The 288,358-nt window shown below is 42.8% G+C and overlaps 2 protein-coding genes and 1 long non-coding RNA gene across 7 annotated transcripts in view; 2 read left to right on the top strand and 1 right to left on the bottom strand.

Moving 5' to 3' along the window:
* The window catches only part of MINDY4 (MINDY lysine 48 deubiquitinase 4), a 71,409-nt gene extending 64,745 nt beyond the window's left edge, over positions 1-6,664 (bottom strand). The window contains exons 1-5 of one of the 2 annotated variants that reach the window (XM_064639314.1): positions 6,437-6,664; positions 5,026-5,145; positions 4,224-4,432; positions 2,462-2,720; positions 1,025-1,443 (exon numbers count right to left, since the gene is read on the bottom strand). In XM_064639314.1, coding sequence (XP_064495384.1) covers positions 1,025-1,443; positions 2,462-2,720; positions 4,224-4,432; positions 5,026-5,145; positions 6,437-6,499 — 1,070 coding nt within the window. In that variant the 5' untranslated portion in view covers positions 6,500-6,664. The remainder of the gene's footprint in view (positions 1-1,024; positions 1,444-2,461; positions 2,721-4,223; positions 4,433-5,025; positions 5,146-6,436) is intronic. The other variant, XM_064639307.1, reaches the window with a different exon arrangement.
* A 17,497-nt stretch (positions 6,665-24,161) lies between these two features.
* LOC135421664 (uncharacterized) lies at positions 24,162-24,919 on the top strand. Its single transcript, XR_010434152.1, has 2 exons — positions 24,162-24,588; positions 24,710-24,919. It is a non-coding gene; the product is annotated as an uncharacterized LOC135421664 (long non-coding RNA).
* A 109,703-nt stretch (positions 24,920-134,622) lies between these two features.
* On the top strand, positions 134,623-277,466 carry CRHR2 (corticotropin releasing hormone receptor 2). Of its 4 annotated transcripts, none has more exons than XM_064639279.1 (13): positions 134,623-134,853; positions 147,779-147,872; positions 177,121-177,240; positions 213,010-213,095; positions 219,946-220,052; positions 234,000-234,117; positions 238,570-238,723; positions 242,004-242,064; positions 246,047-246,119; positions 257,984-258,069; positions 260,711-260,846; positions 262,342-262,383; positions 276,317-277,466. In XM_064639279.1, exons 1-13 carry the CDS (start codon positions 134,788-134,790, stop codon positions 276,455-276,457), a joined length of 1,284 nt encoding a protein of 427 aa, XP_064495349.1. In that variant the 5' UTR covers positions 134,623-134,787; the 3' UTR covers positions 276,458-277,466. The 4 variants fall into 4 exon arrangements, with proteins under 4 accessions (XP_064495349.1, XP_064495363.1, XP_064495357.1 ...); XM_064639293.1 differs by lacking the exon at positions 134,623-134,853 and adding an exon at positions 142,798-142,813; XM_064639287.1 differs by lacking the exons at positions 134,623-134,853; positions 147,779-147,872 and adding an exon at positions 176,481-176,978.
* The last annotated feature ends 10,892 nt before the right edge of the window (positions 277,467-288,358 follow it).

Genomic DNA, 288,358 nt, shown 5'->3' with positions numbered 1-288,358 from the left:
TCCAGACAGGAAGCAAATACCACTCCTGGCCCGTTTTTAGCTCCAGTAGATCCCCAGTTTGTTAAATCCCACAGCCCCTAACATAAAAGTGGAGAGACCTAATATATAATTGCTTCCTTCTCAACAGGGCCTCAACACACAGTATCTCAAGATTTATAAGAAATTAAATTAGGGAACAGAGTAGCAATAGTAATTTTTAAAAACCCGGCTGCAGTTTTAGAGTATCAACAAGTTTTTTCAGCACTTAAAAAAAAAGGCAACAAAACCTGGCTGCTGTTAAATTTAGTAAAACAGAAATACTACTTTATGGCCCATGGAAAGGGATGTGCCTTCAGTTTATGGAGCAGCAGGTGATGTAAACTGAAAGATATTTCTGCTAATTCTAAAACACACTCACCTCCAGCACGGGGAGAGAACAAGAGCAACTCTCAGGGTGCCTGAGCCTTGTGCATCACTTTACTACTGACATCTGTGTGCCCTGCAGGATGCAGGTTTCTCTCCACCTGCTCCCGCCTTCCCATCTGTAGCAGGGGCAGAGTGGCTGGTACTCACCCCATGCTCAAAGGTGTTTGAGGACTAGTGATGAGAAGTGCTGGATAATGAGGCAGCAGATTTTATCGTGCAGATTTTATACCCACATGGAAAGGGCACAGCTGCCCTGCACTGCTCAAATCCAGAGCACCTGCAGCGACTCAGAATTCCAGAGTCATTCAACTCTCATGGATGACTCCACCTGAAGCATTTCAAAACCCAACCCAAGTCACAGCCCCACTACAAAGCCAGCTTAGAGAGATCCCAGTCTGGGTCCTACTGCTTAGGAACCCCCAAATAAACAACATCCCATGCCTCCCACTCTTAAATTCTACACAGAAAGAAAAATATATTAAAAAAAGATCAATTTAAAGTATAAGATAAAGAAAAATACATATTTGGAGCTCACAGGAAATTCTCCTAAAATTTCTATATCTATGTGAGTTAATGCAGGAGAATAAATTTAACATAATATTCTTACAAATACTCTTACCTGTGGCCTGACAACCGACTCTCACTCTTCTTGAGGGATCTTTCCCTCTTCTCTCTCCCAGACCCTGAATGCCTGTGAGGGGCACTCACTTTAAGGCTTTTTTCACTGCTGTCTGTACCAAAGCTTGGAACTGATTTTCTTTCCTCTGTCTTGGTCCTCTCTCTCTCAGACAGCAGCCTGGCAATAAAGTCATCTGGATCTTTGGGGACATTCCTTAGTTTTTCAGAGGCTGAACTCGTGTGTGAGCCTGGCACAGTCTTTGATGCAAACTCCACGTTTACTTGTGTTGGAGATCCTTTGCTTTCCTGAAAATCAGTATTTGGGACTCTCAGGTCATGTTCTTCATGCTCTTCACCCTTGACCTGTGCTGTGCTGCTTATGCTGGTGGATCTTCTTGAAAGCCTCCTTTTTTGGAGATCCTGGAAATAAGAGCCAGACATTAAAATTTTACCATCTTTAAATAAACATGAAAAGCAAAGGAAAGCTCTAGCACTAACTTCTGGGCTAAGCAATTTGCTTACTAGTAGGAATCAGGTTATAGAGTAAATCAGATTTTTAAAAAATTGATAATAAATAAAGACACACTTAAAATTCACTTAAATTTTGAACAGTATTAAAGAGGACCTACACAATTAAAAACAGCTTTCTTTTACCCAATGGCATCAACTAAATACTTCCTAAAACCTTAACTTTGGGGTTATATCCAACTCAAGAAACCAAAACATATAAGATATTTTACTGGAAAGACTGCCCACCACAGGTATCTAGTCCTTATTTCCAAATCAAGACATATATAGAAAAATCCAACTAATTAATTTAACTTCCATATGCTCTTCAGTATTATCTAAATTATATACCTAGAATATTTAAATTTCTCACTATTGCAAGCTTAATTTTACACAGGGAAAGTCCCTGTCTATATAAAAGGAGCATGAAGGAAAAAAAAGTAGGCAAGTCTTTTAACTGTTTTGAAAACATTTATTGCTGGAATATGGTCTGATGATTTGATCAACTCAGAAACATATTTCTAACTGAAAGCAGTTTTCAGTTCCAAACTGCTACTGATTAAATGGGAAGTTTTGGAAAAACCTGAGTACAACAGATACTGTGAAGGTAAAAAAAGAAGCAATTTTCCCAGGAAAATGGAAAATCCAATCTATCAAGAATTATCAAGAATGGGAAAGATTTATAAAGGAATTGGTGACCAAAATCACAGGCATGCAGGGGGTAGTTGCCTGCAGTGGTTATACCTGAAACAGTTTGAATTTCTGAATTAACCAGAACAACCTCCCTAACCTACCACATCTTTTCAGCCTGCAGATTTCATGGATTAACATGCAGGAGTCATTTCAATATTATCTGCAAATGACTTCATTGCAGAAGGTTAGATAAAAAAATCCATGGCAAGCCAAATATTTTGTAAGTGCTGGGAATCACCTCTGGTGAACTTGCTACTGGTCCAGCCATCATTCCTCTGGCAATGAGACCAGACCTGAGCTTTGACTTCTCCTTCACTGTGGATTTCGTCTCCTCGGAAATCGTCGCTGCTTTTAAATCTTCTTGACTATCTTTTAACTTTTTGTCCCCATCAGAGGGTAAGTGGCTGTTGGGTGTTGTTCCTGTGTGGCACTTTTCACTTCTGTGCTGATGTCTTCTGGATGAAGGAATTTTATCCAGTGGATTCTCGACATCATATCTACAAGGAAGAAAAAGGAGGAGCTTGAGACAGCAAAATAATGCACCATTAAGTTAATGAAGACATCTACTTGGCAAAGTAAAGCACTGCTGTCAAATTAACTTATATTTTATCTAGAAATGGCACTCAAATACAGTCACCTTTCACTTAAACATCTGTATGTAGGTCTTCAGGACATTATTTCAGTGTCACTTTTATATGTCACAACTGGTTATAATATGTATAACACTTCACTCTTATGCTTACTGATTTTGATATGTAATGGGTTCAAACTGAAAGAGGGGAAATTTAGGTGAGATACACAAAAGAAATTCTTCCCTGTGAGGGTGGGGAGGCCCTGGCACAGGTTGCCCAGAGAAGCTGTGGCTGCCCCAGCCCTGGAGGTGTCCAAGGCCAGGTTGGACAGGGCTTGGAGCAACCTGGGCTAGTGGAAGGTGTCCCTGCCCATGGCAGGGGGTTGGAACTGGATGGTCTTTAAGGTCCCTTCGACCCAAACCATTCTGGGATTCCATGATTTCCTAGGAGGGGGCGTCAGTGCCACTTTGCTGTAGAGGGAGTGCAGGGGCCAGTTAATGGTGCTGGTCCTGCTGTGCCCTCAGAGAGCAGTGTCAGGGACTCCTCTGCAGGACAAATCCATAGAGAAAAGGGGGGGGAAAAAGAGGAAGAAAAAAAGAAAAGAGGAAAAAAAGTTGATTCCTTTGCCCTGCCTCCTTCTCAAATGTTGCTTCAAAGCCCAACTTAAAACATCTTGGCTTTCTTCCCCTACTAAAATGAGTTGGTGGGTTTTTTTCAAGCACTGACACTCAGATTTAGCTGCTTTGAACATGTGTTTAGGATGAGGAATAAAATCTGATTAATTCCCTAGGAGAGCAAGCTGGGAAGGTAAATTACACTTTTGTGCCAATTTTAAAAGCTCTCTGTGGAAGCACGGGGCTGTTAGTCCTCCCTGAGGCACTAATACATGAAAAACGTGGTTACATACTGTTTTCAGGTATTCTGCAAGATGAAAACAACCTACACTATCTGTAACAACGCTGAATTTAAAACATTAAGCCTTGCTTCTATGTAAGGCATGAATATACCTGCAGTTTGAGCGTAGGTGCTTTGTTTCACATCCAAACATGCTTCAATGTGAGTATTTCCAATTTATATGGCATGAAAGCTCACATTTCTATGTCTTTCAGTGACTAAAAGATGTAATTGAGATTATCAATCTTCATAATTGGTAGGGAACATAAAAGACCATTTTTGAAGGGTGGCTTGCACAGGAGATTTTAATAATCTGTATACGTAAGCTTTGTGCTACTAGGATAATTAATAAAAGGTAATGTAGGTGAAGGTATAAATGATAAAATTTTTAACACTATTTCCCTTAATTTAAAAATAAGGGAAATACTAAGGGAATAAATATTATTTTAAAATAATATTAGGAATAATAAGGGAATAAAAATTATTTAAAAATAAGGGAAGACACAGGACAAAGAGAAATAAAACAGACTGTACCTGGAAGCTTGAGTTTTGCTTTCATCAAGTGTAATGGCATTCCCATGCACATGATCCTCATCCAAGAGGTCGGGTGGATGGGATGTTGAGCTCTTACTCTGAGGAGCTGACAGAGTAGAACTGGAACCAGTGCTCCTGGAAGTCCCACGGTGTTCGAGGAAGTAATTAGTAATAATTTCAAGAAGTGTTTTCAGTGGGTTCTCCTTTGCCTTTCCCAAAAGAAAAACGGAGTTCTTGGTGACTATTGAAATGCTTTGTTAGTCTTACTGCAGCCTAAGACAGGATATCCTTTTTAACCTGTGCAGTAACTGAACATATTAACTATTTCCATGTGTGTACCCCAGATGTGACAGTACAAACAACCCAGGAAAATGGAAGATGTCAGCTAGAGAAGGTTAAGAGCTTGAAGGTCCTGCTGTGTTAAATGAATTAAGCATGATACAATAAAAACAATGTGTTACAGTCATTTTTTACCCTCACTTTAGCTAAACATTGCAAAGGGTGGTAACTGTGTCAGAACACTTCTTTTCTACACTGGGAGGATTTTTTGAGGTGACTTATAACAGGACTGCCTCATGCTGCTTATCAAAGGCATTGTGGTACCTTAAGTCATGAGTGAACTGGAGATGGATATCACCCACTGATGTCCCTGTCATCAGCTATTGCTGTCTACATTACATTTCAAAGGATAATAAATGCTAGAAGTTTAATTTTTATGTGCTGTGTTGTATATAAAGTTACTAATAGAAATGGGCATGTAAAGGTACTTCCACAATTTGGGAAGCACCATGTACTCCCTTACCTTGTTCTGCTTGTACAAGGAGTGCAGATGCAGGACATTCCGAAGCTCATTCCTGTTATTGATGCTGAGCTCAGAACGTGGAAGCTCCCGGTCCATGATGGCGATGGTTTTCTTCAAACCCTGAGAAGGAAAAGTGTCAGTTACCAAACCTTTTATTCTGGATTTTGTTGGATGTAACATGAAGCTTGTGCATGGCAGTAATCAATAACCAGGTGACCCTGAGAACCTGTGCCTTAACCCAACTAATGGTACAACACAAGACTACTGTTTTGAGAGAGAAAGCCCCAATTCCTTCCATGAAGGGTTATTGTTACAAGAAAAGGATTTGTTTTTCTGCAGATGGAGTGTCTGGCTCAGATTTAGGGAACTAAGGACAAGGTTGTGGTAAATAAAGGATCATTATCACAGCTGGCTCTGATGTGTAGGAGAGGTTTGGAGGGAAGCAGTGCCCCTTGTTTTGACCCCAGGGTTGAAAATACGAATTTGGAGACGGGATGCAAAACGTGAGATTGAGGTTTGTGTAGCACTTAATAAGACAGTGGCTGTTTTAATTTCTGATACAAGCTAACTCATTCCTGACACTGGGGGTGTCACAGTCCGAATGGGGGTGTGACATCAGTAGTATTTCCTTAGGACTGAACATAAATACAGTAGGTACTGTCACCTGGAAATGTGAAGGTGCCTTTTCATCTGCTCAGTCCCACACTCCCTACACTCACGTGTGGTCCAAAGTTTCCTTTACAGCATTAAGAAAAGTACAGTGGCCTCTTTCCTCCCCTTCTCCCTGTCTCCTTCCCCCCCAAGTAAATCTGCTTTCTGACGAGTTATTGCTGAAAACTGGGGGAAAGTCACAGGTAACCAGTTTCTCTAGAGCTGTTACCTTTTGCCTTTTTCCCACCACCACCACCTAAATATTTGTCCTGGGAGGCTCTGTATGCCTCTTGTAAACACAAGGATAACAACAAAATAGACAGTTAATAGGGGGGAAAAAAACCGAAACAAACAAACAAACAACACAAAAAACCCAAACAAACAAAACCCAAACAAAACAAAACCAAACAAACAAACAAAACAAAAACCAAACCAAACCAAAACACAAAAAAAAAAAAAAAAAAAAAAAAAACACTGAAACCGTGATTGTTAATTTAAGTTTCGCAGGCATGTGTGAGCAAGGATGGGGCTTTCTCAGACCGAGAGGAAGCTGCTTCCATCGTCAGGAATAACAAGGCACTCTGGGAAATGTAGTTCAGCAACTCACCCGAGAAGCTGTTACCCTTCAGCTCCAGCTGCTTTCACCCTGGAATATACTTCCTCCCTCCCAGCATCCCTCAATTTCTTTTTTTTAGCTCTTAACACTTCCCACGTGTCGTTCTCATTTGGGCTAAGCTGGAGAAGAATCAAGAGGAGTTACCTTTCTACTGAGAAATTCTCTCACCAGTGATGCGGCCACTTCTTCCACAAAGGAGTTGTCCATCTTTTAGCCCAAACCCTGCTCGTGGGGGGAGGATGTTTTTTACTTCTCCTCCCAACTCCCCGGAGCCCGGCGGCATCGCAGCTCCTCGGGGCGGCTGTGCCGGGCCGGCTCCCGCAGGGATGTTGCTGTGGAGACCATGTCATAGGAAGCTGGGAGAACTCCTCCCCCTGGGAAGGAAGGGAGGAAGGAAGGAAGCCGAGTAGACTTCGGATTCCGAGAGCTCGCGGTGTAGCAGCTGGGCGAGAGCCTCTGTGGTTGCTTTAAATTTACCCCCCCCAAAAAAAAAAAATTAGAAGGAGAGAGAAAGGATGTTCAAATCTCAGCGAGGGAACGGATTTAGGATTATTTCTGTCTTTAAGAAGCGTATGTAGTTATTTGCTGTCGAATACTCCTGTGCTAGAGCGACTTTTAACTATATGTGTTCCTTTTGTATAAAACAAACTAATTCATTAATTATCTTAGCAGCTTTTAAGTCAGAGAATCACAGAACTGTTTAGGTTTGTGATATATAAATAATCGTGATTCGTGAAACAAATGGGTGATTACATCAACATAAAACAAACTGATTGTAAAACTTAATTACACCCCCATAAAGAAATAAAACAGACCCTCACAAGATCAAGAGGCCTAAAACTTCCTTACTATCCTAAGAATAAAATATAGTAGAACTTTAAATCTTTAGGCGCCTGTTCATCCAAGAATGCATGAATTATGACTGGTTGTAGAGATAACCCTTTTAGCTTTAGCTGTAAGAAAACCCATATATTAAATACTTAGCAAAAACCTGTAGAATGTATATGTATATGATATAATTAATATGCACAAAGTAGCTAAGATAAATACTAAATGTACCCTGTAGTAGGGGTGTGCAGATTTGGGAAACTGGTCCCATTTCTGTCACCCAGCTGGCTGCTTGCTTTTACCATATAATAAACTATTATTAGAAACTTATAGAAACTCGAGACTTTGTTTATCACAGGTTGGAATAGACTACTGAGATCAAGTCCAACCTGTGACCCAACACCACCGTGTCAACTAGTGCCACATCCAGTCTTCCCTTAAACACCTCCGGAGACAGTGACTCCACCAGCTCCCTGGGCAGAGCATTCCTATGTCTAATCATGTTTTCTGTGCAGAAATTCTTCCTAATGTCCAACCTGAACCTCCTCTGGCGCAGCTGAAGTCTATATGTCCCCCTGTCCTGACACTTGCTACCTGGGAGAAAAGCCCGACCCCCACTTAGCTACACCCTCCTGTTGGGGGGTTGTAGAGTGACAAGGTCTCCCCCTGACCCTCCTTTTCTCCAGACTAAACACCCCCAGCTTCCTCAGCAGCTCCTCAAAGGACATGGGCTCCAGACCCCTCCCCAACTTTGTTGTCCTTCTCTGGACCCGCTCCAGCCCCTCCATGTCCTTCCTGAATTGAGGGACCCAGAACTGGACACAGCACTCGAGGCCTCCCCAGTGCCAAGTACCAGGGAAGAATCATCACTTCCCTGGTCCTGCTGGACACACTGTCACTGGTACAAACTAAGCTTAATCTCCCACGCTGGCTGTGTCTGGGGTGGGAGATTCATCAGCTGAATCTTTCAGGTTACACCTACTTGAGCCAATTATATGATCAAGGCAGGGATTGTGGTGAGTGACACTTTGGGCTTGGGGATCTGATGGGGGTACAGTCTGGCCCGGGGTATTGACCCAGAATGGAGATTCCACAGCCTGGCCAGCCTCTTCCAAAACTTGACCACTCTTGGGTGGGTAAACTGTTTTCCTTATTGCACGAAAATTTGCTATAGCTTCTGTCTGTTTTGTCTTACCCCTTTAACTGTGCCCTCTGAGGTGTCTGGCTTTGTCTTTGCTTTAACCCACATTTAATAGTCATTTACAGCATATAAAGACTTTCCAAGTCTTATATTCCCTTATTTTCACCACGTGATACATGGACTCCATCAAAATTTCTCTGAAGAATTCTTCCAGCATCATGTCAGGTACAGGCTGGAGCTCTCCCAGCAGCACACCTGACCCAGGGTTCTGTGTCCTTTCCCCTTCAGAGTTCCCTAAACAACTCCAGATGTTTTGTGTTTACCAACTGCACAGTTTGTTGGAGATGAGATTCCCATTCCTTGAGATTCCATTACCCCAAGGTCTTCAGAATGATTTTTGGTTGCATTGAGTGACAGTGTCTGCCGAGATGTCATGCTGTTGAGGTACAGGGGTGCCTACCCACCTGATCCATATATCCCATCAACTTGATTATCCTCATCAGCTGCCAGGTCAGTGGCAGCCCCTTCCCTTAGTGCAGCAAGTCCAGTGTGGCAGCACCCACCCTTGTGCACCTAATTACTTTTTACTTAACCCATCAGCTGCATCCCTCCCACTCCAGTTTCCCAGCATCTCCACAGCTGCTGCAGATGGATTCCTAAGGCTGTTAACTGCAAATTTCCCACATATCCTTAATCTCTGCCTGATCAAAGAGCTGCTGAATGGTCACACTCTGGGGATATGGCACTCCTGTCTGTGTGGGTCTGATAATCAACAGCAACTGGGGCTGCCTTCTGGTTTTAATTAGTCACAAATGTCACTGCCCCAGCTCCATGGTCCCTGTTGGTGACAGTCATTGCTCACCCACAGCTGGGGCAGCACGCTGTGCAGTGTAATTTGGATGGTTCAGCATCAATAGCTACTGATCATATGCAGTCTAGAAACATTCTTCTGGTTCAGGGCTAAGGGAGATGCTGCCAGTACCGTGGCACTTCCAGCCATCCAGCAAATGTGAGGTCTGGAAAGACTTCTTAAAGTTTTCTTTGAACATTGTGGTGTCTGTAAATACCATTATCTTCCAGAGGGGGTAACACTTAATGGAGTGGAATAGCTCTGGCTTTTAAAAGGCACCTGGAGTGGGCTGACAACTCTTTGATAGAGAATTTGGAATACAATAAAGTCTGGTATCAGTGCAAAGTAATTAGAACACGTTACGTATTGCTTGTATAATTGCACACAGTGATGTGTGTGCTGCAGTTTGTTGACTCCCCTTTTTCTCTGCTCTGTGCTCTGGAAAACATAATGGCACTTAAACCTGATGGTTTATATGCTGGTTAAGGTGACCTTTATTTCTCTACTTAATGCTCCGGCGTTTTTTGCAAAAATGCAGGACATTTCATTGTACAAAAAAGAAAGTGAAATGCATAAAAGTGCAGCAACTTTTTCTGATCATAAGGCATTTTTGTAAATAAGGGAATTGGTGAGTGACTGATTTGCACAGAAAGAACTTGACTGGTATTTGGGGTGCTGAGTAAAAAGCTGATTGAGCTCGTTGTTGCCAAAGCATTTTTTAGGTTCACCGTGTTTATTTTTCTGTTGCTTGTCTTTTTTTCAGCTCTTGGCTCAATCGGGGGGGGGGGGGGGGGGGAATGAGTGGAAAGCATGAGAAAGATACAGATGACTCAGAGCTCTGAACACACACAGAGCCACAAAATAGAGAGTAACTTCCCAGGACAGTAGTTGGAAATAAAGTTTAATGAGGAGACAGGACAGACTGCACTGACCATGTGCAGAAAGACAAATGTACTGACAAGCCCTGGCTGCACACATCAAGCCCCTTCTAACTCCTTACCTTTCTATTTATATATAGGTAATCTTTCCAAAAATACCTTGATCCTTACCTTCTCCTGTCTTTGGTTCCTTCCCTCAAGGGAAGGAACTTATTAGTAAGTTCTGAACTATCCTGTATCGTATAAACCTCCCCCTCAGTCCAGAGGGTGCTCAGGAGAGCCCTTATGTTGTATTGTTGTTTCTCCTGTGGCAACCCTGGAAGGAGATGCTGCTGGGGCTCTTTCTCTCCAGGTAAGTTATTGGGGTCCCCTTGCCTGTTCAGCTTTGCTCCTTCAAGCTGAAGACTCCTGTGATAACTCAGAGTAGCCAGGGGATGGTATTGCTCAGGTTTTCCCATTTGCCACTCTCTCTCTGGGCTTCTTTGTGAAGATGAACCTTTTCTCACACAACCTGACAGCTCTTCCTCCCTGCAGCTTTCTCTTCTCCAGGCTGAACAAGCCCTGTCCCCTCAGGAAACTCTAACAGGACACATGCTCCAGCCCCTGCCCATGTTGGTGACCCTCTACTGAACTCAACCCAGTTGGTCAGTGTGTTCCTTGTACCAGGAGTACCAAAAACATGTGTGACATTTCACATACGCAAACCAGGGGCGTGTGATCTAATGTGATCTAAACTCCCCAGAGCCAAGGGGGTTAATAATTCCCCTCAGGCATTTTTTCTTTGATTAATAGGCAATGCTGCATTTAATACAGCCCAGGATGCCGTGAGCAGCCTTTGCTGCCAGGGCACAGTGCTGACTGCTGTACAGGTTGCTGGCTACCAAGACCTCCACGTCGTTTTCCACAGACTATTCCAAATAATCACCATCTCCTTCATGCACTCAGAAGCATGTTCCAGTAGGACTCATCATTTCCCCATAAACTGTGGGAAAGCTGACCAGCTTGTTGAGCCCTGGGTAGAACTTTTGGCCTCTTTTTGCAGACAGGTGCAGCACTGGTCTTCCACCTCCCTGGAACTCCACAACTATTCAAAGATGACACAGCAGGGAAGTGGTGAATGCTGCCACACAGTTGCCACCCAGCAGCCTTGCTGTGATACCAGTCATGTATGTGAGAGAAGCAGCACTTCTTTTAGCCCTTAAAGTCTTCTACAAGCATGAACTCTGAGTGAGCTCTGGCTTTTCTGACACCGCCTCCACATGCCTTGGCAGTGTTTCTGTGCTCCTCCATCGTAACCCGTGTTCTCTCACAGAGCTCTAGTCATACAAGCCTCTTGTGTTGATGTGCTCATGGTTTCCCTTAACCCATGTGAATGAGCAGCAAGTGCCCAAGGACTGGATGAGCCTTGGCAGTCTCTCCTCACCATCCCTGATCCAAGCCCGGGGGAAGTAACAAATCTGCCTGGACAGAGGGTGGTTCTTTTCCTCGTCATCTGGCTCTGAGCTCTCCACATTAAGGTGCCAGAACCCAAGGGAGAGGCTCTAAAATTATTTGGAGCCCTGATCACAACTAATGTGGGCAGATATACCATCCTGCTCTAGAGGAGTGGTTTGATTTTTGGCCACTTACTGAAATGTCTTTGGAAACAGGATGAAACTGGCCTTTGAGACTTCATGAAGAGGCTGGAACAGGTTGCCCAGAGAGGTGGTGGATGCCCCATCCTTGTAAACATTCGAGGTCAGGTTGGATAGGGCTCTGAGCAACCTAGTCTGGTTGAAGATGTCCCTGCTCATTGCAGAGGGTTGGACTGGATGGCCTTTAAAAGTCCCTTCCAACTGAAACTGTTCTCTGACTCTATGACACTTGTCTTCCTTGGAATTGCCTCAGACTAAGCTTTGCCTTGCTGGTGCCTTCCAACTCAATTCTGTAAGTCTAAGAGTGTGTATTGACAGTACAGATGTACCTGCATTTAAAGAGGTTTTCTGAATGGTGTGGTAGCATCTTGATTGACTTGAATCTGTGCTGAACCAGATTCTTTTCTGCTTTAAAAAAAAAAAAAAAAGACAAGAAAAAAAAATTACTCTATGTGGCTATAATTTTACTCTACAATTTAAATCTCCTTTCTTTGTGTTGCCTCTTATAAAGGATTGATCTTTGCATGTCTGCATTATATAGATATAATTTTCTCTCCTTTGTGATTCATGTTCTGCTACTCACATGAGTAATTCCTTCCTTGTTCCCTACATTTTTTTCCAAGATAAATTATTTCATGCAACAGTACTTGAAGTGCTACATTTTAAACATTAAATTAACCTTGGATATGAAACATAGATCAGCAACACTCTACTAGGAGAGAATTTCTATTAAATAATTGACAGATTCTTTTAAAGCAGCGCTCAAGCTCTTGAAGGCTGTGACACCCACTTCAATTTACAGCATTTGGGATTGAGCAAAATGATGCATTTAGCTTGAACTTGGCTCATTAGTGCAGGCGTTCATTAGAAATAATTCCGTTTCAGTTCCGCGATTGTACATTTTATTTAAAAATGTAAACCAGTTTGTATTGACTGTGAACGGGAATATAGGAAATTACTACCGAGACACTGAAAAAAAAAAGTATGAAAATAGATAGTAGGAAAGAGTGTTGCTCAAGGCAACTTGAAAGGCTTTGGAAATGTCCCCAGGTGGTTGCTGTAGGAAGCTCAGTCCTGTGCTTTGATCATCACCTGGAGGTGGCATTGCTGTGTTTCTGAGCATGGATGCTCCCTGCTCACCTCCTGGATGTGATAGCTCCTTTCCAACCCTGTGGCTTATTAATGGGAGATTATTTCAAAATACAAATAAATCATGTCCATGGGATTCCCTTTCCCCAAACACTGACTGACGCCCTCACACAAATCCAGCAGCCTGGTGGGGCTGGATTTCCCCTTGAAATACGTACCAGTTCTTTCCAAATACAATGTATTTGTGTGTGTGCTTGAAATATCTTCTTATTCTTTACTGGAATTATGGACTCTGTCACTGCCAAGGAGGTCACTCACAAGCCTGTAATTCTAAAATACCTTCTGGAGCCCTTCTGGAGCTGGGAATTGTGTTGGCAGCACTGCAGGCCTCTGGGGGGGCAGCAGTTTGTAGGGTGGGTGACCTGCCTTTGCCAGCAGCTTTGCAGATTCAAATTTGAGAGAATGCAGCCCAGTTCTGATGCTTTCATTAGTGTTATCACTTGGGGCCAGTATTTCTTATGTACTGAAGTTGATTCACTATAAAGGATGTCAGAGATGTGGGAATCTTCCCAAGGTCTTTCATCAGAAGAGCCCAGGTCAAGAAATTCACTGAGTGTTTTCTGCCTGCTCCCAAGTGCTCCTGTTACAATTTCTCCATCAAGCAATCCTGTTGATTCCCTAGCTGGCCTCATGATTTTAATGTTTTTCAAGAACTTCTTACTATGAAGTTGAGTATCCATTGTAAGGTGCTGTTCAAGTTAATGTCCATCCTCTTAATTTCTTGTTTATATTTGACCTGCCATACTTGATGCTCTTCTGTTCTCTGCATGTGGGCAAGCTTTCCACTTTTTTAAATGCTGACCTTTTCCTTCTGACAGACTTCTTAACTCCCCATTGAGCCAAGCAAGAATTAATTGGGATTTTTTTCTTCTTTCTTTCCTCTTGGTCCATGTTTTATTTGACCTTCTAACCCAAAATTCTGTGTAGTCCTTCAGTTGTTTGTAGATGTGATTGTTCCTACCTTTGGGGCTGTTCTTTTCACCTTTTTTCTTGCCTAATAGCATTGTTTTTACATTGTTCCATTTCTTCACATTTTTTTTATCTACTGCTTTTTTCACTCACCCATTCTTTTCTATAAAAACCTAATTGTGTTGTGAACACCACTAAAGAGCAGCTCTTCCAGTGATTCCACTTGAACTGGTTTCAAGCACCACTTGAGTCTAAATCCAAGACAGCATCTTTCATGTGGATTCCTATATAGGTTCTTCTACAGGTTTTGGGTTTGCAGCTCTTGCTGATGAATCACCCACCCACTCTGTGTGTAGGTGATTTAACTCCTTATTGCCACCAGTTCAATATTCTAATATTTACACTTTCTATGCTTGGCATTTCATGATCACTGTCATTGCCCTGATGGGGATCAGCAGTGCTAAACTGGAATTGGACTATGAGATTCCTAACCCCAAGGATTCTTCCACGCTTCCCTTTTCCTGTAACATCTTCATGCTGTTACACTACAAATTCTCCAGATCCCGTTGTTTGACTGGAGCACAATTTGCCTGTTTGAGGCTGCTGCAGTCCCAGCCCTGGGTTCAGGAAGATGGACCCAGTGCTCCATGCAGCCACATCTTTCCTCATGTCTCCATTCTAGGTCAAAACCTCTTCAATTCATGTAGAACATCACCGTGGCACTGATTTACCTTCCTCTGGGCCACCTGCTGTGCCAGCCAGTTAGTCCCTGTTTGCACACCCTGGCGTTTAATGTTTGTGGGTGTAAAGTAGGTAACAGGTCTGATGGGAGCCTGCTGTGCCATCTCCCTCCAGGGAATCTGTCATTTAAAGAGGAGACTTGCAGGTATTGTCTTGTTGTCTGTGTTTGTCAGACCTATCTTCATTTAACTGTTGGAAATCAGAGGGAGAAATGACTGGAAGAGTAAAAACAATAACAGCAAGAAATTTCGTAAAGCTTTTCAAGGATGAGATGTTAAACTGATGCTTAAAAGCTATTACAGTGCTTTTCTGCTCAGGGCTGCTGCTGTAAATCACTGCTGCAAAAATTAGCCTCTCAAAATTATACATGAAGAATGCACTCTTAAGGAAAAATACACTAAAATACCACCCCCCCTCTGAATATTTCAATATCAAGGTAACTTTCTGCTGGTGTGTTGACTGAAACCAGCAGAATCCACAAGTGGATTCTGTTTATCTTGCTGTGTATTGGTCATTAAGTGATTAAATCAGAATCACAAAAACACAGAATGGTTTGGGTTGGAAGGGACCTTAAAGATCATCTAATTCTAACCCCCTGCCATGAGCAGGGACACCTTCCACTAAACCAGGTTGCTCCAAGCCCCATCCAACCTGGCCTTGAACACTTTCAGGGATGGGGCAGCCACTAAGTAGGACCTCTGATGAAACCAACTTACTGGCTGGAGTGGCTGGAATTCCTTTTTCCTGCTCTTCAGGTGCTCTCCTGCTGCCCTGTAATCCCTCTCCAGGTGCTGATATCTATTGTTGGCTCTGGCATCAAACTGGTAGGAATGGGATGGATTGAAGTTTCCCTCTCCCATCAACTTTAGTTCAAAGCCCTTATTATTATGGCCCCTGTTGTTACAGCCCCTGTTATTAGAACAAATCAAAAGACTTGTTTTAATAAGTGACATGTTGGAGATGGTTTGGATTCCTCCAGTGTGGTTTGGCTAATATTTTTTTAAGAACTGTTTTGATGTTGGATTAAAAAGCTGTTTCATTTTGTAAAAAGAAAAGGCATGGCACTGTACTTTTTTTTTCCTCCACATTCTTCGCTCTCAATCAACTGAAGGAGAATTGGGAACAAAGGACAGGGCTTCAAAAACCCTTCCCTCCTATACTGCCTGATAGCCTTGGCTATTTTTCTAAAGGTCTGCATAGTATTTCAGAGTTACAAACAACGAGCAAGTAATCACAGAGTTACCAGACCCAGTTTGAAATACAGTATCGCAATCCTTTGTATAAGTCATAAACTGTGAATTATGGCATTGTTTCAGTCTGGAACTTCATCCATCTTTTTGTCTCTCTCTCCTGGTAAAGCAGTCCTGGTTTAATGGGAACCTCAGCTTTTTGCTACAGAAAAGGTACGAAACACAGGTAGGAATTAAATTTCTTAGAAGCACACGAGTGAAAGCCAACAATATGTGCTTGTCTACCACTGAGTTTTATAATTGCATCTAAGGTCTTGAGAGGAAGGAGCTGTGTAATTTATAGTATTGCTGTAATATTTCACGTAGGAATATGATGGATGCCTTGTTCTTCCTGAGCCCTGTTGTTAAGGAACTGCTGGAATCCTGAAGCAGACCTCACTGTTAACTGCACTCCTGTGTGTAATTACATGTGTGTCTTTTTTGTACAGTGTTGTTATTATTTTCCTAATATCAGGTTATCGTATTCCGGTGAATATTGCACTTTAAACAGCTAAAAACTAATTTAATCAAAATCTCTGGGGCTGTTTGCTAATGCAAACGTTGAGAAGCAGGAGTCAGAGACCGTTGTCTCACCTTAATACTTGGAAAATAGTTATGGACAAATGTTTGTCATTATCCTGTTGGAAATATGGAATCAATACAGCTGAAGAGCAGGACTGTACTTGGGGCATTCACACAACACCTGATAACAGCAGGCTTTGTTGCTCACTGTTTGTGCAACCCTTACATGGCAGCTGATATCCTATTTTTCCTGTATTCTCCCCTTTTTTTTCAATCCTGTCCTACTGGATGAGTGTCCTGATGTCTCCTGAGATTCTTACAGAACTCTGTTGTCCTACTGTGTTTAGAGCAGAAAAGAACACAGGATATGGATGGATGCCTTTCTTATCAGCCAACCTCTCTTCCCTGCAGCCTATTTTAGATGACTATGCTAAAATCAAACTTTTTTTTTCCAGTCTGTGACCTGCATTTTTGGTTTTCTAGAGCAGTTGTGCTTCCTGAGACCATAATACCATGGAAACTAGCTTCATTGGCTTGAATCTGTGGTAACTTGGATGTCTTGCTTAGAATGCTGAAATTATGACACTCTTGATCTGAAGTTCTTTAGTGAAAAGACGTTTCCATGCCTTGAGTCTCTAGATTCACGAGCACACCACAGTGGCAGATCTTTCAAATATTCATCTAATATCATCATTCTTCTTCATCTAATAGGCTCTTTCATCTCATGTCCATGCCTGGTCTTTGTCCAGGGACTTTAAAAAGTTGTCAGCTGAGACCTTGGGCTTTACCAGATGTGGATGTTCTGCTCAGCAGCTGGTCCAGCTTAAAGTTTAGTAGCAAAACTCAAAGTTGACATTCCCTGGTGAAGAACCCACCGTCCTGATTCCTCCATTGCTTTCACCAGGACCTACAGATGTCTGTGGTTGGTGGTCTGCTCTTCAGCTGCCAACACTTAAGTGACCCTCAGACACATAGAACAGAGGAGATCTCACACAAAGTGTAAAAGATTAGGCTTTAACACAGGGCAGACTGTGGTGGTGAGACACAGGGTCAGTCAGACGAGGGTGATGACCTGTTCACAGGTGGCAAATCCTGTTTATTTCCCCCTTTCCCCAGACACTTTGATCTCTTCCTTTCTCCACTCCTGCATCCTCCTAAATGAACAACCCATCCCTAATTACCTTTTCCCCATGGGTTTAGTGTATCTGCATCCAAATTTAGTATTTCTGAAAGTTACCCAGGTCATTCAAGCCTTATGTGGATGGCATTACCTGGGTCTGGCATTACCTGGGTCTGGCATTACCTGGGTCTGGCATTACCTGAGTCTGGCATTACCTGGCTCCTGGTGGTCTTGAAAGATCCTGGTCCTTAAATGGTACCTCTGGAATTTGCCAATCCCTCACATAACTCCCCCTTCATCGTGTGTTAAATCCACCCATCCTTCACAGCATAATTTTCTTCACTTTTTCACTCTGTTATTTATGTTCAGCAGTTTCTTATGTTGCGTCCAGTAGTTTTTCGTGGTCTATTCAGTTAATAAACCTCAGCTCAGGGCCCAGACATCTTCTTACAGACCTTAACAAAAGCACTGTCCGTTTGGTGGTCACGTAACTGTTTTTTCCCCTCTCAGAGATCCAGAGAAACTGATAAAGTCCATGGGAAGATTTCACGGCTTCTGAATGGTCTCCAGTACCTGCAATATGGCTGTGTGGAAAATCAAGAGTGTATTTTGCTATTTAAATAGGAATTGGCACTGTTGCCAGGAAAATAATTAACTCCAAACCAGTAGTGAACAATAGCATTCTTTGGATCATAGACTGAGGAATAAACAAAATGCAGAATAAATTACGGGGACAAAACACGTGCTCTGACTGTCAAGTCAATTTTCAAACGTCCTTTTTATCTTTTAAGATATTTTTTCCCTTAGGATACAACATATGTTTAATACAAGAATATGAATCAGAAGAATGCAGGAGATGTTTTATTTTTCTGTGCATATCATTGCCAGTAAAGTAAATTGTTGCCTTGTCCCTATCACACTTTTGCTGGCTTTGATGGATTTTGTAGGGCTCATGTTCCAGACTAGCCTTGCTCTTATATCTCCTTTTAAAACCTTACCCTCAAACATCACTTCTTGCAGAATCCAGTTGTTCTGATTGAGATATAAATAAGAAATTTTGAATTGTGATTAAGATCCCCTTTCTTTTTTTTTCCTTTGGGAGAGGTTTTTAGGAAGGGCTTAAGAAGATGGAGCAACCACAAGACCCCATCTTAACATCCTTTCAGACACCTTTAAAGCTGTTAAGACTAAATCAGAGTGCTCTTCTTGCTCAACTTTTGCCCTCAAATTTCTCAGTCCATCTCAAGCTTTTCCTCCTCCTCTGGGTTTTGAATTCAGGTATGAATTGATCACTGTCATCTCAGGCCAAATTGTAGCTGATCTGTTTGTTTTACACCCAGTTACACTGCGTGATTGGCAGTTTCCTTGGTGCCATCCTATTGCCCCTTTTCTAAAGTATAAATACCTGCATGTCTTTGGAGCAGTTTTGTCTCAGGTAAATAACAATGTCCCCTCTCCTGTCTCTGCAGGGTGGCTGTTCAGTGCTCTGCAGGCTGCAAGACACTCTTTTCTTCCCTCAGAATGTGCAACCACCTTTTATCCATTAAGGAATTCACCTGCTGTGGACAACATGCCCAGTGGCTTTTTTTTGTTCTTTCCAGCAGTGAGCAAACTGCAGAAGGTTTTACATCTGTCCTTGAAAAGCTTTTCCTACTGTAGTTTTCAAAGGCTCTTTTTGTGGTTTTCAAAGGCCTGACATCTTCTTTTCCTTCTTTCCTTTTCTAGAGTGCATCATCATGGATTCAGAGAATCCCAGAATGGTTTAGGTTGGGACCTAAAAGGGACCTTAAAGACCATCCAGTTCCACCCCCCTGCCATGGGCAGGGACACCTTCCACCAGCCCAGGTTGCTCCAAGCCCCATCCAACCTGGCTTTGGACACTTCCAGGGGTGGGGCAGCCACAGCTTCTCTGGGCAACCTGTGTCAGGGCCTCCCCACCCTCACAGGAAAGAATTTCTTCCTAATATCCAATCCAGCCCTGCCCTCTGGAGTGACCTTGTCCTGTCACTCCATACCCTGGCATCAACTTGAATGCCTGAAATGTATTATTTTATCAGGAATGAAAGTTAATAAAGGCAGAAAGAGGAAGAAAAATTAGAAAGGCATCTTCATGCAGACTGTATTTATGTAAATGGATTTGTTTCTGAAAACCAGGTCATGAATGAATTGAGAATTTCTTATAAATCCCCCGTGAAATGCTTCAGATTTTTAGCTGTTGCTTTTTTTCCCCTCTCCTTTCCTCTGTCTTGTGTCTTAAGCTGAAGGTAACGAGTAAAATCCTCACTAACAATTTGCTGTGGATTTTCCATGATAAATGCTGCCATGCTTGGAGTCTGCAAAATAAACAGAAATTTTCTGTTCTGATATTAATTGACATCAGAATGCACATCAAAACATTGCAGTATGTCCAGTTTGTTGTAAAATGGGAGAGCCAGATGAGTAAGTATTTGTTAAATACTAACAAAATACTAACAAAAGTAATCAGAGTTTAAGCAAATGATTATTGGCTTCAATATAGAAAAGGTGGACAACGAAAATGGTTTATGAATATGCTAAGTAAAACATGAAGGGTTTTTTGGTTCCTCACTGCAGTGTGACATTAAAACACTAGAGAGAGCTCATGATTCATGGTTTCTTATTTCCAGAGGCTTATTTAGAGACCTGAGCCCTCTCATGTTCTCCTAACCATAAATAAAAGGGAAACTTTCAATTAAATATTGCCTTTTACTCCATATTATAGCAAATTCTTTGGCTAATAAAGTTGAAATGTAACTTAATGCAAGACTTCAATGCTCTTCTCAATAATGAATTAACAAAATGCTGGTTTTTCCAGATCTCATCTGCTGCTTATTCAAAATATTATTTTTTTTTTCTTCCCAGTAGCTGTTCCAGGTGTTGGGAACCCATTTAACACAGGGTTTTTTTCCCTTTTTCCCCTTCTGGGAGCAGCACAGGCTTCTGAGTGTAATGTTAGAATTTTTATCATGCATTTTTGGAATATCTTCCCTGTCATAGTGGTCCCAACTATTCTAAATTTCCGCTGTGGTTTTTGGGAGCATTTGGGTAAATGAACCACAAGCAGGAGCAGCATTTCCGTTCCTTGATTGGATGAGCAGCTCTGGCATGAACAACATACTTGTGTGTGTACAGAGAGCCTCTGGAGCCTCAAATATGCACCCCTGAGATCTCCAAACTCATTTCTTGTGAGTATTTCTGCTAAAAAAAGGAATGCTTGGATATTTGCAATCCAAAGGCTGTCTGTCCCAGGCTCCTGCAGGAATCTAAGCCCGGTTGCAATTGTTACACAGAAGTTGGAATCAGTTCTAGCCCACAATTCACAAACTTGTTTGGGTTTTGTGCCCAGGCTGTGTGACCAATTTAATTTTATTAAGGGCTGCAGAAGCTACACAACAATTAAAAATGGTTAATATTTGGATTGAGAAATAAGGCTGAAGTTGGTTTTCAGGCCTTGTGTATGTTAAGAACAACCATATGGTTTCCGTGGTTGCTTTCCTGGCCATTTTTTCAGTCCCCAGCATTGCTACCATCAAAAACAAGGCAACTGTGCTCTGTATTTGCACCCCAGCCCTGGATAATGGCAAGTTCCCACATGGTCTTTTAAAATACATGTGACTCAGAATTGGATTAACTGATCCAGACACTACTGCAGGATTTGGCATCCAACCTTTGCAGGTAATTCCATGATTTGGAGCACCAAGAGGATGAAATCCTGTTGTTTTGTAGACTAGATCTATCCAGGTTGGTCTAATGAAAGGCCTCCCTGCCCACAGCAGGGGAATTGGAACTAGATGATCTTTAAAGTCCCTTCCAACCCAAACCATTCTGCAGTTCTATATTTCTGTGATACTGGATATTTTACAAGAAGGTGAAGGACAAACTGCAGTGGACAAGTCTGACTAAAGTTTTCTTCTATTCTTAAATATACTTTTAATGCCACCCAGCAGACCTTGTTTTGATTGGATTCTGTCTTACATTAACAGCAGTTCCAATGGTGAGGGCATCCATCCATACCTAAGAGAGTTTAAAACCAAAGATTCACAGAAATTGAGTGAGTTCAGTGAGGTCCAGAAAGGGTTTGGGTTTGAGAAGAATGCACAGCTCGTCTCCATCTCTCGCACATCAGCCTGGGTCACGCAGGTTTTGATGCCCAGATGAGCCCCGAGAAGAGATGATTAGTTTGTATTCTACCATTTTACCAACAACTTTCCCTGTGTTTTGGATCAGGCTGAGGGAGAAAGGCTTCCCAGGAGTGGGCTGTAAGTGCAGGAGGTCGGAGCACAGCACTGTGCACCAAAGAGGTGTCTGTAGCCTCTTTATTTTCTTTCGTTGTTTGTGGATGTTCTCAAAGTTTAATCTTTTATTTTTTGAGACATGTTCTCCTTCTCGTGTTTATGCATGAGCAAATATCTATTTACTCCAGCGTGGATAAGAGGTTGTAAGGTCACAGTTGCTGCTGACGTGAATGTCATTTCTTTTGATTGCTCTGTTTTTCAGGGTGTTTATTCCCCTCTAACAATGCTGTTCCTTTTTTGAACAACTGTTCTCATTAGCGTTATGTTCTTTAATAATAATGTCTAATTGTTATAGCCTCTGCCTCCCCCAGTGTTCATCCAGATGCGTGGGGAGGTTTTGTTTGTGGTATGGGATTGTTCAGTGAAAACATTAATAGGAGTGGCATTGAATTGGGAAGTGAAGTGGGGATTAAATAATTGATTACAACAGGAACATTCAATTGAAATTAGGTACAGCTAAATTCAGGAGAATGTGAGGGAAGTAAAAATTATTTTTAATTGTGATTCTGGAGAAAAGGTAAGGCCAAGTCTTTCCACTTCAGACAGTCTGTGATTTACAGTTAACATACAATTAAAACATTCAGGTATTAAGACCATTCATCTTCTATGATATCAAACTTGTATTTCATCTCCAATGTCAGTTTTGTTCTTCCCTCCTGTAAGGGACAATCCTTGAACCTTCAACCCCTTTCAAAATTCAGAGGTATTTAAAATTTGGATTTTAAATGTTTTGTGCCTCAGGGGTTGTTCCTACTTCACATGTTCATCTAATCTGAAGGAAGACCTTGAGATCTGTCCAACCATCAAAGGTATTGGAATTTGCTCTTCTGAAGAAACACTGAAATTTTTCACTGGGGGGAAGGGCAAGGTAAAATTCCAATGGAAATTGTATCCTGCCTTTCTAGCTGCCCTAGCAAGCATTTCTTATCCTGTTTCCATTCTTACTAAAGTCATGCCTTCAATATTAAAAGCTTGTTATAAATTACAAATGTCCAGAAGGAAGCTTTGAAACATTTGTGTCTCTAAAATATTCCTGTGCTGTCTTTAGGATCATCACTCAAACTTTATCAAAAATATCTACGGTCTTATGTTCATGTTTTTTGAGAGAAGCTAATTATAGATTTTTTTTTGATTTTTTTCTTTTTGGTGGAGGCACAAAGCCAAGATCATCATTGCAAGGTTGCACAGTTTGTTGCCTGTGTAGGCCTGGGGAGCAGATGGAGGAAGATGTAGGGACTCTCTCAAGTAGAACTGGCTGGGAAACAGTACATCTGCTTTGTGAAAAATAGGGACGTCTTGGAATATGTGTGGATGCTTGTGTGGAGCTGGGCATGGTGCTTCCATGATGGACTGGGGGGGAGAAAGCAGCTTTCCCACAACAGCAGGTTTCACTGTCACAGATAAACTCTCAGTGATGTCAGATGCTGTGTTTGGAGCGAGATCTGAGCCCAGGAGTTGTTGTCTCAGAGTGACAGAACACTGGGAGGGGGGGAGATAAGGAAAAGTGTGCTTGCATGTGCAATTTGCTTTAAAGCTTTTTTAGTTAGTCCTCCTTATTTTTTAGCATTTCGAGGGAATAATACTTTTAGCCTAAAATTTCATAAGGGTGTGTACTGATAGGACAAGGGGACATGGCCTTAAGCTGAAGGAGTGCAGGTTTAGATGGGATATTAGGTAGAAATTCTTCCCTGTGAGGGTGGTGAGGCCCTGGCACAGGTTGCCCAGAGAAGCTGTGGCTGCCCCATCCCTGGAAGTGTTCAAGGCCAGGTTGGACGGGGCTTGGAATAGTGGAAGGTGTCCCTGCCCATGGCAGGAGGGGTGGAACTGGATGAGCCTTAAGGTCCCTTCAAACCCAAACCATTCTATGATTCTATGAAAATGTCCCTGAAGAACTCCTGTACTAGGTTTTTAATAAATTCTGATCCAACCTTAGCTTCATCTCAGTTACACACCTCGGTTACTTCACACTGAAGGGACTTCCATGGTTCTGGCACTGAAGACCCTCTTCACATGACTTCAGCTTGACAGGATGAAGGGTCTTGCTTGAGTCAACCTTGCCTCTACTTGACAAGGTTGTAGGAAATGCAGAATTATAGAATTGTGTCTCTGCTTGTTCGAATTATAGAGCCATTTAGGTTGGAAGCGATCTCTGGAGGTCTCTAGTCCAACCCTCGTTCCAAGCAGGATTCACTTCTGAGTCAGATCATGAGGCTTGAGGTTTTTATTAGCTGAGTGCTGAAATCCCCAAGGATAGAGATTCCACAGGCACCTGTCCCAGTGCTGCACCAGTCTCATGTTGAAAACAGCTGTTCCTTATATCCTCCCAAAATCCCCTTGGTGCAGTTTGTGTCCGTTGCCTCTTGTCCTTTTGGCGTTCACCTCTGAGGATGGTCTGGTTTTGTCTTCCCTATAACCTTCCACTGGATAGCTGAGGGCAGAAATTTGATTCCTTGCAATAATCTTTCTAATTTGGTGCCATTGGAACAGAAAAGGAGGATGAATGCAGCCAAAGGAACACTCGGGTTGCCCATATATTCATGGACATTTCTGGCTGCTGACCCAACAGAACAGATTTCATTAGCACACCCATATCCCCCAGGTTAATTCCTCTAAGCAATGCACACGAGAGATTGGAATTTTCCTGCCTTTTTTTTTTATTTTAACTGTTCTAAATTAGATAATTGCTTAGAGCCCTGACAGATTTACAAGAGTAATTGCCTAATTTTATGATGCAGCGCTATTGAAAACAAAGATTACTTGATCTAAATCACGTCTTGAAAAGGAAAGTCTTGCTGAAAGTGCTTGAATAACACCTGAGAAATACACTACCTAAAGTCCAGCAGGTCGCTGGGGAAGAACCAGTTTAGCAGCTGGCCAAGCCAGCTCCTGGGAGTAATCACAGAGAGCTGGAGATGCACGAAACATGAGACCCCTCGATACACAGAGAAGGAAAGGAAGTGGAGGGCAACCGAGAGGACACAAGTAAGGAGATCCAGAATAGTGTTTGATTTAAAGGCCTTGATGAACCCTTCATGCTAGTCAGCAAGCTGAGTTCAGTTTCCAACAGACTTCTTATTTTCTCTGTTTTTCTCTCCACTTCTAGTCATTCAAAACAACGGCTCGTTCCAGCACTATCGACCCCGAGATGAATTCGATCCACTGTAACTGGTGCAAGGCACTCCATCCTCTCTCTTTTTGACTGACAGCACTTTTGGATGATTAAAGCCCTTGGGTAGTCTAGAAGAAGTGCCTATACTTGAAAAAAAAATAGTAAAATACAAAATTAAAGGAAGTTTTCCTTTTGCCACTGTCACACTCTGCTCGAGCATTTTTCTGACTCTCCTCACAACTGTAAAATGTCATCATGGCTGTTGTAAATCAAACTGTAGGTTTTTGGCTTATCTGTCCCTTCTTGGGACACCTGATGTGCAAGTGAGAAGTCCCAGTTACTCTCTACATATGGCATTTTGTCCCCTTGTGAGGACACCAAGCCAAATTAGCCCCCAGTTAAATTTCTAACTGTCTTTATTACTGCTTCAGCACAACAAAGTGGATGCGAGGCAGGTGGTTTTACCTTTGAGTCAGAGTTATAATTTTATTGTGTTTAATCACTTCAGAGTCCCCTTTTCATGGAGGTGCTGGGAGAAGTAATAATAGGCTTTTCTGCATGTCCAATAAATCTGTACCAAAACCAACCTGCCTCCAAAATAAGAGATTTTTATACTGAGAACTTCTACCCTGAAGGCAAGATCATGTATTAACTGTGCAAATGCTGCATTTTCTCTGCAAAGGGAATCCAACTGGTTGAACACCACAATACATCAGGTAACTTAGGGAGCTGGATGGATTTCTCCCTGGAACAGGGGTCATCTGACTTTGAACAAGGTGCTGAACTTATGGGTGGCTGAGCTGGGTTGCCTTGCCAGTGCATGAGGAGAGCGGCATTTAGTGAGTGATTTGTGCCCTCTGTTTCAGAGTAGTATCTCAAATAGGTGGGATAAGACACCCCCTGGACGTGCCAGTCTCCCCATTTCCTGGTAATGGAATTCTACAAGAATAATTGGGACCTCATAGCCAGATACACTGAGCCAGCTGAGCAGCTGGAGTGTACTGTCCACCTTCAGAGGAATGAAAAATCATTAGAATCGTTCTTTAGTCATATTTTAGTTTATTTAGCAAACTTTGGTCAGACCAAACAATAAAACAACTAAACAAAGAGTATATTGCACTGAAAGTTAAAGGAATCATAGAATGGTTTGGGTTTGGGTTGGAAGGCATCTTAAAGATCATCTAGTTCCAACCCCCTGCCTGGGCACCTTCCACTAGCCCAGGTTGCTCCAAGCCTCATCTAACCTGGCCTTGGACACTTGCAGGGATGGGGCAGCCACAGCTTCTCTGGACAATGTAAAGGAAGAACCTAAGCATGTCACAGATGTAAGAATCACAGAATATGCTGAGCTGGAAGGGACCCATCAGGATCATCAAGTCCAACTCCTGGCCACACACAGAACAGCCCAAGAATCACAGCATGTGCCTGAGGACATTGTCCGAATGCTTCTTGAACTCAGATAGGTTTGGTGCTGTAACCACCTCCCTGGGGAGCCTGTTCCAGCGCCCAGCCACCCTCTGGTCAGTGACACCCTCTTTTCCTGATACCCAACCTAAACCTGCCCTGACTCAGCTTCATGCCATTTCCTTGAGTCCTGTCACTGGTCATGAGAGTGAAGAGCTCAGTGTCTGCCCCTTCTCTTCAGTTCATGAGGATGTTGAAGACCTCGATGAGGTCTCCCCTCAGTCTCCTCCAGCTGCACACACCAGGTGCCCTCAGTGTCCTCACACGGCTTCAAATCAAGGCCCTTCACCATCTTCGTTGCCTCCTTTGGATGCTCTGTAATGGCTTCATTATATCTTCCTTATATTGCAGTGCCCCAAACTGCCTCAATATTGCAGGTGAGGGCACCCCAGGTCAGAGCAGAGCGGGACAATCCCCTCCCTGACAGGGTTGGCCCTCCTGGCTGCCAGGCACTGCTGACTCATGGCCAACTGGCCACCAACCAGGACCCCCAGGGTCCTTTCTGCAGCTTCTCTCCAGCCTCTCATTCCTACACACAACCAGGGTTTTCCCATCCCAGGTGCAGGATCCGGCACTTCCCCTTGTCAAACTGGAGTAACAGCTGCTCTCCTGTCTTACTCAAGGAAGAGATTGTCTTTATGTTGAAGTGGTGATCAGTAGCACTTAGAGTGACAAAACTCTCAGAGATACAAAGGCCTGTAATATCTGTTTATAGCATATTTTTTACTATTTTCCAGTGAATTCAAAGCGTCAATCTCCTGTAAAAGAGGATCACTCTGATACAAGGTGCTGATACGTCCAGACTTCAAGATATTGACATTGCAGCTCTTTTATTACTATTTTCTGTTGTGGTTCCTCTACTCAACCAGTGTTTTTTCAGTACCAGCCCTCCCACTGCAAATTGCTATGGCAATAGAAATCCAGCACAGAAATAGTCCTTCCCAAGCATGTAAAGATTTATTTACCCACATTACTCGACTGCATACTTTCTCAGGAATATTTTTGGGGCGTCTGCCTCAGAACAGAACAAGCTGAAAAATTGTGTTCAGTATGAAATATAGGGATGACAAAATGACAGGTCCTAGATGCCCAGTCATCCCATGGGGGTTGACTTGCAGAAAGTAGGTATTCTACTTATTTCGGAAACTAAGGATCCTTCCAGTGACAACAGGCCACTCAGTCCCTGATGGACTCATTTACTTTTTTGGGAAACAGATCAGTCTGGAGCCCAACATACAAATGTAGGACAAGTCTACCCTCAATCAACTTGGCTCCCTGTTTTCTATGGTCTGTGATTGACTGTATTAGTTAATTCCCAAGACCTTTAGAGGAGGTAAAAATCAGCTCTTTTGTGATTGAAGCTTGGATTTGGTCCATTCCAGGATTTCTGCTGGTATAGCCTGGCTTCTGTACCATGTGTCCTCCAATTTACATCTTAAGAAGCTCTGCTCAGCTGCCCATTTTGCAGGAGCTTCTCAGAGCCTGGGGCTGCTCCCTGGTGCACCTACATTTAGCATAGAAGTAGCATTAAGAGTTAAAAAACCCAAAAACAATCAAAACCCACCCAAAACACCTTTTGGTGTGTTCAGATTTCTTAAAGTCCAAATGTTTAAACAGAAGAGTTGCCCTGTAGAAATTCTGTGCTGCTGCTGATATGAGGATCCTCCAAAATACACTGCTATATTTTAGATGTGCTTCCTCAACACTACTCTAAGTCCTGTAAATCACCCCATATTGCCTGGATGCCACTACTGAATCACAGGCTGAGGCTTCTTTTTGCTTAAAAAAATGTTACCAGAGTTATCTTTAAGATGCTTTCAGTGCATACATTTGGGTGAAAATAGATAGAGCTGAATTAAGCGCGGTAGAGCGCTTCCTTTCCAATTAAATCAGCCATGTAATTTATCACTCTTTTATTCACAAACTCATATTTCAACAAGTGATTTTTCGTATTATCTTTTAATTAAAGCTGATTTACATCCCCGTGGAAGCTCTTAAAATGAACTACCATTATCATAAGTCCATAATCAATCACTTCTGGTGTATGAACAGACCAGTAACTGCAGTTTTTTTCCCCCAACTATTTATTAAAGAACACTTGTTAAATTTCCCTGTTTACGAGCAACTCTCTGTTCTGACAATGAATCTCAGAAATTAATCTGAGTCTAAATATTTTTAATTTACAGGCCAGTCATAGAGCAGTGATGGTGGCCTCTGTATTTACTGGAAGGTGGATTTATACCATACTTAAACACACTTTGGAACAAAGAATGGAATAATTACGTGACTTGATTTTCTGCTGTGAAAATATCTTCTGGGAGGAACAGAGGAAGCTTTCCAAGAAGCTTTGAAAAGGTGTAGAGTGAAAGAAGCAACTGGTTTTGGGGTCCAATGTAAAATGACATGACCCCTCCATCCAAATTTGATATGCTCAGCAAGGAGTGTCATAATCTAAAGGGCAATATCAACTTCATTTCACTGTGCTTATGGTAAAGCTCCATCAAACAGAAAAGAACTACCTTTTAACAAGTTCATTAATACAAAAGGGCATTTATAGAAGCCCAAGTTCAGCAACTTCCTCAATAGAGTGTCCTGAGTGAGCGTTTCTTCATCGTCCTGTTGGGTTTCTGACAAGTCCACTGAAAGTACATTCCTGCATGGAGCAATGGAAATGAATAAAAAATAAATCACTGACATATTCATGGCAGCAAATATCCCACCTGTTCTGCCTGCAGCATTACTGCACCTGGCTGGGCTATTTGGAGATGCTGGTCTGTTCGTTGACCGTGGTTCTTGATTTCTCACCATCTTTGAAAGATGTCTATAGGTAGTAACTTCTAATGAATTATTCAATTGGCTTTCCGCCTTCTGCACAACCTCAGGTGGGTTAAGTGGGGTGCTTGTGGCCTGAAGGCAGTTGGATCATCCCTATATGTGATAACTATGTCACAGTCATGGGCCAGTGCAGGCTGGGGACTCCCCAGTCCCATCTATCCCTGACTGCATTGCCCTGGTGTAACTGAAAGGCTTTAACCTGCCCTTTCCTTCTTTTCCCTGGTTGAATGATCCAGAAAGAGGGAAAGGTGAAACTACTGAGTCACCAAGACAGTGGAGAGGTGTAAAAAACTGACAGAAAGCGCGGGCTCTTTTTTGATTTCCTTTTCCTGGGTTGTATATCAGGTGTCAGCTGAAGTTGTTCCCTAAAACACAAAAATATGTCATTTTGATATTCTTGATGTCGCTAACCTGGTGAAAGGTTTAGCCATAGAATCTTAATATGCTGCAAAATTCTGGTCCTATCTCCTCTAACTTCAGCATTGCTGGGACACTTGGTGAGATGATTATGTCTAGTTTGTAGGCCAGATGCAGCCAGGTACCATCTTGTGTTTTGTGGTGCTCCAGGCATAGGACATTTCTGGCTCAAGCTCATTTTTTGGATGCTTTTTGTATTGCACTGGCATTAACTGAATTTCTTTCCATTGCTTTTTTCATCACCACAATAAATTGACAGTAATCTGAAGATGGATGAATGAGTATGATTCCAAGAGAAAAGCTAATCTGGCCATATGTGCCAGAGACTGTCAAGTGTTTGAGAGAATTATGAATATTTTAGTGAAAAAGCAGCAATTTAAAAAGCAGTTCAAAGTTGTGCCAGGGGAGGCTTAGATGGGAGTCAAATACTGGAACAGTCTTCCTAGAGAGGTGGTTGATGCTCCAAGACTGTCAGTGTTTAAGAGGCATCTGGACAATGCCCTTACTGTGACTGTTGGTCGACCCTGAATTGGTCATGCAGTTGGGTTAGATGGTCATTGTGGGTCCCTTCCAACTGAATATTCCATTCTATTCTACGATTTATACAACAATATTTTTAATGTAATTTGGAAAAGGTAATGTTTTGTTAATCACAGAATGGTTTGTGTTGGATGGGACCTTAAAGACCATCCAGTTTCAACCCCCTGCCATGGGCAGGGACACCTTCCACTAGCCCAGGTTGCTCCAAGCCCTACCTAACCTGGCCTTGGACACTTCCAGGGATGGAGCAGCCACAGTTTCTCTGGGCAGCCTGTGCCAGGGCCTCCCCACCCTCACAGTGGAGAATTTCTTCCTGATATCCAATCTAAACCTGCCCTCTGCCAGTTTGACGCCATTCCCCTTTGTTCTATCACTAAATGTCCTTGTAAAGAGTCCCTCTTCATTTTCTTTCCTTTTCCAATCCATTTATCCTTAATAGGATTACATGATTTGGAACACAATGCAGGAAAGACATCTGAAACCTTTAACATTCCTGCAACTTCTTGGAAAGTCTGTGAAAATTGCTGTCCCCGGTGCTGGTGCAGACCAGCCCCATTTTCAGCTTCCAGAGGTCCTGCATGAGAGGGGAACACTACAGGTGCTCTGACAGCAGAAGAGCTTTTCTCAGAGTTGAGCCTTCCTTGGAGGAGGACAACATGAACAGAAGAAACAAAAATCATATTGAATATGATTTTTTTTCCTTATAACCTTCTACATGCAAACTAATTCTGGTTCTCCTTTGGGATGAAGTTGACACAGAACATTGAGAGTGTGCAGGAACTTGCTCTTCCCATCCTCACAACACAGAAAAAAAACCCCACCCCATAAAAATAGAGAGAGCAGCATCTACCCAGGGGCTGATACTTGCCATTTTCAGCTGTTGTAAAAATGTGCCAAAAAGATGCTGTGCAGCCTAATTGAGGGCAATTCATTTAAAATGAGTAAATAGTCCTGCCCATACAATCAGCTGGGGGACCTTGGAGGGCTGTGGCTGGACAGAAACCAAGGCCTGTGTTGCAGATTTTTTTTTTTTTTGGCTGCTTTTATAATGTAATGAATGAAATAATGTAGTCAAAGGCTGTGGTTGTAAGCTGTTGGCGATGGCTTGCCAAGCATACTGTAATAGTAATTAAGACACAAAAGGCAGTAAAAATGTAGATAATTACATCATGTGCAACATGACTTAATTGTCCTCTGCAAGAGCCAGAGGAAATTTGCCGAGTGAAGTGTTATTTCCTTGGACTGGAGATCCAGTCAGGTATTCTGTTTTCCTTCTAAGTCTCATGTTCTAATACCTTCAAGAGGTGATGGATCAGAGAGCATTGACTCCTCCTGGGAAAATCATGCTTTTGAGAAGCATTTCAGTGCCCTGATACACTCAGAAAATGATCACCAGCCTCTGTTGGAAACCAACATGATGAAAGATCCATTTTTCAATATTGTAATAGGATCAGTCATTGGTGAGTCTTGCTTTAGCTGAGGGTGAATTACCAGAACATTGTTTTCCCTCTAGAACTGTGTCCTTCCTGTGTGTGATATATTTCCTGTGACTGCTGCTCTGTTTTGTGTTGACCTTGGCAGCTTGAAAGCAAACAGCAACTTTGTTTTGCTGCTGCAAGTGCTGTAGTTGATCTTGTCAGTAAAAGCCATGTAAGTAGTTGGTTTATTATCCAGATAACACGATAAAAGAATTGCTAACAGAGAGTCCCAGGAGCTAAGCATCTATTGCCACAGGGCAGGAAGCAGAGGAAGGTGTTTTATGACTTGTATCTGCTTCCTGAGTCCATGTTTTTGCAGTGAGTGATAGAAGAATACAAGCATTTAACTCCTAAATTGGACGAGATCTAATCCTACTGTATGCAAGGAAGAGGGATGCTTGACTTTTAAACCCCTTTCCAGAATGAAGCCTATGGCTCCAAGTTGCTACCTCTCGTTTATTATTGTTTTTATTGTATTTGTAGTATATTTTTTATTATTATTATTATTATTATTATTATTATTATTATTATTATTATTATTATTATTATTATTATTATTATTATTATTATTATTATTATTATTATTATTATTATTATTATTATTATAAGCAGCTTTAACTGCATCCCAAGTGCCAGAGGAAAATCACTGACTGGACAGGGCATTTTTATCCCGACCAAATGCTGGAGCTGGTCACCAGAACTTGACTTCAGACTAAGTGTGTGCTAATAATAAAATATTAATGTCTGCTGGTGCTGGACAAAAAAAAAAAAAATTGTGGCCAGGAGCCAGAGCACCACTCCTTTACAAATGAGATAATGCAATTCCATGTGCACTTGTGTGTGAAGTGCAACAGCAGTTTCTCCAGTGCTGCTTCTCCCAGGAAATCTGACCTCAAGGAGGGGACAGGGAGAGCAAAAGGAGGGAGATTGGGATACTCAGGACTGTAATTCCATCTTGATTTACTCAAAAGCAAGCCGTGTGCCAGAAGGCCACCAGCTAAGTGTACTGTGGTGTAACCTTGGTTACATCAGTAGCAGACCTTGCAGCTTCCCTTAGTGTTCATTTTTATGGTTGTTGTCTCAGCAGGATTTAACAGTAACTTGGAACCTCAAGTGATCAACTCAGAGGAAAGAATTATTTTTAATTAGCTGTAATTGAATTTAGAAAGGATTACATCAGCGGTCTGAGATGATGAATCACTCAGAGCAGCTAATTTCTCTGCTCTCCTGACTCAGTTATCAGAAGTTGCCTTCCTCTCTCTGCTACTTTTTCGTAATAACTGAGACTGGGACAATGGAGAATTTCCAATCTCTGCCCTGGTGAGAAGCTCCAGGGGCACCTGACACAGAAAAGAGTCTCTGCCTCAGAAACTGTGCTCTCATTCTTGGTGTGTTTTTATTTGGTGTGAAAACTGCCCCAGACTGGGAGCTGCCTGCCCCGTGGAATTGCAGCTGAGCACGGAGATCACAAGGGGAGCTGGAGGAGGTGGAACTGAGTCAATTGACAAGAAAAAGTAAAAGCAAGAATGAACCAGCCTCAGATGCACTGACTTAAATACAAAGTGTCTCCCCTTGAGACCTTTCTTGATCACCCTCTCAAACTGTGACATGGCACAGTGGACTAGAAATTGTAAGGTTTGGTTTCCCTGGTGGAACAGTTCTCAGGGCTGCATGAGAACGTGGTACTGTGGATTACCCTCCCTTGACCTTCTGATGACTTTTCAGTGAGAACAAAGAGGAAAAGGCAGGTGCAGAAGGAAAAAGCTGTTAAATGAAGCTTCTGCTAACCTGCAGCTTGCTGGAGCAGAGCAGAATGGACACTGCACCACGTCATTCCCTGGAGCTTGGGCAGGAGACAGAAAGATTCTCCTCAGCCCTGTTGAGGACCTGCAAGGATCACAGGCAATCCAAGCACAGTCTGTTGGCCTCTTTCTCTCACCACTTGCCATTTCACCCTAGCACAGGGGTTGTTTGACCCCTTCCACTCTGCTCTGCTCTTGGTCAGGCATCACTTGGGTGACATGTGCCTCCATTTCCCAAAATCCAGCAGTTTTCTGCACTGTTCAGTCTCTGGGAAGCTGGAAAGGCCACAGGAGGCTTCAGAAAATAGCTTTTCACCCAAATGGCAGTATGACATTGTTTTTCACACTCACTGGAGTGTGAATGCATCCCTGTGCAGGGGCAGTGGGGGAGAAGAATTGGTCATCTCATCTGGCCTCCATGTGCCCTGTGCTCAAAATAAACAGTCACAGAATCACAGAATACACTGAACTGGATGGCACCCATCAGGATCAGTGAGTCCAACTCCTGGCCCGGCACAGGTCACCTCAGGAATCCCACCATGTGCTTGAGATCATTGTTCAAACCCTTCTTGAGCTCTGTCAGGCTTGGTGCTGTGACCACTTCTCTGGGGAACCTGTTTCAGGGCCTAACCACCCTCTGGGTGAAAAACTTTTTCCTAATATCCAGCCTAAACCTTCCTTGGCACAACTTCATGCTGTTTCCTTGAGTCTTGTCACTGGTCACAAGTCAAAAGATCAGTGCCTGCCCCTCCTCTTCCCCTCACAAGGATGTTGAAGACCCCTCAGTGTCCTCACACAGCTTCAAATCAAGGCCCTTCACCATCCTCGTTGCCTCCTTTGGATGCTCTGTAATGGCTTCATATCTTCCTTATATTGCAGTGCCCAAAACTGCCCCAATATTGCAGGTGAGGCCACCCCAGGGCAGAGCAGAGCAGGACAATCCCCTCCTTGATGCCCCCCAGGACAGGGTTGGCCCTCCTGGCTGCCAGGGCACTGCTGACTCATGGCCAACTGGCACCCACATGGACCCCCAGAGTCCTTTCCTGGCACTGTGTTCCAGCCTTTCATTCCCAATCTGTCCCTACATCCAGGGTTGCCCCATCCCAGGTACAGAATCCAGCACTTCCCCTTGTTGAACTTCCCACGGTTGGTGATTTCCCAGCCCTCTGGTTTGTTGAGAGCTCTCTGCCCTCGAGGGAGTCAACAACTCCTCCCAGTTTAGTGTTGTCCACAAACTCACTTAGTATTCCCTCAAGTCTTGCAACCAAGTCATTGATGAAGATGTTGAAGAGCACGGGGCCTAAGATGGGCCCTGTGGAACCCCACTGGTGGCAGGTGCCAGCCTGATGTCACCCCATTCACTGTGGCCCTTTGTGCCCAACCCCTGAGCCAGTTGCTCCCCCATCACATAACACAGTTTTCCAGCTGTGTGCCTGGAAGGATCCTGTGAGGGATGGTATCAAAAGCTTTGCTGAAGTCCAAAAAGATTCCATCTGCTGGCTCCCCTTTATCAACTAGGTGGGTTACCCTGTCGTGGTCCTCATATTCCACTTGTCACTCGTCGTGATGGGCCCTGGGTGTTTTGTGGCTGGAACAATTCTCTCCCTGGGTTATGCTCTTTGGGATGTTCCTACCACAAGGGAATGCTTGGGAGGGCTGTGAGACGAGAGCTGCGCCCTCGGAGGTGTCTCCAACAGTGTCCTGGCAGAGATCTGTGGGAGGCTGGAGCTCTCCTTTTGCTGTTCCACCTGGAGAAATCCCATCCTAGGAACATGAAAATAGCAAGGTGTTGACCCACCCCTCAGAGCGGGAATGCTCCTGTAGAGTGCAGAAAGCCTCTCACACAAAATTTAATTTTTGCCTTCTATTCTGTTATTAGTATTGAAGGTTTTGATAGTAAACAACTGCTTTCGTTGCCATTCTCATGGATCTCATCTCATTTTCAAGCACTCCACTGAAAGCAACCTCCTGGAGCACAACCATTTCATCATACCAATTATTTCTTTTGTGAGGCAAAACTACCGTCATTTTTGTTGTAAACACAAAAAATAATGCGTTCCTTGGTACTTAAAAATTATGGAAATCACATTTTTTAATGTTTTGAAACATCAGCTTCATCACAGTTGTAGCAATTTTCTGTGGCTGGGAAGTTTTTTCTGTCAATATCTCTTATGCACAACAATGCATGGCCTTTTTTAAGAGGGAAAAAAGCCTTTTTGAATAAGGGAGATGTTTTTTGTGTCAGGTTTCTTGATGTGTCTCATCAGCACAGCAGACAAAAGTGAAAATCTAATTGGGTGTTAGTATAAGTGACTGAAAACTATCCAGAGCAATGGCCAGTGGAGAGCTCTTGGAGCTGGGTAGTCACCTGGAGACACTGAGGTGAGCTGGACACAGCAATCCAGATGTGTCTCACCAATGGAATCATGAAATCCTTAAGGTTGGAAAAGACCTCTGAGATCACTGAGTCCAACCATTAACCCAGCACTGCCAGGTCCATCACTAAACCATGTCCCTCAGTGCCACATCTACACAGTTTTTTAGCACTTCCAGGGCTGGTGATTCCACCACTTCTCTGGGTAGCCTGTTCCAATGCTTGACGACCCTTTCAGTGGGGAAATTTTTCCTAACATCCAGTGTAAACCACCCACGACACTGAGCAGAGGAGAAGGGTCACCTCCTTTGACCTGCTGGTGATACTTCTAATGTAGCCCGTGATGCTGCAAGGGCACATTGCTGGAACCCCTTGAGTTTGGTGTCCTCCAGGACCTCCAGGACATTTCCTGCAAAGCTCCTTTCCGGCTGCTGAGTCCCCATCCCATCCCAGTACATGGAGCTGTTCCTGTCCAGCATTTGCCTTGGCTGAAGTTCATGAGATTCCTCTCTGCCTCTTTCTCCAGCCTGTGGAGGACCCTCTGAACAGCAGCACAACCATCACCTGGTGTATCAGTGGCTCCTCCCAGTTCTGTATTGTCTGTGAACCTGCTGAAGGTGCCCTCTGTCTCACCCCACAATCACTAATTAATAGATTAAACTGTATTGGCCCCAGGATCAACCCACTGGGATATAACACTAGTGTCTGGTCTCCAGGTGGACTCATGCCGTGGGTTAAAACCCTTGGAGTTTGGTAACTCAGGCAGTTTACACTCCACTGGATTGAGGGTCTTGTCAGGATGCCAAGACTTCTTTTTATGCACATGGGGAACTTATTTGGCCCTGTTTTCTGGTAGTTGGGAAAGACACCTAAGCTGGAAACGGAAATTGTGCCCGTGTGGTCAGCAGAAGGGTACCCAGGCCCTCAGGGGGAACCAGCATCTCTGCGTTGCTTAGAAGGAAAGATGATCCCAGTTAAGCATCTGATGTCACACTGGGACTGTCTGGCCTGTTCTCTCTCTGGGTTTCCATTTTCTCACTCACCCTTTTGTCGTTCCCCCCCCCGAAATGTAAGATTTTGGGGAAAGGCTCTCTGCCATGTCCTGGCAGAGACAAGCTCCTAACAGCTTTGCAGTATCAATAACTTAAAAAACATTCTTAAAAAAAAATTAAATTCGGATTTTTTTTTAAAGGCCAAAATCTGCCTGTATGTTTGCAAAGGCAAAAGACATCCTCAGGATTCAGCTATGGCAGCATCAGCAGCAACAACTTAATGACACTGAGGAGAGAAGTGACTCTCTTTAGCTGCCAGTGGTAAATTGCTTCATCCCCAAGAGTGATATTTCTGTTTGGGAAATGCTTTTTTTCCTGCATATCTTGATTTAATATGAGTGTTATCATGCTCACATTATCCATATGAACTACCTGTGGTATTAGTTTAAAACAGCAGGACACTTTAATTATGTTTATGGTGGGATGTGGTCAAGTGAGATGTTAATGTTTGGCCAAGCAGAGTTTTCTTGATGCCATGTGAACCTTCATTCTGCTGGTGAGTCACTTTTGAGTAGATACAGAAAATGCAGATGTAGTAAATGAATGGATTTGCATCAGGGGGCAGATTTAATATTTTCCTCTAGAGACCCTGAGTGTAGTTGCTTAAACCATTCTGATAAGGGAGATAACAATCAGATTTTCAGTATAGTTCTGAGGAAACAGGCTGCTATAACTCAAATCTCAGTAAAATTTTGCCACTGTGAGAGGAGATGGCTCTTAGGTTGTATTAAAAAAAAAAAGGCAGGAAAAAAATAAGCAGGAAAAAATATAATTCTTGCAAGGATGAATTTGTGGCCAATTTCTGATCAGATATGGAAGACCAAATTTCAGGCTGCTCTGAGAACAATGACTACAAAGAGGAGACAAAATTACCAGTACGAATGAGATTGCAGTTCACATTTACAGGCAGGATTAGCACTGAATCTGATATAAACCCTTCCTCTGCTATTCCAGGCCTCCTGAGAACTCAGAGGATCACTCAGTGGACGTGAAGCTGTTCCTTCCTGCAGAAGACTTTGAGATGGGGCTGTGGCCAGTGCGTGAGTAGCGCTGGTGTAACAACATCCTGGTGGGGAACAGTCTGTGTGTTGGGGCTGAGGTGCTGCTGTCAGACACTTTCATGTCTTACATGAAGCCTTCAGGCTGTAGGAGAGGGAATTTTCTGTCTGACTTGAGCAAAAATAGTCTAAAGAGCTTTCCCAGTTTGGTATGAAGGACGAACAGCCTTGAGCTCTGCTCCAAAGAGACCAGAGACGTCTGGGCTCTGTTCTCAGAGCTTGAAGATAGATTTTTTTGTGTGACCCTTTGCAGAAGCCTTTTAGTCATTTTGCCCCTCAAGTCTTCCAGCATAAACAAGAATAACTGCCCCTGTCTTGCTCTCCTTGACTCTTTTCCACTCAGTTTGCAAGCTTTTGGCACCAAGCTGTTCTCCAAAGGATGCTACAGCAGCTGGAGCAACAAAGCCCCATCTCATCAAGACCCCTGACACTGACATAATTAATAGAATTAATTGTTATTTCCATCCTTCCCTGGAAGTGTTTAATTTTGCAGAGCACTTTGGAGGGGACCTTCAGCCAGAGGCACTGGCAGCGGTGGTTCCTTTTTTTTTAATCTTTTGTTAATTGTGCCTGTTGTGACCAAATTTTTTTGCCTTAAAAGAGGTTTTATTGAACCATGTGACTTGGGGCACCAGTACTGGGTGTAAAACTGACCAGCAAGGGTGAAAACCCTTCAGGTTTTTGTTGAATGAGCATGGAAATGGGGAATCTTTTCCTTTCAGGGGAAATGTACTATTTATTGCATAGAAATTTCTAGCAGCAGTTGTTGAAGCACTTTTTGAAGGACCAGTGTTACCTCCGTGCTCTTGGTGCTGATAAATCAGCCCTTTTACCATGAACTGTGCTGGACAGACACAGAAGAAGTAATGCAAATTCCAGGTAACATCATCTCAGCAAGGAAGGTTAAATACCTGCTAAATACCTAGAAAATGGGATAAAAATCGCTGCAGTGACTTTGTCTTCCATAGATACATATAATTTTGCCTTAATAGTAAGAATACTTGTTGATACTGAGCTGCTCTGAATTTCATTTCTATGCTCTCCCAAGTAGGCACCCAAATACACATTTAAAAAATTGCTTATTCTCTGGGAATAAATGTATTCATGGCTCCAACAACATGCAGGGCCGGTATAATTTCTTGTCCTTACCTAAAAATTACTCAGAAAGAGGAAAATTAAATCCACCTCTTCTACAAGGACAGGCTGAGGGGGCTGGGGTTTTTCAGCCTGGAGAACAGACTGCTCCAAGGAGACCTTAGAGCCCTTTCCAGGGCCTAAAGGGGCTTCAACAGAGCTGGGAAAGGACTTTGGACAAGGGCCTGGCGTGATGGGACAAGGGGGAATGGCTTCAAACTAAAAAAAGGAGAGATTTAGCTGAGGTATTAGGAAGAAATTATTTCCTGTGAGGGTGGGGAGGCCCTGGCACAGGTTGCCCAGAGAAGCTGTGGCTGCCCCAGCCCTGAAAGTGTCCAAGGCCAGGTTGGATGGGGCTTGGAGCAACCTGGGCTAGTGGAAGGTGTCCCTGCCCATGGCAGGGGGTAAGAATGAGATAATGTTCAAAGTGCCCTTCAACCCAAGCCATCCTAGCAGGGAAACAGTTAAAAATTCAAAAGCCAAGCCAGACTGGTTTTATCAGTGTTGCCAGGAAAATGCACTGGTGCTGAAGCAAAGGACTGGACAGATGTGGGACACCTGGGCCCCTCTTCCAAGAGCAGCCAGCTGCAGTTACAAAATTAGGAGCTTTTGACTTGAAGTTAAGCTTCCTCATGGTTGAGACTTGCCACAGTCTTTCACAGCAGTCCCATTGTACAGTGCTTTTGGGTCGTGGTGAGTCCACACCCAGATGTTCATTCAACCTTACCCTAATTCTGTGCACAACTTTAAGGCCATGTAAACCTCCAGGTGGCTCCTCACAGTGTGACACTTATGTCAGATACAGGACCTCAGCTGTCTACTGTGCATTAGGCTTCTATTTTGCACATGTTTCTCATCCATTTCTGTTTTTAAAAAGTAATACTGTGCACTTACAGCTGAAGGCATATGTGAAGTTGGAGTTCATGAACTTAAACTGATACAAAAAGTAGGAGGGAAAGTTGAGAATCTGGAGGGTGACAGGGAAGTTGCTGGAGTGAAATTTGGGAAAGCAAGCTAATTCTTGATCTAATACATCCAGGAATGAGTGTAGAGGAATCCCCTAACTCTGTGTTTTGTGGTTTTCAGAGCAATAAAGATGGCTCATCTTTTAGCTGGAGTATGTCTTATTAATGTACTTTCCTGTTCATAAAGCTTAAGCTTCCCCAGAATGCTGCAGCCTTGGTATATCTGTGGTTATCATTGGCAAAATCATTAAACTATTTGGTTTGGAATTGACCTCTACAGCCTCTGTTCCCAAATCTTGCCCAGAGAAGTTCTGGTTTCTGTCCTAGACCAGGCTGCTCAAGGTTTTAGTGCAGTTCTGAAAATCTCCAACTGTGGATCTGTGGTTGAACATTGAAACAGGCTGCAACAAGAGGTTGTGGAGTCTTTATCCTTGGAATTATTAAAAACCTGTCTGGACATGGTCCTGTATAACCTGGTCTCACTGACCCTGCTTAAGCACAGGGGTTGGACTGGAAGATATGGAGAAGTCCCTGCCAATCCCAGTCAGTCTGTGATCCCATGAGCCTCTCAGAGCCCTGTTCCCACACTTCACTGCTGCCATGGTAAAATCAGTTTTCATTTTTCAGGTGGGAATTTCTCTTCCTTGTAGCTGCTGTTTCATGTCCTTCTCGCTCCTCATCTCTATTTTTCCATTCTTAATAGTTAAGAGAAGTCAGTCAGGTCCCCCTTGGCCTTCTCCAGGCTGAACAAGATCCTTCGGGCTCTCCTCATGCATCATGTTTCTTGATTTGGCAGACCCCAAAATCACCTTCTTGGCCCTCCACTGGCCTCACTCAAATTTGTCAACATCTTACTTGTGCAGGAAGACCCACACAACATCCCAGATGTGCCCTCACAAGTGCCACATGGAAAGAAAGAATAATTTTCCACAGCCTTCCCAAAACAGCCAATATTTTACCTGCTCATTTGCTGTCAGCACACCTGTCAAATCTTGCCAACAGTCTAAGATGCAAGATCAAAGGTGGTTGGAGTGAGGTGAAATTAATCTCCATCTACATCTTAAAAGGAATAATTGGTGCAGTACTGGGTCCAGTTTCTCCTTAATCACTTTGTCATCTTTCTGGGTGTGCAGCCCAAAGCAAAATCCTGCTGATGTCCTGTAAAAAATCTGATATATGCAGGAAACTGGGATATAATGTTCCCTCAGATAGAGGGAAATTGCTTCCAGTTACAGGCAAGGCCGTTTGTAAAACATCTGAGGGAGAAGAAGGAGCAATTTATTGAGTTATTTTATTGTTATTGTTATTTCTACTATTACTACCACTTATTTGGCTGTGTCACAGTGTTCATTTATACTCTGCACACCAGAACCACTCATTGTTTTTTAACTGCACCTCACAGTTGTTCCTACAGCCCATTTTGCCTGGGGTGCTTCTGATTTCTGGGTTAAGCTTCCTTGTCCTGCTCCAAAAGAGGGAGGTGTTTGTGAGAGAGAGGGAAGACCTGCAGAGAGGAAATAGCTCGATTTGAGAAAGCCAAACTTGCCAGGCAAAATAAGCTGTTCATATCAGTTCTGATATTTCAGGAGGGAAAACGTTTGGAAACAATTCAGATTTTTCCAGCTGGGAAGAATAGCTGCTGAGTTCCTGCAGGAATGAGCTCACCAGCACAGGCTTCCTCCGGTGACTTGACTGAACACGGGGCCTGTGGAGTGATCAAACCAACCTGAAGAGAAGTCAGAGATGCTAAAGGCCAGCAGGTCATGGTACATTTTTTTTTTTAGACAGGGTGGATTTTTGTGCATTCTCACTGCCTAGGAGGGTTGTTTTTTAACTCAGGGGCTTTATCTACAGGTGGCTGCAAACTCACTGCCTCCACTGCTCAGACAGAGAAGTTAGTTGTCCTCATCCAGAGCTGGAAAAGGAGAATGAAATTAGTTTTGTGGTTTTCTTCCTGAAATCACAGAATCCCAGAATGGTTTTGGTCAGAAGGGACCGTAAAGAGAATTTAGTTTCAACTCCCCTGCCGTGGGCAGGGACACCTTCCACTAGCCCAGGTTGCTTCAAGCTGCATCCAACGTGGCCTTGGACACTTCCAGGTATGGGGCAGCCACAGTTTCTCTGGGCAACCTGTGCCAGGGCCTCACCACCCTCAGAGGGAAGAATTTCTCACTAATATCCAATCTAAATCTACCTTTTTTCAGTTTAAAGCCATTAATAATAAATCAAAGTGATGAGAAGGTCAACTATTTTAAAATTCATTGAATTCATTGAATTTTGAAATGGAAGTAATGCATTCAATATTGCATTATTTACCACATGCAGTGGTTATGGGGGCCTTGCTGAGAAAAGCTGAACATTCTTCCCAACATAGAAAATAGTGTTTACAAGCTTTTTTTCTGTCTGTCCCTTCAGGAGGAGATGCTGGATCATCCCACTGGGCCAATATACTAGAGCAGCATTGCAGAAGATAACACAGAAAACAAAACCCCTGAGCTATTGACAGGCTGGACTTCTGGGGAAGCAGATTCCTCATAGGGCTGCCTGTATGCTCAGGCTTTTGGGGTCACACAAGGATTTTCTAACACCTGCTGGGGTCATTGGCCCATTTCCAACAAGGCCCATACCAACAAGGTATCTAGAGGACTAAAGATGTATTTATTTTCCCCCCCACACCTCCACAAGTTCCTAACACTCACTTCAGAGTCTGCCACCTCCATGCATCACTTTTAGACCTCAAACTTGTGAGAGAAAGATCATCAAAGATGCCTGCAAAGAAGGCAGACCTTGGCTTCCATGTCACTTCTTTGTTCTTCACGAGTGAAAAAATCCAGCCTCAAACACCCCCAGATTCCAATGGTATTTCATTCCTGCCAACTGCTAACAGGAGAACAGGCTCCTATGGATTTGGCTGGAGCTGGGTTTGTCTGTCATTAAGTCCAGATCTGCCCAGAGGCATCTATGGCACTTACATTGCAGAGCTCGTTTCTGTCACAGCTTATTTATTCAGAGATCGGCCCTGAAAGTAGGGCTAACTGATTAGGAATGGGTTTGAGCACTTATCCATTAGAGAGAGGAATTAAAATGGAATGGTATGGTGTTCTCGGATGTCTAAATTATATAAAGCTAGAAAATTCTGCAGTCCTTGATGTAGAAATAATGAAAGATTAAGAAATACTTAGAATAGACACTGCAGGGATACATTAACATGAAATATAGAGGACCTGATATTCAGCTGACAAACCTAGAGAGAGCTCCATTGGGTTTTGGGGAGATGCTTCCATCAGCTAAGAGCCAAATCAGGTTTGACAGAGCCTGGGATACAGGGGTTTGTAGCCAGTAGGTGTCTGAGAGGCCACAGTGCTTGATGGATAAAGAATAGACTCAACCCTACACTCATCCATTCCAATCTTGGCTCTTCCAAGAGCAAATTGGGAGATCCTGCACAAACCAATAGTGCTGCAGTTTCTTATCTGTGTAAATCAAAAGATGGTACTCTTTGCTTAAGACTTGTCTTTGAGTTCTCTTGATAAAAAGACAGAATACAAAAACTAAATGACATTTAATCCGTTTCCCATACCGTGTGGATTTCTACAAAGCTTCACTTTGCTCTTTATAAATATTATATGTGTACCTTAAACACTTGCTGTACTTCTAAAATTTATACTAAAGGTGAAAAAAGACTGGAAAATTTTAAGGACTAGAGCTCTTGTAATTAAAAAAACTCCAAAAGATGTAAGATCTCAGACTTCATCAGACTCTCTTCTCGCATCAGACTGTGTATTTTGTGCAGTTCTGGACTTACTGACAGTGCAAAATTGAGATGATATTGAAGAGATCAGATGAGGGTTTGTTTAATTGTTGTTTGGGTATTCTTATTTGTTTGTTTATGGAACCTGCAGTTGCTCAGACCATAACCTAAACCCACCATGACATTTCTAAATGCACTCCAGCAAAATAATCCTCGTGTTGACTTAAAGCCAAGCTCAGGTAATCCTAATTAACCCTAATTAGCCCTGTTATCAGAACCACAGAGCACGGCCCCGTGGTGACCCAAGCCCCAATTTTTTCTTTATAGCAGCTTCAACTCAGCTGCCAAGAGTAACTTTAGTTCCCATCTATCAGAGGTGAAATATCAGCCCTCTGCCCTTGGCTTTTTGGCTCCTCAGCTGTGCAGGGAATGGAGCCAAACGTAACAAATGGAAAGATTTGAGCCAGGAAATAAACACAAAACAGACCCTGCTGTTGCTACAGGGGGGAAGAGGAGCTCAGCCATCCCAGCTATGCGTGATGCAATGGCACTGTCAGGGACAGCATCCGACCTGCCTGGGCGGTGTTTTGGAACTGGGATGGCTGTCTGTCTGCAGGAGGAGGTTTGTGGGAGTGGACAGAGGCCATCAGCTTCAAAGGACAGCCACCAGTGCCCCCTGTGCCAGCCTTCTCACACCACCACCAAGGAGCTCTGTGCTGTTTAGGAGCTGACAGCTACTCTGATCCCACCATCTGTCCAGAGGGAGTGAGATGGGCCCTCAGCTGCTGGGAGGACTTTGCCCGTGGCTGGTGGTGATGGAACTGGGAATGGCCACTGGCAGGACTCGGGGTGGGGATGGAAATGGTGTTGGAGGAGGGTGTCATTGCTGGCATGGAAGTGTGCCCACAGGGAAATGAGCTCTGAACCAGCTGGGCCTTGCCAGGGGCAGGTGGCTCTGTCCGTGGTGGTGGCGGCATGTGGAGCTAATTAAGCAGGAGGGTTTTGCTATTATGGACAGAAACACTGACATGAAAAGTGCCCTTCTGGTGGGAATGAACAGGCCAAAACCCGAAAGATGCCCTATTTTTTTTTTGTTCTAGAAGATGGTTGTTAATGCTGACACATGCCAGCAGTCATTGTGGCATGGCTTCAGCTGGTCTCCTCTCCTAAGCCACTCTGACCTCCTGCCCTCATCTTATCCCTCTGTTTTCTGTGCATATTTCATCTGGAATCGTTCTTGCAGTATGCCTGCATCCTTTAACAACACTCTTTTTAATTTTTTATTCCCTATACTTCTCTTATTTCCCCATTGTTCCCCTTCATAATGCTATTTTTATTGTAGGACTATTGCAACAGCAAATAATTAGAGATGTTGTTGAGGAAAAACATGTACTGGAAGAAATGGGATCACAATAAAGGTATTGTGGAACTCTTCCCAAGCTCAGAAAGAAGGACCTGGAGTATCTATCCTGACCTAATGATGGCAGATGGTGCTGGATGTCTCATTTTGGCCATAGTTACAGTGCTCAGAGCTCTAGTTCTTGGTTGCAGTGGTTTAGAACATGCAAACCAATGTTGGATTCACATGTTCAGTTTGGGGGGGTTGGAACAAGATGATCTTTAAGGTCCCTTCCAACCCCAAACAGTCCTTGATTCTCTGAACCAAACCTTAAGCTTTAACCAAACCAAACCAAAGCTGTTAATCTGCATTTCTGAACTGCAGAAAGATCTGCTCTTTTCCAAGACTTGCGGTTTCCTGGACTTCCTGATTTTCCAAGATCACCTTTGACAAAAAGTCACTGGGTTGGAGAACCAGCAGTTTACCCAGAAGTCAAAATCCAGACCAAGGTACAGTGTGTCCATACCCACAGGGTCTGATAAAAAGGGCCAGTTTGCAGCTTTTGAAGGCCATTTCTTCCAGTTTAACATTTCACTGCAGTCAAGCTGATACAAATTATTTCAAGTGTCTGTTCCTTTTACTAAGGGCTTTTGTGTCTGCTCCCTCCTCTGTATAATTATACAGTCACATAAGCTGACATTTATTTATGTAACTTCTATCTCAAGTGGTACTAAAACCAGGATTAAAGGCTGTGCACAATGAGCTTTAGAGGAAGAGCATGGTGTGTGCAGGGCATGGCTCAGAGCTCGCCTAACCCTTGGAGGTTGTTTGTTTTCTTTATCCATATTTTACAGATATTCAGAATTTGAGTTCCAAATACTTCCTGCCACGACAACTCCGGGTACAGAATAGGCTTGGCTCAGCTGAGGATTTGTCTTCTCCTTGTGGTGGGTGTGGGTGGGCCAGCTGTGTCTAGATCGAAGGAGAGATGAGGGGAGGACTTTCAGGTTTGCCTGTTTATGTAGGAGCAAGGAAATTTTGTAATGTTCGATGGAGAGGAATGTAGAACACAAAAAGCATGGAATCTCTGAACCTTTCTTTGATTCTAATTCTTGCTGTGACTCCAGTGATGTGTCGGTTCTCAGAGTTACTGAGAAGTTTCAACTGATTGTTGGACTTTCCTTTTTAATTAGCCAGAGGCCACATTAAAAATGCCACTGGCTTCAACTTAAATCAGGGAGTTTAGAAACAATATGTTACACACATTTTTATTTTCTTTGCCTGCTTTTTCCTAAGCCTTGGGGTTGGGTTTGGCTGCTCTTCATTTTCATCTGAGTTTTGCAGGGAATGTCTTCTGAACATATGAAGTCCTTGGGTTTTGAGCCATGAATACTTGGGACTATGAAAATCTATGTAGAGCAGGTCCAGAGGAGGCCAAGATGATCCAAGGGCTGGAGCACCTCTGCTATGGAGACAGGCTGGGAGTGCTGGTGTTGTTCAGCCTGGAGAAGAGCAGGTTCCCAAGAGACCTTAGAGCCCCTTCCAGTGCCTAAAGGGGGCTTATTAAAAAGAAAGAGCCCGACTTTTTACACAAGTGGACAAAGGACAATGGTTATAAACTAAAAGATTTAGATTTAGATTAGAAATTAGAAATAAGTTCTTTACTGTGAGAGTAGTGAGGCCCTGGCATGGGTTAGAGAAGCTGTTAGAGGCTGCCCCATCCCTGGAAGTGCTCAAGGCCAGGTTGGACGAGGCTTGGAGCAACCTGGGCTAGTGGAAGGTGTCCCTGCCTGTGGCAGGGGGTCAGAACAGGATGCTCTTTGAGGTCCCTTCCAACCCAAACCCTGTATTTAAGGACAGCAGAATTCAGTTATCATGGTATAACTCTTTTTTTTACTGTCCCTAGATCTGGACTGTATCTACAGATCTGAAACTTTTTCTGTTAAAAAAAAAAAAAAAAAAAATTCAAAAAACAACTGAGAAAGGAGGTCACAAACACTTTTAATTTCCCAAGAAGTGTTTCTACTCTCATGAGAGGGAGTGTGTAAGCCCTGAGTTCCACAAAGCTGTGAGACAAAACTGTTCACAGTGAAAGGAGCGGAATAACTCATCCCTAAATTCAAGTGGTGAGCTTCAGATATTTCTTGAAATGTATTTCGTGACTATGAGTTCACACATTTGTGCTCACTTGAGCTTGCAACGTTGGTGTGAAGTGAGTAGCCTTGGGATTACTGCAGAGCTAAGCAGAGACATTTATAGATGAAAGGTTCCTTCCAAATGCAGTTACTTGCTGTATTCTGTATAGTATTCTGGTTACTGTGGTGATGAGCAGGCTATACAATTATATGGATAGATAAACAAAATTGGGTTTGTGTTGAGGTGCTTAAGTGGCTGAGCAGCTGAGAATGTTTTTTATTCAACCCCAGCAGCTCCACTGCAGCTCAATCTGCCACAGCCCCTGTGTCACATCTTTGAAAGTGGATTAAGCCCAAACAATTGGAAATGTTTGGGCATTTTGTCTTTTTTGGATTCAGTGGGCTGTGTCATAGCATTTTTGAGAACTCAGCAAGTAACTAATTTTAGATGTTTAAGTATCAAATAATCCAGTTAACTACATGCCAGCTTTATTGGATTTCCAGCCCGGGGCAGAATTATGGAAAAGCTGATATGGGATTTGATTAGTGAAGACACAATGCAATTATCCTGTGTGTCAGTGTGCCTTTAGTGAACACAGGTCTGTTGGATATTTGATCAAGGGAACTTGGAAAGCTTTGTGCATAAATACACTAAAGCATCTTTCAAATGCTTTTAATTAATATTGACAAACATTTTGGACAATAATGAGCAATAGATCATATGAATAGATATTCTTGTCTGTAGAAACAGTTTCAAATGATTAAGAACAAGGGTGACAGCATTCCTGTAGCTAATGAAATGACTTTTTGAGATGCTTTAGTGGCATTTTACAAGATTGGCACTGAGCCCAGCACTATCAACAGTGTCATTAATGATCCAAAAGTAAATATGCAATCACGGCCGATAAAATTTGTGGGTGTCAAAATGATGAAGCAGCTATAAATAATAATGAAGACAAGACATTTAGAGAGGGCAATTTTGACTGCTTGTCAGGGAGGCCTGTGCAAATGGTCTTTTTATTGCAGGCAAATGCAATCTGCTGCCTCTGAGAACGCAGGTAGTTCTCAGAGAATAGATGAGAGCGTTTGGAAAACACCGACTCTGAAGACGGTCCCGTGGGTGTAAATCTGAGCAATTCAGTCTGCCCTGGTAGCACAGACTGGGAATCATTTGTGTGGTTTGGAGGGGGGTGTCTGATAAACCTTTCAGGTGTTTTGGGAGAGGAGCAATTGAGTAAAAAAACACCTTAACTGAGAGCACTGGTCAGACCTACACTGGTATCTTTTGATGTCGGGATGTGGATAAACTAATTAAGGAGGAGAAGCAATACATAAAATCATTTGAGTGCTGGGGAAACCACTTTTGATAAGTGATTTAATGAGCTCAGACTCTTCAGCTTGTCAGAAAGATGATTGAGAGGTGACTTGATTGCACCCCAGAAGTACATGTTCCACAAGAAAGGGCAAAGTAGTTGAGAAGTTGTTTAAACTAACAGCGAAACAGCAAGAACCAATGCTGGATGGCAAAGGAAAACTCAGGCAGCAAGGCCCCTGTTTTTCACCCCAGAAGAAGTAGTCATTGCAGCCAAGGAGATGAGGGACTAAACTCTTGGTGTCTCAAAACAAACTCCAGATACTCCCTGTGAGAAATGCTGTTCCCAGGAGTTGCTGGGCTTTGACCCAGGGTAGCAGTGAAATGACAGATGCTCAGAAGTGATGGGTGACAAACCCTTCCTTCTGTTCACACTTACAGAGCCTTTGCACTTCAAGCCCTGCTCGAAGTCCTGGCCCAGGATCACAAAGCAACAGGAGTGTTTTGGGCAATGTCACCACTGCTGGAGCAGTAGCTTGTACAAAGAGTTTCCACAGTTCATTAAAATTGCTTAGAGGGGGGCAGCAACAGTTACATGATCACAATTCATCCTGTGACATCCTAAACCAGCTTCCAAACCTACAGAGGAGGAAAGCCATGTGTCAAGCACCTGCCCACATGGAGCAAGCCAGACCTGTAACCCCCCTTGGCTCCATCATGCCTGGATGCACCCTTTGAAAGGCTGCTTTTAGGAGGAACACCACAGCCCTGGCCTGTGGACACCTTTCTTCTGCACATGTCCAATCCAGGTGCTCTCTCATCAGTTTGGTGTTTATGTGCTGCTTAATGCTTCTCTCCAGGCAGAGAGGCTTTTAGACAGTATTTCATTTCATATATCTGTGTAAAAGGATTCTTTTTATAGCTAAAGCTGCTCAGCTTCACAGCAGTGCCAAGCTCCATCCTTCTATTTCATTACTCATTCCCCCGAGCTCGGATATAAAACCTGCCTGTTAGTTGCTCTTAATGCAGTCACAGTCTGTTGCACTGTGTTAACTTGTGAATGCATTGTCTGGCAGACCCATTTTTGTGCTGAAAGAAGAGAGGAAGGAGTGAGGAAAGGAAGGGAGAAAATAGTGTTAACAGCAGCAGTAGGACGGGAGTGTCAGAAATAAGCAGCACTCGGGCTTTTGGCAAACCTCCCCCAGCTGGGGTTCAGGTCAGAGACTTTTCAGCCACTCTGGTGGCCTTTGGATGAGACTTTTTGTACTGAGGTTGAGTCCTAAATTCTTGCAGGTAAATCATGTATTTGGAGACATCCACTCAAGGGCACATCTGCTCCCCTGGAAGACAACTGGGAATGACACCCTGTGTCAAGTGTAACCCGCTCCAGGTCATGGAATCTGATGGGACCGAAGTCGGAAGGGACCAACAAGGATCATTGAGTCCAACTCCTGGCCCTGCACAGGACAACCCCCAGAATCTCACCATGTACCTGAGAGTGTTGTCCAAACACTTCTTGAACTCTGGCAGGCTTGGTGCTGTGACCACTTCCCCTGCGACCTCTTCCCCTGTTCCAGTGCCCAACCACCAAAGGTGAGGAACCTTTTCCTAATATCCGACATAAACCTCCCACATGGCTTCATGCCATTTCCTCAGGTCCTATTACTGGTTAGGGAAAGAAGAGATCAGTGCTTTCCCCTCTGCTTCCCCTCATGAGGAAGTTGTAGACAGGGGTGAGGATCAAGGTCTTAAACATGAGTTTGGAGAGAACTGTAGGGGGACAGTAAGCAGGACATCCTTGATGATGCCTGTTTCCCCCCATCCAGGGAGTCAGTTGATGCCATTGTGTCATCACCTTCATCTTCTCCATCAGCTCTCCTCCTCTTGATGCTTAGAGGACAAGTTTTCCTTAGTTGGGAAGAAGCCAGTGAGGTGATACCACAGCCTTGGGTGAAGGGGAATGGGGAGGGTAGGAAAACAGCAGAGCCAGGAGGTTTGGGAGGAGCCAGAGAGAAGGACCACAGCTGGGAATGTTCAGGAGCCTCATAGTGTGTGAAGTGTCTGTCACAGGCACCTTCACGTGTGGAGGTAAGAGGAGAGTAAAAGTTCAGAAAAGGCCAATCATTCCCTCCATCCCCCAAGGAGACACTGGGGCATGTGTTTACAGCTTAAAAAGAGGATGGAGGAAATGGAAAAAGCTCTGAGTGGTTTCAGTGAATCTGGCCCAAAGGCAGTTTTAGAGAGGCATCAGATGCAAGGACTTCAAAAGGAGCATTTAGGAGGGGCACATTAGGCACAGCTTTGGCCCCAGGTGCTTTGCAGTGTGATCCAGCAGCTTTATTGCCTCTATAGGCTCACAGGCAAGGCTGGATATTGTTATAACCCAGCACAGGGTGGACTTTTATGGGCACCTTGTTGGGAAGGGGCCAGTTCTCCCAGAACGGATCCAAAACAACGAGTCCCTTCGGCAAAAACTTGGCTCTTACCACTCTGGTTTTTTTTATTGGTTTCCTAAAATACTGAGCACTTCAGAGCAGAAACAGATGGGCAAAGATGCCCATCACTACAAGCTCTCATTTTAATGTTAAATATAATGCACATTTTGGAGAATGAGTAGAATAGACAGGTTGGAAGTTGCAAAGGACATTCTTTGCAGGAACATAACAACATCTGTGTGCCTTTGCTGCTATATCATTTTATCCTTTTAACTACCTGGTTTGTCTTTTTTTAATTTACTTTAAGCCAGAAACTACAGGATTTTACATTGAAGGCTTAAAGGTCAGAGAACTACTAACAGACAAAGCTAATTTATACCCTATAAATATGACCTTAAAATGGGAGCTCTGAAACAGGATGCAGTTTAGCCTTTAGGTGCTTAATTTTCCCCAGAAATCTTTCTAAAGCTGGAATGGTTATAAGGTATTACGAAGGTTCATGACCTTTCCTGAGAAATCTGCATCCAATTTGAAGCAAACCTGCACTGTTCAACAGGTTTTCAAGAAACTGGAGCACAGCTCAACAGAAAGTTCATTGATTCTTACTAACAGTCCCCAAAAGGGAACCTATCTCTAAAGGAAATTCTAGTAAACTTTTTGTGCTAAAAATCAAAGAAAATGGCAACGTCGAAACCGGGTGAGTATAACTATAACTTACATGTTCCAGGCTTCCTGCTTTTAACTTTGGGATCCAAAGGTTTTTAGTGAAGTTTGAATATTTCATATTATTACTTATTAATCCACTGCAGTAACGTGCCTTTAAAAGTTCAAGCAAACTATATTCCTATTCTGGGCAATACAGAGAGTTGGCAACAATTTCCAGATGGTTCAAGGCAAAAGATCTGGCATTTCCTCTGTCGAGATAGAGGACACACCGAGATGAAGTGAAGTCTCACAGGATCTCACAGAAAAACCTGTGTTAGATTTGGGAATTATCTCCTGGTCTGGTGTGTTAAATCCACTGGGTTGTTGTCATCTTGAGTGTTTGCAGGATGGCCAACATGTAGGTTTGTTTTCACTGCCTACAATGTGGAAAGTCTGACATTTTCAGGAAGGATTGGGCTTAATTCTCACCTGGTGTAGGTAGATCAAACATTTCTGGTGGTACAGCAGCCACAGACTAAGCATCAGCAAACCCACAGGGGTAATAAGACCTCAAATTCCACTCAGTCAAAAAGCCCAAGAGAAACTCAGGGCATCTCCAATGAAACCTGGGCTGGATCGTGGCCCCATCACACCTTGAGTGTCTTTGTTTGCTAAAGCAAAGGCATCAAGATGTCACACAGGATCAGTGATGGGGCAGTATTAGCCACATTCAGGCATCTCATCCACGACTGCTCCTTGCTGAATCACCGGCTGGTGCCAGTGGATGCTGCAATTCCAAGTGCTTGAAGCTGTCAGAGCACTCAACAGTGCTGAGATACTTCAAGGACTGATCAGCTGGGACTCTTCTCGTTAATTGGTTTTGTGCTGTGTTTTTAAACAGCTCTTTGCCTGGTCCTGGCTCTTCTCCCTCTGAGGTGGAAGTTCAGCTCTCACAGACAAACACAGCAGCCTTGTCCTCTTACACAGTGCTCTTGTGTCTCTCAGCAATGTTAGAGATTGGCAGGCAGCTACAAAAACAGAGTTCTTGACTTCACACCAGCAAAGCAGGCAGCCTCTGATGGCTTTGTTCTGTTCCTGGCCCTTCCAGGAGTGCTGTGCCTGAAGGCTGCAGCAGAACCTTTCCCCGTTACAATATGACAGGCCAAGCTCCAGAATCCATAATAATGCTGCAAAGGATGTCAGAGAATCACAGAATCATAGAACGGGTTGGGTTGGAAGGGACCTTAAAGATCATCTAGTCCCAGCCCCCCTGCCATGGTTTGGCAGGTCAGCTGGTCAGATTTAAAGATCTAATTTAGGGTGAGCTGAGCAGGTCTGCAGGCTGCAGTGAGAGCAACTCCACTACAGTCAATACAACCAGAGCCTGGCTTTGAGTTGGTGCAACCTGACTGGCACCAAAAATCTTTAGGAGTGAAGTGGCAATAAACAGGAACTGGATCAAGCATCTGTCTCTAATCTACATGCCTAATATCCTTTCATCCTAAAGTAAATCTCCTTAAGGGATTTCAAGGGACTGAGTAAGGACCAATTGAGGATCAGGGCTGCCTTTTAGGAGTTGTACAATCAACACATGGGAAATTCAATCTGAACTCACTTGGTGCTTCTGGTCCAGCTCTCATACAAGTGGCCATTTGCAGAGCATCACCTTCCACTTAGAGGGGGAAAGTGAGATGTGAGTGAGGCAGTTCTGTGCTTATCCAAGTGAAAACTCGAGCATCTAAACAGTGACAGTGAGCTGAACTGCACTTGGTTCAGGGATTGATTTTTTCACATCTCAGCACTGCCACTCCTGACTTCCCTGCGCTCTCACTGCACACAAAAATTGATGCTCTGCTCTTTCTCACCCACTGTGTGCCAAAACTCTGTGAAAGCACTGGCAGTAGGAAGGAGCTAAGCAGTGCCCTATAACATCCCTTACAGTGCTCTCTGATGGTTACCTGGTACGATGCTGGCTTTGTCCCTGGACTGAAGGGGCTGTGCAGTGTTTTATTCATGATCTAAAAGCTGTTTCTCTCTCATATACTCTTCCATTTGTATTATTTAGTTGGTTTCTTACCATTTCAGCAGCAATAGTGGTGTTATTGGAATGTATAATGGAATCCTTGAAGCTTAGGCAAAACTGGGAGAGGTGAGGTCTTGGAAGTGAAGCCCTGAAATCTGTGGGTCTCTCCTTGATCAGCAGCTTCCCAAAAGATAGAGATGCATTTTGCCATCATAAATACATCCATTCCAAGAGCTTACCCTGTGACTTTTCCTCACTGTGTGTTTTCCTGTGACATTTAGTAGCTTATAGTGTCCTTGTATATGGTAATGGTGGCTTCAGTCTCTCATTGCAGCTGACAGTCCACCTTCCAAGGAGGATGAGGCAAAATGCAAGTCACCCTTACACCCAGAGCTTTGATAAAGTGAAACTCGTGTAATGTGTACAGGACATAGAAGAAATCAGCTTTGCTTGAAAGGAAAGAGAAAGACTGGAAGTTTTAACACCATGGATAAAGTGCTAATGGGGAGAGAGAGACTCATACACCATGAGCTGGTATTTCTATTAGTCCCAGGATTTTTAGGTCTGACAGATGTGGAGGTATCTCAGTGTAACAGACCTTTGGTACGGAGAATATTTCAGGAAGGAGTAAGAAAACACTACTTGAGCTGGAGCAATTGTGAATTCACACCCAACACCCCTTTTTGTAGCACTCTTCATTTTCACAAGATATATGTGATACTGAGGTGTCCTGCCAAACAAAGAACATTCCCAAAGAAATTCAGCCATTTACTCACTTTTGACCTGACAGGGACATTTTTTTGTGGTTCATGTAAGTACAAAATGCTGTTTTCCTGCAAGAGACATCTGGGAGGAAAAAGACAAGTTGTTTTCAAGGAGCTTATGACAAGTGGATTTCCCACCTGGGTAACTACAGTGTAATTGTGTGTTGGATGCCAGAGAAACAAAAGATTTGCACTTAAAGGCATTATCTTGAGGGATTAGTGCATCCAAACTGAGGCTGGAGGCACTGTGGCCTTCTGGAATTAACACACAAAGTGACAAATGGTGACCTGATCCCATTTGTTCTTTTTCCCTTTATTATTCCACCGACCTGACCAACAGATAAGCAAGTACTGATTTAATCCAGCACTCATTATGCCTGAAATCTGTGCATTATAGAGGCATGAAAAGATGCCATATGTGTCCTTCCTGACTTTGTGATCCCTCTGAAGCTCTATGCTTTGCACGTGCATCTTTCAGTCAATTTATTACAATCACATTTTATAGATGTGGAACCCAACGCGAGATCAAAGTGCTTGAACAAACTGTCTTGTGTTGATTCTGGTAACAGAGAAACTGCAAATGTATCACAAAAGGTGTGGGTCAGTACCACCTCGAAGTGCTTGCAATGAAGAATTCACTCAACAAACACATAATGATGGAGCTTGAATAGAACTGGAAATTAGAGGTCCATCAAAACTGAATTGCTGTTGTTAATATTAATTTTGGAATAGGCCAGGCTAGATGGGGCCCTGAGCAACCTGGTCTAGTGGAAGACCACACTGTGGCAGGGGGATTGGAACTAGATGATTTTTAAGGTCCCTTTCAACCATTCTATGATTCTGTAGAATCAAAAATCTGGTTTTGTTGGAATTATGAATTTACCATGGATACTGACACAAACTACTGAATTCTGAATTCTTTTGGGATCATGTTGTCTCTGTTACAGAGGCCTTGCTGTGGCCATCCCCATTCTGGCAATGGTCACAGGTGCTTCAGAGCTGTCTCAAACCCGTGTTCAAAACAGAAGAGGTCAAGGCAAGCTCCACACCTTGCTGTGTCCACTGATCCAAAAAGCTTCAGCCAGCTGGAAAAAAGGGAGGTAGTGATGGGCAGACAGCTCCTGAAATCCAGTTTTTGTCCTTTATAAGATGATGAAATTCACTCTCTTTAGAGCCATTTTGTGTATTTTGCATGGCACTGATTTTTTTTCCATGGAAACCTGGATTGTCCAGCTAACAAGTGATCCCTGCATCTTGTTATCTTGCTGCATGACCTTTCCAGAGATGTTCAACCCTCTCTCTAATAAGGTTTTTAAGAGCAAGACCTCATGTTTTCTCCTAAAGGAGGTACCATAAACCCACACTGCAGATGGGCTGCCCTACCCAGTGCCATGATTTGCAGCTTTGGCCTCGGGTCCGCTTAGAGAAAAGGACTGAATTTCACCTGAGTCAGGTGGAAATGAGCTGCCCAGCTCAAAATGTGGGTACAAGGCAAAGTGACACCAAAGTGAATTTCTGCTGCAGTTTAAATCCCCAATTTGGATGCACTCTGACTGTTTACAAGCACACAGTAAGTGGGCTGATGCCAAGAGGTGATAATGAGTGTGCCCACTCTGCTGAAGGTGGCTTGTTACCCATAATATGTGTGTTTTAAACCTGAGACAATATTAGTTAAGCTAAGTACGTTGATTCAGTGGAATTTGGTATCCAGCAGAAGTGTATATCTTCAATGAAGCCCTTCAAAAATAAATTAACAGCTTTTCTCTGACTCTCACACTGACATTTCCTGCTCAGCAACAGCAAACTCCAAACAATAACATTCTGTTTTGTCAGAGTGAAATACCTGGCACCAGTGCAGCCTGAAAAGACAATTTAAAATGTTTCCCTTAGGATGAAAATTCTAATTTTCAGCGATCTCATCCATAGTTTTTTTAATAATAACTTGCATGAATAAAATGAGAATGTTGCAACAAGCCCCACATACAAAATCTCGGTTTACCTGGTGACCATGAATTTATTTGAATGCCACGATGGAATCTGATTTTTATTAGTCACTCTGTGGAGAATATGATAAATGCTGAAGTCTGGCCAAGTTCTGTTAGAGCTGATGGGCTTATCTCTGCTTAGCCTGATCAGTGTCTTCAATGTGCTGCAGAGATGCACAGAATTAGAGGCTCTGACCTAATTTGGTCTATTCCAGCTGGGCTGCACTTAACATGCATTTGAGCTTAGGGAAAGATTTAACAAGTTATCAGAGTGTCAATTAGAGATAGTGTTGCAATACCTATTTCCATCGTTTTGGACTAAAATGTTGTGAGATTTGCACAACTCTCAACCTCAATTCAGCTCTGAGTGAAAACTCACAATCTGCTTCGGGGCCCAGATGCTTCCCCTGCCTTTGGCACCGTGAATTCCTTCTGCTGCCTAAAATACTTCCCATGTTCCCACAGACACTTGCAACTTGCTGAAAGTTTGTCAAAATCTGAGCATCCCAGAATGCTCAGATAGTCCTTAAATAATCCCTCTTTAACCCAAAGAGCAGATTTCCGTGAGCTCCAGAGGACTCCAGGGCACAATTCAATTGCCTGAACAGAGGCATCTGATGCCACAACCCTCCATGGGGATCTGTGGGTGGCTCCAGAGAGGAGACAGGATTTGGGAGCAGCAGCAGAGGCTCCAGAGGCTGGGCAGGATCCACCCACAGTGCCTGAGATTACAATGGGTGCTGAGAAGTCTAGGCGGCTGAACTGGGAGTTGAATAGGGCTGTGCAGTTCAGTTCTTGCCACATTTGCTTGTTAAAACATTTTTTAAAGGTCCTTTCCCTCCCATCTCATCTTTTCTCTTCATTTGTTCATGCAGAGCTTGTACAGCCAAAGTTTCTTTCATGCATCCTGTAAGGGTGAGATTTATTTTCAGAGCCTGTAACTAGATCTGGCTGGGAACAAAGATGCTTGGGAGCAGCTTTACACTGAAGGGTTTTTTCAGGTTTGTTTTTGGTTTTGTTTTCTTAAATTGTCAGTTGGATCAAACCAAACCCCAGAATGGGGATATATGATGGTTAAAAATTGACAAACATGGTTTTCACTCGTAATTGTGTGACTCGTGTAATTCTCTGGAAGTTCAGAACAAGTGAGGTGGCAGCTGTGCCACCTATTCTAGCTCACCCAGCTAGTTTGCCTGATTTCTTTTATATGTTGTGATAGTTAATTAGAGGCAGAGAGACTCTTCCAGAGGATGATTAATTTTTCCCCCTCTCGTTTTAGCATCAGCTGAACCATTCCTTGGTTTCCATTGCCTGGGAAGCTCATTTGAGCCAGAGTCTAAACTTAGGGTAAAGAAATGTCCTCTAGGTGACTTGATCAGGGTTTTCCAGGGGGTCAGTGGCAGAGGAAGGAGTGAAACTTGTGTCTCCTGCAACCCAACATACTTTATCATCCTTTTGGCTTGAAATCAGCCTAACTTGTACATACAGCATGATCAAGACTCTAAGAGATATCTCTAAGAGATATCTTTCCCATGGCAATTTTTGTCTGGGGAGTGAAAATCAGACAGGAGGTGTGTGGGGGGGTTAGTTAGTTAACTAATTAATTGATGTAAAATGCCAGGATCATGTAATGGAAACAAGTCAGTGGCAAAACAAAGAGGGGGATTCCATTCAGGAATGGAGTCTGATTCTAGGTGATATCAACATCTGGGTAAAAGATAACTAATCAAATACAAGGCAGTTTCAGTTCATTAATAATGGATGTGCACTCTCCAAAACACGCTGTCATGGGAAAATTAACAAATATGAAAACAAACTCATCAGGACTGTTGCTGTAATTGAGTAAAGGATCCTGTTGTTAATCTCAAACACATAACTAATTCAGAAAGCACGAGTCATAGTCAGGCACTGCAGAAGATGTGATTAGCACAGATATTTGTGCACTCAGACTCATTGCTGGGCTGAGTCTTTCCATTTAAACAGGCTGAGTTATCACCTCGTTCCTCAAAGGTAACATTCACACCCTCTAAACCACGGCTGCTTAAGCAAGAGTGATGTTAAGGTGATTCATGAATGTTCATCAAAGGAAAAGGGATTGTTTTATTACTTGCTGCCTTTTTCCCAGGCTGGCCCTACAGCCCAGCTCAACTTGTCAAGGGTTGGATATGGGATAACAGTGAATTCCCTTTTCACTCTTTTAACTCCAGGCTCGATTTCCAAAGTGATTTACATGGAATCATAGAATCACAGGATAGTTTGGGTTAGAAGGGACCTTAAAGAGCATCCACTTCCAGTCCCCTGCCATAGGCAGGGACATCTTCCACTAGACCAGGTTGCTCAGAACCCCATCCTTGGACACTTCCAAGGATGGAGCATCCACATCTTCTCTGGGCAACCTGTGTCAGTGGCTCACCACCCTAATTTCTTCCTAATATCTTATCTAAACCTGCCCTCTTTCAGTTTAAAGCTATTCCCTCTTGTCCTATCCCTGAGACTTACATTCCTTGGACCCGAGCAGTGTGAGGTGAGCAGGCAGGCTGGGTGACTCGCTCCCAGTGAAATCCATTGCAGTCCCATGAAGGGTTTGCAAACTCTGCCCTGCCACTGTCTGTGTCACCCGGCACTGCCACTGAGAGGGTCAGCCCCTGGTTTGCCTCCAGGCTCCCACACCTCTCCTTCTGACCATTCCCAGGGCCACCCTATGTTTTAAAAATGCAGGAACTGGGCCAAAATCCCTCCCAGGGGAGGAGTTTTTGGACCTGTATCCCATCACCTCTCACAGTAGGACAAGCTAGGTGGCATGGCCATGCCTGGTGCAGCACTTCTGTGCCTCTGGTTGCAGTTGTATTACTGTGCAGCCAAAACCCATCACTCCACAGGACTAAATTGTATTTCTCCAGCCATGGCACTGCCATGGGAAACAAGCCTCTAATACCTGGTGGATTTTAAAGTGATCAGCTCACTGCCCTATATCCCTCAGTGCCTAGGTTTGGGAGTGATACTGTGAGGTGAGCCAGTAAGAGCTACCCTGGAGGAAGAGTGGCTCTGTTTCATGCTTAAATTACTAATTAAATTACTGCTATTCCTTCAGGCTTAAATATCTAGAGTCATAGAATCATTAATGTTGGAAAAGACCTCCAAGATCATCAAGTCCTTCCTTTTGCAATCTCTCTCTTCCCAGTCCTATAGAGAGAGTTACAATGCTGTGGGTTCCACTGGAGAAAGTGAACTGTGAACTAGTCTGGAAGTTGCTTGGGAGGTGTTGCCCTGAACATTTGTAGGTTCCTGGAGGGATTTTTCCAAGTTGTCTTTCTCTGACTTGAAGTTCTACGGAGACTTTGCACAGTCAGTAACCAAGATTTAATCATGTCCAGTCCAAATTCCCACCACTTGTAACCAAGAATGACCTATGCAGTTCAAGACCATCAGGCAGAGTCCTGTCCAGATGAAAAAGAGCAAAAAGTCTTAAAAAATGCCTTGATAAGGTCAAATTTTTGGCTGCTGGAAATTAGCACAGCATGATTATTACTTACATGCTTTGAGTGTCAAATACCAACTGAGACCTGATCCTTTAGCTGGAGGCTCCCTGTTCTGGCTTTCTCTGGCTATTAGCAGTTTGAGTGTGAAGCTGAGCAAAGCCAGCTAATGAAGGCATCTCTCTCTAGAGGGGGCGATGCCTTTCTGCTGAAAGAAACGTGTTCCTGTGCACAGAGATACCCACCCTTATTGCTTCCTGATGTCTGGGTGAAATGGGTTCACCTGCCCCGGGGCAGGCAGTTTCCTGAGCCACTCATGCATTTGCAAATGCTTCAGGTGCAGGGACAGCAATAAAATGCAGCCAGGAGCATTCCCTGGGAAGGAAATGAGCTGCCACCACCCCTGCGTGCTCTGCATGAAGTGGGACACCTGGACAGATCCGTGTCCCCAGTGAGGGGACAGTGCTTCCCTAGGGAATTAATTTTTTTTTTTTTAATGTTGGAATATGTTGAATCAGAAACAGAAGACCTTTTTCTTCGCACAGCCCTTGACCTTGTGATATCTTCCCATTAACCTTATTTTTTCATGATCCTGAATCGACCTGTGGGGAAAGATCCAGAAATTGTCCACTGCTAGTGTCTGCAGCTCCAAACTGCCTCACCTCCTGCACAGGGCAAATCTGAGCCACACCATTGAATCTGAGATACAACATGGTCTTAATTTCCCAGTTCATCTTATTGATTTCAACTTAATTAAGGAGATCAGTAAATCATGCCATTGGATGCAAAAATGCTAATACATGTAATCTACTGATTTTCAAATATTAACCCATAGGGACAGCTAAAAATCCCAAATAACTGCTCTATTCACCTGAAATTGCTCCTTCATTCTTGCAATGACCTTACAGTGTGTTTTCTCCTCATCCCTGCTCTGGGCTGGTGTTGTGCATAGTTCCTCACCTGCTCTTACAGTGTATTTGGGAACAAATCAAACCTTTTATGGGCAAAGAACCAGGGATCCTGTAATCATATTTCCTGTTGAGTGGGAAAGGCTGCAGCAATATGCAATGGAAGGTGTCTGAAAGGAGGGAAATACCAGCTGGTTACCATCACAATTAATGTACCACTGGGACCACAATAATTAAGAAGTACCATACGACAACACAGCACTGTCATCAAATGGCTTCTGGTTTAATTTCATAAGTGGTTCCACTTTGTCCCTTTCGTGGAATGGCTCAGAAAATTTAGGAAGGGTTTACATAATCACTTCTTCTCTCTCACTCACACTCCCTCTGCTAGCAATGCAACTCTGAAGTGGGCCAGAAGAGAATGACTGGAGGTCTCATTTTTTATCGATTTATTTTATTTATTCCCACTGCTTAGCCTCCAAGGCTCCTACTGTATCATAGAAATATGGTCCAGATTGCTTTTTTGTTCAAGGGTTGATTATTTTTTGGTTGCATTGGACTGTTCTTGTGTGGGCCTTTGCAATCTTTGATTTGTGGTTCGATTTGTGATCCAATATTGCAGATAAAGAGTCCCGCTCACACCGTGACATGGCAATGGTTGTAATGTTGTTAAAACGTCTTCAGACCCCTCTCAGTTTTCCTGAGTTGACTCAGTCATTGAAATCACCTTTTGTTTACATGCTTCCCCTGTAACAAAGACCAGGGTGACCATAAAGCTGCCAGCTCCAGTTATTCAACCCTGTCCATCTTCCACAGAAGGGGTTAGTTCCTTTCTTACTTATATTTTTACTATGTTTTTTTTTTACATCCATGAAGCCTGGCTTGTACTGCCACACTGAAGAGAACAAAAGTTAAAGAAGTGACCTGTTATTTGTGGTTGTACAAACTTCTTCTGGCACCTGCACTTTGACCTTGGCTCTCTCCTGTAGCATTGCCTGATGATCAGCATCAATGTTCACCTCTCTGTAGGCTTTTGGGCCTGGAGAATTTTTGTTCAATGGCCTTAAAATAGTCGTGAAACGGATTTTTGGTCGTTACAGCCCCAAAGCACTCTTCGGTCACCAGATACAGCAGGTACATGAACAGCTTCTGTAGGGTTTTCCCACTGCAAGGGGTTCCACACGCCAGGCTCCTCTTCAGCCTCGAGCTGTTGGGCTGCACAGAGAAAAACTCGGGGAATTTGGCCTGTTAACGTTAAGGCGTCTTTAAAATGTATGACTGCTCAGTTATTTGATTTTCCATGATTTCTGCTGAGCTCACAGAGGCCACAGAGCAGCTTTGGTGGCCACGTCTTCTCATGGTCTTTGTGGTGCCTCAGAGGGAATAACAGCAGTAGGTCTATAAGGAAGCTGTGAAAACTTCCCTCAGCTCGGCGGCTTCCCTGAAATTCTGCTTTCTAGCAGTCATCTCAAGGGAAGGGAGATTACTTTTGGTGAGTCACTGAAAGGAGACTCTCAAGAAGTCCCATGAAATGGTCTTTGAAGAGCTGGGAGCATCCAACAGCTGCAATGGAAAACGAGCGCGTTTAGCTTTGATGTGTTTGATGCAGGACCAGTAATTTCATTTTTGGCATTATTGTGGCAGCAAAACACTTATTAACAGGCCATCATTTATTTTAAAAAGGAGAGCAAGAATGTTTACTGTCTTCCTGGTAATGCAATTGGCCTGTTCCATGATCATCTATCAGGCACGACAGCATCTCCTATTTCTGTGCAGATTTGTTATTTAAGAGAATTTTCTGTAGGTGCAGAAGGGGATGGAGTGTTCTTTCTTTTAGTGTACACCTATAATTTATTTAAATCAGAGCTTCCCTGCAGGGAAGTAAAAATAAAATCTTTGTTTCTCTTCTGTGACAAGAACAGAGTTTGCAAAGACAGTCTCGTTTCTTGTCTCCTTAGAGACAGAGTTGGCAGAGTGGGACCTTCTGTGCCCCTCTGAACATCATCGAAATTACCACATGGTAAGACTTTGATCAGTAGAGCCATGACCAGGATTTAGAAGCATTTTCTCTGGACCTAAATATTAACAAAGGCTATTCCAGTTTCTGACATTCCTCTCCCTTAGGAGGGATGGTGAGGAGCAGGCAGAAGGCTTAGGGACCATTTAGAATTGTAGAATCATTAGGGTTGGAAAAGACCTCCAAGATCATTGGGTCCAACCATTAACCCAGCACCACCATGTTCACCACTAAACCATGTCCACAGGTGCCACATCCACATGTTTTAAACACTTCCATGGGTGGTGACTCCACCACTGCTCTGGGCAGTCTGTTCCAACGCTTGACAACCCTTTCAGTAAGGAAATTTCTCCCTGCTTTAAGAACTGTCCCCAGATCCTACTCACTCAGGCTCAATTACCAAGCTAAATTCCCATAAAGCCTGACAAGACTTCACTAATTTTCTCTCCTGCTTTTCACTTTCCCGGTGTCCCTGCACAAAGACACGGAGCGAAATCTTTGTGCAATGAGTGGCAAAATTCCCACTGACTCCAGTGGGGCCGGGATTTCATGTTAGACCTAATATTGCCTCTAATTTCCCCTCTCATTAAACTAGTGGGCTGAACTGTTCTCAGTGGTGTATTGAGAAAGAATAGTTCTTTCCACTGCAGGAAATGGCAAGTTCAGTCCTACGTCCCGCACTATTTATAGGAGACCCACATCCTCTGTCCTGCCCGTGGAGCTCCTTTAATGCTGGTGAACTCCTGTGACTTCTTACCAATGGGAATCTCTTTCCACTTTGTCCTCAAGCTGCTGGAAAGGATTAGCCCATAACTAAATTTCTTCATTAAAAGGCTTTCTTTATTGTATAAAAGAAATCTACCTTTTTGAGAACGGATCACTTTGCTGCTCCTCTACCATGAACCTACAGATACTAAATCAGAATAATTATGCAGTGAGGTACACACTTATATTTTTTGCCAACACAAAGCGAATTAACAGGTTTAATTTTCTTTTGTGGCACCCAGTTGGGCTGGTTGATGTTATCTGGGAACCCTGCCCAGAGGTAGGGTGTAAGACATTTTGTGTCTGTCAAATAAAAAATACCTAAAAACAAACTCATCCCCTTCTGTTTTCTGTATCTGAGCTCCTGAAGAGAATGTGTTCAGAGTAAGCATCCAGAAATCTGACAAAGAACACAAGAAGCCTGAGCACTAACCTCTGAAAACAGGGGAATTCTGCAGGTTTCTTCCTACCTTTCTTTCCCCTCCAGCAGATAAAATATTTATTGCTCGGCAATTGCAGAGAGGGTAAGTGTTTTGCATCCCTAACTTCTCTTTCCCTTGGCATGGATTAAGAGGGCAGCAGAATTAAAGGCAATTTTAATGAGCCAGGAGGCCATAATTTATAGATCTGCCGTGAGAGATGCAGACCTGCCATCTGCACTGCGCTTTGCTGGGTGTGAAACTTAGCTCAGGAAACCTGATTTCACACTGCTTAAAGGCAAGCAACTTCCTTCTGCTGCCTCGTGGCACCAAGTCAGCCTGGTCCTTCATCTGCTGCTCTGAGAGCACACCTTGAGACTGCAGGTACAGCAACACCTCTGTCAGGGTCAGTCTATGGGACCGTGAATGAATTTTCCATGTGCATTTAACAGAATCCATGCTGTTTAACCTGCATGTGGTGAGAGAGGTAGAGAATCATAGAATATCCTGAACTGGAAGGGACCAACAAGGATCATTGAGTGCAACTCCTGGCCCTGCACAGGACAACCCCAGAATCACACTTTGTCCCAGCGCTTCTTGAACTCCAGAGACTGAGGGATGTTGCCCTGATCTCACTTGGGTGGCAAATGGCCATAAAAATGCAGCCAGCCTTGCTGGTTTCTCAGACAAAGAGGAGACAGCAAACAAATGTTGCATTTCAGTAGGTTTAATTCTATATTAGGTGTTGGTGGACGAAAGACGGGTCATGCTTGCAGGGTAAGGGAGCCCAGATCTGTCCATGTCATCAGTTTAAACTTCGCTCTCCTGAGATGTCATCCAAGTAGGCAACACCTCGGCAGAGAGGTCAGGAACCTCCCAGCAAATGTTCTGTAGACTGTGTTGGCCTCATTGCAATTTATTTGTGTGACGGTGTGTTTCTGAGGTCCCATATACCAGCACTCAGCTCTGCTGGATGCCCGCCCTCAAAATCTTAAAATAGTAGAATCACTAGGATTGGAAAAGACCTCTAAGACCATCAAGTCCAACCATTAACCCAGCACTGCCAAGTCCACTGCTAAACCATGTCCCCATGTGCCACATCTACACATTTTTTTAACACTTCCAGGGATGATAATTCCACCATTTCCCTGGCCAGCCTGTTCCAATGTCTGATCACCCTTTCAGTGAGGAAAATTTTCCAGTCATCCAATCTAAACCTCTCATGGCACAACTGGAGGCCATTTCCTCTCATCCTGCAACTTGTTACCTGGAAGAAGAGAATGACTTCCACCTGGCTGTGTTTGTAGACACATCTAATTTCCAAGGGTAAAAACTGTTCTGATTTCCTCCTAAAGGAGTATTAATATCTCATTCAGCTTTTTTAGTGCTGTGGCCTTTGCTTTTGTCTGATGTTTGAAGGGCCCTGGAAGCCAATTCACCCTGGAATGGAGCATGATCCCAAGGGAGCTGCCAGCAGAAACACAACTGTGCCAAGAAAGGAGCCTGTCAGGATTCTGCTCTGTGGGGTCTCTGGGGCATTTCTGTCCTGGGAGAGTTTTACTGTTTTCTGATACTGCTGGGAAAAAAAAAGTATGGAAAAACCAACAACCTCCATCCTAGGAGCTGTGTTGAGCTATACCATAACAAAAGTCCTTTCTCTTGGGTAAGGACTCATTTTCCAGCAGGTGAATTGGTAGCTCTGAAAAGCCCAGGTTGTTCCTGGCTCAGCCATTTCCCTGCTTGAGCAGGTTTCCATCCCACAGGAAGGCAGTGCATCTTTCCCATTCCTCCACATGGTCTGTGTGCAAGGAGAGGCTGTGCTGGGATCAGGCATGGGGGTGACTTCTTCACCATTTCTCTTACAGCACTCACAGAGCAAAAACCCATGGTGTGCCATGCTATATTATCCCAATTATCCCACGAGTTTTTCCCTCAAAGGAATTACAAACCTCACCCTACCCTCTCTCTTTCTCTTGACTGGAGGGAGATGACACTCCATAACCAATCTGCTCCTTTAAAAAGAAGTTTTCCATGAGCTCTGTGGGGTCTCTGGCATGTTTTCTGTAGTCTGTGTTTATTTTTCCTTTGTGCCTGCAGCTTCCATTGGAGATAATTGCTCTTTTTTGTCTCCGTGCAAGGTGAGCTGGCTCCCCAGCGTGCTTGAGGATCTTCAAAAATCTTCCCAGCTATTCCAGAAGCAAGACAGAATGCATTTTAAAATACTTGCCTGCCACCCCCAGCAAAATTTGAGCACAGAAAATATGAAATGGCAGATTATTCAATCCCTAGATAGGCCAGTTAAAGGGGAAAAACACAATTCAACAGCAAAGGCTGTGCTTATGTTATTATAGCTGGGGAAGGGTTGCTTAAAAAAGGACTTCAGCATCATCTAATATTTGGAAGTTGATGGTTGCACTGGGACTGGTTTAGAACAATGCCCTTTTGTTGAAAGGAAACTTTGGTCCCCCTGGAATTGCAGCAGGAGGGAGCGACAGGGGAATCATCCTGCCTTGCTCCCAGCCAAGTTTCATCCCTCAGCTGGAGATCCTGGTGCCAGTCAGTGACAGCTCTGGGAACAACTGGGGAAGAAAGATCCCTTGGCCATGTGGATAAATGTACCCCAGGACTTGGCTGAGTTAATTGGATTTTGAAATAATGCCAAAATGTTAGTCAGTTTGAAAAGGTTGTGACACAGATGATTGAAGAAGTGCATGGAAACAGGAGCTGAGTCTTCTGATTTGCCTTTAGAGGGCTTAATACTGTAGACTATCTTCACTGAAAGAGTGGTTAAGCATTGGAACAAGCTCCTCAGGGAAGTGGTGGAGTCACAATCCCTGGAAGTGTTGAATAAATGGGTGGATGTGGCACTTTGCGATCTGGTTTAATGGACACAGTGGTTTTGGTTCAAAGGTTGGACTTGATGGTCTTGGAGGTCTTTTCCAACCTTAATGTTTCTATGATTCTGTGAGTGTTCAGCCATTACCCTGTAAGCTGCCTTCCAAAATCTGAGCAATTGAAATGGGCAACTATTTCCTATCTGAGAAGTAAAAGCGCAAAGGTCAGCTCTGATAGAAATTCTGCATATCCCAGGAAAGAGAGCAACCACTCCAAGGGCTGGGGCTGCTTTGGATCCAGGGACACAGCTGGACCTCATTCACTCCCAGTCCTTCATCACTGGACAAACACCACATCAGCAGTTGCAGAGGGGGCTGTTGTTGTGCTCAATAAATAATCCATCACTGCATTCCAGGCAGAGCACCTAATAAATGGGAAAACATTCTGCAGTCATAAAACCCAGTGATATCTAAAACACGAAGCAACTGAAGCTGGAGCAGCTTTACTTCAGCTCTATAAAACGAGGAGTCACACAGAGATTTGGAAAAACCTTTTTTTCCCAATCTGGCAAGCGTTGTCTCGAGCAATAAATCCCAAAGCCAGGATGCCTGGGGGTACTGCCTTGGGAGCAGTCAGTTTAATTGTGATAACCCAGAAAAAAGCAAGTCTCTGAGTCTTCTAATTCAGAGAGGCTCCTGCTTTACACACTGCCTTGTCATGTCTCAGAAAGTCAGGGGTCAGGGCAATCAGATTTACATTTGCCTTGCCAGTCACCAGAGGTGTTGGTGCTACCAGCTGCTGATCCTTCCAGCTTCCATTGCATCACTCCTCTCTGGCTCTCATCTGCTCCATATAAAAGTCTTTACTGGACCTCAGAGACACTCTGGCTTTTCCTTTTTAGGCAAAAACAAACAAACAAACAAACAAAATTTTCAGCTTTGCCTGGGTGGTTTCTTTGTGGTTTTGAAGAGGAAGGAGAGTTATTGAGGTTTTTTTCCAGTCCCTGCCTTGAAAAGTGCTTCACTTGCTTTTCCCAAAGTGCCTGTGATTTGAGGCAAGACTAAAAACATGATTAAAAAAGTTCTAATCTCTCAGCCATTATATCTCATAGATATGTGAGAGAAGGTGTACAGAGGGACATGTCTTTGTTTGTCATCCAGTAGGGCCAAAATTGCAATTCCTGATGTAGAATTGGTCTCTGTTTTGCAAGTGCTGGCAGGACAAGAGAGAAACTTTTTAAAGGCCGTGGCTCAGTTTGTGAGAATAAATGTAAAACATACAAGAAAGATATAAAAAGGGATCTGGATTTTTCCTGCTGTTCTGCAGAGAAAGGCCACAAACAGCACTCATGGTCTGACTCTGCTACTGCCTCAAGCCTTACACCAGTACCACATCAGAAATCCCCACATTTTTAACTTTTATGTTAATTCTTCTCAGAAATAAAATGAAGAGCCCTCCACCATTTTTGTCAGTGGACCCTGAAAGGATACCTAATATCTGAGACCTCTGAAACACTGCATTGAGCTACCAGGCATTAAAGAGGACATGTAGGAGATTTGAACCCATCTCTAGCAACTGTTGGGGTAGCCCAGCTTATTTCTGATGACACTAAAGTGGCTGTGCAAGCAGCTGAATTGTGCTACTAGGTCAGATTCTGCAGATTAATGCCTAAAACAGCTCAGTGGTGCTGGGCCTTTGGGCTCAGTTCTGCAGGGGGCTTTGCCTCCTCAGCAGTAAGATGAAGGGCTGCTGCTGCTGAGCTTTCTGGTGCTGTTTCAAACAAGCTCATCCCTTCCTAAACAAGGGTTCCTTCCAGCATCCCCCTGGTTAATAAGTTGGAACTCATTCTACCCCATATTTCTGGAGTTAATTAGTGAGATATTGGCACAAGTCACGCAGAGATCCCATCCCTGGAAGTGTCCAAGGCCAGGTTGGACGGGGCTTGGAGCAACCTGGGCTAGTGGAAAGTGTCTCTGCCCATGGCAGGGGGGTTGGAACTGGGTGATCTTCAAGATCCCTTTCAACCCAAACCATTTAACAATTCTAAGATTAAAACAAGAATGTGAAGCACTAAAAAACACTACAGTTTTTCATATCTGGCCTAATTACATTCTCAATTAGCCCACTATCCCCACAGAGGAGTATGAAAAATTACTTTGGTATAAGTCACCTGATGTCAGTTCATCCTCCTGATAGTCAGGTGTTGCTGCATTGCTGATGCAGCATCTTTGTGTAATTGTCAATAACTTGTTGAGGATTTCCACCCACTGTCCTGATTGTTATGCATGATGGGACTTATTTATTCACGTCAGCAGGAACAACTTGAGACTTTATAATCAAAGTTTTGCCATGTAAACAAAGGAAAAGGGTGACTGAGACTGCACAGAGCAGCAATAATATTTAGATCAGTCCCATCATGGAAGACCTGGACCACAAAGATGAATTACCTAATCCTTCCTGACTCTGGACTCTCAAACTGACCAAAAATATTTGAATTAACTAATTTGTCTCCTCAAGTGAGTCATTTCTCACCTACAGTTTTTTAAAGATGTGATTTAATTTCCTCAAACAGGCCAAAGAGAAACAATATTGAAACAAAACACAGCAAAGTTTGCTGAGAAAGTTTTCCCAGAGTAAATTGCCATAACACAGAAATTAATCTGGCCCACAGTTAACATCTACTATTTGTTAAGCATTTTAAGACCATTTACATTAAATCAGTGTGATTTAGACCTTGGTTAAATAATTTTGAGGAAGAGCAAGCATCTTGTTTTTCATTATGACACTCTCACTTAGGAGCCTTCAGGCTCCTATGTAAATAAACTTCTTCATCAACTGCTCCAGACTGTCTGTGTTCTTGCCTTTACCTTTCAGAAGACACTGATGGTAAATAACAGATAATTTGAATTCCTCTTTTCCTAAGGGATAAACTGCCTTCTGTTTACATCCCAATCCTGTGCCCAAGAACATAAACAACTACCACAGACATTGTGCAGGATATTGCTGGTGGGTCAAACCCCTGGAATATCAATAAATACAGGACCCAGATCTTCAAAGGGACTTGACTCCTACTGACAGAATTTGATTCTGGGGACCTGGGACATTTTTGCAAATTGATGTTCCACACCCACGTTCATAAGTCACAAGTAAAAATTTGATTGAATTATGTCCTATAAGACATAACTCTGTTGAAAATGTTGCCACTCAGAAGCACAACTTATCTCAGCTAAACAGCCTTTAAAAATGATCACACTCTGGCTCCATGCCTGGAACCAAAATGAAAGGCAATCTCTTGGCCTGGGAAGAACCAGACAAGCCTCAGAAGGGTAATTTTCAGCCATTTTCATCCTCTGTGTAAAGAGAAGATAAGGGAAAGACAGGAATCAGGACTAATAACAGCCTGTTCTTTACTGAAGCTTCTAATCTTGCTGTTAAGTAAATTAATTTTTATATAGAGGGATATAGAAGAAAGGCATTAATGTTTAATTACACCTAATGCTTTGCTGCTCAGGGCAATACCAAAGCAGATGTTTGTGTTGATGACTGTGGTTTTAGTTGTACACATCTCAGACAGGAGTGTCTGTAATAAACATGTAAGGGAGATGTTTTCCTGTTAGAAGAAGAAGAACTGGGCTTATTGGGGTAGATTTGCAGTGCTTGAGATCACCTGAGTGTACATGATCTTCCCTAGCAAAAGCTGTGTAAGGCTTTGTCTACAAGGACAGGCTAAACCTGCCCTCAGAGATCCCCTCTATCCATCTCACAGCACTGCCCTTCCATTGCTCGACTGTTTTTCCTCTCTTGGATCTCAATTGCCAACATGCTGATTTGACCCAAAAGAAATTTCTCCAAGACCAGGAGCTAATTTGGTTGATCTGAGCTATAAAGCAATGTGAGGCAATTGTTAAAGTGAAGGGGGAGTAGGTGCACAAGGTTTTATTGCCTCCTCTCCTTAAATCCAGGCAAGCTATGGGAGGTTGCACTGGTGCTGTTGCTTCCCTCTCTCCAGAGTCTCTCTGTGACTCCTTGTGCCACAGACCCAGAGGCTCCTGTCAGTTCAATCTTCCTCTTCCCTCTTGGAGGAGCATTTCAGATGTCCTTGGCCTTCCTAAATTTTTGGGCTTCAACTTGTTAACTCAGTCTAATGGCAAAAACTTCCCCCCCTTCCCAGGCTGTGACCTCCATCAGTGTGCCATGGGGTGTCCATGACGGATCAGAGGGACCACAAAGCTGTCCTTTGCTTTTCCTGTCACCCTGGTGGAACAGCCACCAGATCTGTGGCACATAGAAGGCCTTCTGGTAAACAGTCCTTTAGGAGCACCTTGGGAAGTGATCTGCCCACGTGGTGGTAAATCCCGGTTAATTTTTCTATTCCTGATCTTCTTTGCCACTTTGTCCATCACCTTGCACTTGGCAGATACAGCCAGTTACCCTGCAGTACTCCACTACCAAAATGGGGGAGAAGGAGCAGTGGGCAATGCTTTTTCCCCATTGCTGGGACTGGAAATCGTGGGAAAATTGCTCCAGGGACATCATTTACCTGACATGAGGACTACGGTAAATAAAGAGTAATTCTGGCAGAGGAACTGGGATAAAATGGCATGGATGAATGAGTTAGTCTGGGAAGGAGCAGATTATCTGCAGTAAGGATGAGCAGGGCTTTGAGGTTACTCCTCTTACCTGTGATTTCCAGGTGTAGGCTGCCTGTTCTGGCTTTATCCCACCACAGCACAGGCTCTGGCATGGAGAAAGATTTGCCACAGGCATATGAGTGACACCAGAGAGCACAGTCCCATCACTGGGACATCTGGATTGGGATAGGAGTCCAGAGGAGTCCTTGCTTACCCTTCCTGGGGCCAGGCTAGGAGCTGCCTCACTGAGGGGGAATTCTAGGAGACCTGAGAATATGCCAAAAGACATGCAGCAAACGTCCCTGGACACACAGATCCATGACCAGCTCCTAGATTCTGCAGTTTGGGAAGCCCAGGAGAACAAATTCAGACGCCCTGCTTCCTCAGAGATGCCTATATTTAGTCAGATGAATTCCTGTTTAAGAGCAGAGAGTTTTCACTGGCTGAGCTGGAGGCAAAACAGATGCTCAGCCCAGCCAGGAGGCCATTACACTGTGATTATTATTACTCCATGCTTAATTTCCAGCTCTCTGGTGCTTGTCAGTGATGGATGCTGTGACAAAAAAAGCCCTCAATTCTGCAGATAACTGAAAACATACGGGGATGTAATTCTCTTCCTTTATTTTAGTAAATCTCCATTGTTCAGGTAAACCATCTGGTGATTATCACATATCCACACTTAGCCCCTGGAGGCCTCAGCCCAAGTTAGGATAATCCACTGCTGAGCTGATAATGAGGGGTGACGTGATAAAATTAATTTTATTTTTTTTTATAGTTAGAAGTATTAAAAAGCCATTCAGTGAAATGAAGTTGTTGTTATCACAAATAAATTACAGTTCAGCAGGAAAGAATTCCATTGAAAACTGATTGGCTGTAAAATTAATAATGTTTTGGGCAACGTGCCTGCTCTTGGCACTTGAGAGAAGTGTCAGCCTGTGGCAGGGATCACACCAGTCCCAGAGAGCTGTCCACATCCCACCTTCTAGGAATCATGTGTTAAATCTTGCTCCTGGGTGTCTGGCATGAATTCCCAAATATTGTGGAAGAAATGTGCTCTCTGGGCAGAGCTCCACAGGGGACATTTGCCTGTGTGAAAGGCTGGCAAAATGCCCATGTTCATCTTCCATTCTCCAAACAGGGAGAAGTAAACCCTACTAAAGGTATTTCCACTTCAACTCTTTCCATTTTGGTGTGTCATATAGGCAGGAGGAGAGGGGTATTTTGATTACCCAAAGGTGAATTTTAGCTCGAGAGTCTGGCGTGCTGTCTCTGAAACAGCTGCCAGTAATTTGAGCAGTAGTGGCCACAACTCCCTTGTGCCATGTGCCCTCATATAAAAAATTACAACAGCAAATAAGAGTCAGGACAATTTTTTTTCACATGGAGAACTGGGGGAAGCTATCCCAGATCCTGAATGTTAGTATAGGATGAGCCTTCATCCAAGGAATACCCAGTTTCCTTACACAGACCCCAGTCTCCTTGGACTCCAGTGAGGTGATAAAAGTGTGTTGTGTGTGCTCGGGGATTTTTCCCTCCTGTTCCATCAGCATGGGCACATTTACGACAACCCAAGCAGGATTTTTGCATGGAAACTTCTTTTCATGATGAATTCCCATTTCTCAGCACTGAGGATGGCTGTGGGCTCAGGAGGGGATGGACACAACCAATACCCTGTCCCAGCTTCAACATCAGTAACTTCTCTCCAAAGTTTGGTTGCTTCCAGTCTCTCTATCTGTCAGCTTTGTCTTCCTGCCCATCCCATTAAGCAGAACGGATTTCCACAAAAACTCCCCAATGGAATTCCAGAAAATGCTGTTCCTAATTCAGATTTCATGGTTACAACAGATAAATACCGTGGTTATACTACCATTAAAATTGTGTAGAGAAGGAATGTGTTCAAACAAGACCCTTTGTAACACATGTAACTGTGTCAGTTGATTCTCTTTCAGCAACTATGGAGTCATAAAAATGCCATTGAAGGTTGTATATATATATTCAAGGAAGAAACAGTAAGTACCCTCTGAGATCACAAATCATCTCCTCCACAATAAAACTCATATCCGTAGTTATCACTCATTTTTAAAGTTGTCCAAATCTAAAACTGACTTGAAGTTATTGCTTGTTTCTTCCAGTCTCAGAACCAACTGCAAGAGATTTATTCACTTTCGAAATATCTGTGCAAAGTGTCAGCACCAAAAAGCAATTAAACTGGAGCTTAGTGAAGGATGATGAAATAAAAATTAATTAGAAAACGCATGTTCCAAAAAAAAAATAGAGTTTTCTGGCAAAAATACATCTGTCTTTAAATTCAGATGTGACGCAGTGATAGAGATGAACTATTTGAATCCATTTGTGATACTCTGATGAGAATATCACAGTGGGAGACAGTAACGTGGTAGTTGATCATGAAGAGTGGAAAGTCCATCTCCTTAACCTGCCACTTCAGCTTCTGTGGGGTACCAACTCTGGCACATGAAGGAATTCTGGAGAGAGGAGTCTTGGGCCTTACCCATCAAATACCAAACACAGAGTGGAGCAGGGGTTTAGCCTGGTGAAAGTGGTGCAGCAATGTGCATTCCAAGGGCAGCTGTTGCAGTGGTGAGACACGTGTTTTTTGGAATCCCTGTTTCACTTTGGAGAAAAACTTACAATTTTACTCTTCAAATCTGAATGGAGATTAAAAAAAATGAATGATGGAGCAGGCATGATGGTTCCAAGAAAACCCTACTCATGGGACATTTCTCGTTCACAGGTTTCAAGTGTGGATCTGGGATTGTAGGGGGGCATCCAGGGCAGAGCACCCAGGAGAGGACTCTGAGCCTCTGAGTCCTTTCCTGGCCCTTTATCCACTGAGGTGGATCTACCTCATCAACACCATGACACCAAATGAGACAGGGTCAAGCTTCCAACTCTGTTCCCTACTACTTCTTTTAGTATTCCAGGTTATCCTGTAAATCCAGTTTATAGACAGGATTTGCAGCAAGATCTGGAGCTGATGTGCATCTTCTCAACTTTCAGAAGGTCACAGCCTCCTGTGGCTTCAGTTGTGTACAAGAAAACCAAAGATGACCAGGCTTTCTCAATACTTTATGAATATATCTCCTCAAGCTGCTGTGGTGTGTGGTGACTGTGCATATGCTGCACATTTTTAAGCTGTTGATGCCATTGCATAAAACCCAAACCAGAATATTTTAGGTTCTGACAGTGTGGGCAATGTGTTTTTTCTCAGCTTGCTGATTTTGGGTCCAGCCTCCTCAGCAGGCACCTCTTGTCTTGAAAAGGTAATCAGTGTGAAGTTATGAGAGCATGAGAGGGAAGACAGCATGTGGCATCACCTTGAAGGAGTTAGACTGGATTATATCCCTAAGGACACTGCTGTTTTCTCGGTGTCATTTCAGGCTCACCATAATTGCAGATTCAGGCAGCTCTGAAGGAGACTGGAGTGAGGATCTGCCTCTGGATGGGCATGCATCTGCATGGCAATGGAAAATTACCTCAGCAAAAGGTGTTGTCACAGAGCAGCAGGGTGTTGATGTCAAAACAGAGCTGATTGCTGTCCCAGCTCACTTAGATCAGCAGTGTGCTCGCCTCCCTCACGGCGTTTTCCTTCTCCTGTGCCACTGCCAAGGCAAGGGAATGAATGTTTCCAACATCTTTATGGCTGCAGTGGGACCTGGAGTGTCACACACCAGTGATGTAGGTGGAAAAGTGTCTGTCAAGGCTGACATCACACATTGTTCTTATATCGTTCCCAACAAACACAGCTTATTCCCTGCTCCGTGTGAGATCCCCAGCCCTGATCCTCCCAGGAGGCAGCTGTTCCAGCGGGACTGGAGGGATTCACGCAAGGAGAAATCCTTTGGGACCATTTAACACCCGAGTGGTGAAAATGGCTCTGCCTGCTCTCTCTGTTCCAGTGCTGTAACAGTTTATTTTCCATGTGTTACCTGGTCCCTGGAGTCTTACACATTTCTAGCCAGAGGCAAGACAGGCTGCTGGCAGAGCCAGGGAATGAAATTCCATAGGCTGCTGGGCTTTCAGCAGTGTGCTTGGATTGCTCATTTGTAAAGGCTGGTGCTAATGCCAGGCAGATCTGGATCTATTTGTGTGCTTCCCTGAAGTCAGCAGCTGGTGTATCATCCCTTGCTCAACCCCTCATTTTGCACAAACCACAGAGAGACCCCACGTCCCCCAAATCCTCTCTGTTCTGCTCACATCTTTTGGAGCTCTTTGCTCCTTTCCCTCTTGGATTTATTGGCTATGTGGTCTCTCAAATCTAAAATCCCAGAGTTTAGGGCTCTGGCCACTGCCTCATACCTCCATCCAGATACTCCTTGGCTCACCCTTCAGCTTATGGGCTTGTAGCATATGTGTTTTCTGCACGCTCCCATTCATATTTGGAGGTTTTCCCCCTACCTTATCCTTAATATAAAAGTCACTAGTGATTCCAGGGCCTCAACTCCAGCCCATAAAGTAATCTGGAGACTTCAGACTGCTGGCTCTGAAGTTGTGTTGGTTCAGTTCCCTTCCCATGAATATCTTGGCACATTTGTGAGAGAACTTTGGGACATGTATCTGCACACATATATATTGTACATAATGTGTATATTTTTCATCTCACGTGAGCTGGCATGGGGGGAGAATAGGGAGGCTCCAGAGTTGTTGGATTATCATGAAGCAGAGGCATAATGAGACAGGTGTTAGCACCCACATTCAAGTCCTCTAAAATCAGCAGAATTGCAAAAATTATATGAAATCACCCTGTTTATTTCCACATTCAGAACTATAGTTGTAGAGGAAAGGACCAAACTGTGACAGGAGCAGGGCTGTAGTCAGATGTGCTGTCCTGGTTTCCTGACCCATGCACAGCACATCTTGGGTTTGGCTATTCTTGGTTTGCTCTGTGTCTGCAGACTGGCTGGAAGTGGTAAAGTGGGCAAGGAGTGAGGAATATTTGTTGTGACCAGCTGCAAACCATGCAGAAGGAGGAAACACTGAAAGAAAAATATGCCTGGTGTTATGACCTGGATGGACACACCCCTGGGGTTCCTCTATGGAAACCCCAGCAAGCAGGTCAGTGTTGGGTCTACTGGAAATTTAGGTAAAATCTCTCAGTGTCTGGCTTAGACCTGTATATCCTGTTGCTGCTTGCACCTAAACTGCATCCACACGTGGTGGGAGGATCCAGGGTCATTGGTGGAGATGCTTTACATGAGCTTAGACATTCTTATTGACATGCCATTAATCACAGAATCATGGAATCGTTAAGGTTGGAAAAGATCTCTAAGATCATCGAGTCCAAATATTAACCCAGCACTTCCAATTCCACCACTAAACCATGTCCCCAAGTGTCACACACCTTTTTGAACACTTCCAAGCATGGCAATTCCACCAGTTTCCCAGACACTCTGTTCCAATGCCTGACCACCCTTTCAGTGAGGAAATTTTCCCAATCTAAACATCCCCTGGTGCAACCTGAGGCCGTTTCCTCTCGTCATGTCCTTATATTTCTTTGTTGACTCTCTAAAATCTGTTCCCTTCTCGCAGGCTTATTTGTGTTTAGGATGGTGTCCTTAGGCTGGAAACACCCTTTGGAGCAGGAATGCTTTTTCCATCTGTGCTGTGTTCAGTGAGGAGGCTGAGCTCACATGTTACACTGAATTAAAAGCAAGAGCCTCCCTGTAGCTGCACCATCACTGTCTCACTGCACATAGCAGGTGAGAGGGAAACGCACTGTGGGCAGTTTGTGGCCTGACAGAGACCATCTGTGTCACTGCTGACACATAATTTAAGCACTTTTTCACCATTCCCAAGTTATGTTGCAGGAAGAAACCTTCAGGAGATATTGAGGAACCTTAACACATCATGGTCACAGGGGCTCTGGACAAGACTTTTGCATCTTATTGTAAAAGTTACCTCCATGGCTTCTTGAAATGCCCACTCCTTTCCATGGACCAGTTATTTTTAATGAACTGTCAGTGTTTGTCACAGTAAGAAAATTGAGGATTAATAAAAACCTGGTGCACAGGGTGATTTGAAGAACTCTTCTAAACATCAAGCATCAGGAATGGGCAGTATGGAATAGAGTCACTCCAGGGTGGGCTGCTTTCAAGCACAAAGCCAAGCACGAAATACTAAGCTGTTTGCATGTTCTGTGTTTGTTTAAAATACAGCTTTTAAAACCTTTCTACCTCAGAAACCACTTCCCCTCTGATATCTTTCCTGGGATAAGGGATACAGTCACATTCTTAAAACGCTGTTAGTGGTAGGTGGAGCAGTGGAGGTGTTCTGACACCCTTACAACTGACAAATTCCTGGAGAATCTGTACAGCCACCTTGCTGCTGGCTCCTATGGTAGTTCTTCTTCCCTTTTCATGGGAGCAAGGGGTGGGCAGATGACAGTCTGTCCTATTGCACGAGCCCTGATCAGCAGAGCCTTTCTGTGGTGTTATGTGCAAGACCTCAAATTTAAGGTCTCCACCCTGCAAGCTCCTCAGAGCCCTGCCAGCATGAGGAGTGCAAGGAATTTGGCCTTTTTGTATGTCTGGGACAGGGAGCAGATTGGTGACATGTCTGGTGTCTGCAGAGATTTTTATTTGCGTTTCAGGCTCATGTCAAGGAAATTCTTGCAGCGCCCCTGGGGAGGAGGTGGCTGTGTCACTGACATTGTGTCACCCAGATAAATGCCAAACATTCACTTTCACCTTTTCAGAGCAATAACAGCCTTACCCCAGCACATCTCTAGGGATTAATAGCAGTCTAATTTGCAAGATTGCTGAAAAATCCATAAATTACTGATGGGACTCACACAAGGTTGCATAAAGAGACTTGGCCCTTCAGAGCAACGAGCTCTGTTCCCACTCTCTCCAAAGCCAATCCCTGCTGACATCATCAGCTGTGCAGCCAGATGTTGGGCAGGTGGAAGCACCTCTTCCAGGCTGAGCCTGCCACCTTGAGCAGAAGGAACTTCACTGGCTCAGGTCCCAGCTGTCTACCACCCAACAGAGCTCAGCACACCCACAGACTAGCCGAAAACCCACCTAATTTTACACACCTCAGGCTGTGGCAACATCTACATCCAACCACCAGCAGATGCCTAAGCAGGCTCTGTACCCACAGTAAAATTTTGGTGACATGAACAAATAAAAATCTTTTCGATTCTCATGTGCCATCATGGAACATCTAAGGCAGGAACTGATTCCAAAGTAAAGGTCATGCAGGCTGACAGCCAGCTTTGGAGGACTGGGATAAAATTCCTGTGTAAATTGCTGCTCAGGACACTTTTACATCAGTGTGTCTCCAAAGGGGAGAAGGTCCTAGGAAAAGAGAAAGAAGCAGCTTTCAGTTTGGGCAACATCTGGTACCAGTGAGATCTTATGGTCATAACAAGGCCAGGTTGGACGGGGCTTGGAGAAACCTGGTCTAGTGGAAGGTGTCCCAAACCATATGATGATTCTATGATAACACTTTATTAGTTGTGTTCAAATCAGGGCCAGCTGCCAGCAACTAACTCAAACCTGCCCTGAAGGGGAGTTTAGTGAGAGGAGTGACAAGGTGAGACCTCAGGTGCTGATGGTGTGTGTGAGTGCTGCATTTTCTGCCTGCACTGCCCTGTCTGATGAGCTGTGTGCATGTAAATGTGTGTACACAGGTGATATCCCTGTGTTGGTGTGTTCCTGTGGGAAATGCAGGCTCAGCCTCACTACTGGCTGGATCTGAGGATGTGAAGCTGCATCAGCCTCGCCTCTGCCACGTGTCTGGATGGGGCATTTCCCAGCAATCAGCCAGCAACTTGTGTCTTCTGAAACCCCACACGCAGTCTGGTCTCTGCAGAATGGCTTTGTCTTGGTTTATTATCTTTTCATTCATATCACTCTTCCCTTTCTTGCTTTCTTCCTGCAAACCCTGTGGTATTTGCCTTGCAGTGTCACTCTGTGCATAAGCAGTGGTCAGACCCAATTCCCTTCTCATTCTTCCAGAAAAGTCCCACTGGGCTGTTATGCAGGAAAACTCAATTCACAGGATTGTTTTCCATAGTACTGCCATAGTATTTTCAGCACACCCGAGTTAGAGGGATCTAAGTTCTCACTGACAGCTACTCCTTTTGATATAAAGGTGTGAGCCTGCCCTCACTTGCACATGCTACTTATACCAAATTTCATAAACTCAGGCCCAAAGTGACTTACAAATTATGATGACAGCTTAATCATGAGAACAAACTGCAGCTTTAAAACCCTGTGATTTAAATCATCTCTAAGTTGGATTTGAATCTAATAGTCTTCCATTCAAGGCTGAACAGCACAGTAATTGCAGCTGTACGTGGAATACAACAAAAGCACCAGGGTGAAAAAAAAAAAGAGAGAAAACCTTATTCAAGACAACAGTGACAGAAAAAGTAATTACCACAGCTCAGGCACTTCCAGGTATTGGGCACTTCTGCAGCAACAGGAGCTCTTCCCAGCTGGCTGTGCTTAGCAGAGCTAAAATGTGGAAGAACAAAAACCAAACCAAAATAGGAACAAGAAGAAGCACCAATCCTCTTGGTGCCCAGAGATGTTGTGGGCACCTCATCCCTGGAGTTGTTCAAGGACAAGCTGGATGGGGCTTGGAGCAATCTGGTCTGGTGGAAGGTGTCCCTGCCCATGGCAGGGGGTTGGAACTGGATGATCTTTAAGGTCACTTCCAACCCAAACCTTTCTAGGATTCTATGATACTTCATTTGATCCGAGCAGCAGAAGCCAGTGCTTCAGGCAGAATAGCACATGCTTTATGAATTTGACTGGCTTTGGGAAGGTGTTTTCTGGACTGTGTTTGAAGGTAAAGGTGGTCAGTGCAGATTTAACTTCTTCGGGGAGAGAAGGAAGTGACTGTTCTCGTAGTGGGATGACAATCTCTGCTTTGCCTTGCACTTCTGCACACACATTTCAGGGGCTTTGTTAGTGCAGAGATCGTTTTGCAGCATGTAATCACAGAACCATGGAATGCTTTGGGCTGGAATGGACCTTAAAGACCGCCTCATCCCAACCCTGGTGCCATGGGCAGGGACACCTTCCACTATCCCAGGTTGCTCTGAGCCCCATCCAATCTGGCCTTGGACATTTCCAGGGATGGGACAGCCACAGCTTCTCTGGGAAACCTGTTCCAGTGCCTCACCACCCTCACAGGGATTCATGTCTTCCTAATATCTAAACTAAACCTACCTTCTTTCAGTTTAAAGTCATTATCCTTGTCCTATCACTCCATGGCTTCTTTTCTCTTGGATTTGGTTCTGCTTCTAGTGAAGATGAAGATACTTTCCCAGTTTTCTTTCCATGAGATCAATCTTCCCATGGTTTTGTTCACACTACAGTCACTTTAATTAAACCAGACATGTTATATTTCCAGAAGCAACCTCTTGCTCAGGGCATAAGCTTAAAACTGGCTTTCCACAGTACTTAAGGCAAAAAGAAGTTTTAGATTTTGCTTGAAAACATTAAAGCTGCTGGTTTCCTTGATTGCTAAGAAAGGTTGCAATAGGTCATACAGACTGATCTGCTCTGTGTCATGTGTGTCCTTAAGCCAAGCACCAAGGGTAAGACTGAACCCTATCAGACCCCAGGAGGTGTTATTTGGGTAGAATGTGACAAGATAAAAGACTTTAGTACAGCCAGGTCTGGAGATGATGGTTTAAATGACAGGTTATCTCATCAGGTGAGTAATCTTTCGATCACAAGTGTGGAGCAAAACACAGGAAAAGAGAAGCTGTTCCTTATGGGGAAGAAGAGTGGATGTTTCCAGTATCAGGGCACAGCAGAAAAGAGTATTAACAGATTAAGGATATGCAGCAGAGAAGCATGAAAATGAGGACAGAGCATGTTTTTGATATCCAAGGCTGACATAGATACAGCAACAGAGAAGAGCTGATAGAAACACGGGACTGGGAAAGAGAAGCTGAGCAGCTGCATTTGAAACCTGGACTAGGTGAAATGTAAGGATGGCAGTGACCACCCTGTCCTGTCACCCCACCCCTGCACACAGAGGCAGGGCCAAATACATCAGGAGCATCCCTGATATGTTTTCCCAACTGTGAAAGAACTCCCGTTCTCCTCCCTGCCGTTTATCCCTTGAAAACTTTCCTCTGGGTCCAATCTAAATGCTCACATGGCATTTTCCTTCCATTTTTTTTTTTGGTTCAGTGAATTTATCTTCCCCCTCTCTACTGCAGCAAAGGGTTTCACACTGGCACACGGGTCAGAAAAAGGCCAAAATGGTTTTGAAATGGTTGGGTTCCAAGCAGACTTGTTGGAATATGCTGAAATTTCAGACTTTGTCATCATCTAAATTCAACAGATTCTGTCTGACCAGAGTGAAAGTGGTATTTCAGCTGAGTCCCTAAGCAAACTCAGCCTCCTAAGGCTCTGTGTCCGTCTGTCCACTTGTCTTCCAGTCTTCTTTCCAATAATTTTTGAACATAAGGGAATTTAACAGAGAATTTCTTTCAAGTATTGTGAAAATCAGCACATCACATGGTTGAGGGTCAGAAAGGAAGTTCTCAGCTTAACACTTTTTTCAGTGTCTGTGGCTTTCCAGTTGGCATTTGTGTCCCTGCAGAGTCCTTGCAGTGTTGGGGCTGGTGGGGAGGACGGGGACAGGTGGTGGGTTGTGGGGGGGCTGTGGTGGGATGGTCTAAGAGAAACAGGCTGGAAATCTGGAGGAACTTGGGCTTCACAGATACCACTTCTTGATTTTCTTTCTCAGGAAAATCCTTCTCCCATCGGAGAGGCAGGTGGCTGCCAGAGGAGCAGAGCTGCCTGGAGAAGCAGAAGAGCAGCGTGGCAACCCTTGGAAATAATTCTGCTGATTTCAGGAGCTGATTTCAGGAGGCAGAAGCGGCTCCTCCACACCGTGGGACTGCTCATGTCTCTGAGAAGGCAGTGGGCAGAGCTCTGGCAGTGATCTGAAGGTACTTTGAACACTGAAATGCACATCCTTTGATGCAGAGTGGAGGGAAAAGTGATGATAGAGGGGAAAAGTATACCCAATTTGCCAAGCTGAAGGTCAGACCTGATATTTGGTTGAAAATAATCCCTTTTCATGTAGTTTCTGGTGGAGGGTTTATCAGCAAGGGTTTATTCCAAATCCACTCTTTCAGCCTGTGGAAATAATGCTTCCAGCCTCCACTTACCACTTTTCAGCATGAATTAAAAATCTGACAGCTTGTCAGGCTCTCTTGTGTCTGCACTTCCCTCTGCACTGCCAGGGTGAGGTTAAAGAAGGCATAAAGGATAGTTTAGATGGCCAAGGACTGTTGTGCAGTGAGAGGAAATAATTTGCTGCTAATGCACTTGACAAACTAAAACATTAAATGTAAAGGTCATTTTGGGGGTTTTCTTGTAAAAGAATCAATGCATTTCTAACTCACTTCCTAGTGTGCCTTAAAATGACTGAATATCCCAGGAGACAAAAGGCATCAGGAATGTTTTTCTAAAGGTCTGCAGGAGAGCCTTGTGGGCTGAGCAGGATAATGAAGATGTTCTCCTCCAGCCATCCTGGCTTGTGCTGGAGACCAAAAAGGATGCCACAATATTAGGAAAATGTTCTTCCCCCAGAGGGTGGTTGGTCACTGAACAGGCTCCCCAGGGCAGTGGGCACAGCACCAAGGCTGCCAGAACTCCAGGGGTGTTTGGACAACGCTCTCAGGGACAGGGGAGGATCGTTGGAGTGTCCTGTGCAGGGCCAGGAGTTGGACTTGATGATCCTTGTGGGTCCCTTCCAACGCAGGATATTCTGTGATTCTTTGTTTCTCTGCCCAGTCAGTCACCTCTCCATCTGACCTGGGAGCCACAACACTGCCTGGATTATAGCTGTCACTGCCTGGCCAGAGTAGTCTGAGGTAAGGAAGGGAAAGAGGCGATCCTTTACTGGACTCTTTTGGGATAAGGTTTCAAATTTGAAGTGTCTTCACTGATTCTGATGAGATGCAAAGAGTCCACGTGGTCTGGCTGGTATTTGGTTTCATGTTAAGCTCTCAGGAATGGAAAGAACTGAAGATTTCAAGGAATTTAGTAAAGGGGGAGCTGGCAAATGTCATCAAATTATGAAGGACACTTAAATCAGTAATTAAAAGTCAGTTCTGCAATGCCAATAAACTACAGCTGGAAGGGAGGGGAAGGGGAGCTTTTAGAGCACAAGCTGTGCAGCATCTCTAAATTAGAGTCCTGAGTGATGAGACCAGACCTTAAAAGAGAGTTCCATCTGAGTGGAAATCCTGATTTTGACTTGTCAGAGAGAAGGACCCAAGAGGAAGACCTGAAGACATACTCAGTTTGTGGGTTGTCTTTTGTTACATTTGGGAAGCGTTCTTGATTAGGAAAAGGAGACAGACTGAATGTAGTAAAGCAAAATGCAAAAGTTTGGAGAACTGACTATGCAGAAGTGAGGCCAAGCTGTGGGCAGCCTACCTAGGGCTGTGGTTTGGTGCCTTGGGGTAAACAGGACTTCAAAACCTCAAATGGTCCTCACTGGGTATGATGGGCTGTGTCTTCTCTCTGTGGGGCCTTTTTAGCACAGAAGTCTGGAAACAGTGGAATGAGGTAGTGGAAGGTCTCGACCGTGGGCACGTCGTGCTGTTGTGTCAGCTGTGCCTTCTCTGAAGGTCTCCTGCCATCAAGGCTCGTGGTTTGATTCTCAGGGTAGTCCTGTGCAGGGCCAGGAGTTGGACTTGGTGGTCCTTGTGGGTCCCTTCCAGCTCGGGATATTCTGTGATTCTGTGCAGCAGGGTTCACTGGATCAGAGACAGGGCCTTGCCAACTGGGAATGCTGTGTTACTGCAGGAGGTGGGGAGTGGGCAGTGGGAGGGAAGTTGCCTCACCTAAAAGTGAGAGAAGGGCTTTAAGAAAGCACCAGTGTACTCCAGAAAGTGCTTGGTGGTTGTCACATTTGCCTGCTTGTCTTCCTCATTGCCCTTTTCTTCCCTCAACAAAACACTGTTTGGTTCAGTCCTTTGATTTTTTAATTTGCAAGTAGGAACTTCACCCCAACTAGCACCAGGATGGGTGTGGGTGGGACCCCAAGATGATATTTGTTAGTGACACCTGAGGGTTGAATCCAAGCCCTTTCCACCTACATCCCTCTGCATAATGTTTCTGCTAATTAAAGTCAAGCATAAAGGGGACTATTAAGAGTAAAAAATTGTCTATTATATTAGAAATACGTCAACCCTCACTTGGGTATTATTTTCTCTGGTTAACATCAACAGTTTCTTAGCATTTGTAGAGGTTAAAGTGGAATTTATCAGAATCTGCTCCTTCTATTTCAATCTCTTTTGCCAAGGCTTCTCATTTCCATGCTCTGGAGATTAGCTTGTAGGGAGCAATACACCCACACCTTTTGTTGGACCTCGTGTTCTTACAAACCTGGCAGCACAAGAGGTTGTTAGTATTAAATAGGGTGTGTGGAATCATTTATTTCCATCTCTGGTAAAAATTCTGAGCTGTGTAGGCAGGCAGGGCTGGTGCTAAATTAATTGGACATGTAGATTTATTCACACAGAACAGCCTGAAGCTGCTGCATTCCCAGCCCAACCACAGTGGTGCTCCATTCCTCACCACCCCCAGCACTCCTAGGGTTAAAGATCACCTCTCTTCTGAGTTTACAAGGCTCTGAATCATCCTCTATAACCTGCCTGTGGCTGTTTGGAAAGTTTGTTGGCAAAACAACATGATTTTTGACCAATAGTTATAAAAACTTGAGTTGTTTCATTCTTCTCCCCCTGATTTTGCTGGGGTAAAAGTCACAGTCAAGACCCCACACAGTCCCTGAGTGCTCTGTTATCTCAATTTCTAGTAAATTCTTCTTCTTCCAGTGCAAGCCCAATGCTTGTCCCTGGAGCTTGTGTTGGCTGCTCCTCTGGGGCTCTGCCCTGTTTGCTCAGGAGGTCTTGGTGCAGGACCAGAACTTCTGCCCACTATTTTTAAAAAATATTAAAAGAAGAAGGAAGAAGAAGGAAGAAGAAGGAAGAAGAAGGAAGAAGAAGGAAGAAGAAGGAAGAAGAAGGAAGGAGGAGGAAGGAGGAGGAAGGAGGAGGAAGGAGGAGGAAGGAGGAGGAAGGAGGAGGAAGGAGGAAGAAGAAGGAAGAAGGAAGAAGGAAGAAGGAAGAAAGAAGAAAGAAGAAAGAAGAAGGAAGAAGGAAGAAAGAAGAAGAAAGAAGAAGAAGAAAGAAGAAGAAGAAAGAAGAAGAAGAAAGAAGAAGAAGAAGAAGAAGAAGAAGAAGAAAGAAGAAGAAAGAAGAAGAAGAAAGAAGAAGAAGAAAGAAGAAGAAGAAAGAAGAAGAAAGAAGAAGAAGAAGAAGAAGAAGAAGAAGAAAGAAGAAGAAGAAGAAGAAGAAGAAGAAGAAGAAGAAGAAGAAGAAGAAGAAGAAGAAGAAGAAGAAGAAGAAGAAGAAGAAGAAGAAGAAGAAGAAGAAGAAGAAGAAGAAAGAAGAAGAACAAGAAGAACAAGAAGAACAAGAAGAACAAGAAGAACAAGAAGAACAAGAAGAACAAGAACAAGAACAAGAACAAGAACAAGAACAAGAACAAGAACAAGAAGAACTTAAATGCACATTAGCAGCCCACAAGGGAATCTGCATGGTAAGGCTTCCCTTAATACAGTTTTGAAATCACACAAAAGAAGTTACATTATTCTTAAAGGCTTTGATCAGCACAGTGGAAAGTATGTTCAGGAAAATACAAGACATTAATAGCTCCAAAGAGAGATCCTTTATTCACAAAAAACCCTAACATGGGAATCTACTTGCTAATAAACAAATGTTTTGCCTCTCATAAAATACTCAACCAGTTAAAGGAAAAAAAAAAAAAACAAAAAAAAAACAAAAAACAGAAAATTTAAAGAAACATTGAAATCCTCTTTAGAATTGTTCCACCAAACTGGGTCAAGCTATTTTGAGGTTGAAAGGGTGACAGGGTTTCACCTGGAATATGAAACACTGATATGGCCAGATTAGCAAACATTATTGATTCAAAGAGCTGGAGATGTGGGGTAAAATTCTGTTCATGGCTCTTTGCCCATTCTTGTGCTTCCCTTGGAGGAGGCAGCTATTTCAGGAATTCTTGACCTATTGGGAATAAGATAACTAGTATTAAATATTAGCATTTAACATCTTCCCATTTTTTGAAGTCTTTATGATGATTTCAGAGGGCTGATGAAGGTGCTGACTGGATGGAAAATCCATGATATTGTAGGGTTAAGGATTGGAGGAGGAGGTGAAGAGGATCTGAGATCGTACTCAGAATGGAGGGCTGGGGGGTAAGAAATGGGAGAAGGAGCATCACTTAAAGCATTTCTTCCCATTTTAATATTTAACTGCCCCCAACTTGTAAAAACTCCCATGCTCCACTTTCTGCTAAATCTGAAGGACTGGGTGCCTCAGCAACCATGAGCTTCAGTGGTGACTCAAATATTCAGTTTTTACTTCATCCATTTAACTTTAGGAACCCAAAGATTGAACATTTGGCCCCAAGTTCAGCCTAATACCTCGTACTATGCATGGGACAGATATGAGCTGGAACTGAAGAAAACAGATATCTATTTACTAGGAAGGATGTGTATTTGAAAGTAAATTGGGATTGACTGGAATTATGTTTGTGTCAGGCTTTGTAGTTAAATATTATAATAACACTGTCTTGCCTGAATTGATGTCCTCACCAAAAATTGCTGAAAATATATAGTGTTTACAACTCTTGGTTGTTTCTCCAGGGCAATTTGAAAGTTGTTGGTTTAAAGAATCAAAAATTGTTGTATTGCATCTCTCCTGCCAGGCACTGTAATTTCACCAGGAGTAGCTGAGATGTGTAACTTTGATTTAGCCCAGGATGCCTTCTCCTGGATACCATCCTTGGTGTTTCCCGTTTGATTTCCCCCCAGCATCCAGATTCTACAGGTTGAATGATGTTCTCTTTACACAATGATTTCACATACTAGTACAGATAGACAAAATCTAGAAAAGAAGCAAATCCCTTCCTTGTTGTGGTTTGCTCATATTCTGAGGGTGTCATGGAATCACAGAGTGGTTTGGGTTGGAAGGGACCTTAAAGGTCATCTAGTTCCAAGCCCCTTGTCCAAGAGCTGGATCCCAAGTGGAAGGAACAGCCACATGCCTGAAATGGCTGAAGCCTCAAACCTCAGCCTTGAAATACTGTGACAGAGGTCCTGGCTGGGAACTGAGACCCTGAATGCTTTTTTGGGGTGTTTTATGTGTGTCTGAGCCAGCTTGGGTGGAATACAGGAATGATCCCTACCTCTGTTTCACAGATTGATAACTACAGTTTTCATAAATGTCTATACAGAGAGCAGTTAGGTTAAAAATTTATCTAAATGTACCATACATAGAAATTAAATTATTAATCTGAGGTCACAGATTATGTCTCTGGAAGAGCCATACTTTGACCTGACTCTGATGCCAGCAGGTTAACTCAGTATCTCTACATGTTCTTTACCTCATTTTTCTGAGTAAGCTCTCTGAGTTCTGTTTTTTAACCAGCTTTCAGTGAAAAACACATATTTGCTCCCACTAAAAGTGACCTTTCATTCTCATACACCTGTTATTTGTAGTTATACAACATTTATATTGGGAACAAGAATTGTGGCAAACCAGCCCCTTGCAGTGTGCAGGATTAGGCATGTGGAATCATTTCTGCTCTGCAAAAGGATTGTGAACTGACTGGGTACCAAAGATGTTGGGAAAATCTTGCTTTATGCTGTCTTTTGGAAATTCTCCCTTAAAGAAGTTTTGTGATTGTTTGTGTTCTCCATTCTTACAAGGAAAAAAAAAAGAAGCAATTTATAAGGATGACAGATGAGTGAAGAAATGAAACCTCCTAAGAGGTGAATGACTTATAATTCCTGAACATGTTCCTTGGTAAAAATCTTTCTGTTCTTTGACATTCATATACATTTTTCACTCTTGAATTTTATTCTTAGCGAGAATTGCCAGCATTTGGGGATTGCATTTTACATTTCATAAATCTCAGAGTGTCCAAAAATGACAACAGCACACATGGGTATATGTGAGAGCACATGCACACATTATTCATGGCACTGGCTGGATGGAGAGCTTTGCTTTTCACTCCCAGCAATTCTTAGCTAAGGCAAATCACAGCCATAAATTCACAACAGAAATCATGTTAAAAGTTGGGCGAGAAATGAGAAGTGTTTCATTCTGAAAGTGCAAATGTATTCAAGCTGAGCTGTGTGAGCAAAATATGCCTTTGAAATTCCTTACCCTGACTTATCTTATTGCAGCCACAGTTAAAAGTGGGAGGTACTCCTGGATGCAGGGGTTTTAATTGCTGCAAGACAGCGAGGAGGGTTTCAGCTCTTACTACATCATTTTGTTTGAGGCTTGGCTGACCTATAGGACCTCATGTGCTGGTCAAATGTTCTGGGAACAGGTAATACAGGGAAGATATGGACTCGCCATCCCTGGAAGTCTTCAAGGACTGGTTGAATGGAGCTCTGAGTAACCTGATCTAGTGGAAGATGTCCCTGCCCGTGCCAGGGGGTTGGAACTGGATGGTCTTTAAAGACTCTTCCAACCCCAACCATCCCAGGATTCCATGATTCTGTCCCCACCACCTCAATTTCTATGCTGGTTTTACTTTACAGGCACTACCCTTGACTCCATGGCACTGGTACTGTTGGAAATTCCGGGTGACTCAGGTGGAGGACTCTTTGGAAGAGCTCTTATTTTGATCCTCATCCTGTTATTCATTGGCTTCATTTTATTATCCAGCTGTATTACCTTAATGGATCATAACAGGGCCCTTCCCTGCTGGGTCCCTCACTCTACACACCTGCATAAAATGTATAAGAAAGTCATTATCCTTATTTCCATAGAGAAATTGCACTGTTCAGAGAGAAAATGCCCATTTCCATCATTATGCCATTTGCTAGATTGTCTTAATGAGTTTTTCACTGCTTTACCTCGGGCTTGTCTGCAAAGCATGTTTCTCCTTTCATTGCCTCTCTCCCAGGATCGAGGTCTCATTGCAGGTAGGAATGGGTTCAACCTGGACAGCATTTATATTGGAGCAGGGAATTTCAGTACACCGTTTCTGAGGCCAAACCAGGCAGCTACACTTGTCTGTGCTGCTCTCTGATGACACAGACAAGCTTTATTCCTCCCCTTCCTCACAACAGAAATCTTCAGGAGTTTAATTTAGAATCAGCTCCATCTGACGTGAAAAATAGGGATGTGTGGTGCTTTTAAGGGACAGACCTTTCTTTCCCATGTGGTTTGAGGGAGCCCTGTCTGCTTTTGGCTGGTCAAACCCCACATGAGGCAGTGAGAGACAGGTGCCTCTGCCTTGGAGCAAAGTAGGAAACAAGTGGTATTGAGCAAAATAGAAAATAAAGTGAGATGCTCTTTTTCTCCTGCAAAATAATCAGAACAAATGTCACCGAGAAAAAAATGTAATTTTGCAAAACACTTTTCCCATTTAGGAAAAGCCATTACAGTGTGACTTCAGGCAGCACTATTAACTACCCTATAGTTGTGAGCTGATTTTGTATTTAATAGTTGAACTTGTCTGTTTTCACTTGCTAGCATCAGGAGACCTGTGATGGCATAAAATGTCACTCAGTGACAGATACTGTCTTCAGAGCAAGTCCATGCAGTCAGTCCTCTCTGATAAGCTGAATGGATGGATGGCATTAATCCAGGCACCCCGGTGTCTTCTCCAGCCCTTGAACTTCAAATGGGTGCTCCTCTATCTGTGAAAAGATTTGATTTCAGTTTGGGGAGGAATGATTCAAACCTCACAGAGGTTTGAAATCACCTGTGTATTGCTTATCCATCAGAAACCCCTTTGGCTTTACAGACTCAGCAGCAATTACTGCGTGAGCTGATTCGGAACAAATCACTGATATTAATTAGGAAAACCTCCATGGGCAATTGTCTAATTTAGGCACCACTTCTATTTCCTTTTGTGCCTTTATGAAAACACTTGGCAGTGTTCAGAGAAGATGGCACCTCCCTCCTTCTGCCTGCACTGATGTTCATTAAAATATTTCAGAAAGGAATTGAAATATATTTTCCCTCTCTGTGATTGCTCTCATCAGCAGCAGGAAAATCATTGCCTGGGTTTGAGTACATCACCCTGAGCCACAGAAATACATAAGGAGGAGAGGGAGCAGATGGAATTACGATATTTAAACCCAATTCTGTGGGGAGTTCTCAAGTGACAGCAACCTTTGCTACTGCCATTCATTATTGGGGCTTATAGTCAAACACGTAAAGAGAGCAGTAATTATTGATTGCTCAGCAGGCTGCAGGTGGCAGCTGTAAGAAGCACTAATACCTGGTATAAAGAAGTGACTAAGAAATAATTTTTTTTTTCAGAGATTAGGTTTATTCTGGAGATAAATTGCAATTTTATAACCCTCAAGAAAATGAGGTGTAGGAGCAGAAAGGTCTGCTCACACTTTCTGCCTGAAGAGACACGAGATAGAGCACGTTGCTTGTGACTTAACATTCATCAGGGAGTGCTGAGCATTAACACTGAGCTGCTTTGGTATTTTTCTTTCACTTACTCCAAGCCATTGCATTCACTGAATTTAAAACTCATTTACGTTTTCATAAACAAGTTCTTAGTGCTTTTGTAACACTCTGTACAAACTATAATTATTGCCAACATTAGGGAAGAGACAAGTGGCTTTATGTCCTGCAAATATTTCAGTAAACCAAGAAAATGAAAAAAAATTGGAAAATGAAGTTTAGAGATACTAAAGCTATGTCTGGCTCTTGGTCAAATTTTGCAAATAACTTTGGTCTGAAAAACCATGAAAATCATAAATAGCAAAGTGTTTCTCTCAGATTTGCTTAACAAAATGTTCATTTCAAAAGCAGTGCTTTCAATTGAAAAATTGCCCTAGAAATAATTGTTTTAATTCCCTTAAAGTCATGGAACATTTAATTTTAGGTCAAATGAAATGATTCAGAATGAGCTCAAATAATTTTTCGCTTTCTGTTCACTTCTTCATTTCAGCTGGTTGGAATTAATGAATAAATAAATAAGTAAATAATATGAAAATGAAAATCCTGCATCTCTGTGCTCATCCCCTGAGTTGAAACTTAGAAAATGTAGTTCTTTATAGAAGAGTTGTTGGAGCTGCTCAGGTCTCACCTGTCGTTTGTCCTTGCTGAATATCTGATTTATTTCTACTGAGCCAAATAAAGACTAAAATTCAGATCATTTAAGCCTCTACTTTGAAAAATTAATGATTTGTTCCATTCAAACTCCTCTCTGGAAGCACAGCTTACTGAGCTATTGGCTGGCATTTTTGTTTCCATCGCTGGGGAGAAGTGAAATTTAACTCATAAACACTTTGTGTAACGTTCCCTTTTGCGTTGCATGATGAAAGTCAAAATGCAGTTGCTGTAGTTTTTCACTCTGGTACTACATTGTTTAAATAATGTCATAATATTGCTTGTACGTAGTTTGCTGTTTATGGGTTCTTTTCACTCAGTCTATGATTTTTGTGTTTCCTGCTATGCTTGATCATTATTGTAACACTTTGATGTCAGTAATCAACTCCTGTTTTTTTTAAAAGCACATGAATCTGAGCACCTGGAGCCCAATTTTGTACCATTTACCCATGCAGAATAATTCCTCACTGCCTCTGTAACAACTGTGTCTTGCTGTGAATGCTCCCAGAGCAAGATATAACTCCAAGATTCTAAGTGTTAGAATTAATGCTATAAAGTATAGCTTTAAACTTAAACATTAAAGTGTGCTGAAGTGGTTTGGGAGTCTCGTGTCTTTTTGATATTCAGTGGAACTGAGATTCGTAAATGCCTGTCTGACTTTTAAAAGATAAGACTTACTCACAAGATTTCTGGAAAATCAGTATTCTCAAGCAATTTGCTGCACAAAATAGACCATTCCAGAGGGGAAAAAAATAAAGTAATGGTTGCTATCAAATGAGTTTGAAGGTCATGAGTTGTTCTCCTGCCACATTAGCAATCTCCATTCCCCTTCCATCTCCCAACCCTGATGTAGAAAAAATGTTGGAAAGTTCAAAAATTTCTGCTTTAGGGGCCTGAAACTTGTCACAAGGCTTGAAAACTGATGGTCAGAATGAGAAGTGTGGGTTCTTTTGCAGTGATTAGAGAAGAAACAACCTCAGAGGCTGCTGTGAGCTTGGCCATGGGAAGGACCAAGGACCAATTCCCACCTGACTGGAACTGGGGGATCCGAGTTAAGCAGAGCCAAGGACTGTTCTTTCTCCTTGAAGACAAATGTTGTGGCTTTTGTCTTTAAAACGAACTCTGCCCTGCTCCTCCTCTCCAGCATCCAGTGGCCTCATCCATACTGATTCTTAAGATGTTCTCTCTGAAAGCTGGGAAAAGGCAGAGCCACTTGTGCCTGTATTTGAAAAAAAAACATCAGCTACAAAGAGAAAGGAAACAACAAAAGATTCATTTGACATTGCTGACGTTTGTGAGACATTTGTCTATTCTATGGAGAAAAAATGAAATGCTTTGTTGTACCAAAGAGAATGAAAGCCCTTTGCCAATCAGCACGTGTCTTATGCCCTGTTTTAGAGACCTTATACACTTATTTTTCACAGGTTTCTACAGGAAGGCTCCTTTAGCCTTCTGCAAGGAGCGATGGTTAATTCTTGTTGTATTTTCTGTCTTCTTTAATTTGATAAGATAAGAATAGCTCAAATCAATCACAAGGAGGGATGTCAAATCATCAGAAAGGGTGTCATACATAACAGCTCAAGATGAGATGGTGGGGGAAACAGAGAAGGTGGGATGTTAGATGTGTGAGCTGCCTGGAAAAATGGGAGGGTGCAGAGTCCCACTGCTGCACCTTCCTGCAGGCTGGATGTTCCCTTTGCCATCTGCTCTGGCACAACCTCTGCCTTGAGTTCCGTGCCCTACCACCATGTGACAACGGGCATCTGCCTCCCTCTGAATCATCTTCTGTGACTGACAGTTTAGTTTTGAACCTAAAGGAGCAACTTCAGGCTCGTGCTGAGGTCTGATCCTGTTACCTAAATGACTCTGATTAATATCCAAATGAATCCTGAGGGTTCAGTGAGGCACTATCACAGCCAGAATTGCTGTGGGATTCCAAGAGCCCTCTCACATGTCAGACATGCATGAAGATTTTCTGCTCCTCCCAAGCTATGCCAAGGTGAGCATGGAAGGGAGGGAGCAAGCTCTACCTTGGCTACTTGATGCTTACAGATAGGAAACAGTAATCTCCAGTCCCCCTCCATCTCCCAACCTGATGGAGAAAATGTTGAAAATTCAAAATTTGCTCCTTTAGGTGCTCGAAAGTTGTCACAAGGCTTGAAAATTGATGGTCAGAATGAGAAACGTAGGTTCATTTGCAGTGATTAAAGAAAAAAAAAACAAAAACAAAACAGAAAATGGGGGAACAGCAGCTGGAGCTGTGATCTGGTATTCCCATCTCCAGAAGCCTCTCTCAAAGACTGCCACCACTTGTTTCATTAATAGGGCCAAGGGATTGTCCTGGGATGAGCAGATATCATATAATCTGCCCACATCCTTGTTACCCCTAGTCTCAAATTCACTGTATCATCTTAAAAACATAAAGATTGCAGTAGCTGTAGTACTGCAGGATATCCACGTTATCTTTGTACCTCCTTGAGTGTTCCTTGATTCCTGGCCAGTGTGTCTCCTGTTGCAACTGGTTTCCTGCATCTGCATGCTCATCAAATGGAAAATTGATCCTTTTTTCACTTCTGAATTTGATATTTTGGTTATTTTTTTGTACCGTTCTTCTTCACTCCTCCACAACGAGAGACAAGTGACGTGTCTGAGCTATATTTCTTTTCTTTCTGGGTAAACATTTGACAATTCATGTCTGGCAATGGGGGTCTACTGACATCACCATCACCAACCTGGGTGGTTTTATTCTGCCAAAGTAGGGCACGTGACACTGCTGTGAAGGCAGCAATGGGTGGAGGAAAGTCTGTAGGTCAGGAAGATAGAACGGGCACATCCACGTGGCAGATATTCCTTAAGAAGCTCACCAGCAACCCCCCCCATGCTCCCATTACAGTGTCTTCAGCTCCATCTTCATAAAAAACACCCAGGAAGAGACTGAGCTATTCCTCCTAGGAAAAACAAGGGTGGGATCCAGTTTGGGACAGCAAGGAGACCATCCTGGAAGACCTTGAAGGTTTTTTTTAAGGTCATTCTGGAGTTTTCAAGCTGCTATAATTAATTTCTTTTTTGTTCCCCTCCATAATTACTGGGAAACGATTTGTAGTGTGGCCTCAGAGACAGGGAGCATTGGGAAAGCTTGGAAAACTTAATATTCAGTGTGAGAGACTTTCAAAGGAAGTTTGAATGTATAATGAGCTGTGAACATGTACAGGGATTTCTCCCCCTCTCTCACCCTTTTTGTGAATTCCCAGCACAGTGTGGATAAAATGCAAAATATCGGGTCAGGACAAATGTGGCTGTTAAACTGTGCAGGGAATAACTGTGATCCCTTATAATAAGGGATCTAAACTGCATCTGCTTAGCAAAAATTATTTCTGCAATAGGGTGTCCTTTCAAGCAAGCTCTGGAATTTGATTTTCTCTTAAATACCTGCTTTCCTCCTTGTATTGCCTTCTTAGGTCCTCACACTGAAAGGCAGGAGAGCAGGCACATTAAAAAAAAAAGAGCAAGTCTAAGTACATGGGAACTTCAGGGTAGTGGTCTGAGTGGCAGCCTCTGCATCGTGCCAGCCTCACACCAGATCAGAGGTGGATTTGTTTTAAAAATTAAAATTAATCTTTTTTTTGCCCCCTAATGTGAAGCTTCCGTCCACAGTGAGAGAGGATTATTGGCCATTGCAGGAGAAGGAAGGGAAGATTTACAATAAACCTATTAAAACCAAGAAAGTCTTTACAGAAGGGAATTTACAGATCCCTGAAAAAATGCTCCCTCAGCCTGCCAGGGTCGCAGCAAAGAGCTCACCTGTGTGTAGGATCAGGCCTCATATGCAGCTGTGTGAAGGGCAAAGAGTTTGTCTTGGGTGATCTCAGGGCCAGCCCTAAAAAAGAAGCCTCTGGATTAGACATGGTCAGGTCTGCTCAAACCTGACTTTCCTAAGTGCAAACTTAAAGCCTCACCATTCATGGAATCAAAGAACTGTTTAGATTGGAAAAGACCTCCGTGATCACTGAGTCCAAACTTACCCAGCACTGCCAAGTCCACCACTAAACCCTGTCCCTAAGTGCCACATCTACACATTTTTTGAACACTTCCAGGGTTGCTGACCCCACCACTTCCCTTGGCAGCCTGTTCCAATGCCTGAGTGCCCTTTCAGCAAAGATTTTTTTCCCTAATATCCAACCTAGATCTCCCCTGGCACAACTTGAGGCCTTTTCCTCTTGTCCTTCGTTCTGTTCCACTCAACAAACTTGAGAGCGTGGCTAATTAGACAAACCTCAATACTGAGGCTAAAATCTGCCTTAAAAAACATGTCTCCAGTTATAGGTTGAGGTGATTCATGAAGTGCAAGCAGCTTGGCCAATGTTCTATGGTCTGGAAGTAAATTTTAATAAAAAATATGTAAGACTGCAAGTAATCATGCAAATAAAGGAATGAGGAATGTGCATCGGATTTTAATGCTGGCAAAGTGAAGCTGAAAAATAGGAATTTCCCATAATAATATATATATCTGTATGCACAGACATATACTCAACAGAGAATTATCTCATATATCTTGAACATGAAGTGGTGAATGAAACTTAGAATGGTAAAGAAGATGCTGATTTGACTTTGTAACAGAGAGGGGAAGCAAAATAGAGGAATGTGAAGTTCAGGCTTTGTATTTTAATGGAGAAGAGCAACTCACCTTGTGCTGGTGTCCATCAGCAGCTCAATGAAACTCTAAGAACGTGCAGCCTTGCCAAGATCTGCAATTCTGTGTTTGCCTTATTATTTGTACATTATGGCTTAGCTTTGGTTTTGTTCCATCTCCAGCAGAAAAAGCCCTGCTATTTCCTAGATTGCACTCTCCTCTACTCCATGACCTCTCCCAGCCTTCATCCTCAGGTTTCACGTGTCACTGATTGAAGGAGACAAACCTCATAAATTATGGAACTTAAAAGCAGGGTTTTAATTAAACTCAGTGGTCCAGCCAACAAAAACTAAAGAGTTCAGTCTTGTGGGGGGGAGGTTGATGTCCTCCCTTGTGAGTAGTATCAGCTCTCACTGTCAAACCAAGGTCTTTCAAACACGGTTGAGACATTTCCCTGGAATCCATAAAGCTAATAATGCTGGGAATTTAATGAGTACATAGATGCTATAGACCCTCTTGACAATCCTAATTTCACATCATCTGTGGCCTCATGGAAAATGCACACCCCTCATATTCCCTCCAAGAAAGTGTTAGGAAACAGGTCCAAAATCCCTTCCAAATCCCCCTCTGTGTCAGAGGAAATCCAAAATTACTTTTTATTTCTGACTTCGTTATCTCCAAAAGAGATGATAAACAACCCAAGGAAAATGGCTGGACTTATTTGAGCTGAGAAGAATATCTGGACCCTTAGGCCACCAGCCCTCACTGGTGTAGAAAATGTATTTTGTGCACTACAAAAGCTGGTTTCCTGTCAGGGTCTTGGTCCCACGTGGGACTGAAACACAGTGAGAGATGTCTCCTGTCTCACAGGGCTTGTGATCATGGCCAACAGATCTGATAAAGGGAAAGCTGACAAAGAAAAGCTGAGAGGTCTGCCAGGCTTGCACAGAAAGTCAGGAGTGGAGCCACAGGCTGAGCCCAAACAGGTTTCAGTGCTGGTCTGATACTTTCCAGAAGGAATAAATTCCAACTACATTTGCATTAGTCTAGCACAGGGTCAACAGCAGAGTGCAGAAGGAGAGAAGTCCAAAAAGGAGGGGAGATCAAAGGCTGTGGGGATCTGTCAACTCCATGATGAAAACACAGTAAATCCTGGCTATTTGCGTCCTCTGCAATTAGAGACATTTGGATTTCTGTTGCATTCGATGGGCAGTAAGTAGCTCATTTTACTCCAAAAAGCTCAACCAGAACGTGGTGTTATCATTTTGTCCTGCTGCAAATTCTGGTAGGGTGGAAGACTCGGGGTATGGGGAGACAGCTCCATCCCTCAGTCAGTCTCAGACGTGCTGTTGGACCTCTGTTGGGGTGTTCCAGTTCAAAACAGACACATTTCTTGTCCATCAGCAAGTAGCCTAACAGAGAGGAGATCTTCCTCCTTCCCTCCACCTGACTGCTTCCCTTCAGCTACGACAAAGACTCTGGCGCCGAGTCCCAATTTTTAACAAAGAATGTGGGAGGAACCAGGTGAAAAAACGGTTCAAAAGCTTAAGCACGATCACTGTAAGTCCCAACAGTCAGTTTATTTTATTTATCACTTCCCTTAACAAGCCTTTGATACAAAGACAGCCCAGGATTTACACTGTGTTGCCCCAAGTTCATCTCTTTGGCTGCTAGTGGGACTGTGGGGCTGTGGGTGACCAGCATGAGGAAAGATTTTATCTCAAACTGTGTCACACCACTTCAAACCACCTGAGGTGCCTTATTTCAATTAGCAATTTAAAAACAGAATTAGTTTTTGCTCCCTAGTCCACTGATTCCTGGTTGGGTTATGCTAGAATCTCATTGAGGCCCAGGGGCAGAAAGCACCTAATGAGGATTTAGCTAAATGGATGCTTGTCTCTTCCATTCCTGAAAGGCCAGAAGTTATCCTTCACTGAATGAACTTTTAAAAATACGTCACCAGGTTGTTTGTCAGCTGGTAAAGGGTTGAAGAAAACCCACCAAAATCCACAACACATAACAATGCTTAAAACTTGGTCAGAAGTTATTTTACCCAAAGCTTATACTCAGTCCTGAATCCTGTTGGAGATTCTCCAGATTTTTTTCCAAGATCATTCCAAGAGCTGCCTTCTTCCAGGAAGAAAGAGTCAAGGATTTCCTTGGAATTTTGACTTTGATTGTGACTGACTCTCACAGCTTTGGTGCCATGTCATGGTCACCTCCAGCCACTTTTCTTCACGTGGCTTTAGCCACCAACTTTATTTGCTTGTTCCTAGAGTCCCAGGCTTCACCAGAAAGGACTGTAGGATGCAACAACATCATCTTGATCTCTGTGTGAGATGTGGGATGTGAGATAGCTGCATTAATCATACATTTCCCAGCTTTTTCCCACTGGCAACAGCATGTGCCAGAACAAGTGGGTATTTAGTGCCAAGGGGGATGCAAGTTTGGGGTTGTTGAGACCTAAAAAGGAGTTATTATGGTGACACCCAGGAGATTTCTGTTCCTCCAGGGAGTGATTGGGGCAATTTCTGATGCAGGAAAAAGACAAGTCAATAAAGAGTTGTGTGCTGAATAATAAAATAATTTACAGCCTCATCAGAAATGAAGCTTTCTGTAAACACAGAGGACAACATGAAGGAATTGAATATCTGTGTGGTGCTTGTCTACAGACTAAGGAGAAAATATAGAAAATAATAATGTTGCTGAGAGCAGGAGATCTGAGATATTTGGGAGTCGGGTTTTTTAGGGGAGTGGTTTTGGTTTTTGAAGCAGATTTCAGGCAGTTCTTTCAGAGAAGTCTGAAATACAGATGCCTCAGGGACGTGAGTCTTCACGTGAAATTGGACTGGGCTTAATGTGTTTCTCTGGCAGTCAATAAAATGAGAGGCAGAGACACAGAGAAATTGCATTGCTGAAAAAAAACCTCACAAAGCTGAAGAGCCAGGAGGGTCATTTTAGGTACCTGAGGGCAGAGAAGGAGACCATTGATTTTAAGGAACCTTTTTATGTGGTTAATGGTTTTTACCCTGCACACATGGGAGCATAAAGAAGCTTTGGGGTGTGACAGACTCCAATAATCTACACAGAGAAACAACCCCAAGGATCCTGCTCATCCCAGGGCTCCCAGGAGAACCTCAACCCCCTGTGCTAAGAGTGACACACGTCCCATCAGATACTGAAAACAAGGGGCTCTTTATGAGATGTTAAGAGGAGGAATTAGAAGGAAAAGAAAGTACTTTGGCTGGTTTGGAGAGGAACAAGCACGGGAAAACAGTGGGATAAAGGGACAGGTCACAGGGATAAGAGGCTTGGAAGCCAGGTATTGGAATGGTCATAAATCTGGGCCAGATATGGGAAAGACATGAGACTGATGAGTTGGCTACTGGAAGAATAAAGGGATCCAAGCCAGAGAAACCATGAGGTCTGGGAATCTGCTGAGAGATCTGGTTTCTTGCTTATGTGACTGTGCATGAGGCAACTGGAGATGGGAGAATCCAAGGCCAGCTGCTGGGTGGGCAGTGTCCAAGGCCAGTTACCAGAGGGATCCATATTTTATACATGCATTGCTGTAGGAGTCATCTTGCTCTTGGAAATATGTTTCATGTACTGGAGTTATTGCTCTTTTCCCACTTTTCCAGTGTCACATTTTCTAGTTGCCACCACCCAATGTTCTCCTTTTGGACTAAAATAAGTCATCTTTCAGTCCCCTTGAACAATTTTAGCAACTAATGCCTTGTCCTAAGCTGCTTCTCCCCACCCCACAGTGAGAGCCCCTTCAGAAATACCACACCAGTGACACCAGGTATCACTGGATTATTTCCTAGTTGTATCCTGATCCTCCAAAAACTGTTTGCCGCAGCTTGTTTCATCCAGAGAAAGTTATAAACAACAACTTGGCATAACTCCCCACCGGCTGAGAGTAAAATTACTGTTTCTGAACTCTAAAAATCCATTTGCAATTTTTAAGGGTTGCTTTGATATTTGGAGGCGGACGCAGTTCAAGAAGGAATTACACAGGCAGATATTTATCTGGCTGTCTCTGTCTAATTTCATTCCTGAAAACTAATGCTCTTTGTTGTCTGGATATGAGTGTTTTAAATGAAGAATTTAATATCACTACGGTTTGCTGTTTTTCCCCCTATTTTTTAATTAAGTAAAACCATTTATTATTTCACAACACATCACTGAGCTTTTCTGTCATATTTTTCAGCTTGTTATCATAAAATAAGCTTAACTGACTGGTGGGCAAGTCCAAATTTCATACAAAGAGGCAGGATCCATTTCTTTATCCCACCAGTTGTGGGCAGACTGTTGTATGTATAGTTTCAGGTTATTAATTCTGATTCAACAAAGGTTTTGAGCACTTATTTAAGTACCTTAATATATTGGATTTAGGATGGTTATGCATCTCTTACATGGCAAATGCTGTCTGGACACTGGGACAGCAACCTGAGAGTCAAAAATATTAGATGGGTCTTCTAAGATTCTGGACAACTTCTGGTAAATTGCTGTAGATTAATTTTGTCTTCCTTCCTTGTGATTCCTGCTATGGAAACAGGGAAGGAAATGAAAATGCTTTCCAAGGAGAGCCATGGCTGGTTAGACAGCATCTATATTTATAGGCTCCATATTAGCTGGGTATTTGGAAAAGTTTGGAGAAGAACATGTAACAGAAATTCAATAACAATCAGGAATGTGAACTGTGTAGTTTCTGACACAAAGGTTTGTCTACACCTGAGTGCCCAAAGTTTCTGCTGCCTGGTTCAAACAAGACATTGATAAATTCCTGACTTGGAAGTCAGGATTATCAGGCATCTGCCGGGGAGAAAGGGAGCCAGCTGGAAATGATCACTAATTTGGTCTGAAACATGAAAATCAGCATCCTTTGAGACACTCAAAACTCAGTCAATAATGTTCTGGGTGGCCTCACCTAACTTTGAACCCGACCCACTATCAGAGACATCACATGTTCTTTTCCAGTCTAAATGATTCTAAATTATTATGAGTCTTTGGTCAATTTGTATCCTGTATTTTATTATATTTTATGACATTTCTGATATTTTTCTGAAGCCTCATAATGAAATTTATGAAATTGTATGACTTTAACAATCCACTGAACTGGAGTCCTCCCTCAATATCAATCTGTGTATATGACGGGTAATTCCATCCCTATGGACCCAAAATATTTGGAAATGAGAGGCATGTCTCTTTTAATTTATTTTATTTTATCCTCCTAATTTTCTTTTTTGTTTTTCCTTCAAAAAGTACCAATTTTTGAAGCTATTTAATTCACTGATTTAATACACAAGGAAGTGTCAGTCACTGAGCAACATCCTGGCAGTTTGCATAATTTTTCCTGGGTTTCCCAAGGGAAATGTGGATGGGTGCTTTAAAATAATCCCTGTAAGTAGAATTTGTCAAAAAAACACATATATATAAATAAAAATTTATATATACATATATATGTGTGTGTATGTGTATATGTGTATATATATACATACATATACACATGTACACATATATACATATATATACATACACATATATATACCTATACATATATATATATATATATATGAGAATATTAATAAATACAAAGCAAAAAGAGCAAAACATTTCATTCAACAAGTGCTGGAACAGGATGTTTCCACAGTGTTAAAGCACTTCTCTTGTTTTCTTCCCTTGGTTGTTGGGCTTTTTTGGTCTTTTGTTTTTGTTTTTGTTTTTTTCTGAAAAAAAAGCAAGATTTTTATTACATCAACTGGGCATCTCAGGATGCTTCAGGTTTGTTTCTAACAGTGCATTTTCATAGAACATTCATTGGTTTAAAAAATACCTGATCTATTGGTGGTGCCCTGATGGGTGTGATGGGCCCAGCTGTCTTCCAACAACCCAAATCAAGCAGACTGAGTTATTCCTTTGTCACAACTTTTTGTGATCTTCACCCAGGAGAAAATGAAGTTGGTCCTGCTCTCAGGGAGATATAACCTGTCACTGCTGCTCGAGATCCCCAGCTACAAGCACAGTCTTTGCTGTTAAAATTCTGTCAGACTGGGCTGAGAAAGTCTGGGATAAAGCACAGCCCTCTACAGGAGTGATTTCTTTTCTCTTCCCTTTATAAATATCTTCTTCTGCCTTAAAGATAAACATGTAAACACCAGGAATGAGGAGAGGAACATAGGCCTACATGAAGTAGAGGTGCTGGAGGAAAACTCCTTTAGACTCAGACACTCCAGTCCCAAGTACAGGAGCAGAAGAAAATCTCTTATTCACCAGGAACGTTTCCTGACCCCTTTCATGCCTATTTTGCTGTTTGCTTTGCCTGTCCTGGGTCTGTGAGAACTGTAAGCACGTGCTGGCCCTTTATAAAAATCCGTGCAGTGCTCTTGAGAAAGGCCCCAGTGCCTTATCCCAGCCCCCTTGAAGCAGGAATAGCAATGAGGGAAGGAATGCCAGGCTCCAGGAAGAAAGTCTTCACCATAATGCACTTTTTATCCTCGGGTTTTGTTTTTAATGCTGTGGAAGAATCTGCTGTGGGTTTAAAGGTTTCAGGGGATTTCGTTTAAAGACCGCAGAGAGGTATTTAAGGGCTCAGGTCAGGTGATGTTCAAGCAAACTGTTGCAATTGTTGAGTTCTAGGCTGAACTGTCAGCTCATGACAGTGGTAGTGATGGAACTTGTGTATGTTGGTGATTTTTTTTGTTGAATACAGAGGGGAGTTAAAAATGGACCAGGTTTCCTGGTCTCTTTATTCATCTGCTAGAGGAACATCAATGAAGTCTGTGAAGCCCAGTCAAGATGCAGATGCAAAAAATCAACAACAGCTTTGTATTTTTCCTTCTGTCCCACTACTCCCTTAAATGATGTTGGTGACTCCTTTAATTGCTATTAGTGGGTTTTTCAGTCTCAAGCAAAGATCTGAGGTTTTAAAAGGCTGTTCTTCTTTCACTGAACTTCGGTGCTAAATTCATTTTGCAGATGGTCTCATTAGGCAGTAAAGTCAAGAGCAAAGAGTTTGTGTCTTCCTAGTTAATTCAGCTGACAGTGTCAGAGCCTCAGAGGAGAAAAAAGCCTTGGAGGAAGGGGCCAGCAGATAAATATACCTGTAAATTGAGCTTTAATAAAAAAAAGTGCTTTATGTCCCTAGTAATCACCATACAGCAGGCAATTATGTCACTTTGCATGGTCAGTGGAAAGACCTGGGTGTTCAACCGAGCAGCACCTCTCTGCCTGTCAGCATTAAATTGCACATGAGATGGCAAATGTTTAACATTGGGTATCCTCCTCTTCTCATATGGGGAAGGGCAGGAAATGCTTTTACCCACAGACCTGTCTTTGCTTAGAGAGAAAGTTTTCGACCCAGCAGTGTTCACGTCACACAGGACACCACGAGCTCCCAGCTGACTCTCTTGTCCTCATCAGTGCATCCTCAGCTCCAGAGAACACTTTGTGCCTCTTGGTTATTCCTGGAGTACCTGTTGAGGGCAGATGTTTCCTCTCTAGCCCTGCATCACAGCAGTGTGCTGTGTTATCAGGTTGCCCTGACTTTGGAGATTAGATGGATGTTCTCTGAAAAACTCTGGTGTGCACCAGAGGTGGCCGACCAGCTGGTTTTTGCACAGTGTGGAAATCTGGAGGAAAGCACTGAAGCAAGTCAGAAAAAAGTTCTTCACTGAAAGGCTGCCAGGTGCTCATGGAGAGCAAAGATCTGGGAAAGATCTAGGGAAAACTAGTAGCTTTCACTCCTGCAGCAGAGGGGACAATATACCGGAGAAAAAAAAAATTAGCGAGTGGAGGCTTTGGTACAGCAACCTTGAGGAAAAATAGACTCTTTCACTTTGTTTGCTTAGAGCAAGTGCTCGATTCTCTCCTCCAGCTCTCAAGGAGCATTCCTGCCCCTAAAGATGGTTAATCAGGGCTGAATCTCAGTATCCACTTCAGTTCATAGGAACTCCAGGCCCTGAGCTGGATACAGAGGCAGGAGCCATGTAGGCTGTATCTGGCTGCAGAATTCATATGAGTGCAATGGGAATAACTCCAAGGAAACCATGTTACAGCCAACAGCTCTCTCTGGACATCTTTTCTATGAATCTTAGAAAGTACATGTTATTCAGAAGCAGGGAAGTTGCCATTCCTAGCTCTTGCTGAGACAGGTGGAACACACTTTTCATGGAAATGTCCTTGAGGAAATCTGCAACTGAAAAAAGTTTAGGGTCTGTTTCCTGCTTCTGAGCATGGTGTTGAAAACTTAATAGTTGCTGGGTTGAAAACCTGATTTTCCAGGAAAGTTTCCATGAGATCACGTTGGTATAACAGGGGAAAAAAAAATCAAACAAAGAACTAACTACAGAAAACTCCATTATCTAGTGTCCATGTGGCTTTTTTTGTGGAAATTTCAGCTCGGGTAATTACTGAGTAGCCTATTATATCAGCAGAGGGCATTTTGTGAGTCTAATGGCACCTCACCTCTTTGTTCCTGGCAGGTGTCCCTGTCTGAAACAGAAATTAAATGATAAGAAGCAGAGAAGGACATAAATCCTGCAAAGTAGAACAGCAGGGACTCCAGGTAGGTGGATGTGATCAGCACACAGAATCCGATTATCTTTGGACCCATTAGGCTTCATTTTAATAGAGTAAATCTGCAGAGGAGGATGCACAAGAGAGACTCCATCAGGAGACTGAAAAATATTGTCAGTGTGAGCCCAAGACATGCAGGCAGAGATAATTTTTTCTCCATAGAATGTACAGCACACATGGTGCAACCACAAGGAAATTTAAGTCATACTTGGGATATTCCTGCAAGAGCAGGGTAGGATCTGGATATTGGGTTATATCAGCTCTCCCAGTCTGACCTGACTTTTGGTAAAGGTTATTTACAATTGCAAGAGTGAAGAGAGAACATCACTGACACAGTTTGTTAAAAGGTCTGCTATTTAAATTAATTTACAGATTTCTTCTCAAGACCTTCTGTTTGGAACATGACCACAGTGTCCTGCTGAAGGGTTATTCCACGTCAAATCATTATAGGAAAAGAAAACATTTCTTCACAGTGATGTGGCCTGACATTGGGGTGGGATCTTTGCAAGACTTCAGAGCTCAGCTGGACAAAGCCAGGTCAGGCAACCTGCTGTAACTTCAAAATTATTCTTGCTTTATGCAGCAAGTTCAGAGACCTCCAGATGTCTTTTCCAACATAAATTATTTTGTAATTCTAGAATAATAACTTGTAGGGTTTTTTTTTTTTCCTCAAGGCTTTCAGAAAACCTTTTTAAAACAAAAAATGATTTTTTTTTCTCTGAATAGCAGGGGAAGTTCTCCACAATTTGCATGAAAAAAAGAAACAACAACACAGAAGTTTCAAGGGATTTGGGTATGTATTTAATAGTGATCTGAATGCTTACCTGTGGCAGTTCATAAGTTCATACCCCAACACTGCCCCATTCTGCCTGGCAGCCTTCCCTTTGGATAAGAGTTACCTCTGCACCTGCTATAGGACACAAAGGATCTGGGATAAGCTCTTGGCTTAGCCTGTGGCTTTAAGCTCTTCTCCTTTAATATCCTGTATAAATCACAGGAAGTTTTCTAAGTGGATCCTAAAAAGTCACTTAGAGACTTTGGAAAATATCATCTTCTATCTCTTCATCTTATCAGCTACAGATGATAATTTTCCACGTAGCAGGAGGGATGTAGGAACTCATGCAGCAGTGTTTGCGTGTCATGCAGCTTGTGGTGATAAATGGCTTTATAAGAGTGTGGATAATTCAATCAAGCCTATTCCATTTTGAATGTAGTGTTACATGCTCCATAAACTCAGCCTTGTGGAGACACCAGCATTTAAAATTATATGCTCATTTCAGTGTTAAAAATTGCTGTGAAGCTTGCTTAGGAATTCTAAGCACAGGACAGGGAAGGAATCAACCAAAAACACTTGTAACTCTCAGCCTTGACAAGCCACTGCAGTGCAAGCTCCCATCAGGAGAGGTTTGTAAAGCACACATGGAGGAGAAAAACATGATGCCATTTGCTGAAGTAGGCTTTGAAATGCTTATCTCAGCAAAGAGGCTGCATAAAGACACGATAGAAGTTAAAAGCTCCACATGACTCCAAAAAGAGTCAGCTTGAAAGATCTGCTGCATTCTGAACCACATCTCTCTGGTGGCACATGGCTGGCACTGCTTTTCAAACTGTGGCTGATGGGAAGCAGCAGAATTTTGTTCCATCTAAAGCCAAGACTGTCCCAGAGGATCTAAAGGGCATCGGTTGTTGGAGCCCAGTGCCTGCCAGGTGGATTGTGCTGTGATTCCTCGGGAATAGCAACATCCAAGTTGCCAAATGTGTTCCTGACCAACATGGGACAGAGAAAGCTGCTGCAGTCCCCAGCTGACCAGGAAACCTGCAAATCCTGCAGCCTGGTTTGCAGCCAAAGTGACTCTTGGATCCTCAGGGAGAAAGGCCTCAACAAATGCAAAATGGATCACATTAAAGACCTGTATGTTTTTCAATTGGTGTGGTTTTGGAGAAGAAAAACTAGGTGCAAAACTCTTCTTTTGTCTTGCTGGCTGACACTGCACTTCTGTTCCACACAGCTCTTAGAGGTGTGAGTCTTGTTGAAGAGAGTACAGAACACAGTATCTTTGTTTATGTTCCTTTCTTATGACTATCCTGAGGACTTAAAAATGCCAGCACGTTGCCAGGATAGGTTATCAAACTCATCTGAGATGTCCATGCGTTTGTTCTTATCCCAGGGCAAATGGCAGGTGATAAAAATTACTCCAGACTCCCTTCATTGACAGCCCCACACCAAAATAAACGAGTTCCTACATCCCATGGGCTGTAAACATGCACTGTACCCACACAGCTAAACTGGGCAAGGTTGGAAATATCTCCAGCTGAACACGTTACCTGCTGCTTCATTTGTCAATGCATAGAAATGGGAGTTTTTAGGGCACAAGTCACCTGTCTTGTTTTAAAAGTCTATTTAGGGTAAGATTAATAATACCGAGCAAGCAGCAATTCCTTCCCATTATCCATAGAGAGAAATAAGGCACTGTGGTCACCTGGCTCTGTGAATCTCACTCACTGTCACTTTTTAAATCATCTTAATTGTGTGTCTGACATTTAATTTGCCAGGAAAGAGGAGAAAAAGAGGTATAATACAGTGCCTGTGCTAGGACAATCTAAGTGGTTTCTTTATCAAGTTACTGTTCCACATTTGGTTTCTAAATACAGATATGTGGCATAATCAACACAGATTTCAGGGTGCTGAATTGATACTACATGTCATTCTGACTGAAAAAAATATCAGAGAGGTCACGCCCCAGAGGACACATCTCACAAATGAAGAACAAGTTAAATGTCAGAACTTGGAAGTGTCCTACCGTAAAGTATCACTAATATATAGGATATTTGTAGAGGTTTTTTAGGAATTCCTGCTGGTCCTGATGCTGTTGAAGATGTCCTGCCATTTTCTGGGTGTAGATAAAATGATGTCTGACAATAAGGGCAGATGAAACAGGACAGCAGTGGCCAGACTTGTCCTTGTCACAGAAGACCATCTTCCTTTCCATCCCTGGGCTTCTGCTCTACTACCAAATCTCAGACACATTGGCCACATATCCAGCTGAGGTGGGGATGTGGAGAGGACATTTGGCTCATTTCCTTCAGCCTTTCCCAAAAGTGGATCCCATGAATGCAGTCCAAGCCAAGTAGGACCCTTTCCAGAGTGTCACGGAGTTCAGGCTGGTTCCCTGATGGGAACAGCCAATATCTGGTCTAGCAGTGCTGGTTTCATTTTTAACAAAAGACAATTTTGCATCACAGACAGAAAATATATTTGGGTCTTTCTCCAAGATCAATCCAGCATCCCATTAAACTGCTTCTTCTGTAATAAATGTTAACAATTGAATTTTAACAGCCAAAATATACTATCTTCTGAGGAACCCTCTTACCTTGTCCATCCTATTTATTACCTGATGTCCACAGACCTTAGAAAAAGATGAGATTTAGGTCAGTTCTTCAAAACTTGTTCCTATGCCTGACCTTAGGAAACAGAAATCCTCCAAAGGATCCTGCTGGTCATTCTGCCAGTGAGTGGAGAAATCTCCCAACCCCTTCTGGCAGACAACCTTTTAAATTCAGTCCAGTTCTAGTTATTTTTGTCAAGTAAAGCTGATTAAAATATCCAGTTAGCCATAGTGGCAGTGGTGCACAGAGGGAAAAAGAAGCTGTGACAAGGCCTTGGTTGAAGCACAGAGTGCCTGGGGAGCAGGGAGCTCAAGTTTGTGGCAAGTTTTCCTTGTGGGATAAATTGGAATTTGACTGACCTTAAGCTGAACAGGCTGAATTGCTGACCTGGAATATTTTCTATAGTCTATGTCCTGTAGTCTATCTCTGTGTCAGATGCCAGGTAATAAACTATTTATTGCTTCTGCAAGTAGCTGCTACAAGAAAGTGGTAAAGTAATGTAGAGTAGCCGTGAAAAAGGAGGGGCTAATTGGACAGTCCAATGTCAAAGGGAAAGACAAAATCATCTGCTGTGCTTGTGGGAACAAACCAATTTGGGTTAGTACTCAGGAGCATTTGCAGGGAGCATGTTTGAAATTTGTAAACAGAATTATTCCCCGAGGAAAAGCCATTCTAATGGCTCTCTTCCCTGTGCAAGCAACCAAGATGCACAGCAGCCACTCATCACATCCTGAACTTTGAATGCCTGCGTTCAAACCTACGAATGAACGTTTGTAAAGCAAGTGCAGACTGAGAATCACTCGCAGATCTGACAAATATATTCATTCTCTGGACTGTTGCACAAAGCAAACACATTACAAATCAGGACAAACCAGGGCTTATTTAAAACCAGAAGTGAATATTTGCTGAACATCTCTTGAATATTTGTAGTTTGAAGGACCAAAATTAAAAAACATACACGCTCAATCTGCTCCGCTGTTTAAAAATTCTTCATATTAACAAATCTGCTGTATTTTTGGTATTGCTAAAAAGCTTGATTTACACTACAGTCAGTCATATCTGAAAAAAATGTTCTAACCTTTGGCTTATGCATCATTCCTGCAGGGGAGTAAAGGTTTTCTCAGCACAGCAATCTCGACTTTCACACTGCTCCTAAAGCACTTCACAATTTAGGCTTGTCAACTGTTGACACTGAGGCAGCAAAATGCTACTGCTGTGGGTGGGTGTGGAATCCGAGCCAGCTGCCTCCCACATCCACTTCTTAAAAGGATGAACAGGGAGGAAAACAGCCCTGACAGGGTCAGAGAACCTCCAGATCCATACAGTCACTCCATACAGTCACTCCTGCTCGGCAAGAGCTGGAGCACATGGGGTGGCCCCTTTCCACAGCTCTACACCTGGTGAATGAGTATGTTGGGTGTTGGGTTGTATTGACATGGGGGCTTTGATGAAACTCTTGTTTTCAGAGGTCAGCACTGGATTGTGGAAGAGAATTATAAGTGTCCTCTGAGCACCACCAGACACACTGCAGTTCAATAAACACAAGATCCCCCAGGTTTCAGTTTGGTGCTCTAGGCCATGGCTGCACACAGAATAGTTACATGGCCAGGAGCTGTAACTTCTCTCTGGTTAGATTTTTTCATATGGCCTCTCGTGTATTTTTGCTGTGGGTGAGTAAATGCCCTTGGGTTCTTTGGTGGTGACAAGTACCTTGGCATCACACCTCACACCCCTTTGCACTGGTGCCATCCCAGAAACCATCAGCCCCATGAATCAGAGAATCATGGAATCAACAAGGTTGGAAAAGGCCTCTGAGGCCATCAAGTCCAACCATTAGCCATGATCACCACCACCTTCAGGTGCCACATTCACACCTCTTTGGAACACTACCAGGGATGGAGACTCTGTCACTTCCCTGGGCATCCTGTTCCAATGCCTGATCGCTCTTCTAGTGAAGAAATTTTTTTCTGATATCCAATCTAAACCTCCCCTGGTGCAACTTGAGGCCATTTCCTCTCATCCTGTCACTGGTTATCTGGGAGAAGAGACTGATCCCCACCTGGATACAACCTTCTGTCAGGGAGCTGTAGGGACCTATTAGGTCCCTACTGATCCTCCTTTTCTCCAGGCTGAGCCCTCCCTGTTCCCTCAGCTGCTCTTCATGAAACTTGTGTTCTAGTCCTTCCACCACTTTAAAAGCTGTATTATTTCACTGCCTTCATTCTGGATTTTGTTTTTTTTTTCACAGAAGTTTCTTTAACCTGTCAGCAGAAAGTTCAGTGAGGAGAGAGAGATGGATTGTGTACGTGAATTACCTCTTGACTCCAGGAAAAAGGCAATTTCTGGTACATTTACATGCCTATTTGCAGAAGTCTGGTTTGTGCTGCAGCCTTGCTAATGTTTACATATGGGAGCAAATCATGTCAGAACCCTCCTCATTTGGTAAATAACACCAGCAAATAAATCAGATTGAAAACTGGTCTACAGAATAGATTACTCTGAGAGACACTAATGTGATCCGAAGAAGGTTTGATCAAGAAATTCCTGGCAATTTAATTTTTCCCTTCAAAACTATCAGTATTTTATGGAAATTAGAATAGCATTTCAACAGGGCTGTAATGTCTGGTCAAGGAGGGGTCTGACTAAGGGAGCAATGGTTCACTGTTTGTTCCAGGAGCTTTGGGACTGCAATTCAAATCTTCCTCCTGTGAGAGCTAGACCAGGGACTTGCACTCAGTCTCCTGTACCACCTAGGTGTGCTGGTGCTGATTTATTCTTTAATCACTCAACACCATCTAAGAACACTTTAGTATAATCATTCCTTTTTCTCCAATCTACTCACTGTTCTCTAGACACTATCTGCTTTAGCTTTCTGCTAATTTTCAGCCACCCAGTTTTCATGTTATCTGAACAACAAAAATAAAACAATTATCAGACATAAAAGAACAGCTGCACCACTGCCCAGGAGAGAGCACTGTGTGGGCATGTGTGTGTCTGAACAGGCTGGCACTAATAGAGAAATGACAGCTCTCCTTCCCGTCAGTCACAGCTCTTGGAAGTATAAAGACTGAATATACAGGAAAAAACATCCTGGTTTCATAAACACATTCACACAGTAGAAAAGAGCTCTCTGGGAGGAGGCAGAATCAGGTTGACACAGGCACTTAGACATGAACCAGCTCTGTTGTCAGTATTATCACCTCAGGACACCCTGGAGGGAAATTTGTCAGGAGGCACACGGCAATAATCCTGCCTGACAATGGCCAGGTTTGATTAGCAGCCACTCTGACCAGTCCAATGAGCCCAAAATTCCCAGCTCTTTACACTGCATAATGTTCCTGCCTTTCTGAATGTAAGGGAACCACAGTATGAGGGGAGCTGGGAGTTGAGCCTCCTCAGGGACTGTTGTGAGCAAGCTTTTACCCCCACAAAGGCTCGTGGGGCAGCAGGACTGGCTACAGCAGAGCAAAACCTCGTGTCTGATGTCAACAGCTTGTGGTCACTGCTGTTCCAAATCCTTCACCCAGCACAGTTCAGACCCCCCAGTAGCGGCTGGTCACCCTCTGGATGCTACAGCAAGTGTGTGGAGGCCACCACAGACACATCACCCTGCTGACATAACCCTGTGCTGTAGTGGAGTTATCCACAGGTGCCTGAGCAGGTCTATTTTTTATCCCCCACTAGTGTCCAGAGCAGTGTTAATAACTATAAGAAGGGTTGGAACAACTCATTTTACATGAATATGGCAAAACAATCCTGACAAAAAAGAATCCTCCTGGTTGCCCAGAGAAGCTGTGGCTGCCCCAGCTCTGGAAGTGTTCAAGGCCAGGTTGGATGGGGCTTGGAGCAACCTGGGCTAGTGCAATGTGTCCCTGTCCATGGCAGAGGAATTGGAATTACATTATCTTTTAGGTCCCTTCAAACCCAAACCATTCCATGATTCTGTGATTAATTATAGCCCAGCAAACCCAGCTGACAGGAGACCTGTCACAGTAAGTGCCACAAAGCATCACACACAAGAACCCCTCCCTCTTCACCAAGCTCCAGTGGCTTGGAGGACAAAACTACTGCTTGTTCTTCAGTTAAGCCCAATTCTTTGGAGCATAAAAGCTCGTTACCCAGAAAAGACAATTTACTGCTAATTGTACCTTTCACGTTTGTAAACATGGCTCTTTGCAACGAAAGGATAACTCTCCTGTCATCCTCTTCTGAGGAGGACCCAAAAATCAACCACAACCCATGGAAACAGGCTGACTCTTCAATGTCATACATTACATTCCGGCACAAACTGCTGGTGAGCAAGTTAAAGAGTGTGTTTAACTTTCTGGAGTGTTTTAATGAGAATTTCAGGCAGAGGGGAAAGGGGAGAAGAAAAAGAAGGTAACAGCTGTTGGGCCAGGGCAATTTACAAAGAGAAACAGGAGAATAAATCACTCTTTTAAAGGTATTTGTTCACTCTTGATGAATGTGTTGCAATTCCCTTTGTGCTCCCTTTCCCTGTATTGCCCTGATCAAGTTATACTTGACCTTCTTTGTCTTTTTAAAGGCGACATTGACTTTGTTTCTATTTTTATTGATCCATATAATCCCTTCACGGACTCGTTGACATTAATATCCCCAGGGGACTGTCTCCATTCCAAGTCAGTGAGCTGTTCTGCTTTCCTTTTCCCATCTGTACACAGCAATGGCATTAGTACCGACAATTAATTCAATAATCCACTGGATTGAGGAACGCCTTTCCAAGAATCTTGTGTGAAGTGTCTTGTAAAAACATCAGGCTTGATTGGGCTTTCAAACTGAGCATTCAGAACTGACAGTAAGCTTTGTGGTTTAGCAAGTATAAACAAGTATGCAGGTTTAATCTGCCCAGTTTAGAGCTGAAGGACTGTTATGAAACTATGAAAGAAACTAGGAAGATATCACTTTTTTTTTTTTTAATCCATATGATTGGGAGGATTATTCAGTTAAAAAGATCAGCCCACTTGTACAGGGCATTATTTAGTGACAAAGGAATGGATCCAAGGTTGGGATAAGTGTTGGGACACTGGGATTATTCAAATTTCTCGTGCTGATTTGGGCACCAGTTGCTGACCAGTAGGAAATGCTGAAGAAAACAGAGCAGAAACACTTTCTCCTATTGATTCAGTCACTTCTGGCTGTAGTTAAATAATGCCACAAAAATAGGGTTCAGAGCCCAGAGGATCCCTGGGGATGGATGTCTGAATCTCACATGGCAAGGGGAGGCACAGGAACATATCTCTGGGCAGTTTCTAGAATTTGCATTAAATAATGATGGGAAAAAAGAATCCACTGACTTCAAGGTCTTTTAAGGCTTCCACCCCAAGCTCTGCACAATGATTGATTTGGTAGGTAATTGAAGCAACATCTGGGGCACAGCTGCATGTTTGAACCATCCTGACTGTCCTCTGCTCTGAGAACTCAGCCCTTGTCTCTTTGCTCTTTCCTGATGTTTAGGTGAAAACAACCTGATTTTACTCCTGGTGAAGCCAATGCGAAAGGTGCAATTTGTCTGCCTCGTTTTATTTTGTGCTGCTGCCACCCCAGCACTGAAACATCCTCTCTATAGAATCAGCAGCAATTATAAAATCTGACTTTGACTTGAGCTGGAAAGGAATTGTGATACCCTGGATCTGCTGTTGCACAAACTGCTTCAGTATCTTCAGCTTCCTTTACTTAGAATTCACTCAGAGATGCTCCTGGGTGAAGGAGGACGGATTTAGACTTTTTAAAGCTACCTTTCTAAAAATAAGCACTCACCATGAGGGTCCTGCAGCTGCTGGGATTTCAAGGAAGACTTTGAAAGCTTGGCTCCACCTTCAGGGTCAAAAGCCTCGTGCTGACACAATGGGAAATGCACTGGTGAGGGAGTATCCTATGGCAGGGACAGCAGGCAGCGTTCCCAAACACACACTGCTATTTTTAAAGGAGGGTTGTCTTATGAAACATATGACTGAATGCTGCAGTTTCAAACAGGAAGTGTGAATGTGTGTTCTCTTAGCTGGGTAGGGAGAAAGATTATATTTAATTGTTGGGTTTGTGAGTGAAATGGAGAGACAGTGGAGTGGACACAGCACACCAGGCTGGAAAGGGTTGTTGGGATGTTGGGACAGAAGAGCAGCATCAAGTCAGTGCACAAATATCCTGAATGAACAAACACCCCTAAATCCCCTCAAAAAACTGATCAAAAAAGCTTTCTGCCTCTCCCTGGCTGGCACACTGCAGAAAGCCATCAGTGACTGATGATTTATTGCATAAATTCTTTGATAATTCTGTGCTACCCACCACGATGGAAGAGCACAATAATTTCCTGCCACACCCCAGTTCACCACTGCCGACTCACACCCTTCACTATGAGCATCCTACTAATTCACACTTGACTTATTTCCACAGACTCTGCAACAAAGCCACTGGAAAGGAACTTAGTGCACTAAACCCAGGGAGTCCTCTCAGTTTTTTTCTGCCCTGGCTGTGAATGGAAATGGTCCTGAACACTTGGTGTAAAGAAATCAGATAATGCCCATAACTACAGGGAGAAACTTGTAAATAAACATCTCCAATCTCTGCCTTTTGGAGGACTTTTCATGATTTCTAAACAATTAGCATTGGTAAGAGCAATTTTAAAAATCACTTCCCACCAGAAACTGCCCAAGAAACAGAGAGTGTGTAAAGCACACTGGGTTAGCTTGGCTAAGGGCTGGCTTAGCTTGCTTTTTTTAATAATAATAATAATAGTTCTTGTATAATTTCATTAGATCTTAGTAATTACAGTCAAGATCAGTTAACCCTAATAATTAAGATTTGGCATTGGACTGGAGGTTTTTTCTTTGTTTTGTCTTTTTCATTTGCTTGTTATTTGGAAAGTCTTTTGAAAAGCCTTTTAAAGGCTCTCCAGCAACAAATGCAAAGCCTGATTTACAATGCACAGTGGAAGAAAGAGGGAAAAACTCAACCCACCTTTTCTTTTTTGGAGTTGATTCGTTACCTGCTGGGTACTCAGTAACTGTGATCAGTATTTCAGAGGTGTGATTGCTGTATCCAAGCAGAAGTCCTGGTTCCATATGGCATTTTCTGCAGGGGAAAAGATGGTTCGTGCTCCCTCACTTTTCACTTCCACCTTCATGTCAGTTCACTTGCACCTCACTGAGCTGTTACAACTCTGTGTGAGCCAAACTGGAAACCAGATCACTGAGTCAACTGGGGTGAGAAAAAAAACAACCAACACAGGTAAACATTTTTGCTGCTTGTTTCTACTAACACTATGTTTCTAAAATACCAGCTAAAAGTTCCTCAGGTGCACTGCTTTCAGGAGGCTGATGTAAATGCTGGGGGTTTTTTTTACCATAAACTCTTAACTGCTTTGGTATTTAATCTGAAAAATACCACTGCCATGGTTCAGGCTGATTTGGTAAATATTCTTCAGCTCCATCATCAGCTCAGCCTTTGAAGAAAAAAAGAAATTAGAGACCACAAGCTCTTCTTCCAGTAAGTGCCAAGCAATTCAAGTTTCATTCATCTTGTTACAGAACTAAACAGCTCTTTCTTGGGATAAAAGAATTACAGTTCCCCCTCAAACTCAGTTCTTGCATTTGCTGTGAATATAAGGATGTCCAAACCTGATCAACCTGAGTTCATTCAGGTAATGTCTCTTGGCTGAGGCAAGAGAGGGGAAAATCTTACCTGTTAATCAATAGTTATGTATTTAGCTTCTCTTTTGACCGACTGGTTGAGTAATACTTGGTTTAAACATCTGAAATTTATCAGTGTCACTTGTAACACAGGCAGAAGTACTTTACAGGGAGGGTTCTAACCAGTCATTGAATATATGCTCCTCCTCACTGTTCCACATTTTTCTTGCCACTGCTACCCAATGGCACAAGATAATTTTTGTTTCCTTCATCTAAAGGTTTCTCTCCCCACAGATGAGGTTTTGTCTGTGGTGGGATTGGTCACCTCAGGACTTAGGAACTATGAGCTGCTGATTAAGCCACAGCTCAAGTAATGAAAAACCGCTCCCCATTTTGGGGGTTTGGCAGTTTTTGTGAATAGCTGGTGTGGATCCAGGTTGTAGTAGACAGCTGTCATGGAACAGCACGAGCTATAAGATGTCTTTGTCAGGGAGCAGCTGCTGTTGTTGCTCCCTGAGGTGCAGGGACCAGGAACTAAGAGTGATAAACCAGACAGCAGGACTAGGACTTCACTGGCCAAGATCCTGCCTTGCAGCACCTCAAAAGTGAGGCAAATCCAGAGATAGTTCAGCCAACAGTCCAAAACTTCAGGCAAGTTCATACTGATGAGGTAAATCCAAGATTAGGCCAGGAAGTTGAGGTTAGGATCAGGTCCAGCAATAATAACCTGTCAGACACAGTCCTGTGCTTGCCACGCTGGTCCATGGTGACAAGGTAGGTCCAAGGTCAGGTTGGGAGGTGTCAGAGCCTAAATCAGTGGTGTCCATGTCCAAACACTGACAAAAGACAGATATTCCTACAGCATAACTCAGGCCCAGGCTGAAGGACCAGAACTGAACTCAAATGGAGCCTGTGAGCAGGGAGTGTTCACAGAGGCCTCAGGAGAGGCTGGTCAGGCTTGATAAAGCCCATCAGTGCCATCAGGACCCTGCAGCCTTTTTCTGTCCACTGATTATAATGGAAACAGAGACAGCAAGCTCAGACACCTGCAGCTGATCAGATAAACCTCACATCAAGTCTAACATCAGTGTTTTCCTGAGTCTGTCTTGATTTCTGGTGGAGAACGGCCTAAAATGAACCCCTATTCAGAGGAAACTTGTCATCCCAGTTAGAAACAGGGCAATTATGAAAACTGGAATATAAATTATTCAGTACTGTTTAGTTTCCATAGGAGGACTATACTGGTTTCTGCACACAGAAGAGAGTAAGTGAATCAGGCAATCCCTCCTCAGGATCTTTTAAGATCAGGTTGCTCTTGCCTGAAGGGCAGGAAGCAAGTTGGGGTCTGCAAAATCCAACCTGATGCTGCTGAAAGCCTAGAACCAAAGAGTCAAGCTAGAGACTCTCTCCCTGGAAAGCAAAACAGGCACTATTTAGGAAGGTGGTATGAAGGTTTTGAAGTTTGACTCCTAAGTCTCAGATGATCCAGATTTTCTTATTGTACTTCATCCTTTCTGATGATTGCCATCTTTTTCTTCTGGTGACCCTCAGTAATCCACGCATTTACCACCTTTAGGTGATGCTACAGTGACTCACTTGCTGTCACCTGGACACCAGCTGGTGAAAAACATGGCTTTGTATCCCCAGGGCTCTGTCAATTCCGTGGTTCCCCAACCAACCTCTGTAAAATCCCAGGATAAACTCCTGTGTGCCACTGATATCTGTCTTTGGGACAATTTGCTCAAGAAGTTCAAGCAGCTCCTTTCACTAGTTTTCATCACTAAAGATTCCAACACCTCAATCTTGGAGGAGATCTCTTCTGTTTTGAATTTCCCCCATACTTTCTCTCACCACCACAAAACAAAGTAACCGAGCCAAAAAACACTTGTAGCCTTAAATACACTCCGAATCCAAGAAGGGAAAATGCCAGAGAATCTGTACAGTCCTGCTGTTGTTCTTGATCCTGTATGGAAAGCAATAATGTATTTTTGTGAGAGCTGACAGCATCTGTCTCAGGAGAAGATGGATTGTGGATTTATCTCCTGGGAAATATCTACGTTCTGCCATGTGCTGCCAAGGCTCAGATATTCAGCCTGGTCTCAACCAAGCTAATTCTGGACATGGAAACAATATAGTTGTGTTTGTATGTTCCACTCAGATGAATTAGCCTTTGTAGCTGACCCAAAGTTGCTCCCTTCTGAGAGGGATAGGGCCCAGGACAGGATGAATTTCCATGACTGTCATCCTGAGCTTCCCACAGAAAGGAGAGCTCACACACTGCTTTAGGAGACAACAGTGGAACACCCATGGGTAAAGCAAACTGTGAAGTAAAATTGTGCCCAATTACCCAGTGGTTAATCATGGATTCTTGCTTCATTGCTACAATTAGCCTAAATTCATGCTGATTATTGCACTGGACTGAGCCCTGATAGCAGCCCATCCCTGCTAAAGTGAAGGTGTTTGTGTCCATGAAGATCTTTGTGCAGACATCCAGATTCCCAAGGTCAGATGGTATGCCTTTGTATTTAAAAACCCTTAAAAATTTTTCTTCTATGAATTTTCCCTGGTATTTCAATACTTATTCCAATTTTCCTTATTAATTCTATATATTTCTTTGGTTTCTACATTTTCCTTTCTCTTTCTGGGAGTGTCTAATTATGGGGAAAATATGCTTTTTATGTGTTATCTCCAGTTTAACGGGGAAAGAGAATCTGAATTGTCTTCCCCCTTTCTTGGATAAGGACTCCTGCCACAGCTACACACTGAAACATCCCTGAGTGGGAGCAGGAAAATACGTGGAATTTTAGGCCATGTGGTTCCTGAACACAAACATGATACTCCTAAGTCAGTTTTATTTTTGACCTTGACTGTAGGCACTGAGTTGCAGGTAAGGAGTTGCCTCATCCAGGGAACTCAGCAGAGAATGAGCAGGTCCTGCCACATGGGCAGACATAGAGATGAGAGCTGCACACTAAATGTGAAAATCCATGGCAATTACACAGCAGTGCACTTACAAATAAAATCCATAGGTGAACACTACTTGGAGGGATACGGACTCAAAAGCACAGTTTAAGGAGCAAATATGGTCATTGTCATTTAGACTATTTTTCTTTTCTTTTTTTTTTCTGCTTCTTTCTGATTCTCTCTTCCCACCACAACTTCATTGTACCTGTTTCCACTCAACTTAATAATGCTTGCAGGACTTTAACCTTCCACTTCTGATTAAGTACTTGAGAAACACACAGTTTAATTAAAACCAGAGAGGGAAATAGATTTTCTTTTTCGCTTGTAATTCTGACAAGGGAAAACAAAATTGAATTTTAAATGGATAATAGAAAAACAAAATTCCCCGTGAAATGAAATCAACTGTAACATTGAATGCTGTTTGTTTGAGGGCTTTAAAAATGTTCCATTATGAAATCCCCATCCCTGGAAGTGTTCAAGGCTGGGTTGGACGGGGCTTGGAGCAACCTGGGATAGTGGAAGATGTCCGTGCCCATAGCAGGGGGTTGGAAATAGATGATCTTTAAGGTCCCTTCCAACTCAAACCATCCTGTTATTCTATGATTTCCCCTCTTTTTTCTTCATGGGAAATAAGGTAAAACTAAAAGCTGATTTAAAATGGAAATCAAACCCTGCTGCTCCTGAAAAAACTGACAGGAGAATATTTCCATGGATGTGTTCTATTCTAATTTTTCAACGTGGTGTTTTATCAAACTTGACATATTTCCACGATACAATTTTCTCTTGACAGGTTGACATTTCCCCGTGGGAAACTCCATAGGAGTGTTTCTGATGGGTTGTTTCAGACGATCTGCAGTTCTTAAAGTAAAGGCACAACTTGTGGGATGCTGGAAAGAGTTATAATAGTTCCAGGGGGGGACAGACCACTGCATTTTGTGTTCTACCTTATGGAATCCATAAATAAATACCAGGGTTTTATGCAGCAGGTGACCTGATGCCTCTTTATCATGAGAACACAGGCACTGTAGAAAATCCTTAATGTGAGACTTAATGTCTTGACTCTTAATGAGCATTCCCCTACTAATCACTTAAGTCTCCAGATTTAAGCTCAGAAGCTGAACAGACTGAATTTACTATTGGTGTAAAATGAACTTACTGAAAGGCATTTATTCCTTGAAAACAAGTGAGCAGGACTGGGACTCAGCTTTTAAGCAGAGATTCCCCACTGAGACTGATGAGAATTCCTGCCTTTTGTATGCAATGAGGGCCAGATTTGGCTCAGTAGTTCGAGCATTTTAAAAGTCTGAAGCCATATTCTAACTGGAACTGCACAGCAGAATAATTCCAGTACAGCTGACTTGCTCCAGCAATAGCACATCATCTCTTTTCTGCTTCGGATGACGTTCACACGAAGGTCTTTATTTTTTCATAATTAAAAAACCAACCAAACAAACCCAAACTGATGCTCTTTTTTGTCCTCTAAAAAATGACTGCATGTTTGTGTTATTTCTTGTACTGACAACCTGTCTTTAGCCATTGAACTTTTGACTTAAACACATGAACCTGGGAGTCATTATGTCCTCAATTCTGAGACAACTAGAATTATTGATCTTAGACCTTGAACTATCAGAGAAGGACAGGACAGACTTAGCCAGTGGACTACAAATGGTCGTAGCAAATACAAAACCAAGAGGATGTTTGCTATATTACCCTTTTTTTCCTTCCACAACAGTATTTTTTGAATTTAAAACGGACTATATTGCAAACACCACGTGTGAAAGATTTGGAGCCTGAAGGATTTGGTGTCTGAAGTGTCTGCAGAAGGTGGTCAAAGAATGTTTTTTTACTGTTTCTTACCATTGAAGAACTAAGAGCTGTTTGGTAAAACCACCAAGAATTGGTTTCAAAAACAGTGGTAGAAAATGATTCTTCACACTGCATGAACTGTGAAACTGCTGGGCTCACACAGACCTGTCCAGAAGTCAGGGACATCTGCATTTTCTGCTTATTGCAGTCACTTTTTTTTTCATAATCCTTTATGCCTTCTCTCAGATGAGGAACCAGATACACAATTTTGGATTACAGAGAGTATGTTTTCACCTGAGGTGATTTGGTGCAGTTGAGACGAGTGGAGCAGATGTACTTGAGGGATGAATCTGAGCTATAACTGTTGACCCAACACATTTATCCCTATCCATTTTCCATTGCTGTGTTTCCTCAAGCTCTTGGAAAGTTTATCAACATGTTTGTCGTTGAAGTTTCCACTTACTTAAATCACCACTGCCTGTTGCTATATGAAATTAATCCAAAGACTGCAAACCTATTCACCTGACTGCAGAGCTATGAATAACATTCTTTGCATGCTTCAATAATCACAGACAAGCCATACATCTAATAAGTGCTTTTGAACTACTGTCAAGCTCCTTTTTAAACCTCATTAAGATTGGATTACTTGGTTACATTAATCCTGGTGGCCTCATGCCAGTGGTCCTGACTCACACTAGTTATTGTAACACATTGGCCATAAGAATACAGGAAATGTCAAATTCGAGGCTGAGGCTGAAAGAAAAAAGAACCATAGAATGGTTTGGGTTGGAAGGGAATTTTTAAAGGTCATCTAGTCCAGCCCCCCTGCCATGAGCAGGAACATCTTCAACCACATCAAATTGCCCAATGCCCCATCCAACCTGACCTTCCATCTTTCCAGGGATGGAACATCTGTGCCAGTGTTTTACCACCCCCATCCTAAAATACTTCTTTATTATATCTAATCTAAATTGATCCTCCTTCAGTTTAAAGCTGTTACTCTTTGTCCTGTCACTCCGTGCCCTTGTAAAAATTCCCTCCCCATCTCTTTCATAGCCCCTTTAAGCACTGGAAGGTGCTCTAACATCTCCCTGGAACCTTCTCTTCTCCAGACTGAAAGAAAAGCAAGAAGTTGTCCCCATGGCTCTTTTTGTTTCACAGGATGTCCATAGGTCAGATGAATTAAGGAGACAGCATCCTGTGCTTTCAGCATTAAATTATTATGGAGTTGGGGCACATAGAGTTGCCTTTAGTTCACTTCCAAAAAATTCAGTAACTGCTGCAGCCCCCAGCATCCAGTGGAAGGGAGCTTCCTGCCTGCCATCCAAGCACAAAAACACTGTTTGTTGATATAAATACCACACACTCCATGCTTTGCAAACTGGTGCTGCATTTTATGGTAACAACATAAGCATTCTGGCTCTTCCCAACCCTCTACTAAGGGAAAGCAAAGAAGAAAATACTTGACTTAAAGCACAACATGTCAGCAGTGGAGAACAAGTGAGATTTGAGTTCCTGGCTCTCATGCCCTTGCCTAAGCCATTAAATCAATGTGGTCTTTCCTCCATTTTATGTTTGGGGCTTTTTTTTTTTTTCTGAATCCAAGAATCAAGATATCTGATACTTGGTTAGTTTGTGATTAATTATGAGAACTACATATTCTGGTAAGCCTCACAGTGTAGGTCTTGCTGTATAGAAAGATTGAGGTCTGAGGAGGCTGAAAATAAACACAGAAAGACTGACATAGTGTGAGAATGCAGATTATTATAACCTAATGCTTGGAGAATTTGAGATAATCTACTATTTGCATTTTGACAGTCACCCATCACAGAATCATTAGAATCACAGAGTCATTTGGGTTAGAAAAGACCTCTGAGAACATTGAGTCCAACAATTAAGCCAGCCCTGCCAAGTCATAGGCTTGGCACGGTGAGTCTCCTTTTCTGAACAGAGGAAGGAGAAATGGGCAATCCTAAATAATCCTCTGAGTCCCCTTGGATATCACACTGTGAAAGATGAGCCCTTCCTGAAGACAGCACCACAGGGGAGAGGTGCTGCTGGGATGGCTCATCTGCTGCCCTCACCTCCTCAGTGGCAGATTAACAAGATGCAGGTGTCAGGAGTATTTGAGGCTGCCTTTTCTTGGTTTTAAGCTTTACTTGTGTAACCTACAGTCTTGTCCTGTAGAGGACCTCCCCACTGGGCTCACTGGGCTAAAGCCTGCTGTCTGTTTTAATCCTGACTGCTGCTTAAAGTAGTTGAACATGGTTCCTTTGGATAGAGGGGTCAAGGGATCAGTGGTTTTCCTTTTCCCTCTGCTGCAGCAGTTACTTCCATGGCAGGTATGGTCCCATGCCAGAAAAGGGGATAAATCCTCTAAAGCAGGCAGCGCTCTGTGGAGACTCACTCAGCTGTGGGAAACTCCCTGTGGCATAAATGCCTCCTCCTTTCCTTCAGTAAAAGTATTTTTGTCTGTGTTTCACTCTATGGTCCCATGAACTCTGTTTGTCTCCTCCATAGTTTTACTCACGAGCCAGATCCAACTGTTGACCCACCCTGCTTTTCCCTGCCTCCATTTGGTTGACACCATCACTGGGAGGGAGGTGTGTGGAAAGCAAGTCCAGGTGTTTGAGGAAGCACATCTATGCTGCATCTGGATCCTGGTGTAAATCACACAGGTAGAGCTTTACCCGGCAACTGCACTTCACCTTTTGCCCCCTCAGGAGTTCTAAAAAGATTTTTTCCCAAAGGAAAACATAAAGTAAATGACAGTGGAATACAGAATCATAGAAAAACTTGGGTTGGAAGAAACCTCTGGAGATGTCGAATCAGTCTAACTGCTGCTCCAAGCAGGGCTGACTTCAAAGTCAGGCTCAGGGACTTTTCCCACGAAAAAAAGAAGAAATTTTCCACAGAAAATCCCCAAACTTACTTTTTAACGGCATTAGTTCCCTGTGGCACCGATAGGAACCCTTTGATTCTCTTTTTCCTGAAAAATTGTAGAATTCATTGGAGTTCTTTCCAGTTTGGATCAGGAGGGATGTGGTAGCACGGTAAGAGACAACATTGGTTTCATTCATTACTGCTGGTTCTTTCTGACTCCAAATAGGGGAATTTCAAGATTTATAATTTTTATGAAATACTAAAAGAATTGGAATTCTCGTGGAGCACCTGCACATGTACCCAAATTTTAATTCAAAGATGATATGATTTTGCAGTCCATCTGCATTTCATCATCACACATATCCTGATTCCCAGGCTGGTGTGTAGGAACCACTGTTTTCAGAACATGACTTGTACCCGTGTGTCTCACCAGCATCCTGAATTTTTTTTATGTGGATTTAAGGAAAGGTCTGTGGGGTCTGTCTGCCATTCAGCCACTAACATTGACAGCTGCAAGTACCTGGGGAATATTATTCTGTCCATCCTTAGATGCTTCACCCAGTTGTTTCAAAGATATCAAATGAGACTGAGTAAAGCTGTTGTTAAGTCTGTCAAACACCTTCTGTACCTGTTCTTGGAGCTGAAGGAAGTTGAACCATTTTAGACATAAAATTTTAGTCTTTCACAGACTAGAACTTGAGTTTTTTGTGGTTTTGTTTTTTTTTTTTTTCTGGGAAGAAACTCAAGATTCAGTCAACTGCTCCCATCAGCTTATCTGGAAAGAGAGTGTCTGACTTGCTTTCCACCTGAAAAAAGAAGATAGGACAAAAATTAGACACCCTTAAGCATTTCAACTGTAGGTGCCTTCAGTTTAATCTCTCTCCCTCTGTTTTCATTAGAGTGTAAATTGCCTTAACACTAATAATAATCTCTTCCTTTCCTTTTCATACCTCAGAATGTAAAGCAGCATTTATTGACAAACAGCCAGCATCTAGAAAACTCAATTTCTGAGCAAAAGATTGTTTATCACCAATTCTCTGATAAATAAACATGAAATGATGAATCCCTTTCCTGCTACCATAACTCACAAAAATGCTGCTGTGCAAAGGGTTGTTTTCAGCTGACACAGCAACTCAGGATGGGCTGGATTAGAGAATCAGGAGAGTAGATGGATGAAAAGATGGTTAAGAAATGCAGAATGGCGAAAAAACAGCGTAAAAATCATTTTCCTGGAGAGCTAAAAGGAAATCCCTGTAAGTTCTTGGATGGCTTCATGTCTGCTAAGATGAATAAAGTGGTGGAATTGTAGAGGAATTTTATGACATGTTTTCCTGGGTAATCTACAGGCTGAGTCCACCCACTTTGCCACCTTTTCTGCAGTGTCCATGGAAACACTGGGGTACAGCTAGAAATGAATCATGATGGACCCAAAAAGCCAAATTGTTTTTACTGATAATGTGCACAGCCTTATCCTTCAGAGGATCCACTGCTGACTTCATCTACCCCTTCAGGTGAGAGGTTTCAGTGCTGACATGGAACCTGGAAAAGGTTGAACCATCCCAATCTAAGGCAGCACAAGCAAGGGAAGTGTTTCTTTGTAAAGAAATTGTGAGCTAAAGGCATCTGATGCAAAAAAAATGCCGTGAAAAGGGATTTTTGACTGATAATCAGAAGGACTAAAAGAAATGAAGACAAGCTAATCTTGGCTGAGCCACAGCAGGCCTCCAGCATGTATTTTAATTAGGCACTGCCTGAGTGCGTGGAGCATCGCTCTGCAAAAATTTCAGACCCTTTGAAACTGCTGTGGCTGATTGCTGCAATATTTAGAGGCATATTAACATGAATGAGTAAAAGGTCCTGGAGCTCTCCTGCCTGTGAGAGCTCTCATGTACAACAAGGCAGCACATGCAGCTTTGATTCACATTCTGGGAGGCAGATGTTCATGGCAGGGAAGTATTGCCAAAGGTGGCACTAATTAATTGCTGTGAACAAGACGAGCTTCAGAAATCAAATGCTCTCATGCCTAAAGCTGATGCCTCTCAGTGAGGATTTAAGGGTGTTGGAACAGATTTCAGTCACTGCAGAGTGTCATAATACCGTGGCAATGAAGAACAGTGAAGTATATGGCAAGTTATAACACTGGCAGGGTAATTTTTTCTCTCATTAAAGACTGGATGGGATTCATGTCACCTAATTCCTGTTATCTCCAATGCAGCTGTTCCCATCTGAACTCACTGCCCTCAGCTTCTTTCCCAGTCAAGGGAAGGAATGGACAGAACTGGGATTTGAGTGAACAGATGGACCACAGACATCGAGTTTAGGGTAATGTAAAGCGAAGCTGGACTTCTTTGATTGTATTAGCTCTATGTCCTCTGGCTGTAAAGGGAGAGTGGAGAAACCAGATCATTTGTAGGCACATTATAATAATGGTTTTTATTCAGCCCAATCCTACCTATGGTGGCAGTTTGTGAAGTCAGAAAATTTCCTAGAACCTCATTTCCTACATCCTTTTTTAAAAGTTTTGTGTCCTACACTGGACATCTTATGAATGTATGTTACACAGAGACTGAAATATTACCAGGAAGCTCTGATTAGTATGCAGCCTGTCTGCCTGCACTTATTTCTATTTATCAACATAATTTCTAGACCTCCTGTTTACCACATGGAATATTGTGCTGCTGCTGACTCCAGTAGCTCACAGCACTGAGACAACTGAAGGGCAAGAAGTAAAAGGGAAAAAAAAAAAAGATGGTATGCAAATCCCTTGTTTCTGTTTCCTAATAGAAGATTAACAAGCTATTTGTTTAATTATCAGTTTCTTGGCAGTAAAATTTTTGCAAGTAATTTATGTAAAAGCAAACTCTGTGGTCACATTCAGTAACTTCAGGATAAGTTTTATAACTTTGTGTCCAATCTGAGAGTCCTAACTCATAGGGATACCTAATTCTAATTTATTTAAAACATGTAACACTGACACATGTTGCCCAGAGAAGCTGTGGCTGTCCCATCCCTGGAAGTGTCCAAGGCCAGGTTGGATGGGGCTTGGAGCCACCTGGGATAGTGGAAGGTTCCCTGCCCATGACAGGGGGTTGGAATGAGATGCTCTTTAAGGTCCCTTCCAACCCAAACCATTCTGTGATTCTGTGATGTTTAGTTCACCGAATTAAGTCTGAAGCAACACAGAGATGCAGATACTTCCATGCCCCATATGGCTTCGAGGCACTAACTTTAGGCACTCAGCATGGAAAAAATGCAGCAAGCACAATCCAAAATAGAAGGCAGTTATTCCTGGGAAAAGAGTGGTGCTTTTCTTCAGGGGTGACACAGCACTATTAGGCTAGAGATGAACAGAGATAAGTTATGCTGACAGCTGAATTCTAGGAAGTGGAGGTAGAAAATTCCCATTTTATGCATTCTTACACTCTCTAAGCCGGGTTCTCCCGTGTGTACCTCCAGTGTTACTTCACTGGAATCCACATGGCTACAGGGTGTAAAATTGGAGTATTACTGCTGTGACTGGCAAATGATTTTTTGTAAAACTGCTTCTGATTCATTTACCTGCCAACTGCTGAGTCAAATTTTTGAGCCTCTCCACTAAAGCTGACAGTGTCAGGCAAGGATGTGAAGAAATATCATGAACCTTTTTGTTTGTTTGCTGTGCTGTGAGCTCCCAGAAAAAGAGAAAAAGAAAAAGAATTGATTTCCAAACATTTCGCTAGAAAAGATAAGCAAGCAGCGTTGTCAGACGATGGCGAGAAACAAAACATTGCATTGGCAAAAAAAAAAAGGTTTTCCAAGGAAATTCCTGACATGCTGAGTGGTAGTTCCATAAAAGGAAATCCTGCCAATGACTTGGCAGATCTGGGACCAGAAATTGCTGACTAAAATAATCGAGATCTCAAAGAGTTCAGAGCAGCCTGTCAAGGGAAGGATCTTCCCAAAACTTCGTCTGGTGAAACAGCCCTTCAGCAGGGAAGTTTCAAAGGCAATGATGAAGCTTGTCAGAAATGAGAGTGAGCCCCAAGAAATCTCTCTATTAGGCAAAAAGTTCTTTTTGGGTTTCACCGGTTCCACCAGCTCTCCACTAACGATGATATGAGCTCAACATTAAAATATGGAGACACCTACACTTATTTTTCTCAGTCCACGAGAGAAATCCTGTCCAGTAACTTATTTAAACTGCAAGACTTGATTTGGTATCTGAGCCTCAGTTCAGAATGAAAGCTACTTTAGAATGTAAGATGACATTTCAAGCTAAAGATGGATAACTTACTCGAGCCCAAAAAGCTATTATTTGAATCAGAAAGATCCAAGGACAAAGGGAAAATGGGAGAGGAGAGGGATAAGACTTACATGAATCTCTTTGCAAACCAGCAATTGTCTCATTTTTGCTGTATGTTCCCAAAAGTATTGTAATAAATTTCTTCTTGTTGAGGCCTTAACAGTAACCTATAAATGATTTCAAGTTAAACTCAACTCAAGCTGAGTTGTTTCTTTTCCTTTAAGACTACTGATATAAAAAAATCACCCCTTGGAGAGTGAAAACAAACATAAAGTTTAGGAAACAGCCCTTAAACTACATCCTGCAGAAAGCACTTTTAACAGAAAATAGATGAGTCAGATTTTAGTGTAATCACAAGGGATTAAAGCTGGATGCAGAAATTGTGGGTCTCAGTCGTCATTTGATTGTCTGGTGCCAGATCTCTTTCAGTGTGATAAAATACAGGTGAACACTGCAATCTAAATGCAAAATGCAGAAGATATTTCTGATACAACAATGAAAGAGGGAGGCTCAATCATAAATTTCTTTCTGCTGTTTGAAAATCCAAGGCTTATTTCCACAGAAGTAACTTGGAAATTATCTGGAAATAATCAAGTCATACCAAGGATCCACCAAAATGTCAGATCTACTTAGAGGGTATCAGTGGGACTTGAACTTCTGAAGCCAAGTTAGGCAGCTCCTCTCATGGCACATTTCGCTCCTCCCGAATTTTTAAGGTGAAACATCTCTTGATAGTACATTTAACCATGTTGTAAAGTCCCACTGAAGTAATTGCAACCATGGCAAAGGTTTTTAGAGGTTTCAGTGCTTAGATAAATATGAATTAACCAAAGCAAGTGTAACTAAGGATTTAATGATTTGGGATTGATTTCACCACTTTTGTAACATGTAGTTCCTCCTTCTCCTTCATGTGGTTCATGCAAAAAGGAGTAAGTTATTCTTTCAGTAAAGCATAGGAATAATTTCTTGAAAACCAAGGAAGCCATGGGAGGAAGAAACCTTGAGGCATGAAATAGAACCATAGAATGGTTTGGTTTGGAAGGGACTTTAAAGCTCATCTCATTCCACCCCCTGCCATGGGCAGGGCCACCTTTCACTAGAGCAGGTTGCTCCAAGAATCCCATCCAGCCTGGCCTTGAACACTTCCAGGGATGGGGCATAATACGTTTGTAATTGATACAAGGATGGTTGGATCACTAAGGGCTTGACACAGATCTCTGGCTGATGGAAGCATCACTCCATGTTTGCCCTGTCCCTGTAATCCCCTCTCTGCAGCAGACACTGGTCTATTTTAGCCTCTTCCTAACAAGTCCAACCACTTTCCCGTCACACATGATACAAACCAGCTGGGAGTGCATTTTTCACCCAGGTAATTTTTCACCCAGATGAAGGTGAAGGGAAAGTGTTGTTCTGCCAGGACAGCCCCCCCAGATTTTTGCATGAGAAGTCTGCCAGGTACTGATGTCGACAGTCCCTTTCACAGCACAAGGACAGAACAGTGCTGGTAACAGGGATGATTTAATGTCCATTGTGGTCTGTGATAGGTTCTTCTCCCTCCCCTTGTCCCAGGGCGGGAACCTGATCTTAAAACCTTGTGGGGAGACGTTGCTTGTTTTCCCTTCAGGAGGGTCCTGGGCTGACAGAGGGCTCTGTGCCTGCTCCTTTAGACACAAAATTTATCTCTGAAACTGCTTTGCCAGGGAACTTTGAGATCCCCTCAGAAGAATGATATCCGGGCTGCCAGTTGTCCTTCACAGCCTGGAGCAATGCATCTGAAAGTCTGACTGCAAAGCACTTCATATCAACATCCCCACATATGGCAGCTTTGTTGTCCCACATCTGGCTGGGGAAAGGGGAACATCTGGCAGTGCCTGCAGCCACCAGAACAATTCTCCCAGCCCGTGTGGGCTTGGTGGTAGCTGAGGTTTGTGGGGCTCCTGGGAAGTGAGGAGCTGATGGCATCTCCCTGACAATAGGATGTGCAGAACACCAAGCTGGGCACGCTGTCACAAGGAAAAGCCCTGTGTTATTCCATGAGAATGCAGTACTCACATGGGTTCTATGGTGAAGAAAGCCAGAAAATCTATTTTATGCCTAAGAGGTGATGCTTCCACCTCATTTTCCCTCTCTCTCCCCTCTCCCAATGTTTATACTACACCCCAGAGGCTTCACAATTTGGAGCGATTTGAAACAATGGAACTTTCCTTAAATATCACAATTTTTTCCTCCATTCTTCTTACATTCCTTATTCAAGTACAACTGCAAGTACTAAGGTACTGAAGAGGAAAAGGCTTCATGCCTTTGCTTTATCAGAGCAATTTCTGTTTTCCTGAGCTGTGCTCATTACCACCTCTGACCCACCATTATTTCAGGAAACCATTACATTCATCATTAATAAGAACCCTACAGCTGACTTTCCTCCCTTGCAGGCATTATTCTGGTTTCAAATGTCATCATGGCATTCACTTGTTCTGCAAGAAGCAGGGAGGGGACTCCTCCTATTCCTTTTCCCAGCCTGACCTTTTTCAGATCTGGCATACCCGGATCAATTCACCTGCCTCTCTGGAACTGAGCTGAAACCAAAGCAGTCAAAAGGGGATAGGGCAGCACAACACTTTCAGAGATTTGTGGCTGTTCTGAGCTGTCACATCTCTGGAAGGGGTTTAACTTTATTAATTAATTGGATGAATAAAACATCTGATACATATTTAAAACTGGATTTACTCATATCCTGCATGGGAGACCTTAAAAAAATCTATCCAACATCCCAAATGGGGACCTAGTCTCTCCCCAAATGAGGACTCATGGGAGAGGGCTCTGGACCTCACCCAGAGAGAGGTATTTGGTATATTCTGTTGGTTCCCTTTAACTGAGAGACATCTCATCCCTCTGAGATGTCATCCAATATTTCAGAGAGACAAAATTGTTGCCTCATTCACTCCAATTCTACCCTTTGGTTACTCATGTCTTGTGTGACATTTGTGGTTATTGCTGAAGAGGCTGAGGGAGCTGGGGTTGTTCAGCCTGGAGAAGAGGAGGCTCAGGAGAGACCTCATCACTTTCTACAACTCCCTGACAGAAGGTTGTAGCCAGGTGGGGGTTGGTCCCTTCTCCCAGGCAGCTGTCAGCAAGACAAGGGGGCATGGTCTTAAGCTCTGCCAGGGGAGGTTTAGGTTGGATATTAGGAAGAAATTCTTTACAGAGAGAGTAATCAGGCATTGTAATGGGCTGCCCAGGAAAGTGGTGGATTCTCCACCCCTGGGGGTTTTAAGATGAGACTGGATGTGGCATCAGTGCCATGGGCTGGGAACCATGGCAGTGTTGGATCAAGGGTTGGACTTGATGATCTCAGAGGTCCCTTCCAACCTGGCTGATTCTATGATTCTATCATTCTGTGAAACTGTTTTTCAAGTTACTTTAGTTTTATTGTATGAACTCCTCAAGGTTATGGACATGGCAAGGACCTCACTGTGTTAGATGTCACACCAGGAGCTGGCCTTGTCCTTCCTCCAGTGAGGATGCTTTGTGCACAGTTTCATCACTGAGAGCAGTGGGAATACTCACGGGCTGAAAATTGAAGATATAAGTTATTTCAGGAGCTTTAAAGGGGGGGGGGGGGGGGGAAAGCACTACCAAACAAGCAAAGGGGAGTCATCCTTGTATGGGCATGACTGCAAGACATATCTGAAAGTCATTTGGGCAAGAACTGAACAACTGGGTCCATGCCATGATCCCATATGGAGACTTGCTCCATCCAACTGAGCAGAATTGTCTTCTCCCGCATTCCTGAATCTCTGCATATTGCTCTCATGTGTCTTAGTGTGTTTCCTAAAAGAGCAGGGGTTACATTTCATGTGCCATATCCACACACATATACATGAGTCTGTGTGTATCTATGCCTTTATATGCCTCTGTTTCCATGTTAACCTTGACCAGTTTCACCCATAAAGCCAGGCAGTAGGATGAATGATCCTACAAGTTTTATAAAAGGAGATGACTGGGAGAATCTCCAGGAGCACCATGGCTGAAGGAAAAGCTGCAGCATGAGCTCAGCCCTTAAAGACCCAGAGAGGATCCGAAGAGAAGTGACCTTATATGCAACCCAGTCAAAAAAAAAGCTTTGGTTAGACTTTGCAACCAGTTGTGAGGGGAAAAGCCCTGGGCATAAGACTGCAGGAATGATTTGTTTAATCCTTACATAGTCACAGTTCAGGGTTGTTTTGCTCTGTTTCAATACAACTTTTAAGATTACGAGGCTCTGGTTCTGGATAGCAAAAAAACCCCACAGATAAATCTTAACAGAAAGTCGTGGAGCCACATGATGGAAAACCTTCCTGCTTCCAGGGCACTTGACCAATGTCTGCGCACAGGCAGCTCCAGGCTCCCTTTCCCAATTCTCATGAGTTCACATAATCCTGTCGCGTGTGAGTTTCCAGTCTCGGAAGTGGATGTTTAAATGCAATAAAAAAATGTGCTGGATTTATTCCTCCTTTTTGCATTTTCATGAACAAACCCAATATTAATTGGAAGCATGCAACTTTGGGATATGGGTTTGTTTTCTTTTAATAATGAAAGGAAGCAAATGTCGGTGTGCAACAAACAGGAGATGAAAAACTGGGCAAGCTTAAATATTTAAATATATTCAAACTGTTGAATAACCAGAGGAAAAGGGAAAATAATGCTGCTTTGTGAAAACTTTGGCCAGTGGAGGATTTCAAGTTTTATAGTGTGTGTAAGTGCCCATCTCCTTGCTGTACTAAATGGGATTCCTGCATAGGATTAGGAAGTGGGATTACTTTGAGGTGTTTTAGAGATGGTCAGAAGCTGTCTTATCCTTTTCTGAGCCAATGACAAAAAGCAAAATAACTCAGCAAGGCCTCAAAGATGTCCAGGTATTTCTGCTTCTGAGTAAAGCTTGCTAAGCTTTTGTAAACCCTGAGAATTTGTTGGAACTCTTTCCTCTGTGCCACTTTTACCTGTATGCCAATTGATTTTGAGTAAAGAATGCCAAACGAGGAGGGTGGTGGAAAGGCACTATTTTGTGGAGGAAAAGGCACCATCTCCCTGAGTGGAAACAGCTGGCAATAGATGGCTACAAAGGCAGTGTATGACATTGTTCCCTGTGGAAATGCAGCAGCTGTGCTGGGCAGGAGCAGGTCACAACTGCTCCTGCTCCAGAATTGTGGCTGAGGGCTGTGTGCCTCAGGACACGGCTGGGCTTTTGGGGACAGTCCCAGCTGCAGCTGGGGGAAGGTGCTGGCTGTGATTCACACACAGCTGGCCCTCCTCTGGGCAGATGGGATGGAGCAGAGGAGAAAATAATCTTATCAGGCTCATTGCTGGCACTGGGAACAGCAGGGCTTGGCCTGGTGCCCACAGCCTGACAATTCCACAAACACATCCATTGTATGGAGAGGCCTCGCTGGGTGGATCATGGAGTGATTGGACCCAGGAACTTATGGGCCCCAACAGGGTCAGGCATCCAAACCTGTAAGGCTCCAATTCCCTTAGCACCAACATCCACCCTGGAGCAACCAGAGGGCCAGGAGCCCCTTGGGCAAGTAGGCATGAAGATATGGGGTGACCTCGTTTTGCTTTTATTTGCACAGGGGTCTAATCTGGCAAGTATTTGTAGATGAGAAGAGCAGGACAAATGGCTCTTGTTTCAGAGACCAAGTGCACCAGGAACAGCCACACAGGCAGTTTTTGGGTTGCCTGGCTAGAAGGGTGTACATGCTGTTGGGGAGTCTTCAAAGGCTCAATGCTGGGGAAAAAAGGACTTCCCATTGTAGCTGGGGAATAGCAAAGGAGATGCTCCACATGCTTAGAGATTTTCGGAAAGATCTGCTGATAATTTGGTGACCAGCAAACTGGAACATTTTTGCCCTGGATTGCACAGGAAGCTGGGAGTCTTGCTACTCATTATCTTGGAGGTGGAGGTCCTCATCACACTTTGGGGGTGCATCTTGGGCCTGGAGGATGTCCCCTTGCTTCTGGAGGATTAACAGGTGGTTCACATTGCCCAGTGTCAGGGAGGATTCTCCTTTTCCTTAACAGACTTGTAGGGGGTCACAGAATCATAGAAATACTTGGGTTGGAAGGGACCTTAAAGATCATCTTGTTTCACCTCCCTCCCATGGGCAGGGACACCTTCCACTAGCCCAGGTTGCTCCAAGCCCCATCCAACCTGGCCTTGAACACTTCCAGGGATGGGGCAGCCACAGCCTCTCTGGGCAACCTGTGCCAGGGCCTCACCACCCTCACAGGGAAGAATTTCTTCCTAATATCTAATCTAAATCTATGCACTTTTAGTTTAAAACCATTCCCCCTTGTCCTATCACTATCTGCCCAAGTAAAAAGTTACTCTTCCTCTTTTTTGTGACCCTCCTTTAATGCACTTTGTGCACACTGCACTTCTTGCCTGAGCGGTGGGGGAAACCTGTTGCTCCTGAGAGTTTTTGAGCAATGGAGTTAACAATTTACCTAATGCCTGGCGGGATGGGGTGGTGTTGAAGGGATTTTTAATTCTTCTAGAGGATTGTGGGAGACATCTGCATTTCACTTAACTTTGTAAAGAGGTTCCCATTGCACCCAGAGCCTGGGCAGGGGAAATCCTCCTGTGCCTGGAAAGTTCGAGGCAGTGGAATTCCTAAGATAGGGGAGGGTGGAGGAGGCTTGTGTGGAAGGCATCCCCATCGCGTTCACTGCCTGGGGAAAAGGATCCCCAGCGCACTTAGTGCTTGGGGAGGGGGTTACCCCACTGCTTCTGGACAACTGTGAGCAGTGAGGTTCTTCTTGTACCCAGTGCCTGAGGGACGGCGGAATCCGCCTTGCACTCAGTGCAGGGGGAGAGGACGATCCCCGTCGGTCCTGGAGGCTGTGAGGGTCGCCCTCCCCCGGGGGTGCCCCCCGCCGCCTCCATCCCCGAGGCACCCTGGGCGGAGGGCGGGCTCGGCTCCCCCCTCTCTCCCTCCTTCCCTCCCTCTTTCCCTCCCTCCCTCCCGGGGGTTTGCCCTGGGACGCGCCGGCGGCGCCGGGCTTGGCTCCTGGACGGCGGGCAGGGGTCAAGGGCAGCAGCCGGGGGGGAGATGGCAGCGCCGGGGCAGCTCCGAGGCTCCGGCTGAGCCCCGGGGACACCCCCGAGCCCCCCATGGCCGGGCGGGCACCGCAGCGCAGCCTCCCGGCAGCGGCCGCCGCCGCGCTCCTGCTCCTGCCCGTAAGTGCCGAGCACGGGAGAGGGGCGGGTGGCAGGGGACAGGGACAGGGGCAGGGGACAGGGACAGGGGCAGGGACAGGGACAGGGCAGGGAGGGAAGGAGGGAGGGAAGGGGACGCCCCACGACCGCGGGGAACACACCGGGGCCGCCCCGGGCGCTCCGTCAGGGGACTGTGACTCGCTCCCCCCGCAGGTGCTGCTGTGCCAGGGCTCGGAGAGACCCCGGGCGGGCTCCCCGGCAGGAGCTGCCCGTCCCGGGTGCCCAGGGATCCGTCCCGCTGGCCATTCCCTGCTCCATCACAGGTGCGCTCGGAAAGGGGCGCAGGAACACCCTCTCTCCGCCCGTGGCTGCTCAGCTCTGGGTCCGCTCAGAGCCCCGTAGCCCTTCTTAGTGTCCCTTTCCCTGTGGAGCAGCAGCCTCACTGTCCCTTTCGTTGCCAGAAGAAGTCCCAGCACAGGGACCCCGCTCCCTGCCCCAGAGGGGAGGGGTTTTCCCTACACCTCCCCGTTCCCTGGCTGGTGCCCGTCGTCCCCGACCTCTCGCCCTGGTGCCTCTCGCAGCATGTGCCCAAGCAGGGATCAGCAGCAGGGGTGGTGAAGGGCAGGGCTCAGCCCACCCATCCATCCAAGCGTTTGCTCCGAGTTTCTCTCGAGGGAAATGCACGGGAAGCTTTTCGGCGTGGTCCTTCTCCATCACGAGCATCCCCCTGGGTGATGCTGAGATGAGGTGGAGATAAGACTGGCCTGTGTCAGGCTGGACTTAAAACTGCTTTCCCAGCCCACACTCTTAGGTCAGGCTGAGTGCTTTGGTGGCTTATTTGTTTTGAGCGATGGTTTCAAGTGTGTTAAGTCAGACTTGCAAAGCAAACGTGAGGGATTAAGCAGGAGGAACACTGATCCTGTGCAGAATTTGTAAAGGCTGTTCCCACAGCATTAAAAATGTGACAGTGACTCTTCCGAACCAAAGTGTAATTGGCCTGTCTTTAGCATTTCCTTGAATAAAGAAAGAAAATCTGTTTTATTTCCTTAATTATCTTCAATTTTGTTTTGGTTTAGGTTTGGTTTGTTTGGGGTTTTTGTTTGTTTGTGGTTTTATTTGTTTTTCTCTCCTCTAATTGACAAAGAAAGATAGAGAAAAGCCAGGTCAGGAAAGGCAGCAGGCTTCAAAGAGAAGCAACAATTTAATCTGAAGAGCAACAATTTAATCTTAAAATCTTTGTGGTAGCTCTCTTAGAAGATAGAGAATACTTTCCAGTGTGGGTTTTTTTCCAGTCAGAGATCAGTGCACATGGAATCACAGTGGCATGGGTCTACACACTGGTGTTTTCAATCCCAAACCATTTTTTCCTAAACTTTGTTTTGAAGTCTTTTTATTCTTCTAGGCTGTGTTTTCCCTTATTGACTTACTTTGGTCCATAAAAATATGTCAGTTTGCATTTAGAGATGGGCTCTTGACAATGAGGTTGTCAAAAGTACTCAGGTACTGAGTACTTAGCCAGACTAATTGTTTCTCAATGAATCAAAAAAATGTTGTGTGCTTTCTCTGTGGATATAATCTATGGACAGGTTTCCAGTTCCGCTGCAACTTTGCATTTGAATTATTTCTGTAAATTTTGGTTGTTATGTTGCTGCTTTAAAACAAAACTGCTGCCTCAAAAGAAAGAAAAGAAAAAAAAAAAGAAAAAAATAAATTAATTACCAATATGTCAAGTTTCCCTAAAGTGTGGTTAGTCTGAGGGAAATGTGTGCTCTGAATATATTCCACTTGCTTTTATAAAGGAGCTTGTTTGGATGTGTGATACTTAGGGAATCTTAGGGATTCATGTGTACACCTGCCAGGGAAATAACCTGTTGGAATTTGATCTTCAGCCTCACCTACAGAACAGCTCCAGCTGTAGCAAAAGCTTTTGCTGCTCTTCTGGGGAGTGTTTTCATCCGTGAATGGTGTTGGTAAATCTGTACCTCTGCTTTACAGCTGGATGAAACTTGGCACCGAGAAGCTTAAGAGAAATGTTTTGAAACTCTGGCTCAAATCCAAAGCTCTTAAGTTCTTGTTTAACTTGAAAACACTCGAAAGTGGACTCGAAGTCAACGACTTTATTCACATTTGTGGATTTGAGGAAAGGAATAGCTTCTTGTGGGAGCAGGCCCTTACCCAGTTAAGGGAGTTTAAGTTTTCACAGCAGCCAAGCAATTGTGTTTTATGGGAACTGCAGCTTTGCAACGCCCACGAGACGAGGCAATTTTCTAGCACAGAATTAGATCTGCCACATGAAAATGCTGGTGCAAATGAGCTGACAGATTTCACAGGGCTGGTCAGCAAAAAGGGTGAAGACTTACACTGAGATTTATGTTCTCTTAAAGAGGTTCTCTACATATGATACACTGGAAAAAACATTTACTTTAATGTGGAAACCAAACAAACAAATCCTAAAGCAAATTAATCTTTTTGACATTTTGATATAAAGTCCTCACTAAGTTCACATAATTTGGAGAGAGGGATTATTCATCAAAACCAAGAGCAAAGCTCCCCATAATTCATATGTTCTCCCGAAGTTGTTAAAACAGCCCGGGCAGTGTGAGTGTATCAGCCAGTGGTGACAAGTTAAATAATATTCCTGGTCTGAGACTGCCAAAATTCAGCCCTATTGTGAATTAATGCAGCATAAACATCTCACTCATCAGGAGAAGCCTTTGCTGGGGTAGGACTTTGGCAGGGTTTAAATCTGTAACCATCTCATGGCAATTACTGGATGTTTGAGGGAGGTAGTTGTGTGCTGGTGTGTTGCTGACTGGTCCTTTTGCCATGAAACACTTCAGTGAAGATATTCAGAGCTGCCCTCAGCCAGCAAGAAAGCAGCTTTAGCTTTTGGTCATATAAGGCATCTGCTTACACGTTATTATTCTGTCCAGAGCAGAGGAGAAATAATGATTAAGTCCTCTAAACTCTGTGACCTTCATATTCCAAATCAGAGCATGGCTGTGCATGCCCTGCTGAAGCCGGTGGAGGAAGAAGGAGGTGCAGGAAGAAGAAATCAGGTTCAGACTTTTTGGTGTCAGCATCCTAAATTCTAACTCCACTGGTACATTCAGATTTTCAGGACAGCTCTCCAGCCTTCGGGCCAAGTGCCACAGGGTGGTTTGTGCCCGTGGGATTGAGCTCCTTCAGCTTCTAAAACAGGGAGATTCTGTGCAAACTGCCCACTGAGATGGTCCATGGTGCAGCCTAACTCCCAGATCCTTCCCAGGAACTGCTGGAGATACCACTATGATTTCTTGGGGCACAAATGTGGCCAGGAACCACTCTAAAAATTTAACAGTATAAATGATTAAGTACTTAAAACAGACCTTTGCACTGCTTGATTCATTAGCTTAGATGGAGTGTAGCTGCACTGCCATCCCTCACACTCTCCATGAGTGCCTGAGGGAGGTATTTGCCTCTCAGGCAAACTCTTCATTGCTTTGAATTTGGCAATTAGCTTTCTTTGTGTCAGGGATTACCGTGGGATTCTGCTGGTGATGTGCTGATCTGAGAGATTCATCAGGAGAAGAACAGGGTAGTGGATAACACAAACTTTTTTAGGAAGCGTTTTGGTGTTTTCTGTTTTATTTTAACCTATATATTAGTGAAGCAAATATTTTAAAAATACTGTATTAGAACAAACATTTACACATTTATAGATTCTTTTAATGGTTCTGCAGATTTTATTTTTGGGGAGAGGGGGAGGTGAGGAAATGTGGGTGGTAACAACAGGCTGCACACACTGCTGAATCTGTTCCTTTTTAGTTTATCTCACTTTCAGGTTTGCAGCACTGCAAACCCAAAAAGGAGACTTAGGGGGAAAGCTGATTTACTTTAGATTAAAAATTTATCCAGTAAATGACATTTCTGCAGGAATTTCTTCTTCCACACTGTGTCTATAAATTGAAACAGATAGATCAGATCTTCATCACGTCCACGTCTTTATTTCTTTTAATCCACACCAGTTTTAATCCCAAATGTAGTCTGCTCTCCCTTAAAGTGCAAACATGAATTGTTGGATGTAAAGCTGGAGCTGTCCAGCGAGCCACTGGCACCTCCCTTTCTCCTGTAGATTCAGAATAACATGTGTCACAGCACTGCATAAACATTGTCTTTGCTTCCTTATCTATTCATAACAACTAAACACTTCCTGATGGTTTGCTTTATCAAACTATTTCTTTATACAGAATAACTTTCCTTTACTGCTAATCGTTTTTTAAAATCTTAATTGCTTTGAAAATAGCTGTAATTGATTTAAGCTGGCAAGTGTTGGGTAAAGAGCTTTATGTGTTTTAATTCTCTTCCCTGAGGAGCTGAATAAATTTGGTTGTGGCCGTTTTACAAAAGAAGACAAATGGAAACTACTCATTGAGCATAGTGATCAGTCAGCAAACAGCACTGTCCTTCAGAGGAATGTCTGCTTGAATTTCATCAGGCATGTCCAAATACATGAAAATTTCATTTCCAGTTTCTGTTGCCAGAGTGGGGGGATATTTGTTAGATGCTTCCTCCAATGCTCTTTGACATGTAACATGTCAAAGCTGTTGGAAGTACTGCTCAGTTCTCTGGGTCTGGGATCATCTGGGTTGGCTCTCCCAGGAACATGTTCTGCTGGATCTTGACAAAGGCTGGTCCGTTTGGGAAGGGCTGTGGGAGGGACAGAGGGGAGATGGATTCCAACATCCTGCCCTGACCTCTGGCTCACGAGTTCCTCACTGCTGCACAAGGGAGCCCAGGTTGGGAGTCAGTCCCACTGCTGGGAATGTGCTGCCTGTACATGTCGTGTTCCCCAGCCTGACAGCTCCATTGTGGAGCTCCATGGGTGGAGAACTTGGGAAGGGTCCTTCTCCTGGAATGATCAATGACACGGCCGGTGTTTGTACAGATACACGGCGTGTTTTCGCTGAATAAGAGAGAAAATCCGTTTGGTAATTCAAGAGCTCAAAGGTACTTCTTCAGCAGAGCTGCAGGAAAATGAAACTAATTAAAGCCCTATAAACTTTTGCATAATCCTGGCTGAGTAACTGTCCACTCTGGGCTGTGTGTGCCGGGAAAGTAAATAGTGAGCAATGCAGATGAAGATCAAAATACATTAGCTGTCCTCGCTGCAATGCTAAACCCTTGCCCTGGTAATAGTAGCTGAAGTGCCAGAGGACGGGAAAGGAGCCAGTCTGAGGGCTGTGGGATAATCTCTCTTGCTGTTCCCCAGGTTCCTGGGATGCGGGACGCCTGTTGAGCGCTGCCATCCCTGCGCTGCCATAGTTTTGGGAGTGCTGTCCTCTAGCAGAGGTGGCTTTTCCATTGAAAAGGAAGGAGGAAAGAAGGCAAAAGTGAAGGAAAGGAAGTGTGCTGGTGTGTGGGAGCAGGTTGGCCGTGGGGCTGCCAGCCAGACTTCGCTGGAGGCTTAGCCAGGCTGGGACTAAAGTATCGATTCCCTTTGAGTGGCAGTAGCAAACTCCCCCAGCCCAGACAGAGCTTGGGTTTCAGGAGGCCCTGCCAGCAGAGACAGCACCAGGGGCTGCACTTTGCAGTGTGGCCATCACAGCTGTCACCTTGCTGCTTTCCCTGTTCCAGCCCCTGGACTACTTAAAAGAGTGCTCTGCTCCCGCTCTTCCCTTGTTTTGGGGGTGAAGGCATCCAGGGATCTGCCCGCTCCTCCTGTTATCAACTGAGTCTTTCAAAGCAGACAGGAAGGCCAGGGTTATCCCTCTGGCTGACAAGAACGATGTCCCAGAGCACAGGAAAGAATTTTGACCGCGTGTGCTCCTCGTCAGAAGCAGCGAGGATTTTTCCTCATCCTGTCTCAAGTCCTCCCTGCTGTGACATCAACTATTTAGTCCATCTTGAACTTGAGACACCTTCCAAGGTGTAAGAAACCCTTATTTTATCAGAACAAGTGAGTTTGTGAATATTTTGAAGCCTTGTCAGACTTCCAGTATTTCTTTCAGACAGAGTAAAAGAAAATTCTATCTTTAAAAACAAAAATAATTTTAAAATGTCTTTTCATACTATTTGGCATAATATTTTAATTATGTGAACAGAGTCCAAAATATTAGAAACATGAGTGAAAAAACCCTCAAAGCCTCGAGATTGCTGATTATTGTTCAAGATACAGCCTGTAAGCTGGTAATTACTGCATTGCCAAAACAAAAGGTTTGGGGAGTAATTGTTATCTATGATACTTTTTACCATAGGGACTATAGATTCTAGAACCAAGGAATGGAAAAACAATTTGTGCAGGGCTAATTCCAAAACCACATCATACTCACCCAGTTCAGTTGTGAAAATCTGCAAAGATGGAGCTTTCACAACATCTCTGAACCTTTTTTCCAATGCTCAGTCGTTGTCATGGTGCATATTTTTTTCCCTTTATGTTCTGTGAGATTTTCCCTCACTTCAACTTGTGAATGATGCCTGTCTTGTCTTTCTGCTGTCAGCTCCTGACAGGAGTCTGACTCCTCTGTAATTCCTCTTCAGGAGGAAGAAGATCTTCTCTTATTCCAGTCTTGGAGTTAAATTTCCCTGTGATATGCGTTTTTCAAATCTCTAAAGGTAGGCTCCAGCCCAAGAGGTAAAAATTTAAGGAAAAAGGAATGGATGGAGAGAAAGAGAATTAAAAATGAGCCGATGAGGTGACACTGAACTACCACGAAATTTTGGGTTAAAGGAACATTTTATGGAGGATACAGAGGTACAATTTTCAACATTCCATGGAAAGTTGAGCGGAGTTCAGTAGCTGATTAAAGCCTAAAGCACCTGAGATGGATTTTTACCTTTTTCAGGCAGGAGCATACTGGGAGAGACCTGAAAAACAAAGATTAGGAGCTCACATTTGTTGAGCTAGAAGTGGAAGAGCCTGTGAAGGGAGGCCTTGAAGTGTAGTGACCGTGTGATGACAATGGATCCTTGCAGGGGCTATTCAGGTAGATAAGAGGTAGCTGAGGTACTGACATTCACTTGGGTAAATATGACTTTTAAACTTGAGTTTAAACTCTGGATTCCCTGTGTGTTTTGTCTCCAGTGCATAAGTTATCTCATCCTAAAGGATGTGTTTAAAGCAGAAGCAATGGATTGTTCCTTGGTAGTGTTTCCTTCTTCCATTGGGTATGAGGGAACCTAAAGCAATGCCTTCTGAAATGTGTGGGTGAGGTGAATCACGTTTGAGCTGCTGAGAGGATTCAGAATAATGGGAATTGGGTGGAAAGAGTAGGGAAGAATTAGTCATGGGTTTGGTGTGAAGATCTAAGAAAAGGGAAGATATTAATTCAGGAGTGCTGGCTCTCCTTTCAGTTTCTGGATATGATATTCACAGACATGGGGGATGAATAAAAAAACTCTTCAGGGATGTGAGATTGAAAAGTCTTTCCCCTAAGCAATATTATTTTGAAGAGAGCTGTACCCTGCAATTCAAGTGCTGTTTTGCTCTTTTTTTACACATCTCATGTGCCTTTGAAAGGGTAGGAGACTTGGTTGGACAAGTCCAGCCCATGGGTGGCCTTAAACAATTTTACTTTATGACTCAGAAGATCCCTTGGCACGTGCCTGGCTTCAGTGCATGAAGAACCTCCCCTCTACACCCTTATTCAGCAGAGCATGTGGGCAGATGCTTAATGAAGGCAGATCTCCAAGTTTCAAAGACAACAGTGAAGTTCAGTGGTGGGCTCAGTGTAGCAGATGCTTAAGGGATTTTTTTTTTAATTTATTTTTGAATAAGGATTAATTTAATTTCACGCTCAGAACTGAGCATGTGTTCAGTTGCTTTATTGAACTGGGGTCCTAATTCCCATTCCATGCAGACTTATAGTCTCTTTTTCCAGACTTCCTGGAAGAACTGCAGAATACATCTGGCCTCTAAAATCATAGAGCAGTGTCTCCTGGAGCATTTGGGGTTCTGTAGCTGGTATCACTATTTTATATATCTGCTTGGATTAACTTAGAGGTGAGTAATGACAGGGAGTTGAAAGAGCTGAAGGATAACTTGAAAAGGAGACTGTTTTTCTTGAGCTATTCCCAGAGTCTTTCCTTTTACTGTAACCTTAGCTCTCTCAGGCTTCAGGTTGCAGGTTCCTGTGAAAACTTGTAATTAGACTTTCTATCATAAATTAATTTTCTGGTGAAGCAGAACCAAACAATTGTATGCTGGCAAATGCTGCTGCACGAGAAGTTTTAAATGACTGAGTTGAGAAAAGCCAAAAACGTCTTTTGGTTCTTCAAAAAGCCAAGTATTTTGACCACTCTGGCCCTGTTGTCACTGTCATTGAACAAGCATCTCTTTTATATACACCTCGTGTATGAAACAACCACACACCAGTGAATATAAATCCATCCTGGCAACAGTAAAGATGAATTCCCCCTCCTCTCCTGTGCTAATCTCTTTTTTTCTCCTGAAGTAGCATTTTTCACTCTCCCTGGTTGTGCATATTCCTTCGGGTGATTAATAGTCAGCAAATATTCCAGCTCTCCTCATTCCCTCCCATGTGTTGCCATCCCTTAGAGGGAAAGAGCTGCTCAGATGAACATTGGCATTTGTTATAAGTGTATTCCATGGAATACCTGGTGTTTTTTCCCTGGGCATCTGTTTTCATACACAATACTGGTGATGGCAGGAACCCCTGTAGAAGTTGCCAAGTGCCCACCTGTCCTGGAAATTCCTCAGCTGTATTCAAATGGAGTTTGGGTTTTGTCATGGAAGGGTGGGATTCACTTTGCTTTTGCCGCATTGAGCTCTTTCACTAATTACATTTTCATTGTGAAGTTAAATGCACGTGTCTCCCTGAAATGAGCTTCTGTGGGCACAAACTAACAATATTTATGCTGAATTGGACCTCTGCCCTGAGAACATCTTTCCCAAACATTGAGGTGAGCACAGGATCTCATTGTGGGGATGGTGCCTTTGGAGAGCTTAACTTGATAAGGTTACCTTTGAGCCAGGAGTGTCTCTCAAATGAATTTATTTGCATTGTCTAACTGAAGAACTAGAAATTAAATGCAAGTATTATCTATTAAATTGAAAAATTAAAATACAGGTAGTATTTATTTAATTGAAGATCTAAAAATTAAGTAAAAGGTAGTATTTATTTAAGCAGTACTGCTTCAGAGAGATGAAGGATAGGAATAAACACGCTCCACACATGATCTGTGCCATTACCAGAGGTGTCTGCTCAGAAAGGGAAGTGTTTTGACTTTATAAAGAGCACAGGTGGATAGTTTAGACTGAAACTTTGCTCCTGTATGGCCTTAGAGGCATGAGATGGGTCCTTGTCTTGTCAGGTGTGGACTGAGCACATGTTTTGTACCTGATAACTACGAAATTGTTTGATGATGGAAGGTCACCTCATCTTGCTCAGTAAAAGACAGGAGCAGTGCTCCAGATAAGATGGGGATGTGTTCCTGTCTCCTGTAGCCATCACCTCTGAGAATGTTTTTACCTCTCCTTTTTCATGGAGTGTCTGAAGGAAATTTAGGAAAGATTCATTCAAATGACTCTGTCCTTCTAGGGGGTGAGACCCAGCTAGTGCGGTCAGTGGAGGAAATTTCAGCTTAAAGATTTAAAATATAGCAGATGAATTGCATCTGAAAAAATCCTGCTTCTCCTCCTGAATTGCAGAGGAAATCCTGGGTGATCAGCTCAGCTGTTGCTCTCTCTGTTTTGAAGTCTGAGCTATTTAATACAAATCCCACTGCTTTTCTGTGAGTGGCTTTCTGATGAGATGCTGCTGTAGTTTCATGGGATGGATTTCTCTGGGACCTTATAAATACTGGAAACTTTTTTTTTTTTTTTTTGAAAGGGAGAGTTTTTGCTCTGTTACTTTGAGGCTGTCTCAGATGTCAACACCTCTGCTTTTGCTCAGCAGGCCACCAGCAGATGTTTCACAGGGAGGCCTAACAACTGGCTTTTATTAGGCAACTGGAATATGTTATCTGGGAATTCTTGTGTGAGAATGGGAAAGAGGAGCACGTGCATCTGTCCATGTTTGGCAGCACTCACTGCCTCTGAGCTTACCTCTGTCTTGGCAAGGAATGTTCCACTGTCACGTGTCATCCTTTTCCCCCTGAGTTCTTCCCTTCAGCTCTCAGTCATCCCGACTTCATCCACTTTGCTGCTACTTATTGTTAGATATTTAAACTTACAAGATCCTCCATTGTGTGTCTGTGGCAGCCCCATGCCTGTATTGACATTTTTTGGATCCTGTCTGTAGCACTGGGGCTTTATTTTATATTATTGCAGTCATTTCTTACATGTTTGAGAGAAGAAAACAACCTCTCCCATGCAGGTGAACTTTACAACAGAAGTGTTCATTTGTTTCTATATGTCTAAATTACAACATAGTGGAACTCAATAATATTTCAAACCAGGACTCTCTGATAAATCTTTTCAAAATTAAATTACAAGTCCCCTGTAATCTGCATGGAATAACCACAAATTCTGGTAGGAACTGTGAGGAGGCAACATTAGGATGGGTTAGATATTTGTCTTTGCCCAGAGCTCTCTGTACAGATCCACTGTAACCTGTTACATACATAATGTTTCATATGGGTTTTTAGGACTCTGTGTTAGTGAGAGTACTTGTGTAATAAAGAACGAATTCTGCATAAATAAATGTTTGCAAGATTGGAGACCTTCATTTGATGGAGGAGTACCCACTGTTAGTGTCCTGTTACTTCTAACAACATACCATAGCAAGATGTTACTCTTCCTTAACGTTATTGTCTTTTTCATCTGCCCTTCCCTCCTCTAGAGATGATTTTGTGTTCCTCTGATTGTGTCTCGTAGTTTCATACTCTCTGACAGAGATAGCTGTCTTAGAAGAAATGTTGTTTTAGTAAAGTATGCATTAGTAAAGCAATTATTTTAGTATTTCAAAATAGATGCACAACAACAGGCCCAATTATTTATTTTTGCAGTCCTACATTAGCGAAATGTTTCTCTTTTTTTTTTTTTTCCTGTTCTTTATTATTTTAAGAAGGATTTTTAGTCTTTTGGGGCTTGTCTGCTTTAAATACATTTTTTTTTTAAAAAGGTTTCACACGCAACAAGGGTGTTCACCGTGGTTAGAGGGGAGAAAATGAAACCAAAAGTAACATAATACCTGGAAGGCGCTTTTCCCTCCAGCCAAATTAACCTAAGCTGACCCTAAAGTGAATGTGACATTTAACCTTTCTTGTTCCTCCTCCCCATGCTGTGCCTGTGCCTGACCTCTGTCTGTTCTTTCCCATCATCTCAGGGAGGGGACAGCTGGACATGCAGCGTATTTACAGTACATGGAGATGTCTCGAGTTTCTTCTTTGAAGTGAGACAGTGCTTTGGCCTGTGAGGTGGCAGAGGGGTGGAGGGTTGGAGGGGAGGAGATGCCTCTGCTGTGTCAGCTCACTTGTCTGGGTCTGACATGAGACATGACCACTACAGAGTTTGCTTACTGGCAGGCTGGGCTGGAGCTCTGTGCTTTTAGGATGGAATCTGCCCTGGATGCAGAGCAGCCTTTCTGTATCTCCTTGACCCAGCCATGCATGGTCAGTACCCTGGGAGGCTGTGCTATGGGAAGTGGGATTTGACTCTCCCTGAAGGAGAAACAGCAGCTTCATGGCGTTTATGCGAAAAGAATGAAGTCTGAGAAAGGCTTTTTGCTTGCATTTCAGGGCTTCCTATTTTGTAAAATGACAGCAAAGTGAGAAATAGGTAGAAATGGCATTGTACAGAGAACAGTTGTTCTTTAGGGACCAACACTGCTGATGGATTCTGTTGTCGTGACCCCCCCTTCCTGTTAAGTGACAAGGAATTCAGCAGCATGAAAAGGGTTCTGCAATCACTTAACACATCTCAGAGCACTGAAATGTAACATCAGCATGGAAGGAGCAGGGTCGTTTCCTGAGTAAAAGCCACCTGTATTGTGTTGGAGTCATTGCACCTAAACGGAAAGCAAAGGCATTTTATGTGTGTTACCACAGCTTTATATCCCCTCAGAAATAGTCAGGAAGGTTGTGTTTCGTATTCTGAAAATGAAAGTTTCTGTCACTGATGTCTCCTGAATTTTCTGGCCACATTTAGTTCTGCCTTTCCTAAAGGGCTTTTCAAGAACTGCTTTTCCTCCAAACAGGTTCCCAACTCAGCTCTGTGTTGGGATGTACAGTTCTGGGGGCTTCTCTCCTCTGTCTGCTCTGGGCACTTCAGTAATTTAATTTTGAGAGTGAAAATTACAATATACCCCTTGATTTCCACTCTACTTCTGTATTTCCTAAAATTTACTTGGGGATGTACTATTGTCCTGTACTGAACCTCCAGCTTGCTTGAAGTGCCCATGTTGACATTGCTGTTCTTTCTCACCAGCATTTGCCCTCAGTAGTGGGCTCAGCACTGAATTCTGAGGGTCAGAAACTCATGTCTATTTTCCTGTCTCAAAAGAACCAAAAATCACCTTATAGGGATGCCTATTTGTCCTATTTATTCTATGCAACCACTTTCCTCAAGCCCTCTGAATTGCCCTTTTCCAGTTGCTTTATCTCTTGAATGTGGAAGGATCTTTAGCATCCATGTAACCACTGAAAAAATTCTACACATGATCTTTGATGGGAGGTGATTCACCTTCACTATTTTAGGCATCCACTTTTAGGTGAGACAAAAATTGGACCCTGAGCTTTGTTAATGGCATTGAGCAAGTCCCACAAGAAGAGGTCCAGAAGAGGTGGTTCATTTGTAGATGCCAACATCTAGTCAGATGAACTCCATGTGATGGCCTGGAGCTAAGCAAGTGTAACCACAAACCTTCTCTGTCATGATGGGATGTCTGTACCTGAATCAATTAGTAATGGGAGCTGCTACGAAAGGGTTGGGATTTACTCATGAATGAGAAAAATCTGTTCTCTGCTTCTTATTTACTGTTTGGTTTATTTCTGTCTCTTCATCCAGATAGTTCTCCACTGTGAGTCTTCTGTGAACCTGCCCTTATCTGTTCTGCTGGAAAAGTACTGTGAGGCTTTGTCAGCCCGCACCAATGTCACAGGTATTTATTTCTCCATTTCTTGTTGGCTTCTTGTTACTGCAGGATCTGTTTTCAAAGCGTCCTTGCTCCAGGAACATCTTTTCCTGCTGAGATAAACATAGTGCCTCCAGTCTTGGGTTTTCATTGGCAACAATGAACAGTGGTGTGACACGGAAAGAAAACTTGGAATTTTACACAATGACAGCCCCTTCTCATAATTTAATCTGTTGAATTAGATATGCTTGCTGACTGATACGATAGTTGAAGGTTAGAACAGTTGAAGTGTCTGCATCCAGACCAGTTTCTGAAAGCAGGGCAAAGCACTCTACTCTTGGCTGAAGTACACCAAAATACACATCTCATACAGCAGAAAAATGATGCTGTAAGAGATGTGAAACTGGACCCAGTTTGGCTTCAGAAGTGGGAGGAGCACACTCAGAGCCACTCCTCTGCAGCATGACTGGGGGGGGGGGGCTGTGCTGCAATGAGTGATGCTACTGGGGGAGAAGTTGTCAAGTTGTTTTTTTCTTTCCCCTTCACTTCTCTTTCCCCCTGGTAAATCTTCGTGGAGGGTGGAGTTTAAAAATAATCTAGGTATTATCACTCAGTCAGTTCTCCAGCCCCGAGAAATGACAGAGGAAGTGAGGCTCAGGGAAGAAAAAATCTTTCTGTATAACATACCAAATCAATAGTGTTTTACTCTGACTATCAATTCCTTAAGGACAATAAACTGATCTAAACAAGCTGATCAGACTCGAGTCTGACAGTTGTGCTTAACTGCTTCTTGATTTGCATATAAATGAGTGTGTTGACCTGCCTTATGAATCTGGTCCAAGCTCTGCAGCTTGTGCCATTGAGTTCCAGGGAGCAACTCTGCCTCATGAAATATATTTATTTATATAAATTTTAATGACCATTCTGTAGATGGAAACAAAGGGGAGATAGATGAGGTTCTGTGTTTGGACCTTTCTTTCAGGTGTTCTTTTCCTTTTGAATATTTTTGTAAATATTACTATAACACTTGCCACTTATTCATAATGTATTTTTCCTTGTGCAGAGCTTCTATTGCAGAAAAAACAAATTCCTCCTCAGGCTGTCTTAGAAGTCAGCAAACAATTTATTTCTCAACTGTTGACAAAAAATAATTTTCTGGGTTGTTTAAATGATGCATAAACACAGGACATCTTTTCAGGCAGAGTGTGGTTACAAGAACAGCATTTTAATAGCAAAGGGAAAGAGAGAAGCCACAGAAGCCTCTCTTCTATTCCACTGTCACTGTAAAGTGTCAGTGATCAGAGGTAAAGCATCGCTCTGAAATTAATGAAACTCAATTTTTATATAGAGACAATCCAATTTTTAGATGGAGACAATCCATATGGAGAAAGTGCAGCCTTTCTAGAACATGCCTTCCCATGGTACTTCAAAATCCTGTGATCTGTACTCTGCTTTGAGAAGGGGGTTATGTATATAAAATATACATATTGTAAAACCCAATGGTTAGACCCCAGACTCAGGCATAAGCACGAGGTGAACTTTGGGACAAACTAGAGACAAAAGTTCATTTTTCTGCTTAGCACAGGTAAATGTTCTTCTCTCAGCATGGTGGACCCTCAACAGGAACATGGCTCTTCTATCCAGCACATGTTCTCTTTGTGTTCCATGACACCTGGATCTTCAAAGCAGTCTGGACTGTTCAGCTATGAGACATCCCATCAAAAATGGAGCTCTGCCACATAGTGATCTCCTCTCTATAGTCAGTCAAGTTCTAGTTGCTACAGTTAAAGTCCAAAGTGTGATTTCATCCCAAACGGGCACCTAAGATGGAGCAGAAATCAAATGCTTTTTCTTTAATGGGATCTGAGGATAACGAGCTCCCGTGACTGAATCTGCTTTAATCTTTTGGTGCCCAAAATGAGGTGAGCTGTGTGCATCCTTCATTCTGAACCCTCACAACGACAGGGATGTGTCACGTTGGAACACTGGTGTGTGAACGTTGCTGCATTCAGCAGCGGGGATGGATGGAACCAGAGCACAGAGCCTGCAGTGCCTGAGTCTTTTCTCTGGCTCATGTTCCTCAACAGAGTGCAGATATCATATTTTAGAAGGGGGAAAAAAAAAATCAAGTAAAGAAACCCAAGGAGGGCCATATTGAACAGTCTTTATTTAGCTGGGAGAACAGTAAACATTAAGTTTTGTAAGTGGTTATTTTCCCTGTTTCTTTTCCAGAAGATGCTGTTAATTAGTCCAATATGTTAATTTCCTCCCCTTATAATTACTAAATTCACCCCCCAAATATGTTCACTCTAACTATCCCAAACAGATGGCATAAAATGCTTTTGAGAATTTAATGCATGTGTAATTTCACTGAATTGCTGAGTGAATGACATTGTAAATTCAGCCTGAAATGATTTAAACCAAGAAATACTTTTTTCAGAGTTGAAAGGCAAGATAACTCACTCTGTCTTTTGTTTCCTTGAAAATCCCTGGATGAAACCTTCATGATTGCTTGGGTTCAGATTTTGAGCTTGATGGAGTTGTCAATGAGTGGCTTAGATTGTTAAAGGATCACCATCAAAGCTATTAACAAAAGTATGTTGGTTATGAATTTGTAAAGTGAGATTTAACGAAGTTCAGTGTCAAGATTCACTCTATTACTACATGGATGGAACATACAAAGGAAAATAAAGTTAGAATCGAGACAAAATTGTTTACACAGAGATCAAAAATGCAAAAGAGTGAGGGGGACCCTTCTGTTGAATCATGAGGTTCAGAGTAGACCCCACTTTGCTTGTTAAACTCCTGATAGAACTTGGGTGCAGCTAGGTCCCATCTTAGACTTGATCAATGGTTTATATCCTAAGGATTACACATGTAACTAATTAGGATCACCTAAAGAACCACCAGCAAAAGGTGGTCTTAATATGATGCTGTAAAAGTAGCAATTCAGCACAGATGGAATTTTTACATGGCTTCCGAAGGAGCAGCAGCCTGAGGTTTATTCACAGTTTTAAGGTGGATCAGGAGATTTTAGCAGCACTTAATCATTGGCTAATTTAACATTTGCAAGGGAGTTTACTACAAATGCAACAGTCAACTATGGATCCAAGGTGGCAACATTCAGACTATGCTTGGTGTAGGGTACCTAAATTTCCATCCTGGGCACAATCTGGGTCACTGATTACTGGAATTTTGAAAATTCTGGTAACAATGGTACCGTTCCAGTTGGGCTATAATTCAGGAAAGGAATGTTCCATGGCTGCCAGGGACTGACAGAATATTCCTGCTGGCATTCCACACCTTACCTGGTCAGTACTGCTCCCACTGTAGCCATGCAAGAGTGCCTGGGATGGTCAAGGGACACTTCACCATCCAACTTGTTACACAAAGGCCAAGGCCAAGCAGGAATTCCTGAGAAAGTAGAGCAACCCAGAGTAGGGCTGGGGGGAAGGGGAAGTGCACCATCCCAGATGGGAATGCATGTTTGTATTTGTGGAGAAAAATTTAATTTAATTATTACTTTGCTTTCATATATGAGAGGAATTGGTTGAAATGACAGGGGTTTTTTACAGGTACTTCAGCTGAAAGTGTTTCTCATTTTGCAAGCTCTGATCTGGCTTGACTGGAATTACAGGATGGCGAGGATGACTGGATGATTCTAATTTTATATATCTATATGAGAAAGCCAATGAGTTATAGATTGAATTTTTATGGGAATGTAGGGGACATGGGTCCGCAGTTCACACTGATATCCTATGTGGTTTTTCATTATTCCATTCACATCCTTTGACTTTCCCATCTTATACATTTCCACTAAAAACTACAAGTCTTGGCTTACATCTAATGCTACTTAATTTTGATCTCCATGGGAATCTTTTGATCCCATTTTTGGTACATTGGCACATTTGACCACACAGTCTTTAAGACCTTGTCAAAAGAGAATTCATCTGAAAACAGGAATTTTGTCCAAAAAATAAACCAGTATGTGGATGGCCAGTGCTACTATGCTGACTGTATCAGTATAAGAATTACATTCTCTGTTTTTCTTCTCTTTCTTACCCTTTAGCCATGTAATTTGAAGCTTGTAATTTGCATTTATGATGTTTAGGCCTATTCAGACAATACAGTAAAGGAGAGACAGCAGATTAGTGTTGTACATTTCATTTCAAGAAGTCCTGGGATACACTGGGAAAGGGAAAAGGGTTTGTTCCCCCTGGTGACTGGATCCTCTGGATGCTGGGGTTGGTTGCTTGCCCTCGTTCTGGTCCCTTTGCAGTGCAGTGAAAGGCTGTTGTCTGACAGAAATGGTGTAAACCTCCTGACTCTGAGTGTGCAGGACTCCACCTGCACAAATTCTGGCCTTACTCCTGTGTTATTTTCTCTGGGGAAACTCTCATTTAAGGAACACATTGGTGGATGTGGGGGGAATGTATCCAGGGATGGATTCCAACACACATCTCCTTCAAAGATGCTCATCAAGTCTCCAGCTAACCTGACATCACTTGGAGATTGCCATAATTTCCCCAGTTACTGGGACAATTTATTATACAAGAGGCTTCTCCAACACTTACAGTGTCACAGAACAGGGGGAGGATGAACAGTGGTCTTCTTGGCTGACTTGTTAAAGTAGCTGGTTTCAATCAATCATTCTTTAATCAGTCATTCTTTTAGCAGATGAAAGTTTCATGACAGACAAGCATATTTGATAACTTGCTTTCCATGCAGAACTGCAAAGGTGAGGCACTCACTGCTCCAGGGGTTATTTATTTCTGTACACCGCACTGCCCTGTTTCTTGGAAACAGAAATTTGGCATCATTACATCTTTAAATATCCCTCCACAGTAATGGCATGGCAGCAATTCTCACCGTTTCCCTTCTGATTTTCCCAGCAGGTCACATCAATGAGCTGTTCCAATTTATAAAGAGACTTGGATGAGCTATTTATTTTCACGTGTGCTTTCACTCCTTTGGCGTCAGCCTGCTGGCTGGAGCTCCCTACACTGCTCCTGCAGCTGCCTGTGGGACATCATCCCATCCACACCACCCAGTCACTGCTCACAGGCACAAAGATAACCTTGGGCATCAGCATTTGCTTGACCAGCACTCAAGCTGGACACCAGCAGTCTTCATAGTGCTTCCTATTTTCAGATGTTGCAATAGCACTATTTAAATAGAGGTGATGATGTTGGTTTACTTCCCACTGCCCCAAATGACATTCCAGGCAGTCTAGCACTGCTTGCTCGTGCTTCCCAAAATAAAGCTGACAGTGTTGTGTGTTGTTGGACAATTTGTATTACTACCACTGGTCCTTAGAATTTAAAAACTTGCATTTTTTTCAAATCTGGGGCAGTTCCAAACTGAGGATATCGAAAATCTCTCATCTATTAGGAAACTATGTAGACAGTCCAACAGGTTCTGTGATCCACTAGAGAGGATTATTTAGAAAAATAGAATAATTTAGGTTGGAAAAGACTCATCTAATCCAATCATTAATATAACAATACCAAGTCCATTACCAGACCATGTCCCTAAGCACCTCATCTACTTCGTACATTTGGTGCACAAACAAATTATTTATGATGGTTTGGGGGTTTGAGGGTTTTTTTTAGTAAATAGTTTATGGATGGGATATATGAACATATCTAAAGGCTCCCACATTTATTCCAGGTGTCCAGAGGCTGACAAGTTATTCCAAAATTTACAGCAACAGCAGACTATGCTGTGCAAATGAGGCTGTAAAGTGCTCGGCATGAAACATGTTTCAGTAAGAAGTGGATCCAGTGTCTTGGCCCCATGAAAAGGTGCTTTTGCAGAACCTCAGTAAACTACTAAAGGAAATAATCTGCCCTTGGATTTTACATTATCTGGGAAGGTAAAGGCCCTCTGAACATCTTCATCAAAACAGCCTCTCAGTGGCATCAGCTCTGAACTGACGAACACCTGCAGCACATCTGTCTGAAGTCACTGGGATGTTGGGGTTGTGGGTCTGAGGGAGGACTGCAGAACAGGGTTGCTGATGGTAGGAAGTCAGGGCAGATCCCACGGTCCTGTTAAGACTCTGGAAGCATTTGCAGTGACCAACCTCATGGCATTGCCGTGGTGGTTCCCTGCTGCCAGACTGGGCTGCTGTGACGAGTAAGGAAAGGGAAAAGTGGACAGAGGAAAACTTGAGAGGAATGCAGATAAGAAAGGCAGGGATCATAAACAAAAACAAGCTGCAGTGGGAACACACCACGGAGGGTTTTTTCCTGTTTCAGAAGAGTGGCACCTCAGTCCCAGATCTGTCACTTCTACATTATTTGTTCTCAGCACACTCTCAGTATTGACTGCTACAATGCCCCATTTCATCAAATATACTTGAATCTTTAAATCTGTAGAGTTGGTACAATAAATACCATTTGCTGAACGTGGTTTCTAAATTAGATACCCTTTTTTTTGTACACTTGATAGATAAAAATATGCTCTGTAGAACGTCTCATTTTGTCAAGTTCTGCTGAACAGATGGAGTGCCTTTTCTGTTCACACAGAATCACGTCAGTGTATCTGGTCCTAACTGAAAACACCTCCTGTCCTTTAAATCAACATTTCTCTCTGGGTTTGTGGGTTGATGAGCCCTTCGAGCAGTGAAATAACACTGTGGCCAATTTAGAGAGTAAACCCACAGGAGTGATACTACAAGCTGCACTGTTCTGAAGGATGGGTGGTTCAAGAGGATGTGGAACATATATAGTGCTGGGAGATTACTGTTGTTAGGAAATGGGAGAGACTGGTTAGAGTAGGCAATTCTTTTGTTGTTGTTTTTGATTTCAAAAAAATGCCCAAGCACTTATGATCCCATGACTGAGTTGACTCCCCAGATCAGGAATGAGCTTCTAGATGTGCTCTGGTTGACAAGCAATAGTTGTCTTGCCTTTGTCTCCCTGCTTTTGACAAAAGGGGTGTTTCCATGCTGCTTTTGGAGGATTCTCCCTGAACCACACTCACAGCCAGATTCACCCTATAAAACAGACCAAGCTGAGGCTGGGCTCCACCCATTTCTTTGTGAAGCTAAAATCTGTGTGGTTTAGTCCCCTGTGTATAAAATTATATCTACCTTACTTCACTAGCAACTACTGAAAGCAAAAAAAAAGAGGGTGACCTTCCACTATCTGTTATTAGCATGTTGCAACATATGCTCAAAGCTTTTTGAGCATCCAGCAGTTGGTCTGAGGAAGGGAAAGTGGTGGGATGCTTCATACTTAGAGATGCTGTCTTGGCTTACTCTGGACTAGAGTGTGAATGTAAAAGATGGATCAGAGGTTCAGGGTGCATAAATCACCTGTTGTAATGTTGGAGCTGGCAGCTCGTTCCTCCTTGTTTAACTCTGGGCTGCATCACTTGGTTGAACTTTTCTGAATGAAGTGTAGAGAACTAATTTGCCTTTGCCTCCAGCCATGAGATGAGTACATCTTATTGTATAGTCATAACATCACAGAGCCATTTAGGTTGGAAAAGACCTTTAAGATCACTGAGTCCAGCCCTTAACCCAGCCCTGCCAAGGCCACCACTAAACCATGTTTCCAAGAGTCACATCTTTGAAATACCTCCTGGGTGGTGACTCAGCCATTTCCCTGGACAGCCTGACCACTCTTCCAATGAATAGATTTTCCCTAATATCCAATCTAAACCTCCCCCAGTGCAACTTGAGGCCATTTCCCCTTGTCCTATCACCTGTTACCGGGGGGCAGAGCTCAACCTTCACCTGGCTCCAACCTCTTGTCAGGGAGTTGCAGAGAGCAAGAAGGTCCCCCCTGAGCCTCCTTTTCTCCAGGCTAAACACCCCCAGCTCCCTCAGCTGCTCCTCATCAGACTTGTGCTCCAGACCCTTCCCCAGCTCTGGCCCCTTCTCTGGACACACTCCAGCCCCTCAATGTCTGTCTTGGACTGAGGGGCCAAAACTGAGCACAGGTTTCGAGGTACCTCAGCAGCACCAAGTACAGAGAGATGGTCACTGCCCTGGTGCTGTGGCCACACTATTCCTGACACAGACCAGGATGCCACTGGCCCTCTTGGCCACCTGGGCACACCTGGGCTCATGTTTAGCCATAGACCAGCACCCCCAGGTCTCTGTCCACTGGTCAGCTTTCCAGCCACAGTTCTCCAAGCCTTTAGCCTTGCAAGGGATTGTTGTCCCATGTATGAAAAAATAGCTAAGCACTAAAGCTTGTCAAAATGCAAAGTAACCTGTAAAGCTCCAGCTCGGTATTGTTCAGCTTTCTTATTCCATTACACAATAAGAACTGTGACCTTTTTTTTGGCTCTCTGGGTATTCATCTTACTCATTAAACTGTCAGAGGGTGGAAACTGGCTATATAAGAAAGAGCTAATGGAAAATGTTAACATGGTTTATGTAAGCCACTCTGGCCTGAACTGTTCAACATTTCACCCTCTGTATTATCTTTGCTTGTAGCAACGACTCATTCCCTTCGTGATGTTACTTGTGTGCGTAAACTGTCAGAAAAAAGGATTGCTCATGGCTGCAAATATTCCAAGTACACACACCAGCAGCTGAGAGAGTGACACAAGTGAGAAACAGGTTCCTAAAGGTGTAAATGCTGTGTGGTGTGGTGTCTCAGCTCCATTAATGTCCTATGGGAGTCTGATTTCGAGGCTCTGTCTTCATCCTCCCGAATCTCCACCTTGTGCAGGTGTCCACGGTGCATAAGGCCAGGCACTCAGCAGCTGATCTCTTGGCTGCTGTCACTATTAAATAAAGGATGGTTTAACATGTCAGAGAAAAACCTTATCTTGTTCAGGAAACCCTAAACACCTTAAACTTCCCTAAACATCCACTGCTGGAGGCTGGAAGATGTAGTAGGTAGACCTTCAGGCAGAACCACTAGGGCTGTTCTGGTATTTTTAAACAAGCCTATTTTTTTTTTTTTTTAATTGGATATAGAGTGGCCTAAGGCCCACTCAGCTGCAAATGCCTACTTTGCAATAACTACAGTTACAGGAAATTAATCATACTCCTAAGAACCGTCTCTTTCCTTGAAAGTATCCCTGAGGTAATTTAGCAGCATGTGGAAAACTATTGCTTTCTGCCTTCTGTGTAAATAAAGGGGAAGGAGTTAATATCAGAAGGGAGATGTAGTTTCAATTTTGTTGTTAATCTGCTCAAGGAGACTGTTGGCGAGTTCATCCCTGTGAACGTGGGTGTGAAATCTTTAGATGAATCCTCAATGTGTAGCCACACTTGAGTGGTCTTTGAAATCTGAATTAGTGAGCTAAACCCAGGATTTCTGGTGAAGATGGGTGACTTCATATCTATTTGTTGTGAGTAAACGTGTTAAATATACACATGTATATGTATAAATAAAAACATATATGCATCTATATAAACATGTAAGTATAATTAATATTGATAGCTGATTATTTTAAGAATGAAAAGTCTCATTATGCTGAATTTGTCCTTCCAGTAGCCACTGAGTGAACTTTGAAACCTTTGAGTTCTAGGATTTAGGAGTATCATCAGTATTTTTTGCTGTCTTCTCTCCAGAAAAATATATCTGTTCTCTCCTTTAAGTTAATTTAAAACTTCACACAGATCTGCATTTTCTTCAAGGGTAAATAAATTCAATTTATGCAATTATCTATGCAGGATTCTCACCAATTCTCTTCCCCTGTTACTCCTAGAGGTTTTAAAAGTCTTGAGTTTCAGAGGAGGGAAATGCTCTTTTAATGCCACAGTTGCCACCTAAAGTGCTTGTCATTTCTGCTTGGGAGAGTTCCCAATTCACTCAGACCAGGCTGGTGTTCTCTCACATTGTTTTTTACGGATTGCTCTTCTTCTTTTACTTAATTTTTTATGAAGCCTTCTCAGATCCAAATGTAGAATTCTTATTGGCAGAAAAAATACGGTTTTCTAGGTTTCTATAAAATAGCTGGTTATGCTACAGATCTCTGAGATAAGTGATACAGAAATTCACCCAGTATATATACTTTTTTATAAAGCAATTATTTTTATAAGAGGGCAATGAAAATCAATATGTTATATGCTATATATGTTATTAAATTTTTGGCTGCTATTTGGCTACTATTTCCCTAACCTGGAGGATAAGATTTTATGGCCATTTTCAACAGGGACACAAAGAGCTCAGGGGCATCAGTGGAAACACACACAGTAAAAATGATTATGCCTTCTATTTTTGTATTATAATTGTTAGAGTTTCATCAACATCCACAGAAAAATTAAATAAATGTGTCCATTTGATTTGGGAAAGCACACATTTGAGAAAAAATTGTTCGCAGCATTACACAGTACCTCTTACTTTGTTTTTCTGCAGTCCTGTGGTCCACAGATGAAACAAGCAAAGAATACTTGATTTTTAATCTGCATTGCAGATTTCTGAGCACTTTGTACCTCTTTATCTCATTCCAGGAGGCCTGACTGTTGTGGATTATTTTACTTTAAGTCCACAGTTTTCAGTTACTTTTTGTTTCCAGTGTTTAAAACAAAAACAGAAACAAAAACAAAAAGGAATCTTTTGTTTTGCTTAACTTCCCATCGTTTAAAATTCAAAAAAATGAGTAGCAAAAGCATTCTTACAGAATCCATGGAAGTTGGAGGGTGGGTATTTTTATCTGTGTTTTATATATGGTGAAAAGTGAAATGATTTGCTAAGAATTCAAAGCCTGTCACCAGAGGAATATTAGAACTTGAGGCGCTCTCACTCTGCAGCCCTGCCTGCAGTACTTGGTTGGCACTAAAATCAGAGCAATTAAAAGTAAGCAGTGACATTTTTGCACTGCAAAACTTTTAAATATTCCACGGTAGCCTTGCAAGCCCACACACAATCCAAGAACTTCCTAATTGATTGATGTAACTGCTCTTGCTTTTAGCTGGAGCTCTTATGTGTTGATGATTTCACTTGATCTCCTTCAGAAATGTTGAAGGCCCAAAGGTGAAACTCATCATTATAAATCCATGATAAAATAATGGATTCAATTTGAATTTTGGTGGCTCGTGTGAAGTTCCGGGGAATAGAGGTAATGATTTTGGAGAAGGGAGTGCTGAGGTGTTCACAATGAATAATTCAGTGACTGTTGGAAGCTCAAGTAAGGGCAACAGAGATAAGTTGCCCAGGATCACAGCATTAGCTAGAGCTGGATTTGAAATTCCTGCTCTCTGCCCCATGCCCTGATAACTCCTCTCTTCCCATATGAAATGTGTCACTTGCCTGCTTTGATGTGGAGAAAACAGGGTGCATAAGTGCTACTGTGACACTGGCAGTGTGACATGTTCTATGCTGTAGAAACACTTTTATGCCATTTCCATCCCACAAAAGGCCTGATGGTATTTAAAATGTTGTTTGTAGGAAGGGTAAGGTGACCAGCATAATAAAAACATCTGTCCTCTTTATCTGTTCCATGGATACAGCTGGTTATTGATGTGGAAATGTTGCTGATGGATGCTCTGGTTTGTTGGTGTGTTTATTGGATAAATATATCTGCAGAACTACACAATGGTTGAGGTGGACAAGGCTGTCATAGAAGAGAAAATAATGGTGTGGGCAAGGCAACAACTGCAGAAATCTTACCTGCTCATGTCCATCCTTAGTCTGATCTGAACAGGAGCTGGAAATTCTAAAACGTGATAAATTCTGACGAAAAAAACTGAAACACAGGCCAAGGGATCTGAGTTAAAGAAACCTGTTGGGTCCCGCTGAAGTGTTGCGGAATATTCTGGCACGAAGCCTAGGAGGGGGCCAGCTGTGGGATTTACCTCAAAGACAATGTGACCAAACACCTCAGCACATGCAATTACAGAGTTTAATGTGTGACAAAGTGCTGCTGACCTGGTTGCCATGACAGCCTTTGATTTTTACAGCTCTTCTCTTCCTGGAATCTTCAGAGTGTCCATGAGTAAGCATCAGAAGTGCTACAGTCCAAAGCTCTTTTTTTTATTTCTCCTCATGTCAATGCAGTCTGAGTCAGTGGTTTCTTTGGCCTTCTATACCCTGTTCCTGATGGAGAGCAGGGAGGGTAAAGATTCAGTGCTCATTTGGAAATTTCAGTGTATAGGAAGGGGCTGAGAAGTTGGGGGACAGATGGACTGTGCATCTTTCCCTTGTTCTCCAGACCTTTCCTCTACTCTCCTCTTTCCTCCTGCTCATTCACAGACTCCTGAGATATAAGACATCTTATCTCTCACTCCATCCTCTTCTTTGGACCCACAGATCCTCCTCTACATCTTCCTCATTGCAGAGGTCGTGGAAGTCCCCACCAGTCCTTGTTCAGCTGAGCTGTCAGAAAGATGGGGGTGGTGGAGATGAGGTAGAGCAGGATGTGGAGCTGGGCTTTGCTCTTAAGATCAGGGAATGGGTGGACACATGGGAGTTGTTAAGATTTTCTTCTCCTGCTGCCATTTCTGCATGAGCTCACTGGTTTAAGACTTAATGGAGAAGCAATTTCTATGAGATATTCCAAGCAAGTTCCCCTGATGTACTGAGGGATTCCCAAGTACTAAATGTAGTTACAGTCAGAGTGTTTGTAGCTCCTATCTGTTTAGGAATTTCCAACGAAAATTCTTAAGGCAAGAATAATATAAAATTTCCCATAGGCAAAAGCAAACTTAAAAAAAAAAAATCTACTTAAAATTTTAATACTCCTGGTTGCTGGTGGTTGTCTAAGTGAGGATAGACCAAATTTTACCTTTAGGAAACTCCAAATCATACCAATTTTTACTTTAGAAATGTGTTTAATTTTCAACAATCACTGCTATAGGGAAAAAAATCCTGATTTATATAGGTGTAAATGTTTTCCTTTAACAAGGTAAAAAAATTTTTTGGAAAATCCATCTATTTAAAAAAAAATCATATTAAATCCGTGAATGAAACAAACCTCCTTAAAAGCAACTTCTTTACATTATGTCTAATCAGAAAATGAGCAAATTCAGACCTTTCCACACTTCAAAATAAACAGGATAAAACTCACCCTCCTCTGTGGATGCCTGGAATTTGGGGAGAATCATTCTACCCCATTTGTTTATGCAGCCAGGCCTGTTCTCTGCTTACATTCATTTCAGTGCTATTAAGGTATCATAAACATTTTGTAGCCTTTGGCCTTCATGTTTGTGTGTTTCTCTCATGAACTGAATAGTAAATCTCCAAGGAAAGTGCTGTTCTGAACAACTGCAACGTTCAATTAGGGAAAGCATCAAATGCATTTCTAAGAATGGTCATAGAATTATAGAATCAGTTGGGTGGAAAATACCTTTAAAATCATTAAATCCAACCATAAACCCAGTACTGCCAAGCCCAACACTAAACCATGTCCTCAGGTGCCACATCTACACAGTGACTCCATCACTTGTTCCAATGCTTGACAACCCTTTTGATGAGGAATTCTTTCCTAATATCCAGTCTAAACTTCCCCTGGCACAGCTTGAGGCCATATCCTCTTGTCCTGTCACTTGCTACATGGTATGTAATATTTCTTTTCCTTTGCTATGGGCTTCTGCTCCCACAATTTTTCTGCCATGGAAGATAATTTTCAGTGATTTATAATGAAACAATTTAATGCTGAAAATATATATATATATATTTTTTTTTTATCATCAGCACACTTTAGGTTATGTAGTTTAGAAACATTTGCTTCCTCTCAGAGTCACAAAGGTAGGGGCTATTCATACTTTTGGCTTCTGGTTGTCAAAGTGCAGACAGGCTTCTTTGAAAACATTCCAAAATCCCTCTGCTATCAGTAGTGGAAAAGGACAATTTGAGTCACGTTATAAACCCAAGGAGGGCTGGTTGTGTTGCTGCAGCTGGGAGAGGAGGACACACGATGTCTGAAGGAAAGACATGGCCTGTAGGGAACTGAACGAGGATGGGAAAGATGTAGAGTCTGTTTCTGGCCTGTCAAGGCTTTGATTTAAACACTTTTCCTTCCTGCAGAGGGACAGGTTATCCAAGTGTCTGCCTACCCCTGATCCAGCCACTAGTCTTTACAGACCAGTGGGACAGTCAGGATACAAAAACAGGCTTCTCCAGAGGGATAGTTGCTGTTAGGAGCAAATCACAGGATAAAATGGATTGATCCAGGGAAGCATTTTTATTCTTCTGCTGGAAAGTTTACCAGCTCTGTCTTGGAAACCTTAATTTTCTATAATTCCTTCTCTGCAAATCCATGTATGCTCTGCATTTGTAGATTCCCAGATGCTTTCTGTTTTAATAGTTTTTCCTTTGTTTTTACTGTTTCAGCCCATTACCGAAAGCTTTTAGGAGAGCAATAAGTTCTCATTTTCTGTGGGACTTCTCATCTCAGGAATGGAAACTCAAAATCTGTCTTGTGGTTATCAGTCATGTTATTATTGGTATTATTCATGTTCTTGCTATGATAGTATCTAGAAGCTAAATCAGATCAGCATGTCTCTTGGGATAAACACTGCAGATTTTAACATATTCAGAAAGGAAGAGTATTTTATCCTTTAAACAATAAGGGTTTATTGTTGCTTGTTTGCCTCCTTCCTTCCCTTTTTATTTATTCTGGAAAGGATATGCTTCAATGAGATTTATCTGTTCTTAACTGATGGCCTTAAAATTGCATCAGTCCCAAACTGATGGGCTGTATTAACAGCAGAAGTGTAGACCCTGAAAAATTAAAATCTCTTTAGTATGCAAATGGAATCTATTTGGCAGAAAATCCCCAAATTCAGCACTTTGCAGGAGCTGGGTATTTTTTGAGTGCTTTACATGAACCTGGCATTTTCTCCAGTGATGCCAAGCTCTTAGTCCTGAGCAGTTCAACTCCTAGTGGGTCTGGAAAATGGGGCAAAATGGGTTGTTTTAGTGCTGCTGATGAGCTGGTTGGTTTGTTACAGCCTCCCATGTGCTTGATCACAGCTCATGGATTTGTGAAGTCAGCAGGTGCAGTTATAGGGCATAGCTGGTTATTTCTAATTCATTCTTCACTCTCCTCTTACGTGGTGCTGTTGGTTGGTGAAAACTAACTTTAAAATCATAAAGTCATAGAATGGTTTGGGTTGGAAGGGACTGTAAAGCTCATCCAGTTCCACCCCCTGCCATGGGCAGGGACACCTTCCACTAGCCCAGGTTGCTCCAAGTCCCATCCAGCCTGGCCTTGGACACTTCCAGGGACGGGGCATCCACAGCTTCTCTGGGCAACCTGTGCCAGGGCCTCACCACCCTCACAGGGAACAATTTCTTCTTAATATCTAATCTAAACCTGACCTCTTTCATCTTGAATCCATTCCCCCTTGTCTGGTCATTCCAGGCCCTTGGAAACAATCTCTCTCCATATTTCTTGTGGGTTCCCTTCAGATACATGAAGGCCACAGTCAGCCTCCTCTTCTCCAGGCTGAACAATCCCAATTCTCTCAGCCTTTCCTCATAGCAGAGCTGCTCCATCCCTCTGATCATCTTGGTGGCCTCTCTGGATTTGGTCCAACATCTCCACATCCTTCCTGTGCTGGGGACCCCAGAGCTGGGTGCAGGACATCACAATTGGGAGCCACAATAAAGATCATCATGGAAAATTGTACAAAAAAAAAAAAAAAAAGGAAAGCAAAAGCAAAGCCCCAGTGGAAGTGTTCCACTCTCCACAAACTGAGGCTATTTTTACAAGGAAAGATTTTCTAGGCCTGATTTTGGTTTTATTTTCCCTGCAGATGGGATTCCTCTCCCTCAGTTTAGAGATTTATGGTACAGAGTTGTCCCAGGTTGCCTTCGTAGTTAATGGTGGTAGAGAGACTTTTAGAAGACTATCTTATCCAATTTAAGTATCTTCTTTGTGGTGGCAGAAATCATCCTGTAGAGTCCACTGACTGCACTAACTGGATCCCTCTTGACTTTTAAGGGAACCTAGGGATTTCTCTGCCACTGGCAGCTACTCTACAGACTATTAAACGGAGACAAATGATCCCATTCACATCATCCACAGCTCAGATGAGCAATGCCCATCTATCAATTCTTTTATGGACTACTTGGTTTATATTTTCTACAGATTTTGCCTTCAGCAAAGACTTTAAGGGAACATAATCCACAAAAACTAGTATAATTCTTTTGAAGAGGAGTGGTGTTTTCTTCTAAAAACCACAAATCGCTTCTTATTCTCAGAAGTTTCTTAGGAGATAATTAATTTTTATCTGAAGAGGGTAAAATGGGCTGTTCTTTCATCTCCATAAAAAAAAAAAATCAATTATTTCAAATGAAACTATGGCTTTCTTGGTGTGGAGGGACACTCAGCTATTGATTTCTGTGGGGACTGGAATTTTAAGGTTAAACTCACAGGATTGTATTGGAGGAGAAACCTTTGCTCATAAGCACAGAATGGGTTGCAAGGGACCTTAAAGTTCATCTAGTTCCAATGCCCCAATAATAATAATCAGATACATAAATACAGAAAACAAAAAATAATCAGAGGTGGGAAAAGAAATCAGCTCAAACATGTTGGATATACATAATGTAGACAACCAGAATTAAGTCAGACACCTCAGACTCCTCTTCTAAGCAATTGCTATTGTTGCAGCATTTTTATACCCATCTGATTTAAATGCAGGCTTTATGTTGAGATGGGCCTGGCTCTTCTGTTAAGGGAGTCCTGGTGATTTGTTCACAGGCAGAGACTGCACATCCACAAAGTCAGGGTTTTCTCACCCAGAACGTCCAGTTGGTGTTTATAGATCAACTACTGCAAGTCCAAGCACAGAAATAATAATTATTATTAACTGTAATCCACCAATGACACCACAAGGACCTTTAGGATAAGCTGATCATAGAAACACAGAATCCTAGAATGGTTTGGGTCGGAAGGGACCTTAAAGATCATCTCATTCCAACCCCCTGCTATGGGCAGGGACACTTTCCACCATACCAGGGTGCTCAGAGCCCCATCCAACCTGGCCTTGAACACTAATCAACATCTAAAATTTAGGGATCCGAACCATTTATTGCATTCAGGAAACTACAGAGTTCAAAAAAGTCGAGGAAACCGATACAAATTCCTGCTCAAGATTTTGCATCTTTGTTCTTCTCCTGTCTACATTTTCTGTCACCTGGCAAACTGAAAATCCAGTGCAATTCAGACTAAATAATTAAGGTGTAATTTAAATGACCCCTAGGTTGTTTCAGCTCAGCTCCAGCTAATTTGATATTCAGAGACAGAAGCAGAGTCATTCGGGCCAAGAAAATCCATTTGTCCATTATCATAGGTATTTTTTCTATCTGTGTTCAAGTATCTCAAAGGATTTGGGATAAAATGGTCACAGTCAGGGCTCTTAACTCAAAACTACTTCTAATTCATGGCAAATAAAATATTTTCTGCCATGTGTGATAGGCTGGCTGGCTTATATCTTACTTCCAGTTAAATACATTCAAAGTAACTCAGAGAAGCCACATCAGGTAATGGCAAACCCCACATCCTTCCCCAGTTTGGGTGAGCTGTGAGCGACAAAGGCATTGGGCAAAACTGAGTGGAACAGGGGAGGTTTTGCCTCATCAGAAGGGCAAGTTAGTTCACCCCAAATGATTATTCTGGGATGAGAATAGCTACTTGTCTTTTATTTTGGCGCTGGGAATACTGCCCTAAGAAAAGATTTAACAACTCGTTCTGTTTCCACGAGACAATTTAGCTTGAACTAACTCCAGTCCTTTTGATCAGAAAGAAGCAGAGAGAAGAGAAACACTTTGTCAGAAATTTTCAGCTGGCAAGAGTCTGCAAGTACTCCCAGCAGTGTGGGCATAACATCCCTCTTCCCACAGGGGAATGGAAAACCTTGTACAGTCTCCTCTTTCCACAGGAGCAGCATTAACATGAAAAGGATAAGATGATTGATCATCAGTGTTTCCATCAAGAGCAGATTGAACCAGCCAGGGAAATTGGTTCAGGGGAGAAATAAGTTGGAAATCAGCTGGCAGAGGACTAAAGACACAGTTGAAAAATGGATTGACTTGTGCAGTGATTTCAGGGTGAAGGGATGCGGTGGAGGGAGGAATAGGTGGTGAGGGCAGACTTCGTCCACCCCAAACCCACACTCCCTTGTACAGTTGATAACCTTATGCATAAAAGGAAAACTTCTGTTCAGTGAAATTAATCTCTTACTGTAGCAGCACTTTTTGCTGATGGAGAAAGGGCAGTAAAATGCAATTTTTTTTCCTCATGCAGATCTTTGTGTGAGCCGGCGAACTCTCCTGTTTTGGTTTTGCATTCAGGTAACCGCAAGCAGGTTTTCTTTTGTCATGTTTCTAAACTCAATCAGATGCTTCTTTTCGCAGTAATGAAGAATTAGGAGAGCCCTCCAGTGGCCGAGGGAAAGCTGCGAGCATTGCTTTGGCAGTGAGCCAGGCTAGAAAACAGGGGGAGAAATATGTGCTGCATATTTCAAAGGTAGTAACCTCCAGCCCTGTTAGGGGTGACTTGTATGCTGCTTACATCAGTCCTTGGATCCAGAAGAATTTCGTAGCACTTGACAAACCCTCTGAGTGAAATAGTATGTGTTAATTCTTTCCTCATTTCTGTCTAGAAAGAGCTATTTGCACAAAGGGGATAAACTTTAGGGATAAACTAATAGCTTTTATATTTAATAACTTTACAGGAAATGAAAATGAAGAGAACTTGGTCCTCACAGAAGTAATTCTTACTACTCAGAATGCAATAACTGCAGAAAAGCCTCTTCACGAGAAAAAAAATTATTATTATTATTATTATTTCTTCTTTCCATAGCCCCCAAAGGCAAAGCTCTGCTGACCAGCTGCTTATTCCATGCAATATTGCTGTAAGTGGTGATTCTGATGATGTTATTAGCTGGCGAAGGGAAGAAATGCTGAAAAATAACACCTTTTCCAGGCATCAATCTGCAGATTTTCACATCTTCTTGCAATAACTGGCAGTTAGCAACATCCTGAATGGCCACTCTGGTTGGAGGCAGGAGATTTTGGAAGGTTAACGAAGAGATTTGATGAGTCCAGAAGAGAAGCAGCACTGGCTCAGCAATGAAATGTTATCTTCCCTCTGCAGTTGAGTGTGAGAGCATGTGGATGACAAAATATTTAATCAGAATGTTACATGCTTTCCCCAAACTCTTCCTTTAACATTCATGCAGTTTACCAAATACAAAACACATTAGCACATCATGGGAAAAGAAACCCAGCTGTGCTGTCAAGTAGATTGGAAGTGCCACACTTCCCAGGATTAATTTTTTTTGCTGCACCTGTTATTAAAAGATCTATCATAATATCAGGTACTTGACGACAATTTCATGTGTTCTACATCTATACTGAAATAAATCTGGTTTAATGTTGGTGCTTATTTCAATTTTCAATTGTTTTGCATTGAATTCTTAGGGATTGATCTTTGGCTTTTTTAAAAAATCCACTGTAACCAACGCTGGTGTAACTGGTTATAACCAATGCTGATATAAGCAGTTATATATTGAGACCTCCATATCTAAAGTCATGATAAGAACAGGAAGAAAATTGAGGTTTGAGGTTTTAAACTGTTTTCCAAGGTTTATATTACCGTGAAAGTTCTTTCCCATAAAATTGATGCAGTTGATTTACAGGTGGCTCAAAATGAATGTTTAAAATAACAAGATTCTATAAGCTTCATATAAGATCAATAAAATTCAAAAAAAATATAGTATTTGGACAAATAGGTGTTCATTTCAACTAAAAGAGCAATAAAGTTCTAATTTTCAATTTCTGCCTAACACATATAGATAGCTCCAATACCCGTCTCAGATATGTGATGTGTTGGCAGGATAGAGCTCTGTCCAAAATACAAATGGATCTCAAATCTATCTTGGGCTGAATTACACCCTACGAAGTAGAATATCTAAGAGTGATAAACTTGAAGAAGATATTTGTCTCTGAATTAAATGAATCATCATTCTCTGAAAGTGGCCATTTCCCCGGAGACTGTTAAAAAACCTGGATACCTGGTTTAGTCTAGACACTCAAATTTGAGGTGTCTGAAATGAGGTGAGAGGTGTCTCTCTGCCGCCATAGAGCTCTCAAATATCCAGTTATAGCTATGCAAGACCCGAGGTGCCCTTTTGCTGCAGAATTAGGAATATTGGCCCTGGTGTTAAAAAGATGAAAGGGCACAAACTAATGCTACAGAGTTGCTGTTCTTACATCCACTCTGTTCTTCTGGGGCTGAAAACAGGTAAGGCAGCAGATCAAAAATAATAAATCAGGGGTTTCTCACATTCTTTTTCCTTGGTTATCATGGCCATAACAATACTGTGATAATCCATTTTCATGCCTAATCATTCCAGCTTGCGTCTGGTGTGACTGGCCCCTACCTCACTATGTGTTACAGAATGATGAGTTTGAGAACTGCTGCCTCACTTGAAGTCAGCATCCTGCCCATGATTTCTTCCACTTAATTTCCAGGCATTTTCTCTGGTGTTTGCTGAGTGTCCTGGAGTCCTTCTATAAATCAGGTGGCTGGCAGAGGGATACAGTGTTTGCATTGTATTGATTTCCTCTGGTAAATAATTACATCAAATTTAAGACATGGAATTGCTAAACATAATGATATGCTGCTAACATTGTGATAGTCTTGTCCTAACAGGACATTTTTGTTCTCTTTATTCCTGATATGTTTAATTTCAAATATTTTTGTTTGATCTCCCATAAAATGATAGGCTCAAACTCGTGGGATGACAGCTGCCAAATGCTTTGGGGATACAAGGTGCTGTGGGATCAGCAAACAGTTTGATCTTTGTTCTAGGGATCTGCAATGGGACTAATTTGACTAATGCAGACATTTACATCAATCCAGGTTATTATATGTTCCTCTTACAGACAGCAAGGATTTACTCAGTGTTAAAGCTAAGGACAAAACCAATTTCATCAGTAGGTCAACTGAATCACATTGCAAAAGTTCTAAATTCTTTCTGTTGGCTGCAAACCTCGGTTGATTGGAGACATTTGCACTGGAGATACCTTGAGACATGTGATGCGTCCAGAATTTGTTTCCTCTCTGAGAGGATGTAATAAGCATAACAGTTCAACCAAGAGAAGAAAATTGTCAGGAAAGTTCAGTTCCCCTAGCACTGAAGGCTGCTGCTCGGGCTACTCTTTGTGTTTTAGGAGGTTTCCCACGTTTATGAAGGATTAAAAATCTATTGTGTAAAGCCTAAATAATAATAGTGACAAACTCTCCCTAGTGGCATGTTGATGGTGGGATCCTTCCTTTTTGTGAAGACTGGTTTTTGCTCAGTCCAATATCCAGTAGATGCACAGTAGAAGACGAGTGCTCATAAGAAAATTTGCTGTTTCTGCTCCTTGTCAAGTTTAACAGTTGTGAGGCATTTGGGATTTAGAGGAGCAGAGTGCACTGATATTGTCCTGCTATCTGCAAGTCAGATTAAGTCTCCAAGATTGTGTGCTCATGCATAAATATCTTCAAGTTAGTTCTGATTAGTCCTTGTAATCAACGGGTATCTGAGGCCCTGGTTGCTTAGACACAGGTGTCACAGAACATTTGAGATGCCTGAGGATGAAATGTCTGGCCTCTGGCTGCTGCTTCAGAAGGGGTGGGTCTTCCCTAGTCCTGAGCTTGTCTGCCAGCCTCGTGTGGCTATTCCAGATATGCAGGTCACATACTTTTGGGCATTTGAATCAAAGTCTGGATCCTTCTTGCCTATGATGGCAGCAGATAACTCATGGAAAGCAGAGAGTCAAAGCAATCTGAGAGCTGGCAAATCTGCAGTGTTTAAATCTGTTACAAATCCTGGATTCTACACCTGGGATGGGCAGAGATGCCCAAAAAATTACCTAAGCCACTAACCCAGGTTTCCAAAGCCAGACTGATGATGCTCCTCAAAAAAACCAAAGCAAATATGAGTTGGATGGTTTAAATCTGTGAGTTACAACAGTGTAGTTCCCATGCTGTGTGCTGGGCAATGAAGGCAAAGCCCATAACCCAAAGGATTAATTCTCTTACTGCTTATGTTAAAGTTGCCCTAGTAATTTGGAGCAGGCTGGGTTTCGGAGTGGGCTAAATCATTTTCTGAAGCATCTGATTTGGGTAATTTTCAAAGACTGGATAGTGGTCAGCATGATCACATGTTACTTGTCTCTTTACCTCTGCTTTCTGAGCTACATGATGCTTCAAAGACAGCTATCGTGCAGTGTCTGTGTGTTTTCAGAGGAAAATGGGGGATTGACTTCTGAACATTCTGCCTTTTTTTTCTTTGCATCCTCCCAACTTATGATATATGTGATGACTACTCAGATCTCCCCAGCATGCACCGAAAGTCAGCACAACAAAGTGGGAGGCAGGGAAAGCAAAAGCTTGACTGGCATGTCCTGAATTAAGCCACAAGAAATCTTGTTGCCTAATGTGTTCTGAGGGGGAGAACAGGGCAAGGCCCCTGGTTCTTCACATCTTATTTGGCAATGGTGCTATTGTACATAACAGAGAGAGAGTGGGACTAATGAGGCTCATCATCGTGGTCATCCTTTGTTCAGATGTGACCTGACCCCCTGGGTTTTTTTCTATTTTTTGTGCTTATGCTGTAAACAGAGGAGCAGGCCAATGCCAGGCATAGATAAATATATAAAATGTTTTGTGTTCTTGAATGTCAGCACTGACCCTGAATTTGACCGTGTATAAAATCACAGTTATTCTGGAATGGTTTTGCATTCTTATACAATAGATGATGCTCTGCACATTCATCCAAAACACCTCACTTCAAGAAAAATAACTTTGGCAGTTCATTAGTGTGTCAAGGTTGGTTCTCTTGTGTGTTCTTGAAATCTCCCTGCAATGTCTCATCATTTGTCTCATGTAACATGATTCAGTTGTACAGGTTTTATAGCTGTAGGGAACGACAAGTGTATTAATGTGCCCAAAGAAATATATTGATATGTGGCTACAAGCCATTTATTATTTATGTTGATGAATCTTTTTACACCCCCAGTAAATATTTTCTAACATCAATGAAGCTGCAAAGATTTATCACCACAGAACCTGCATTTATTAATTTTATCTTTGCTCAGTAGAGTCATTCCCAGTGATAAAGGATGTCTCCTCTTTGTAGCAAATGGGTCAATGAACTGAAACAAAGATCTGTATTTATCTGTGTCTGATCCTCGTCTCTACATACAACAATTTGCAACTCTGCACATTCTGCATAAATCTCAAGTACAGGCAGTAAGGACCAGATTTGGATTAGAAGTGCAGTTCTCAGTTTGAAAAGGGTTTTTTTTTTAGCAGTCTACTCCTGTAGCAGAGTGCAATTCATAGTGGGAAGCCACAGTGTGGCAAAGACAGCCATATATGACATTCCCATGGCAGCTCTGGAGGTGTACTGTCTGTGGAGATCTTTATGCTGTCCTCAGTCTCTTGCTGCTTGAATTGTCTTGCTCCCTGTGGTGTGAGGCTGCCCTGTTCCCACTCTAAAAATTCTGTTTGCATGCATTGCCAGCATACCTGGAATGGGAAGGAAAGATAAATATTCTACCAGAGAATGGTCATGTTGTCCTGGCATTTGAAAGTGCAGTCAGGCCAGTTTTGCAGTGTATGTTGAGAAGAAGGGCCTTCAAGTTCGTGGCTCAGAAGCCACTTTGGTAAATTAGTACCTTCCTTTGAGTGTATGGCCTTGCATCCCTTACTGAGCTGAACAGCCCCACTGACTTTGAAGTCAGATGCTGAAAGGTGATTGCAATAATCAAAGATTACTAGAGAACACTTTTAAAACATAAAATGAAGATGATAAAAGGCTTACTCTGCCATTTGAAACCCTCCTGCCTCATATTTAATGGTGACAAAAATGCAGTGGTAGAGAGACAAGGAGGTTGGCACTAAACTCCAAACCAGAGCAGCCGGGCTGTATGAGAAATTAGTTGATGACCCTGTATTTCTGCCATCAAGCTTAATTCTGCCCCTTGATTGCCCTCAAAGGATTTAAAGACTTCATTTCTACAAATAAGAGAGGTGTTTCTTTCTCCTTCTCTTTGTTCTCCGTCTTTCTCTCTGTCCCTCAATCTTCCCTCAAAAGGAGTGTAGGGAATATTTTATTTGAGATGTACCTGAGTCTTTCCCTCACTGAAGGTGTGATAAACATCACAAAGTGTTCATGGCATTTCACATGAACCGGCATTAACTCCATAAGGGCTGGGGAGAAGTGAAGTTCAACTATAGGATTGTACTTGACCTGCAGACCCTAGTGCTTTTGAACCATTTATTTGGGTGTGTCGTTGTCTTGCTTATCTCATGCTCCATCACAGAACCATGACTGTGTTAACAAACCAATTTATGATGTTAGATAATGAGTACGGATGTGGATTTACCTGGATTAAAAGAAAGAGACCTAAAAAGCCACCAGTGGGACCATGACTCCATGTGGTACTTACATACTGATAAGATAAAATTCCTGAAAGCCAACGACTCTGTAGTACAAGGGGTTTGGTGTAACCAGATTGTTTGATAGACAACGTGCATTTCCTGCCCTGAGCCCTGTGTTACAGAGCAGAAGAGATGGGTGACTGCTGTACCTGGAAAGCAGGAGCTCTTCACATCAATGGATAGAGAATATGAGTGATAAATCAGTCACTGTAGTGGAGAGAACTGGAGCTTGCTTGTTTGTTTACTTGTTTGTTTGTTTGGGTTTTTTTTATTTGTTTGGGTTTTTGGTTGGTTTTTTTGTTTGTTTGTTTGTTTTTTGATTTTGGTTTTGGTTTTGTTTGGTTTTTTGGGGGGGTTTTTTGTGGGTTTTTTTGTTTGTTTGTTTGTTTGTTTGTTTGTTTTTTCTTTTTTCTTTTTTCCTTCCCTCCCCCAAATATCCATCCTGGATATCAAAACATACAGTGGTCACTTGATTTTGTGCAAGTTGAGTGTCTGAGGAGAAGAGGTCCCTCTGGCAGACACGAGCAGGGAGCAGCCAGCTGGTTGTGGAGGTACTTCCACCCTCCCCAAACACGTATGATGGTGCTGCCTGAGTCTGCACAGAGCTGAGTTTTGGTGTTACTGGTTAAACAGCACAATGTCACCCTTGTTAGTAACTGTTAGTAGGGCAAACCAAGAGCTGTGCTCTGGCTAATTCTATCAGCTGTGGCTTGGCTTGGATTGAGCTGAAGATGAAGAAACCAGCTGTGTAACAGTGGTGAGGGCTGGCATACAAAGGTTTCCACTGCCATTTATGAGCAGAGCTCATTCCTTTCCTAGAAGAGCTGTGGGTCACTTTTTAATATCTCTTCTGTAAAAGAGCCCTGCTGAGCTGTGCATGTGTTGATATGTTTATCTGTGTGTCCTGTTCACCCCCAGAACCTTGCATGTTCAGGTGTCCTCATACAGATGGGTTGTGCATTTGTCTTGCATACACACCCAAACAAATATCACCTCACAGGAACAAAACCACCTTTAACTTAACAAAGTTCTTCTGCCTGCCAAGCACAAATTTCTTGGGATGCTCAGTAATTTCCAAGGCAGATCTCTGCTGCCTACTGCCCAGCAAGACCTAGCAGTGATTTGTATGATGTGCACCATGGAGGGGTGTTGCATCCCAGAGGATCAGCAGCTACAGTATTTCTGTCAATCTTTCATTTAATTGCACTTGCTTCTTGTATGAAGAACAACATCTTCACATCACACGAGTCAAATTGACATGGTCAGGATTTGACTAGACCCATTCAGAGGGAAACTTTGATGGGGTGGTTAATTGTACCCAGGGAAAGCTGCAAAAGTAGTTTTTCATCAAGAGGTTACACTAGAACTGGGAAGGGATTATTAAAGAATGGTGCTAATTTGTGGACTGATGAACAATAAATAATTTTCTTCGTTCACACTTACTCCTAGATAATTTTTTCATCCCCTCTCTATTTACTTTTGGAGTGGGTTTTTTGATTATTAAATACGTGGAACACAATAGTATTATCCATATGACACGTACTGCTTCTAATTTTCTAAAGTTTGAACCAAAAAGATGGAGGGAATAATCAGTTTAGATTGAGGATTTTCTAACTCTTCTCACTGAAATGAAGAAATCATTCTCTTAATCCTGAAAAAATATTTAGTTTAATGCAGGGCTATTGTTTCAGGTGTTAACCACTATAAGGAACAAATTTGAAATGAAAACCAGCTCAGTGTTCAATTCTGTAATAATTTAGCCATCTGAAAAAAGTCTTCAAGTGTTTATGCTGGAAAATACAGGGCAGCATTTAGGAACATGAAACATTTACCAAATTTAAAAGTAGTTGCTGTTTTCTTTTTTTGAAACTGCCTTTCTTTTTGTAGTTTATTAAGTGATGTATTCCTTCAAAAATTCAGGAAACTCTAGTGCCCAAAGCCTCCAACCAAGATTTTGATTCCAGTGTGCTGCACAAACTGTGTGTGAAAATAGACAGAGCAGACAGTAGGTGAGAAATGAAGACTTTTGGCCAGACTGTGTGATTTTTCTCCTACAGAGAGGCAGCAGAAGCAGAAAAAAAATAATCTTACCAACATCCTGGAGCAGAGCCTTACTCAGTGCTCAGTTCTGCCTCCATGGGAATGGCCACTGGGCTCAGTGAAGCCACTGGGCACCTTTAAATGCCCAGAGATCTCGAATCCATCACAAAGAGGCTCTGCTTGAGGAACAAAAAGGAATTTTATGAACTCAACTGCACTGTCAGGAAGGAGAAAAGAAAGCTAAAGTGTAGAGTTGAAGACAGTATGTGGGATAGATGTCTGTGAATTGCTTAAAGGTTTAGAGCACCCTTTATCCTCTGCTCCTGAAAGTTCAAGAAATAGGGTTTTCTCCTCAAAGCCCTGTTTAAAGACAACCAGTATGTTGTTGGTGGTCATATTACAGAAGTTTTCTCTCCTGCTTTTGGGGATTGGAGATGTGTGGGACAAACAGATCTGGTGGTGGTGTTTAAAAGGGTTAATTTGTTGCAATTGAGATTTCTCAAGAAGGGTTGCAGTTTTGGAAACGTTCACTTGGGAAGGAGATCATGGCTCCAGAGAGAGAAACAGATGCATTCCCTTGCCTCAGAATATCACACTGTCTAGAGAGTTAGTGCACTTGTTATTTTTGTGGGCTTTTACATATTTAAAACAAAAATACTCACATAAAAACCCACATTTGCACTCCTCCCCTCTCTGCCATTGCAATCTGAAAATGTTAAAAAATCTCCAGATTCCCAGATGGCAAAACAACATCCTGGCTAGTTCTCTCCTCAGTGCATGTTGTTAATTTATTTGTTGTTCTAACCTAGTTATTTTTTTTACTTTTTCTCTCTTTGAATACCACAATTCTTTTGGTCCTTCCAAAGAATTAAGTCCTTCCATCTTTAATATGAATAAAGGGGAAGTCCAGGCCATTGCAGGGTGGGAGACAGATGTTGTAGGAAGTGCTATACCACTGCTTTGATCTCTGTGTAAGCACCATGTCCAATCTAAAGCTGTGAACACAGGCTGAAACAGCCCCTTTATGGATCCATTTCTTTCTGTCAGAGCTTCTTTATTATCCTTGCTCTCTGTTTCCACATTCATCTCTGCTACTGCCATATAACTTATCTCCCTTTACTCCCTTACTTGTCAGTTTTCTGTTTGCTTCTGAATTGTGATCCTGGATGATCCTCCTTAGCAAGTTTTGAACATTTTTTTTTTTTTTTATGATTTCCTCATATCCTGATGTAGCAAGTCAGAAAGGTTGGTTAGGTCTCAGCTGCTCTCCAGCATGTCCCAGAGTGCAGAACTTCACCCAGTTCTCACTGCAGTGAGCTTTGATTCCCCAAAAGATGACCAACCGTCTGGGCAGCTCCCTCCAAACTTCTTCTCATCTTTCCCCTTCTCTGGACCTTTTTCATCCTGTTCCTTATTGACCTCAGTTTGTAAAGCCCTTTGCTCTTCCCTTTCTCCCCAGTCTAGGTGCTTATACTCTCTGAAAACCTCAATCCTTCCTACCAGTGGAAAATGAGACACTGGCCTATCTTTTCCTCCTTGTTCCCTGAACAATCCATGCATAGCTCCATAATTCTCATCTGCTCTCCATGCCTTTCTCTGCTCTACTGTCCACCCCATCCCATCTGTGTGAGTGGCTCAAAGATGTGTTGCCCCTGTTCCTTCTCCCAGGCTGGGTTCCCAAGCCTTCTCCACTCTCCCCACTCTGCCTCTTCTGTGGGTTGTTGCTCCAGATTCCTTTGTTCCAGATCAGGTTGGATGGGGCTTGAAGCAACCTGGTCTAGTGGAAGGGGGTTGAAATGAGATGATCTTTAAGGTCCCATCCCACCCAAACCTTCTGTGATTCTATGATTACTGCAGATTCCTTTTTTCCGACATCTCTCTTCTATCAGATCATCTCCCTTATCCCAGCTTTTATTATTTCTCTTTTTTCTCAAGGTCTGCAGGATCCTTTCTAAGGGATCCCATAGTGCAGCTACTGGACTGTGTCCCTTCTTCCCCCTCCCTGTCCAAGCATCTCTGTTCATCCTCAGTTCCACGCAGTAGAGGCAGGAATTGCTTCGCTCCACAAAAAGCCGGAGGAGTTCTATTCCTCTGATGGCTTTTCCTGTTCTCCCTGGCTTCAATTTGCAAGCGAGTGTTTTTGCAAAAGTGCTCATCCCCGGAGCTGACAATAAAACTGTCTCTGCGCCTCAGTGCGTGTGTGAGAGGCAGAGAGAGGGAGAGAGGGAGGGACATCCAGCAATACATCGCTCTGGCAAAGTGAGGCGGCATCGGGGAGCTGCGATTCCAGGGGACGCTGGCGAAGAGACACGAGCCCCTCACTCCGGGCAGAGCCTGATCCCATTGGTTCCCGAGCTGCTGTTTTAAAGCAGGGAAGAGCTCGGAGGGTTGAACTGCTCAGGCAGACGCAGATTCTGAGCCAAGTTGTCAGCACGCTGCGAGGAAGAGCCTCACACACACGAGACTGCAGGGTGTCCGCAGCTTGATGTGCTCTTAGTTCCAGAAAGCGAGAGAGGAGAGGAAACACACACACACACCAAAAAAAAAAAAAAAAAAAAAAAAAATCAGAAAAGGGGGAAGGAGCCTCATCCAGTCCAGCAGTCCCGGGGGGAATAATGGATGTGACCATATCTCAGTTCATCTTAGAAGAATTTGATGTCAACTGCAGCCTCCTGGATCGCTTACAAGAGACTTTTTTAGAGAGTTCCTCAGTCCCTTTCCTGGGCTTTGATGGTAGGAAATGTTACCTGGTGCAGGGCTCGGAAAAGCTTTAGGAGTGCTGGGATTCGGTTTGTTTTGTGATGCAAAGCGTGTCGCTTTTGTGCTTTCTCAACTGCTTCTTTCTCCCTTTCTGTCTCCCTTTTTAACGCCAAAGGTCCCTACTGCAATGCCACCACGGATCAGATCGGGACCTGCTGGCCCAGAACCTCCGCGGGGGAACTGGTGGAGAGACCCTGCCCGGAATTCTTCAATGGGATCAAATACAACACCACGAGTGAGTACAAACTCCTTTCCTTCTCCCGCAGATCTGGTGTTGAGAAGGCGCCTGGGGAGACCCAAAATATATTTTCCATTAAAAGAAAAAAAAAAATTGTTTGTCTGGGAATCAACATTTCCTCCACATTCCAGCCTGTCTATTCAAAATTCCTGCCTGGAATGATGCAGATTTCTCAAAGGCACAGACTTGTGGACACTGTTTCCTCTTTACTTAAGTGTATTTAGGTAGATCTGGGAAAAAATATGCTCTGCAGTGTAGGGAGGGTATGTTGTGCTGTGTGTTTGTGCATGTGTAGCTATGTATAGATGTATTTGTAGCAGTGCTTCAGCCATCTGGATAATTAAAGATCCTCTGGCTCCTAAAGGACTTAAGCTTATCACCTAAGAACTGTATTTTGAGAGGAGTGTCCCTTTTTGAGGCTGTCTGTGTGAACAGGGGGACAAACCAGGCTGGAAGTTGTGTGTAACAAACAGAAGGCTGAGGTCTGGAATCTGTTTAGTAACTTCATCAGCTGGTGAGGCTGGAGTGGCTGCATCAGCGCTGCAAGGGAAACAGGAGAGGAAATTAGGAGGCAAATAATACAAAAAGCAAGGGAGAACGGGGGCTCCTTAGAAATCTCCTGGAACTGATGCTTTATTCTTCGAGGTAAACAGTCCTGATGAGTCACTAAAAATTTATTATTCAGGCTGTCAGACCAGGGCACTCATTTCCTTTCCCTTGTCTGTCAATGCTGTTTGGACCTTTCACCAGGAGTTTTTAACATATTAGTTCCGACTATGTGTACCCATTTGTTTGCCAATCATTTTTTTCAGACTATTCAGTGTGGTTTTGACTGTAGGGACATTTTACTCTGAACTGTTGCTGAGGTGTTGATGGTCCAATTTGCGGGTACTGTTAATTTTGTGGGGTGAGCATTCTCTCTAAGTCCCATAAAAGAATGACCCTGACATTTTAGATCTGATTTTTTAACTTGTTGAGAGTGAATCTATTCTTTGCCCAGCTGTAGATGTCAAGGGTCAGATAAGTAGCCAAAAGTTTGGTGTATTTGCTGTGTGAAACAGAGCCTTCTGCCAAATTTGCTCTTAGGGACCAGCTTCTGCCACCTGAGAGTTTGAGCAGAGTAAGGAGGTTCCCTCAGAGAACTGCAAAATCATCCTCAAGCCCTCTATTCTCTGACCTGTGTTCTTTGCAATAAAATTGGTGAGAATGTGGAGGGGGCTGGGTGATGCAGTCTTTGATAAGAGCAGGTATTTCACTACCTTTACAAGTCTCATTTGAGACCAGAAGAAATTTTCTGAGGATTAAGTGCAGCTCAGACAAGAGCAAGTGTATCAGAACAAACCCTAAAAAGAACAGAAAAGGTACCTCAAAGAACTGTGGCTTCTTTTTTTTTATTTTTTCCATTTCCTTTTTTTGGTGGGGAGTATCAGTGTTTCCTTTGCCTGATTTTTGTTTCTCCAAAAGGGAAGGAAAAAAAAATGCATTATGGAGGTTTCCTTATTTATATCGTAAACACAGTGAGGAGAATTTAAATGCTTTTCTTGTGCATGGAAGAAAAGAAAGTCCTAAGTATCACAATTTGTTTTTATGAACTCTGTTAATGTCTTCACTAGTTCATCAATGACTTGATTTAAAGTTCCTCCCTGCTCCTTTCCTTCTCAGTGGTGGGTAATGCTTATACCACAGTGCTAATATGTTCTCTTAAAACAATGGCATGTTAATTCAATTAAAGACTGATGAAAATATGTTATTGAAATGCTGAAGCATTATTTTGCCATAGTCTGGGGAAATGGACATTTTTTCTCCTTCCAATACAAAATGTGAGCAGTCCTTTTGAGAAAATATGTGTCCATGTGTGGTGCCCAGATGCAGTAGAGTATGTAGTGCAATAAAACTGAAGTGCACTGAAGCCACTGTAGCCACTTACAGTTGATCTTGGACTCTTCCATTCATGTCATTCCTCCAAGTTGTAGCTCAGAAAACGAAGGGAAGGATGCCAAAATTTGCTCAACTTTTACAATCAGTAGCTTTTTGGGAACAGTTGGTGATTAAGGCTTGGGAAAGCAGTAGGACAGCAGGTTAAGGTTCAGGCACAGAGGTCAATCTCTTTGGGGGTTTGAAAGATGTAATTAGTACATGCAGAACACATCCAGAGTTTGAGAATGTCAAATACTGACCTGGCCTGACCACTTGCACAATTTCACCAAGTCACTTTGTGGGTGATGAGAGGGCCATTTGTAATGAGGCTCCTTGTGCTGAAAATCTCGTCTGTGCACCCTGTGCTGAGGATAAAATAAGCACAGAAAACTGATAAAAAAATGGGAAATGGATCTTGCAAATCTCAGAGGTGAATAATACAGCTCGAAATGAAGGTCTGATAGGGAGATGGCTTGGATCAACATAAGATTTCTGCCTAGGACGTGCAGTGCAGTTTTGTCCTGCTTTGTTTTGCATTTTGATGAGGCAGAGGGAGAAATGATGGTGTGTATTGTAGTGATTTTTTTTTTGAGAGCAAAATCAGACAAATTTAAATAAAGCACCTTGCAATGTCTTTCTTCTACTAAAGGTTTATCCAGCTCCAGGTTGTAACTTGGCTGGTTATTATACTGTCAGGCATCCTGTGTTTGTGAGCTGCCACCTTTTAGGAACTGCAGCGTATTTTTATATTGATTTTGCACATCTGTGAGTATTTTTTCTCATTAGAATGCATATAGAAATTCTGGATCCATTTCAGTGGTTTCTTTCTTGTTTTTAGAAATTAGTCTCAAATATTCCAAGTTCCCACCAACTTCCTAAAAGTAGCCCATCAGCTGGAGGGAATGAACCCAGTAGCATGCCCTGTAAAGGAAAGCTTTTGCATTGTAGACACCAGCAGTTCCAGACTGAAAAGTGCCCAGACTGTGTGAAAAGCTTATTCCAGACTCAGGGAAGCCCAAGATGCTGATCCATGGCAGAGTTTTCGTCCTCATGGGGCACCTTATTGTAGCCTCTGTGCACTCAGTGTGTGGAATTCAAGACAAAATGTGATAAGTAAGTTCCTCCACAGATCAGCTCATCAAAGGCTTTGGGTGGACCTGCCCTGGCTTCGTGTCCATCTCTTCACCTCTCATGCTTTGATGTTTGCTCTAACTCAGAACCTCTGAGTGCTCGGAGGTGGATTGCTATCAAACCCTGCAATATGCCAGCAAACTTTAATGAAAGAGTATTTGAGGCAAAAAACTTAAGAATAAGCCCTGGTGCTTAAAAAATCCCCTCCTGTTTGCCACTCTAGAATAAACTGTTTGCATAAAATATTTCCATTCCAACTGCAAGAACTTCCCGTGGTGATTTTGTGCCTTTGCCTGTGTTTCTGTGTGTGTCTCATGGGAACTGCTGAGTGACTCAGATAAGTTTCAGCTGGATTTGTAGAACTAAGTCTGTCAGTCTGTGAGTATTTCTCATCCCTGACACTTTGTTATTTTGGTGATATTTTTTTTTTCTCCCTCTTTATTTGGAAAATAAAGTCATGTTGACAAAACACGCTCTGGTTACCCTGCAGTATTATTTGTGAATACAGACAAAACGTTCTTTGACCAAGGATCTGAAAATTATGCCATCCACTTACAACTTTACAGTTTTGTAGCCAAGCTTGTGTATTATTTTCAAAGGAAAAAAAATTTAAAAAAAAACAGGAAAAAATGTCTGTGTTGGTGCAGTGTGTGACTGTGCACTTGTCTCTGCTCAGGTTCTATATTTAGCAAAAAATGACAATAACATTACTGCCCTCTAGATGCGTTTATGCTTTGACAGTGTGAAGCTTTTATTCATGTTTTAGGAAACAATTCACTTATTAGGATATCCTGAAGCTTGATTAATTCAGCAAATGGACCGTAATGTGCCTGTTTGCTGTTTGCTAAAAAGTGATGGTACATGAAAACATGCTACAGGCTAAAGTATGCCCTTATTAGCTCTTTCCCTACAAATTGTGCTTTGCAATGGGAAAATCCAGGATTAAATGTTCGCCTGATGGACAGAAAGAGTTGACTTTTGTAGCCTCAACTGTCTGATTTGAGTCTACAACCCCTGGTGTAGCTGAGGGGTTGAGACCCATTCGTTGTGGGCTCCTCCCTTGCTCTGTGCTGGTTGCAGGCAGGAGCTGGAAGCATTGGAATCTGGGTATTTCCAATTATGTATCAACAGCTAATTCAAGTATTTAAGCTCTAATACAAGTTGGTGGAGGTCTAAACAGTGAATAAAGCCTAGAGAGTTACTCAGCTCAGCCCAGTTCAGCAGCCCCTGCAGAAGCTCTGGTGGTGTTTGATATGTCTCAGAGGTAATTTGCCTGATATCTGGTTCATGTTTCAGAGGGCTCAGGCCTTGTGCAGGTTTGGGGTTTGTCTTCCAGGCCACATAGGTGTTGCAGATGCTCCATGACAAGTGATCTGATGCCCATGTTTAGGCAGCTGAATTCATCCCTGAGTGTCTGTTGAGCTGAGCTGAACCCACACCTGGGGACTGAGATCAGATGCTTCTGTGATCAACAGGAACAAAAGGTCACTGTACCTCTATAGCTCTGCAAATCCCCCTCTCTCTTGCAGTGTAGGGAAGCTTTTTGACTGAAATAACCACTTCAGATGAGTGTTTGAGGTATTGTGAAAAGCATCCTCACCTTTTCCAGGGACTGTGCTGCTGAAAACAGGCACATAAACACTGCTAACCTTGCACTGATGGGGATTTTGTTCCTCCTTTCCTACTCCTTGTTCTGAGGGTGTGTGCCCCACCTTTTCCTTGGCCCTATAACCAACTGCCTGTTGAGAATGATTTGAGAGGGTTGGTGACTTGGCAACTGGTCTGTTTTTCACGTGGGTGTACATGGGAGAAAGAGCCACTGGCACAAGTATCACCGTCGTACCTGTTGACATGTCTTACTCCCCACTGAAAGAAAAATTTCTGCAGTCCATTGTTGCCTTGTCTTGAACGGAGGGAAGTTATCTTTTCTATGCTGATGGAATGGTGAAGAAGTAAATTAATAGCTCTTCTGATTCACATCTCCCCTCTTTTGAAAGGGTTTGAAGAGATTATTTAATTTTTAAAAGAGCAAAAGAGATAATTCTCATGGGTTAAACAACCATTCTTTCATGGAGATCTAACCTCTGCTGCTCTTCCTTCAATTATTGTTCAGAGATCTTCTGGAGTGGTGGCTTCAGCCTGCATGTAAAACATGACCCTTGCTAGGAAATCATTGGTCACAGAGTCTTGTTCATGCTATGTGGGTAAGACCTGTCCTGATAATTCCAGAAATGTGCACTTTTATACCTGACTGGCCTATGGACTCAATTAATACTTTCATTTGTGTTTTATCTCATGTATTTCAGTGTCCTGAGCATTTCTGTTGATCACATTCACATGACTTACTTTTTCCCCAGAGGTTATTCTGGCTTGATTTCTAAAGGGTGCATTTTTGAATGCCAAGTCCTCTTTTAAAACACAGAGACCCCTTAAGTTCTGGTGGCCTTTCATCTTTATTGAAGAGAAATAAAATGCCCATCATGGGCACACATGTGTGTTTTCAGGATGACAAACATACTGTGAAGCCCCAAAACTATTTCCACCTCATCTCTTTTCTGTAACCTTCTTAGGTATCCAGAAGGCTTTTATCCCAGTGTTTAATGATAGAACAAGATTTGGGCTAAGGAGAAATGCTTTGTGGCCAATTTTAATTATGAACTCACCAGGAAAAAACTGTAAAAAAAAAAATAAAAATAGTCTGCAGCCTTGCAGTAGCCAAGCTTTAGCCATTCTGGGGTGACCAACACAGTATTTTCATCTAGGGAGTCAAAAGTACATGAAAGTTAAAGGAAGGTGACAGATGAGAAATGAAACAAACACAGCAGCAGAAAAAAGAAGTCCAGAATTGGAATTCTGGGGGAGCAAATAAAACACAATTTTTAGGCTCGTAAAGCTGAGGAGATCAAATTTGCAGCTGATTGGATCAGCTTGTCTCCAATATAGCACCGTGCCCAGACTGAGATTTCAACCATCTTTGTTCTTGTTCTCTTGCTGGTTTAGCAAGAGAGGCACAAATACACACATCTTCCACAAATCCAGCAGCGTGAGGCTCTTGATTTCACTCATGAGCAGATGGGAGAGGCTTCAGTTGTTTCCCTTCAAGTTTTTCTTCTTTTTTATGAAGCTTCACAATTGTGAAGCACAATTTGTGGTACGAGATCGCTCTGAGTTTGCAGTTTGGAAGAAGAGTGTTGACACCAATATTTAAAAGGAGGAACGAAAAGAACCCGTTTTTCTTGCTCCCTCTACTATAATTGTGTGAAGTGTGTGATTTCTTCATTCAGCACAGAATACAAGTAAATTGCATGTAATTAAATAAGAAGATTATTAATGTTACTTCAGTAAATGCTCAAGGACCTTTTCTCCATCCAATTAAACACTGATAAGTACTTTTGTTCTTTGCTGGTAAGTTATGAGGTGGCTTTGCTATGATCCTATTGTACCTGATTGGAATTCTCTTCAGTTTAGGCTTGACTTTTTGACTTCACCCATTTCCCAGAACCAGGAATTGCTGCTGCTCTACTCCAAGCCTACCTGATCCTCCTCTGAAGTCAGTGAGACCTGAGTAACGACACATCTTGGAGAGGGCTCTTAACCTTGGGCCTTCAGGAGAGTCAGCAAACACAGGGTTGGCCACATTATTTTGGAGGCTTCTGTGACTCTTTCTAAGGCAGCTGCCCCATCCACCTCTTTGGAACTTGCATGAGATAATGAGCACTTTTCTAAGCTGACAGCAGCTACCAGCTGGCAGACAGATGGACTGAGGTTCAGTGCTTCCCACAGGTTCTGAATTAGATGATACTTGCAAAGTCGTGTGCTTCTGGAGCCAGGGGAGGAGTGGAAGGGGGAATGGCTCAGGAACATATGGGGAAGGGAAAGAAATATATTACAAAGGGAGACAGAGCAGGAAATCCTCATCTCACCATGTGAAAATGAGAGGAAAAATCCCACCCAGCTACATCTAGGGCAGGCACTCTCTTGTGGATGTGGGATTTTTTGTATTCTTATGACCCATTTTCCATCCAGCCAAGCTGGATGAGCTCTGAAACCGCGATGGGGAAGGTGAAATCAGGCTGTTCTCACCAGTCACTGAACACCTGAGACTGCCTGCAACTCGCTGGGTTTCAGCGGCTCTTTATTGTCCCAAAACCTTAGGGACAGTGCCACTGAAGGAATGGTCACCCGTAATTCCGCCTCTCAGCCACAGGGTGTCACTTAAAGTGCAGGTAAAGTGAGTGTCCACTGGCATCTGCACTGAGCCACCTGGGAGTGGGAGTGATGGATGGGATGGAGAGTGATCCTGGACCTTGTGCTGCTCCACTCACTGACAGCACTGCCTCTGCAGCTTCCCCGTCCTCCTGGGGGGTCAAAGAGACTCACTGAGGTGAAGTGGGGACAAGGACATGGGAGAGGAAGAGGATGTTCTGGAAGGGATCCTGCTGTCCTCTCCTTTGTGGAAGGTTAATAGAGAGCAGGTCACTCCCTGAAGGTGCTTTGTGGTGGTTTCAGCAGGGCTGCTCTGAAAGCCTGAAGGAAGGGCAGTGCTGAGCTCTGTTCCCAAGCAGGTGTGTGTAACGTTAGAAGATGTGGAGCTATGCAAAGCAGGGGTGAACCAATCCATCAGAGAAGCTGAAGTGGTCAATAAGAACCTGCATTAGGATGATACAAGGATTGCTCCTTGCTGTACACACCACGGTCATTCCTGTGCTGCTTCCTGTTGCACTAATCTGATGTCTCCTGCCTCAGTGTTGTCCCCTGGCAGGAACTTTCCCTGTTGGATTTTCCCTGTGGACCCTCAGGCACTTGAGAGATGCTCCAGGTGCTCCCAATTAGCAAGAATAACATGTAGGTGTGTTATAACAGTGGGGCAGTGCCTTCCCCAGCTGTGAGTGCTCAACTTGCCTGTTGCTCATGGGAAGGGTGTTCTGCAGAACAGCTCAGATTTAGGTTCTTTAGATTAGTCAGATTAGGTTCTTTAGATTGGTCAGATTTAGGTTCTTTCGACTTCCCTCTGTGTTCTGCCATGACATTGCTTTTTATATGATGGTGAGCCTTTGCAATTTCTGTGCCTTGGAAGAACAGAACTTTAAGCTGTGTCCTGATCCAAGTAAAGTTCCCAGGCTTTGACAGTCATGTAAGACTTCGCTCAAAGTTTGCTGTCCTGTGAAAGGGAAACTTTTTATTCAATTTTAGACCCCAACATCATTTATTTAACATCCAGATTAGAACAAGCATTCTTAGTAGCTTGAGAAGCTGATGAGAAATATGGTCTCCTATGGAAATTGGAAGGGAATGGATTTTTAGTAGATATTTTCTTTTTTTTTTTTTTTTCAGTGCAGTTTCATTCCCCTCGGATGTTATTCTTGGAGTTCATAATTGGTAGCTCTTGGGACAAATTCATAAAATCAATAAAACTGAGATTTCTTTCTGCTGACTTCTTTCTCTGCAGTGCTGGGAATACAGGGGGCCAGATGCTGCTCCATATGAGACTTGTGCAGGGAGAATACTTTGAAGCAAATTATAGGAACAGAAACTCAGTGCTTAAAAAAAAACTCAGAGAAAAATCTAAAATTCTCATTAAGAGTTTTCCCTGGGAAAACAGAAGAAGGAAAAACCTTTCCCAGTGCAGCTGTATTGTCCAAAGCCCTGATGGTTGGAAAACACTGACCATACTGTGACACAAGAGTTAATGCAGTAACTTATCCTCCTCAGTCATCCAGGGAGCAAAGAGAGATTTGGAAAACAGAAAATGTGTTATGGAAATGAGACAAAGAGAGAAAATAGGAAATTACTTTGCTAATGCATCATCCCCATTTTAACTAAACTTAGACATGACTTCCTAGGGATTCTTTTTCTCATTTCTAAGAATTTTTATTTAACTCAGTTATTGCTGAATTATGCCAGTAATACCTGAAACATCAGCATTGTGTGTTTCAAAGGGCACCATGAGCAGTCATTACTTAATTCAGAATCTCCAGACTCACCACACTGATTGTTGCTTTGCAACCAGAGCAGCTGATGAAGAGTTTGGAAGCAGAGGATGCTTTCAAGGGTCTTTGTTTCTGTGCTGATCTTGATACACTGAACAGATGAATATTCTCTGTGGAAACCAGGGCAGACAACAGGAGTTTGGTTGCTGGAAATGGATTTCTAGGTTTCTTAAAAGGAATTTTTTTCTTTCTCAGGAGCTGTGGGGGAGAGAGAGAGACCCCTAACTTGGGAAGCCTTTTCACAGAATCACAGAATATGCTGGGATGGAAGGGACCCACAAGGATCATCCAGTCCAACCCTTAGCCTTGCACAGGACCATCCCCAAAAGTCACACCCTGTGCCTGAGAGTATCATCCAAATGCTCCTTGAGCTCTGTCAGCCTTGGTGCTGTGCCCACTGCCCTGGGGAGCCTGGTCAGTGCCCAACCACCCTCTGGGGGAAGAACTTCTTTCTAATACCCAACCTAAACCTCCCCTGACACAACTCCAGGCCATTCCCTCAGGTTCTGCCTCTGGTCACCACAGAGAAGAGATCTTTAAGGGTTTATGTTCCTGTTCTGAGAGCTCCTTGCCTCAGGGGGTGGGTGATGACATCTTGGGTGGGAAGTTGCAGGGATTTGGACAGTTGTGCACCAATGCTCTGAGTGGTGTGGGACTGTGTGGGAGCCAGGTAACACAGCCACCAGCTCACATGACCTCTGTAGAGAGAACCCCTTTCATTCTTCCTGGCCAACACTTTGTATTAAAGAAAGCCAGGGTCTCACAGATCTGCATTTTGGTTAAATTTGTCCATCTAATCCAGTCTTCTGACCCTCCTACTTCACACAAACTTCATGTATAAACTCACCCACTTCCCCCATGACTGTGCCATCATTTAGCAAATGTCTCCCTCTCATTAGGCCTTTCTGAAGATGCACATTTCCACCTGGCACCCAGAGCTGCCCATGACTCAGGAAGCCTTTTTTGCAGCACAGAAATCAGAAGGTTTTTGGTTTGTTTTGTTTGAAAGTGAGGGAATGAAGTTCCATTTGGATCTGCCTTCTGTTTCAAAGCCTGTCTCAAAAAGGACAGGGATAAATCCAAATGCAGTTACAGTGGTTCACTGCATTGTCCAGTCCCAAGGAGAGGCTGTAGCAGTAGAACACTGAGTTTTGCTGCTGCTTTTTCTTTCTTGGGGGAGAGCTAAAAATCCCCACAAAGGTCTTTTCATGTAGTTAAGTCATCCTTGTCTACCTACAAACCCAAACAGCCTTATCTGTTTCATCCTAACCTGTTTTTAACCCCTTCATCTCTCCTGTATTCACTGCATGTTTCTCCTGGGGAAAAAAAAATCCAGCAACAGTAATAATAGCAGTTTATTCTCCAGAAGTACTTTGGTTTATTACTTCAGTGAATGCTGAGGGGAATAAATGGGTCTCTGAGCTGAACTGCAGAGGTGAGTGTGTCAGAAGAGCACAGACAATCATAGCAGTGTGATTCAGTTTATCATGGGAGTATGTAAAATATTCTCTTGTAATTAGAAATATGCTCAGTAATAGCTGGATTTTTCAGCTATTACTGAAGTGTTAAGAATTCCCTAGAGATTCCTATTCTCTGCTAGATCTCAGCTGCAGATCCTTGAGTGAGTTCCTGTGATTCCACCAGCACCTGACCACACTCATTGCAATTACAGAGCTTCAAGAGAATTTGGGGTGTTATTTTTTCATCACTTCTTCAGCTGGTTAAATAACTGCATGCCTCCTGTCTGCCTTCAGTGCATTCCCTCTGCTAAGCTCTTCATCCAACACCAGTCTCATTTTCCCAATCCCTGACTAGACACAGAAAGAACTGTGAATGGGGTCGATATGAACAAGTCACTGATCCTCTGGGACCAGATGAAAACTGATGGTGTGTTCACTCAGCTTCTGGTAAACCTGAGCTCAAATTCACCTTCTGCAATCTCAGGGAAAGAAACTAATTTCACTGTGGTGAGTCACTTACATGTTCAAGTTTTTAGGTTCATGAGCAGCTTTAAAAACTTCACTCTGATTTTAACAGTTCCTTCTTGAAACAAAGCATTTCTACTGATTTTGAGCATGGAGCTGAAGAAGTTCTGGCTTTGCTTGGTAAAAAAAAACTATGGTGTGGCAACATGACATATTGCAAGTTGGACTAGATGAACTCTCCTGCTTCTTCTAACCAGCATTTCTATGGCTTTGTGATGTCCCTACAGATGTCAAATGGATCCTTTAGTGGCCTCCATCATCAATTGTTTGTGTTTCATGGAAATCTGTGACATGGCACTTAGTGGTTGTGTTTTTTACATTAAGAACTTGTGCTGCCTGTCATGCAACAGTCTCAGTCTCTTGTTTTGATTCAGTTTACCTATTGATGTGTAATATGTAATTTTTCTGCACCATTTTACTTGTTTTAATTCATCTTTTGCTTGCTTTTAGGGGAATCAAGTGATACTCATGGGGCACTGACCTTTGTCTAGTTGCCATGTTACCTTGATGAAAATCAGCTGGAAAAGGCAGGGCTAATTGCTTTGATTTAATCCTGAAATGTCAGTGACTCATGGATGGCTCATTCAGAAAAGCTATCTGCTCAAGGTAGAAGGATAAAAATAACTTCCTCGAGATGAAATCAGGCGGTTGAAGTGCTGGAAGTTTCATATCATAGAATCAAGGAATGATTCGAATTGGGATGGGCCTTAAAGATCACCTGAATCTATCACCTGTGCCATGGGTGAGGACACCTTCCACTAGACTGGGAAAGTCCCAGCATAAGAAGGACATGGACTTGATAGAGTGAGTCCAGAGAGCTGGATGCTGTGCTCCAGGTGGGATCTCACAAGAGCAGAGTAGAGGGGAATAATGTGACCTGCTGGCCACATTTTCTTTGATGCAGCCCAGACTTTCTGGCTTCCTGGGCTGCCAGCACACACTGGTGGGTCATGTTGAACATCTCATCTACCAACACCCTCCAAAGTTCTTCTCCCCTACCAAAGTCCTTCTCCCCAGGGCTGCTCTCAATCCATTCTCTGCCCAGCCTGTGTTTGTGCTTGGGCTTGCCTCTACCCAGGTGCAGGACCTTGCACTTGGCCTTGTTGAACTTCATGAGGTTTGCACAGGCTCAGCTCTCCAACCTGTCAAGGTGAAAGTGAGCGAGAGGCAGAGACTTTGTGCCTGGAGAAGAACATGAGTTTGGAGTCACTGTGGGAATGGGTGAGGGTAGAGCTCCTGCAGAAGATTTTACTGAATGGCTGAAGGGATTTAAAATGTAGAAATGCCACTGAGCAGGAGGGATAGCTGGCAGTGCAGCACAGCAGGCTGTGCAGAGACAGGGAGCAGTAACCAGCTGCTAGAAACTAAGGACAAAGTGTTGGGAGGTGAGATGGAAAGGTGGGATAACAGAACAGGGGTGAGGAGTGGCTGAGATGTTAGTGCTGACAAAGAATGCAGTGTGTGATCCCTGACAGAGGGATGGGGGAAACGTATGGGAAATGTGCAGAAAGCATTTCTAGGGAAGAACTGGGGTGCCATGCAGGCTGGCTGCCAGCTGGGAGACAGCAAGCAAAAATCCAAGTTGCCATCCCAAAGAACTGCAGGTAAGAGAAGGGAATTGATGTTTGAATTCCAGATATAAAGAATAAATGTGATACAGTACCACATCCAAGGCAGGCAGCACAGAACAACAAACACCATTAACTGAGTGCAGGGCCACCAGAACCTCTGAGCAAACTACAACTCAACAGAAGAAAATGTCAGGCCCAGTGTTTCTGTCTTGTAAATGAAAAGGTGATGTGCAGCTTGATTTTTAGCATGTTTGGCCTAAGTATTTTCTCTCTTCCCATGCCTCTGTGGGAAGAGATGTTCATAGACTGGTTTCCTTCATTATTTTTCTTGCTGTCTCCCCTCTGGCATTCTTGTCCCCTGAGTTGGTGGGCAGGCATGTGACAGGACTACAACCTCACACTGGAACCACTTCAGTTCTGACTGTGCTGCCTTCAGTGTGAGAGCAAGGACTTTCCTGACCACAGCTGGCACTGATCCATCTGGGACATCACTACCACGTGGGGTTGTGCTGATGCCCTGCTGCAGCCAAGAGACAGCGTTTGTGGCTGTGCCAGTTTGAGAGGGAAAGGACCAGGGTCGTTTCGTGCTGAATGCAGCTTGTATCTGTTAGAAAAGATAGTAAGTGAGACCTATTTTATACCCTGCAATTGGCCTCAGGGAAGCTGCTTCAGTCTCCTGTCCTTCAATCCTGCCCTTTATAAAGTAATTCCAGTATATCAGGAACTCTGAAGCTTTCCAACTCTATAAAGACTCCTCCTTTTTTTGGTTTACAGTGCAAGAAGTTCCCTGGAAATGTCACCTCTATTCCTCAGTGTCATTAATTTCATTAGGGCTGAGGAGGAGAGTTTTGAGGGCAGCATTTGTATTTTGCAGTCCTTTAAAAGAGTTTCCCTACAAAGACTTTTGGACGTACAAAGTGTGGTTGGATTGTAGTATCTAAATATCATTCTCTCCAGGTCTCTCTTTCAGGAATAAAAATTTTCTGTTCTCAGTATTGAAATGTGAACTGAATGGAAAGCATCCCTCTGTGTGGTCTGGGAAAAACGAAGTTATTTTCATTAACGTCTTCAGAATTACAGAAATATCCATGAGCTTGGATATTTAGTGCAATTGATACAATTACCAATATATTTCTGAGTTCAACCATAAGTTTTCAGAGCTCATCTGCATCTCTTTATTTTCATGCCTCATTGTCTTGGTGCAGACCTGCTGGTCTGTAGCACCTGCAGTTTTTCTGTGTGCCAGATGAAGTGCTTAGTTATCACAATCACATTTATTCAGCTATTTGCTGCTCTTCTCTGCAATGCAGGGTTGTTTCCTAGGCTACATTTTCTAGTACAATTCATATCCTGTTGTCAGATCCCATCCAGTGGATTTGGCCTCATTCCTTGATCAACTGGAGATAAATCAGTGAACTGTCCTGCTTTATCAGTGGAGATTGTCTTCATCTTCCATAAGCTCTTTCATTTTTTCAACGATTTTTTCCCCTGAAAATACACTTCAAATATATCATGCAACTTTGTAGCGCAGATGAAGAGGAGGAATTCAAACTCTCTCTCTTCCAACTCAGGAAATAATGTGATACAGACAGGATGTTAGAAGGAAACAGCCTTTGATCAGGCTCTTCACTGCCTTTTTAGGGCTAAAACTAAAGTAGCTGTGTGGATTCCCTGTTTGGTGTCAGCCCCACGGATGCAGGGGTGTGACAGTGTCAGCAGGGTCTGGGCAGCCCACAAGTGTAAGAAATGAAGCAATAGCAAAACCAGTATCTTAACCCTAAATTAAAGAAAATGCAGAATCAGGGCTTATACTTAAGGGACCAAGTAGTAGGAGGAGAAACAAAGCTTCTGTCAGGACAAGGAGGGAAAGAAGAGAAAAAGAAAGAACTAAGAATGGAGAAGGATCAGCTTTTACTCTGCTTTGTGGGGTTTGATGCACCAGTGGGTTTTGACAGCCTAATCCTGAAGTGAGGTTGTTGTCTCTGCTCATCCCAGCTCACGTGCACTCATCTGTTTATGAATCAGCTTCTGGTTTGCTGCAGTTTACAGCAAGTACTTGCTATAAATCAGTGTCTTTTGAGTGTCTCTGGTTAATGGTTGTCTCAGCTGTGCTCTGGGACAAGACAGAGGGCTCAGCCAGCCAGTTTTACAGGTGCAAGCCTTATTCCTGAATGGGTGTCATTAGCTTTCCCCTCTGCTCAACCTTCACAGATGTTTTCATTGCCAGCAATGACTGGGATGAGCTAATTACACAGATTATGCAATTTTGCTCTGCATAATACATGTAATTTTGTAATGAAGGAGTAGTGCTATGTAATAACAGTTCACATAAACCTGCCTTTGACACGAGGGTCTGGCAGGAAGCCTTGCAAGAGAAACTTCACATAAAAGAATGAAATAATAATAATGATAAGGAAAGGTGGAGAACAAAAGGACTGGTGGGCACCTGGCAGCCAGCCAAGGTCAACCCACCACAGGAATATGTGAAATAAATACTGCAAAATTCATCCTGATCTATTTTTTTCCAAATTCTTCAAGCTTGGAAATATATTTATGGTGACTGAACGCTGCAGAGCACAGACTGCACAGTCCTAAGGAAAGGCTTCCAGAAGATAAACTGGGGCATTTGAATGGAATTTGAATGGAAATTTTTGTTCAGTCTAGCCAAGTTGACCTAATTTTTGGTTGCAGATCCTGCCTGGAAGGATATGCCACTCTTGGAAGGAGATCAGTTGTTGCTCTTGCAAAAAGGGATAGATCTGCTCTGCAGTCAGAGGTGGGATTTAAGTTGCTGACTGTTAGAAATGCAGCCAGTGTAGGCTAAGTGCAAATAACACCAGAGCTGTGACACACAACCATCAGTTTGTGATGCTCTGGCCCAGCAGGACTGACAGAGGTGTCAGGGCTGAGGGGCTGCTGCTGTGGTCTCGTTGCCCAGTTCACTTTGGTTGTGTTCCCACTCCTCTGTAAATACTCCCTCCAGTCATGGTCCTCCCACAGCTGTTTCAAGCAGTGATCTCTGGCTGTATTTTAAACCAGTTGTAAATGTTTTAAATTCGACCTGTGGTTTATAGCTAAATACACTAACTGCTTTTCAGTCTCAGAAAACAATTCAGTGTGCTGACTCAGAGACATTTTTATCTCTTACAGCTCAGTGAAGTTGTGGAGAAATTCTCTATGCCTGTAGCACATATCCTTTCCCAAAATAGACACCAGACTAAACTGGTGTTATTTTTACCTGAAATTCTAGGTTAGTGTCTCACTTCAAAGAATTTCGTAATGGATCTTCTTTTGTTGAAACAAAGTCACTGATCTGTAGTAATTACCATCATTCACTACAAATATTTCTGAACTTTCCTGAAGTTTCTGATATCATGTCCTGTTTGACAATAATCCTTAAAATTCTACAGGGCTGTAAAGGCTGGATGTGTGTTTCTGCCTTCTCTAACTTAGCTCCAAAGGTGAGGCTCTCATTCCAGTCTGGAATGAGAAGTTGAGGAAGCTTTCTAAGCTTTTCCAAGCTTTCCTTCACTAACTGCTCTCCATTCAACAAAACTTGAGGAGCTTCAGCATCCACTGTTTCAGCAGCATTTGTGCATCCATTTCCCTCACACTTATCACAAGAGAAGTTGTCTTTTACATTGCCACTATATGGCTCCCCAAATCCTTCTACGAGTGCATTCTGTGTCACTCAGTGTCTCAGCTCTGAGACCAGTTATTTTGACAGATCACGAACAACACCATTTCAGGATGGAAAAAAGTGTAAGTGGAAAGAAAGTGGGGAAAAATGGAGGAGGTAGAAAAATTTAAAGAAGGATTTGTAAACTGGCTGTGCTCACATGTAATCAAGCAGCATTCTCTGCAGTCTGAAGCATCCTGTGAATAGTCTTCCTAAGTGATATCAGTACTAAGGTAACAGAGCTGTATTCTTCTCTTAGATGCAATTGAATTCTGAGTAATTCTCCGAAGTTAAATGTTTCCTCCTGTCATATTCTGGATGTACAATCATTTAACAGCTAAATACAGTGATTAACTGAATTTCACAGATGATGACCAGAAGAAACTGTTATATGATATATATATCCCATCTCCTTCATGTTTCAAAAATAACAAGAACAAATTTTAGTTACCTTTGTACTCTCCTTAGAAAATCTGCAAACCTTCTTCTATTGATTGATCCAAAGATAAATTCTTCTGCACAGGAAAGACACTTTATCCAAAACACTTCATGTGTAATTACTTAAAGAATCTTCTATCTATAGAAAGATTTAGATTCTATTTTAAGAGGAGAAGAGTTTAAGGGTAATGCATTAAATGATCTCATTTCACATGACATAATTAAAATCAGACAGATGAGAAGCAAAAAAAATCTTGGTAATGATTTTGTTTTAAAAGTCTTTAATGGGAAGACTCCAAGACACTGTGTGACAGTAAAGTCACCTTTTACTCACTAACCTTCCATTTGGGAAATGTTTTGTAGCAGGTCTCTCTTTTTAAGGTATATCAGGTGAAATGAAGGTTCAGCTGTGAACTGCCTGCTCACAGAATCATAGAATGGGTTGGGTTGGAAGGGACCTTAAAGATCATCTTGTTCCACCCTCTTGGCAAGGACACCTTCCACTAGACCAAGTTGCTCAGAGCCCCATCCAGCCTGGCCTCGAATGCTTCCAGGGATGAGGAATTTCAGTCTTTGTTATGGATGGGTTGAGCCAGGCTTTTATAGAATCATAGAAACTGAATATCCTGAGATGGAAGGGACCCACAGAGATCATCAAGTCCAACTCCTGGCCCTGCACAGGACAGCACAGCAATCTCACCATGTGCCTGAGAGTGTTGTCCAAACACTCCTTGAGCTCTGGCAGCCTTGGGGCTGTGACCTCTGCCCTGGGGAGCCTGGTCAATGCCCAACCACCCTCTGGGAGTAGAACATTTTTCTAATCTCCAACCTAAACCTCCCCTGGCACAGCTTCATGGCATTGCCTCAGGTCTTATCACTGGTCCCCACAGAGCAGAGATCAGTGCCTGCCCTTCTACTTCCCCTCATGAGGAAGTCATAGACTTCTAAGAGGTCTCCCCGTGGTCTCCTCTTTTCCAGGCTGAACAGCCCAGGTGCTCTCAGCCCCTCCTGGTACGGCTTCCCCTCAAGGCCCTTCACCATCTTCATAGCCCTCTTTTACATGAGTGTCAGGAGCACTCACATAAAAGCCATCCTTCCCTTGGTGTGCTCACTGTGGCCATCACTTCTTTGGGAATGAAGGTTTGTCCCATGCTGTGTGGATTTGATGGAGGCTGATGGCAACTCTGTCGTGGAGCAGCAGTGTTTGTGATCAGCTGTGCTCTGTGGCTGGGTTTTTTTGTTATGCTATTTGCAGTCTTCTCACTGCCTGGCTGGGATCTTGCACTCCACCTCCAGTTTCTTATTCTTATACTGTTTCTTCGTAGCCTGAGCTCACAGAAATTTTGGAAAGGTGCTGTTTTCAATTACAGCACCATGAGGGCCTGGGTCTCTGCCTGAGGCTTCTGCTTCTGTAACTCAAGTCAGTGCTGTACAAAACCCCCAGATGCCACTTCACTAGAAATCATCTAACTTGTAAGACTCAAAATGTTCTTTTGTGGGCATTAGCCCATCACTACTCCTGCTAAAACCATAGAGGGATTAAAGTCCAGATTCAGGGAGTATTAACTTCTGTAGCTGTGCCTTGCTGCGTGATCTGTGTGCACCATAGGTGACCCTGCCACATCCCACCCATCCTGAAAGAATGTGCAATTCCATTTAGATTTCATTACTTTAGAATTCTTCTAGGCTCAATACCAGCATTGCACTTGCTGAACCTCAAGACCCAAAATAATTTCTGTTTGTCTATATACATAAGATGGGATTTATCTCACTGAACTTGAGCCATCTCTGAGTGATGACTGGTCAAAGCCCATCTTCTCAACTCCATTTCTGGTCAACAGAGAAAGATGCAGAGACCAAATGCCCCTCTGAATACATCCATCTTTAGCAATAATCCCAGAAGTTTCCACATCTGTATTGCTTCTATGGTTGAAAACAAGCAAAGCCTTTTGTCTTGGCTTGAAGATGGACAGGCTGCTTGGACGGGCTTGGAGAGTGATCACTGCAGTAGAGGCAAAAGAGGGACTTAACAGAGTTATTTAGGCCTGGTTTGTGACAGCTAATTAGACAGCCTTGCCAGAGTGGCTGAGAACAGTTAATTAGAATGTAGCACTATGGATCTTTATACCACATTTTTTTACTTTTTAAAAAGCTTTTTCTCCCAATTCTTTCTTCCTCTCGTTCTGTCTTTTCTAGAGATGAGGTCTCACCCACCTATGGAATTACCTGCCTTCGGGGGTGGCAAATGCAGGACTGAAGCAAAATCTGAAGATCCTCCAGGACATCTTTGCCTATTTGGCAAATGATAGAGCAATTGGAGATAGACTGGGTCTCCCAGTTGCACTGTTTTAAAATAAAATTCATAGAGTAAAAATTGGACCAAACAGTGTTAGAGCTTAATAGAACAACGCTTACTTGGTGGGCCAAAATGAACATTTCCAGTGGAAGCTGGAACTGACTGCTTATTTTTCTTAGAGAAGAGGCTTCAGGATTCGGATGCTCATTTGTGCAGAGATTTTGTTGCACTGCAGATGCTTTCATGGTCACATAAATTAAAAGCAGGGCTAAACTGTCAAGCTGACACACTTTTCAACAATATTATGTAGCTTTTCTGTACCCTGTTCGTAATATGCACATGAAAGTTGCATTGCTGTAAAACATAATTAATTGTTCTTTAAATGCAATCAAAGTTTCACCCTACCTTTAAAAAAAAATGAAATTACCTTTTAAACCTTTTAATTCATCTGTCAAAGAAAAGAACTCTGGTATCACCATATCACCTTTCCCACGTTTGATATACAAGTCAGTAGCTCATTATTATTTAGCAGAGGAAGTCAAAGCTGTGTTACTTTGAAAAGTGTTATAAATTTAAGACACTTTTTCATGCACTTTGGATTCTTTGAAGTCCAATGCAGTTTCTCTGCCCGTTCAAACATTACTTTTTTTCTGTTTTGTTTTTTTGTGTTTTGTTGTTTGTTTGGTTTTTTATTATTATTCTACAGCACAGTTGTTCACAGCAAATGTGAGATTTAAGATTTTATGGCTTGGTACCAAGGAGAACATCAATTAAGCAGTCCTCACTTGACTACCCACTGGTTAAATATTGCTCACTCGATTTGCTCTTGGGGAGCTCATTTTGTGATTGAAATGGAAATGGCACTGTGGATAAATCTGTCTCAGTGTAAGAGATGTAATGTATGAGTTCTCAGTAATGTTTTTCTTTTCATAAAAGAAAAACTATTACCAAAGTAGTCAGTAAGTGTCTAAACGGGAGAGTCTCAGCTAAATGGAAGTAAATGATGAGCACTAAACACTTCTCCTGGGTGAATGAGCTCTTTCAAACGTATTCTACCTGATCTAATTGCTCTCTTGGTCGAAAGGAAATGATAAATCTTTTTTAAGACACCTTTTTTTTCCCCTTCTTATTTCTCAAAATCCTCTTGCATTGTCACTGTAAACAGCCAGTCTTAGTGCCCATCTTCCATGTCAGCATGACAGGAAACCAACAACTATTTAAAGAGCAGCAAATTCAGCTCTGAATGACAGGAGTGTTCTGCAGTGTCCTGTCTTATGGTCCTTTGTGCAGTTACCTGTATTAAACTAAATTTGACGAGTGCTGAAGCATCACCAACTCTTTTATGCTCTTTGAATCACCCAAAATATTTCCTCCACCTCGACTTCTTGGTTTCTGCCCTTGGGGGATGTATCATTTCTTTAGGGATGGTGCTGGGGTAAGAAGACTGCCTTGCTTTCCTCTTACCTCTTTCCATCCTTTATGTCCCTGATGTAGACTGATCTGGGTTAAAAATAATTTTAAAAACCCCAAACAGCCACTCAAAAACAAACAAATAAATTAAAAAAAAAAAAAAAAAAAAAACAAACAAACAAAAACCCAACAAGAAACCACATAAACGACCAGCAACAACCACAAGTTAAAAAAAAAAACCTCAAAGCCTAACCAACATTTTTATTTTCAATCTGGATCCAATTTATAGTGCTTCTTCAGAATTCCTGGAGCCAGTGTCTGTGTCCCAGGAAAGGGGTACATAAATCTAGGGCTCGTGAAGCCAACAAATTTGGTTCTGAACGCCTCAATTCTACAACTAAATTGAAGATCACCACATCAACTTCAAAAAAAAAAAAAAAGAAGAAGAAAATGAAATATAGAGAAAGCAGGTTTTCTGTATCATTAGCAAAACCACCTTCCTTTTTTGGTTAGGACAAGCTCCTTCTTAGCAACCATGGAAGTGAAAGAGCAGTTTTAGATTTCTGGAGCAAAGGACTGGTGGCTTGAAAACCAGCCCAGACAACCCTGGGCTGTAATATTCACTTATGGTATATATCCTCTCTTGCAGGATTAGAGAAATAAAAGAATAATAATTATAATCAGAAATAAAATTTACAAAAAAGTGAAAGTATCAAGAGTGTGGGACCACAGAACTGTTTGGGCTGGAAGGGACCTTAAAGGTCATCTCATTCCAACTCCGTTCCATGGGCAGGGACACCTTTCACTAGCCCAGGTTGCTCCAAGCCCCATCCAACCTGGCCTTGGACACTTCCAGGGATGGGGCAGCCACAGTTTCTCTGGGCAACCTGTGCCAGGGCCTCCCCACCCTCACAGGGAAGAATTTCTTCCTGATAAAGGGTTTCTTCCTAATGATTTAAAGCAAACTAAAAAATGTTGTTTCACTTGGTACAGAGTGAGGGAAACTTGCCTGGAAACGAAGGAATGGTGAGGAAAAACCTGAGCTAAGTTGAAACAATGGGAAGTGTCATTTTTTTTAGTGCTCTGAGAGGTGTCTAGAATATATCTGGAGGGACAGGGGGGCTGTTCTGTCCTTTTTTGTACTGTGAGGAAATTTTATATAATAAGCCTAGGATTATTGCCCTGCATGTAAAGCAATGTGTGCAGTGTTTGGTGTCAACATGAGATGACTTATTCTTTCCATCCACTTCCTTGTAGTCATGGAGAATTAATCAAAGGGAATAGTGTTCTCTGCCAACTTTGTTAGTACCAATTTTGGACACAGAGTGTCACCAGCCTTCCCTTTTCAGACACTCCAGTACCTGCAGGTGACACATAACTGACTCTGGGAAGTTTGTGTAGTGGTACCAATTATATAGTTCTCCTCTCATGGATGATTGAGTTAATTCCAGTGGTAATCAAGGACCCATAGCAGCTCCTGTCTAGAGAGCATTTTCTCTTCCTCCACAGGTTTGGGACCACAATTTCTGTTCCCTCTGTACACAAATCCATCCCCCTGTTTACTGCAGCAGTTGCCAAAGCTGTTTGAGTGTTACAGACAGCCTTGAGATCACAGGTACATGGGTCTTAAAAAGCTGTATGTGATGATGTTGAAGCTGCCACACCACGTTTGCCAGGCCACAGTGAACCCAAACCCACGTGGGATGGTTCAGAGGTGGCTCACTAATCATCCCTACTTGAAATAAGCTCAGGCTCTTAAGATTCTTCAGAGAGCTTAGCCAAGAAATGAAGCTGGTGAAATTCTTTTCTTAGACTGTCACAGCATGTGCTGACAGCACCCTTTATACACTATAAAATTAGAAGAGGTTTTAAAATTCACTTTCTGCCTCCCATGCCATTTCAAACCCCCAGAGAGACAATAATTATCAGGTGATAAGAGAGCACCTTCCTACAAAACGGCAGGTTTTCCAAATGAGTGATGCATTGTATTAATCGGGTTATGTCAGGGGAGCAGCCTCTTTTCCTCTTTTCCACCTGCCTTTTGCAGATTATTCGTGGTCTTCCTGACCAACATGTGATCACTCAACTCCTTGTGCATGGGGAAATGTCCTGTGAAGGATCACTTGTGTGAAGGCTGGGAGATGTCTTGGGAAGCTGGACTGAAGTGGAGACCAAGGTGCACTGCAGACAGTCCCATCTCACTCTCAGAGAGCCAAATGCATATCTTTGATCGGCCTTTTCTGACTGTTAAGGTGGTGTGAGCATGAAAACAATCCCTGCAGAACGATATGGTCCTTCACAGTTCCCTCTCAAAATTAATCTCATACTTTCCCACTTCATTTTGACATCACTTGCAAAGCGAATTTCCAGGTGTACTGTCCAGTACTAGCAAACACCACATGAAATATTATTTCTTTCAGGTTTCTGATCTCACTTAAAGTTTCGATACATGTCCTAGAGGAGAGGACTGGCACATGATTTGTGTTCCATGCTACATTTTGGGAAAGAATGCAAATGCAGCAGTGGAAACAGTAATATAAAGTGCAGGAAGGGGAGCCCTGGGTGGTTTAAGCAGTTGGTGGACTTTCAAATACAGGCTTTAAGAAGTCAACCCAGCAACTGCATATTTACAAAGTCAGCTATTGCCTGCTGTCCTCCTTACCAGATAAAACATCTCTGGGCAGAAGAGTTCCCCATAGCAGTGCTTGGTTTCTGCTATTGATTCAATCAACTTTTTGGCTCTAGTTTCAGGGGTGGGAAGAGAAAGACTGAGAGGGAGGCAAAACTGGAGCTCAAAAGCCCAGTGCTCCTCGAGGTAAGTTCTTTAATGAAAGTTTCCTGTTCCTCATTGTGACTGTGAAAGAAAGAAGATCTGACTTGGGCATTGCTTTTCTCCTGGCAGGTGTTTTCACAGAGTTGTTTTTAAACCTTATTCTGCTCACCAGTGGGAGAAGGAAGGTATTTATAGAGAGAGATAATCAGCAGAAAGTATAGCACTATTAGTGTCTGTAATAGGACTTTAAGATTCAGAATTGTTGTTGTATTTCCCTATATCTGCAAGGACTTTACTTTCTCATCTCAAACAAACCCAGTCTGTGATGACCTAAAGAAGCTATTTATAACCTTCACATCAGCAGTCGTCTCCACAATCAAAATTCAGGCTCTTGATGTTGCTGAATATTTTGCTCATCCTGTAAAATAGTATGATTAGGGAAGGGGTTTTATTGAGAAACATCAAGTTCATTTCACAGAAATCAGGAGAAATTGCCCGTTCTCATCCCCTTTTTAAACCTGCATTTTTAGAAGGAGAATTGTGGCTGAGCAAAATGGGCTCATATCTGCCAAGAAACATCTGGAATTTTTATATTCTTGTATCAGGTTTAGTTATATGAAAGCTGGCAGGGATTGTTTTGGCAAATGGTCACCCGTCTCGTACTTGTAGTCTTTTTTTGTCTTGCAGGCAGTCTGTTTCTTCCCTGCACTCCCCTGATGAATATTTAGGCTTAGGGAAGGTTTGGTGCTTTCTGGTAACCAACCAGAGCATAAGCTGACAGCAGCGTATGTTGTGTTTTTGTCCAGACATCCTGAGACATGCAAGTGTGACAGGATCTGTCTGAATCATCTTGGTAGACTGTAGTTTTCAGCAAGGCAAGGACTCTCATAAAATGCTGGATCTATGATCCGGGGAAGAGTTGGAAATAAAAAAAAAAGAAGAAAAAAAATTTTAAAAAAAGGCAACTAACAAAGAAAATCCCTGCAAGGCCAAGCAGCTGTTCCTGGTGGAGGCTACTGTGGGAGAGGTGAATCCCCAGTGCTGACTCAGTGATAATCAGGTTTTGCAGATCCTCTTAATCAGACTCATTCCCTGTGTTGTGTGTGATATCTTCCCTTATGTTCCTGGGTTGCCCTTATTTCCTGAGGGCCCTTGTCTCTCCCATGTGCTGCTCTCATCTCCCAGCCTCTGCTGCTGGACTGGAGGTTTCATCTGAATTCCATGTCAAAAACGTTTGAACCTTGCCAGGCAAATATCCCACAAATGGGTGCATTTTGGAGTCTTAGTCTCATCCCTAATCACCATCTCCTTTTCTCAACCACCTTTCTCATTACTTTTGCAGAGTTCTGGGAGCAGGTCAGGGTTCCCAGTGAACACTGACTCTATGCTCCATCATGAATCATTCACACAGCTGCTGTGCTTTGCTTTTGTGATTGCAGCTCCCAAACTCCTGCATAAATTCCAGGCAGTGAAGGCTCTGTGAGAAGAGCATTGATTCCCACTTTCCCACTCACCTCAGCAAAAACTTAACCAGAGGAAGGCCATGCACACAGGGCCTCATTTCCTTCCACAGGTTGTACAAATTGTCTTCTTGAGTTGTCTGTCCTAGGAGAACTCCAGCCTCAAGCTCCTTTCCTCTCCCTCCCACTACTGTGTTAATCAGATCTTAGTGTTTCTCAATGCCACAGTGCCTTACTACAGGTAATAAAGTACAGTTACACCTCTCATTATCACTGACATCTCTCTGTGCATTCAGTAATTACGGCAGGTGACTAATTGAATTCTGAATTTCAACTAAGAAGCAATTACTACAAAGATCAAACATCATTATCAGCCTGTGCCCTGCCAGCCTTCCAGAAGGGGGTCAGGGAGCAAGTTTCATAGCTCTGTGCTCTTCTAGTCTGTCAAGCTCAGAAACAAATTGGGGTTCACTCCTGGGTGATGACTTTCCTCCTCCAGTCCTGGGGCTCCACAGGAACTCACTCCCACTACTCAGCAAAAGGAGAATTAATGATCTGTTGGACTAACCAGCAGCAGGAACCTTTTCTTAGACTACACCTTTTCTCCCTCATGTTTTTTTTAGGTAGCTGTGCAGGTGGAAGTTCCCTCTCTGTGTAGGTGGAAGTGTTCCGGGCTGTAGAATCTTTCCCAGTAATTTGTGCTTGATCCATACAAACATTAACTAGTTGGATGATAGCCTGTTTCTTAAAACAACTGCATCACCCAGAGTCAGGTGAGGGAAGTCTTTAAAACAGACATAGAGTGATTGTTCCACATCAAATTACAGGCCTATCCAGGCTAGTGCTTTGTTCAGCTCAAAGACATAAATTTAGATGTCTTTGTGAAAATGCTTATGTGTGTTCTAGGTGATTAAATTCCTCCTGTTGTCAATAGACGTGGGGTGAATGGAAGAACAATTCATCTCCATAAAGTAAATGGCCACAGATCAGCTGAATCTATCTAGACTGTGCTGGCTGCAATTTTAGGACTAATAAATTAGCTTAAACTGCAGAAATTAGTACTATTTCATAGCCTGGATTGAGTGGATACCATGGACAGCAAATAATGCTGGATGTCTATTTAGCAGCATGGACATTGCAGCCTTCACTCACATGAGCATCTGCATCAGGACATTACAATTAATGTCTTATTCTTGAACTGTTTCGTCTGTAGAGGAATATAAGAATGGGGCAAGCATGAAGAAAGACTGTTCCTGGGTGCTCTTTCAGTTTCCAGCAACCCAAGTTTCTGTGACTGTCACAGAAGATTGGCCTGTCACAGAAGATTGGCCTGTCACCAAAGATTAATTTGAATAGCTGTGTGTGGAAATTACAAACCCAGCATGAATGTCAGACTTCTATTTTGCAACAGCTTTTGGAGGGGGGTCAAATAATTTCTGGTTTATGCTAGAAATTAAGAGTTTTGATTTGGGGGTCTTGTTTGTTTCTTGTATTTTGTTGGGGTTTTTTTTCTTTGTTTCTTTCTTTTTTTTTTTTTTTCCTTGTGCTGAAAACCAGGTGAAGGGAAAAGGTGATAACCTGAGGAATCATTCAACACAGATTGCTTCGTAATCTCCCTCTTTTATCTTTCTGCTTAAAAATACAGGCAGGTCTGAGTTGGAAACCTTTGGGTTCTGTGTGCATTCACGTTTGGGGATTTGCTGTCTCAGGGAATTATCTCCAGAGTGCAAATAGCCTTGGCAGGCTGCAGACTCATCCTGCATATTCACCTCAAGTTCAGCTCAGTAACACAGTCATGGAAGCAAATAACCTACATTGGTTTTGGGGAAAAAAAAAATGAACTTTGCAGGCTGTTACAGGGTGTACTTGTAATTTAGGCACAGCAGCACTTTTTGACACACACTGAAAAGGAGGGATTATTTGCCTTTTTCCCCTCCTTTAGTGCTTTTGACACATGTGGCCCAAACCCTGTCATGTCAATTAGTATAAGGACAAGAACTGTGCACTTGCAGGTTTCTGAAAGCAGGATTAACTGAGCATTTATCAGATGCTGGTGAGCCTGTTCACTTGGTTCTCTCTCTCTATCTTCCTGATGTCCCCTCAGTAGTTTCTGCAACAGCACAGTCCTGACATTTCAGAACAAGAGTTTTCTTATTCATAAGACATGAAATAATTTGCTAAGGAAATTAATGGGATATAGGAATAATAATTATATAATTGAATAATAATTCTTTTTTATTGAGTTATTAATAGAAGGGTTACCACAGCTGTAAACACTTGAGACAAAGAAAGCAGCTTCCAGGATGATTCCCCAGTGATTCTTCAGAGGAGTGATTGTTTTAGGAAAGGGCAACAGTTTGGGGATCACCTGCAACTGCCTACACCTCAATCCTGAAACAAGTCAAAATGGAGCTGCAAAGGAACAGAATATGTACTATAAAAGAGCTGTATTTTATGGAACAATCTTTGTTAACCCAGGAGGAATGAAAGGAGTGAAAAATATGGCAAGAGGTTGTGTTTCCTGAGTTGTGGGGTTGACTTTCAAGGGATTGGAAAGTCAAAAAAACAAGTGTGTTTTCTTTTGTGTGAAGTTTTGCATTAGCAGGTATTTCATTGAATAAAGTTAAAAAGAGCCACTGTTCTGACAGTTCTGTGCAGTTCAGTCTCTGGGATCTTTCTTAAGGTGCTCAAAAAGCAATATTTGCTGCCAGGCAGCCCCAGTGTAGGGCAAGCAGAGTTCAAGGCCAGGCTGGAGGGGACTTGGAGCAACTTGGTCTAGTGGAAGCTGTCTCTGCCCATGGCAGGGGGCTGGAAATGGATGATCTTTAAGGTCCTTTCCAACCCAAAACCTTCTGTGACCCGGTGTACAGACAAACAGAACTGAATTCCTCAGGTGCCCTTAATCTTGGTCAGTTTAACAGGGAGTGCCTTGGGCTACAAATCCAGAGAACTGTTTTTCTAAACTCTGAGGAAGTCCGGATGACTTTTAAACTTCTTAGAGGTTCTGTTGCTTCCTTGGCTTCTGACATGTTATATGACCTGAGTGAATCACTTAAGCTTTTCAGCAGGTAGGAAATCGATACAGCAAGTGAGCATAATTGGGCTGCTTGAGCTTCTGGTGAACTCTTTTTGGACTTCTTTGTAAAGAAAAACAATAGAAAACTCATTAGAGTTTCTTGTGTGCTTGACAGCCTGAAGAAATATCAGGTTGGTGATCCAGATAGAGCTGAGTTTAGAAATATTTTTTCTAGGGGAACATTTCTTGCCTGAAGTCTTACTTATCTGCCTTCCAAGACTCTCCTATAAGTGCATTATAATTCTGCATGAATGTAAGGAAAACAAACAAACAAACAAACAAGCAAAAAAACCCTAACTGTGACATCTAAGAAAACCTCTGCACAAAGTTTGGCTTTCAGGATGATGTTGGCTGATGTATAAAGTAATAAGCATCGGTTGGATAACTGTTCTTGCCTCTCCTTATTTTTGTCAGAATATCCCTCATTGACAAATAAAGTATGTGGAGATTTTTTTTTTTCTCCAATCTCCTGGATGTCTGGCTGCTGTCACAATTATGCCGCTGTCACTTATGATTTCTAGAAATAGTAAGCAGTGTACTGATGCATTGTGAATCCTACCTGGCTCTGGCTTGTCATTGCAACAATCAGGAAAGATTCCAAAGAGGAATCTTTGGCACATGAATAAATAATTTATAGCCCCATGATTCAGCCCCTATTTTTAGAGGCTCTCTGTTTTTCTGAGACTTTGAAAAAGGGCTAAGAATAGTCTATACATGAAGTGATGTGTCTTTTATGCAACACAGGTTCTTTCTGTCTTGTTTGATCTGAATCCTATGAAATCTGGGCAGCCAGTCTGAGGAATTTATATCATGCAGTTCCTCTTGGATTTACTGGGGATCATGGTGAAAAGGTTTTACTTAATGCCAAGCAAACTGTCTTGTTTTAACGATTAAATGAATAAAACTTATTTGGAGGAGACACTGGGAGAATCCTGCAATGTCCCAGTGATTAGGACACTGAAAGAAAGAAATCCATTAAACTGGGTTCAGGTTCCTCTTGAAATCCAACAGAGGAAGGACCAGACTTGAAGTGCTCCATGTTGTGAGTAACTTATGGGCTACAACAATCAACACTGGAATATTGTCTTTTATTTTAACTCCTGCGTTCTTTGAATTTTTCTAAAATTTTTCTTCAGAGCGTAAAAACCTGAGTCCGATTTACCTGATTTATCAAGTGGTTTTTGCTGCCCCATAACTGTATATTTCAAAATTCATTTATTCAGCTCAGGAAATGTCATCCAGCTTTAAGCCTGATACTGAGACAAGACAGGTTTTCCCTGCTGTCTGCTTCTGATTTCACAGGCCAGCATTTCACAGAACCTATTTTAATGTTGCTTTCCAAGGGAAAACCTCACTTGTTTGGGGCCTGTTTTCCATTGGCAAACTTGGGATAAACACCCCCATTTTGGGGGCACCATTGACTGGCTGCTTTGCTGTGCCCTGAAGGCAGAGTAGGAAAAGACTGGTGAGATGTGCTGAACGAGGCTGAATGCAAGTTGATATTTAAAATTAAAAGGTTGAACTCCACCTGTGGTAAATATGCAGAACTAACACACCCTGAAAAAGAAGGCTAATTGCTCAACTTGGTCAGAGGGCAGTACAGGGGCAAAAATGGTGCAGTAGTTGTCTTAAAGAGCGAGGAAAAAAAATATATATTTAGGATATTAACAACAAAAAAAAAATCCCAGTGGAGAGATTTAGCAGACTGTCTGTAACAGTTTTACAAAGCAACTGCCAGAAATTCTTGGGGCTTAGACTTTTACATCGGGACTGAACAAATGCTACTGAGGAGATGGGTGACATGACCCACTGTCCCCTTTCAGGTGTTTGCTGTGTTTGAGAGTCTCTGAGGCTGCCAGAGTCACTGCTCACTCCACTTTTCAACACCTTGTAATTTCCAGGGATTTTGTTCAGTGGGGATTCCTGTTTCCTGATTGATGGATCCTTCATTTCAGCTTGGCTGCCAGCTCACGTGGATAAGCTCTCAGAGCAGTCAGATACCCTTAGCTGTGCCCAGCTCAGGGCTTAACTCAGGCTGTCTTTTATTTATTTATTCATTTGCCTGTTTATTCCCTTTGCTTCAGTAGCAGATGAGCTTGTCTCAAGACTCCATGGACACTCTGTGTGTGTGGGATCCAGGGCAAAAGGCAGCTAGAGAGGTTGGATTTCCATTTTAGTGATAACTGGAAGCGTAAACCTCCTCAGAAAATCATCTACATGAGAGACAGCAAGATAACTAAAATCTTTTTCAGAACCAGATTAGTTCCAGTTGTCAAGGACAAGATCCATTACAGCAGTGCCTGCTTGCAGTGTCTGGAATTGTCTTTCACCTGCTAATGACTGGAATGATGTGGTTAACTTCCTGCTGGGAATTACATCCACTCGCCTTTACCCAGTGCTCCTGTCTCTTGTTTCTTGTTTGCTTCATGCTTTTAATGGACTTTTACTGACTGAACACAAGCCACCAGGCCAATCTATACATATTGAGTTACTGCTACCTAAAAGGCTTTATGTTCTTCAGCAGGATCAATAAAAAACAACAACAACAACAACAACAAAAAGATAAAGAATACCACTAATCAAACACTCTTCCTTACATATTCCATTCAGAAATGCAACCTCATCTGCAGTTAGAAATTAAATTAAGGTCAAGGTTTTACCTCCCAAACTGATGTAAAATGTTGTACCTAAGCTATGTTTTAAAGTTGTTCCAGAAGGTAATAAATAGTATCCTCTTAATGACGGAATCACGGGATGATTGAGGGTGGAAGTGACCACTGGAGGTCATCTGGGCCACCTATAGCCAGTTGCCTGAGACCATGTCTGGACAGCTTTTAAATATCTCCAAGGAGGGAGACTCCACAACCTGCCTGGGCAACCAGTGCTCCCTCACCCTCACAGCAAAAATGTGTTCCCTGATGTTCAGGTGGAACCTTCTGTTTCTGGATTCGTGCCCATGGCCTCTGGTCCTGGCGATGGGAAAAAAAAAAAAAAAAGCCTGGATCCATCCTCTTTGCACCCTCCCTTCAGGTATTTGTATAAATTAGGAAATCCCCCCGAGCCTTCTCTTTCCCAGAGTGAAGTGTCCCAGCTTTCTTATCCTTTCCTCAAAGGAGAGATGCTGCAGCCCCTTAATCACCATGTGCTCCTTCGCTGCTCTCTCTCCAGCATCTCCACGTGTCTCTTGTACTGGGGAGCCCAGAACTGGACACAGTTTTCAGCCCATATGTTGGCACAGCCTTTGTAACTACTCCGTGTTTACTTTGTGTGTACTTTTGCTGTCTGGTGTTACTGGTTGTCAGTATTTTAAGTCCAACCTTCATGTGAGCACTTGCAGTTTTGAAGCAGTTACACCGAATATTGAGACTTACCACAGTCATCGAGTTCAGTGGTTTCTAAGTAGCAGAAAAATCACAGTTGAGATGACAAATATTGACTGTTGGCTGCTTCATTTGCTGTTTAGACACAGACTGGGAGGCTTTTTAGATGAGTGTCTAGCAGAGTTGTTAATAAGGTGTAACATGATTGGGAGGAGTTCATTTTGCATGAGTTCAGATGCCTGAAAGCCACAGCTCAGTTCTGGGATAAAGGTCCTTGAGCTTATTGGTGAAAAACTGCTCACATCCCATGCCAGTTTTCCCAGAACTAGTCTTGTGATACTGGCACTGAGTTGCAGGGGTGCTGAGGGGGTTATGGGCAAAGCTGTGAACAGTTTGGATGTCTCCCCCCTTTATCAAACACTAGAGTGTGAGGAGTCCTTATAAATTACTAAATAAAGCCTGTGAGCTTCTCTCATGTCCTTCATGCCAGATGAAAATCACTGTCCATTATTTTTGGGGCTACAGCGCTCAAATCTGGGTTGATCAGCTTCTCTTTATTGAAACAACAGATATGCTGAGCTTTCTTAAAATTCCCATTTGCCCTGAAAATAGACAGAGCTGTGATTACCATAGTTGTTTATTTGGATAAATACAACTTTCTTTTTTTTTTCTCCATTCAAGGATCTTTTGCTCTCCACCTTAGAATTTCTCAGTGGCTTTCAAATGGTTCTACTCCACTAAGAAAAGTTAAAGCTCTACATGGTGTGGGCATGTGTATACAAATACACGAAAGTGAGACATTCTTGTAGTTATTTGGCTGTTTCTTTGAATATAATCAGAGAAGATCCATAAAATAAATAGGCTGAGCTGGACACTCCTTCCCCAAAAGCTGGAGTTAGGGAGAATTGGCACCTAGGACTTCTCAGCAAGAATTGCTTTTACAGGAGCTTCATACACAGAATAGTCCCTGTTCCTGCTGTGGGTAGCTGGTTGGAAGGAGCAGGGTATCCCAGTTCTGCTCCTACCAAGGCTTTGCTGTAGTCATGTTCAGATCTTTTACCTCCCTTGAGATGTGGCACAAAGTTTTTCAGGAGTGGAGATCCCTTTTACAACACCTTAGAGTCCATGAGAGCTGCAAATGTTGGTACTTCTGCTGTCCTTGCGATGTGCATCTGGTCTCTCATTGCTGCCATTGGTCTTGCTGGTGGAACAGGACTATGATCAGCTCTTAGAGGAGATAGGGAAATGCATATGTAGTGCTGACAGGCCTGAGGGGATGAAATACATTTTCTGGAAGCTAACAGCAACCCAAGTGACAACCTGAGCTCTTCTGCATATTCCTTCCTATTCAGGGATTTCTTTTTTGCCTCCTTGCCCATCCCCTGGACTGATGGTTAAGCAGAGGAAATCAAGTGCCACCAATCCACAGCAAAAGGAAATCAACATTTCCAAAATCAAGGAAGAGACCATCGACTGAAGCACAGAAATGAATATTGGATGATGTGTCAGAAGCTCTGTGGATAATGACTGAGTGTTGCCTGTGCCATCATGAGTCATCTACTACTCATTATTGGTTTGCATGAACATTAAATCTACTTGTCCAGTTGTCTTATGTGAGTGCAAGTGCACACAGAGCACAAATAACCACATGTTGTAACCACCAAGTACCTCTTTATTTTGTGTATTTCTTCTTTAGAACAAAGTCAGTAGGGAAGGAGAAATCATAAGAAGAGAAAGTATATGGAATTTTTCAGCATGTCAAAGAAAATGAAAATTTACACAGTTGTTTTTCAACTAGGAAAAAATAGTTCTAATAGCTCTATTTCTTTCCATTTATAATTAGCTCTTGTTGCCCTAGAAAGATCACGTAATTGTTCTTTTCTTCCTGGGCGTTCATTGTTTGTTCCTACAATGGAGTTCTCCGTCATGATTCTCCCTTTTTTTTTTTTTCCTATTTTTAATGACAATCATTAAGAAAAACTGAACTTAATCCAGTCTCTTTCCATACACAGTGCTTTAAAGCTAAGAGCAAGAATGCTTCAATAGCACGAAGCACATTAATCCCAGTTCTCACCGGAAAACCGGGTGAGAAGGAATATTTTTCAGCACGTTCAATCAGTGCTGGTTTCCCTCTTCCTTTACACACTCTGTAGCTGGGGACACATCACTTCCATTGATCTCTCTCATGGAACCAATGTATCTGTCCTTTTTGGCATCTCTTCACTGCTTTGATCCCTGCCACAACTCTGCATGTCCCAGAAAATCAGCCTGTCGTGGAGTCCAGTGTCTGTATTTCCTCATCTTCTCTGTGCTGCCTTTGACAGTAACCAGGGCTGTCACGAAGCAGATGTTTGCTGCTATGAAAAACGCCAAGATGATTATTTGAAGTCGCCGTTATTTTATCCAGAGTCTTCTGTGCAGGGATATACCAGCACACACAGGAATTTTAGCACAGGCCAGATGTGACTGAGTGTCTGTGAGCACAGTGAGCCTCTATCCAGTGCATGTGGGATTGATCCAGTATCCTCAAGAAGTGCTGGACTAGCTATATGCCATGGGATTCATCTGTGCATCAACAAGAGCTGCTTCCTCCAGGTGCCTTCAGTGAGGTTCTTACTCTTTATTACCTCACTCACTAAATGAGATATTTCTCTTTTGAAGCATTGGGTAAAAGATCTGCATTATGTTATTAAAATAGATATATGAAAATACATCCAGTGTGATCAGAAACTTGTTTCCATGTGGCTATTAGGGCTCATGCTGTAAGACATTTGGAAGAAAGAAAGAAAGAAGACCTTTGCTGTGGGATATAAATTAGTTATGACTGCTAGAGTTTGGAATGAGATATTCCCAGAAGTCAGATCTACTTGCTGCTGTTGTTTCCGAGAAGTGACTGATACTGGAGGAGATTCTGGACTAGAAAAATTCAGTTTGATTTTATCCTCCTCCTGTTCAGATACTCACCATGTAGGAGATGTGGTGTGACAGCTCATAAACCCAGATAACTCAAAGAAGTTCCTCAAAGAACTGCCTTGACATGGGTTTTATGTTCTAAGTCTTGATTGTGTTTATGCTCTCCACACCTGAGCTGGAAAGGCACAGCAAGGCAAATGAAGAGTCAGAATGAATAAAACAGTGGTTTGAGTGAATAAAATAAGGGTTTCACATGAGCACTGTCCTGGAATTGGGATTCAACATCCGACTAAGCACCCACTCAGTGTCTGGAGAGTCAGAAGTTTGCTACAGAGACTCAAGATCAGCAACTGGCCAAAGGATGGGACAAATACAAAGGCTTTGAGGGATGTAAATTGGATCCCACCACCTAAATCCCACTCAGACTGTTTTGGTTTTTTTGGCCTTGTCATGTCAAAAAGGAACAGTGGAAAAGTGCAAGTAGACAATAGCAGTAAAAAAATCAGTGCTCTGTGTGGATATGGTGTAATCTGGAGTGTCTTGTTGCTTTCCATGTGGACTGTCCTTCTCTGTAAGAAAAAACACCTTTTCAAAAGTCTCTTTACCTTTGTTTTTCAAAGGCTGTTGTCAAAAGAACTTTTAGAAACATTCAATCTGATGCCTTTATTTGACATCTGATTTTCCTGAGGGCTGGGTGCTGTACTAGCACTGAATGACCATGGCAAAGGCCCAAGAAGAAATTGGATAAAGGGCAGCAGGAACATCATGAAGAGTTCATTAGGGAAGTCGCCTATATTTGTCCTTTGGGAATCCTTCTGAATTTCCTGTTTTATTTTAATTCTCTTGTTTCTAAGAAACAGTTCAAAATAAGAATGTAAAAAAAAAAATATTGCTTGGAATTGGATGTACTTTTGATGAGTGGAGGAAGGTAGTTTGTACAGCAAAACTGCATAGTTTTCCCTCGGAGTTCCTTGGGATGAAGAGGAATTCTTGCCAGAAATTGAACTCCCCTCCTCACCCCCAATATTATTACATGCAGTTCTCAGAGCTCCTCGGGGTTACATTACAATTGGACATGAAATCTCTCTGCTTCAGTAAAGCAATTTCTGATTTTCACTTACATTTGGGGAGAACTGGAACCTTGGAAAAAGAGCAGAAGTGGTTTCTTTTCCACAGACAATGGGTGAACACATCCTAACCTGGAGGGACCCATTTCTGAAATAATTCTGGGTGGATTCTTGTGTGCTCCCCCCCCCTCCTACCTGTCCCAGGTTTGGGAGATGTGCTGATCTTGCTCCTCATGTTTTTCGCAGAAGTTTTCCCAGCAATAGTGTTGCACAGGAAGACTCCAGAAAATCAGCATCTCTGGGAATGTTTCGTCTAGTTTGCAGTGGGATAAATGGAAGGGGGGTAGAGCAGTAAGTTCACCATGCACAAACCATTCTCACAGAGGGGGCACTGAACCCCTGAACCTCTCTGGTTTTGAGTATAGTTGTTTTTTAAAAGACTATACCAACGTTAAGCTTTCTCTTGCAACGTTCTTCTCATACCTTTTTTGTCTTCTGAACTCATAGACTGTAAGAAAACATTATCAATCAATATCTTTAAATACTTGTAGTCTGTAGTTGTGTTCATGTTATTTATTTCTCTCCTCAGTGGGCTGTTCTAGTCCTCACGGAGGTGGGATAAGTTAATTTGCCTTGTAAATAATCTGTTCCGGTAATCTTTTCTCAAATCTGTGAGATTTCTAGGCTGTTTAAAGTCCATCACAGACTGTTCATCTCTCTTTTATTTTGGTCTGTACCAGGAAATGCCTACAGAGAATGCCTGGGCAATGGGACATGGGCTTCCAAGATAAACTACTCTCAGTGTGAGCCTATTCTGGATGACAAGGTTTGTATTTTTACCTTCATTCTTCTCAATGACATTTCTCATACGTGAATGCAAAGCTAAACTTAAGGTTAACATGCTAATTTGGGACTTCTGAGAGAGATTCCATTTCTGTCTCTGCAACAAAACCTCCCTGTGAATTCAGGCAAATCACTTGTCCTCTCTCCATATCCCCTACTCACATGGTTTTTAAAAAAGGATGCTTTTTATCACACTCTGTCCCTGCTGATGTATGTTTATGCAGATTTTTCTTAGCTTTGTTCAGAGCCTACAGATGCTACAGTAAATGTTAGTAATGATAACATTAAGACCAAAAGCCTCTTTGGCACTAAAAAATAAGTTTAACCAGCTGATTCCACCCTGTATCTGTCCATTCTGAGGTCTCATCAACAACTGACCTTTACAGATCTCAATGTCATTTCTCCTTAAGCAAATATGTAAAGAGGCAGCAAAAGAAAAATACATAAAAAGCAGACTCAGGTCTCAGCTGCCTTTAAAAGATTGAACCAGTCTTCCATGATATAGGAGTTTACAGATTGCAATTAGCATATGGGGTTAAGCTCCTTCCAAAAGGCTGCAAGCAATTATGCAAAGCCCTTTTCTTGTCAATGTCTCAGCTTTTCTTGGAGGCATGGCAGACATTTGGTTTAAGCCTTCCAGCCTTTCACACCAGGTTCTCTTCCTCTCCCTCCTGTTTTGAGTGCTGTGGTGGGGCAGGAGCACACACAGTCCTCGTGCTGTCTCTGCCAGGGGTGACTGTCCCCTCTAAGAATCAGGGTGGAGCTCAGCAGCTCAGGTCTATTTAAGTTTTGGGGTTCATCCAGCTCATTCCGTGGTTGTAGTTGTGCTGTGCCAGTTGCAGAGAGGAGGTGGACAAGATCCCACATTTAGTACTCAGGAACTATCTGGAGCAGTGCTGTACCCCAAACAGTCAGGATGTGCTTTGTCTTAGGTCCAGCATCCATCCTGTGAGATCAATGTGTTTGCTCAATGTGGGCTTTGAACCAGTGACTCAGAAAACAGGTAACTACACACCAGCTGCTGAGGAGGACCTGCTCTTACCCACTAGCTAAGTTATTTGGTGGCACCCCATCCTCCTTCCTTTTGCTGGAGGCTTCTAGAAATTAGGAAAAAAAAATGTACCAATACCTGAGTGCCATCCAGAGGGATGTTCCAGGTGATCCAGCAGAGTGATGATGCTCTCATGGCAATTTAAGCTGACCTAAGTAAGGACCACCCCAGGGCAGCCCCTCCTTACATTTCTTTCCCACTTAAAATGAAATACTAACTTGTTGCTAGGTCGGTTTTTTGGATGATTCAGTTCCCTACAGCATTTTGTTGCATTGTTGCAAGAGTGCTGGGGCCAGCCCAGACACAGGGCAGTGAGAGCGTGGGTGGGACTGAGGGGGACACACCGACCAGCTCTGCCTGAAAGGGATCTGCACATCCGTGAAACCACCCTCTTAAAAAAGAGCAAGAGGGGGGGTGTGGAGCAGCCAGTGCTGGTTTAGAGAATGGGGAGCAGAGATGGGTGAAGGCTCCATATCTTTGATGTGGTTTAGCTGGTACAGGAAACCTGAGCTGATAACAGTGTGCTGCTCAGGAAAGTGCTGCTGCATTTTAATGGCCCTCCTTATGTGTTTGCATGGCTCCAGCAGTTGCTATCTCTGCACCAGCAAACACAGAGGAGTTTTGTTTGAAAAGGCTGGAGAAGTGTTGTGACTAGAGGGCAGGATTATTTCCTGCGCTCTGTTTTTGCTTTCAAAAACTTTGCAGCTATAGTGATAGCTTAAAACTACTCAAATAGCGTGTTTCTTAAACAGATGAAAGTGCAGATGTTTCCCCACCCTTGCTTATAGAAGCTTAAAAACTCATTTGTTAGATCTTCAAAGATTTGCAACAAGCTTTGCAGATATTAATATTTGTGAATATTTTTGAAATCTCTCCTAATGCTCAGTGTTACGGATGAATACTTGCTTTGTGATGTCCAGAAAAACCAGGAAAAAAAATCCCCATAGATTTCTCTGGGGATTTGATTAAAGGTGAGATTCAGGCACACACATGTTTCTCCTGTTATTTATTGACTGAGCCTAGCAGATGCTAAGCATCAGCCAGGAGGTGTGCCCTGTGATTTGTGTTTATTTTTAATACAGGAAACAGCACTGCTGTCAAGCTTGGCCACTCTCAGCCAGAGTGCTGAAGAATCACATGGTTTGACCCTGAATTCAGTGATTGATAGATGGGACAGGAACATGCCCCATCCCCAGCTCTACCTGTTTTATGGCAGAGTCTTGATCATGTGGCAAGGGAAATTTTAGGGATTTGTCAGCTGTGGGTCAATCTCAGGGGGCATCAGCTCAGTAACACACATCCCCTGGATTACATCAACACATCATGGCTCTGCTTGTGGTCGAGACCTGTGGCAGCAGCTGATAAAACTCCACTCTGGGACTGATTTGCTCGTAGATTCCCATTTTGGCTGGGATCTAATTCCCTGTGTGGAGTTGTGTCCTGAAGTTTAAAATGCCCCAGTGTGTTTCCATGTACCTGGCAGGTGACAGTCCTTTGGAATACCTGTGCCCTTCAGGTCCTTCATGGCCAGAGAAGGGCAGCAGAGCTGGGGAAGGGTCTGGAGCACAAGTCTGATGAGGAGCAGTTGAGGGAGCTGAGGGTGTTTAGCCTGGAGAAAAGGAGGCTCAGGAGAGACCTCATCTCTCTCCACAATTGCCTGAAAGGAGGTTGTAGCCAGGTGGGGGTCAGTCTCTTCTCCCAGGTGACAAAAGTGACAGGACAAGATGAAATGGCCTCACCAGGGGATGTTTAGATTGGATATTAGGAACAATTTCTTCACTGAAATGGTGGCCAGGCATTGGAACAGGCTGCCCAGGGAAGTGGTGGAGTCACCATCCCTGGAAGTGCTCAAGAAGCACATGGGTGTGACCCTTGGGGACATGGTTTAGTGGTGAACTCAGCAGTGCTGGGTGAACTGTTGGACTCGATCTTGGAGGCCTTTTCCAGCCTTAATGATTCCGTGATTAAACAGCAGCAGTTGGAAGTCAGTCATCAGGGTCAGCTGGGAAGCAGAGTCTGCTGAGTGCCCCTCAAGGGTCACTGATGTCTGTGTGTGCACTACTTCTTTCCCTTGCTTCTGATGTTGGGTAGGTACCCAGATGTTGGTGCCCTAATGTCAGACTGAATCTCACCCTCTGAACAAACAGTTGTCTCCTTCTCAAGGCACAAGAATAAGGTACAGAAATAAGTTTGATCCTGCTGGCTGCTTGATGGCACAGCGTGTGACAAATGCAAAAATTCTACTCAGCCTACAAGCTCCTGTGTCAAAAGGACTTTTGCTGCGTCGGGCACAGATCTGTGCTTGTTAGAAATAAAATGAGAGTCTCAGGCAGTAAAAAAAAAAAAATACATCTTAGCCTCCAAAAAGAGCTATAATTTAGGAACTTTGGTCTTGTCTATGTGGCCTATGTCAGCTGGATATGAATTTGGTTCTGCTGATGTTTTGAGGTGGCTTCAAGCTGTGTAGCTGAGTTAGCACCATGCTGGGTTTAAGCTAATATATCCTGCATAGGAGCACAGCCACACCAGGCACAGTTATGCAGCTTCCAGCTGGCTCAGAACAGGAAAGCAGTCAACTCAGAGGCATCTTGGATGACAAAGATACTTCCCAGTGGCTTCTGAAAGTCTTTGGAGAGGAGATGTGGTGTCTTTAAACCGTGCTGGTGATGAGATCATGCTGGCAGCAGGAAGAAATCTAAAGTGACTGAACTGGCAGTGGAGTGCAGAGCCCCACAGGGAGACATGAGCTGTAAACACTGGCAGGACCTGCCAGTAAGTTCTGTTAGAGGGAGAAAAATCCTTGTCAGCTGGACTAAAGAGTGCTGTCATTAGGTGGTCATTCAGTCAAATCATTAGCTGAATTGGTTTGGACAGGTTGGCAGTCACATTCTGGCTGAAGCAAGGGGAAAAGGGCTCTAGACAGAACAACTCCACAATTACCTGAAATCTGGCTGCAGGGAGCCCACCATGTCTTAGGTTTGCAGGGCTGGTGCAGGTAAAGATATAAAGCTGTGCTTCCTCAGCTTACCTGGTAGAAGCTGGTGGGAGACACCTCTGCACTGTCTGGTGTAACATGATTGTTGTGTGTAATGGAGGAGGATTCCACTGGTGTGACCAGCTGTGATCAGAGAGCAAGGCTACTAGTGTGCAGACCATCTTTGTATTCCCCATCCCTGGACATGTTCAAGGCCAGGTTGGATGGGGCTCTGAACAACCTGGTCTAGTGGAAGGTGTCCCTGCCCATGGCAGGGGGTTGGAACAAGATAACCTTTAACATCCCTTCCAACCCAAACCATCCTGTGATTCTACAATCTCCTTTTCTAGCTAATTTCTTGTGTAAAAACCCTCCTCCTAAGCCTGAATAGAATTTATATTTTCATTTCAGTGAAGTGAAACATCTTCCTGGAAGCAGAAGAATATTGGGTAACAGTAGAAGGTTGTTGACATTTTAGATGTATTGGTCTTCACAAGGGCGAGACAGAAAGGAGTTATAAAAGTGTTTTACATGAACTGAGCTTTGGCCAACACATGACTGATTCTGAGCACGTGTTTTTCAGCCCTGAAGGTGCCGTCTTCAATTCCACCAGAGATGCAGATTGCATGTAGGCTGGTGGAAAGTGATCTTGCCACCCTGTCAGCTTAGTTTTTCATAGGCACTGAGGCAGTTCTTGTTTCTATGATATTTGAATTTGCCTTCAGGAAGCCTTGTTAGTGCCAGAAACCGAAAATATGAGGGTCGTGCCTGTTTTTCCTTCAGCATCAGTGCATCAAACAGGAGCTTAATAATTTTATTTTTCCAACTAGTCTTCTAATGCTTTGAACTATGCCCTCTTTAAACTTGAGTGAAGTTGAAACAGTGGTCAGGAGCCACAGGAAGGAGCTGAAGGGTCAGACTCAAAGAGCAGGATTGTTGTCCTGGGAAAAATGTTGTCATCTTCCAGAAGATATCTAGCACTACACGAGCAATTCTGAGGAAAGTCCTTAGTCATATTGGTTTAGTTTTAGGAAGTCCTGCAAGAAGTAGTGATTTGGATTCAATGGTGCTTACGGGTCCCTTCCAACTTGAGATATTCTGTGATTCCATGACTTTATTAAGCAGGAGAGTAATTAAGCCATGCAGTTTACCAGGGCACTCCCTGAACAGGGACAACACTGCACAGGTAGCCACATCAGGTCAAGTGTGTTTTCCTTCCCTTTAAGTGTCCTTGTGTCTTAAGGATAAATAAAACTCCTTGTGGAATTTGGATTTTGTAAGTTTGTTTTGCTTTTTTTTTTTCTTTTCTCCTCGAGGCGATTCACAAAATGGGCCCATGGATGGGGAAGTTTATTTTAGGAGATTTTATAATGGACTTAAAAATACCTTGCATGGTTGAGTTCTGTCCAGAAGCAGCACATTACTCCGTGTGCTGAAGATATAGGCAGGTTTCATCACAGAAATGATTCCAAGAGAGTTTTTTGGCAACGTGCTGGAAGATGCTATCTTCACAGAACAATGGAACAGATTAACTACAGCTGCTGGTTGTAGTTTCAGCCAAACATTCATTCATTGACAAATTCCTTTGACTGGAATAAAATGTTAAGGGAAATTGCTAGGAAAAAAAAATGGAAAAAGGAAGTTAAACTAAAATTAGAAAACTGGTGCCATTTGTAGGATTTTGCTTTTATATTTTTGTCACAAGGGAGGAAATGTAGGTGGTTAGTTCTCAAGGGTCTCGTTCTTCTGAAGGAGGACAACATCCCAAATTGGGGAAAGATCTGCTTACCCTGAAAAGAAACAAATGCCAAACCTAATAAATGAATATATTTTTCAGGAGGATTGGTTCTTTCAGTAGCAAACCTCTGTCCCTTTTTAACCAGCTTCAGTATTTATATGAATAGTGTTTTTCTACTTCTTTCTATCCATCAGGGAAAGAAAGGAGATGCTTCTCTTTTCTGAAACCAGCAGCAGCCCACCAATAAAGAATGTTGCAGTTACTGCAAGGCCAGATTTTTGGTCATACCCCTAAATTCACTGATTTAGGTGGGAGCTCTTTGGTACTTAATTTTTTGTTTGCAGGATCTAGAACCTACCAATAATCTCCCCCCATCCTAGGAAACAGACACCAACACATGAATCTTCATCACAAACTTGGGTTGATGCTAAAAACAGCAGGATCTCTGGTTTGTCAGGCTCTCTCAGAACTGAAGGGACACCACCAGATTCCAACTCTTCCTCAGTTGGAAGGATAAAGATCGTAGCTTGAAAGGAATGTCCCTCAGAGGAAAATCTGCCTGTATGGGAAGGCTTTATTACTCCTTACTGAATTTTTTGTATGAAAACCAAACCATTTGAGCAGGAAAGTGGCATAACCTGGCTCCTAAAGACCGTGCTGTTTCCTAAGAAAATAATGTTTTATAACTTTTGAAACTCTGAGAAGATGTGTCTTTGGTAGCTTTGTAGCCCTGAAATGAAGAAGTTTTAAAATAGCATAATAATGAAAACAAGAAATCCTGATGAAATTGCAGGGAAAAAAAAAAAAGAAAAAAGAAACGGGGAGAAAATAACTTCTTTTGCAGATATTTGTAATAAACTGTGGGCAAATCCCACACTGAAACCACACCAAGCCTGTACTTCTATGCCTGGGCAATATGTTTGGCTTATATATAGGCATCAGCCCTGGAGCTATTATATCATTGTAAGGTTGAGAAAAATAATTACTGTTTTCTAAACTGATTAACTGTTCCTTGATGTCAGTGCTTAGAGATTCATGCTGATTTAATCCTGTTATCTCTTTACCTCCAGAGGAAGTATGCGCTCCATTACAAGATTGCTCTCATCATAAACTACCTGGGGCACTGTATTTCAGTAGGGGCCCTTATAGTTGCCTTTATGCTTTTCTTGTGCTTGAGGTGAGTAATGTGTTTTGCATGCTTCTAACTTCCCTGGGTGACACTTACTGGGCTGCTCAAAGCCCTCTGAGAACTCTGTCCAGGTCTGGAAAACCGGTCATGGCTTTGACGCTCCTGAGCACATCCGTGGTTTTGTTGACTGATGCTGTGCTGGAGCCTTCTGTGCGTAGGAGCTGAAGCCTAAAGCTGAAGTTTGTGTTCAGGGAGAGAACTGTTCATGATTTATTGATGCAGCACAAAAATTTTGGTGGGCACAGAGTGCTTCGTTAAGGGAAACCGAGATTTGAGCGTGTCAAGTTGCAAGTTTTGGGGGCAAGTTTTCTTTTTTTTTTTTTCTTTAATGTAAGGCAGTGCATGATAACATGAGGCATTTTACATTCCCTGCCAGATAATGCTCAGATCTAAACCCAAAGGAGATAGAACGAAATCTTTCTATTTTGCTTTGGGTTAATTTCGATTTTTCTTTCATTAAAAGCCTAGAAGTTTTCTTAAATAACAGGAGGAACATCATTAGAGGAGCTTAATCCCCACCAGTCCCCAAGAAACAATGAATGCAAATCAAGGAGACTGCATAGAAACACTTCCCTGGCTCAGGGTACAGAAGGGAGTTTGGTAGGTTCAGTGGATATGTAACTGAAAATTAGGAATACAGGGAAAAGAGAGAGGACAGGAGGAAAGGAAAATTAGTGGAAAGGAACAGGTAGATGTGCATCAGCCACCAAATGTATTGTAGGCACAAAGTGTGAGCCACAGGGATATATTTCCATAGGTAGTGGCCTGGTGGGTTATTTCTGCATTGTTTCTTGGATTGCCTGAGTGGTATTTCTGTACTTTTTGTGCTGTGTTGTCTAGAAGAGTTCAACTGAATTTAGAACCACCTCCACTGAGTGCCATGCAGTGCTAATCCTTGAGAGAAACCTTATTCTGATAGCAGAGGATTAACTGCTGTGGAGGAATTCTCTCCCTCCCCTCCCCAGGTTTACAACTTGATTATTGACAGTGACCTCAGTGAAAGAATTCCTGTTTTCCTGGAGTGTAGCGTCCCTACAAAGTCTTAGGCGAAGTTTTCCTCTTGAACATTTCTAACAAGGCCTTTTCTACTCACAATACAAATCTTCTTGCACTCCAGTATCTATATGCAGAATAATCTATGCTAATGGGAAGAAAAAAAAACTTTAAAACATTCAATGGGAACTTTTATGATGCATCAATTTAAACTTCTATTTCAAGCCTTCTACTGTGCATATAAAGCTAATTCCCATAGTGCTTGGAGACCTGAATTAATTTACACTGAATAAAGAATGCAAATTATTCATTGTAATTATATTCCCTGCTTTTATGCTGAATCTTTTATAAATGCTTGAGTAAATAACACAAAAACAATTAGATAAGATGGTATAAATGTATCCAGCTTTCAACACAGAAGTGGCCCAGCTGATCTATTTTAAATTGTTCTTGTGGTATTTAAACTTTGACTTGAAGATTTAAATTTTGCAGTCAGCTTCAGCATTGAAAACAACAACTGAGAAGCAGCAATTAAGCACTTTCCTGTACATGCTGTGAATGAAGATAGTCTGCCTTTTCAAATTCCCATTGTATCATGCAAAAAATGTCCAGTGTCCAGCCAGCATTAACCAGCATGAGGTACCTCAGTGTCTGTCGAGCCACATCTGCTTTCCAAAGTTCCAGAGATGCTCCAGTGAAGGCAGCCCAGATTCATGTTTCATTACAGGTTGCCTCTAGTCAAATTCTAGGTTTGGCACATCTTCATCACAAAGTGCCCCAAGAACAAATCAGTTTTGACAATCAATTCCAGTTATTTAGGGTTTTTTTCTTCCCCTGTTTTAGTTTGGGTGGAAGAAGGCACCTACTATTTGGGTGAAATGAGGGAATTTAGGTAATTCCTGGTAAAAAAAAATACAATCTGATAGTTTCACATCTTGGCCCAAAGTGGGAATCTGTCAGTTCCTTTTTCCTGCCCCACTCCATCCATCCACCTCACTCCATGAGTGCCTACTGAGGGTGAAGATAAAGGAGACCTCCAGGAAGATTCAAATTCTATGACTGCTCCATATTTTCGTGCTTCTCACCCACCACCTGCTTGGTTTTCCTTAGCTCTGTCAGTGCAGAGTCCCAAAGCAGTGCTGTCTGAAGGAGGAGACTGGAGCACACCTGCTGTATTGGAACACAACTGCTTGGAAGGCTGTGGGGTCTCCCACGTTGGGGGTTTTAAGAGCAGGTGAAATATTTGGCTGCCATGGCAAAGAGTGTTGCTTTGGTGATCAGGTACTGACATGGATGTTCTTCTGTTGGAGATGAACTTCACCACTACTGCCCCAGCCCAGGGAGCTGCTGCATTGCTGGGAAGCTTAGTCCTCAGTTGGGCTGAAGTGGGAAAGAACTGGATCTAGTCCCTGTTTTTCCAAATCTGTTCTGTGTCGTCCTGTCCCCGGTTCTGTTCTTCCTCAGTTCTTTATGCAACCTTCTGTCCTCCATTCACAACCCACAGAAATGTTCTCCTGCCCTAAAATCTAAGGAACCCCACACCTATTTTGAGGGGCAGAAGTCTCAGATGCAGCAGGAAGTAATGAAATCATCTGCCATTTGTGTCCACGAGACCCCCAACACAACTGGGGAGGAAGGAAAAGTCAACCAGGGCCTCCTTTTTACTGTGAAGACCTATTCTAATCTCATTTTCTCCAGTTCTGTCACGTATGAACCAATCCTTTATTGGCTGTGCCAAAAAATAAGCCTGTAAACATTTCACTTAGCACCTAAATAATAGAAAATGAAGGAGAGGCCTTGATTGTTGTTGGCACTCTGACTGAATGCCAATGAGTCATTGAGATCCCTCCTAAGCCAACATTAGTTTCTCAAGGTCTAAAGGTAGGTGGTCTTAAAACTGTGAGGGCCATGCTGTGTTTACCATGCAGAACAAAACAAGCTCAGAAACAAAAAGAAATATGCTGAGAATAAAAAAATGTAGAATTTGTGCACAAAGTGTTCTGTAGAGGTGCACTGATCTTCAAGGCAGGATCTGGTGAGATTAGCTCAGGGCACTTCCCATGTCATTGTTAAATGTGCCCACACTGCTGTGAATCTCATGGTCTGTGTGTTCTCATTCATAGCCAAGGTTTGATCTGTCCCAGAGGTGCACACAGGCAGTTCCCACTGACTCAGCCTCATCATCCCATCGAATCCCATTCTCACACTAGTAAAGCAGGGGTTTTCCATAGGAGGAAACCTGCTGTCAGTAATACCAATCAAGCTGAAGAAAAAAAATTATTAAAAAAAAAAAAAAATTGAAATGCTTCTGTTGAATCATATTTTTCCCTTATTGTTGCTGATAATTGAGAAACCCAAATTGCTGATAATGCAAAAACCCAAATAGGTTTGTCATGGATTTTCCCTCGTTGGTGTGCTGTTATAGCAGCCCTTGAGAGGGAATAAGAGTCCTTTGTAAAACTCCTGACTTGTTATTAACAGTGTGCTGGCAATGACCAGCAGTGCCCTGGCTGGATTCAGTCAGGAGATGTTTTATTTGTTCAGTGGTGATTGAAGAAGAAGTAGGGGATGAAAGGTATTTGTTCTGGGAAGCATCTAAGTCCCTGCTGAGTTTTGAATCCAATAAAAGGATGGTGCTGAAAGGGAGATAGGCTGAAGATTAAAAATGACATGTGCTTCTGCACGGGTTACTGGACAAAGGCAGCTCTAAAATAAAAAAACAATAAACCCACAAACATTGTCATAACATCTTTTGTCATTTGTATAGTGGTAACGAAAGCGAGTTGAGGTTTTGAGGGAAATTTTGCTTTCCTGTTGCTTTTAAATCTACATCTTTCTATTTCTCCATTAAAGCATCTGATTTCCCACAGCACTGAGGCAGTGTCACCATTCTTTCTTACAATTACATACAGATTTCCTAAATCCCACATATTATTTCTTCCCAAAAGATTGAAATATTTTTTTCCTGAAACAACATAGCCTTTTTTTTTTTTTCCTTTTTACCCCCTAACTATCTCCCAGGGTTTAGGAGAGGAAAATTTCCTTTCCTTTATCCTCCCCTGTTCCAAGCTCCTTTGAACTGCCCCTTGGTGTTCAGTCTGGTGTGCAGCTGGCAAGACTGCTGCTGCAGGCCTCTGTTGGTAGGAATGGAAGAGTTTGATTAAATGCTTTCTAGAAATCTGTCAGAAGAAATGTAGAGCATAAATACAGAGCAAGTTTCTTAGAACAAAGTGATCTGACCTATTAGAGCAAAATCTCTGACACCTAGAGACTGAGGATATACCAGTGGGGAGGAGATCTGCAGTTAGCACTGGTTTGCACTTAAAAGGGATGTGCTGCCTGATGTGGTTAGAGCAGAGCAGGCTCCAGATCCCAGGTGCAATCCTTCTATTTGTGCCTTTCTGTTGTGGAACAAGAGGAAAGAGCAAGTCCCAGGACAGGACATCAACTGGTGGAATTCATGAGCTCGTGTTAGTGCTCCGTGTTCCCCCCTCATCTCCTGACTCTCCATCCAGCTGAGTCAGTTCTATTCCATCTGCCACTTGGAATGGCAGAGCCTTCATTGATGGTTCATTAATGACATTTTTTAAACTTCATCAAAAATACCAGAGTGGAGCACGAGTGGGGTGTGTGCAGTGGCTGTAGATTTGGGGACAGCACTCACTCTGTCCCACCCTGCACCAGTCCACAGTAAAGTTCCCAAAGCAAGGCAGGAATGAAAATGAGGGAGCTGAGCTGTAAACAAGCACATATGCAATGAGAGGGTTGTCTCTGAATACAAAGGATCTGAAGTCCCTGAACTGCCTGAATCCATGTCGAGTGTCTCATCTCGGCAACTCAGATAAAGGACAGAAACACTTTTCCCGTTGATTAACCTCAGGCCATTGTCTTCCCACTGCCTTTACTCGCCCCCTCTCATCTCACATCTGTGTGACTTGTTCTTTAGACTCTTTGTGTAGAGCCTACCCCACAAAAGAGCCACAGAGAGCAGAGCCCTCATGAAGTCCTGAAATAATACCAGTAATTAAAAGTGTGCCCAGAGAGCTGCATTCTTAAAATGTGAATGGTTTCAAGAGCTGCATCTGAAACAGTGGTATTGTGGCCTTGCAAAATGAAGGCTGCCAAGGAGTGTTATTGCTCCCATAAATCCATCACCACTGGAGAAACATTAGAAACTGCTACTTCCAATCAAGGACACTGTCAGTGCAAGAAGAAATGGGTATAGGCATTCTGGAGACAGGCTTGGGAGTGGGTATTAGAGGGTAGTTTCCAACCCACAGAGCAGAGGGGTCCAGCAACAGTGCAGTAGAGAAAAAAAAATCAGTTGGAGTTCAGAGAGAGTGTCAGGAATTAATGAAGGGCTTTTACTCAACTACTTTCTTGACATGAGGTTTGGAGGATCAGGAGGCCACTTCCTCTCCTGTGCTAGAAATATGTTCCTACTGGTGTATTTCTGTTGCTGCCAAGATTTTGGCTATGAGGGTGTTTTTCTGGAGATGGACACTAACTTGTTTGAATTCTGATAATAGAACTGCTCTGTGCAAGATTTAGATTGATGTTGACTGACAAGGTAAAACTTGTCTCTGCTCTGTTCTACTTCTGATGATGGCGGAATGGTTTTGGGAGAAAGCCTTGCAACTTTTCCAAGATTTAAGAGAAAGGAAGAAAGTAAAGTTTGGTCTTTACAGTTTGGATGTGAATCATGCTCAGGAGTACAATTTACTGCAAAAAAACCCCCATGTCTTGTGTCATTTCTGGAAAGGAGAAGCAGAGCAGGTGGTTTCAAGCCAATATTTAGAGTTATGTACTAAAAATTCACCTGCAGCCATGCAAGTACTAAATGGTTCCATTTCAGTTTTCATCCACAGAATTGCCCATCAAGGACCCTCACTAACTCCACTGTGCTTGTTCAGCACTCAGGCACCCTCTGTTCTGTCTAATCTAAAGAATGATTTAGGTGCTGGAGGGTGTCCAGAGAAGGGAACAGAGCTGGGGAAGGATCTGGAGCACAGGTCTGATTAGGAGCAGCTGAGGGAGCTGGGGGAGCTCAGGGGAGACTTTATGACCCTCTACAACTTCCTGACAGAAGGCTGGAGCCAGGTGGAATTGAGTCTCTTCTCCCAGGTAACAAGTGACGGGATGAGAGGAGATGGACTCAAGTTGTCCCAAGGGAGGTTTAGATTGGATAATAGGGAAGATTTCCTCACTGAAAGGGTGGTCAGGCATTGGGACAGGCTGTCTAGGGAAGTGAGGGAGTTGCCATGCCTGGAAGTGTTCAAAAGGCGTGTGGACATGACCCTTGGGGACATGGTTTATTGGTGAACACAGTGCTGGGTGAACAGTTAAACTCTTTTCTAACATAAACCATTCTATGATTCTGTGATTTTGTGAAAGCTGCTACTTCACATTACTCTGTTGAAACATGAGTGAAGTGGAAATCTGTGTCACCCCTGAATGGGACATGTACAGCCCTACTAACCTGTGGGCTGCCTTTGCATGTTGGGAAACAGCAGCTTCCTTGGGGAGGTGCCCAGGCTGAACCACTGGAAGCATTTCCTGAGGCACAGTGAGCATCCTGAGGCTGATGGATTTAGACAGAGCACAGGAATGACTATTTGGAAGGATCAGACCATATGGCCTTTCCTAAATTCCTGGACAAATACACAAAAATAATTAAATATTTTACACCGTATTTTGGTGGAAATGAGGCCAAGGAGAGGGGCAGCATCAGTTGCTCAGACTTTCCTCCTTGGTTTATCCACACAGTATCTGCAAGTGTAGATAATATAACAAGCTTTGGTAATTGTATTAAGAGCAAAAAAAGCACTCAAAACATAACCCCTCAATTCCCAAGCCGGTAATTTAAATTAATTTTGTTTCAATTTTTTTTTTTTTTAAATAATCCTGCAAGGGGATTATGAACAAGAACATGCTGTGCACTCGTATTTCCCAAACAGTAACTGTAAGCCAGACCAGCCACTATTAGCTCTCTGTCTGGCTTCTGAAGTCCTGCCTCTAATTTGTGCAATCCAGCAGCAATGGAAAAATATTAAACAAGAAAATATTCACCCTTCCACAGTGTGGACTGATAGCTACAACCTATGTCTACAGGTTAGCACCTCAGAAAAACCCTGGAGGTTTGTAGTCATGTGCTGTGTCCCTGCTACTCTAAAGCTGTTATGGGGCACTAAGACCTGACCTGCAAGATGTTTTCTGTAAAAAAGAAGATACTTTACAGCCCTGTCTGTAAAGTAATTTTGGTTCAAAAATTACTGACAAATGACCTCTGTTTAACAAAACAAATTAGGCAGAGTTCTAAACCTTTTTTCAGCCATCTAAACCATGGTCACATGCTGCACTAAGTGAAGTCATCTTTGTCATTCCTGTGAAAATAATGGGAATTTTCTCCATTGGAAGAGCTGACAGCACAGTCAAGGTTGGAGCCTTGTTCTTAGACTGGAGTATCCCGTGACTGGGTTTCAATTAGCCCTTATTTAACCACGTGGCTCTCAGGGCAACATTACTCTTGCAGGCTGATGAGGAGCAAAGCCAGGCTGATGGAGTATCCCACAGTTATCCACACTGTTCCTGGGGAGTTCACAGAGATTGTTAACCCTTGTCCACTGTCATTCCCAGCCAGACAGTGCTGGGCACGAACACTGGCAGTGAACACAGGCAGTCTGGGGCTGTCCTGGGGCTGTCTTGCCTGTGGTCCTCTTGTGTGCTGTGTTGGCTGCATCCTTCCAAGCCCAGGAATGTCAGTGCTGTGAACCTTTGTGCCTGAAGCAGGCAGGATGCCCCATGTCCTGTGATTAAAAACTGGCTCGAAGGCAGGAGAACGAAGCTTTGGAAAAGACTTAGTGGAGCACAGATGGTTCCACGATGAGTTTATTTTTAGGGTCTCTGCACATCCTAAACACTAATGGAAGCTGTTGCTTCTCCTCTTCACCTGAGCATCTCGCTCCTGTCCTCGTAATAAAGCTGTTATTTTCTTCCAGGCTTTCATTCTTCCCTTGAAACTGCCCCTTGCATTTCCTGTGGGAATATTTATATTCCCCCAGGCAACTGCCACCAAGGAGCTGATTTTCCCTGCCAACCTCTCCAGCTGCTTTTCCCATCTGTAGGCATCAGAAGTACCAGAATATGTGCACTGATTGAACATGAGCACCATGAGAACCTCAGGGAAGGCTTCAGTGTGGGTGAAAGCAAATAGGCCATGACAGGCACAGAGCCTGGGAAATAACTTGCTGTTAGGTATTCTTCCCACTCCAAGCCATTTATGGCTTGTACATGTGCTTTGCCTGCCCTAGAAAAGACTAAAGAGGGAAAAATACTTTTTTTAAGTATTGTCCACGATTCTCCTTCTGGCTTGCTCAACAGTCATGGAATGGGAAGGACTCCAGCAAAGTGCACTCCTGTTTCTCCTGTCAGATGTTTTGAGAGAGGCTTTGGGACAGCAGTCTTAATTGAACATCATTATTAATGGAATACTACATGAATTAATAGAAGGTTTCCAAGCTTCTTTAATAAAGTTTTCGTTTGCAATTATTTTTATGCAGATGATTCCACTAATTCAGCGAGCTTTCAGCCACGCTGGCACATTATTATAATTGCTAATGTTAATTGTTTGTGTCATGCTTTGAATCAGAAAATAGTAGCTCTGCGCATCCCAGGGGAAAAATACCACTGTATGAATAGAGTGAGAAAAAAAACAATATATAACAGAAAGCTGCTTTGAGTTTTACCAGGGTTATTTATAGATGTCCATTTCTGAATCAGCGAGGCCGCCTCCACAGAAATAGTTAATAAGGGTTTTTTTCTTGCCTTTTCAGATCCCATCATTTCTCAAATCAAAAGAATGGGTTTTCTAATTCTCTGCTTTCTATGTTGAATCATACAATTAGGGTCATTTTGTGGAAATATTATCAGAGAGTCCTCCCTGTAGCAACAATCTGAAGCTCTTTCTGCCAACCTTTGACTCATGCTGCCGTCAACTGCTGGAGAATTTGGGTTGTTTTTTTATCTTTGCTGCTGTTCTTCCTAATGTGGCACCTCTGACACCTGCACACCAAGCAGTTCAGGGTGCTGGTGCCAGGTCCACCACTTAAACCATGTCCCCAGGTGCCACATCTACACATTTTTTGAACGCTTCCAGGTATGGTTATTCCACCACTTCCCTGGGCAGCCTGTTCCAATGCCTGGCCACCTTTTCAGTAAAGAAGCTTTTCCTAATATTCAATCTAAATCTCACCTGGTGTAACTTGAGCCCATTTCCTGCCCGCTGGTCTGTCTGAATATGGAAGTTCTTATGTCTTTGTCTTGTGGCTTCAATCTGTAAGTCTCTTGTGACCAGATTGCTACAACCTTATTTCTTCTTGCTTCCATCTTTGGGCCCATGCACCAGGGAAGAGCTAGTAGAAGAGTCCAGCCAAAGATCTGACCAACTTTTTTTTGTCTGGAAAGGATTAGGGTAGGAAGGAAATACAGGAAAAGCCTTTTAATGGAAGCCCATAAACTCAGTCTGTCCTATCTTCTCACATGCCAGCCTTCAGGATATCTAGGATGGTGATTTGTGCTGCTGTTCTTGGAAGCTGGGAGGCACTTGCACCATTCAACACATATCAAGAGTTGTAAAACAAGTGGAAATGGCATAAATGATGTTACCTGACATGAAGATGAATATGAAACTTTCTATCATCAGGTCTTTTAGGCCAGAGGGCTCTAAATGGCTCTGTAACTCACAATTTCTTCCTAGCAGTGCTGTAATTTTGTCTGAAGCAGCAGTTCAGCCCCCAGTCCCATCATCTCCCATTTCTCCCCTCTCTCATGTGGCTCTCTGCCTTCTTGGGAGGCAGCTCTCTGCTCTCTGCACTCTCATTTTCCTGATGTTGCCACTGCCACAATCCCCAAATTGTGATATCTCCCTACTGAGGCAAGAATAACCCCGAACTCCTTAGCTTCTCCATTTTGAGGGAATTCATTCGTGCCAATCACTGTGCCTCTAGGAAAGCTCAATTTGCTAACTTACAGCACAGTTTAATGTGTTTTAAATTCTACCTCCTGCCGGTTAGGATGTGATGGGAATGCCTTTCCAGTGCTGCCTGTGAGGGCAGTTATTGCTGTTCCTGGAGCACAGGCTTGCTTACTTTTCCACTCCATGGAGTGAAGCCAATAATTAATCAAGGAGAAGGGGACCGTGGGGCTCATTGTCACAGAAGACTGTTATGACTGTTTAAATGTTCAAAATGGGACAAGTCATTTTCATGAGTAACAGGAGTATTTAAATTTAAATTAAGGCTTATAAATTTAAACTACCTTCCATCTACCAAGAGCCAGGTAAAGACCTGTGGAGGACAAATTACCCCTATGAGTCTTATAAGTTTTTTTTCCTCAGGCTTTGAGATAAGTATGACAATGTTGGCTTTGTCCTTTCACCAAACGTTAGCTGGGCTGTAGGTCACCTGTTGCTGACTAGTTTTGTTGCTGAGTTTGGGACATGTCCTTCATTCACTGGTCACCTCAGACTCCAGCCTGACTGCACAGATAAACTCTAGGCACAGGTTAAGCTCCTGAGCAATCACATGTGAATAGTGCCAGAATGAAGGAACCCTCACCTCAGTCAGGATCCCTCCAGATGCTTTACACATGCTAAATTACAATAATACCACCCACCAGGAGTGCCTGAAAATGAGAGCAGCTTTCTCAGGTGGCTGCCAAGAGATTGTTCCCTTGTTACACCGAGTTAACTGCAGGCCTGCACTGCTGAGCCCTGCAGCCCCCACACACTCCATTATCCTGCTGTTCCTCCCTCTCCTGTACAAACCTGACACAGTCATTTCTCAAGCTTTCCCTGCCCTTGGCTATGAATTGCATTACTGCCACTGTGATTTCTGTGCTGGTAGTAGTTAGGAGACAGAAACAAGCAGAAACCATGGGCTCTGGGCTCTTTATAAACAAAAGCAAGCTCTGAGTCTCCAGTTGGGACTCTTACTGAAAGAAAAAAGAAAGGTGAAAACAAAAGAAGTGAAAAAGTTAAAACCATTCTGTGCCTATGGTCACATCACTGTCTGAGCTGTTTAGGAAAGTCTGTGGCACTTTTGGACAAGTCTCTCAGCCTCTTCTCCATGGCTCTGTTAGTCCCAAAGACTAAAGATTTTTAGCAGGTGAAAGCACCTCTTTACCATCTGAGCCACATACAGAGTATCTCCAGAAGGGAATGAGGTGATGGTGTGAGGTTGCTGGTATCCAAAATATGGTTTTTGATGAAGGTAGTGGGATATGGGAGCCAACTGCCCCTATTTCATGTCCAAAGCCAAGGCTTCAGGCTTCATTTTGGTCCATTCCAGCTGCTGGCCACATTTATTCCTTACCTAATTTTACCCCAGGGACACATCTTCCCTCAACACATATGTTTTTTTGAAAACAAGCAGTTTTGATCACAAATTATCTGTAAAGATTGGAGGTTCCCAATACAGGCCAGACCCTCTTGCTCTGTGTCCTCCACAGACATCACTAAAAGGTTGAAGGATGCAGACTGAGGGGCAAAGAAGAAAAACCAGTGGGAACCAACAAGTAGTAAAGAGGGCAAAGATAATGCAGCCAATAGATAGAAACATAGGATCATTAAGGTCAGAAAAGACCTTTGAGACCATCAAGTCCACTGAGTTTTTCTTAAGATACAGAAGAAAATGTGGTTTTGATGACTAGGACACTTCTGCAGGGAAAAACTTTGTTTATGAACTGAACCAAAAAGTCTACAGCTATTTATCTGATCCTGTTTGCCTCTGTGTCCAGTCCAATGTCCTGCTGTAAATCCTCTGGGAATAAGATTTCCTCTAGCCAGATTTAGCGATGCTCCAGCATATGGGATGATTAAACTACATCCAAATGGACACCTGCAGCAAGGGATTTTTTTCCCACTCCTTTATCTTATCTTTGTCAAGAAATATGTTCAGTTGGCAAGTGTGCTGGATCTGTTTTGTTGTTAGAGCTCTCAAAAGCAATTAATTTCATGTCAGTAACTCCACAGTTTGACCTGAATCTCCTTAGTTTTAGTCCCCTGCCTCCCTCTCCCCCTACAAGCAATGTTTCAAATTCATCCCATTATCTGCTAATCCTTAACCTAAATAAAATGTGTAAGTGAAGAGCAGCTGCAGGACATTTATGTGCAGAATGATCAAGAGAGTGAGGACCTTATTAACATGTTTCAAAGCCTGCCCAGAGCCACATGGATTCCTGGGGTTCAACATGAGCAGTAGTTCTTTGCCTCGTTTCTTTGAAAGCCGAACTGTGAGCCTTCATTTTGTTAGAAGTGAAATTTTCAAACTGAGACATGTGTCTGACGTGCTCCCTGGAAGCACAGGTTACACCAAGAGCATCGTTTTGGGGGGGTTGTAGCTTAAATAAAAGAGAATGAATCTGAGCAGCTGGAGATTTGTTTTCCAAATTGACTCTAGTCATGAGTCACCGAGGCTCTGAAAACCAAATACCAATTTCATACTTGCTGAGTTGTTACACTCAGAGACTATTTTAACGTTGACTTAGTAGGGTTATACCTCTGAGCATCTCTCTGTAAGTATCTCAGATGTGTCTTCTACTTATTTTTTTGCTGGATTGCCTGAAATCTCTGAGGCTGGAGGATATAATAGAACTGCTTCTAGCCCAGAGACTGACTAATTTAGTCCTGGGAAAAGTGTAAAAAGTGTTTTATGATAGGAAAATAGTGTTTGTTATTAAGAAAACTGGCTTGTTTGTCATGCAAAAGACCTGAGGCAACAGCAGAGTTGGTTAGTGGGTTGTGCCTCTCTTTTTGCTGTCACTGGGGTGAGCTGCAGTCAGTTCCAGCTGAGCAGGTTTCAGAGCACCACTTTCTGTGTCCCATGTTATCTGACAGCTTCCTTGGCAAGCAGGGAGACTGATACAGCAAATGCTGAATCCCAGGAAATGCACTGGCTGTTTGAACCCTTGGGGAAGTGATTTTCATAATTGGAGTGTTTTTCCTTTAGCTGAGAAAAGATCATTTAACTGAAGACTCTGCAACCGCAACGCTGCAACTTGGCACTTGCCTTCCTTTACCATTTCACAAAGAGTGAGAAGGGAAATGCTCTGATCTTGAATGACTGAATCTGTAATGAGTAACTCTGTCTCACTTCAGTGATACTTTGGTTTCTGACATCCTCATCATGCACTGGCTGCCTCCTGGAGCCATTTCCAGCTGCAAACACTAAGATGTCCCCTCTTTTGTTTTATGGCACTGTGTCCCAGCTTACTGTAGCCCTTATTTTACATTGTGCTCATATTTTACATTGTGTTTGAATGGGAGCTGGAGAGGGACTAAAACCAGGTAAAAATATTTTTTGATGAAGGAAGGATGTGCAGCTCTACCTTGTTTTAGAAAGCTTATAGAGCCAGCTAAGCCCAGGACTGAAACCAGGCAGTCTGTGTTCTCCTATTGCATTAACTTTGAACCTCACACAGGGGAGCCTGTTCAAGAACAAACCAAATGTAAACTATTCCAGCTTTGCCACTCCAGTGCAAATATTTGCCACCAAATGTCCTTTTGTGAGCAGTTCAGCAGCCTCCAGTGCAGCCTGGTGGTTCAGGGGCTGTTCCATCAACTCGAGTTGTTCTAGGGATGGAGGGGAGCAAAACCAATAACCAAGGATTAAGTGAGCATTTGAATATTTGATTTTTTTTCCCATTGATCTTTGTTTCATCTGCTTGAATTGATTCTTGTCAAAGGGAGCTCCTTGTGTTATCAAGGCAAATTGTGTACATGGCTTTGCAAGAACAGTTGAATCTCCTGTTTCATGCTGTGAGAGAGGGACTGGAGGGGGATAAAGAGGGAGGAATTTTGCAAGTGACCAGAATTAACTTATTTTATATAGTTATTAACGTGGATATCCACTGTGTGTGTTGATTTAAATGCATTTCCCTGTTTAGGAGTATCCGATGCCTGAGGAATATTATCCACTGGAATTTGATCACCACATTCATCCTGAGGAACGTGATGTGGTTTCTGCTCCAAATGATAGATCACAACATCCATGAAAGCAATGAAGTAAGTGCTTGGAGGCAGCATCTCTCTGCCATGGACTTTGGGAGCAGGCAGGGGTGCTGACTTTGTTCAGCTGATAGAAATATTACCAAGGACACTTATCCAAAGGCTCAGGGTGGCTTTCATGCAATTTGAAAAAGATGACGAAAATTAAAATGAGCTTAAATTTGCTAAATTTCCATTGATTTCCTCATTACTGAATATCAAAGGGGATTTTTAAAGTAAAAATCCTGCCAAAAAGCTTCTCTCATCTCTTCACTGACCAGAAATGCTTTCCAAATGTATATATTGTGAGACATAATATTGTGCAAGACACTAAACGTGGTGGTTCCTGACCATTTTTGTCAGAGCATCTTGCAGTGATCTGCACCTGTGTAGGGAAAAAAATTCATGCCAGAGGGCAACAACTCCATGAACAGGGACAGAAATAATTGATTTGGCTGTTGAGGCTCTGAGTCAGGTACTTTTTCTGATGACCGTGGGACTCCCAAAAAATGAGAAATAGGGCCTGAAACAGTACAATTTTTGCTGTTGATATATTTGTGGGGTTTTTTTTACAAAATTCCATTTTTCTGCTAATCCCTTCTTCACCACACTGGCCTTGAGGATGAAGTTCTGGGGTATGGGCTGCATCCTGCAGCAGCTGCTTGTCACTGGAAGAGGTGGCTCATTCCTCCAAGGACCCAAACACTTCAGCTCCTGCTGCTTCCTTTGCACTCTCTCTGTTCCTTTTCTTGATCCCTTGGGGATCTGAAACTCTTGGGAACTGAACTCACTAAACTGGCAGAGAACTAACCCAGGCATCAGAAAAGCAAGGAGGAGTTTCCTGCTGGCACAGCTAAGTCAGCTTTCTGATGGGTGGTTGGGAGTCTGAAACAGTTCAAGGGGCCAGACAGATCCACACAATAAAAAAATGGGAAGGCTGGAGGCAGAAAGAAGTGGAGCATCTTCTCTGCATGGCACTGAGCACTTGAGAAATGCAGCATCGTGGTCACCATGCTCTCATTTCTCTCACTCCCCGTGTTATTTCTTGTTCACTCAAGTCACTCCCAACTGCAGATGCTTCTCTGAGTGAATCAGTCCCTGTGTAAGTACAGTAATCACAGAACAATGGAATGGTTTGGGTTGGAAGGAGCCTTAAACATCAATTAGTTCCTACCCCCTGCCATGAGCAGGGGCACCTTCCACTATCCCAGGTTGCTCCAAGCCCCGTCCAACCTGGCCTTGGACACTTCCAAGGATGGGGCATCCACAGCTTCTCTGGGCAACCTGTACCAGGGCCTCCCCACCCTCACAGGAAATAATTTCTTTCTAAGATCTAATCATTCCCCCTTTCAGTTTGAACCCATGACCCCTTGTCCTATCAAAGACATCAAGGTGACTCCTCTCCCTCTTTAGTCACTCAGCAGCCCCAACAGTACAAGGATTTCAGAGTGGAATGAAAACATCCACTCCAAAAAAAAAGCATTTTTCTTTACTTTCTTGGAGAACAGCTCTACATTTCCTTGAAAATTAGTCCTTTTTGATGGTCCCTTGGTAGGGTAGTTTACTGTTCTCCTTCCCTGGTAATAATCTTAGGTAGATTAGGTAGATTAGGGAGAATAGTCAGGTATTCTCCTTTTGGGGATGTCCCCTGATATTTAGCTCCATAACTAAGAAGAAAGTGTACTACAAACACATATTCACGTACACACACACACACACACACACCCCGTTTATAGTCTCTGTCTTTGGAAAGCAGATGGACTAAAATGCCTATAGACTGTGAGCTGGATCCACACCTGCTATCAATCATGGCTCCACTGGCCCTGTAGAAATGGAAAACCACCCCAGGAGCCTGGATATCCATTCATTTGAATGTCAGCTGGGCACACTCAGCATCCTTAATTAACTTTTCAAATGTAAGATTTGACGTCTCAACTTCAATCCCATTCTTTGGGAAAACAAATAGAAAAATCATTAGTACCTAGATAAGGAGGAAGTCTGTGCATAATTATTATTATTATTCATTCAGATGCTCCTTTGAGAAAAATGTAGCTTCTATTAATTCAGTGTTTGCTTTGTCTGTGTTTCTGACATTCTCATACTCCAGAAGATGGTGGTGTGGGAGCTTTAGGGACTTACTCTGTGACTTACTTACTGAGTGACTTACTCTCATGACAATGCTGCAAATCTTAATACCGATTTTTACAGTTATTTAGGAAAAATCTGTTGGAGTCAGGCATTCAAGTACCTTTAAAAATGCAACCACAAATTGCCAAGGAAAATAAAACCCTGCAAGTATTAAGGACATGCCCCAGTTTTCATTAACTTATCTTTTCTCTGCAGTCTTTTTGGTGCTTTGTGCAAGTCTGAGTGATAACTTTATATTTTTGTGGTATAACAAAATAACGCCACGAAAATCAATGGGAACAACATCTTTTATGCTGGCTAATAATGTGATCTGTTCTGTTCTGATCAGTGGAGATTAAATAACACAGGCACAGAAGCATCAAGAGTTCAACATCGAAATATTTTGCATGAAATTATAGTGCTTGTAAATAAATCAAGAAGGGGAATTGTTGAATATATCTGCAGCAGGGTGGTTGATACATGTGGGGATCAAGAATCCTCAGTCAAATAAACAAAATTAGTGAGTTCAGCAAATTGGGTTTATTATTCAGTAGTAATAAATCCACAGTTCCAAAAGGGAATTGCTCAAAATTTATTTTATTTTGGTCTGCTACAGAAATGTTGCAGAAGGAGATTTCCCCACCACTGTGTCTGTTGTCTGTATCTGTCCCAGTATCTTCCCAATCCAGTTCCACTCAGTTCCGACACAAGAACAACAGGCTCAGATATAATTATTTTTTCCAATTCTTCAGAAAATGGGCAGCTCTGGAAAGGACAAAAACCGTGTAAATTTTGTAAGTGAGGGAGAGAAGTGAACAAGAGTGGAGACACTCTATCAGAGCATTTCCATGGGATTGAGGCCACAGGGAAAGACTTAATTCATGTTCATACCTTCAAGAAATCAAATGTAAGAGTTAAGTCTTGCTACTTTGGGGGTCAACCAGTAATGGAAGCAAAATATTTTTTTTTTTTTTAGTGAAAGAAAAATGTTCATTTGTTTATTTGTTTGTTTGTTTATGGCTTAATTTTCCTTTACTCAAGCCAAAATGGGAAGAAAAAAAAATTTGGCTTAAACAAAATGTTGAAAAAAGAATGGTTTACCTTTATCTGAATTGTTTTGGGTTTTAATCCTATTTTAAGGATGGAGCCAAGCTAAATTTGAAATATTAATGAAATAATACAGAAATGAAAGCTTTAACACATCCAAAAGATTTTTTTATTTCCATTCAATAAACAAATCCGCAACTTGTGAGTGAGCTGTTGCTTTGTAACTGTGTTTCTTGCCCAATAAATTCTTAGTCTCCAGAATTATGCTGGGCTTGATGGTGCACCTGCTGCTCTGTTGACTGCCTAGAGACCATCCACACCTCATGCATATGAGGGCTGAAATAAAATCAACTGAGGATCAAAAGTTGCAAATACTCCAGTAGAGTTAATTAAAAGTCTCGAGAATGGTGAGACCAAAATGCCACCAGTGGTGGCAGTGAACACAGGTAATTAGTGTCCTGCTCAGTGTGTGCCTGGTCACAGAGACATTTTCCCAGACCTCTGTGTGAGCACTGTGGAAATTGCCATCGTTTCCTTGTGATTTATTGATGGGATATAACCTCCTGGAGCCTCTCTGGAGCTCATTGTGATTCCACAGCTGTGGAATAAATGCCTGTATTTATGCAATGAGCCTGACCAAAAATTCCTCTTGGGTTTAAGGCAAAATTCAGAGGTGAAGTGTGATGTGATGTGACTTACAGAATGAAGCACAAATGGCAGGAACAGAGGAGATAAAGTAACTGATAAAAACATACCTTTAAAGCACCTTTTTTTTTTTTTTTTTGCCTAAATGTTAGTGGTGTTCCTTCCTTCAGTGGAAATGAAGCAAGACTGTGACATTAATGTCTACCTTGTATTTGAATTGCTCAGCAGGTGAGTTATCCTGCCTCAGATATGCAGATATTTAGATATTTAGACTCATGTCATCTTTAGATACGACCCTAAGGATATGGCTGTGCCTCTGGAAGATCATCTGTGTTCAAATGAGCTGCTCCTCTTGTGTCCTCGCACTGCTTGGAGGCTGCTGGTGTGGCTTTGCCTTTGGCATGTTAACTTTCCACACATGTTTAGGTACAGGAATTCCTGCATATCATGGTCAAAGCAGCCTCAGCAGACAGTCACAGACGTAGCTGTGAGTTCCCAACAGCACCCAAGATACTGTGATTCCAAGTCACAGGGAAAATCTGAGTCCCATGAGTGAATTCTCCCATTGATTTTTATGGGGATTACAACATGCAGAATCTTATAAATGTTCTCACTATAATTTTAAAATACTCTCTTCTGTTTCCTCTCCAGCCCTGGTGTCGATGTATTACCACTGTCTACAATTATTTTGTGGTGACCAACTTCTTCTGGATGTTTGTGGAAGGCTGCTACTTGCACACTGCTATAGTGATGACTTACTCCACGGATAAGTTGAGGAAATGGGTCTTTCTCTTCATTGGATGGTGTAAGTGACTTCCATGGTTAAAATGGTGTTATCTGATGGTACCTGACATTAAAGTGTTAAAGACAAGAATAGCAAGAATAAACTTTAAAAATCCTACTGGGGCAAAATCTGACATTCGGACCTAACTGTGTCAAAACAATGTGAGATCAGGTTTAGTTCTTCACTGTGGTGATGACATAAAGCTAATAGGTTATCAATGGATTTGGCTTCATCCTCAAGGACCTGGTGTTCAGGAAAGAAAGAGAACTCCCAGGCTCAGCCTTTTGGGAAGTCAGTAGTCCATACCACACCCCTTTCAGACCACATCCCTTTCACTTCAATCAGCAAAGCAGTGACCACAAGCCCTCACACACTGCTGTTCAACACAGCATGAAGCAGAAGAGGCACTGTCCATGCCCAGTGGAACACTCAGTCTCAAGAGACACTTCTAAGTGGGGAGCTGACCAGAAGAGAAGCCTAATTATCTGCCAGTCCAGCTTCACAGCTGTCTTTTGGACTGCTGAGGAATTTGTTCCTGGAAAACAGCTTTTAACAAAGAGTCCCCATGTCATCTCTGTGCTATCCCTGTGGCAACTCAGACTCAGCTTTGGTAAGGCTGCCTTTGGGATACTGTGGTCAGTTATGGTCTCTTAGGTCGAAAAGTGATGTGGAAAAACTGGAGATTATCCAGTAAAAGACTATCAAGATGTTTAGGGGTCTAGAAGACATGACACGTGAAGTGAGGCTGAAGGAGCTGAGCCTGTTCAATCTGGCAAAGAGGCAGCTAAGGAAGGATCTGTGAGGTACCAAGAATGATTTGAAAGATAATTACAAAAATGAGGGAGCCAAATTCTTCTTGGTATTGCAGATTTTATAAGAAGGGACAACGTCCACGAATAGCAGACTGAGAGGTTCCAGCTGGACGTTAAGAAAACAGAAAATGTACCAAAAAGTGGTGCAACTTGAACAGATAACTTAAAAGCTGTGAAATCTCTGACCCTGGGGGTATTGAAAATTCATTAAGGCCGAGACCAAGCTGGAGTGGGTTAGCGCTGATAGTTCTGCCTAGAGCAGATAATTGTAGTGGGTACATTCAGAGGTCCTTTCCAACCAACATCTCCACATTTTGAACTTTGACAGGAGATGTTTGGCAAGACAAGCCCTGTGCAGGCAGCTTGTTCACTTGAAGGCAGAATCTGAGGTCAGACAGAGCTAGTGAATTTGGCAGTTCTTTTCTGTTGAAAGAAGAAAGGTGGAAAAAAGTCACCAATATTTTCTGTTCTGAAAGTAGGAAGACGTTTTGTTCGGAAAATGCCTCTCGCTCTCAGAATTGTGCAGAAGTAATTGAATTGCAGTTCTGAGGGCAGAAACAGCCTTTGAGACAAAATACGTCATTCAATCCAAAATAAAATGGGAGGAAAAGGAGTTGTAGGAGGAAAAAAAAAATGTTTATGTGGGGAATTGATTCAATATTTTTTTGCCCAGTATTTTTCAGTTCTGTCACCCAACTGGAAAATCAGCTGCTTACACAGCCCTCACAGATCCACAGACAGGTTTGATCCATGGTATTTTCCCTCCCTACCTTTCTCAGAGTCCTACTAATGCAGGAGTGGTGTGGGCTGACTATACCCTTTCTCTCACTCTTCTGGGCCCTTTCTGGCTCTGCTCTGCCTTCCTATAAACATTTTTTTACCAGTCTCATTCTCAAATCCCTGTTCTTCGTTTCACAAGGGAAAGTAAAATATTTTCCTCCAGAAGAAAGGATGTGGCTGCATTTTGTCTGCCCATGCCTAGCAAGAAAAGTGGGGGGAAAAGTGCACCAGACCCTGTGAGTCAGTGGTGAAACAGGTGGAGGACAACACAGTCATTTGATGGGCACGAGAGCCACCAGGGATGGTGGGACAGGAGATCAGAACTGCGCTTCTTGCTGAGTTTAAATACGGCCACTTAGCAATTCAGTCCCACACCTTCTGTGTTATGGTTCTCTTTCCACGCTGCTTCATCTCTTTAAAGCCTCCATTTCCCACAGAAGAGGCAGCAAAAGGGAGGTTCGAAGGCAGTGTCAGAGACAAGGCCACGTCTGCTCCTGCAGGAGGGTTTAAGTCATGTTGCTTCCACTGGGAAAGAAGCAAATACTAGTGAGGGTCACTGAATCTCAGCCTCTGTCCATGCATCCACCTTAGAGTAGCAGTGATTTCAGAGGGACATAAACCTGGGGTTTGGAACAAGGGATGGAGCTGGAGGTTGTCTTGTTTGGTTTTTCCCGAGGCCACAGGTGAAAGAGGAAATGGAGAGGGAAAACTCTCCTCCTCCACTTTTGACATCAATCCTCGTCTGGGTGAAAAAGTTCCTGTTTTCCCCAGGAGGTCTGTGTCAAAAGGCCAGTTCCATTTTTTCTCCCTCACTTCCAGTTTCCTCCTCCAGCAAATGCCCTCCAAGCCAGTTGGACTGTGAAGGTCTAACACAAAACAAGCACAAGGGCAAAGCTCTGGACATGAGACTGGTATAAAATCAGAATTGGAAAGCAGAAGAAATGGCATTGCTGGGGCATTAAGTGTACAAATACACCTCATCTACTACACTGAGGAGCCTGACAGTAACACCTGCTGGGTACAACAGAAAGTAAACCCAAAAAACAGATCCATGGCTTTGACACGAGCTCATACACACACACACACACACACACACAGAGAGAGCACATTTCACATTGTAGGGAGTTGGATGATGTCTATAAACTTAAGAGCAGCTGGATCCTTTAGAAGGGGGAAAAAATTAATTCTGATATTGCAAGATATCAAGATAATCTTTCTCATAATCCTATTTCATAGGGAAGACTGAACTCAAAAAGTTACTGAAAGTTTCAAAAATGTGCTTCATCCAAAGATCCCAGTAAGTTTCCAAGTTTCTTGGAGCCTGGGAAGTAAAAACCTAAACACCCACCCCCAAGTCCTTAAGATTGTGCTGGAAAATTAAAAGTGACCAAAATTGCCTTTAAGTCAGACAAAATTGTTCTGGTCACTTCTATAGAAATGTAGGTATATATCTGTGTTTGTTAACATTTTTATTAACTTTTCTTACTGGTACTAAATTTTTGTTGAGATTTTTTTTTTTTTTTTTAATTTATACATTAAGAGGTCTTAGCAATTGTGATGTCTCAAGGATACCAAGATAGGACCACTTAAAGTCTTCCAGTTCATTAACTAAGTTTCTCCTCACACAAATCTGAATTTACTCTGGGACCATAGATTCATCCATACATCCATACATCCATGATTAACTCCTGGTTTTTTTGCTCCTGCAGGTATTCCTTGTCCAATCATCATTGCCTGGGCCATTGGCAAGCTATATTATGAAAATGAACAGTGAGTGATGTTAATATTTGTGTTGTTATATTAATATATGTGTGTAAATATGCAAGTTTCCTGCCTGTCATACCTGATTTCTTACACATGGGGATGGAGAACTGTTGTGCTCTAGGAAAAGTGTCCTTAAAGAGCTGTCAGCTCTGATCAGCTCCTTTTTCCAAGGACAGTTTCCCAGGGGATCTCATCCACTAGTTCTTTAAACAGCTGGAAGCTCCTCTTCCAAAGTTCAGGGTTCTGACTTTGCTCTTTGCCAGAGTTTGTCCATTTGTCCTGACCACTGGGGAAATGATGTGCCATTGCCCCCTGAGGTCAGACCCAGCAAACTGGGCACATGCAGAAAACGTGGACTCTCCTGCAAATTCCAAGATTCTTGGGGACAGCCCAAAATTTGGGACAAAATGGAGAAACTCCTTCATCTGAGTATCCACTTCAGCTGTAACTTAAGTTGTTTGGAGGTCGAACCGGGGTTCAAGTTGTGTAGCTCATCATCTGAGTTGAAAAGCTCAAACTAGCACTCAGGAAGAATGTTAAGAAAATGCTTCAATCAACTTCCTAATTTTTTTCGTTTTTGTACTTAATAGAGATCGTTTTCTGCATAGTGAGGCAGCTTTAATTGGTACTGTGGCAAATATCCTGTCTGGGGTTTCGAAAAGTATGGCAACTCTGAAAAAAAGCACTGTGAAACCTCAATCAAAAAATCCCACAAAAGTGATTAAGGATTATTGTAGTAATTTCACTGATGGGCAGTTGTTAAGGGGAAGAACATCAATAAGATCTAATTAACAACGGTGATAAAACCAGTGGTGGATTTGGTTATATTAAGAACTATCAGAGAACCGTGAAGAATATTAATTAGTTCTATTCAGTAGAAGTGTGTTTACATATCTCAGTCTTATCAGAACTGTCTTCCTAAATTGTCCCCTTCAATATTTAGGGAGTGTGTGTTTATTCTTCCAGAGGTAAAAAAAAAAAAAAGTTAAATGGCTTTTGTTTCACACAGATGGAATGAAACTTCTGATGCACCAAGTAATTGTCAGTGATTTAAGTTTCTCTTTTTTTGGTTTTAAATAAATGTGCAGTGATGATTTTATTGCAGAAGTAGTGGCTTGTGTTGGATTTAAGGCAAGACTTCAGATGGCAGACAGTTTGCAATATCTCAGCCAAGGTCCCAGTTTGAACAGTTAGACTGTAAATATGAAATATTGCTAATCAAATGCAGACATATATAACCTCACTGGCAAATAACTGTCCTCTTACTATTACTCACCAGATCTAATGGGTGTATTAGGAATATTTAGATTACAGTGTAACACCTCTGGTTTACAGCCTAAAGACATGAACACCAACCTAAAAAGCTATCTGCCTTTTTTTTTTTTCTCCCCTACCTACAAAAGGAATCAATAAAAGGAATCAACTCCCCTGTAGAGGCCTGTGTTGTAGAACTCTTATCTTTGGCGATAACCTTGTTCCCTCAAACTGTGTGAAAGTGTGTAAATACACGAGGCTTCACTCAGTGCAACCTTGGTCTAATACTGGGCTCCAGAAAATAAATGTCAGCATTTTGGTCTTCAGGATGGTCTTCCAGCTAAATTTAAATTCCAAAGAACAGGGAGCAGTCTTTGCCCTGGAACCCCATCTGTGCTCTACCAGCTCTGTTCCAAATTCTTTGCTGGCTTTTTCTAGCCCACTAAGTTCTGCCATATGCTTCAGTCTCCTTCTTATTAGTCCCCCTGCTAGAACCCTCTGCTGGAGCAGCCAGTTTCCCAGAAACTCCTCTTCTAATAGCTCTTGGTACCATGAGTTTCAGGCAACATAAAATAGTTCTCCCAAAATACCCTTCAAAATCTTCTCTCAAATGTAGGTCTTGCAAGTTATGGAGAATTATGTTTCCTGCCTTGGCATATCTTGTAATTCATTTTTCTTCAAATCTTTCCATCTACACAAGGATAAAAAGGCAGTTTCATTCATTTAAGGCTGCTCTGGGGATTCTTCTTGGATGATAACTTACTTGGAGGAAGTGCCTTATTCCAAGTCTTGCTCTCATTACCAAATCTTGGAAAATTAGTTGCAAAATTATCCATTTACACTAATTTGCAGCCTGTGCACCAGGGAATAACAGACGTGTTTTATATTTCTAAAATATTCAAAGCTCGCTCATTCATTTGGAACTTAAAAGATGCAGGAATTGAGTCAAGAAAAGGCAAATAATTCACGGTTCTGAGTCACGTTTTTAGATACCAGCTACATATCTCAGCACTGCTGTCCAGTCAGAACATCTTGAAATGGGCACTCAGCTCCTTCTATTTTAGCAAACAACAGGTTTTGTAGAAAGGCTTTAAGGGCATGGTGTGATCTGTAAGAATTCTTTCCTCGTCTCAGTTTATTTGCCCTGAACTCTTGACGTTGTGTCTTGCAGACAGTCACCTCTCTGAGGCAACGCATTTTCTATCTGGTTGCTTGTAAAAGTGGAAATCTGCCTCCCTGGTCTCCTTGGCTCGGGAATTACCCTTGTTTTCATGTCTCCAGTGGCACTAACTTACTGTTTGTCACAAGGCAAACACGAGAAAGGCATAATTTTTGCTGTGTAGACTTGTTATGTGGTATCCATGGCAGGGAAGGAAACTCTCAGACCCTTGAACTCCAAAATCTATTTGCTAAGGGATCTGGAGCTCCAATGATCTAGACCTTAAGGAATTACGAGAGTGAAGTTGTCTCTGCTTGGTGGAATTCTGGATCCAGACCACGTGGATCTGTCTGTAGTACTAAATTAGCTGGGCCTAGGTTAATTCCTGGAGATGGAATTCAAACAGCATGGAGTAATTCACATCCATATTATTAAACCTCCTTGGCCTCAAAAATTAGGGTAGCTGCAGTTTGTGGACTGTTGGGAGTGTTCTCTGGCTCGTGCTAGCCAGATTCATTATTCTCTGGCTCGTGCTAGCCAGATTCATTATCCAAGAATAGTTTAGGGGTTGGATATTATTTGGCCTGCACCAAAGCTGCAGCAAGGAAAATGTAATGGTGTAAATGATTGAGTTCAGAGCTGAGCCCAGTTTCTAATTCATTTACCAGCATAAATACAACAGATTTGTTACTCTCAGTTAATGAAGTGAGTGACACTGTGGGTCGCTGTGAAATCACAGGGTTGGTATGTTGTATAGCACAGCAGGGAGAAAATCATGTGGAATTAGTGGAAGTGAAAGTCAAGCCAGTGCTGAGTCACATGTGACACATCCAGGCTCTCTGCTGGTTTGAGGCCATTCAGTTCACCTGAGATTTCACTTCACCTGAGCCTATTTCCTCTTGATGATCCAAATACTTGGATCAGGTATTTGGTAGCTTCAAATGATGGCTCTGTACTGTCTGCTGGGTTTGGTGGTCATGGAATCATAGAATCACTAAAGTTGGAAAAGACCTCTAAAAATAAAAATGTTGGAAAAGACCCTTCACCCAAAACTGCCAGGTCCACCACTAAACCATGTTTTTGAACACTTCTAGGAATGGTGACACCACCAGTGGAGTCCCCAGTGGTCCCAAGATTCATTCAAGGCCAATGGAATTACCCCTCATTCATCCAGTAGCTTATTTAGACAGCATTTCCATGCAATTTGAGACATATTTGCTATAAGCAGCAGCCACTTTGTGGAATGTGTTTCTGGGCACTGCAGCAGATAACAGCTGGAGGTTTTTTTCTTACACAGAATATTTCCTTAGTCCCTTTCTCAGACATCTCCTGCACCCTCCTTGTAGCAGGTTCTCACATTTCTTGGAAATATTTACGCAGGCAATTGCCAAAACCATAGTGGGAACGTGAATGTGCTTTTGTAGCAGAAAACTCATTTCCTTTCTGATTATTTATATGTGATTAATCAATGCAGTGAATAAAGGAACACCTCTCTACAGTGTCCTTCCTATTACAGTCTAAAAGAAGTGAATTTAACTTTGTATATGATTTTCTTATTTGTTTGGTTTCTTACAGATGCTGGTTTGGAAAAGAGCCAGGGAAATATATTGACTACATATATCAAGGGCCAGTGATTCTTGTCCTTCTGGTAAGTGTTTGTGTGGGTGGAAGGACACTGCCATCTCCCCTTGAGAGATAATTTGATAGGCATCTGCGAGGTTCCACATACTTTTATGTAAAATAAGACACAAACAAGGTCAAACATCTTCAGATGCTCTCTGAAGTTGCCACAGTAGCTAAAAGTACATGTCAGAATTGAAGTGATCTGGCTTTCCTTGATCTCAGGCCATTCTTTCCTCCTCCCTAAGAAAAGCTGTTTGCCTTTGTACAATGTTTTGAGATGTAGGAAGGAAAAATGTGCAAAAACAGGAGGTACATCACAATATCTGCTCATCCACTTGAGGTTCTTGACAACTAGAGCAATTCTGCCATGTGCATTGTTTAGAAAAATATAATAATCATGTCTGGGAATTGCATCTCCTCATACAGTCATCTCCATCTTCTACATCCCCATCACTGCTGTGTGTTTGTTTTTAGCTTTCCTGTTGTTGAGTTTCCTTTTCAGTTCCGCCCACACTTACCAGGCTGTTTATCTGTTTACCCAACACTCTCTCCTGTGCCAAGGAAGAGCAGGCAGAGGAAGAAGGAAACTCATTCATAAACCACACTGAGCCTTCAGCTGAAGGGCCGTGGTGCTGAGTGTGGATGGAAAATATCAGTGCCATTGGAAAGGACAAGGCTGAAAAAGCCAATTCTGCTCTTGCAGGCAGATGTCACAACAGAGAATTCACAGGGCTTGGTGGCTTCCCCTCTCTTAGGGAACCAAGACTCACCACAGCTGTCCCTTTTGCCACTCTAATCCCCATGGAGAAGGTGCAAATGCTCCAGAACAGGCACCACTTCCAGCTTCGTGCTCTCACCTTGTCAGTGCTGTGTTCATGTGATTTTGGCATGAAAAAAGCTTCCCTGTTGCCTAGGAAGCCAACTACCACTCTGAATGTGTCCTGACAAAAGGAGAGGTAATATCTGTATTGTTCAGATGCTGCAAACGGATCACATAGTGCACACCTGAAAAGAGAGAAAAAAAAAAAAACAACACGTAGGAGGAGTCTGTTTTTATGTAAAAATACTTTTCATTATGTTCTAAGGAGGGAAATAACAATTGGTGTGATATACACAAATATGTCACTAAGGGAGTGACCCCAAAAACACAAACAGCTTCATGGTGAATTGATTCACTGATACCAAGACTAACTCACAAATAAATACTATTTGGACAACACGAGGTGGGAGGTTTGTGATACTCAGAGCATTTGGGTTTCACATCATTGCCTAGAAGTCTGTGAATCTCTGAACCCACCATAATCCCTTTAGTCCACAAGATCTGTGAAATCCTTGGGCAGCATCTCTAGCAGATACCATAGGTAGCTTCATCATGAAAACACCTTTCTTCTCCCCAGAACAGCACTTTAAAGAGCCCAAGGAGACCCAGGAAATGGAGGTACAGTTGGGGGCTGTCTCTATGTACAGATCGTTATTATCTGCCTTTAATTTAGAATAGCCTTGAGACCCCTCTAAACTGAGCCTGTAGCTGAGGAGCCCTGACCTGACACTGTGTAATGAACCTTCCTACCTTGGCCTGCCTGCACTTGAGCTCTAATTAAGCCACTAATGAGATAACATCAGTAATTGCACTGTAAGGAGGGGGGGGGGAGGGGAAGGAGCTGATACAATTTAGAGAAGTAACAAAAGGGCAAGCCCTTCCTCCCTTCACCTTATGGTTACTCCCATCAAAAAGCACTGCTGCAAGAGGAAAGGAGCTCTCTGGAAACAAAATCTAAAAGGTAAATTTGAAAATTCCTCTTATGTGCCCTCTCCCCTTCTTTTTTGAGCTGTCAGATGAGTTTTGTGTTTAATTAAAACACACAACCCCACAGAGTCTTAGAGCAACTTGACAGGCTCATTTTTTGATCCTTATGTGAATAAATTCAAATTGTATATAACTATTCAAGCATCATTTATTTTATTGGAGTTACTGACCTTTTCAAGGGTGCTGTGAAAAGTGATGGATTAAGAGCACTGAAATTTGACTTCTGCCATGTACTCAGGGCAACAAAGTCAAGCATCACCACCCTCATACTTGATTATGTCTCTGCCTGATCATAGATGGGGACAAAAGTGCTGCTTTCTTCTTCCCTCCAGTGAACAATGGTCACCAAAAATGGAAAACACAGATTTCAAAAATAGTGCACGTCTGTGACCTCTTTCAGTCACAGCTCATGTGCTTAACTTGAATTAATGAAGAATTGAAATAGAGTTGAAGCTGAAATTCATGTTTTGTGAAAGAACATATACAATAGGACATAGTCCTGATGGGACAAGGGATAAAGACTTTAAGCTGATGGAAGGTAGATTTATAGTAGATATTTAGGAAGAAATTCTTCCTTGTGAGGGTGGGGAGGCCCTGGCACAGGTTGCCCAGAGAAGCTGTGGCTGCCCCATCCCTGGAAGTGTCCAGGGCCAGGTTGGACAGGGCTTGGAGCAACCTGGGCTAGTGGAAGATGTCCCTGCCCATGGCAGGGGGTTGGAACAAGATGATTTCAAAGATCCCTTCCAACCCAAACCATTCTGTGATTCTATGGCAATTCTGTGAGAGAACTATCCCATGGTGCTGCTGGAAAGATAAAAAGACATGAATGTTACTAGGAGAAATTAATGTTATTTCCAAAAGGGTGCTCACACTAAAAACTAAAAGTCTAAAAACTCCATGAAATTACAGTTCCTGTCCACATGTGAGCATTCAGGCTGGGACAGTTAAAATTGGCTTCACCCACTGGATTGAAGAGCCAAGAGCCCAATGTCCAGCTCAGATGAGTTTTGGTTACCTCTTGGACACATCATGTGTATTCCAGCATTATCATTATACCTGCCAGTGGAAATATGATTAGAGTGCTCTTGTTAAATATTCTTAGTCCCAGAGGGATAAAACCTGCTTCTAAAGATGCAGAGTCTCTTCAAAAGATTATTTTTTTTAAGGATTTTTTTCTGCCAAAAATTATTTCCACTGGTTTTAGATTTCTCATTTTCTTGCCTCTATGCATTGAGTGGCTACACCACAGGACGAGGTGACATGAGGAACAGGTCATGCAGGAATTCTGAGCCTCATGGGGAAGAAAGACTGGCCTAAGCAAAGCCCTTTGAGCGTGGTAGCAATCCTCAAGTCCACCTTTAAACCACATTATTGTGTTACATCTCGGTTACAAAAACTTTGAGCAATGCAGTCAAGAGATTTGTTTGATTGATTTCCTGCTTATCTATAGAAGGAACCTGAACATTGTCTCGGGCAGAAAACAGGGAAACAATTTCAGACACAATCTCAGACTATTTCAGAAGCAAAGGAAAATAAGTGCTGATCCCACATATTGGGCGAGAAACCTGTATTTTTATCGATAAAAAATGTGAGGGAGAAAATGTAGGTGATCATCCTTCTCTGTTTCATTGCTGAATGGATTTTGGCTTGAACATATCCCCCAAGAGATCTAATCATTCAGTTCATTGGTTGCTTTCAAATTCAATTTCTGATAGCATTTCCTATACCTAAATACCTCTGTTAGGTATTTGCTCTTCAAATTAGTGTTTTTTATTCTTTTAATTCTGATCTCTTTCCTCAGAGTCACATAACTTGAGTTTTAATCACACACTCCTCTCTGAAGGTAAAGAAGGGGCAAAAGTTTGGAAATATATGCCAGAGAAGTGAATTTCATCCTGATTTTATTAAGGAAAATACATTTCTTATGTTCAATTTTAAATGTAAATGCTCCCAAAGAAACTGGTGAACATAAAAATACAATAGGATCAGAGGAGACCGGAGGACAAAACTCAGAAAAGAGGCACCAGGAGCAGTTAACTGAGTTGCTTTCATTCACAGTGACTTCTGTTGTGAGGTGACTCCAGCTAGGAACTGCTCTGCAATATTTCTCAGAGCGAAAATTGTATCAATATTCTGTTGTTCAAACAGGCAGATCAAATATTTCTTTTTTTTTTCCAAACCTTATATTCGGCTTTAATAGATTTTTTATTTTTCTCTTGTGCTTGGGAACTGAACAGTTTTCTGACCTCTGCTTTTCTTGTGCCTGGTTGAAAATAATTCCCCACAATCAATTAGCTGCTGGAATAAGAGGGTGGATGAGCTGATGGGAAGATCTGGAGTCCACTTCTGCCTGCGCCTGCATCAGCTGTTTCCTCTTGAACAAGTTAGATTGCTGCTCAAAGCTCGGTTTCCCCCAGCTCTAAAGCAAACTTAATGATACTTATCTTCCCTTGCTTTGAGATTCCTGGGTGACAAGTGCTTTAGAGGAGTTAAGAGTCCTTAGGAAGATGGGCTTGTCCTTCTTGCAGTGGGGAATTTTGTTCAGGAGAGGGCTGACACATGCACCCAAGTGGTCTTCATGGTGTTCTAATCATTCACCAAGTAGCATTTTTGTGGTGGCAAAGATCAAAGCTTGCCCCAGTGCTCAAGGTGTGACCACACCAATGGATTTTTATAGCAGCATCCCATTCTCTGGTTTATTTTCTTTTTCTTTCTCAGTAATTCCAATTTTTTTTTTTGTTTGTTTCCTTTCTTTCACTGGGAGCTTGAGATAAAGTTTTTCAGGGAGCCAGCTAATGTAATTCCAACATTTGTTTTGTGAATGAAAATGCCCAGAGCTCATGACTCTCCACAGTAAAGTTAAGATTGTTTCCTTCCCCCACAGCTTTACCCTTGTATCAAGTGATTTATGTGCCATGTTATTGCCTGACCACTTAGTGCTGTGAGTCCCTGTACAGCTCTTTGCAATCAGGCTTTATTTGAGCTGTTCTGAGTAGTTTGATGTCACTAAAGATCTATCAGCCTGTTCTTCATTCCCTTTGATAGATGCATGTAAAAAACAGCACAGATGTACTGGTAGCTTCTGTCCATTGAGAAAATAGAATATATATATATGTATATATGTGTCTATATATATTTATATATTTATATTTATGTATTCCTACCCTTTTTCTCATATATTTTTATCCATAGTGCTCTTCCCTCCAAACCTCTAACAAGTTCAATAGGAACCTTTAGGGAAACAAATTTGAATTCCTTTCAGAAACCTGAATGCACTGACCACAGGGTCTCCCTTGTCCCCATGCTGACTCTTTCAGAGGACTTCACAAAGCATATCATTCTTCCCTTTTACACCTTATTTCTACAAGTGCTCTTCTTTACAAAGAGTTTGTCCAGCTCAGCTTCAGGTTATGGGATGTAGCAGTAGCTATATATAGCAACCACTGGCTGATGCTCTGGAAGACCATGAAACTTTCTTCAGTAAATATCGAGTGATTAGGTGGCTTTTTTTAGTCTCTGAATATTTTCTTATTTTCTGCTGAGTCTCTCCACCCTTATGCTTCCACTTCTGCATTGTTCTGTTGAGAGACTGAGGTTTTATTATTATTATTATTATTATTATTATTATTATTATTATTATTATTATTATTGATACATCTTTTTCAGTTTCCCTTGTCCTTCCTATCTGACTGTCTCATGTTTTTTCTCAACCACTGGATTGCTGATTAAATTATTAAATGATTTTCCTATTGATTTTTTAAATTTCTCTCTCTCTAAACATGAGCAGTTCTTCCACTGCTGCAAGGTTGCAGTTCGTAACCTGCAAACTGTTGATGTCCCTGAGATTTTCTTGCAAGAAAACCATTTATCATAATTTTCACTGGTTTGCAAGCAGGCTGCCCCAGCTACAGGGAGGACAGAGATAATATGATAACTTATTTATAGTTGACCAGAATTTATCTCCAATTTTGCCATCATTATTATTACTTTGTTCCTGCCATTTACATTTTGTAGCTGTGCAGCCAATAGTGTCAAACAAGGTGTCCAATACCATGTACACTCTAGAATGTCTCTCATTTTCTAAATTTTGTGTTTCTGAGATGTTCCATAGCCAATAAGAATCTCACATGACCAGCAGCTGCTAACAAAATTTCTCCAAAATTCATCCCAAGCCTTAGAACACTTTCCAGATAAAAAATCACGTTTCCTCAGCAAGTTGCTGGATGGTTCCTCTTTGGAGAAAGACTCTCTCTGGTCTTATCTTGTTGTTCTTGCTGTCACCATGTGACAACTTGAGCCTGCCCAGCCTGGGGAACTACCAGGTGGATTGTTCACATCAGTGTGACCATGTTTTGGGGCTGTCATGTCCTCTTGGCCATTTTCAATGGGCTGGTGGGATGTGTTGGCTGTCCAGGAGCTGTCACTCCCTCCAGGTGAGAACACTGTTACTTTTGAAAGGGTCTGTGTGTTCTGGCGTTGCAACATTTGATGTGTGTAACAAAGCTTTTTGAATATGATGTGTTTCAGGAGAGACAGGAGGACCATCCCAGTAGCAAGAGGATCACAGAGGGGGTTGTAAGATTGGCAAAGGCTGTGGACATGCTCATGCAGGATGCAGGGCTCCAGTGGGGAAATGATGTGATCCCAACCAGGACAGGAGTTTGGACTTAGGTTTACATGGCAGTGTGGGCAAAGCGTCTGTGTGCTGATGTGTAAGGAAGATGTCTGTCCATTTACCATTCCCTGCTTTCCCCACCAAAACACCACTCCCACACAGTCTCCAGGGCATGGATATTCCTACCCTGCTTCTCTGCAGTGGATCTTTCCCTGCTGCTCCAGGGAGTCTCTTCCAGAGTCTCCCTGATCATGACCATCACCTCGTTATGCCTCATTCTTCTTAATCACATCTCGTTTTTCCTGATTGTGCATAAAAGTATTTTCCAGCCCTGTGCCCAAAGGAGTCACTGTGATGCCTGTGACCTTTGAAAAGGAAACTTTTGTGATAAAAAAGGCGCTGTCTGAGGATCGTGTCAGGACAGCATGGGAGAACAATTAAAACAGAGCATTAATAAACTGCCAGGCTGTTCGTCTGAGGGCAGGATGACAGCATCTAATGCTCCCCCTGAAATGACTGCTCTGATCTCAGTTTGGGTTACTTAATCCTGAGGTGGATTTTACGACATTGCATAAAAATACAGAGTCTAAATGGAATAATTTTTACAATTCCTGGGAGTGAAGAGGAACAAACATTCTAAGAAGCACAGAAGTAAAAGCTTTCTGTGAAGCATAAAATACAAAGCCCAGCAGAAAATGAGCAAAATAAATGCCAGTTGTCCATTAAATTCTCGAAAGAGAAGAGCTCAATGACTTCCCTTTTAAACTCCTGGGCTTGGGGAAAACTGCAAAGGAACCTTTGGAGTCAGCGTTCCCTCTTTTGTGCATTTTGGCAATTTCATCTTGCTAAGGAAGATAAATTTTCTCTCACAGTTTGGGTTTTATGAAACAAAAATTTTATGACCAAAAATCACTCAGCGAAAAGTTTCTTTTGGTTCAGAAGAGTTTCTGGGTTTGTGTGTTCAGGTTATAGTTGGTCAGTGCCAAAGCAGATGGTCCAAATGGTTTTTGGATCACTGGTTTATAACTCCATTTTGGGGGTCTGAATTTTCATCTCGATTTAGAAATGGAAAGACTAAACTTCCAAAGCTCTGGCAAGATATGAAAACTCTTTCTTTCCCATCTGTAGCTGGAGAGAATCTTATTCCAGCAATAAAGATATTCTTAGCATAGCATAAATAAAAGTAAGAGAAGAAGAAATAAGCCATTTTACTCTGTCTTCCACACTTCAGCTTTGGATTCATTTTATCCATCAATAAATATTAAGGTAAAAATCCTTAATTCTGTTTTCTATTATGAAGCAGAAAATGTCTATAAGCAGAAATGAATGAAAATAAAAAGTCAGCTTAAGGATAAATAGAAAGGATAAACTGCCTGTCATCATTACTTCTCTTAAATGACCTTTCCTGTCTCCATTTATGGAACTGATGTGTAGGTTTTGCAAGAGCTGTCCAGCTCTGAGAGAAATTAGTCTGTTGACATAGAGCTCCAATAATAGCAAGTCCTTGACAAATAATTGTGTACTTTGCTCAATACAGCACCGAGGGTCTTTTCTAGGAAAATTCACTTTGCAGTAGTAGGATCTTTTTTCCTTTGAAACACTGCTGTACATATGAGGGATAAACACCAGAGGCTTTATCTTCTTTGCCTGTAAATCAGACTCAATCTGAGAGTCACTAGAACTGTGTGGATTCTCTCCAGCTGAGAAAATAGCTCCATTTTCATTTCCAATCCTTCAGCTTTTGCAGGCTGTGTGCAGCAGCCTGTTCCCTGCTTGATTCCCAGATTGTGTCTTCTGTCCTGAACAAACTCAAGCCATCATCCCAATGAGCTGTGGTCTCAGGCCCTGTGGGGACAAATGGACAATTAAAATCCCATCTGATTATGCAGTGAAAATTGATCTTCAGATTAGACCTCTCTGAGCGCTGCTAAAAGGTCGTGTTGAGCCAAGTGTTTTTCTGAAATGGAGTGTTTTTTGGAAAAGAAATCACTAAAAGTGAACACACTGAAATGTGCCTCTAGTAGGCGAAACCAAAAATAAGTATTTTGATGTGACCACATTTTCATCGTTTGCCTTGGAATTTTTTGCTTGCTAAGCTCTGCATGTTAGGGCTTATCCTGTTCAAGTCTTAAAGATCTCTCAGAGAAACCTTAGTAGAGACAAAATGTTGGTGCCTCAAAACATTTTTTAAGCTTTCACAGATGACAATGTCACAGAACCTCGGTAGACACAGCCACGTTCACTCAGCTGAAGCTCAGGTGGGATGTCACGGACAACCTGAAGATCACTGGGTGATTTGTGTGGGCAGCTGGTTCAAGTCCAAGCCACTCATTTAAAACATGTCAAATGAACCACTGTTGAAAAGTTTCCCTTTCTCTTCGCTGAGTATAAATAGACCCTGGGATAACCAGCTGCTTAGAAATAATTTAAAATTAAATTATGTCAATCCAACTCATCTCCTTATGCTCGTCTTATCCTCATCATGTGATGGAATTGCTTTATAGGGAGGGCCAAGTCATTTGGGTGTTCTCTTAGGTACCTAATCTAGAATGGGGAAGAATTAGCTACTCCTTTTCCCGAAGAAGCCCACGGAATGAAGCCAACACCAGGAGCTGTGTGTGTAACAAGGCTGGACCTGTGTCTTGTCCTGATGCAGCGACAGCTGTGGAGAGAAGAATTATAAGAAAGTGAAAAACCAAGCCTTGAAATAGCTGCATACATTATTCATGGATTCCAGACAGAGTTGTGAATTGTTTTTCTAACTTTATGCATAAAAAAAAGACCACAGGATTCTCCTGACTCACAATCCTCTGCATCCCAGCCATCATCTCTTGGGCATATATATGAAACTAATTTTTCCAGTACCTTCCATCCAGGATACTCTACTTCCACTTGTCCCATTTACCAGCCTTTTAAAAAAACCCAATTCTCCAGTTTGCAGGGAAAGGCAGATTTGTAGAAGAAGACTACAAATATTAATGGAAGAAGCAGAGTGGCAGTCCCTCTGAAATGCAGACTGGACATCACTGAGTATTCCCCAAGTGGATTTTAGTGTTTACCTTCAGGCCCACAGGCTTGAACACTGCCCAGGTGACTAAGGATGTGTGGCATATTCCATGTAAAAATTAAGAAGAGGACTCAGTTTCAGTGTTGCTGTTCCCTTCTCCTAGAAAATAGAATTGTAAATAATGTCCCTATCAGGGTTTCTTCTGACACCTGGGCAGCTTGTTAAAAGTAAGAACTGATGTATTTGCCTTCCTGTTGCTTTTGTAGAGAGTTGAGGTCTCTTTCCAGCACTTTGTCACAGGTACCAGTGCCACCCATAGTCTTCAGCTGTGCAGGAGAGCCTCAAGTGCTGCTCAGGTCTCGGCTTGGGCAGCTGAACTGGGAGAACGAAAAATTGATTTACATAGAACAAGAGTGTTTCTAGTGAAGTAACACCCAAAGTTTTCAGCTGGGAATTATCCTTCTGGTCTGATGAATCACACTTCTGCAGTTTAATTTCAGAAAAGGTCAAAATCCCTAATTTTCTGATGCAGTCTGTGGCAATTTGAATTTCCAGTTCAAATGGAATGATGCTGTCACATCAAAGCAGGACTCAGGAAACTTGAAATGCCTTCTCCAGTCCAGTTCGTCATGTTAATCCCATGTGATTAATCTTACTTGCTCTTGCTTAGGACTCTATAATTCAATCTGGCACTTTTCCATTATGATTCCAAAAGTGTCAAGTTTCAGATTGGTGCCTTTTTTGCATCTTCGGTAGAAGTTACCCAAACATGGCTGTGAGCTGGTGAAGAACCTCAAGAGTTGACAGCAGAATTTCAGAGACAAAAGATCTCTGTGGATGAGAGACACTCTCATCCACCTCCCCCTGAGCCTGGACATTTCAGGGACTGCCTGAATATTTCTCTTTCTGTAACTGAGAAACAGAGCAGTCACCAGCGTGAGGAGTTTAAAATTCAAGTCAAAACAGGGGTATGAAGCTGTTTTTGTGAGCCAGTTGACTTCAAGCTCTTAATATGACAAAAAAACAATTCTAACAAGAGCAAATATACCAACTGCACTGTTTTATTTATTCCTTGTACTCCCCAGGGCCGTGCTCTGCTAAGAAAATAATTTCCAAAAATGTCACGTTCACGCCTAGAGCGGCGTTTTTGTGTCTCACGTAGTAAGTGCTTGATGCACACAATTCCCAGTGCTGCCAGTCTCCCAGTGTCTGTTTGGATGCTTATTGCACCATTTGTTATAAACAGTGTTACAGGAACCACAGGGAATGGATGGTCTGATGGATGTCAAGGTACCGTGATCATTGAAATGCACCGCGTAGCACGGGGGGGGGGGGGGGGGAAAGGAGCATATTCTGAGAACACCTTTAAATTGGCAGCTCTGATGCAGTGTTTGTAAACAGTTGGAAGTGAATCACAGATCTGTTCCATTCATAGGCTGCAAAATGCCAGGAGCCCTGGGACCCTGGGAATGGGTGTGAGGTAAATACCTTCTCACGGGCTTAGGTTGGGACCTCAGCAGTCCTGAGGGGACAGCTCTGTGGTTCTGACAGCCTGCATCACTGATAGCTTGGAGACAGGAGCAAGTTTTCAGTGGCTTTCAACTCATAGAGTAGCTTATAACACACTGATCTAAGTACCAAAACCTTCCACTGACCACAGTCTACAAATCAGAACCTTCTCTTCAATTTGTTTTTTTTTTTTTCCCTTTTCTGTTTACACTGACAGGAAACTTATGTAAGAAACTCCCTAACAGATGCTACAACAACGGTAATTAGAGCAAATTTCAATTCTCAGTGGTGAGGCCGTAACACAAATAATAATTACACAGCTCAGCAGATTAAAAAGGGAAGTGGTAAATCCATCATTTTACCTTTAAAGACAGTGCAAAAAAGGAGGCACTCTACAGGTGTGATTCATCTGCTCTGTTTTAAAGGTCTCTTGTGGAGTGCAATGTATGCAAATACAAAGGGAGTCTGGTGGTGACTGTTTCACATTTAGCTCTCTGCAGTGCAGCCTTGTACTTGGGGAGCCTGACCCCACCATTACACCTCCCAGAATGGGTTCAAACACCTCCCAGATCATCACAGCACAGTGCTGCCCAACACTCTGTGCAGGGAGCCTTGGATGAGCCTGGCAAAGAGCCAAAAATCTCACCCTAAGTTCCTCGTTGCGCCCAGGAAAGGAGAAAAGGAAATAAAAATAAGTTCCTCACTAGGACCTTTAATTTTGCATTCCATTTTCATTGCTCTTTTGGAAACATTAACAGCTGTTGGATGTTTTCTGTATAATCTGGTATTTCTAGTAAAATTCTGGGTCTGTTGCAATCAATAGTAAAACCAAGAGGCCATTTTCAGTCAGACTGGAAGTGTAAAATGGGCCTTTTAGGGTGTATCACAACCTTTAAGCCATTATTTGACTCACTGATCTTGTTTTTTTCTCTCTCTTCCTTTCATTTCCAGATAAATTTTGTATTTCTATTTAACATAGTTAGGATTTTAATGACAAAGCTGAGAGCTTCAACCACTTCAGAGACAATACAATACAGGTAAGTGAGCTGGTGCTTCTTGCTGTTCTGGTGTTAACAAAGCACTGCCTTGCTTGTCCTGTCCTTGTCCCATCTTTGTCTTTCCTGGTGCCACTGTTGATGGAGCTCCTACACTGGGCACACAGTGCTTATTTTTGCAGGCTCTCCATAAAATTTTGCCTGCATTTGTTCTGTCCACTCCATTTCAATGTCCAGTCATCACAAACAGCCTTGGTTTACAGGCACAGAGACGTGCACAGCCACAGCCACCACTCTCTTAGCCCTCCAGACTTGCACATGGCCCAACACACACGTGAAATTTCCCCCTTTCAATGAAATCTGAAGGATTTGATCTCATGTGAGGGCAGGAACTTTATCAATTTCTATATGTACACAAGCATGTGCCATCTAGAGTAATGCATCCAGCTCTGGGGTCCCAGCACAGGAAGGACAGGGACCTGTTGGAGCGAGGCCAGAGGAGGCACCAGAATGATTATAGCAATGGAATACCTCTCCTATCAGGAAGGCTAAGAAAATTGGGATTGTTCAGCCTGGAGAAGGCTTTGGGGTGACCTAATTGTGACCTTCCAGCACCTGAAGGGAGCCCAGAAGAAAGACAGAAAGAGAATATTTATTTATTATCAGACTAAACAGTCTAAAAGCAAATTCTCAAAGTCCAAGAGATGCTGAGCACCCTCTTCTTACCGTTTGCATGTAGTGACAGGACAAGGGGGAATGGCTTCAAACTGAAAGAAAGTAGGTTTGGATTGGATATTAGGAAGAAATTCTTTCCTATGAGGGTGTAAGGCCCTGGCACAGGTTACCCAGAGAAGCTCTGGCTGCCCCATCCCTGGAAGTGTTCCATGCTAGGTTGGATGGGGATTGGAGCAAACCAGGATAGCAGAAGGTGTCCCTGCCCACGGCAGGGGGTTGGAACAAGATGGTTACGTTCCCTTCCAACCCAAACCATTCTAGGATTCTGTGATTTTATGATTAATGTGTGCATACAGGCATCTAATGCTCTTTTTAAGGTGTAGGGGATGGGAATCACAGACCTGATCCTCAAGTAATCATTACCTTAATTTGGGGGGGCATTCTCAGGTAAATCAGTTGGCTGACTGCAACCTCACAAGCACTAGTGAGGCAGAAGGAAGGTGGCCTGGCCCCTTCAGGCACCAATGTGGGCTGAGATCAGCCTAAACAGTCTAAAAGAAAATTCTCAGAGACCAAGGGATGCTGAGCACCCTTTTCTTACCATTTGCAGTATCTTTGGAGCATTTACGGACAGGCAGGACTTACACTAGGAAATAGCATAGATTTTGTGGAATAAGATTGGTCTCAATCCTCTAAATCATTTCTGGATAAAATCTCAGTGTACTGAGCTGAGTGGAATCTTGATGTCCTCCAGTCAGTCTGCTCTTGACCTGAGAGGCAGTTTTGCTGCAGTAATGAGTTTTTGTTCTTTTGCCTGATTCCTTCCTTTTACTCCAGTCTGAGTTTTTGGGACAAAGGGGAAGTTAGTGCAGTTGTTCTGATGTTCTTGTTCAGACCCTTCTCTGAGAATTTCCTGAGAAACGAAGGGGAAAATACCCCATTTTCCTGCTCAGACCTCATGCCATAAAATTAAAACTAGCCTGAAAAAGCCCTGATTCAAATATCAGTATATTTCTATCCCCTCTGCAGTTTTCAGGGAGCATTAGGAATACTAGAATCTGAGGCAATCTGAAGTAACTGCCTTTGTTCTCAATCAGATGACAGGGATCTTGTCCTCAGGACAGGCTCTGTGAGGGAATTGTCTTTCTCACAGCCTAAATAGAAACCCTTAGAATTCCAGCAAAGCCTGGGGCAAGCCTTGATGCTCTAAAGCCAAGCACTCCGAACATTTGTTAAGCAGATATTAAACAATGTGGCAGCTGCTTTTAGACTGTCACTCTGTTGCCACACTGGCAGTGTTTCTGTGCTCCCCTGCCTGTCTTTATCTATCTGCTATGGCATTATAAAGAGCTTTACACAGACTTGGCAAAGCTGCAGTCTTTGTGTTTGTACAGAATCTATTACAGCTCTTCTCAGCCAACACCCCAAGACACTATTCTAGTACCAATAATAAGGATTAACCCCTAATAATTCTGTTAATAATCATTTATGCTTTGTTGTACACCACCTGCTTGTTTGTTATTTCTAAGCAGTTGAGTTTAGTGTGCAGGTGTTGCAGAGAGAGGGGGAGAAAGGGTTAACACTCCAAAGAGAATCAAACATAGGGAATAGGGAATAGAGCAGGTCTGTTGGGCACAGAATTCCTGCCCTGGCCAGCAGCTAAATTGTGCACTGATAACATCACCCTGAGGTACAGGAAATCACCCAAAAAACCTGCAGAGAGTCTCCAGGCTTCAGCCTGTTGCAAGACTTATTGCTAGGAGAGGAGCTGAAGGGAAAAGAGAGAAAAAGGGAGAGATATAAATAATGTTCCCATTCATCCCCTGGGGTTCAGAGTGTGGGCACAAACAGCAGGATTCAAAGGCAAAACCTTTCCCAGAACACGTTTGTCCAAGTGGACAGCCACTGGTCAGAAAGGGGAGGCTGTCACTCCTTCCATCCTCCTCCTTCCCACCCCACCACACTTGTCCTTCCTTGTGTTCACTCCTGTGTTGTTTCCTGCCCACAGGAAGGCAGTCAAAGCCACCTTAGTCCTCCTGCCTCTGCTGGGCATCACCTACATGCTTTTCTTTGTCAACCCTGGCGAAGATGACATTTCCCAGATCGTTTTCATCTATTTCAATTCCTTCCTGCAATCTTTTCAGGTAAGAGAGCAAATTAACAGCTGGCATCAGCTGCTGCCAAAGGGATCCTCAGTGCTTTTCAGCTGTGAATCTCATGGGAATGAAGTCTAGGAGGGAAAGACTAGTTGAAAATAGCTCAGCTTAGTTCACACATACACAACAGACATATAAATATGTCATATGGAGTGGAAATCTCCTCTCGGGTGTGTACTGGAGGAATTCATCCCCCTTAATATCAGCACTACGTTCAGTCTACAGCTACAGCTCCTCACCTGGGCTCCATCTAAAGTCAGTGGAGAGATGATATTTCATTTTAACTGCCTGAGAGAGGATGATGAATCACTCTCCCAGGGTACTGCTCTCTTCACAGAGCACACAGTGGGTTGAGACAGATTAGGTGTTGTTAAAACAAAGGGAAACAACACCTACCTCTTTGACTTGTGAGATGAAGACTTTGGCTGTATTGCCCAGCCTCTCACTCCAGCTGTCCTGCAATGGTGCATTCACTCAGCCATCAGAACATATGTCCTATCTCCTCCCTCCCCTGAATTCAACAGGAGTTCTACCAGGATGTAAAAGGCAGGGGAATGTGAATAATTGCCCCAGCTTTCTGAATTTGGCACAAAACCAAAAGCAACTGAAGACCTTGGATGATCTTTAGCCCCACATTTCTGCCCAGGTGTGTCCTACAGCTTTACTTCTGCTTAAAGACCTTTCAGAACTAGGATGGAAACATGTTTGACATTGATATTTTACCTCCTATGTGCAGGAACGAGCACCCTGATACCCAGGGGTGTCAATACAAACACGCAGCTGTCAAGCCAAATCTAGGGTTATGGATTATAAAAGTTATGAGGTTTGGGTTACTGTTTTTACTGATTGCACATTTATCTTGGACACACAGGCAATCTCCCCAGAAATCACAACTGAATAACCAAAATGAAAAATGTCACTTTTAATCTGTGAAGAAAGGAACCTCAGCCTTTTACAGTGAACTAATCCACACGTTTCATTCCCTAAAATTGATTTTACTTTTCATCTGCTGACACTCAGTGTCTCAAAAAGTGCTGCACTGCTTGTTTTCTTGTTAGTGTTATGAAGATGTATGTAAGAAAGAAAGCACAGGGAATCTCTCCTTTATGGTGACAATTATTACAGTCCATTGCTAAAACCAAAAATGGGAAGGATTCCACTCACAGGAATTCTGATCTTTGCAGTCCTTACAGGGGTCTAGTCACTGCTGTCAATAAATTCCACAGAGCCCTTCAGCTCAGGGGAATTTAAGCAACCTGATGATAAACCTGCCCACACAAGACCATCTAAAGCCATTTGACACCCTCTGTGAGTGCCTGAGACACCCACACAGAGCTGTCAGACATGACATAGCACCTGTGAGGGGTCTGGGCCATTTTGGGAGGCAGCTGGATGCTGTAGATATGCTTTAGTGGCAATCCTCTCTATCAGTGGAAGTGTTAAAATATTTGCCTAATAATTGACTGCTTTCTGTTCTTTCCAGGGTTTCTTTGTGTCAGTATTTTACTGCTTCCTGAATGGTGAGGTAAGTAATTAATCCTTGGGAGGCAGAACTTACTTGAATGCCTGATTACAGAGACATGAGATGTTTTTACATGGGGTCACAGTTCCATCAGTCTGTAGAAGACTGTTACTGTGCACCTGAATTTCCCAGCCCTCTTTGTGGATGTCCTTTGTTCTCAAAGCTCTATCAAATTTGGGTTATTACCTGAAAGGTCAGGGCAGAGGAAGACAAGCCTTCTCAGATTACAATTTCTTTGAAGTTCCTTATTAATTAAAAATATGATTTCTGGGCATACCTAATTACCTCTGAGCTGGGCTCTTGCTAAGGATACGCTGCAGGTGACCTATTTTTAAAATAGGATTGCCATGCTGAGCTGAGGGAGTTAGTTTTTCCGTGTGGATTTCTGTCTCTGAGTGATCAATGCCTGTTGCATTCAGAAAAGAGGGCTGGGGGCAGATTGATGGTGTTCCTCAGAATTAATTTTAGGTACAGCCACTCAAGCAAGAAATGTTTCATTAATATCCAGTGTTTGACTTCCACCCCAAAGTGTGATTTATTTTTACCCCTGTTTACACTGCCACTGTCTCATGTACCTGCATTTAAGTGTGTCATCTTTGTCCAGTTAAAATTTGTGTTTCTGCAGAAATTATTTCCATGTCTTCATTATTCCTGCTCTATTGGTATATATATTTTGCTGTTGCTGGTTCTTAATATCATTGTGGGTTATGAGAAAGAATGGGCTTGGCTTCTCATCCTGCTGCTCTGCAACGTCTTCTGTACTTCAGACAATGAAGCACCAGTATTTTATTTTATTTTAGTGATTTCCCCTCTTCCTCATTAATTCTGAGGTGGTGTTAACAAGAAGTAGCACGGCTTTCTCAGGTTAGGCATGTGCCACTTTTATATGCTGGCAGCAGAGTGTTCTTAGTACTCTTCCCAACTTTCCTTCCATAAATTCTCATCACTCCATTTTAAATAGAGGGTTTAAACCTTCCCCCAAAAGTGCAGACACCTGAACTGTAGAACCACAGTTACCACAGCTGTGCCAGGGAGGTTTAGGTTGGACATTAGGAAAAAGTTCTTCCCCCAGAGGGTGGTTGGGCACTGAACAGGCTCCCCAGGGCAGTGGGCACAGCACCAAGGCTGCCAGAGCTCAAGGAGGGTTTGGACAACACTCTCAGCCATGTGGTGAGATTGTTGGGATGTCCTGTGCAGGGCCAGGAGTTGGACTCAATGATCCTTGTCAGTCCCTTCCAACTCAGAATATTCTGTGATTCTCCAAACCTTGCCATATACCTGGGTTGCTTGTGGCTGTGCTTATATTTTTGTGAGCTGCTGTGCTGCACCATCTGATAAGGTTTAAGGCACCAGAAGTCCCTTCAGTTCTACTTGTCACATTCATCAGGTTTACACTGTAAATGCAGAAGGAGGACCTCCCATGTAGACAGTAGGCCTTTTTTATGTCTTTTTTTTTTCACTGGTGTCACAGGGAACATGAGGGGCTGGAACCCAGGCTGTGATTTCATAACCCATCAGGACTTTCTATCAATCCAGTGCACTTCCATTTTGTGCACTTGGACTAGGATCAGCTGGCTGTTCCCACCAGGTTTTCAGGGTTTTTTTGGCTGTTCTGGCATTCTTTCAGCTGTCTTTAGTGGGAGAAATATCCCCTTCACTGCAGCAGTCTGAAGTTGTCTGTCCAAAGCCATGAGCCAACTTCCCGTCTCCTGTAACTTAAATGAGTTCAGACATAATCAAGCTTGTCAAAGGCAGGATGAATCGACTCATGTACTTCTGTGCCTTGATAACAATCTACTAGCAGATCTGGAATGATTCCATAACTGATTTTCCAGCTATATCACTCTATTTTGGTGGGAATGGGCATTTCTGCAGGAGTCAGTCCAAGACACCCAACTTTGGTGACGTAGGTGGTCTTGATTTATTTCCCTAAACACAGATATATAATAAGTTTGAGAGGCTGTAGACTATCTGAGGCATCCACATGGGTCTTACCAAGTGATGCAGGGTCTAGAGAAGATTCACATCTGACTGGGAAATGGGAAGCCAAATGGGATATAATGGGGCTCACCAAATGGCTTTCTATATCACAAATTCAAGCCAGTAGATATAACCTTTTTGTCATCAGCTTGGCCTGCTCACCTGAACTTTAGTCTTCACTGACAGTATGGACTATATCCACTTTTGCCTACACACTCTATTCACATGTAGACACCCAAAACCAGCTTAATTTGTGAGTGAAATCTTCCCTGCAGCCACATGTTTGCAATGTGCAACTCCTACTTGACTGACTAAACCATGGCAACCCTGTAACTACTTCTTTGAGGTGCAACACTAAGTCCAAACCCTCCAAATTTTGCAGCATTATTTGTTTCAAAACTGTGAAAGCACTTTGGGATGGGCTTAATGTAGCGTGGAAATGTTTATTTTTGAAGTATCATAAAGCTTTAAAGGGCGAAATTTCCTGCTCTGTTCCAGCCTCAGCTTTGCACAGCATATAAAAAAGTAGCAAATTCCGTGAATTTTCAGAGCATCCTGGGTTTGTGATCATATTGTCCAGAAAACAAATTTGCATCTTACAGTACACTATTGTAAAAGCTCAGCTGCCCTCAGACAGGCATCTCTACTGGAAGTGGTGATGAAGGTAATGCCACCCAATCCCCACTAGGTACCAGATTTTGCTCTGAAAGAGGAAAATGACCTGTGAGGAGCAGCCTTTCAGCAGCCTGAAATCTGTATAAATTACTGAAGCCTTGTTATTATCTCTTCAGTGAGATATCCCTGATATTCCTGTCTCTGTCATAGATGGGCTGATGACTTCCTATCTCAGAAGGTTTTAAATATTTGAAGTTTCCCAGTTATGACAGAGTTGGGTTCTTTAAATGCATGTAATAGTCTTTATCAGGTTACTCATCCCCAACAGTGCCAGGCCTGCTCTGAATGATGACACAGGGAAAACCACTAAAAAATCCATCTGTTTAAAGCTTTAATAATGCTGTCATCTCAGCTGCATCTCTACCATCCCATATTTGATACACATGCCACTGGGTGCTTACAAACTGCCAATAGCTGTCTGCAGCAGAGTTCAGAAATTATGGATTGCCTTCAAAAAACACATGTCCTTCATAAGAACTTCAATTAGTGCTTCGTGTCTGGGAGAGTGAATTACTTCAGCTTTTCTCAAAGGCAGACTTGGCCCTTCGCAATTTACGTATTTCCTTTTGCTGTGGGACTAAAGCTGCTGCTTTTGGTGGAGGACAGAGGAAACACCATTGTGGGTCTGCCCAAGTGTGAAGGAATGGCTGTAGAGATGTTCTACTCACTAGGTAGCCACAGAAAAAAATCCTGCATAACCTGGTTAGACTACTGGTTTGGTGTTCTTTTTCTTAGGCTCGATGTGTCATTGTGCTGAGTTTTCTCAGTAGGACACAAGCATTTACAAGCCAGATCCTGCATGTGCTTTCTGTGTCTAGAAATCACAACTAAGGGCTGGAAGTAATTTTGAGAATGAAGGAGAATAACAGGACATAGAGGAACTCCTGTAGGAGCAGAGATGATGTTGTTTTTATTGAGGGACCCATGCAAAATTTCTTCCCTTTCAGAACTGGAATTGGGTGCAGCCTTTGCATAGTTGTGCTGGATTTTAATGTTCTCAGAATAAGGAGAAGCTACAATTAAACCCAGCCTTTCTTGAGGAAAGGCAATTGTGCAATTAATTTATTGCCTGTGTTTTTGAAGTGCACATGCACATTGCAGTGAAGTTTATTAAATGTTAAGAGACTATTTCCCAATCTGTTTGGTGTGAAAATCACTTGGTTTGGGTACAAGAGTAGCATTAACAGCAGTTACTGGAATCTGAGCAAATGGCAGAAATACTACCTAAGGCAGCATTTTGATAGAGTCACAGGAAACAGAATTGTGTGTCATGACAAACCTGCATGAAGTAAAGAAAAAAGGAAAGAGGAAATAATGAGGAAAATTCTACTGGCTTCTGATAGCTTTATGTTGTACCTGTCAGTGAAGTTCCACAATATCTGAGCATCTCAGTCTGTGTAGCTTCAAAACTTCTGTACAACTACAATTGCGTTTAAAGGTCAAAATCAACTTCTTAAAAACACTCGGAATGTAAGACTCTGTTCCTAACAAGAGTTTGCCTACAGAGTTGGCAAGAGTTGGACTTGATGATCCTTATAGGTCCCTTCCTGAGAAGGTCCTCCCTGAGCCTCGTTTTTTCCAGCTGAGCCCCCTCAGCTGCTCCTCATCAGACCCTTCACCAGCTTTGTTGCCCTCCCCTCTTTCCAAGCCAACACCTTACACACAAATTTTTGCAGTGAACCTGGGGAGAAGAAGCAGTTTGGATACAAACTTTACAGTTCTGTATGGTTTTTTTGCATCTGAAAGGTTCTGAAGCTGTTTTGGACAAACTGTGTGTGCCAGGGATGGGCACGAGAGGCTGTTGGCACTTGCTTCATTAATTTGTCTAGAGACTTTATGGAAAAATAGTTGTATTTTTTTGGACACAGACAAAATCTACAAGCACTGGAGGGCAAAACTATGCAAATTTCATTTAGTCCAACTGGAAAAGATCATCTCAGGACTTCCAAGAAAATTGATGGTGAGAGGTTTCTGGGAATTTAAGATGTTATTTAAACAGGCATAATGAAAAATATGTATGCATTTGTGTTGGATGCCACTTCAAAAGGATGAATTCATTCAAAAGAATGAATGTGAACTTCTTTTTCAATGACTGCAAAAATCAAGGTGCTCCTCAAAATTTTTTGTATATCAACTCAGAGGTCACAAGATTGAATTTAGTTTCAGGTAATGCTGGATTTAAAAATAAAAAAAAGAAAAAAAAGAAGTTTAAGATGGAGTTTTTTACATCAAGGCTAGATAGAATTTAAAAAGCGTGTAGTCGTGGAACAAGGAGGAATGGCTTCAAATGGAAAGAGGGCAGATTTAGATGAGATATTAGGAAGAAATTCTTCCCTGTTAGAGTGGTGGGGCCCTGGCACAGGTTGCCCAGAGAAGCTGTGGCTGCCCCATCCCTGGCAGTGTCCAGGACCAGGTTGGACAGGACTTGGAGCAACCTGGGCTAGTGGAAGGTGTCCCTGCCCATGGCAGTGGGTTGGAACGAGATGATTTTTAAGGTCCCTTCCAACCCAGGCCATGAGATGATTCTGTGATTGCACAAGTGGCTTGAAGCTGTGCTGAAGGAATGCATTCCCAAAAAAACTCCTGTTTAGTATGCACCTTCTGCTCACACTCAGATGGGTACAGCAATCCCAGCATTTCTCTTCTGTCTTTGACTGATCCCAAATAAAACACCTTTAAAGGAAGATGGATCTTCCCACCAGTTCCCTTTCCGGTGTTGTATCTACCTTGTCAGCCAGACCTTCTTGCAAGTGATGGTTTTCTCCTGAGGGAAAGTAAAATATTTCAGAGAGAGAGGGAAGGAGTGCATTTGTAGTGGTTCATATTCCAAGTACAGCCTGTTCCAATACTTAACTACCCTTTTATTGAAGAAATTCCTCCTGATGTCCAACCCGAACGTCCCCTGGCGCAGCTTGAGGCCGTTTCCCCTTGTTCTGTCAGTAATTGCCTGTGGGAAGAGACCGACCCCAACCTTGATAAAACCTCCTTTCGCACAGCTGTGGAGAGTGACAAGGTCCCCTCTGGGCCTCCTTTTCTCCAGGCTGAATCCCTGCAGCTCCCTAAGCTGCTCCTCATAGGACTTGGTCTCCAGAACCCTCAGCAGCTTCATTGCCCAAACATCTTCCTGTACAGCTGTTTGTTGGAGCCTGGAGGGGAGAAGGTCAGATCCCAGATGCTGCAGCATCTCCCAGAAAAGGAAACAAAATATTTCCATCCAGGTGAACTTCCAGAGGAACAAGAACTTCAGTGATAGGGCTGCTCCACTCCTGCTACCTCAGTAAAGACATGATGGAAACAGGAGGATAACGGAGGAATAAGAATCCCTGTCTCCAGAGAACACTTATCCTTGTTATCAGGTGCTTTATGCCATTTCCAATAACCACCAGATGCCTCAGAGAGTTCTATAATCCTTGGAAACCTTACCAACCATAGTGGGAGATCATAACACAGCCACCCCATTACAGGGGCTTGTGAATGAAGGCAATGGTGTTTAATCACAACCTACATTTATAAAGTGGTTGTGCTTGATGTGGGGCTACACAAAGAAATTTAATGCAGGAAACAAGGGGAATCCTGCTCAAATATGGCAAAAAAAAATCACAGTGAGGATGTTTAAGCACTAGAAGAGAGGTTTGAAGGTGTTTTGAGATCTCTGTCCTTGTTTGTACTCAAAATAACTGGATAAGATCCTGACCTAATTTCAAAGCTGGGTAGAATTTGTTTGTTGGACTTGCTCTGACTATGGCATTGGACCAGAGGCCTTCCCAGGTCCCTTCCAACCTTAATTATCCTGTAATTCACAAATCCTATATCCATAATAAGATGGCTGTCCTTCATTTCTAACCATGTCCTGGAGGGGTACATATCTAACAAGGCCTTTGTCTGAAATCATCCTGCAAAACATGAATTCTTATCTCAAGCAGGGCTCAGATTCTGGTATTGTCTGTTTAATATCAATAATCATCTACGAATTAACATTTAAAATGGAAAACAATTAGCTGACTTGGAAACCATCATCAGAGAGGAATAGATCAGGTGCCACTGTAAATTATTCTCACAACAAGGTGCAAGGCAAGGATAAATATGTCTAATTTTTTTGCTCGGTGACCCTTTACCCAAGCACCATCTGTCTCTCAAAACCTATTAAGCTCAAAGTGGCTTACTTTGATCTGATCATCTTGGGAGGGTATTCATTAGAATTGCCAGCTCTGAATCAACACTGGAATGATTAGTCATTCACCTGCCCATCCATCCAAGCAGACCTCACATTAATCATCCCGAGCCCAAAGGACATGCATTAAGCATTCCTTAAAATCTCTGAATAAATATGAATATGGAGGTGGACTAGAGGGCTAAAGTTTAATTCCATCTGGGCTGAGGGTTCTTCCCCACCCCGTCTTCCTTTCCACCACACCACTGCTGTTGTGAACATGATTCCAGAGCACTCCTCAACAAAATCAGAGGTGGGCTGGTTGCATCCATGGCCCCCCTCCCTCATGATTAGTTCTGGTCCTTTGTGGCCCAGAAGAAAAGAGCAGCATTTTCTTCCACCAAAAAAAAAATATGTGGCAAATGTTTATAACTAGTTGGAATTGTTCTAGCTTCTCAAACAGTTATATTGGATAACTAAATTGCACTGTTGAGATCTTCGAAATAAACTTTTAACATCCCAGCCTGGCAGGTGCTGGAAAACTCTCCTCCTGTTACCAGGTTGTATGGAATTGCTGCCAAAGACTCTGGAAAAAAAAAAAAAAAGGAATTGCAAACCAATTAAGCAGGATAATATTTTTAGGGAGAAAAAGAAACTTAACAATGTTACATAAATAGTGGTGAGATTTAGGCTGGCTGGGGAAAAACCAACAACAAACAAAACCTAAAAACCAACAAACAAAACAAAACAAAAACCCCCAAACAGACAAAAAACAAACAAACAAACAAAAATCAAACAGCAAAAAAACCCAAACACCCATTAAAAAGGTTCTACCTGATCTTCATTTTTGTTTCCTTTGAGCCTTGCAGATTGTTTTGACTGCTTCCCTTCCTGACCTTAGGGGGATTAAATACTGATAATGGCATCTTTATGGAGATGTTTAGTTCAGTATTTTTTGGTCTAATGGTAACATGAGCTTCTTTGCCCTGAGAGGTTGGGTCTAGGGGGGCCTTGTGAAGCCATTCCAGTAGGGTCAGAGGGGACAGTAGGACATAGGTGTCATTGCTCAGTGATGTACTTTATTTAAAAATATATATATAAAGACACTCCTATCTCTCTGAGAGCATTAGCACTGCTGTTTAAAGATGTTTAAAGTCCAAAATTATTCTCCAGTTACCTCCAACTGCAGCACAAGGGTCTGAAACATGGCACAAAACGCTTAAGTGTGGGTGGAACTTGACGAATTCACCACTGAAACCTGTTTTCATAAAGCAAAAATCAGCCTGTTTCAAAGGCCCTTGAGGTGTAAAAATCTTAATTTATTTCATTTGCCTTCAGATCGGGTTTTCTGGGAATAAAAACTTGCACTTGAGCATGGCAAGAACTTAATTTGGGTTATGCAGTCACCGACTGCTGAACACCAGGATTATCCTATAGTCAGAGAGTACCTGTTGTCCCTCTACCTTGCACTTGTCAACACTTCCAGGTGTCCCTGGGGACAGAGGATGGTGCATCCCAACAGTCTTAATTCCAGCTTCTGCTACCATGACAGCTCCTTTATTCCAGATCTTCTTATCAGGCACCTACAATACTATTATGTTTTAGTGTTATTATGTCAAGCCCCAAGTGAATGGGCCCCTTTAGATGGATCAAACCTTCTTCTTCTCTGCCAATGAGACATGATATTTTTCTTCCAAAAACTTATTTTTAATGTCACTGAAGAGCCTTTCTAATAGATGGCTGCAAGAAATTAGCCAGAAGCCAGTGTCTGGCATAGGTAATAGCAGTAAAAAACTGATGTCTATTTTATCAAAAGCAAACCTTCTCTGAATGTTTTCATCCTTCTCTCCATCTCTATCAGTCTTGTTGTTATTCTGCTGAGGAGGAGGAGGAGGAGGAGAGGCTTTCAACAATATTTTTTATCAGATGTGTTTTTTAGTGATTTTTCAGATGTGATCTAATGGTTTGACAAGTCCTGGGTTAGGTGATCCAATCAGGAGAGGAAAAACTATCACCCACTGATTTATTTCCATCCCATTATCCAAATCCTTTCTCCTGACTGTTCTAAAGCAGTGCCCACACTCTGTAGGCACAAATACATTGGCAAATCTGATTTGACCACATGCTCAGGAACTGTAATTATTCACAGTACACAAAGCACAAAGAGCTGGAAAGGGTAATTCTGAAAGAGGAAAATTTGCAAGAAAAAGACAGGTCAGGGATCAACACAGAGACCTGAGCTCTCTCCTCAGATAATCATGGTCCTCTCAAGCAACTACAGTTCCATAGGGGTGAGGCTGATAATTTGTGTTCCAGAACCCCTTTGTTAAGCTCTAAGCACTGATGGCAGTCTGTAGCATCTTTGGGCTATTACAGGCAAGTGCTGGTAATTTTAGGTTATAAATGTGCTAATGCTGACTCTAGGGCATAGTCCTGACTCTACCAATGCTTAATGACTTACTGAATTAATCTCTTATGGAGATTAACAACCACGTTTGAATTTTACTTTCTCTTTTTCTATTACTCTTCCACTGTGTGATAGCTTTTTCAGTGTCCTTTCTTTTTTTTTTTTTAATTATAGTAGTCACAGCCAGTTTTCCTTTTTCTTTTCTGACCTAAAGTTAAGCTAACATTTTGATTCTGACTTCAATTGTAAGAGATAAATTTTAGCTTAACCTTTTCTGCTTGCACTCTGGTCACATCCCAATTGCAGTGAATTATTCTGTCACTAAGAAATGCTTTGCCCTCACCCCTCTAAGTGCAGTCTATTTCCATGTGCCCAGTCCATTGGGAAAGGCTCCAGCTGCACAAGAAGGCAGAATTTTTGCTACTACTTTTTATCCTGTCTCAAACCATATCATAAAAGCCATTTGGACAACTCCTTGTTTAGACTGCACATCTTCATCTCCAGGTGACTTTTTTTTTACTTGATTGGCTTGATTTGAAGCACAAATGACAAATCTAATCTGGCTTCACTGGCTGAGTAAGTATCTCTTCACACTAGTTGCTGAGAAAAACCAAATTTCACTCCAGAATAAAGAAGGAAAATTTTCTCTAACAATATCTCAGCATTTGGTGACGTCTGGAGAGAAATGAGCATTCGAGAGGCAACATCCCTCTGCATTTCAGGTCCCGTGTTCTTTGTGGGGTGATTTCTCATGACAGTGCTCTGACAATTTACGTTACTTATGCCCTTTGTCTTAGGTGCCCAACATTTATTTAAACTGGTTTTTTACCCAGAGGAGCAAGAGAGAGAAAGGACTAATTAATTGCACATGTATAAGTCATATCCTCGGTGGGTCTGTCTCTCTTTCACCATTGCCTATATTGGAAACGTAAAAAATGGATACAGTAATTGGATGGGGCTTGGAGCAACCTGATCTAGTGGAAGTTGTCCCTGTCTGTGATGGGATTGGAACTAGATGATCTTTAAGGTCCCTTCCAACCCAAACCATTCCAGGATTCTGTGATAACTGGCCAAAACTAGGCATCAGTCTTTCAGATGAGGTGCAACCTCCCCTCACATGTTCTCTGGCACATGGATTTGCCTTTGGGTGTATATTATATCCTCCCTTACATCCAGAATCAGAAATAAGTATCCCTTTTCCCTCCAGGTAGAACCACAGTAGGTTTACAAATAGTGAGCTTCCAGAAAATGCAACACATTTCCCACTGTTGCTCATGTTTTCACAGGAGGGTTCAGTGATCCAGTGAGATTTGATGAGACAGGGAAGGTCAGCAGTCCAGGCTGTAGCCCAATGTGACTGAGTCAGTCCATTCTGACTCTGCCTGTCTCATTTAAGTGTCTCATTCAACTCATTTTGTAAACTGAGCAAACCCCATCCTGAAACTAGTGAGGGTATGCTGTAGCCACTACTTCATAATGAGAGGCTCTCCCAGAAACCCCCTGCACTGTTATTTAAACACATTGTTCTCATTCTCATCTCAAAATCATTTGTGATGATCATGCTCTTCCTGGCAGTGCTGTCTTTTAATTTTAGTTCCTCTTTCATTAGATGTTCTCTCTTCTTTCTCCAGTCCTATTCCTTCATATTGTTTGTTTTATTAGGTTGTGTCTGACCCCTATTAAGTTTGTTATTATTTTATATTGAAACAAATCATTGATTCAAAATCAAAAGAAAAAAACCCAGTGGGCCACTCTCCTCACCTTACTCTAAACATCTGCACCTACTTGTCTTGAATCACAGAATCAATTAGGTTGGAAAAGACCTCTGAGACCATCGAGTCCAACCTATGATCTTGTCAACTAGACCATGGCACTGGCACGGGTCACAGACAGTTGAGGTAACAAGCAAAGAAAGAAATCCTTGGGTCCAATGTGCCCAGTCCCTGACTTCTATAAGGGCTCTAACAGAAAAGTCACATTTCCAGGTTCAGGATTCCCCTGACAAGGCACCACAGAGGGCAATATTTCCAGACTGGTACTCACAAGCCCTCAATGGGGTGTGTTCATGGACAAAGCTGGTGTTAAAAGGGGACTCTTTGGTGCCAGACCACAGCACTGCAGTGTTTCTAAGCAGCAGCGCTCCAGACCACAGGTCTGTCCAAGTCCCTGAAAGCCCACCTAGCAATGGGAGGATTGAAACCATCTGAGAGCAGGAGTGTGGTTTGCCCCTTTCTCTGCCCTCCTTGTGAACTGTTGTAGGTTTTAACCATCAGGCCTTCATCCTGTTCATGTAGGACACCTGACACTGACAGTGTGTGGTTTGGGGTGGGAAATACCTTTGCTGGTTGAGCTCTTCAACGTGTTTGAGCACCCTTGGACAGCATGTTGAGTGTGGTTTGAAGTGAGGTTGGGGAGTGTGTTCCTCATCTTTTGAGCAGATCTCACAGTGCACCTGAAGACAATCCCCAAGCTTTAAAATAAATGGAGAAAAGCAGTGGCTGTGCAGCTTTGGGCAATTTTCTTTTTGACTCCATCTCCCCTGCAGTCCCAGTGGTGGTGACAGATACACCCAGGATGGCTTTGATTGACCTCCCTCAGGTGCTGATAGCTGAGAACCTGCCCCAGCATGGTTTTCACACAGACTGTGCAAGCTCAGCCCAGGCCTTGCACGGTTACCATGGCAGCTGATCCAGGTTGAGGTCTCCTCTACAACAGCATCACTGCTATTAATACCCAAACCTTACGCTGTTGGTGGTAAAACAGGGCTAAGAGCAGTCCTTTACTCTAGAGGGATGCAGTGAAGATAAGTACATTAAAGACTGAAAAATATTCAGGCTTAGATGTCAGTATTCTCTGTATTTAGCTAAATTTATAATCTAGACATCTCAAGTTGAGCTAGTTGTCTAGACTCATTTTATAAGTAATTAAAGGATATAGGTATTTTTCATCTGACCACAATATCTGGCTTATTTTGGGCAACTGCTTTAGGAGGAGATGAATCATACCCTTTGACATACTGACTGGTTGTCTCTTGGTCAGGAACAGAGCTGTGGGTCAAGAGTTGAGATGTAATGTCTACATTATATTATTTATAACCCCATCTTCTAAACAAATGTGATTTTGGCAAAGGAGGCCCTGTCTTGATATAGAGGTTGTATGTAAAAATGCTCTTTTTTGAAAGTTCACTGGATTTCAGGTTGGCAGCAGAATGTAAATATCTTTTCCAAGTGTCATGAGTACATCAGACTCATTGACTGTCCAAGAAGCTGGGCCCAGATTCATCTCCCCTAATTTTGTAGGCTTACTTAGCTGCCTAGGTTAGGGGTCTTAATTGTTTTCCTCTCTACAGTAAGCAGAGACCAGCAAGAATATTCAGAAATTAGTTTAAGTGCTTCATTCCAGGTTATGACTTTGAGTCTTCTCTGCCAGGGATTTGGTCGTGGTCTAAATTAGGAATACCTCAAGCCTTTCCTCCCGCTGTGTTTGAGGCTAGGACTCCTTCTTCCTGTTCTTCTCTTGCTTATATAAGTATATATTTGAGCTAAAGTTTCTGGGCTCTCCCTGTGCTCCATGTAAAAAAATATGCACTTAAGTTGAGGATTAATCTTGCCCATTTGTCAGCACTTGCTTGAGGATGACCTTCTGTTGACTGCAGAGCAGCTCTGCCCTGCCTGCACAAGATGCTCACGGGGCTGAGTCAGGTGTGTCTGTGCTGTAGAACCAGTGCACAGTCAGATCACCTGTGATTCTTCAGACACAAGGGAAGCAGGGGCAGCTGTAGCCCCTGTGACAGTGCTCTCTGAGACCTCCATCAGCTCTCAGAGAGGCCTTAGGTGCACCATCCTTTGGGTGCTTCCGTCTCAAGGGCTTGATTCCGCTGATTCAGTTTAGGCCTTTATTGCCATTTGAAATGCTCTGGGGTGTTTAAGACATCAGATATGAGACATATGTGAAAGTCATGTTTTTCCCGAAGTACCCAAGAGAGATATCAATGAACTAGACACCCCTGTTTAGGCATCTGAATCAATGCCTGCATGTTTCAGTGCCCTGGCACACATCATCTCTTGTCCCAGCTGAAACGGGAGGCCAGGCCCAAAAGAGTTAACTGAGAAATTTGGGCCTGCTAACAAGCTGTGAACATCTAAACGATCTGTACTCGTTCTGTCCTACCTACTGGACCAAAACCTAAAAGAATGGTAAAAGAAACATAGAATAGGCCTGGAGGTAATAAATTAAGATGCAGTAAGATGAAGTAGAGATTTGAATAGAAGAGACAGGCCTGGGGCCAAGGCCTTCTCCAAGCTTCAGTGAGCGGGTCGAGAACAATAGAAGAGAAGGGAGATCAAGCCGAGGAAGATGAGAATTAGCCCCCAGACCCATGGGAGGAAGAATGGATCTTCCACCAAAATTGAGGGCCAAGAGAAGCACCACCTGTTATTAATATGTATAGATAGTTGTTGTAATCACATGAATATGCACGTAATCATATATGAAAATTGTATAAAAACTGCTGATTTTGGTGTGAAGCCTTCGAGCAAGTTTGTCCAGCAATAGATGGCTTACTCCCAGAGCTGTCAATAAATACCTTTGCTGCTCAAAGATCAAAAGTCTCTGGGCAGTTTATTATACCAGATTTTTCAGGTTCACGGCGCTGTCCAGCGTCCCTTCACAGAGGGCACCTGAGTATTCCAAGTATTCACTTTCTTTCCTCTTTCTTCCGCCAGGTCCGTTCTGCTGCCAGGAAGAGGTGGCACCGCTGGCAGGACCATCACTCCCTCCGAGTGCGTGTGGCGCGTGCCATGTCCATCCCCACCTCTCCCACACGGATCAGCTTCCACAGCATCAAACAGACCGCGGCCGTGTGACCCGCCCCGCACAGACCCGCACCACCCGGTGGCCTTCGGAGATCTTCACTCTTCCCAAGCCCCTTTCTGCAAACTTTCTTCCTTTGTCCTCGCTGATCTCCTTTCGGTGAGGTGCCCGGCATATTCCTGTGGACTCTCATCTCCCGTATCCGTGATGCTGCTTTTAAGGCAACCAGGCAAAAGCCTCTTGGAGTCGGTGGTGGTAAAACAGATTCAAAGAAGAAACAGGTTCAACCCTGACTGCACTTTGTGGAAGTTCACAATGCAAAGTCTGAAACAGAACACTGGCAGGAACAATCAATTTTTTCTCCTTTTTTTTTTTTTTTTTTTGTGCTGAACAAAGACTGTTTTTAACATACTGCCCATCTCACCCTGTACATTGATTCCCAATGATTTCAACAGTTTGGTGTATAATAGCCCACCCCTTTTCTTGTTTCTTTGTAAAAAGTTTCTTCTCTGCAGAACTGTCGTCTGAGAACTTGTGGCAGCACAAAAAGAGCGTCTGGAAGGTGGTGTGAAAAATCCGAATTTATCTACTTTCCCCATTCCTCCCTTTGGTAGACTGGGAGTTGTCAGGGCATCATTGGACTGTTAAACACGGGGCACTTTGCCTTGCAAGCACTGTGTCCTGTGCACACACAGATTTTGCAAAGGACAGCAATAGCTCTAAGTGCTCTACAAAATATCCTTATTCCTCTTAGCCCCACGCTTTTGGCACAATGTAAGTAGCCTTTGGGAAGTCTCTGGTTTTTTTTCAGCTCAGAGGATCGGGGTGGGGAAGGAAAACAGAACGTCTTTTCTGGGTTTAAAAAATACAAAAGGGAAGCACTGTAAAAATAGTAATGAGAAGAGGATGTTTGCATTATGAGGATAGTGCTACATACTGCACAGAGATACCTACTGAGCATTTTGAACTAGAGCAAATGTATCTACCAGGCTTTTTATGTGATGTTCAAAAATACTGTATATTTTCAATAATAAACACTACTCTGGGTTGGTTTCAATAAAACCAGGCATCGTTTTCTTTATGCTGGAAAGGAAGAGGACATCTGTCTTGACAGTGGTTTTGTATCTAAGATCAGGGAAGGAAAACCTGTTTGATAAGGAGCCAAGAAGAAGAACCACCTCATGGTAAAATCTGAGCAAGAGGATGTTTAAATGCAGGAAGAATTGCCTCCCTTCTGAGCTCGTGGTGTTACACTGGATCCCTGTCCCTCTGTGCTCCTCTTCCTTCTATTGGGCTTTGCAACAGCAGGAAGAAAAAAGCAAGTTGTTTAATACATTCCCCATTACCTGTATCACACCAGAGGTGTAGTAATTTGATCTTTCTACTTTATCAAGCTTACTCTGAATTTTCTTCAGATGTTTTATAGGGCTTTCCAGTACAAGCTTAATTTAAATCTCCGGATTTATACTGGTCTAGTTTTCAGGGGCTGGAAGATATCTTGGAAGACACTGATATTAATCCCCTGCTTGTGGAGGCATCCTATCCTAACGGCTCAGTCACATTCAACTTGGAGCTTGTTGGACACGAACAGCAAATTTAAATTAACTAATTAAAAGTTTGTAATTTTTCACCCTCCTAACTCATTTGCCTATGCCTCAGTGAGATAACAGAGGGAGGAGGGAGATTTGAGATTTTGAGATTTGAGTGTCTGATGAGAGAGGACCAGGTCAGTGCTTTTATTTATCAAATGCATCACAACAGGGATGCACGGCCCCAGCATTTTGTGTTTGAAGGGACAGATATATCTACAGGTCAGAACTATGTAGATTATCTCCATGTTTGCTCTGGTCTAGGCCATGCTGGGATAAGAGAGGGATTTGCAATGCAGAAGATCCTGTCAGAAATTGCAGGTTATTGTTACTACCAGGAGTGCAGCAGACATCCAGACATCCAGCAGGCCTGAGCTGAGAAGAAATTCCGCAGCTGAAGAAGTGAACTCATGTCTCTGGCACTAGAAATTTAGCTGCAGGGTTTGATTTCACATGGTCCTTTAGAGCTTGGAGTTCACCTCACAGCAAACCACTGGAATATATCCATGCCAGGACACCAGGACTTTGTAACAGTGTTTTCAGGGCTATTTCTGCAATGCCCTGTTTTCACTTAAAATAAATATCCACTGAACATCTAAGACCAAAAAATAGGTGAAGGCACCTAAATTTGGTCTTGGTAAGTCAGGTGGCTGCTGTCCCGTTACACGTGGTACATACCCAAGGAAATTGTGCAGTGAAGTCTGCAGAACTTCTTAGCTGGCCCTCAGGAGGCACCTGCTTCAGGAGGAGTTCTTGGCCTTGCTTGGTGGAATACACCTCTTACCCTCACTGAGGGCTTGATTCAGTTGCCTAAATATATGATTCTACCACCATTTCAGTTGCCCCAGGAATCCCAGCTGCCTCCTAGTTTTCTGTCCAGAAAAGCAGCTGCATACCCTGTGCACATGTCCCTTTTCTAAGCTCTTCCAGGTGAAAATTGTCACTTAGGAATGTCTTGTACACTTGTACACTTACCCAGCTACTTCTCTGATATTCCCTAGGGAGAAATCGAATTGGACAGGGTCAAGTCAGCTAATCCAGGATTCTGCCAACAGGACTCTATTATCTACAGACAGTGCAGGGAGATCCAGGTAGCCTAGGACACTTGGAGGGACTGTGGTAGGGGTTTTATTCCAGCAATGAGTTCCATGCAAAGTGCACTGAAGCCAGTAAGGTTTTCACTGGCCAAAGAAATGAGACTCTGAAGGACTCTCTCTCTCTGCTGTTAGACATGGTTTGAGGATAAAAATGTTTCACTCATTATTTTATTAGTACAAAGAAATTCAAGAAAATAAAAACAGCCGTTTCCACTCTGTAAGTTCTCACCCGCAGGAGTTCGGAAGAAGTTCCCAGCTCATTTGCCTGGTAGTAGTGGTGATGCTCTTGTCTGTGCTGCTCTGTCTGGTTCCACTGGTGGAGAGCTGACTTCTGTCACCAGCAACATTTAGCACATCAGAGCTGAGATGACAAAATGCCCGCCTTTCCACAAAGCACCAGCCAAAGCAGCTGCTGATGCTGTCCCAAGGCATGGCATGGGATCAAGTCATGGGGCTGCTCAGAAATGGATTCGTTTGAGTTAAGCTGTTTGGAAATCATCCCAGGAGAAAAATACCTGGGAGCAAGACAGATAGGCAAGAGCTTCCATTCTCCCAGAGTAGCCTTTGATGAAGATGATGGCTGAACTGGAGGTGAGCCACACACCCTTATGTCAAGAAGACATGGATTTCCAAATTTGTATTGGCACGTGCCAATAAGCCTATGGCTACCTGAGAACCTAAAGCATCCTTCAAGGATCATCCCAGCTCAGAGACTAAAGCCCTGGCTGGACAAGAGGACAGGAACAAGAGCACACAGAGAAGCCCTGGCCCAGGTAATTTCTGGGCCAAGGTTCCTGGGTTTCCACAGGGAGAAGCTCCCTGTGACCCCAGTACAAGACAGTATCAAACCAGAGCAAGGTCAGCCACAGGCCACCAAGATGCTCCAGCCTGGAGCACTTGCCACGTGCAGAGGTGATGGGGGAGCTGTTTCAGAATGAAGAGATTTTGGATGGACCTAACAACAACCTGTCAGTACCTACAAGGTTGGTGACAGACCCAGGCCCCTCACAGTGCTGTGGGGCAGGAGGACAACAGGCATAGGTTGTGACAAGAAAGGGCCAGATCAGATATAAGAAGAAAGTTTTTCCTGAGGAAAACAGTCAAGCAGTGGGGCAGGTTGCCTGCTGAGGGTGTGCAATCTCCCATCTCCAGATATTTTTCAAGACCCAACTGGATAAAGCCCTGAGCAACGTTCTCTGTGATCGTAGCTGAGCCTGCTCCAAGTAGGGGGCTTGGACTGGATGTCTCTTACAATCTGGATTATCCTGTCATCCTAGTAGTGATATTATATGTCATTCCACTAACTATGAAAGTATGAACATGATCAAGATTTGGCTGGTGTATTTTTTTCATGTGCATCTCAGGGGTTTTAGAATCATGCTGATGTCTCCTCTCTTCAAAAGAAGCTTCTTCCTTTTATTTCTCCTGACAGGAATGCAAAGATGAATAAAGTCACATCTCTTTAAGGAAAACTCTCTCCTTTACTTTGTGATGCCTCCTTAAAGTCGTAAGTCCCTTTCAACAAAATGATCATTCATGGCACAGATCTGGGATGATTCAGATGTAGCTTCTGGATCAGCAGGAACAGTCTCAGCTATGCCAGGAAATGGTTGTGGATCTCTTGGACTGACAATGTGTGTGCGTGTCTATGTACCCATGTATTCACATGTACATACATGTTCATACATGCCCACCTGTGTGTGTATCTCTTGACTGTGTGTGTAAAGAAAATTGGTCAAGTCACTTCTGATTTACAGCATACTATGTAGGAAGAAAACAAAGCTTCTTGTGTTCAGTGAGTCATTATGGAAATGAACACCCATGAACACTTCAGTCCTTGAAACACGACTCCAAAAAGTTCATCCAGGAAAATGTTTGCAGTGCTGAGTGTTGCAGATCAGGCCTGTGCCAGCTGGCATGGGAGAGCAAGTGTGAGCTGACTTTGGATCTACACTAATTGCTTCCTTCTGACACTATTTAAATCTTTTCACCCTTCTCCTTTGCAGTAAATCCCCAGTGAAGACAACACATTGCCTCATCCTGACTATTCCCTGTGGGAGTCAGCAGTGCTGCTCTGCAGTTTCTTGGATGTAGGGATATCAGTTTAGGATTGGGTTTGAGTGCCATCGTGCTGCACATCCAGGACAACCAGGGAGTCAGGCCCAGCAGGGCTGTCCTGAGTCACACAGGACAGTGTGGAGCAGAAGCTGGGCAGAGAGGAGCTGTGAAGGGACATATCCCTCTGACCACTAGAGTCTGTGGTCAGACTCATTATTTCTGTGATGTTGGTACCCACTCCTGCAAACAGCCACCACAAGGCTTTCCTCTTAGTCCACAGCGAGAAGCAAAGTAATTTTGGAATTACAGTCCTCTGAGTTCACTGCTCAGAAAATGGTGTTTCCCTGTGCAGAAAAAATGTTGTAGGTTCATGAGTGAGGAATTCACATAAATCCTTCAGATTTTCATAGACTAGTTCACTCTATTCTCTTTCTCATATAATGCCAGAGAGGTGGAAGATTAAAAGTATCTCGGGGGAAACTTTTGGAAAAGAAATAGATAATATCTATAAATTGTGTACTGATGGCAAAATAGGTAGTTAAAACAAAAACCTACATCACTCAGATGGTTTTTACTCATTAATTAATTCAACGTGGAATCTTTTGGATTCTGTGTTGGTTTAAGTTTCTCCACTTGTTAATTAGTGTAGGGGAAGGAAATCTTTCTCATTGGTGTAATTACCACAGACCAGTGCTGTAGTGACCTTAAGCTATGAGAAGCCAAAGCTTTAAAGAAGAACTCATAAAACTCTAATGAGTTTCCCAGATACTAACGAGCCATCCAGCATCCATGGAGGCTGTGTGTGCTCAGCAGTCTGCAAAGGCTCTGGAATGAACCCTCTGACCCCTCTGACACATCTCTCCTCTGCTCTCCCGGGCTGCAAGGGGTCATGTCAGAGGCTGAGCCAGTTAATTGCACTCTGGATATTGGCATGTGTCAAATGAGTCATTCAGTCTTCTGAGGTGGAAAAATGACAAATTATAAAGCTGCTGGCGAGGTCAGAGGGAACAGAACCAGCATCCTGCAGGGATGGTGTCCTCAGGGTCCAGCAGTGCTGTGTTCATCATTGGCACAGTGGGTAATGATCTGCCCCTTCCAGGCTGAGCAGGGAATAGTGGTTAACCTGGGTCATCCCAATCCTGGCCAGCCACATCCAGCCTGAAAGCAACATTTGCACAGTAGAAATTCGCAGTGTCCTTCAGCTGGCTTGCCTGTGATTTAGTAGTTGACTCATTTAGACCTTGGGGATGGTGGCTGGTTGCTGACTTACAGCTCAGCAGTTCAGCCAGAGGCCAGTTGATCCTCAGCCATGTCACCAGTGGGTCCTGGCACAGCAACTGGTCACCTCCAGCATTGGAAACAGGGATTGCTGCTTCCTAGCACAGCATCTAAATTGACCCAGGAGCAGTGTGCAACAAAAGCAATGCAGACCACAGACCACAGTTGGTGATATCTGATGGTTTTATGTCTCCCAGGGATCCCTGCAAGTCTCCTCGTCGAGCAGCCAGACAGGGATTGGCCTCAGTTCTGCAAATCAGAACAGTTTAGTTTAGAAGCAACCTTTAAATGTCATCTAGTCCAACCCCCCTGCAATGAGCAGGGACGTTTTCAACTAGATCAGGTTGGTCAGAGCTCTGAGCAGGTACCTGTGTGCAGGTATTTCAGAAAGGTCATCAAATCTAGAGCAGCCTTTCTTTAGCAAAAGGATTGCATAACCTTTTTGGGGAAAATAAAAAGGGAAAGAAAGAAAACAAACCAACCCACACACAAGTCTAGTCATCTTCTGCTTTTTTACCACAGTAACAACACTCAAGTGAAAGTTGGACTTCACTTTTAAAATCTGTTGATGGTTTTTATTAGCCTTCATCTTGTTGTGTACCTTGTGCTGACAACAAACCCCTGGGAGAGGGGGCTGCTTACAGCACACTGCCAGCCAAAAATAATGTGCATATTTTCATGCTCTTGGCTCAATGTGTATTGTGTTCTAAGCATGAAGATAGGCACATAATGGGATTTTCAAACATTCCCATATAGGCGGAGTATTTAATTCCCATTGTTTCCTGTTGGAAATACATCAGAGTTAATTGACTTTGTAAATGCCCTTACAGGTGCTTGTGTATTTTCCAATGTATCCAGGGGTTTTTTTGAAACACATCTGACAGATCTTCTGCAAATATCAGAATCACAGAATGGATTTAGTTGGAAGGGACCTTAAAGATCCCCTCATCCCAACCCCCCTGCCATGAGCAGGGACATGTTCCACCAGGCAGAAGATACTCAGTCCTGGGGTTGGAGAAGGAGAGTGACTTTAGTGCTCTGGTCCTGAGCTACATCCTGTGTATGAAAGTACATTGTCTGGGAAAAGTAGCAGAGGACAATGCCACAAGCATCCAATGCTGTAGTCAGGAGGTTTGCTTGAAGGTTTTGTTTCAGCTTTGCTGATTTACATTTTCTCCTTTCACTAAAGTTACTCACTTTGCATGTTTCACACACTCACTGCTAAAAATCTGTGACCAGCAATAGGCCTCCAGGCTGTCCTCCAAATTAACCTTCACCTTGTTAACAACAGCTGCCTCTCTCATCCTCATGCTTTTTCCCCTCCTGGTGCACAGAGATTTTCAAAGCATATTTGCTTTGGTCAGCACTGACAAGTATTGGGAAGATGCTTGCAAAGCAAGAAAAAGGAAAAGTTGCATAAAAGACATTTTATCAAAGTTGCCAACATCATAAATCTTTAGGAAGCGTTTAGTTCCCCCTCCTGCTGAACTCATAAAGGCAGAGATGTAAAATGAAACAGATCCAATCTGCCACCCCTTCCAGCTTGCTGTGCTCCCAAGGATTGGAAGGAAAGCCTCAAGCCTGTGCAGCCCCAAAACTCATCGTGTGACTCCCTCAATAAATCAGCCCTTCCCACACGTTCTGAAATGATATTACCTTCCAGCCACGAGACATTTATGATTCACATGGGACAGGCTCCTTGCGAAATGATTACAGCAGTCCCATCTGCAGCATAAAGCTGAAATGCTGTGCAGCCAAAGTCAATTAAAAAACAAATACATCAGACCTCCTGGTCCCTGTTTCAGCAAGGAAGGATCACATGCTTTTCTCTTATCAATTACACATCAGCATCTTTTTGGGTGGTGTTATTTATCGGTTGTTCGTATCCGAATCAACAACCCAAAAAATCAAACTGTCTCACCTCAATTATTTTCCTGTTTACAGACAATTTTGTTGGCTCAACAGCGTGTGGACCCCTCAAAAAGGCTACACATATCCCATCTGTGTCCGTACTGAAATGAGAATATTTTGTTTGCCAGGATCAGATTAACATCTGCATCCACAATCACATGGGAGGCTCACCTCAAACTCTGCAGATATCGTGCTGAACGTGCAGCTGTTATCACACAGGGAGCATTTGAGTGTGTGGGATTCAAAACGGGGCTTTCAAAAAGGCAGTGGTTTCCCAAATATCTTTTTGCTTTACGACAGCACAGCAGAATTCCCAGCTCACCCATGTCCCAGCCTAGAGAGACACCTCAAATCTGCTGCAGGAGCAGGTACCAAGCACCCTGGTTCCTGCCACTCTTCATCGGCAGGTCAAGCTCACCCCTCTCCATCAGCATTCACCTTGCTGAGCTCACCTAGGCTGAGGTGTCACCATGCAGGTGTGAGGAGTTGGTGTCTTCATCCACACTGAGTCAGTGGAGGTTTCATCCACGTCACGAGCGCAGCCCAGGGAGTTGTTTGTCCTGTCCACACACAGCCTTTGGGTGACCCCAACAGCTCCCATGGGGTCTGTTGACAACTTTCCCACTGTCTACAAGAGGAGCTTGGAGGCAGGCCCAGACACCTGTGGATTACAAAGAGGGATCTCCTGAGCCAGAGCCCAGACCTTGGTTCACTTCTTTGTCTAAACACACCTGCTAAGGGCCACCTGAGACAGCCCAGGGTGTCAGAGACATCCACGTGGGGTGGGTGGCAGGGTGAGAAACCAAACCAGGCAGGGCTCCAAAGGTGTGAGACAGCAGCAGGTGAGTCACTTGTGTGGGGCTTCTCTGTGTCACAAGTACCACATCACATCAGCATTTTATATCAAGCCAAAGAAAATTTACTTAATCTCTCCTGTACCTCCTGCTCTTCATCTGCAGTGAAAATGCTGATTATCCTGCATTAGTCACCCAGTTTTCTTCTCTTTGTAAAAACACTATCTGTATCTTTTTATAGAGAGATAGCGAGGGGTGAAGTCTTCGGTGTGAGGCTGTTTGCTGTTTGCTTTCTATACCCCCTGTTTTTCTGGTATGATTAAGCTGAGGGGGTAAAAAAAAAAAAAAAAAAAAAAAAAAAAGTAAAAGCTATAAAATAGTTATAACTCATACGAAGTGCCAAGGAAAACATTCCCAAGCTACAGTGCAGTTTTCTGTAAAACTGCTGGCTTTGGCTGGAGAGCCGAAGGAAGAAATTCCATGAAAAGCAACTCTGAGTTTTCCTGACTCAGCTTTGGGGATATGCCATCAGACCTGGAGCAGACACATGCCTGGCAGGCAGGTTAGGAGGGAATGTCTGCTGTGACAATAGAGGTGAAAGAAGCCAATGCTTCCATATCCAGCAGCCCTGGGACCTGTCATCCCCCTGGCTCTGAGCAGTGTGCAGGTGGGACATGGCTCCTGTCTGCCCAGCCCGGGAAACCAGCAGAGTTTCCATAAATAGAAAACCTCTCCTGTGAGGAAAGGCTGGGAGAATTGCTCAGCCTGGAGAAGAGAAGGCTCCAGGAAGACCTCAGAGCCCCTTCCAGCACCTAAAGGGGCTACAAAAGAGCTGGAGAGGGACTTTTGACGGGGGCATGGAGTGATGGCACAAGGGGGAATGGCTTCAAACTGACAGAGAGCAGGGTTGGATTGGATATTGGGAAGAAATTCTTCCCTGGGAGGGTGGTGAGGCCCCGGCACAGGTTGCCCAGAGAAGCTGTGGCTGCTCCTGGATCCCTGGAAGTGTTCAAGGATAGGTTGGATGAGGCTTGGAGCAAGTCGGGATAGTGGAAGGTGTCCCTGCCCATGGCAGGGGGTGGACTGAGATGAGTTTTAAGGTCTGTTCCAACCAAACCATTCTATGACTGATAAATCCTCCTCTGGGGAAACCAACAAGGGCACCACAGACATTTCTTCTTGGGTGACCCTTTGTACTGGATCCCAGGATTCTTATGTGGGGAAGAGTTTGACATGTCTCACTGTGCAGTTTATGACCCCAGATATATCCCCCATTTCTCCTACACCCCCATCTACCCCTTGAAGGTTCCCACTCCCTGCACTTCACCTGTTATTAACCTGAAATCCACTCTTCATAGTACAGGACAGCATCTGTTCTGCTGCCCTTACCCCTCAGGAGCCAGAGGGAATGTTTTATTAGCAGCATCATTACTGTCCCCCATTCACAGTTCTGAGTGAAGAACTCAGTGAACAGCAGAATACTGCCACTGGGAAGCAACAATACTCCCATCAGATTCCTTTTCCTGGTCACTATCTCTCACTCTCTAAATTAAAATTCCAGACCATGCTACAGACGCTTTCAGTATCATAATATAACACTTTATTTATTTGCCTAGAGGCAGGACACACGTAATACCTTTTGCATATGAGATCTCCTGGGTTATCAGTGAATTCTTACCATTTTTCCACATGTTCAGAAGAGATTTTGCAGTGTTGCTGTCTGTCCACTTAACTACATTTTTTGGATATTTCTAGAATGTGCTCGGGCAAGATATTTCAGTGCTTAGCCCAATTACAGAAAAAATAAAACTGCTTATACCTCAGCTAAGCTACAGAAACCTCTAATGCAGCAGATTTTCTCCCTAAACAGATTGAGACATTCACCTGTAAATTCTTACAGCCTGAAATATATATACATATAATTTTTAAAATAAATTGTATATACATATAAACTATAAACACACACACACATTTATATATTGTATTTGAGCTGTATTTGAGCCAGTCAGCCCAGACTCTGCTCTGTACAGTCCCTGGAGTGCAGGATACAGGAATAAGCAACAAAAAGGCTCTGCCTGTGCAGGAAGCTTAACTCAGGGCTCATCTGGGGACAGCCCTTTGTCCACCCACTCACTACTTTGCAATGACTCTGTTTTGCCACTGTCACCTCTCTTTACACCACCAGCCCTCGAGAGGATGCTCAAATCAGGTTTTCTTCTTACAGCACAGAACCCACAACTGTCTCAAGACACTGGCCATGGCAATCTCCCTCTGACTGCAGCTTTCAGTGAATTTATCTGCTTCCTTCATGAGCAAGAAGGTAAACAAAGCAGGGTTTCACATTACGTCTAACACGAGATTTATCTGCAAAAAAGTCTTCTCTTTTGGGTTTATTGGTTAATCAATACACAGCTCGAATCAAGAGCCATTGTAGGCTTGTGTTACAGCACGAATTCACTGTAAGTAAAGAAAAATCAGCTGCTCATATTAGTGCTCTGCAGAAAATCAAAAGGGAATTATTCAGCATTTGAGATGAATTAGTAAATGCACAGACTTGTTTTTTTAGACTCAGACACAGGAAAGTCAAAAATCCTTCTTTTGCCTTTCACAGATGTATATTTTATCTCTAGCTCTCTGGAGAAATCAGTGAGTTTGACTGACTTGTGGCCATTCCACCTTGCTGGAAACTACTTGTCTAATTTCATACCAACAGTCAAGAGTCTTCTGCAAGTGCCCAACTCTCAGGTGGAAAAGATTCAGGATGTTCATGTCTCAGTATCGTAGCTTTTTCCTTTCTCTACTGATCAGGACTGTATTATTATATATCTCTCTATAATTGATCCATCACCAGGTTTTGCAGGTAGTGACAGGTTTAGTAATTGCACTTTTACAACTATTTAGTTGTTTTTGTCTATTCATTGCTTTGGCAGTTCCCTGAGAACTAAAACATACCTTTGTCTGCTTTGGTGGAGTGGGTCAGAGCAAGGGATGGACACAGAGACTCCATAACTCACCTACCAATAACATGAAAGGACAGATCTGCCATGACATAGAAAGATTTGAATCTCCAAAATGGAAAAAAAAAAAAAAAAAAAAAAAAAAAAAAAAAGAAAATTTTGATGAGATTGGACCTAATAAAGCAGAAATTCTGGCTTATTGGTGTGGGAAAACACCAGTGTCCCAGGACACAGTGATATTTGGTTTGTAGCCACTATTTTTTTCCAAAA

This window comes from Pseudopipra pipra, chromosome 1 (assembly GCF_036250125.1).
Source record: "Pseudopipra pipra isolate bDixPip1 chromosome 1, bDixPip1.hap1, whole genome shotgun sequence".
NCBI lineage: Eukaryota > Metazoa > Chordata > Aves > Passeriformes > Pipridae > Pseudopipra > Pseudopipra pipra.
The sequence above is the reverse complement of the archived record's forward strand: the minus strand, read 5'-3'. Positions and strand labels throughout refer to the sequence as shown.

Coding starts and splice junctions, on each gene's coding strand:
- CRHR2 (XM_064639279.1), top strand. CDS start 134,788: ATGGCCGGGCGGGCACCGCAGCGCAGCCTCCCGGCAGCGGCCGCCGCC. Junction 234,118..238,569: donor ACATCCATGAAAGCAATGAA/GTAAGTGCTTGG, acceptor TTTCCTCTCCAG/CCCTGGTGTCGATGTATTAC. Junction 246,120..257,983: donor CAGTGATTCTTGTCCTTCTG/GTAAGTGTTTGT, acceptor TTTCATTTCCAG/ATAAATTTTGTATTTCTATT.